General features: G+C 45.4%; 4 protein-coding genes across 9 annotated transcripts; 3 read left to right on the top strand and 1 right to left on the bottom strand.

The window, feature by feature from the left end:
* The first annotated feature begins 50,231 nt into the window (after positions 1 to 50,231).
* Positions 50,232 to 51,961, top strand: LOC144673820 (C-C chemokine receptor type 9-like). The gene has a single exon (XM_078535474.1). The coding sequence runs from the start codon at positions 50,253 to 50,255 to the stop codon at positions 51,336 to 51,338; it is 1,086 nt and encodes a 361-aa protein (XP_078391600.1). The 5' UTR covers positions 50,232 to 50,252; the 3' UTR covers positions 51,339 to 51,961.
* Positions 51,962 to 73,913: 21,952 nt separating this feature from the next.
* On the bottom strand, positions 73,914 to 271,206 carry fyco1a (FYVE and coiled-coil domain autophagy adaptor 1a). 6 transcript variants are annotated; one of them, XM_078539514.1, is made up of 19 exons: positions 270,705 to 271,206; positions 269,197 to 269,271; positions 267,259 to 267,344; positions 261,533 to 261,639; positions 257,853 to 257,978; positions 255,989 to 256,095; positions 252,405 to 252,548; positions 235,975 to 236,068; positions 230,883 to 233,480; positions 229,394 to 229,486; positions 229,136 to 229,254; positions 223,287 to 223,454; positions 217,153 to 217,302; positions 202,357 to 202,568; positions 197,816 to 197,963; positions 115,771 to 115,884; positions 112,341 to 112,551; positions 77,599 to 77,708; positions 73,914 to 74,805 (listed from the first exon to the last, which is right to left on the bottom strand). In XM_078539514.1, the coding sequence occupies exons 3-19, from the start codon at positions 267,314 to 267,316 to the stop codon at positions 74,724 to 74,726; spliced, it is 4,641 nt and encodes a 1,546-aa protein (XP_078395640.1). In that variant the 5' UTR covers positions 267,317 to 267,344; positions 269,197 to 269,271; positions 270,705 to 271,206; the 3' UTR covers positions 73,914 to 74,723. The 6 variants fall into 6 exon arrangements, with proteins under 6 accessions (XP_078395640.1, XP_078395639.1, XP_078395643.1 ...); XM_078539513.1 differs by lacking the exon at positions 270,705 to 271,206 and adding an exon at positions 269,378 to 269,443; XM_078539517.1 differs by lacking the exon at positions 270,705 to 271,206 and adding an exon at positions 269,378 to 269,420 and having other exon boundaries at positions 269,217 to 269,271.
* On the top strand, positions 138,532 to 140,130 carry LOC144679152 (C-C chemokine receptor type 9-like). Its single transcript, XM_078539520.1, has 2 exons — positions 138,532 to 138,704; positions 138,907 to 140,130. Exons 1-2 carry the CDS (start codon positions 138,585 to 138,587, stop codon positions 139,984 to 139,986), a joined length of 1,200 nt encoding a protein of 399 aa, XP_078395646.1. The 5' UTR covers positions 138,532 to 138,584; the 3' UTR covers positions 139,987 to 140,130.
* On the top strand, positions 157,479 to 158,911 carry LOC144679153 (C-X-C chemokine receptor type 6-like). The gene has a single exon (XM_078539521.1). It carries the CDS (start codon positions 157,593 to 157,595, stop codon positions 158,655 to 158,657), a length of 1,065 nt encoding a protein of 354 aa, XP_078395647.1. The 5' UTR covers positions 157,479 to 157,592; the 3' UTR covers positions 158,658 to 158,911.
* Positions 271,207 to 288,358: the final 17,152 nt, after the last annotated feature.

Here is a 288,358-nt window from a genome sequence, read left to right as displayed (position 1 = left end):
GTGTCCCCACTGCATGTTGTTATCATCCTCCTGGAATGTAGGGACTATGGCATCCACTGCATCTCCATGACAGGAGCCTTATCACAGAGGGTATGTGCCCTGCCATTAGCCAGGCAGGAGTCAAACGTTCACAGATGCAATGTGAAGATCTATGGTGTCTCCTCCCTGCATGTTGTCATCATCCTTTATGAATCTAGCAGCTATGAGGACCTCCCGAGCGCACCTGCCTCGTCTGGCCAGTGTGAGAGCCTCATCACCATCATCCTTGCCTTCGAGGACCTCCTCACCCTCATCCCCGTCAATGTCCTCCTCATTGGAGGAGACGTGCAGTCCCTCCATCTCCTCCTCAGCCAACTCCCCTCCCTGTTGCAGCGCCAGGTTGTGAAGGCTGCAGCAGGCAATGATGATGCCTGACAGTCTCTGTGGACTATGTTGCAGGGCTCCACCAGACCGGTCCAGGCAGCAGAACCTCATTTTCTACATTCTGATGGTTTGCTCCACCAAAGTGAGAGTTGCAGCATGAGCCTTGTTGTACCTTCTCTCTGCTGCACTGTGAGGCTGCCGCACGGGCGTCATCAGCCACGTCCTCTGTGGATAGCCCTTGTCCCCGAGGAGCCATCGCTGCAGCCTCCCTGGACTCTGGAAGACGCCAGGGATCTGAGATCTTCTGTGAATGGCGTGGACACTCCCTGGAAACCACGCACAGACCTGCAGGATGTGTTTGTGGTGGTCACAAACCAACTGAACATTCAGCAAGTGGAAGCCCTTGCGGTTGACCGCTTGTTGCCACGGAGATCTGAGCACCAGGTGAGTACAATCAATGGCACCCTGCACCTGTGAGAAACCTGAGATCTGGGCAAATCCCAGCACTCTTGCTTCCTGGCTTTCCTGATCCTAGGCGAAATGCACAAAGTTGTGTGCCTTCGTGAAGATGGTGTCCATGACCTCATGGATGCATTTGTGCATGAAGGCTTGTGGTGTCCTGTGGAGTTCTGAAAGGAACCCCGGCAAAAAAATTGAGCGCTGCGGTCACTTTCACGGCCACTGGCAGTGGATGCCCTCCATGTCCCCATGGTGCTAAGGCCTGCAGCAGGTGGCATATGTGATCGACCAGTTCCTTGGGCATGTGCAGTCTTCAGTGACACTGGTTCTCAGTCGTCTGCAGGAATGACAAGGGCCGTCTGTAGACCCTGGGTCTAGATAGGTGCCGACCAGCGATGGCTCGCTGTGGGCCTTCAGCAGTGTGTAAGGGAGCCCCAGCCACCCCTTCGTCCTGAGGGTGCTGCTCCTCTCTCTGTCCAGCCAGGCGCCTCTGTCACTCTCTTCTCTGTCGTTTTCACTCTTTAGACCACGAGGCATATAGCGGGTTCATCAGGCTCCATGCTCCTGATGTACTCCTCCTGCAGGATGAAAGAGAGAGACATGTGGGTAAGCATGGGTGTACTAAGAATCTCTCTTGGTTAACTCTGAAGGCTTCTTAACGCATCCCATGTGCTGGCTAAAACTTGGATGGCCAGAGTTTAATGCGTTGCATGGCTGTCTGAAACCCCACCCACCTCCGCCCCACTCCACCTGACCGATTGGCAGCAGCTTTGCCCATTGGACTGCATGCTGTGCTCTCAGCTCCGGCACAGGCATTCTCCTAACCCACAGTGCAAGGCTGCACTGTCAGCTTGAACCATGAGGGAGACTGGTCCAAACTGGGATGATGACATTGCAAGGGGTTGTGAGTGCCTCCACCAGTGACTGCTCCATGGTCAGCTTTAGCAAGGAGATTGTACAACTTCCCTAATTGTCCAACTGTTCTGCAGTCCACTAAAATACTCATTAGTTTGCAGTCTATGCCTGAGTGGTGAAAAGCTCTGGAGCACTTAGTGGCACTTGCCTGCCTCTGCGTTGCTCGAGTGGACGAATAAGCTAGAGGCCCGAACGGTCACAGCTGCAGAGGAATGGTCACTTTATACAAGGTTTCCCTAATGCCTGGCTACTTCCCTCTTCACCCCCACACCGCATGTGCTTGTGCACTACCAACAGACTGGGCAGCCTTGCCTCCCCAACTTGCTTGAGACGCAGGGCAGCCCTTGCCCCCTACAACTTGCCTCACAATGTCCTGTCTTGCCCCTCAATTTGCCTCCACCACAGGGCAGCCCTTGCACTGGCATTGCACTGTCAGCTAGCCAGGAAAAAGCAACTTGCCTGTGCCCTCGCCTGAATATGCGGCGCCTCAGCTTAGAAGTCGAACGGGCGACCCTAGCGAGCACTGCACAATGTTAGTGAGCACTCACCCCCTTACCCCTGAGTTTGCTTCAAAGTGCAGCTCACCAGGTGCACGCCTTATAAATGCTGTTGTGAAACAAGTCGGCGTACAATCACATTGAAGTGCCTGGATGATTCAGCCTGGGGGGGCTGATTCCAGCGAGCAGGGCTTATAATAATATGCAGATGTATTAAAATAAAGTTCCCGATGTGTGGCGGTGGGAAAGGCAGCCCGCCATTGACAGACGGAGTGGGTAATCACAAGCTGGTTTCAAGAGGGAGTTAAACTGATTTTTGGCTTTCCCGCCATATTGTCCGCTCATGCCCGCCTTGATGCCCGACGCCAACGGGCATCGAAAATTCCACCTTTTTATGTTTCAATGAGGCTGCCTTTCACGCCAGAGAGTATAGGCCCAATTTTCACAGCCTTTCATCAAGGACATCCCTCTTATCCCAGGGGCCAATCTAGTGAAACGGCCACCTCCAATGCAAGTATATTCTTCCTTAAATATGGGGAACATCCATGATTAAATATGTATCCTTCCTTAAAATGCTTCAGGTGCACCCATGGCTCATCTTTGCTATTGCCCTTTCTAACATGGCGATCAGTGTGGGCCATGAAGGAATTCATTGGAAGTGGATCCCCCACCCAATTCGATTACCTGTGAGCCTCTTCGGAGCTACGGAGTAATGGGGCACAGTTTTGTGGCCTATAGGTAAGGTATCGCTGCTTCGCTATGGGGAAGGAGCTCCTCCATTCTAGTTAAGGTGCCCTTGCAGGTTACTTTACACAATCTTCAAGTACTCGGCAAACAAAAAGAAACATGGGGCAGAATCTTGCCCATGTTGGGTGGGCTCGGCGGGGGTGGTTGGGAAGCTGACTGTTACCCGCCATTGAGGCCGGAAGGCGATTTGGGCGAACTCAGGCCGGCCCAGCGGGGTGGTGGAGGGAGTGTGAGCGGGGCGAGCGTGACCCTTGGGCATGGGCGCTTCATAATCTCTCTGAGGTACAGAGTTGCCTCAGGGAGATGAAGAGTTTAAAACCAAACGGAGAAATTAAAAATGCTACAAAACATGACCCCCTCGTGTGACCCTGTCACATGAGCAGGGACATGTTATTAATTAAATCGTAAATTTTTTATTTAACTTTTATTTGATTGAGAAAACCTCATCCCGCCTAATGGGCTGCTTGGCCTTTCCACCTGCTCGCCAACCGTATGGAGGGAGGGGCAGCGGAAAATTCCATTTAATTGACCCATGAATGGCCTTCACAGGCCTTTTAACCGTCGGCGGTTGCGCTGCCGAACGAAATATTGTGCGACTGCGCGTTGGCTTTGGGGATGCTTGCCCAACGTTAACCTCGCATCATTTTAAGCACGAGCGGGTCAGGCGCTCGCCCACCCGCCGAGCTGAAACTTCTACCCATTGTTATGTAAGCAGGTGTTGATAACTGATTTGGGGCCTTGGGAATCAGAAATGCAACCTAGCTGACGGCAGATTGGGCAGTCTGGCTATTATTGAAGAGGACTGCAATAAAATGCAAGAAAACATTAGCAAACTTGCAGAATGGGCATGTCAATGGCCAATGCATTTCAATAAATGCACATGTGAGGTGGGGGTGGGGGGGGGGGGTTGCATTTTGTTGGGAGGGTTAGAGAAAGCATGGGGCGGGATTTTCCAGCCCCACTGTGACGGGACCCGCTGCGGGTCTGCGCCGGGCTAGCCAAAAGTCCAGTGACTTTCAGTGGGACCGAATGATCCCGGTGGTGGGCGGAGCCGGAAAATCCCGGCCCATGTACTCCTTGGGAAAAAAAAAGAGTCTGAACAGGGGTCCGGCAGAAAGGGGTCCGGGGGCTACAGTTTCATAAATCATTAATAGTGGAAACACAAGTTAGCAAAACCATTAAAAGAGCAAACAAAGCATTAGAGTTCATTTCTAGAGGAATAGAAGTCAAAAGGAAAGAAATTATGTTACACTTTTATGGAACCTTGGTTAGGCCAGATTTAGGATACTGCGCAAAATCCTGGTCTTCGTATTACAGTACGGGTATGGAGATGTCCTTCCAGTCGAGGTGCTAGTGGCTCTCTGGCCACACAGATCACTGACCTCGGATCTTCCTCCAGTGTGCCACCACCCCTGGGCCCAGGGACATGGGAGGACCGACATGCTTCGGTTCCACAGGCATCTTGTCTGCCAAGTCCAGAGTGGGGACTTGCCAAGGAAAAAATTGTGCAGTGTGGAATAGGACACCACAACCTTCACTACTTACTGTCGGACACCCCACTGACTTGACCAGGCTCCTGGAACATGCTCCGGCCACCACCTGCTGGCTCCCTTTAACTGTCCCTTGGTTGTCTTTCCAGGCTGGGAGATAAATATGAGGCACAAGTCAATTAATCCTCTTCTTAGACAGTCCCTCGGGATTGAGGATGACTTGCTTCCATTCTGGTTTGATGGGTTCTGAGGTGGCTGATAAGTCTAATGCGCGGTCTGCAGACTCTGCCACCTGTGGGGTGGGTGTTGCCTTGAAGGGTAGATGCATTGTTTGGGGGGGGTTTGTGTGTTCCCTCCAATTCCTTGGCTTTGCCTCTGTACGTTCCTGATGAAGCCTTTCGATGTGTTTGGTGCCTTCCTGAATGAGCCTTCCCCATGTTGGTCGGTCGCAAACCAGGGTCTCCTATGAGTTGACGGGTATGTTTGACCTCTTCAGGGGTGCTTTGAGGACATCCCTAAAGCATTTCTGCTGTTCCGCCTGGGAGCCTCCCACCGCAAACGACTTCCAACTCACCAGCGCTATTATCCAAGTGCCTACAGCCAGAAAATGAGCATAAAGCGAGGAAAGCTGAGATTGCATTGATTTCAACGGTGCTGGGATCTGCGAAATTGAACTTTTCTCGTTTTGGTGAGGGTATCGAAGGAGCAGTGCAATAGTCTGAGGAAATTATGGCGGAGCATAAATAACGGGGCAATTCACTCGAACCGTTTTTTTCTGCAACTTCTACACTGGAATAACACGCTCACTGTTGATTCTCCATTACCAGTGTGCAAGATTCGAGGCCATTGCTGTATATCCTGTTTACACTGTTTCAGAGTAAACATTAAGGAGTTCCATGTCTTTAATAAATGTCTCTGGACTTCGAGTGACTCTTTTGTGACAGTTTTATTCAGGTTGAAGCATTTCATATCTGACCGTGCTTTTGTTTTTGAATATCTTGTCACCACACTTTAGTAAGAGGGTGGCCCTTGAGATGGTGCAGAGGAGATTTACCAGTTTGGTTCCAGGGATGGAGGATTTTAGCTACAAGGTTAGGTTGGAAATGATGGGGTTGTTCTCCTTGAAGCAAATGAGATTGAGGGGAGGTTTGATAGAGGTGTACAAGAGTATGACAGGCTTGGAAAAGGTAGGCAAGAAAAACTGTTCCCATTAGCTGATGGTACAGGAACAAGGGGACACAGATTTAAAGTTTTGGGAAGAGATACAGGGAGGATGCGAGGGAAGAACGCCTTTATGTGGTGAGTGATAGTGGCCTGGAACTTGCTGCCTACGAGGGGGTGGAAGTGGAGATGATCAGTTATTTCAAATAGGCGCTTGAGGGTAATAAACTTGCAGGGCATGAGGATAGGGTGGAGGGGTGGGCACTGGATTGCTCTACTGAGACTCAATGGGCTGAATGTCCTCCTTCTGTGCCATAATGAATTTACGCTCTATGGGCGGAATTTTCCGTGCACGCTAGCATCGGCCATGTTCGGTGGCGTGAACGGACAATATGGTGAGAAGGCCAGAAATCAGTTTTATGACATTGTGAAACCAGTTTGCAATCGTCTGCTCTGCCCATCAATGGCGGGCCACGTTTCCCAGACATTGGGAACCTCATTGTATCATTATAAAGCCAGTTCACCGGAATCATCCCCCCATGCTGGATCATCCAGGCACATTGTCGTGATTGCACGTCAACACGTTTCATAACTGAACATAAGTGACTTGCGCCTAGCGAGCTACACTTTGTTCAGGACTTTGAGGTTTGTTTGCCTACCTTGCCTTGGGAAGCATTCGCAGTCATCAGCACCAGGTTTCGCAGGCAGTGGCACATCACTTTAAGGGACGCTCATGGGCAGGTCTTTACCTACTAGACCAGCCGTAAGGCAGGGGTGACTTTTCAATGGCTGTTGGGCTAAGGCTTGATTGTGGAAGGGGGAGAAGTGACCTCAGGCAAGGGAAGAGGCTGCAGGGCAAGGGCATTGCTGGGGAAGGGGTTATCCCAAGTTGTGTGCAGGGACACATGTTGATCTGTGCAAGTGGCCTCAAGAGGGTGAGGGCTGAGGAGGCAGTGTCCAGAGGAGATGAGGCCAAATGGAGATGTGAGGGTGTGTGTGAGAGAGTGAGTGATGATGTCCTTTCAGCTGGTAGTGAGTGAGAGGCCAGTGAATGTGTGATGGCCTTGAAAGTGTGTGAGTTTAGAGTGATGAGATGGTTGCCTTACCCTTGCGGCATGGATGAGATCATTCATCCTCTTTCTGCATTGGATGGCCAACATCCTCTGTGCAGCGTTGGTGCTGAGCACCACTGCCACCGTCTCCCAAGCCGGAATGGTGACACTATTGGGCCTCTTGTGGCCTTTGTGGGGGTAGAGGACATTCGTGGCGGGCCTCCACTGAGTCCAGAAGGTGTCCCAAGGATGCGTTACTGAATCGGGGAGGGCTGCATATACTTGGCTTTTGGGGCCATGCCTTCACCGGTGTCCCTCCTGGGCTGGAAGCACTGAGAGGTGTGTGCGTGGCTGCACTTAAAATATGGCGCCCGGCATGATGAAGCGGTGAGGTGACGGTGTAAGCAGGCGAATCGGAGGCCGCCCGCTAGCAAAATGGCGTGTTTCCCGGGAATGCATGATTAATGAGGTAGGATTGGGACAGCACTGTGTGAAAACCCGCCATTGCGGCCGGCGGGAAAATATGTTCCTTTTTCCTGCCCGCTGCCGCACATAGTGCAAATCCGGTACGGTCCCACCCTATCATGCTATCCAGCTTTATCTGAGTAGCTGAGGAACTCTCAAATCTCATTTAGGAAAATTAACAGAATAATTTAGAAACATTGACAAATGGACTTAGGACATGAGTCATGGTCTGAAATCCGTGGTCATCATCTGAAAATTACAAGCTTGTATATGCTTGCCCTGAGAGGGGAGGACTTTTGCTTATATTGAAAGTAGAGGTTAACCACTTGTTTGTTTAGCCTTATCAAGCAGTGCAGTTAATCAGGTGTTGATCAGATCCAGCCACCCTAAGGGTGTCATAAATACATAAGTACAAATTAAGGTATGACAGAAGAAAACATAAAACCAAAATGAAATATGTACAGTGCCATAGGTGAAAAAGCAAAACGCTGCATTGTTTAAAGAGTGACAAATTATTACATTGATGGTTTATATTGCTTACAGATGCTTTCTGGAGAATTACTAAGTCACGTGGTCACAGGACAGCGGACTTGGGTCTGTGGGCAACAATATGACTGGTCTCTAGCTATCCATTCCGCCAACCTCTTTGTTAGTGCCACACAGACAAGCTGGATGAGACTGCCCTGGCCCAACACAAGACGCTACCATCTGCAGCCGAGACCCACAAGCCCAAAGCTGTTCAAAAACGTGCACCACGACCTCAATGGAAGTTCACCTCCCAATGCTACAGACACTGATGAGACACATCGTAGGAGCACTAGGAAAGGAAACAAGCACAAAGGACAGGTGCTAAGGGCTTGCACAAGTGACATTCTTAATTATTTCTGTTAACTGTTATATACAGTGGAATTTAGTGGTTTGATAAAGTTTTTTGTTTGTATTGTTAGTGAAGTGAGGTAGAGTCCATGAGGCTGGACTGAAGGAAGGCAATGGGATGGTAATAAGGATTGAGGGACTGTTGGAGTATTGGGAATGGGAGGGTTGGTTTAGGTGAAGTATCCCTTGATGAACTCTTCCCTGAGAGCTGTCACAGCTCGGATCATTGTGGCCAATATCTCTGGCTCCTTTTCATGGCTCTGCCTCCTGCTGCCCTTGTGTTGGTAAGGGCTGATCCCGCAAGATAGCAACATTCTGAAACATTCAACTTACCACAACGCAAATGCAAATGGATAGTTGGCATTTATTGCAAAGGGAATTGAGTATATAAGTAGGGAAGTGTTGCTGCAGCTATACAGGGCATTGGTGAGACCCCATCTGGAGTGCTGTGTACAGTTTTGGTCTCCTTACTTAAGAAATAATAAAATAGCATTAGAAGGAGTTGAGAGGAGGATCTGATTCTTGGGTTGAAGGGATTATCTTATGAAGAAAGGTTGAACAGATTGGGCCTGTATCCATTGGGGTTTAGACAAGTGAGAGGCGATCTTTTTGAAACATATAAGATCCTGAGAGGACTTGACAGGGTGGACATTGAGAGCATGTTTCTCTTTGTGGGGGATTCCAGAACTCGGGGACACAATTTAAAATTAGGTGTCTCCCATTTAAGACTGAGATGAGGAGATTTTCTTTTCTCCCAGAGGGTCGTGAGACTGTGGAATTATCTTCCCCAGAGAGCAGTAGAGGCTGTGTCATTAAATATATTCAAGGCTGAAGGAGGGAAGCTCACTGATGAAGCAGCTGAATTGATTGCACTTAGGACACTATCCTGGAAAACTCCCGTAGTGCTGTCTGAGACTGAGATGATTATCCTCCAACAACCACAGTCATCTTCCTTTGTGTTAGATATGACTCCAACCAGTAGAGAGTTTTCCCCCTGATTCTAATTGACTTCAATTTTGCTAGGGCTCCTTGATGCCACAGTTGGTCAAATGCTGCCTTGATGTCAAAGGCGGCCACTCTCACCTCATCTCGGGAATCAACTCCTTTGTCCATGCTTAGACAATGGCTGTGGTGAGGTCTGGAGCTGAGCGGCTCTATTGGTGAGTATGACTATGTTAGTAGTTTCTTGACTGATGTTGTGGGACAGCTCTCCCAGTTTTGATACATGTCTCCAGATGTTGATGAGGAGGACTTTGCAAGGATGACTGGGCTGGGCATGTCTTTGTCGTGTCTGTTGTAAGGGTTGTTTGGTGTCTCACTAAGAGGCCTGGAGGCTTGTCTGGTTAAACATTAAGGGCAGAATTTTTCCGTAGGCGAGCTGGGGGCGGGGCCTGCTCGCCGACGCGAAAATGACGCGGGATGACGCCGGGCGGAACCCCCAATGTCATCCCGCCCCATTTAAATATTCAGGAAGGCGGGGGGGTGGGGACAGCGCAATCAGCTGTCTGCCCGCCGACCTGTCAATGGCCAATTGAGGCCAATGACAGGGTAGTTAGACCAATTAAAGGCCCTGCCCGTCCAACCTTAAAGTTGGTGGGCAGGACAGGAGCCCCAGCGGGCTTCTGAAAAAACATGAAACCTCATCCACCGGCGGGACATGTCGGTTTTAAAATACTTTAATAAAGTTTTTGTGATATTTATTAACAGGTCCCATCTCGTGTGACATTTTCACATGAGGGGGATGTGTGAATGATTTTTTTATTTCTCTATTTTTAATGTTTCACTGCCTTTCAGTGATCTCCTTGAGACAGCACTTTGCCTCAGGGAGCAGTGCGCTCTTTCATGCGCATGTATGAAATAGTGCACTCTGACAGTTGGGGAATCCCTCCCCCCCCCCGCACAGGAAGTGCATAGCGCTTCCCGTCGGACGGCCCGCTGGGTGGGCCTTAATTGGCCCGCCCACTTAAAATGGCGGCGGGGCCCGTTTCAGAGACGGCGATCGGCTGCCTGCCCACCCATCAAGGGCAAAACTCTGCCCTAAGTGTTTATTAAGAACTCATCACGTGCTGGCTTCTTCTAGACTCTTCTACACCCAGTCTGCTATCATGTGACTCTCTACATCTTTATGTATCAATACTATTTCTCCAATCCCACATTAACGCTTGCTGTGCTGAACACTCTTATGCAACAGTGTCTGAATCTGATGCATAGATTGATACTGTGTGGTCTGCCGGGCTTCATGTTTGTTATAATTAAATGATATTGGCCAGACTGTGCACCTAATACTTTGTATTAGATATTTTCAGATGTAAAATAAATGTCAATTAAATTATCTCTCACCTCCCGTCCATCGCAATCCTTCCCTGGATGGGTGGACAACATGATGGAAGTAAATGTCATGGTGATATCATCCTGTTATTCACCACCTTTTGTGGTTTGTAGCCTTATTTTGATTGTAATTCTATCTCCACGTTGTACACAACTGGCACAGATGGATGCCGCCCAAGGGAGAAGGTGACTGGGGTTGGGGTCGCTGGGGCCAGTCAGGCAGCGGGGAGGATGGCTGGTGAGGGCGGGGTTGGATGTGTTGTCATGGGTTGGGGGGTGGTGGGTGGGGCGGGCGGCCATTGCCATGTTGAGGGCTGGGCCATTACCACCAGGGAGCCCCTCCACGGGCCACAAAGGACCCAGTTAGGAAGGCCACCCCTCCCAGTGCCTGCTGGGATGCCAACATGGTTCAACAGGCTGTCTCCTCATGCGACGGAGGGCGCACCCACCGCTGGGAAAATGACAGAGGCAGTGGAAAGAGACCCTTAATGGGCCACTCAAGTGGCACAGTTGGCCTCTGGGTGACATGGGGGCTGTAAAATAGTAAGAGAAGGGATGGGTGGAGTGCCAGTCACCTTCTCATTGCCTTGGCAAGATGGTGGGAGTGGGCACGTCTTCCACTTTCCCCATTGCTGACTGAATGCCAAGGCAATGAGAAGGTGACCGGCACTCCACCCCTCCCTTCTTTTACTATTTTACAGCACCCCCCAACACCCATCACCACCTTCTCAGCCTGTCCCTTGAGGGCTGGTAAAATCCAGCCCAACTTTCCCATCAGAGAATGCAGCAGGATGGGAATTAATTATATCCGAAAATAGAATACTTTTTTCGACAATTCACTGTTTGCATTAGGTTTATATCAATTTTATTGAAGTATCAAGGCTATAAATTGCAATAAGGTGGTATACAATATAGATGTAGAATTACATTTTGGGAACATTTGGCCTGTCCTGGCACTCCTATGCAATGCTTTCCCAGTTACTATAGCATGGTGCAAAGCTGCTGGTTTTCAGTGGGGAGGTTTGTAGATGGCTTTGGGGGAGGGTGACCTCAAGCAGCTTTCACTCTAGAAGGCCCAGCTGCTGACTGTACCATCTGAGCATGGGCTGCAGCAGACTGGCTGATACGATAGGCAACAGTAGGGCACTGGTGGAGTGGCATTGCCTCATCTGTTTGTACTCCATGGCACCACTGCCAGCCTTCCAGAGTGGTGCCTCAGCAATGCTAGTACTCAGTTGGATAGCAGGTTGCTGGATGCTCTGGGAACTTCCTTTGAAGAATTATTTCTAGGACTATGATAACTGCAGTCTGATCATGCATATGGCTTAGTCTGTAGTAATTGAAGATGACCTTGACTACTCATGTGGGGTCACTAAACTTCTTCCTGTACCACATCTATGCTCTTGAAGCTATATTCCTGGCATTGATCACCTTCATTATTTATTACCACTGTTGCGAGCAGGGGAAAAGGAATTTAAAAAAAAGCCTTTTAAAAAGCAAAGGTTGGGTTTGAGGACTACAGTTCCCGATGGGCCTCAGTGGTTTCTGCGCATGTACTGGTCCTGGAGTGGTCACTCATGCGCAGCCCATTCTTTTCAATGATCTTCAGGTTCTGCACATGTGCCGGCCGGAGAATGGGCCGGCCGGAGAATGGGCCGGATGGAGAATGGGCCGGATGGAGAATGGGCTGGCCGGAGAATGGCTGCCCATGCGCAGTTGGGCCGTGTTCACGTCTTCAGGCCGGTGATGACCCTGCGCACATTTGCAGTTTGTTCTTTTTCATTGTTTTTATTTACAGCTAACCCTGTGCCTGCGCAGAATGAAGGTCCCAAAAGTGAAAAGGGAGTCAGATGACTCAGAAGAAAAATGCCATTATATAGAGAGGTACAGAAGAAGCTGGACATGAGAGTGAGAGCTGCGGAGGCAAATTTCCTAGAAAGAAAGAGGAACGTCTCAGAAACTGGGGAGAGGGACAGAAGCAAGCCCCAGGAAGACAGTTAAGTCAAGGAACAAGAACAGGAATCGGAAACAGGTCCTGTTCAGTGAAGTTAAAGTAAGGAGCAGAGCAAAAGTCTCTGAATTAAAGGGGGAAAGCTGCAAGGAGCAGAATTAAGGTGGAGTGGACTTGCGAGAAGCCAGAAGATTCAAGGAGACAGCCAAAGGTTAGTGATACCTGTGAAGCAGTGGTGTTCTGTTGGCACGGCTGAGTATCTAAGAAAGAGTGCATGGAAAGTGAAGCTTGAAGGAACGTGGCAATCCAGGGGAGAGGAGCATCAGAAGGAGAGGTTGAAACCTTGGAGGTGGATCCTTGGGAAGATGACCAAGTGAAAGTGTTGTTTGGGAGTGGATTCCAAAGTGAGCTCTTCAAGCGTTGAGATTGGAAACCCTTGGGAGAAAGATGGAGTTCAGTGAGACTGGTTGGCTCACAGTGTGACAAGTGTCTGGGGGGAGTTAATGAGAGAAACATTGCATCTGGTTGAGGTGGCATCGGTCACTTGGTTTCAGAGTGTGGTGTGTCTGACCACAGGTTGTTTATTGTTTACATGGACTGTATACTTACTGTGAACATTAGAATATAGGATGGATTTTTTTTTGTAACTTGTGTTATTCTTACGAATCTGTATCTATCTGTAAAGGTATGGTTGTGGGTGAAGGAGCATTATAATATGGTTAATCTTTATCTTGTTTAATAAATGTTTTATTCTTTTGTTAAAAGTACATCAACAGACTCTGTGACTCCGTCAGTAGCAGCCCTCCACGTTTCTAAATAAAAAATAGAAGTTTGGATCTATCAAATCGAGTTTCACCCTGGGGTTTGACTTGTCCAGTAGTAAGATCAGTTGGGATCATAACACCAGCACCTTCTCAGCATATATCTGAAGGGCTTCCGGCCCCCTGAGGGTACTGGACATCTCTCCTTCTTTAATCCTATTCAGCACAACATGAGAACCTTGGTGACATGCTCTCCTATAGTCAGTCATTCTTCATTCTTTCCTCGGTCAGGTTCATTTGCAGAATGACCCCTGGCATCTGCTCCAGTCACAGTTCACCTCCCATTTAAGAGGTGTAGGCTGCCTTTAAGTAGTGCAGGCTAGCTTTGGCTACGCTTGTTACTGGGTCGCCTGCTGATCCGTGTAGCCAGTGAACAGTATGGGGGTTGTTGGCTGCGTGCAGTAATCATGACAGTGAACAGGCAGCACAAAGTTGGCATGATGCCATACCTGTGTATTCTCTGCGCCCGTGCAAGGGCTAACCAACTTAACCCTTTTAAGTCTCCCTAATTTTCATGTTCTGACTTGTCTCTCTAGACTTGATCTTGTGGTTTTTCAAGTGATAAGAATATGATTTGCAGCTTGATTGCATGACAGATAATGGACTTCCTTTTCTAAGAATGACTGGTGTTAATGGATTTCAAATTGATTGTCAAGTCCTCCCTAGACCAAAATGCAATGTATTCATGTTTATAATAGACAAGCTAATATTGCTCACCGTTTCGGCACAAATGTGTAAGTTCACAGTGACAGGAGTTTTAGATGGTTAAATTGAGCCTCTTAAAAACCCAAAGCTACAATCAGGAATCAGGGAAACCCATTCGACCATATTAGGTAATGGCAGCAATAACAAATTGTACTTATACAGCCCATTTAACATAATAAAATGTTCCAATTGCTTTATGAAGCAAAGTTTGACACAGAGCCACATAAGAAGATATTGGGGCAGATAACCAAAAGCTTGGTCAAAGAGGTGGGCTATAAGGAGCATCTTAAAGGAGGAAGGAGAGTTAGGTGGAGAGATGTAGGGAGGGAATTCCAGAGCTTAGGGCCTTGGCAGCTGAAGGCATGGACACCAGTGATTGAGCGGTTAAAATGGGGGATGCACAGGAGGCCAGAATTGGAGGTGGCTTGTGGGGCTGGAGGAGGTTGCAGAGATGGGAGGGATGAGGCCACGGTGGGATTCGAAAACAAGGATGAGAATTTTAAAATCAAGACGTTGCTTGACCAGGAGCCAGTGTGGGTCGGCGAGCACAGAGGTGATAGGGGAACAGAACCAGTGTGAATTAAGACATGGGCAGCGGAGTTTTGGATAACCTCAAGTTTTCTAAAGGTAGACTGTGATAGGCCAGCCAAGAGTGCATTGAATTAGTCAAATCAACAAGGGCATGGGGGTGAAGGCTTCAGCAGCAGATGAGCTGAAGCAGGTGAGGAGGTGGAAATGGACAATCTTGGTGATTCGATGGAAATGATGTTGAAACTCGTCCCGATCAGATAGAATGGGGTTACAGGAGATAGCACCAACAGTGAGAGCCGAATGGCCTCTGCCACTGCAATTTTTATCATTCTATGAAAGCTCTCCTTTATTGAGTCCGAGCCCAGTGAATGCTTTAGAAATGTTGGTACTGAGTTTAGGACGATGTGTCCTGTGAGTTTGGTTCAGGTCAGTCTGTGCTGATTGGATTTTGACCTGTGAAGTCCAAGGACAGTTGGCTCTGATCTGACTGTGGATCGCAGTTGAGAGGTGCACCTTCACACAAAACCTGAGTCTAAACCAGAGTCCAAGGAGATAGAGAGAGTGATGAGTTCCAGTAAAAGTGACAACTGGGGAGCCTGATTACACCTTGTGCAGGGCAGTGGTTTTGGAGTGAGTATCAATGGGTTTTAGGATTACTACTTGTTATTTAGGTTAGGATATTGGGGTCGTACTACCGGTTACACAAGGGAGCTCTTATAGTGCAGTGGGTGGTGTCCCTGCCTCTGAGTCAAGCTCCAGGTTCAAGTCCCATCCCAGGACTTGATGACCAAGGAAGGTGCGTTCATAACGCAGCCAAACAGGTTGAGTATCAACCTGTAAATCCTTCTAACACAGGGCCATGGCTCCAGACTATAATGTGCATATTGCCACAGCAAATCAGAGTCCCTGAGGGAGCTGTAACACATGATCACATATAGACTCTCAGTGTATTACGCAGGACTTAGGAGCAGGAGTTGGCCAAGTTCTAGTCTCCCCACAAGAGGAAACATCCTCCTGGTGTTTACCCTATTAGGTCCCCTCGGGATCTTATATGTTTCAATAAGATCACCTCTCATTCTTCTCAACCTCAATGGGTACAGGCCTAACCTGTTCAACCTTTCTTCATGAGATAAGCCCTTATCCCAGGGATGCGTCGACTGAACCTTCTCTGAACTGTTTATAAAGCAACTATATCCCTTTTCAAACAAGGAGACCAAAACTATACACAGTGTCCAAGATTTTACGGCCCCGTAATGGTGTGTCTCTCCCTGGCAGATGCAGTGAGCCACTTAAATCTCCATTCAGTTCGGCAGGACCGTAATATCCCGCTGGGCAGGAGGGGATGTAAAATCCTGGCCAGTATTCCAGGTGTGGTCTTACCAATGCCCTGTGCAAGTGTAGATAAACTTCCCTACGTTTATATTCCACTCCCCTTGCAATAAATGCCATTTGCCTTCCTAATCACTTGCTGCGCCTGCATATTAACTTCATGGCCTGAATTTTTCCCTTGTCAGGCCCAGGTGATCGGCGGGACTGGGAGCGGCTGGGAAAAAGGCCCTGATTGCCATTTCACACTGTCAGGCAAATTAACGGCCAGCCAGTGTGAAATGGGCACTGAAAAGCTCAGTGTTGCCGGGGTGGGGGCAGGAAGGGGGTGGGCAACGATGTCACCGCGGGCGCGGGCGCGGGTGAGCGCTTCGAGACAGCTCCCTGAAGGCCGACAAGGGAGCTACAGACTTGCAAATAATAGAATAAAGCACAAAAAAGCAGTACAAGATGTCCATGCAGCACAATTAAGCACCTGAAAGCGTCCCTCATAAAAACGCTGTCCCCAGATATTTAATTTTATCTTATTTCCTAACGGGAGATTTCATCCCGCCCTTGGATGAGGTTTCATGAAAAATGTAAAGGCTGCCCTGGCCGATTGGCCCGTCCGCCAACCGTAAGGTCGGACGGGCCATGAAAAATCCCGTTCGATTGTGCCGTCGATGTGCTTGATTACCCGCTTGATTGTCGGTGGGTGCACACGGCAGCCGAAAGCTCACCCGATGAATGAAATGTCGCGCTAGTGTGCAATGACACCAGGAACGCTCGCCCAACGTCATCTCGCGCGATTTAACACCCGATCAGGTCGGGCACGCACCCACCCGCTGGGCGTAAAATTCTGCCCCCTATGTGGTTCATGCTTCAAGACCTAGATCCCTCTGCACCAGTGAGTTCTGCAATCTTTCGCCGTTTAAACAGTACATCGCCTTTCCATTCACCCCAACAAAGTGCACAAATTCACATTTTCACCTCTTTCAAATCTGCCAGTGGTGGGGAGGGTTGGGTCGGCTGTAAAGTTCTACCCATGGACTTGTGAGTTTCTTTCTCTGTGTGTTTTCAGCTTTTGGGAGCTTGATAGTGGCAGAAAAATGCAGGCATCTGTCTTATGGAGCAAGCTGATGAAAGTCTTAGACAGCGAAGGTCTGAGGACTGAGGATGTGGGAGAAACAGGCAGGTGAAGTGACCTCATTTTGGTAAATCAACCATTGTTTGTCCTGTTCCACTTTCTCTCCTTCCTGCCCACCCTCCAAGTGATGTGGTTCTGCAGGTGTTTCCCCTTCTTTATCATTATCATCATCTCCATGTTCCTTAAACCTTTCTTCGTGACAACGTTATAAATCATGCTGCGTTGTTTGGCAAACTTTGGGTGGGCTGATACATCGGAGTTATATCCAACCACCTGAAACAAAACTGCAGAATGCCTATAAACTAAATGTTCTTGTGGTTACATGGACCTCATTTCAACCGATCCCCCAGCTGTCTGGAAAACTCATTGGAATCGACAGCCATGGGTGGAGGGGATAGTGGCGGTGATGTGTTATAGTTCACTCAGGCAGTCTGAGTTGATGTGGCATCACACACTTTTACATGCACGTTGTAACCTGGAGCTATCGATTGTACGGTAGAGGCTCCACTGTTCTTTCCATCATATGGCTGACCAGGAATCTCTCCTGCTCTTACTGTCCGCCATTGCCGTATGTTGGAAGGAATTACAGGTTGATAGTCAATCTGTTTGGCAGCGTTATGAATGCACCTTCCTTGGTCATCAAGTCCTGGAGTTGGACTTGAACCCGGACCTTTTGGCCAAGAGGCAGGCACACTAGTTACAAGACCTCCTAGAGGGGATAGACCTGATCATCAATTATCCACCCTTGACCTTTAGGGGAACAGTGGATTGGTGAATGATGAACGAGTCATGGTAGCTCCCTAGATATGCGCCATTGACAAACAGGGTCTTGATGGAATCTTTTCTATTCAAAAAATAAAAGGGGTTATCGTGAGGTTTGAGCAGCGCACGTGTTTTCCCAACTGCACTCTGCACTTGTAGAAAACAAACCAACCTACACAACCAGATAATTCTCTCTCTCTCTCTCTCTCTCCCTCTCTCTCAGGCCAGGATTTTACTGGCCCCCAGGAGGCAGACAGTGAGGCAAGCGGGGGCCAGGAAAATGGTGGGAAACCACATCGACCAGCTCCACCAGATGGCCCCATCTTCAGAGCATTTTAGCAATGGCAGGACCGGCATGGAGAAGCTGCCTGCTCCAAGGGGGGCGGGCAGACAATTTCCATAATTGGAAGCACAAGTGGGGCCATTTTAATGGGCCATTGGAATTTTGCCGATGGCAGAGTGATTCCTGGCACATGGGGAGGCTGCCAGTGAAATGGAGATGCCCTCCTCATGTCAGCCTGGTGGGGGAAGGTTTTATGGGTCGGAGAAGGAGCCGCAGACCAGGGAAGGCAACCCATCCCCGCAGACCCGATGATTTCCCAAGATGGATTCCCCTCCGCCACTGAGCCCCTTTCTTGAGTTTTGTTCAGTGTTTTTAGGCTCCAGGTCTCCCGTATTCCTCAGCCGTGCCCACCTCTCCCAGTGTCTCTGCTGAGGCTTCGGGGCTGCCAACCCTGTGATTGGTCCGGCAACATCAGGAGCTGGCCCACTGTCCTTAGCTGGGTGACGGGCCCACAGGTGGCCAAGTCCCGCTGCTGGGATCTGCAGCATGGCTGGTGGAAGACTGTTGACTTTCAATGGTGGAGAGGCTGCTGATGGCCTTACAGGACATCCTCATGCAGCGCTGGGCTTTGAGTGTTCCGACTTCAGACTGCCAGCCACTTTGCCGTCGATGGCAGCAGTCTGAGCTTGCCAAGAGGCACTAGCAAGTGCACTGGCAGAGTGGCAGTGGTGGGAGCACAAATGTTGCTATCGTGAGAAAGGGCAGCAAATTCATGCTGTGCAGAGGCACTCCCACTTCCCCAGGGAAGCACCTCAGCAAGCCTCTGTCTTTACCTACGAGGTAGATGCTACCCAGGCCATGGTGACAGAGGAGGAAACTCAGTCACTAGAAGGGTTTATAATTGATAAGGAGGACGTATTGGATAATCTGTTGGTACTTAAGGAACCGGGACTGGATGAGATGCATCCAATAATATTGAAGGAAGTGAGAGTGGAAATTGCAGAGGCACTGGCAATAATCTTTCAACGTTCCCTGGATATGGGGGATGTGCCAGAGGACTGGAGAATTGCAAACATTACGCCCTTGTTCAAAAAAGGTTGTAAAGACCTGCTCTGCAATTACGGACCAGTCAGTTTAACTTCGGTGGTGGGGAATCTTCTAGAAGCAATTATTCGGGATAGAATTAATAGTCACATGGAAAAATGTGGATTGGTTTGGAAGATTCAGCATGGATTTGTTAAAGGAAAATCATGTCTAACTAACTGGCCGGAGTATTTTGAAGAGGTAACAGAGATGGTTGATGAGGGCAAGACCGACGATGTGGTATCTGGGCTTCCAAAAGACGTTCGATACAGTGCCACACAACAGACTTGTGAGGAAAGTTATAGGTCATGGAATAAAAGGGGCAGTAGCAACGTGGATACAAAATTGGCTGAGGGATAGGAAATGGAGAGTGATGGCTAATGGGTATTTTTCAGGCTGGAAGAAGGTTTGTAGTGGAGTTCCACAAGGGTCAGCATTGGGGCCCTTGCTTTTCCTGATATATATAAATGATCTAGATCTTGGTGTGCAGGGGACAACTTCAAAGTTTGCGGTCAACACAAAACTTGGGAGAATTGTAAACCGTGAGGAGGACAGTGTAGAACTTCAAAAGGACATTGACACATTGGTGGGGTGGGCAGATAGGTGGCAGATGAAGCTCAATGCAGAGAAGTGTGAGGTGATACACTTTGATAAAAGGACATGGAGAGACAGTATAAAATGAAGGATATTATTCTAAAGGGTGTGCAGGAGCATAAAGACCTGGGTATATATGTACATAAGTCATTAAAGGTGGCAGGACAGGTAGGGAGAGCTGTTTCTAAAGCATACAGTATTCTAGGCTTCAGTAATAGGGGAATAGAGTACAACAGCAGGGAGGTTTTGATGAACTTATCTAAGACAATGGTCTTACGGTCCTCAGCTGGAGTATTGTGTACAGTTCTGGGTGCCACACTATAGGAAGGATGTGAATGCATTGGAGAGAGTGCAGAAAAGGATGGTTCCAGGGATGAGAAACTTCAGTTATGAGGAAGGATTGGAGAAGTTGGGACTGTTTTCCTTGGAGAGGAGAAGGCTAAGAGGAGACTTGATAGAAGTTTTCAAAATCATGAGGGGTCTAGACAGAGTAGATAGGGAGAAACTGTTCCCGCTCATAAACTGATCGAGAACCAGAGGGCACACTCTTAAAGTGTTTTGCAAAAGAAGCAAATGCGAGGTGAGAAAAACCTTTTTCACACAGCGAGTAGTTAGGGTTTGGAATGCACTGCCATGAAGTGTGGTGGAGGCAGGCTCAATTGAGGCATTCAAGAGGGAATTAGGTGATTATTTAAATAGAAAAAACGTGCAGGGTTATGGGGAAGAGGCAGGAGGAGATTGGCACTAAGTTAAAATGCTCAGAAAGCCGGTGCAGTCACGATGGGCTGAATGGCCTCTCTCTGCACCGCAACAATTCTGCGATTCTAGTAATCTGCTTGAGCACAGCTTGCTAGACTGTTCCACCCACGATGGCAGTAGTCTCAGCCTGCATGGCAGCAACCTTGGATCTTGTGACCTTATCTGAGCTTGCACTGCAGCACTGGGCTGTCAAGACCGGCCTGCAGTGAAAGCTGAGACAGCGACCACCAGATGCTCCAACATGGATTGGCTTGGCTATGGCGCCATGGAGATGGCAACCTCTGCCACACTAGAAAGGATGGACTTCAAACTCTGTGCGATGCCCTCTGCCACCTTGGCCCCTGACTGATCTCTGCTCCTGGGGACAGTGACAAGGGGCTGCCTGGCAGGCCTGTCAGTGCCCCCAGCATCTCAGTGTGCGGCGCCATCATCTTTTCTTGTACACTGCCCCATCAAAGTTCTCACCTGAGTCCCCTGGGACAGAACTCGTTGGTGACCTTGTCCTCTGGGGATCTGGCACACGTTTGTTTCAGGGCACTGTCACTGTCGCTAATAACAGATTCTAGTAACTTCCTCCCCAACAGAAATTACACCAATAGGCCTAGAGTTTCTTAGTTTATCTCTCCTCCCCTTCCTAAATAATGGAGTGGAGTGGAGAGCGTTTTGGAAGGCCATGCCAAGAGTATCTGCAACTTTCTCACCTCCTTCTTTTAATAGCCTGGAAACCATCATGTCCTTGAGGTTTGTCTATCTTTTAGTTAAGTTATCTTTATCACCACTTTTTACCCACATCAAATTTAGTAAGTTCCCTTAATTTATTTTTAGTTTTCCTCCCATATCTCCTACTTCGTCCACTTACTCTATTGTGAAGGCTGATGCTTAAAGCAATTGTTCAGCATTTCTGCCATTTCCTCTTCTTCAATCTTACCAGAATCTGTCTTTACAGGCTCAGGTTACCCTTAGCCACCCCTTTTCTCTCTCAATATACCTGTAAAAACTTTTAGGGCAGAATTTGACGGAACTCCACCGGCGGGTTTACAGATGGTGGGGTGGGGGTGGGGGTGGGGGGCTGTAAAATTCCATGGGTGACTATTCCTCCTGCTGCCCAGCAACCCCTTCACCTCCCCCCACCAACCTGTTCCCAATTTTACAGGGGGCTGGGCAAGTCCTAGGGCGGCCCATCCACCCTCACCCCAATCGAGGTCCTTAAGTGGCCAATTAATGCCCACGTTAGGGCTGTTTCCCACCTGGCTGCAATCTGGGGCTGACAGGTGGGGTTCAGAGACGGAGATAGGTAGGGGAAGCCTGGAAGGTTATCCTGCTCAGGCCGGGGAGAAGGTGGTGGGGGGGGACTTTGGTGTGCCGGTGCCTCCATTACTGGCCCCCTTTCAAAATCAGGCGCCCCCCCAACCCCCACCTCTGCATTAGGGCTTGGCTCCCCGGATGCTCCCTCCTTCCCTGGCTTTCAAAGCATGACCCCACCCCCCCGACCCCACAATCCCTCTCCCCCAAACCACACCCCCCAGGCCTCCCTTACCTTCTCCACCGCAAAACTCCACATTTACTCTAACCTGGGGTTCTGGCACTTTGACTGGTGGAACTGCTTGTAGTCGATTAATATTCCGCAGAGCGTTTACTGACTCTGATTGGCAGGGATTGGCATTCCTGCCGACTTCTCCAATGGTGGGTTGGCAAATACTGTAGTAGAAGTGTCTGGTATGGACAGGGTTAATGTGAGACTGAGTACAGTGCTGCCCACACAGTGATGTAAGAAGGCACATGACCCGTGACCTGGGATGGAGATAGCTCCTTGCCTGTACCCTTAACTGTATGTATGTATATAGTTACAAGGAGTTAATAAAGACTTGCTGCCAACATAGAGAAGACCACAAAGACTTATTTAACAGACGTGTTCTGCATCCAACACCATCCCAACAAATACCGCCACCAGAAAAGTTCTGCTTTTATGTTACCCTAGATGTCCCTTGCAATTTTTTCCTCTTATGTACTTTTTACTGTTCCTATTTTCTTGGATCCCTTTGGTGTTCTCTCCCAGTATTCAGGGTCTCCCCTAGTTGGATTTGTATAAACCCTTTACTTATGTACAATCTCTCGTCTCTTTTGTTGACAAAGATTGTTTAATTACACAATTAAACAATTGCCCTAAAGGAATTTTACTGATTTGAATTGAACCCAATACTTACTCCACTGTTCATCTGCAGTTTTACCCATTAACAGTTGTGCCCAGTTTACTGTGGTCAGTGTCTATCATGTCTCTTCAAAGTCATCTAAATTTAAAACCCTGCTTTGTGACTCACCTTACACCATCTCAAATCTAGTTCAATCATTGTATTCTCACAGTTAGCTAATTTTCCACCATCGTTACATTGTTGACTAATTCAGGCTGATGACTCATCACCAAATTTAGTATGGCTTGTCTGAATACTTCAAAAAGATATTGTTCCAGAAAACTGTCTTGAATACACTCAAGAAATTTGCTGCCTTTGGGGTTTGAGCAGGTCTGGTTTTCCCAATCTGCATGAAAATCAAAGTCTCCCCATTGTAACTATTTTACAACAAGCTTCTCTGATCTCCAAGTATGTGCATTCTGCTGCTTCATCACTGCAGTCAGGTCTATAGTCCATAGACAAGTCCCTTCAAAGACTTACATCTTCTTCTATTTGCTACCCAAAGGGCTTTCTACCTTGCGAGGCCCCCCGCCCCCCCCTCTATTTGCTGGGTTCCGGGGCCTCCAACAATGTTCCTCCTCTCAGGCTATCTGCAGTACCGGCATTAGCCACCATTCTTGGTGGGGCTGCTGGGTCTGAAGAGCTGCTGGCATCTGATTGGTCAGCGGCTCTTGGAAGCGGGAACTTGAAGATGGTGGTGGTCCCATGTGCCTGCTGCCCTTGTCCTTCTAGATGGTAGAGGTTACAGATTTGGAAGGTGCTGTCAAAGGAGCCTTGGTGAATTGCTGCAGTGCATCTTGTAGCTGGTACATCTTGTAGCTGCCACAGTGCATCGATGGTGAAGGGAGTGAATATTTGTTGGATTGGGTGTCAATCAAGAGGGCTGCCTTGTCCTACCTGGTGTTCAGCTTCTTGAGTTTTGTTGGAGCTGCACTCATCCTGCCAAATGGAAAGTATTCCAACATACAGCTTGTGGAAAGACTTTGGGAAGTCAGGGGGTGAGTCACTCACCATAGAATTCCCAACCTCCGACCTGCCCTTGTAGCCTAAGTAATATATGTGGATAGTCTATTTAAGCATGTGGTCAATGGTAACCCCCAGGATGTTGTAGTTTGGGATTCAGTGATGGTAATGTCATTGAATGTCAAGTGGAAGTGGTTAGCCTCTCTCTTGTTGGAGTTGGTGATGACCTGGCACTTGTGTGGCATATACATTACTTGTCCTTTATCAGCCCAAGCCTAAATATTGTCCAGGTCTTGTTACATATGGGCAGGGAGTATTTCATTATTTGAGGAATTGCAAATAGAACTGAACACTGTGCAATTATCAATGAACATGCCCACTCCTGACCTTATGAAGGACGAAAGGTCATTAATGAAGTAGCTGAAGAGGCTTGGGCCTGGGATATTACACTGAGGAACCCCTGCAGTGATGTCCTAGGACTGAGATGATTGACCTCCAACAACTACAACCCCCTGTGGAGGCATGAAAGGTGCCGGCAGCTCATCTGATTAAAATTAATGGGCCTGAGGCCTAATTTTGAGCCAGTGTTGACTGACCTGCTTGAAGCACATGATCCATGTGCACACCACCTGAAAACAGCTCTAAAGGGATAAAGGGATTTGCATCCCAATAGTTCACTTAACTTTCTTTTATTCCAAAGGTTGTTTCTACGGTTTTTAAAAAAAAATGTAGAAAAAAACTAATTGTTCTCAATGATGAGTATATTGCTGAGTATATTGCTTTTTATGCACTATGCCAACGTCATTCATTAAGAGTTTACCATTGGTGGTAAAAAGTTGTAAAACAGTTCTCCAGATGTGGTCTAACCAGTGCTCTTTTTAGCTGTAGCAAAACTTCCTTTCCTTTATATTCTAGCCTTTTAGACATTTTTGAATTTTCTAGCCTTTTTGATTACTTTTGTACCTGTGTGCTACACTTTAGTGATCTGTGTACCTGGACCCCTAAATCTCTTTGGACCTCCACTGTCTCTAACTTTATACCATTAAACAAACATGTGTATCTATTCTTTCTTTGGTTCAAATTGGACCTTACACTTACTTGCATTGAAATCCATCTGGCACAGTCTTATCCATTTACGTCTCCTTGTATGGTCTGAACTACAATACTTATTATGCCACCAAACGGTGAGTCATCAGCAACCTTGCAGATACGGCTCTGCAAAAAAAAAAATGCACGTGTTTAGCAACCGTATTGGAGGAAGGTGGACATAATACAGACCTTTTTAGACAATGAAAATTATGGATAAGGTTGGAGCAAACACACTATTTAACTGAGACAATGAGTAGAAGATTGGAAGACATAGCTACAAAAATTACAAGTCTTGAGCATGCTTAGAGATTTGGTAAAGCCTTCTGCAGAGGCCAGTGAAGCAACATGAGAGACCATGCACAGCTTCTGGATCATACTGTCAAGAATATGAAAGATGCAGTCAGATCAGGAGGCAGGGCCAATGTAGAAAATAAAAGTTGGTGAACATTTGCAGAGGTAGCAGAAAGGGAGAGAGGGAGAGACAGGGCTCACAGGTACAGGAAACCACTGAACTACTGGAGCTGTCCCATAGGTACGTGGAAGCAGACAACCCTCAGACTGCCCGTGACCCTACCCCCCTCACTCCAATGGAAGTGAAGCAAAAGGGCTGTAACCTAGGCCAGGGCCTGGATGTGCCAGGTCTCAATTGCCTCTGGGATTTCCTAGGGCTTAGGTGTGGGTTTGAACTTCTGCCCTGTTAATACAGAGGAAACCGTTCTGTGGTGGAGACTTTCCATCCTAGAAATTCCCAGAGCTGAGAAACGTGGATAAGGAGATTGGCAGATAGTCCACCTGGAAGAAAGGGGTATACTGGCAATAGCAGGGACAGCCATAGGATCTGTCTTGGACCCCTGGGTTGGATTGTCACTTAAAGTTCCCAAAAAGGATTTCAATAAAAGTAGCAGAGTGAAACAAGGATGTAATTGGAGACTGGGGTTTGGTGGTGATGGTGAGAGGACTGATACCTCAGCCTGGCTATTCTGTAGCTTCCTGGGTAAGCAGGCACCCATGATAGAATGCGAGTGGAATGGGCAGCTCCATGAACTCTAGCCATTACTGCCAGGATGGCTGACTAATGCTTTTTGAGGCTCAGAGTGTTAGACAGCTGTGATGGGGATTGTGACAGTGGCTTTAAGGGTGATCATGAGGACGCTGAGGCAGCCATTGCGCTGAAACTACCTGGGCCGGGGGGTGGGTTGTGGGCAGGGGGCCGTGGGGTGGTGGGGGGGGGGTGGTTGGTGTGTGTGGTGGTGGGGGCGTGGCAGGTGAAAGGCAGACGGGGCACAGGAAGGGGAGAGTGGTGGCAATGGGAGGTTTTATAGGTGGCTTGCTTTGCAGTCGTGAGCTGGACCCCCAAATGGTATAATATGACATGGTGCCAAAGTGAAGACTATCACTATGTCCAATTTGGATGGAGTGGCATTATTTGTTTCCAAAAATGCTCTGAATATCTTACCTTTATGGGAGATGGCACACTCTACTCTGTACTAGCTTATCGTATAGATTTGCCCAAGGCTACAGCAGTAATATTCAGCAATCAATAATAAAACAGTAAAGGCAGAGATGGTAACTATTACTTTGTATCTGCCTTCCCAGTAGAAGACACAAACAGTTTACCAAGAATAGTGGGGAACCAAGGAGTTAATGAGAGTAAGAAACTTAAAGTAATTAATATTATTTGAGAAGAAGTACTCGAGAAACTGATGGGACTAAAAGCCAACGAATCCCCTGGACCTGATGGCCTACATCCAAGGGATCTAAAAGGGGTGGCTGCAGAGATAATGGATGCAGAGGTCATGATTTTCCAAAACTCCAGAACAGTCCCAGTGGATGGAAAGCTAGCAAATCTAATTCAGCTATTCGAGAAAGGAGGGGAAGAGGAAGAAAGAGCTACAGGCCAGTTAGCCTGACAGCAGTTGTCAGGAAAATGCTGAAATCCATTACTGCAGGGGTGTAAACAAGGCACTTAATAAATTGTAATATAATCAGACAAATTCAACATGGTTTTGTAAAAGGAAAGTTGTGTTTGACAAATTTATAAGGGCTTTCCAAGGGTGTAACTATTAACGTAGAAAAAAGGAAACCGGTTGGATGTAGTATATTTGGACTTCCAAAAGCCATTTGATGAGGTACAACATAAACATGATAAGGGCTCATGGGGTTAAGGGTGATATATTAGCATGGGTAGATGTTTGGACTCAAGCTCTCCACTGAAGATTTGCTTTGCGAGTGTCAAGTGTTCTTGCTACATGACCACCCCAACTCAGTTATGGCTGTCTCAATATGGCGCAGATGCTTGGCATACCAGCTCAGGTGGGCTCCTTGGTGTCTGGTATTTTGTCCTGCCATCTGAAACATCCAAAGACAGCTCAAGTGAAAGTGGTGAGCTTTTTGACATGTCACTGGTACACATTCTAAGCCTTGTGGGCGTAGAGCAGAGTGGTCAGGACATTTGCTCTGTAGGTTTACAGTTTGGTAGACAGACTTACTCTTCATTCCAAGACTGATGCTTGAAGTCTGCTGAAGGCCACACTTGCTTTGGCAATTCTCGCATACGTCTCTTTATCGATATAGACAGCTAGAGAGAGTGTGCTGCAGAGATAAATGAACTTATTCACTGTCGACAGGTTCTGGTCATGGACTGAAACCTTGGGCTTGAGATAAGGTTTTCCTGGAGTAGGCTGGTACATTGCTTCAGTTTTCTTCGTGTTGATCGTGAGGCCAAAGATGTTGCACACATTGGAGAAAAAGCCCATGCTCCATTGCATGTCCAGCTCTGAACCGACAGCCAGTGCACAGTCATCGACAAACACAAAATCGTGAAGTATGTCCTTGAAGACAGTGGTTTTTGCCTGGAGTTATGTCAGGTTGGGCAGTGTCCTTTCCATGAGCCAACTGATTTTGCCAGGATCACCATCATGGAAGGCATTAGACAGCACGGCAGAGAAAAACATGCTGAAGAGTGTTGGCGCTAGCATGCAGCCCTGTTTAACTCCATTAGTGACAGGAAATGGATCAGAAGGCGCACCATTATCTAGGACACATGAGAGCATGCTGTCATGGAACTCTCAAAACGTGATGAATTTCTCCGTTACCTTCCAAAGGCCCTCACACTGACAGTGCCAAAGGCCTTGGTCAGGCCAATAAACATGGTGTAGAGGTCCATGTTCTGTCTTGGCATTTCTTCTGGAGCTGTCTAACTGCAAACACCATTTCACCGCTTCTGAAACCGCACTAACTCTCTGGCAGCAGATCATGGTCGAGATATTGCACTAAGCTGTTCAGATTGATTCTGGCGAAGATTTTTGCCGGTGATGGAGATGAGTGAGATTCCTTTATGATTGTACAAGATTGGCTAGTTGACCTCCCACCTTGTAGACCTCAGCTGGGGTTGCATCAGCTCCTGGAGCTTTGCCTCTAGGCAGGAGTGGGATTGTGTTTGTTGTTTCTAGCTGCATGGGAGGGTCATCAAGAGAGTAGTTAATGGCAACCTGTGGTAGGTAGCCTATTGATTGCTTCTTCAGTGATGGATGAAGGTCGACTGAGGCTGTGGTTAAAGTGCTCTGCCCATCTTTCTAGAATTTGGGCTTTTTCTGTGAGCATTGTTGACCTGATGGCACCAAGGATTGGTGATGAACCACTTAGACAGGGACCCATAGACAGATTTCAGGGTATTGTAGAATCCCTTCCACTCCTTGTGGTTGGAATATGACTGAAACTCATCGGCTTTCTGATTCAGCCAAGTGCTTGCATCTCTCTGAGCTTGCACTGGACAGTCCTGTGGATGTTTCAGTAGGCATCATGCTTGGGTAGTGACTTATCATTGAGGCAAACCCTGTAGATGCGATGTTTCTCCTCCAATAGCCTCTGGATCACCTCATTGTTTTTGTTGAATCAATCTTGATGTTTATGAGAGGTTGGTCCAAGGGCCTCTAGAGCAGTGAAGTACTTGAAGGTCACTCAGTCATCCTTGATGCAGTGAATGTCCATTGGGCGACTTGGGCAACCCTTGAGTTTCTCTGAGATTCTTTCGTGGTTGCTTGTTTGAGCTTTGAGAAATTGAGACACTTCTGGAGCTTCGTACCCTGTGGGCGCCTCAGGAGATAGATCTTGATGTTTAGCTTTGAAATTATAAGATGGTGGTGAGTCCGGCAGTCAGCGGCGCACATGGCTTTCAGTCCACGCACGTCCTGCCTGACCCACTGCCTGTTGATGACATCGTTGATTGGATGCCAATGCACTTCCAGGACTGGTCCTAAGACATCCTGTTGCAATTAGGGAGGTGGAAGACAGTGTTGGTGATTAAGAGCTCATACTCAGCACAGATCTACAAGAAGAGTAGACTATTACTGTTACAAATGCCAACCCTGTTTTTTCCAATGACCCCTTTCCCACACCTGGGGCAGAATTTTTAGGTTGGTGGGCGGGCGAGTGCCCGACCTGATCAGAAGCGAAATCGCGTGAGATGACATCGAGCAAGCGTCTCGGGCGATATTTCAGTCAGCGGGTGCACGCGAAAGTCAGAAGCGTGCCCGCCGACAATTAACCTTGTTAAAGTAGTAACTGTCCCCAACTTTTCGTGGTCCTTCCAACCTTATGGTTGGCAGACGGGCGAATCTGCCAGGCGGACTTTGCATTTTTGATGAAACCTCATCCACAGGCGGGATGAGGTTTCTGTTATTAAATGAAAGAAAAAGAAAAATCGATGGACAGCATTTTTAACATGCATATGTTCAGGTGACTGATTGTGATGCTTGGATATTTTTCTCATGATTTTTAAAACATCATTTACTGCTTTTCAGGTCTTCAGCTCCCTGAGGCAGCTCTCTGCCTTCAGGGAGCTTTCATTCAGTGCTCGCCCGCGCTGACGTCAGTGCCCGCCCTACTTCTGCCCCCCACCCCAGCAGCACTGAGCTTCTCAGCGCGTGCTTCATGCTGGCTGACCGTTAATTGGCCAGCCAGCACGAAATCGCGGTCGGGGGCCGATCGCCGGCCGATCCCGGGCCCACTGATCGCGCCTGCCCACCCGCCAAACTAAAAATTCTGCCCCTGGTGATCTGTATCTACTCTTGCATTGAAGTCACCAAGAATGACGAGCTTGTCTGACTTTAGCACAGCAGCAATCGAGGAGTGGAGGTCATCATAGGATTTACCCTTGACTTCATCAGGGTTGGATATGGTAGCTTGTACACACTGGTGAGAGTTGATTGCCTGTGTTGCTGTGCAGAGGGAGTTTAGGTACCATCAGATGATCATTAGCACCTTTGGGAAGGCAAGTCACCTTACTGACGAGATGGTTCCTAACAGCAAAGCGTACAGCAGCTTTGCGTTGTTCTTCTTTTCCATGGCTACTCCAAAAGAATGTGTAACCTGCACTGGTTTGCTTGAGCAGGTGCACCCCAGGTAGACGAATCTCGCTGATGAGGGTGACCTGGATGTTGTGCCAAGCCAACTCTCCGCCAACAAGAACAGCTCTTCTCTCAGGTCAGTCCGCTGTGGATGTGCACATTCCACATGCCAATGTTTACTGGAGTCACATTTACTTCCTTTCTTGAGATTGACTTTTGGCCACGTTGATGGGATCCCCACCAGCTGCAGCCTGCTGGCTAGAGACGTGAAGTAGACAATGTTTAGAGCATTTTTTCTAACCCCTTGCTCATACTAGGGAGGTGAGCAGTGTGGTCTTAAAAGATGTTCATTCACTCAAGGGGGCTGCTTCCTTCCAGAGAAAAACCCTATCCCCTGAGCGCCTGTGTGCAGATTCATGGATACAGCTCCCGGTGAATCCACACCTGCTCCTACATCGCTCACCTGTTGACACAGGTGACAGACAGATGATGGATGACAGATGATAGATAAATGATGGACACAACTTGTGCATGAATTGGATTACAGTGAGGGAGAGTTGCTCAGCGTCAGTCTCACATTCTCATCCTGAGGTACAGCATGTATTAATTGTGTTTTGATTACACTATGAAGTTAAGTTTGGAATGCTCTGAAATACAAGGAGGTCCACAAGCTAGACTTCAAGTTGACTGGGATTGGAGTCGATGCATAGGGAATCTTCGCTGCTGACTGGATTGCCTGCAGACAAACAGTCAGGAAGGGCGTGGAAAATAGCGGTGGGCAAAAGGAATGACCAGGTGGCGGAAAAGAGAGCCAATCGGAAGGGAAAAAAAAGTCAGTCGACCTCGGGCCAACGCTATTCACCTGTGCCAGCTGCGGAAGGGACTGCCACTCACGAATCAGCTGCTACAGCCACAACAGATGATGTTCAATACAGAAGTGACGTACACCCTGGGCACAGTCCACTGTCTCCTGAGATGGATGGATTCCTAACTAGCTCACTCTGGGGAGCTAAGTTGGGATTGAGCTGTGCAATCATGTTTTGAATAGAGTGTGTGGGTAATTCTAATATGCGGTTACGGTTGGAATTCAGTGTGTAGTTACAGTCGGAATTCACAGGCCAGGATTTTACGGCTCTGCCGTGGGGTGTCTCCCCCAGGTGGATGTGGTGAGCTCTTTAAATCTCCATTTGGTTCGGCTGGACCGTAATATCCCGCCGGGCAGGAGGGGCCATAAAATCCTGGCTACAGTTTAGTAACGGTTATTAGCCATCTTGGCAACCTGCACCTTTGGATTCAAAAGAAGTTACTGGGAAATCTGCAATCAATAAGCGGAGCTGGTGCCCTCTTCAGCTCTCCAACTCCAAATTTACCCTCCTCTCATTTGCTAGGGCGAGCTGCACGATTGCTCTTGTATTTGCCAAGTTACACTGACTGCAAGAGCAGCATAAACCCAGGAAACATCTGTGCACTTAAAAAAGTGGAGTTATGTAAATGGGGGTGGAGGGGTTCATGGGCAAATGTTTGCTCTGTTAACAGATTGACAAAACTTGTATTTAGCAGCATGGTTGGCGATTTATTACAGTTCATTCAGGGGGTCCAAGTTCCTGTGGAAACATGCGTTTTGTAGCCTGGAGATATGGATAGTGATGGTAGAAGTTCCAACTTTCTTCCCATCACATGGCTGGCCAGGAATTCCAACCTTACTGTGTGTGTTGGAATGATTTGCCGGTTGACACTAAACCAGTTTGCACCTGCCTTCGCCATCAAGTCCTGTGGTGGGTCGTGAACCTGGGGCTTTTGGCTCATGGGCAGGGATGCTACCCACTGCATCACAAGACCTTCAAATACTGGCATAAATATATTAAGAAGCAATTTCTTCGGTATTTTCAGCACAAAGAGAAGGTAACAATTGCGTTCCACTGAAGACAAACAAGGAAATTCAAAACCATATTTTCTGAGTTAAAATCATCATAAACTTTTCGAACTCTGTGAGTTGTATTTGAAGCTGTTTGTCGGCTATTTGCTAGTTTTCTAGGTTGGCATGTGTCAGAGGATGAGTCCCCTGCAGCTCTATTATGGTGAAGCCATTTCCTAAGCATAAGAAATGCCAGCTACAAATGTTATTGTGGTTGAGTGCTGCTTTCATGTGTTGTGGTCAGCTCTGAGCATATAAATTGTAAGAACACATCAATAGTGATCAGTGATCTTGCATGTAGTGTGAGCAGAGCGGGAATTCAAACGGCCAAAGAGAGGTCTGACGGGGGAAGAATCGGCCCTTTCTGCTTTGTGTGGGGCTGATTGCTGTAGTTTGGAGCAGAGGGTGCAGGAAATTCAACTCAACAGCCACACTCAGAAGAGTTGGAGCAGACCTTCTTTTCTTGTCAGGTAGTAATCAATTTGTCAAAACAGTTTCTTAATGTAGAGTTTAAGCAGAGTTTGGTTAGTCATATTAATTGAACCTGTAGAATAGATGTCACAGAGATTGCTTTTTAATGATCAGAGTAATGCTCCCGGGTGTTCTGTATTAGTAATTTAACTAATTTCAACTCGAACTTGCACTCATAAGGACAGACGTGAGAAAAGGGTTTTGATTCTCCTGGAGTATAAATTGTTGCGCTTGTTTGAAATTTGGCATTCTTGCATTTGCTCTGATGAGTGCAATACAAAAAACTTCGGTAACGTGTCTCTCTCTCCAGCAAGATTCAAGTTCCATACCACCAAGCGGCTGCTTGCTTCAACTCGTTAGTCCAAAATAAAATCATTCAGCAGAAAAAAATGAAACATCTATTGACATAGAGGATGGTTTGACTGTGCAATTCTCAATCACATGCTGCTGTTGAAGTACAATCCATTCATTCCTTTAAAAGAAAGTTGCTTGTGAAAGGGAAATATTGCAAGGTATGCAGGTTGAGAAGAAGCGTGGGATTGGGCCAAGCAGTTCATGTGCTGGAACCTTCTTGATTCTATGAGAAAAGAGGATTGATTTTTTCAGATTTTTCAGGGAAGAAGAGGAATAGTTAATTTGTGGTCTTTATGGGGAATTCCGCGTTCTTTTATGAAGGCCAGGTAATATTTTCCAAGGAGTCTACTGCCTCAGTACATCTTGTAGTATTATATAGGACCCTGTCTTCACAATGGTTAAGAGGAGATTCAATGGAGCTGCTGGATCTGGGTGCATCCTTAATCTACTTGAGGAGATTTTTGTAAAATAAAATGATAATTTTAAGAAGCTTAACTTTATCTTTCAAAAACGCCTGACTGAAAACTAGTTTTCAGGAGCTCATTCAAGCTCTTAATTTGTGGTCACTGCAATGAAAAGCGTAAAGAATATCTTGAATTTTAATGCTGGATGAAGACGCTCAGTGAAAGCTTGTGCGGATCTTGAAGAAGATGCAGGACTCTTGTGGTAAAAAGCTGAGTGGCAGTGGAGGAAGATTTGGAAGTTGTGTGGTACAGCAGCAAGAGAGACAACAGGAGGATAAAGGTTATTTATATAGAATTTATAGCTCAGACATAGACCATTCCGCTGAATGCCTGAGTTTATGGTCCACACGAGCTTCCTCCCACTCTACTTCATCAGTCATTCCTGATAGTTATAACCTCTCAGTTCTTGTATCATCCTTGTAAATAGTTTTTTGCACCTTCTCCAGTGCCCGTATATTAGTATGGTCCAACCAATATTCTATATAAGCCTAACATAACTTTTCTGTTTTTAAGTTATATTCCTCTAGAAATGAACTATGTTTACACTTTTTATGGCTTTGTTAATCTGTGTTGCTCCCTTTAATGATTTTTGAATCTGTGCTTCCATATCTCTTTGCTCTTTTACCCTTTTAATGATTTTTGAATCTGTACTTCCATATCCCTTTGCTCTTTTAGCCTTTTATTTTACCAAGACCCCCTTACTCTCCTACCAAAATGCACCACGTCACCCTTATCTATACTGGAATTCATTCACCATATAGACACTCGTTCTGCAAGTTTACTAATGTCTTCTTGTATCTTGTTGTTGTCTTTCTCAGTATTAGGTATTTCCCCCAATTTAGTTTCATCCTCAAATTTTGAAATTGTCCTTCCAATTCCTGAATCGAATCATTTATGCAAATGATGTCACCTGCCTTTCACCAGTCTGAGTAACTATCTTTAACCCCTACTCTCTGTTTCCTGTTTTGCAGCCAGCTTGCTAACCATCCTGCCCCTTGTTCCTTGCCATAACCTTAGAGGTTTTAAAGATGAAACATTTATTTGTAGTACATGATATCATTTCTGAACCACTTTAATCATTGATGGAGAAATGCAAGGTGCCAATGAAAAACTCCAATGAGTATAGCCCCAACCTGTTCAATGTTTCTTCATGTCAATCCTTTCATCTCAGGAATCAGCCCAGTGAACCTTCTCTGAACTGTTTCCAATGCAAGTATATCCCTCTTTAAGTAAGGAGACCAAAAACTTTATATAGTACTCTAAGTGCTGTCTAGTTATAGCAAGACTTTCCTACTTTTATATTCCATCCCCCTTACAATAAAGGCTAATATTTCATTTGCCTTCCTAATTACTTGCAGTACCTGCATGCTAACTTTTAGTGATTCATGTATAAGGATGCCCAGATCCCTCTGTACCCCAGCATTCTGCAGTGTATCTCCATTTAAATGATACACTGCTTTTCTATTCTTCCTGCCAAAGTGGGCAACCTCACAATTTCCCACATTATACTCCATCTGTTAAATTTTTGTCCTCTGACTTAACCTATCCATATCCTGGTGCCCTCCCCACAACTTGCTTTCCTACCTATCTTCATATCGTCAGCAAGCACGGGCAGACACAAGTTGGCAACAGCCACTTTTAGGGTCATTGAAATGTACATGGAGTTACGACTAAAGTTTGCCCAGCCAGAACTGCACAGCTGACCAATATTGAGTGGTGGTAAGGTTCTTGCTGTTTGACAACTTGAACCACCCTGACTATTAGGGCATTCCCTGCTTGGTGCATTGTGGGGAAAATCTTGGCCCTCGCTGATAGATCTACAATATTAACGAGGCTGCCAATCATCAATATTGTCCCGAATTACTGCAGGCCTGCCTGGCTCACATATCAATTTACAACTGCAGGAGAGTTGGTTCCAGCAGGTGTATCATTTTAGAACTATCCTAAGTCCAGGGAGACACTGCTTAACCCCTCTGCATTGTTCTACCAGATTCTTGTATGAACCAGTGAATTGGGATAGGAGCCTTTTCTCATTCTCAAAACCGTCTGGTAACAAAGTCCTTTCCGTTTTTATGAATGATGGTGTCAAGAAATCGTGGCTTTTTTTTTTGGCAGAAACCAGAAGGAAAGAAATGAAACTAATGGCCAAAGGCGTAGAACAGATTTACTCGGCCTAGAGGTAAGGGTTTGAGTTATGAAGAGAGTCTGGAGAAGTTGTTTCATTTTCCACTGGCGCAGAGAAGGGTCTTTCTGAGGCCTTTCAAGATTATGAAGTTATTGTTTGTTAAATAGTGATAGGTTGTTTCACTGGTTAGGATGAGTGTATTAGGAGGCTCAAGGAAGACTCGAGATAAAAATTTAAGGTTTGAAAAACCTCACCCACATGGAGAATGGTTTACAATTTGGTTCGTGTGTCAAAAATCATTACCATCGGAACAATTGTAGGTCATTCAGGCCCTCAAAGCCATACTGCCATTTGATTAAATTGTGGCTGATCTTTATTTTAACTCCATCTACCCGTTTGGTTCCATAACCTTGCCCAACAAAATTCTATCGATATCAGGTTTGAAATTTTTAATTGTCCCAAGTTTTCTGGGGTAAAGAGTTCCAGATTTTCACCACCATTGTGAGAAATAGCCAATCTGACTTCACCCCTGACCAGCCTTGCTCGAATTTGAAGGTTATACCCCTTTAATCAGGGCTGTTCCGCTGGCCATGGTTTCTCTGTGTCTACCCGACTGGGGAGTGAGTCAGAGAGTGGGATTTGAGCCAAATGGAATATTTCTGGATGTTCACACTCTATGGGCCAGATTTCACAGGGTGCTGTGATCCCTGGCCCCCTGGCTAAAAAGTCAGGAGTGATCCCAACAAGTGCCGTGCAGTCATTTAACAATGGGAAGAGCACTAATTGCTTTAAGGGGAGACTTCCAACCCTTTCTCGAAGGGAGTCCTGCTTTGCAGAGCTGCTGGCCACTCTCATTGGCTGGCAGATCTGTAGTCCTAGCAGCGCCAACGGGAGAGGAGCCCAGAATGACAGGTAAGTCCAAGGTTGAGGGCTGTGGCGAAAGGGTGAATGGGCACGAGGGGGTGGGGGACTGGGTTCAAGAGGCCAGGGTGGGGGGTGGGGGGCGGGGCATGCTGATCTTTGGGGATGGGTCCCTCCGATGGGCCTAAGGGGCCCCCCAAAAGAGGTCCCTTCCACTTTGCCTGACACCAGCCTGCACAGCTAAAGCTCCTGAGCTTCCCACATGACGTAGGCCTCATCCTGCCGTGGGTAAAATGCTGGCAGGGGTGGGATGAGGTCCTTAAGTGGCCATTACGGGCCTCAATAGGCCCAAAGGTGGGCGGGCCACCCAATGCCTCCCCCACCTTCACCCCCCCACCATAAAATTTCAGACAGGTCGAGTGGGGGGATAGGCAGTGGGGCGGCCACCTGCTGAATTTTATCTGCCCCCCCCACACCTTCAAACCCACTGGCGGGGGATGGTAAAATCCAGCCCTATAGTACTAATAATTTAGACATGGACTGGATGTGGGTGGAATGACCTCCTTCTGTGCAGTCGTGACTCAATGACATATTGGAAATTTTGAAAACTAAACACGCCAGGTATTGGGCCAGCAAAGAATTTTGGAGGTGTGCCTGGGACTGGCCGTAGGTGCAGTCTTCTGCCTTGATAAACACATTCTAACTTGACCCTAAAATTGAATCCTGAAACTGCTCACACCTCCAGAAACTCGAAAGATGAAACCTTAAACTCAAACATGGTTTGGGATTTTCAAGATTTATGCTCCAACTATGGAATCAGTTCAATGTAAAATCATAGTTTTGTTGAATCATATGAAATTTTCGACAGTGCATTTACACAAAAAGCTTCAATTGAATTTCATGCATAAGTGAGTTATAGTTTTAGAGGCTATAGTTATGAAGGCTGAAAAATTGCTGATCTATCAATTGGAAGACAGTGGCCAAGGGAAAATGTAATGGGAGATTTCAAAAGTAAGCAAGATTTGACAGGGTAAGAGTTGAAGGTTGTTTATACATTACTAAAAAAATTAACTGGATTATTACTCAAGGAATAAAAGGGAAAGTGAGAAGTTATTGAGGGATCATTAAAACATAACATGTTGTACCATCCATCAAGGAGAAGACTGAAAATTTAAAAGGGAACTGGTTAAGTATTTGATGATGAACAATACACGGAGATATGGAGGAAGGGATTGGACAACTCTAGTTCAAAACCAAGTCAGGTGCCATTATTTTAAAAAATCATCCCAAAAACATTAAAAAATTTATATATGTAAGAAGACAAGGGCAGAGTTTCACCCACAGTGGACGGGCTCAGTAGTGGTGGTGGTGGTGGGGGGGGGAGGGGGGGGGTGGAGGGTGGTGGTGGTGGCCGGGGGGTGGGGGGGCGGTGATTGTAGGACCCCTGCATCTTTGTCAGAAGATTGTGGGTTCAAATTCCACTCCAGGGACTTGAGTGCAAAAATCTGGGCTGAGACTGCAGTGCAGTACTGAGGGTGTAATGTTAAACTGAGGCTGCTTGATCTGCCCTCTCAGGAGGATGTAAATGATCCCGTGGCACTACTCGTAGAAGAGTCGTCGAGTTCTGAACAATATTTATCTCTCAACCAACATCGTTAAAACAGATTATCTGCTCATTAATATATTTCCGTTTGTGGGACTTTGCTGTATATAAATTGGCTGCTGCATTTTATACATTACATGAGTTACTATACGTCAAGAGTACTTAATTGACTATAAAGCACTTTGGGATGTCCTGAAATATAAACGTGTTTTTCTTTTTCATCAGCATCATTTTGAACGCCTCCATTAAATCTCCCCTTAACCTTCTCTGTTCTAAGGAGAACAATCCTAGCTTCTTCAGCCTCTCCATCCTTACTAAAGTGTGGTAGCTAATATTGGAGACAAGGCTCTAACTGAGGTATAACCAGTGATTTGTAAAGGTTTCTATAACTTGCTTGCTTTTGTATGCTATGCTTCTAGTTATGGAGCACAGGACTCAGGCTGTTTTTTTTAACAGCTTTTTCAACTTGTCCTGTCACCCTCAAAGATTTATGTAAGTGACACCAGCGCCGGGAATCTGTCAGGCCAACGTGGGTCTCCGCTGGCCAGCTCTGTGGAGGATGCATGATGGAATCAAGTGCTCACCATTGGGCCTTCCCCGCAATTGAGATCCCTGAAGTAGAGTTCCTGCCCACTGAGAGCTGCCGGTCAATCAGAGGCCATCAGCTTCTCATGCCACCAGTGCCAACAAAAGGAGTTGCTGCTGGAGGCAATGCACCCACCAGAGGCCCAGGAATGTCGTGGGGCCCCAGTCCAAAGGTGATTTACAGTGGGATGGGGATCATGGGGTGCAGGTCGCAGGGGGTGGGAGGCAAGGGCAAGGTGGTAGCTTTCAGTGGCCATACCACCTCCCCCGCAACCTGACGCTAGGTCCCATGATTAGGCACAAAGTGCTTGTCTACAAGGGGACACAGCGGCGTAACATCATTGGTTTTTTGCACGTGTGGACCAGTGCGCATGCACAGACGGGTATCGTTGGCTATCTTGCTTGGCAATCTTGCGTTGGTAGGAGACACAGTGATCAAAACACAGCAGTGGCCCTAATACTGACCCTTGGGAGCATTGCTGTATCCTTCTCTTCACTCTTAAAAGCAACCATTCACCACCTCTTGCTGCTTTCCGTCCCTCAGATAATTTCATATCCATGTTGCCCCTGACCCTTTAATCCTATGGACTTCAGGGGATCGGCTGAATATCTGTGTCAAGATCCTATGGAGCTGATTTCACTTACCGCCTCTTTTCTGACCACTGCCATCTTGGACAAGGTGTTTAGAAGGATGGTCAGAGCGCCTGTCTGTTTTAAATGGGGGTGGGGGGGTGGGGGGGGCGGGGAGGAATTTTAGTATGCAAATTACAATCTTATAGCATAGATGGTGATTTTGAGGTACAAATATGTGCACCACATATGTTCTTCCCATTTGTAGTGATGTCAAGTGGTCTAACCAGCAGTCTTTAATAAGGGCTTCTAGAGGCTTCTCGGAAACAATGGCCCAAAGTAATGTTTCATTTCTAATATTGTGGGGCCAGAAGGAACAGGAACATGCTTCCAAATCAAGGCTCTCACTGTGGGCTGGCTCCTCGGGTGGACCGAGGTTCAGAAACACAACTGCATAACCTCTACCGTTTTTTGCAAAGACCCATATGGGACACTTTTGAATCCCAAAGAAACTTCTAATGTTTTTTGCCTAGGGGAAACAGAAATAAAATAGCGATGGTGGACTTGCCACCTTGTTTCCGCTTTGCTGCCAACTTTCCTGGGGTATTTCAATGGGTGACTGAGGTATCTGCCTGACTCGAGCAGCACATTTAGGCACCTATGCAAATTGGGGTGTTATGAGTTACATATGGAGGACTCTGCTGCTATTTTAACTGCCTACTCAGTGGAGTATCTGGGGTGGTGTTCCACTCAGTATAAACTGGCAATGTGGCAGGAGAAGACCAGGAAAGTTAAAGGTTGTGATTATTTTGATGAGGACAGGAAGAGCAGGAGAGCTCCATTATCACATCTGGCCCTTACAGAGCCAGTTCAGTTCACTCCACATGACACTAAGATGCGGCTGAGAGCTGTATTCTGCAAAGGCTCTGGGACCTGATAATATCCCAATTGTTGTGGTGAAGACCATGGCTCACCTCCTTCCTAAGCCAAAACTGTCCATTGCAGTTGCCATCTGCCTGATGATGTGGACAATTGGCCAGGTTTGTCCTATTCTGCAAATAAAAACCCTGGATAAATCTAAACCAACCAATTGCCACCCAATTAGCCTCCTCCCAATCATCAGTAGAGTATTAGAAAGAGTCATCATTAGTGCCATGAAGGGTTGTGTACTCACCAGTAACAAACTCTCCGATGTTCAGTTTGGTTCTCAACAAAACGCTCAGCTCCAAACCTTGAACACATCAGATAAATGCCAGATAAGAAGTGACAGCAGCTGCCCAGGTAGATTTTGACCAATTATAGCCCAAGAGCTGCTCTCAAAATGAGTTCAATGTGGAGCAAAGGAAGAACCCGCTGGTGACTGGAGTAGTATCTGACATAAAGGAAGATGGTTGTGATTGTTAGAGACCAATTATTACAATCCCGGGCATAGCTGCAAAAGTTCCTCAGGCCCTTGGCCACTTCATTGTTGACCTTTTCTTCACAACAAGGCCAGGAATGGAGTTATTAACTGCTGACTTCACAATGTTTAGCTCCATTCATAATCTTTCCAATAACAAAGCAGCCATTCTAACCTACAGTAGGACCTGTAAAACATCCAGACCTGGATTGGAAAGTGTCAGGTAACATGCCACTTAGTGACCAAATAACCATCTCAAACAAGAGATACTTGTCTTAACCATCTCAAACATACTAACCTTCCACATCTGCACCAGAATTGAGTTCTGCTCTATCTTAATTTGATCAGTGCATCAAGATTGTGGTTATAAGAAGGTAGTGCTGTGTTTTTTCCTTTATAAACTTGTTGAGTTTTACAGTGCACCATATAGATTGTACATACTGCAGTCACAGTACATCACTGTAATGAGCAGCTTAGCCCCTGACCCCGCAAAGCCTATCCACCATTTACAATTCAACTTAGGGGTGCAATGCATTACCACTGACCTGCAACAACATTCATGATTCTCAACACCACCTAGGTTTTATAGCAGATCAACTGATCATCACCCTTGCTACTGGACTCAAAATGCATCCCTTCCATCACTAAGTGTATTGTGGCTGCAGTTTATACACTATGGCAATTCACCAAATTTACTTTGGTAGCCTTTAATACCTCCCTTCTCTTTGACCTACCACCAAGAAACAACAATACTGGGGTTACTGACCACTACAAATCACATACCATCCTGATTCGGACATATGGGGCAGAATTTTGCCCTTGGCGAGGGTGCTTGGCGTGGGCAGGCGGGGGATGTTGGGAAGCCGACCGCTGCCCGCGGTTGGCACCGCACCGTGATTTTACGTGGGCATGCCAATTAAGGCTCGCCCAGCGTGGAACATGAGTGGCAGCGCTAAGTGCTGCCTGTGTGGGTGGGGGTGGGGGGGGGGGGGGGTGGTGGGGGAATGAGGTTTCCTAAAAAGTGCAAAGGCCGCTTGGCGTTTTCGCCTGCCCGCCAACTGTTAGGTTGGATGGGCAGCATAAATTTGAAATTAATTACCTTTTTAATGGCACCAATAGGCCTTTTAATTGTTGGCGGGCGTGCTGCCGACTCCGCCGGGCGCCTGCCGAACGAAATGTCGCGGGACTAGGCGATGACGTCGGGTCGCTCGCCCGATGTTACCGCGCGTCATTTTACGCTCGGCCGGGTCAGGAGCATGCCCGCCTGCCGAGCTCAATATTCTACCCATTTTATCATTCCTTCATTGTCACTGGGTCAATATCCTGAATTCCCTATCCAACACAATCGTGAGAGCACAAGAACTGCAGACGTTAAAGGACAAAACCCAACACTACCTTCTCAGGGTAACTGGTGTTAGTAAAAAAAGCGCAATAAAAAATAGAAAAGCAATATTACCACAGGGGATAGCAATATTGCACCATGTTGTAGAACAGCAAAATTGCAACACAAATCATAGGCCAGCATCTTACATCCTGCGATCGAGCATAAAACCGCGCGAGAAGGCATCAGGCAAGCCTCCCGACATCATCCCCTGCTCATGTGATACTTCGCTCGGCGGGCGTGCGCAAAAGACGGAAGCCCGCCTGCCGACAATTAAGAGGGCAATTAAGCAAATTAACGGCGCAATTGTCTCCTATTTTTCGTGGCCCATCCAACCTGACAGTTGGGCGGACGGGTGAATCGGCCAGGCCAACGCTGCATTTTTCATCAAACCTCACCCCAAGGGCGGAATGGAATTTCCATGATTAAATAAAATAAAAATAAAAACCTGTGGACAGCATTTTTATCACCTGTATGTACAGGTGCCTGATTGTGACGCTTGTACGTTTTTCTCCTGATTTTCCGGGCCCGTGAAAATGTCATTGCCCGCCCTCCTCCCGCTCCCGTCCCCCACCCCGGCAGCGCTGAGCTTGTCAGCGCGCGATTAACGCTGGCTGGCCAGTTAATGGCCAGCCAGCGTGAAATCGCGGCTGAGGGGTCCGATCGCAGTCGGTGGACCGTTTCCTGGCCTCTCCCGCACTTTTGACTCAATGCTCAACATGTCCAACCGCTGCCAAGCAGCAAGCAACAAAGCAAATGTGTTGTCCAGCCATATCATTGAAATAAGGTCTGGCAGTTCACCATCGGGGAGAGTGAGAAATCCAACAGGACAAACAATGGCCATCGACCTGCTACAGTTCCTTAACATGCAGGGCTGGAACAGCCAATGGGTTCACAGGGAAGCTTATTTCAGCACTGAAGGAATATAAGGAGGGTACTTAACATTAGGGTTTCTCCTGCAGCATCTGAGCCCTATTACAATATGCTCATTATGCCCCCCATCAGGTATGCTGACAGATTGAGATCTGCCTGAAAATTGGAAGGGGCAGGCTTTGACCGGTAAGTTATGGGTTTTTTAAATTTTGCAATTTTTGTCTCGGTAAACAGGGGTAAATAGAACGAAGGTGGGACAAAGATCCGCTCCAATTGTACTTGGCCTGTTTTCTTGTTTACGTTATGCAAGGCACAAGGTGGTGATCTGAAATAACTGACAGCATTAAGGATGTGGGCTAACCTGTGGTTTGTACTCACAAACTCTGCACCTGACTGGTGTAAATCTTTGTATGACAAACTCTGCACCTGACTGGTGTAAATCTTTGTATGACAGTGGTTTGAATGAAAAAAAATGCAACGTTTAACTGAAAATCATCTAACTGAGCACCAATGCACAGAAAAACCTGCTTTAGCATTTAACCCGTGATGATGTAGATTAAAGTGGTCTTGCACCCACCATTTAAGATAAGCACATGGTGTGACTAAAATGCACTGATGATGCTTCAAAACAGCACGTAGAAAATGTTATTGCAAAAGATCGGTTCTCCATTGTGTTTGTTCTTAATGATGGGTCACATTCTGCGGCCGCTTCATTTGATCAGTTATGGGCCTGGGCTATTTGTATGGTGCATTTACACGAGAGCTGCAGTGTGGGTGTGAAACAATTTCCATGGCCTCCGCAGCTTTAGTGTCAATGCAGATCCAATCAATTACCTGCAGGAGATAATCTTCATTTTGACACAATCAGATCAAACCTTCACACCAGATTTACAATCTTTGCAAGATTACCATTGGTGCAAAGCCAAAATAATTTGATTAAACTCCTAACTCCTTGTGATCGTTTGAAATGCGGCATTCTCACACTGGTCCTGAAGAGTGCGAGACCAAAAGTTCAGCAACATGTCTCTCTTTCCAGCAATACGAAAGGGAGTGAATTTCCTCAGAGGTTTTCCTGACTGGCTGCCATGACTCTGGGAGAAGCCCAGTGAAAATCTCAAAAACACACATAGGGCGGAGTTTTATGGCTCTGTCTTGGTGGGTGCGGGGCCGTCAAAGGCAGCAAACTGTTCAGATGCTGGTGCAATGGGGCCAGCCCCTCCTTAAAGGTGCTGAGAGCACACAGAGAGAATGACGGAACTCAGTGGCGCCTGCCCACTACATTCTGACAGCAATGACCAGCACCGCCGAGGTGTAGGCATCAGTAATGTGTCCAGGGAGTGAGAGGCTGGGCCATCACTGTGGCCTGAAGGCCGCACAGAGCATTGGGAAGAGGCCCTGGACTGAGACACCTGCCTTTTATCTTGTGCAGAATGGTTTCACATCTGAGTGACAAGAACACTGCTCATCAGAACAAGGAGCCACAGACAGGGAGACATTCTTAGGAGTTTAGCCTGTGATGACTTTGGCGGGCGTCCCCTGGAGGGCCGAGACTTGGAGGGCCCCGGACTGCTTTCGGGGTCCTGCTGTGTGGCAGTGGTACCTTCCTCAGCCTGTGAAGCTGGATCTGCAGAGGTCACAGGAAGAGGGGAGTCAGATAGGCCGGTCACTCCCAGAGCCACCTGGATGGATGGCGCCATAGCGTGCACCTGCTTATCCTCCTCCCTATGGGTGCGCGAGGGCCCCTAGCTGACTCCGTGAGTGGAAGGAGAAGCTGGAGTGAGATCGAGCTGCCCTGCACCCCTCTCACGTACACACTGTTGGAGGCCAACTATGGCATCAGCGATGGAGTTAAGCCTGTGCAGCAGTACAGGAGTGACGTCCTGGACCAAGGTCTCCACGGCGGCCGCCATCCTGCCAGAGTTGACCTTGATGCTTTGCAATGCCGGCGTTATCACCTCAGCCTGAAGACATACGGACTCCTCCATCGTGCCTTGCAAACTGAGGAGTGCAGCGGACATCCCTTCCTGTTGTTCCCTAGCTTGCCTTTGCAGCTCCAGCAACTGTGACATGACTGAGTCCAGAGACCATCTGACTCGGACTCAGCAACGTTCTGGCCTCCCAAAATCCTCCGAGTGCCGGGGACCTGGAAGTCCCTGCCTCTGCCTGCTGTGGATCAGAAAATGCGATGCGCTCACCAGATTGTGATCCTGAGGCTACTCTAAAGCTAGGTCCCACCGAGGTGTGTGTCTCTGCGCTGGTGGAGGGTGTGGGTGAGCACTGTGACTGGACTTCAGGGAGGGTGCCTTCAGATTCCCCTTCAGAGGTTTCCTCAGAGCTTGATGGGAGGCCCTGGGTCATAGACTTTTTCGGCTGTTTGGCAGATGTGCCTGCGAAAGGAAGGAGAGATAATTGGTGCATGGTAGTGGCCTGTGAAAGAGGACACATCACTCACGGCATGGTTGTCTGATGGGTGTTGCACTGTTAGATCCTCACTTGGTAGAGCAGTATCGACCTCACTGTCAGCACAGGACCGGCCCCGGTCATCGCCGGCCAGCTGGATGGCTCTGTTTTGAATTCTGTCAGAACTTTGATTTCCGGCATCCCTCCACCTGTTTACGACCTTTCTCTCCTGTTGTGAGCCACCCAGTTTGTCCTGCATGGATGGAGATGGGGAGAGTGTATCAGGTCTCCTGCCGGGCCAGATGCTAAGTATGCCTGACCGGTGTGGGTGTTGAGTGGCCCCATGAACAGGATGAGGGCAATGGTGGTGTGTGTGAAAGAGTGAATGGTGATGTCCCTTGCATTGGCAATGAGTGAGGGCCCTGTGGATGCGTGATGGGTTTGTGAGTGTGTGAGTTGGGAGTGATGAAAAGAGTGATTTACCCTGGCGGAACAGAGGAGATCATTCGTCCTTTTGTGGCACTGGGTGGCTGCCCTCCTCTGCAGGGCATTCGTGCTGACCACCACCTCCCAAGCCGGGTAGGTGACATTGCTACCCATCCTGCGGTCAGAGCGGGGGGGTAGAGCACACCCTGTTGGGCCTCCACAGAATCCGGCAGTCGCTTGAGGGATCGTTGAAGCGGGGGGGGTGCGGGGGGGCTGCAGTCTTTTTTCCTTTGCTGGTCATGTCTCCCAGACAGCGGTGGTGAGCTGGTGGCGATGAGCGCTTTGCCGGCAGCTGCCTTTTAAAGATGGCGGCCGGCGTGATGCAACAGTGGGGTGATGGCAGGCGGGCGGGCGGATGACAGCACGACTGTCATGGAAATGGCGTGTTTCCCAGGAGCGCATACATAATGAGGCGGGCTCGGGAAAATACGGTGTGGAAACGCGCCACTCTCATTGGCGGGTAGGACTCCATTTTATCCGGCCGCCACTGCATTTAGTGCAACTCTGGGAAAACTCCGCCCATAAGCTCATTGACCTGAAGGTTAACTCTTTATCTCTCTCTTCACGAATCCTGCCTGACTATCTGAGTGTGTCCAGTGTTTTTATGGGGAGAATTTTTAGCTAGGCCCGACTGAGTGTAAAATGCACGATTACGTCCGGCGAGTGTCCCGACGACATCGCACAATCATGCGATACTTCAGTCGGCGGCACGCCCGTGGTGTGCGCCTGCCAACAATTAAAAGGCCATTAAAAAAGTAATTGAAACAAATTTTTCACTGCCCATCCAACCTTACGGTTGGCGGGCAGGTGAAAAGGCCGAGTGGCCTTTGCATTTTTTAGGAAACCTCATCCATGGGCGGGATGAGGTTTCCTACAGCAAATAAAAATAAAATAAAAAATCTTAAATTTCATTTATCACGCGTCCCTGCTCGTGTGACAGAGTCACATAAGGGGATATGTTTGATAACATTCTTAAAATCTTTATTTTTGATGTTTTAAACTGTTCAAGCGTGCATGCGTGAAGTTCCCTGCTCGCCCTCCTCCCCCCCCCTCCAACGCACAGGCAGCACTGGGGTGCTGTCACCCGCGTTTCACGCTGGGCGGGCCTTAATTGGTCCATCAGCATGAAATCGCGGCCTGGCCCCATTCATGGGAAGTGGTCAGCTTCCTGACCACCCCTGTCCGCCCCCACTGAGCCCGCCCAACGAGGGAAAAACCCTCCCCTACGATTTAAAATTGAATATTGATTAAACTGCTCCTTCAATAATTCAGCCACTAATTCTCTATCTTTCTCCACAGACTGACTGGGTGTTTTCAGCACTTGCTGTTTTTTGTTCTTAGTTTGCTGTAAGAATCTACCCTTCTGCTATGAACACAGGACAAAAGTGTGGGGAAGAACACCTGACAGAAAGCAGGGTTGGAAACCAGGCAGGCATTTGTGGGGTCAAGGATAGGCTTTTTAGGGGAAGATTGGAGGTCAGACATAGTTCGTTCATTGAGGATAGATCTTTTGTGGACAAAGAAGAAAACAAAAAGAGAGAATGATGTTCATTCAATTTCAAGCCAGTTGGTGAAATATGAAACCAGGCACTAATACTTTTGTTGTTAATGGGTTTATTCACAGAAGGCAGCATTACACATGTCTGCTTCCTACTGACTAACCTGGTGTCCCAGCAGTCTCTCTTTATACTCCGTTGAGTACCGATTGAACGAATGAATAAATTTACCAATGCAAAAAAATTCAGTTAAATCAATCAATTAAATCAAAATGTCATTCTGGAGGCTAATGATGCAGTCCAGCCCCTGCAGTGCACTCAGGTTGCAGGAAGCCTCGAGTGGACCAGTGGACACCGTGTGCTTCCTCTCCAGGGACAACCGGGGGCTGCACACGCCGAAGAGGGGCAGGTGGTCAGGCTGGACAACAGTCTCTCTTTATACTCTTTTGAACAAATCAAATTAACAAATGGGCAAATTAACAAATCAAATTAAAGTGATGGCCCCATAAAGGGGCACTGTAACAAGGTACAAACATTTTAAAAGAAACTTATCAAATCAAAATGTGGCTTTGGGGGCTGATGAAGCACCCCAGCCCCAGTCTCTGTTTGCACTGTTTTGATTTTGACTTTAAACAAATGGTCAAATTAACAAACAAAGTGATAGCCCCTTAAAAGGGGCTGTAACAAAAGACAAAAATCTTAAAGGAAACTTAACAGTCAAATTAAAATAAAAGCAAAATATTGCGGATGCTGGAAATCTGAAACAAAAACAAAAAAATTGCTGGAAAAACTCAGCAGGTCTGACAGCATCTGCGGAGAGGAACACAGTTAACATTTCGAGTCCGTATGACTCTTCATCAGAACTAAAGAGAAATAGAAATGTGGTGAAATATAAGCTGTTTAAGGGGGCTGGGAAAGGTGGAGCTGGATAGAGGGCCAGTGATAGGTAGAGGCAAAGGAGAGATTGTCAAAGATGTCATAGACAAAGGGTCAACGGGGTGTTGACGGTGGTGATATTAGCTAAAATATTTCTCTTTAGTTCTGATTTAGCACATCCTTTAGCTAATATCACCACCGTCAACACCCCTTTGACCTTTTGTCTATGACATCTTTGACAATCTCTCCTTTGCCTCCACCTATCACTGGCCCTCTATCCAGCTCCACCTGTCCCAACCTCCTTAATCAAATTAAAATGTTGTGTTGGGGGTCATTGATGCTCCGCAGTGCCCACCAGTTGTGGAAGGCTCAAGCGTACTTGTGGACACGGCGTGCTCCCTCTCCAGGACACCCGGCCGCTAACGTAGCTGCGGAAGAGGGGCAGACAGTTGGGCCAGATGACAGTGTCTCTTTATACTCTTTAGAGTATATCAATTAAACAAATTGACATATTAACAAGTAAATTAAAATTATAGCCCTTTAAAGGGCCCTGTCCCTCTTTATAAGTGCTCCAAGTACTTAATTAAACAATGCCCTTCATCTCTGTATCTTAACAATATAATTAACATACCATTAACAAATGAGACCATTCTAAATTGTTAAGCTGCATCCTCTATCTCCATTGCTATACCTGGTTGTGATCAGCTTAAAGCTGGTTTTGATATTTGGCCTATGTTGATAAGAAACACTAGATGTCTTCAGCAGGCTTCCATCCAAAGCCACCCCCCAGTCTGACATTATGGAGGTCCACGTTCATTTATGCAGCTGGCAGAAACTGTGGATGAATTACTTGTTGTCCACCTAGTTTGATTTTTTTTCTCATCAGCTTCAATGGACAGAAAAGTAGGGGGTGTGGTGTATATTGGATAGCCAAGCAGCAATCTCCAGTTTTATGCCAGTTGCCAGAAGTAAAATTTACCCAATAAACTTATCGAGACGACGTACTGTTTTCTAGATTTGTTAACCTTATCCCCTTTCATGTTTTACCTTGAATTAATGAGAATTTAATTTAATGACAAGTCTTTCATGTGAAACTTTTTCAGGGACTCTCTGAATGCTCCTCCATGGAGTTACATCAGGCAGGGTCTTCCACTTCTAAAGCTAGGCCAATCATTTCTGATTGGCCCACGTTTTGCTGTCAAAACAATGGCGATGAGGTTCAAGTGAGGGGCAGATGTCAGGTTAAATATCAATAGCCTGAAGGTAACTGTCCCAAATGTGTTGCTCTACCGTTAGTTTCATAAAAGCAGCAACTTGAATAGTGTAGAGGTTCTTATTGTATTTGCATGATGGTTATGTATCAAGTTTGCCACAAAAAGTTAAATTTTGTCATTACAAGTGAAAGTACCCTTTTAATGATATGATGTGTGTTAATTACTAATCCGCATCTCTGACAATTAACTCTTACAAGTGTGGAATTTCATTCCTTCGGCTATTAACAGCTGTTGGAGATTTTTTAAAAATACGAAATTTAAATATTTGTGTACTTTTTCTTTCTGTCTTACTTTTATCTCTTTCTCTTATGCCAATCTTTCTTTCTCTCTCATGTAAAAATGGAAAATGTTGGAAATACTTAACTTCTCTCTGGAGAGAGAAATGAGATTGATGACCTCTATTTCTCTTCCTGTACCTAATTTGCCATTGAAGTCTAATTTAGCCCTCCTTTTCAACTGGTTAAGGAGATACACAGTTTCTCGTTTTGTTCACTCGGGTCCCAGATGCCCGTACAAAAAAAGATCAGCAAAAATTTAAAAACCAAGACTTGCAAGGGTAAGTCTAAATAACGGCAGAGACTGTTAGAGAACCCTCGGCAGCAAAATCTGGCCAATTAAGTTTTACCTCACAACTGAGAGTAGGTTCCATTATTTTAAAGTTCATTTATGTTAGGCTAATGGAGGTTGAATTGTCTGGCTTGAATTTGTCCTCCGTTTGAAAAAAGATTTAAATTTGCTGCTTCCTGTCCAGGTGAAGCTCACCAGAAACTTAGTTCTGCTATCCTTCAAGACCCAAAGGTACATAACATCTGGACCAAGTGACTTGTTTTCCTGGACCCTCAGCTCTTCTGCCAGTTGGACCTCACAATGTTATAGGATATTTTTCAGTAGAGAAGTTGGATACTGGGTATTCCTATATACTATCAACTTAATCCCTTAACTATTTGATCCTGAACTTCAAGACAAACATTTTCAAGTTCTGAGTTGCTCTTTTGCTGGTATGATAACAGAAGAACATTTTTAGCCACATTACAAGGATTTGATCTAATCCTTGTTGATCTAAGCCTTGCCTGTAAAGCCACTTTCAAAATAATTCCTTTGTGAAAAACCTTGCTGTGTATTTTCTTTTAATAAATCTACCTTTGAACCTAATTATTTTATACGATCTGTTTACTGCAGTTAACCGATAGTTTGTTCAATTGCAGGAGACAATAACCGGTGAGGTCCCCTGCAGTCATGACATTGTTTGATGACAACAACGAAGATTTTTTGTTCTCAACAGTCAGTGAGCACACCTTAGATTATGAATTTGATGAAGAATCAAGTGGATTGTGCAGAAAAACAGAAGTTAGACAATTTGCCCAGTATTTTATTCCACCTTTCTACGTGATTGTATTCCTGTCAGGCTTTGTAGGGAATATTTTGGTAGTGGTGCTATTTGCTTTCTACAGGAGAATGAGAAACATGACAGATGTTTATCTTCTAAACCTGGCCATTGCTGACCTCCTCTTCCTCTGCACGCTACCATTCTGGGCACTAGAAGTAAAATTGGGATGGATATTCGGAAACTTCCTGTGCAAAACGATTAAGGGCTTTTACAAGATAAACTTCTTAAGCTGCATTTTATTGCTGACATGCATCAGCATTGACCGATACATCGCTATTGTTAAAGCAATAAAGGCACGTGCCTCAAAGAGCAAAATACTTCTTCTCAGCAAACTAATCTCTCTAATTGTTTGGGTAACCGCAGTATTGTTGTCTCTCCCCGATTTTTGTTATAGTTCAAAAGATGAAACCCAAAAGAGCTGCTTAACAGTCTATCCAGGGAATATTCTGAAAGCAGCAGGGTTTGCAGTGCAGGTGACTGTTGGTTTCTTCGTGCCTTTTGTTGTCATGGTATTCTGCTACTCCATGATCACTTGGAAACTGTTTCAGGCCAAAAGCTTTCAAAAGCACCGAGCTATAAAGATGATAGGGACAGTGGTGAGCGTTTTTGTCATTTCGCAATTACCATACAACAGCTTCATGATAGTGCAAGCTATAGATGCTGCCAATATCACAATAACGGACTGCAAAACCCTTAAGAATGTGGATTTTGCCATCAAGATCACAGAAAGCATAGCCTTCCTGCACTCCTGCCTGAACCCATTCTTGTATGCATTTCTCGGGGTAAAGTTCCGTCAGGATTTGTTGAAAATTATGAAGGATATAGGCTGTGTGAGCCAACAGCAGCTCAGGAGAGTGATGAGACCACAACAGGGCAGCTGTAAACGCTCTTCTGTCCCCCAAGAAACAGACACTACAGGTACATTGTCCTTGTAAATACCATTTATAGAAGTAAGGCATTAAGAAGCTGCAGGTCAGGTGCATAAATATTTCCAGATTCCAGCTCCTTGGTGAATCAAAACATCTGGTACTTGAAAGGAAAGAACAGCTGAAAAAGAGTATTTTTTTCATATTTTTCTAATTTGACAGTGTTCACCTATTAGATATGGTAAAGCAGTTCTACCATCATTATAAGAGAAATAAATATTAATAGAGTTGAACTGGAAGAACTCTTAAAGTCTTTTTAAAAGGCTTTTTAAAGTCTTGATGAGTCTTAAACCTCTTAATCATCTGCAGAAAACTAAAAGTAACACTGGGCTGTTATGTGGCAGAGTGCTTCAGTATTGAATCAGCAGCACCATGAATGGAAAGGAAACTGGCTGGCACTTGCAACTCCCCAACACGGTGAACCCCCAGTAGGATTGCATGCTGTGGGCAAAGTAATATCACAGAATGAAGGAAATAAAGCTGCACCCCTCAAGGATTCATGTCAAGGATGCCATTAACAACGGTAGCTGGGGAACAGGATGCCCAGTGGCTCTCTCAGTTAGTGACAGGGGAGAATCAGATGGCGAACATCCTTTCAAAAAAACAATGGCCAGAATCTTACATCCGGCATGCGGGTGCACGCCTGAGCGTAATATGATGCGCGATGACGTTGGGCGGGCGTCCCAACGTCATCGTGCGCTTGCGCGATATTTCGTTCGGCGGTGGGGGGGAACGCAGCAGATAATTTGGAAGGCCTATTAAAGGCCACTAACCAGCTAATTAAAATCAAGTTTACGCTGGCAGTTCAACCTTACGGTGGGCGGGGCAGGCGGAAAGGCCAAGCGGCCTTTACACGTTTTAGGAAACCTCATCCACAAAAGCCGGATGAGGCTTCCAAAAAGCAAAATAAACATTAACTGGAAACTTAAAAACAAAAAACTACTGCGGATGCTGGAAATCCAAAACAAAAACAGAATTACCTGGAAAAACTCAGCAGGTCTGGCAGCATCGGCGGAGAAGAAAAGAGTCGATGTTTCGAGTCCTCATGACCCTTCAACAGAACTGAGTTCTGTTGAAGGGTCATGAGGACTCGAAACGTCGACTCTTTTCTTCTCCGCCATTAACTGGAAACTTTATTTTTGAGTTAAAAACATGTCCCAGCTCATGGGGACATGTTTAAAATTTTTTTTTTTTTACTGCCTTCATTGATTTTTTTTTTTAAAAAGCGCGCTTCAATCTCCCTGAGGCAGCTCCGTGCCTCAGGGAAAGATTGAAGTGCTCTTTCATGCGCATGCACGAGCAGCGCGCCAGGCCCGGCTCTTCCCTCCTCAGCGCCGCCGCTGGCGCGCGATCCACGCAGGGCGGGCCTTAATTGGCCCCACCCCCGCGTGAAATCGCGGAGCGGAGATGATCGCGGGCGGCGGTTGGGAAGCCCAACCGCCCCCCCGCCCCCCGCGCCCGCTCCCGCTGAGTCCGTCCCGACGAGGGAAAAATTCTGGCCAATGGATAAAGAGTCAGAGTAATGAGTGAGGTGATGTCAATGTGGCCGACAGTCATGCAGTGGAATTCATTGATAGCTTTAATGTTATTTTGTTTTGGCATTAAGAGCGCCTGAATAGAAAATTTACATTCTGGTCTATTTTAATACTTAAAAGTTTCGTGCATTAAAAATAGGTTTTAATAACATGCCAGTGACTTGTAGCAATGTTTGTGCACTGGCTGAAAGGAGATTATTTGTACTAGCTTTTTTTTTGGAAATGTTGTATTTGAGATTTTTGTATGTAACATAGAACCTGATGCCCACCAGTCAGGCCATGTGTCAGACGCATATATACAGGCACAATAAGGGAGCTATTTGCTTATAAATAATTCTTTGGCAGAAGGTAATAAAAAATTTCCTCAATATAAGCTTGTATGTCATCAGCATTATGTAGTGTTGACCATCTAAAGCAATCTTCATACTGATTTTACATGTATTTTGTTTAGGTTTTGATTACACTTCGTTCAATGTTTTGTAAGAATTTCAAGTAATTAGTTTCTTTTGTATTTGTACATATTTTGACAATAAAGCTGTGAACTGTATATCCTGATCTGGCTTCATTGTTCTCTTTGTACTCACAATCTTTATTGTGATAGGATGATTGTACAGCAGTAAAATTTAATAATACTTCTCTTAATCAGCTTTGTGATTCATAGGATCATAGGATAGTTACAGTACAGAAGTGTCCATGCCAGTTTTCTGCAAGAGCAACTCTGCTAGTTCCACTCCCAGTTCTTTCTTGAAAGTCCCAACTGAATCTGCCTCCATCGCTCTCTCAGGCAGTGCATTCCAGATCCAAACTACTCACTGCGTAAAACATGTTTTTCCTCAGTGTCACCATTGCTTCTTCTGCCAATCACCTTAAATTGGTGTCCTTTGGTTCTCAGTCCTTCTGCTAATTGGAACAGTTTCTCCCTATCTACTCTGTCGAGACCCCCTCATGATTTTGAACACCTTCATCAAATGTCCTCTTTATCTTCTATTCTCCAAGGGGTGTAGCTCCAGCTTCTCCAATCTATCTGTAACGGAAGTTCCTCATCCCTGGGACCACTCTCGTGAATCTTTATTGCACCCTCTCTCATAACTTCACGTCCTTCCCAAAGTGTGGAGCCTGGAAGTGGACACAATACTCCAGTTGAGGTGAACCAGTATTTTATACACATGTAGAACACTGTATAAAAGTGTTTTATACACTTCGTACAGGGTATGGCAGGTTTATAATTCCTATGATGGAATTTTGCGGCTCCGTCGTGGTGGGGACGAGGCCATAAATTCCAGCGAGCCATTCAGAAGCCCATTGACTTTGGCGGGACTGTAAAATCCCGCTGGCATAAAACTCCGTCCCTAGCATTGTTTCCCTTAACGGCAGACAAAGATAATGCCAATGGTTTCTGTTATAAGTGCAATCAACAATCAGTGCATAAATCACACATGTCAGGAAGATATAATAATTTTCATAACGTTATTGGAATGTATTGTAGAATAATAGTGGGGTCTGTGTCTATATGGGTGTATGAGTGTGTGGGACTTAATTGAATTAAACGCAGCTGGTCTGAAGGCTTTGATGTATCAGACGATAAGCTAGGTTTGAAATGTTAAGTGGGTAAACGTGGGTGAAGTTTTAGAATGTCAGGCGTAAAGGGAACATTTGGATTTTTAAATAAACCAGACCAGCTTGAATTCAAAAGAGGGGGTGAAATGTTTCACTTAGCCAGGGGAAGTTAAGAAACAGTGGCCAAAATTTTCCGTTTGTCGGGCGGGCGGAGCAGGTGTGGACGCGGGCGGACGCGGCCCCAATCGGTGCCTGCGATCGGGGCCGCACTGCCATTTTGCTCGGCCGGGCCAACTAAGGCCGCCCACTCAGCGCATTTCCGTCTCCTGTGGAGAGCGAGTGTGCTGGTTGCGGTGGGTGTGTACAGACTGCTGGGTCCAATGGCAACCTGGCAGTCTGTTTAAAAGAAGGTCTGGCAGCCTCCTGTAGGTTGTTCGCTATGGCTACCTGGAGATCCAACCGCAGGGGGTCTGCTCAGCAGGGCAATCTGGAGGGAAGGGCAGAGGAGCAGGGCAGGCTGCAGGGTAGGCCAGCGGGGGGCCAATGTGCCCCTCGCTTTTCAGATCATTGCCTTGCTGCCCGCCTTGAGGAGGTGGCAGCATGGTGGGAGGTGCTGGTTCCCCAGGATGGGAGGAGGAGGAGGCCCCCCCCCTCCACATGACGAAGTGTGCCTGGGAGGAGGTGGTGAGCTCCCGCTGTGATGCGGCGCACCTGGATCCAGTGTCGTAAGTGCTTCAACGATTTGTTGTGCTCTGGAAGGGTGAGTGCCATGTTGGTGTTGGACATTTAATCCAGCAGGTAGCCTTAGCCTTAGATGCCCCCCCACCCAACACCCCCCATGTCTTACTGTCGTGACTGCATTGAATCATGTTGGGCATTTCTAGAACGCTGGGTGGGCAAGCAGATAGTGCCCATGCTTACATCAGTCTCAGTGGTTCATGAGGAGATGGATTCTCCCCCGCACCATGTGTTGCTCTTAGTCGCATAGGACTAGTCTGGGGGCAACCTGCAGGAGATGCAGCTAGGCGCACACTCAGAACTCTAACGCATGTCCTACTCAAGGTGATGAGATTGTGGAAGGGGAGCCTCAAGGTCTCCTGGCCAAGACCCATCTGCTGCCCTCGACGTCGCACCTAGTTGTGCCTCCTTGCCATGGGAGCTAAGACCATGTGTTTCTTAAAGTGATGGACGCAGAATGTTGGGGGTGGGGGCGTGGTTGGGAGCAGTCGTACTATATTTTTGTGACTGATCAACAGCAGTGTGGAGAGGAGGGACAGGAGGCCTGATATGGGCCACTGTGGTTGGGGTGCGGCATGCGGATGCAGAGTCCATGTTTGATTAGCCGCAATGAACGGTCTTCTCTGTTTTTCAGGAGAAAAATGCTCACAATGCCTCTGGGCGTTTGTGGACTGGAGGCAGCCAGGCCCAGTTGCTGATTTTGAGCTGTTTCGAACAGGAGCCCCTGGAGCTTGAAAGGCACCATGCGCCCAGGTCCACAGGTATCTGTGAGGCTGGGGTGGAATGGAGGTCCACAGTGACATCCGCTCTGTCTTCCCACCATCCAAAGCACTGATGATTGTTTGAATCATTATTGTTGCAACATTGCTCATTCACAGAGATAAAAACAAAAAGCTACTGCGGATGCTGGAAATCCAAAACAAAAACAGAATTACCTGGAAAAACTCAGCAGGTCTGGCAGCATCGGTGGAGAAGAAAAGAGTTGACGTTTCGAGTCCAACATGACCCTTCAACAGAACTGAGTATAGTTAGGAGAGGGGTGAAATATAAGTTGGTTTAAGGTGGGGGGCAGGGGGAGAGAGAAGTTGAGGGTGGGGTGGTTGTAGGGACAAGCAAGCAGTGATAGGAGCAGATAATCAAAAGATGTCACAGACAAAATAACCAAAGAGGTGTTGAAGGTGGTGATATTATCTAAGAAAAGTGCTAATTAAGAATGGATGGCAGGATACTCAAGGTACAGCTCTAGTGGGGGTGGGGTGGACAGACTAACAAGGTATTAGTTGTAGATTTAAAAATAATGGAAATAGGTGGGAAAAGAAAAATCTATATAAATTATTGAAAAAAAAAGGGAGGGGGAAGAAACGGGGTGGGGATGGGGGGAGGGGGAGTTTAAGATCTAAAGTTGTTGAATTCAATATTCAGCCCGGAAGGCTGTAAAGTGCCTAGTCGGAAGATGAGGTGCTGTTCCTCCAGTTTGCGTTGGGCTTCACTGGAACAATGCAGCAAGCCAAGGACAGACATGTGGGCAAGAGAGCAGGGTGGAGTGTTAAAATGGCAAGCGACAGGGAGGTTTGGGTCTTTCTTGCAGACAGACCGCAGGTGTTCTGCAAAGCGGTCGCCCAGTTTGCGTTTGGTCTCTCCAATGTAGAGGAGACCGCATTGGGAGCAACGAATGCAGTAGACTAAGTTAGGGGAAATGCAAGTGAAATGCTGCTTCACTTGAAAGGAGTGTTTGGGCCCTTGGACGGTGAGGAGAGAGGAAGTGAAGGGGCAGGTGTTGCATCTTCTGCGTGGGCATGGGGAGGTGCCATAGGTGGGGGTTGAGGAGTAGGGGGTGATGGAGGAGTGGACCAGGGTGTCCCGGAGGGAACGATCCCTACGGAATGCCGCCATGGGGGGTGAAGGGAAGATGTGTTTGGTGGTGGCATCATGCTGGAGTTGGCTCATTCACAGACTGATAGAGTCAGATGTGTGGATCATAGACAAAGGTCCCTCGGCCCTTCGAAGATGCACATGTGCAGCACCTTCCAAAGTCGCCTTATCCCATTTCTGACCACTATCCCCATGGCCTTGTATGCCATGGCATCGCAACTGCACATCCAAATACTTATTACATGTTAGGAGGGTTTCTGCGTCCACCACCCTTTCAGCCAGTGCGTCCCACATTACTGTGTGCAAAAGTTCCTCATTACCTCGCCTGTCAACCTCAGGCCCCTTACCTTAAATCAATGCCACCAGGTTCCTCATCTCTCCACCATGGGGAAACATTCCTTTCTATCGACCCTATCTACGCCCCTCATAATGTTATAAAGCTCAATAATGTCACCCCTCAACTTCCTCTGCTCAAGGGCAAATATCCCCAGTCTATGTTATGTGTCCTCATAACTCCAACTCCCCAGCCCAGCATGCATCCTGGTCAGCAACCTCTGCACTCTCTCCATTCCAATCACATCCCTCCCATGAAGCGCTGATCACAACTGCATGCAGAACAAGAGCTGTAGCCTCGGCAGCGTTTTCTGCACTTGCAACATGACCTCCCTGTTCCTACATTCTATTCCTCAGCTAATAAAGGCAAGTATGGCATTTACCTTCTTAAACGCCTTATGTACCTGTCCTGCTACCTTAACGGGCCTGTCGACATGCCCAGCAAGGTCCCTCTGATCCTCCTTACTTTCCACGGTCCTACCATTCCTCGTGTATTCCCGTACCTTGTTTCTCCTGCCCAAGTGCATCACCTCACACTTAGCCACATAACATTTCATTTGGCATTTCTTAGGCCATCTGACCAGCAGCTTGTATCTGCCTGTAATGTTTGGGCCTCCTCCTGACTATTTGCCACCTCACCAATATTCGTCCCCATAGGTTCTGGAAGGTTGAGCGCATAATGAGTCTGGGGGAAAGGGATGAAGTCACTGTATGGGCGCTAACTGATCCACTGTCCTTGTTGTTATTTTCAGCATCGTCAGAGCCTGTCGACCAGGATTGATTGCAGATGCCCCCTCTCACACCTGAGGGCCCTCAACTGTCACCTGCGTCACACCATTTCTGCGAGGCAGACACCAGAGCAGATACTAGCACATCGGTGGGAAACGTGACATCGGCTAGTGTCCCGGGGCACAGTGGAGAGGGCACTTCACAATCACTGGAGGAGCTGGCAGAGACAGAGAGTGCCAGTAGCCGGAGGACTGCAGGGGACCAGGCATATACTGAGTTGGGGCGTGATGATGTTCCTCTGGAGTCGCCTGCGACACAGCAGCTGCAGGAAATGCGACCAGGTGTGCGGGAGCATCTGGGAGTGTTACATGAAACTATGCTTTGCTTGGTGTCCGTGGTGAAGTCCCATGCGGAGCATGAGTGATGCCATGAGCCTCATGTCAGAGCGTCATGCTTCCCCCATGGAGACAGTGGCAACTCTCCTGGAGAGAGGCTTCCAGGAGAACAAGCAGCTTCTCCTGGGGATACGCTCGGACCTGCAAACCCTCACAGTGCCAGTGGCCACAGCTGGTCATTGCCAATGTGGGAGATGGTGTGGGCTTCAAGCTTCCCAGCTCGTTGTCCATCCATCCACGGTGAGCAGGGAGGTCTGGGGCGACCTCACGTCGGTGGAGCAGCTGCCTGTCGTATCTGCGGGCTTCTCTCATGGTGCTCCAGATGAGGGTACCAGCTGCTCCGCCCCTCTCCCAGTGACCGCTTCATCGGGTGAGGCTGTGATGACTGGGGAGATGCCAGCTGTGGACCTGGCAGATCCCTCCAAGGCAGGCCCAGCACAGGTTCCACGGGCCAGAGGACGACCGCCAAGGCCATCGAGGCCAACAGGACAGTAGAGTCAGTAGGCTGTATCAGAAGCCACTCCGAGCGATGGGGCGGCACCGAGATGTAGCACCTGTAAACGTAAACATAAGGCACCTTAGGCACATCACGGGTTTCTTACTGGTGCTTTTGTGTTGGCCCTGGATTAGGAAATTATTATTTCTTGATGTTTGAAAACCATTTTGCTTTCATTTTGTTTGACCAAAAGATGGAGAAAATTAAATTCAGATTTGTTACCATGGCTGAGGGTGGCTCCTTTGTTCTGCATTTGTATGTTTTACATACATGTCATGAGTGTTTGAGTGGACATTAAGGTTTATGTCCAAAGCCCTTAGTTCCTGCTGATGACCTGGCAAATTTAGCACTTAGGTGCTGAGTATGGAAGCACCAGGCAGGGCTGGTCCTCCTGATCCATTTGTGTGGAGCTGGCTGAAGGCCCATTGGATTAAAGTCTGCCGGGTGTCCCTGCCTCCTTGGTGTAGTGCTGGGTCAGCATTTAGCCCCTCATCATTCCTCTGTGCTTCCTCATCCTAAGAATTAGTGCTGGACTCATTGTGTGCAGCCGCATCCACTGCGTCAACGTCTTCATCGTCCACTATGTTCCCCCCTTTCCAGTGCAAGATTGTGGAGAGGGCAGCAAGCAACCACTATCACCGAGACACAATCTGGGGGTACTGGAGTGCGCCCCCTGAGCGGTCCAGGCATCGGAAGCGCATCTTGAGAAAACCAATGGTTCTCTCCACCACAGCCCTTGTGGAGATGTGGCTCCTATTGTACCGCTGCTCAGCTTCTGTTCTTGGATGGCGGAGAGGCGTCATGAGCCACCTTCTGAGGGGATAGCCCTTGTCACCCAGCAGCCAACCATCCAGCCGAGCCGGAGCACTGAAGAGCCCCGGCACCTGGGAGTGTCTGAGGATGTAGGCGTCGTGGGAGCTGCCTGGGTACCTTGCACAGACTTGTAGAATCAGCATCCTGTGATACACTATCTGCATGTTCATGGAGTGGAAGCCCTTCCAGTTGACGAAGGCACCGGGCTCACCTGTTGGTGCCTTGATGGCCAAATGTGTGCAGTCTATAGCACCCTGGATGCGGGGGAAGCCAGCAATGGTGGTGAAGCCTCTGGCTCGCTGTGCCTAGCTTGCCTGGTCCCACCAGAAGTGGATGAAGGTCAATGCACGCCTGAACAGAGCGTCTGTGACCTGCTTGACACAAGTGTGGACAGCTGATCGGGAGACACTGCAAAGATCATCCACGCCTGGAAGGAGCCAAAGGCAAAGAAGTTGAGGGCAACTGTGACCTTCAGAGCCACTGGCATGGGGTGTCCGCCCACACAGTTAAGAGAGATCTCAGGGCCAATCATCTGACAGATGTAGTTGACTGTCTCCCTTGACAGTCGGAGCCTCCTTCGGCACAGCAGCTGAGTCATATTGAGGTAGCTGCTTCGCTGCCTGTATATCCTGGCAGCAGGATAGTGGCATCTTCTGCGGCCCCTTCCACCTTGGGCTACCTCTTGGCCCAGCGCCCCTTGTGCCTGCGCCTGGACACCCAAAGGTGGCTCCCCTGGAGGCTGATTGTGCACTCCTGGCCTCCTCCTTATTCTAGCCCTCCCTTCCTCCTCAAAGGAGCTGCCTCCAGTGGACATGTCACAACCCATATGCAGGCTAAAGGGAGGCCTCCGGAAAGCTGCAGGCCCGATAAAGATTGCTGACTGCAGAGTGCTGAGCTGAAGGTTCAAAGTACAGAGAAAGCTGCTGGAATTCGTTCTGAACTGCTGCAGATCACACAGGCAAGTTTAAAAAACTTTCTCCAATAAATACTCACAGAGCAGGTTGACAACCCCACTGAGCCCTCTTATCCCGCCTGTGGGTGAGTTTTATTAAAAAGTCGCTTACCTGCCTGTCCGTTGCGCCCATGCGCCAAGCTGAAGGTCGCACGGGTGCCTGAAAATTGGCGTCAATTGGCGTTAAGGGCCTTAACTAGCCTGTTTATTATTGGCGGGCGTGCGTCGCACTTCATCGTGCACCCGCCCAACAAAATATTACGATGAAACGTCATGCAGAAAATTCTGCCCAGTGTGTTTATTTTTCCCAAAGATTGGTGGTAAAATTGGTACTATGATAGATTCTTATTATTAGAGGTAAAGTCCAAAGACATGGCGAAACAATGTCCAGGATTTTTCGGTTGGCGTGCAGGGGCGGGCCTGTGTGTCCACCAATAATTGATAGGCCTATTAAGGCCATTAACGAAGTAATTAATGTAATGTTTACACTGCCCATCCAATCTTACGGTTGGCGGGCAGGTGAAAAGGCCAAGCGGCCTTTACGTTTTTTAGGAAACCTCATCGACGAGTGGGATGGTTTTACGAATTAAATAAAAAGATTTTCTGAAAAATAAAAACATGTCCCATTTCATGTGACACAGTCACACGAGGGGACATGTTTCATTAAATTTTTATTACATTCATAAATTTTTTCAAAAGCGCTTCAATCTCCCTGAGGCAGCTCTGTACCTCAGGGAGGCTGAAGCGCTCTTTCGCGCGCACGATCGGACCCGATGGGCCCGAATCTCCCTCCTCCCCCTGCCTGCCCAGGTAGTGCTCAGCACTACCGCTCACGTATTATGCTGGGTGGGCCTTAATTGGCTCGCCCCTGTAAAATGGCGGTGCGGAGCCGATCGCAGGCTGCTCCCGCCCAGCTCACCTGACGCAGGAAAAATTCAGGCCATTGGGAATCTGCATTCAAAGGGGAAAATATGTATAATGGAGAGAAGGCATTGTAAGATCTAACAAGTGTGAAAAGCCTCCAGCTTCTGTGCCCAAGCTGCTGTCTGCAAGTAATGAAGTTAAGAAAACTCACTTTGAATTCAACTGTTCAGGGTATCGTGTTACTTTGCCCGGGTTTTTTTAGAATATATGTGTTTTTACTGTTGCCATAACAGGGCTGTAACTGGGAGTTAGGTTAACTAGGGGAGCTAGGAGTTATCAGAGTTGTAATTTGTAAACCTATGTAAATCATTAAAAAAATTTTTATTAGTAAAGGTTTAATTTACTTTTGTAAGAAACCTATAAGACTCAGTGGTCTTATTACTACTGAATTTGAGACATGCATCTCAAAATGAATACAAATTGTAAAATAGTTGTGGCAATTGTTTCAAGTCTCCCTCTGGGATTTGAACAGCTCAGCATTTACCATCTGCTGTGCCACAGTGCACAAATTTGCACTAGGGAAGAATCCCCCCGTCGGCGGGGGGGAGTTACAGGAGCGGGTGCATCTCTGACTGGCACCCCGCCCAACGTGACATGCGCCAGGAAGCGCTATGCGCTCCCTGTCCGGGCTGGTGCGGGGGGGGGGGAATTCCCTAAGCCGGGAGTGTGCTCTTTCGCATGCACTCATCTCCCTGAGGCTAAGTGCTGCCTCAGGGAGATCAGCGCCAAATTTAAAAATGGTCAATGGACAAAAATAAAATTCCCCTGACATGTCCCCTCATGTGACACTGTCATTTGAGTTGCGACATGTCCATCACTTTTATTCAAACTTTTATTACATTTTTAAAAACCCTCATGAAATCTCATCCCGCCTGTGGATGAGGTTTCATGGTTTTTCTGAGGCCCGTCAGGGCTCCCGGCCTGCCCGCCAACCTTAAGGTTGGATGGGCAGGTCCATTAATTACTTCAATTTGTTTTTAAATGGCCTCAATAGGCTGTTGACAGGTTGGCGGGTGCACAGCTGATTCGGCTGTGCCCCCGCTGACCTGAAAATTGAACTGATGCAGGGTGATGTCGGGAGTTCTGCCTGACGTCATCCCGTGCCATTTTATGCGTCGGCGAGTGGGCCCTGCCCCCGCTCGCCGACCTCAATATCCTGGCCCTAGTGTTTTTCTGCTCAAGTTCCTGTTCAAACCTATTTACATATCGCTGAACATGGGCGGCCCTTGCAAGTGGATGGGTTTTGAGTGATATAAAATCTTGCCCTTTAAAATCTTCCATGAACCAGCTCAATTGGGCAATGTTTTAATGTGCAATTTAAAATAAAATTGCTATTAAAAACATTCCTAGGTGTATTTAAGAGTGGTAACCTGGTGCAGTTTAATTAATACAGTTGGAAATGGTTTTATCACACAAATAAAACATTTGTAACCAGGGTGTCTAGTCCACCATATGTGAGTGGCCCAATTTTAAATAACTGAAAATACTTTATGAACAACTATACAGAACCATTTACTAGCTACCTTGGTATACAGTAGTTTCTTAGCAAATTCAAAAAATATTTGAAAACTTCTTAAAGGTGCCTATTAGTGTCTTTGTGCCCATAAGTAGCTTAATTTTAACAGCCTCCGTCCTCGTCAACCTGAAATTGGTACCAAAGTCGTTTCGGCTGGCACATTAAGTCCGTGTGCAAGCTCGGGACCCCAATGCCCACAGGAAAATCCAGCCTGTTAACTCTGTTTCTCCCTCCACAGATGCTGCCACAGAAACTCATAATGGTGATTAATTCGATCAGAGCTGGTTCGTGGGCGGGCTGGCTTCTAGTGCGATGTTTTTTATACAAGTGAGAAAGATTTCTGCTTGAAATCCCTCAACCTTTTGCGCTTGTTTGGCTGATTTTGGGCAAATTGCACCCAAAAAAACCCCAGCAGAAACTCCTGCCAGCTATGTTATAAAATAAACACCGAAAATGCTGGGCACATTCAGCAGGTCTGGCAGCATCTGTGGAGGGAGAAACAGAGATAACAGGCTGAATTTTCCTGTGGGCAATGGGGTCCCGAGCTTGCACACGGACTTAGTGTGCTAGCCGAAGCAACTTTACATGAGACCACCTCCGAGTTCGCTGTCCAATTAAGGGTATACAGCTAAGTACCTGTTTATAAACATCTTCATTGGGTCTGACACGCCAAATGCACCAACTTTTAATGTCATTTTGGAGCATAGGGCAAGACTCCCTCGATTCTGAGTTAAAATTCTATCTGGATTCGAACGAGCTCACTGGGGTGGAACTTTTACAATATAATAACACCTCTGTCTGCCTGTGGAGGGTACGTTTCCTGCAACTAATAAGAGCTTGGTGGTAATGGGGGGCGCACGTGGGGGCTCTGGTGGTGGGTTAAAATGGCAGTGGGCAGAAATGCTTCAGCGTTGCAGCAGGAATAACTTTATTGTTTATTGCCATTTTAACTACTGTTCCGCAGCTTTGAAATGTTAGTCTCATTACAGACGTTAACTGCTTCTTTAACATTGCTGATAATTAGTTTTGGTATAAATGTTGTGTTGCTAATCATTAGCTACCATTCTTAGTAAACGCACCAAGTAAACGAGCCTGAAATCAATGTTTTTTCAATGTGGGTTATATGCAGATCTAACACAGTCCCTCACTATACTTCCAATACCTGTCAATCTCACAAGGGGAAATTAGCACTTCAAATCACTTTATTGTTGCACATTGCCTTTGTGATGAGGGTATGATATGAATCCGCAGCACAGTTCGTGCGAATCTTCAGTCCTACCAATAACAAAACTTTCACTATTGCTTCATGTTAAGTAGGTTGAAACTGAAATGAATCTCAGATTGGCAAAACTATTAGTCAGACTTCTTCAATCCTTCTGTACCCTTCTGAATTTAGAAATGGTTGTTATTCATTGGCTGATAATTGGAGTTGGCATTCAATTCTGCAAGCACCAGAAATTAGCACACGTTGTGCAAGATGCAGTTTTGAGGATACATCAGAAAATGGCGGCTAACAAAAAATTATGCAAATCAGGACTCAGAGGTAGTTGGCTTTTCAAAAATCCCAAGACACGCTGACCTGAATTCTGCTCCCATTGCTGGATTTGTGTTGGGGGCATTTCCTAACCCTTAGCGAAGGATTTTGCCCAACAACAGAAAAATGCAATAAAACGTGTCCCCTCATGTGACTCTGTCACATGAGCAGGGATATGTTTTTAATTAAAAATTAAAGTTTCATTTCATTTGTATTTGCTTTTGGAAACCTCATCCTGCCCGTGGATGAGGTTTCCAAAAAAAATGCAAAGGCCGCTTGGCTTTTTTGCCTGCCCGTCGACCGTTAGGTTGAAGGGGCATTGAAATATTAAGGACAATTGATAACTTAATGGTCTTAAAAGGCCTTTTAATTGTTGGTGGGTGTGCTGCCAGCTCTGGTGTGCGCCCGCCGACCGAACTATCGCGCGGCTGCGCGTTGACGCTGACACGGTCGGCTGACGTCAATGCGTGTCATTTCACGCTCGGTCGGGTTGGGCGTACGCCCAACCGCTGAGCTAAAAATTCTGCCCCTAACCAACATGAAACCACGTGAATATGCAGCTATTTCCTCCATTAACTTGCATTAGTCATGCGGGGCAGTTTGGAAGCCAGAAAATTGCCCTTTAGTAGTTACTGCCTTTTGAGGATTAAAAAATAGCTCTCTTGAGCAGCTAGGGATGTTTTTCTATATTAAATATTCTATACAAATGCAAGTTGTTTTGCTCATTCGTAGCTTTAAAGAGGCTGCAGTGAAAGGGAAATAGTGCATTTGCAGCTTCTGACTCTCCTCGACCGTTGAGGGAGTGGCAGCCTCCAGAATGGCAGTAACAACAAGTCCTCCAAGGGTTTCAGAATCATTTGTGATGGTGTTGCTAGCAGAACTCAAGGCAAAACAGCAGAATGGTGTACGAGTGCAATAAAGGCTGTCTGTTAGGGAGCGAAGCAGTAATTGCAGCCTTCACTACCCTAAAGAACCTTGTACTGCTAAATGGTAGCCAAGTGAAGGCGCTCTGTTGAAGACGCTGAAAATGAAAGTCACCCTCACTGTTCCCAACATTCCCACTGTGTTGGGTTGACAACAGACGGGAAAGACAGAAACGTAACAGTGAGAATGGTAAGGAGCGGGTTAGATAACCCACAGGGAAATGCATATGAACAGGATTGAGAAGTTCAGCACGAGGGTCACCCAATTTAGTTCTTGGGCAGATCAAGAATGGAGGGGGCCTGATGAATGTTCCCATCTAAGAGATTTGTCTTTGCAGACACCAATGCAGTTCCATATATGTATGTGATATGCTAATTTCTGACTAGAAAAGGAGGCAGTGGGTACAGGCAGCTTTTATACTTGTGGAGAAAATGTTGGGGCGCTTGTGAGCAGAGTTATCAAATCCAAGGCATGAGATTTTTCAGCTGTGATTTTAATACCTGAAATATTACTTTCTGCCAAAAAACATAAAATTGCTAAAAGTGCATAGGATAGTGTATTATTAACTCCCTTCTCTCCTCCATACCCCATTTCAGAATTCTTTGTTTCACTTGCTAAATTCTCTCTTTTTCAATATTTTAAAAAATCCTTTTCAATATTCTCCCTTCTTCTACAATCTGTGGTTTGTCTTTTTCAGAATTCTATTTCTTCCCCTTTCAGTATATTTGTCCCTTTTTCAGTGTTGTTCTTCTCTCCCTATATCTTTCCTTTTTGCTTTCCTGGCTTCGCTTGTCTGTATTCTTCTTCTGTCTCTTTAGTATTCTCTTTCTGTTTGCTTTTCTTTCCATGATGCTTAATGATCTGGTAAATAGGTGCTTTGCTAGAGTGTTTTATAGGTGTTTTCTTTTATGAAGCTGAGAAAAATCAAGAGAATTCTATGGAAGTGTGCGTAACCCAGAACCCACAGCTTCATTGAAAGCCCTTTATTAAATGCATATTCTCTGCGGTTTGCTGCTTCGTGCATCTGTAATAGTCGCGGTTGTTCACAGGACCATGGAGAGTGGATTCCTCAGTAATGGCAGCAACAAGCAGTTGGCCACTGCAATCTTGGGTACATACAGTTGTTCCAAATTCAGTGGATTGAATTTGCTGGTGTGGGGCATCTCATGGCGTGTCCCATTCAGTTGGCTCACACTCTGGCCCGTAAAATTTTTGCGCTGCAAATTATTGGAAACGTGAGTTGATAACAAAGTGAATGGGACATCGAGGGATCTTGGTGAGTGAATGGACTAACAGTCGATCTCTTTAACCAATGAGATTTAAAGGGATGAGAAAGAAAGAGGAACGATGAAGAAGGAAAGAAGATGACTTATAGGGCAGGATTTTTGGGTCGTTGGGCGGGCCTGGGAGCGACCAGGAAATGGTCCGCCGCCCGCGATTGACTCCCGACCATAATTTCATGGCCAATTAATGGCCAGCCAGCGTGAAAGGCGCCGAAGTTGAGGCGGGAGGAGTGCGAGCGCAAAAGTCTGTGCATGCGGGGGGTAGCACGCGCTGAAGGCTTCCTGAAGGCAGGGAGCTGAACAACATTAAAACCAAAAATAAAGATTCTAAAAACGTGCAAAACATGTCCCCACATAGGAGTCACTGATATGAACATAAATGTTGTAAAATTTATGTCAAAAAATTATTTGTTTCGTTAATATTGTATGAGGTTTCCTAAAAGATCCAAAGGCCACCTGGCTGATTTGCCCACTCGCCAACTGTAAGGATGGAAGGGCAGCGAAAAATAGGTTTAAATGAATTGATTAATGGCCTTAATAGGCCTCTTAATTGTTGGCAGGCGCGCGTCCACTGACCGAAATATTGCGCGAGTGCGTGATGACGTCGGGATGCTCACCCGACCGCATCGCGCACTATTTTGCGCCCGATTGGCCATAGAGTCAAATCAGCTGCAGAGAGATAGAAGGGACAATTTTTAACATGGGTGAGCAAGTGGGAAGGGGGGTGAGAGTAAATAGGCATGTTGGGAAGCCGGCTCCAATCTGCCAGCATCTGGGTTTTTCTGAGATGGACAAGAGACCCTCCCATGCTTTGGGAAATCCAATAGTTGAAAAGGGTCACACTCCTTTCAGGCCACGAGGAGCAGGACAGTTTCATTTCAACCCTGCAAGCTCCCTCACCATCAATTCTCCCACTTTTCCCTTGGTTTGGGTACCCCAGCCCCAGGCTTGTGGATCAAACCCCTCCTCCTCAGGGATCAGACCTCCCTGGTCCTGCAGCCTTCTCTGGAGTGCGCCCTGCCTGACTGGAAGCCAAGTCTATCAACCAGGCTGACTTCCGGGTGGGGTACCTGTCAAGTTAACTGTGGAGTTAATACCCTGACTTCGACTTCTGGGTTTGCTACAGGCTACTGGATCCCCAACTCCAATTCTCTCCCAATGCGCCAGCAAGTAAAAACTCCACCCCCCTCCACCCTTTCCCCCAAGAGAGGAAAAGAGAGATTGTATTCAGACAGAGAGAAAACAAAGAGGAAGGAAAAGTCAGAAAAAAAATGTAAATTGTTAAGAGCAATTTGCTACTTGCAGGAGTGATATTCCACAGTTTGAATAGTTCCTATTGGACCAGAAAGATTGAGTGATGCTGCTGGAACATAAATTATATTATTAAAAAAGGCCCTTACGCTGCTAAGTGCTTCTGCGGCGATTTTAATTGGCTACAAATGAGCTATTTCTTTAAACTCATGGAGAGGTGGGTGGCGAGCTTTCATGGGTCTGACAGTGGAGCAATGTAAATCGTCTGGCAATCAGTGACAATTTGCAAGTCATGGTTGGACAATTTGGACACTAATAACGACTTGCAGCATTAACCTCGCCGTTAGCTTGTCAGAAAATTCTGGTCAGTTATGTTCACTTCTGCCTTCTTCTTATTCCTTGGTGGCTGAGAAAAGTCTCACAGTGAGTGACAAGGCATCTACATCATTGGTCTGTACTGCTTGGTTGAGCACCTGGATCAATGGTTGCCTCTACCTTATTGACTGCCGCCGAACTCAGAGCTGATACCAGTGACAATACTGAAAGATAAAAGTTTCACAGTCTTCATACAGTACATAAAAATAAAATACTGCGGATGGTGGAAATCTGAAATGAAAACAGAAAGTGCCAGAAATACTCAGCACATCTGGCAGCATCTGTGGAGAGAGAAACAAGAGTTTACCCTCACCCCTGTCAAGTGCCACTCTGTATCTTGTTTTTATGTTTTTGCTTTGAGGCAGAGTTGTTTACTATTCTGCCCTTAACATGCACTCTGGACCAATGCTTTGTTTCCTTGCTACAACCGTTACCACTCCCTTCGCCTTTTGTTCCATGACCTCTTTGCTATTTAATCTCTCACGATTTCTACCTTATCCCAGATCTTCTATTTTGTTCTTCCCCTCCCCCTTTAATAGCATAAAACCCATCATATTTCTACCTCGCTTCCATTCTGAAGAAGAATAATATTCAACACAAAATGTTTCGCTCTCCACGGAATTGCTGAGTGTTTCCAGCACTTTCTATTTTTATTTTGAACAGTGTATGTTGGACACTTTACTTTTACAAAGTACAATGACGTTTAACAAATAGATGGCACAGAAACTGTACTTTTAAAATAGATTCTTTATTTAGAATCTGAGCAAGAACTCTGAATCTGAACTTTGTACATTGAAACAAGTGCCTGCTGTTACATTATTCATTGCCAAGCAAGAAATTCCAAAAGCCATATTAAAGAAATAACTGTTCCTGTTCTTAAAAATAATTTGCAAACTGAATTTGAACTCTTTGGCATTGATTGACATCACAAAAATGCAATTATTAAAGTTTTCGAATTAATACAGATAGTGCATTCAAAGGAATTAAAAAGATTCTATGTTTTTGCTACATTGGAAGACTGAAGAGCCTTTTTGGTGTTTGGAATCTGCATTGCTGCTGAAGTGGTATTATTTGGCACCCTCTAGGTTTTTTTTTGCTCGGTTAAATGTTTGTTGATTAATTATGATATATTTGAGAGACAAGGGACCGGATTTAATGCTGCACATTGTGAGAACCATGGTGACCAGCCTCACTCAATCGTGGCAGAGGCCCCACGTCAGTCTCCCAAAGGCGGGAAAACCTCTCCCCAATAAGTAGGAGCTTGGAAGAGACTGTTGTGGGATTTCCAGCTGCTACCAGTGGGATGTCGATTAGGCTCATCAATGAGCCAATTGACACCCATTATCCCTCGATTCAGTTGTGTTTCAAGGGTTTAATGGGTGCTGGATGGCTTTCCTGCACCATCGGAAGCCTGCCCCTGTCGGAGGGTGGGAGTGGGGTCCCTCGTGATCAGGCACTCTGTACCTGATTGGGGGACCCAGCATTGGGAAGGGGTGGGGTGCTGATAGCTGAGTCCCTGCCCTCGCCTCGGTGACCCCCGAGCTGCCCTCGCTCACCTTTGGTCTGTTCCGTACCTCTGGCTGGTGCAGTACTGCCAGCAGCCAACATTCCCACTGGCACTGGCAGCGACGAGTAGCAGCTGGCCTCTGATTGGCCAACAGCTATCAACGGGTGGGGCTTCTGCCACTGAGGACCTCAATTGCAGGGGAGGTCCAACGGTGGCCACTTAAGTGCTTGAAGGGCACTTGATTCAGTTGGGGCGCCCCCTGTTGGCCCCACAAAATCCAGCCCAAGATCGATCACTGGATAAAATGGATGGGGCAAGATAGGCTGGGTGGAGTAAAGAAAGAATTTGGGCTTTTCACAACCTCGGGATGTTCCAAAGTGCTTTATAGCCAATAAAGTACTTTTTTGCGCAGTCACAGCTGTAATATAGGAAACATTAAGATGTGGAATCCACATTGGATAGACAAATAGGAGTAGGTAGATTGAATGGCGTAACGTCTATGATAGATTTAAGTGCATGGGATAGGGTCCAACATAACGTGGGATAGGGATGTGGCAGAGTAGGATAAGATCCATGATGGCTTAGATTAACTTGGATAAGTTTCTTGATAGAGTAGACTGAATGGAGTAGAATCTATAGGGTAGGGTGTGGGATAAGATCCAAGATATTGTAGGTTAGGTTGATAATAGGGTAAAGTCCATGATAGAGTGGACTGAACAGGTTAGAATGCATCATATAGTACCAAGTGTGGTAAAATTCATTGTAACTGCATCAGGCGGTGTAGACTCCATGTTAGGGTCGACTGAGTGGATTAGGGTCATTGACAAGGTAGAGTAAACTAGGTTGGATTCATAAGTGAAGACTAAGTGAGGAAGAGTCCATTATTAGGTAAACTGGATGGGATAATATCCATGGTACTATAAATGGAATGAATAGTAGCCATCCTAGGATAGAGTGGGTGAGATAGTGAAATCACTTCTCCTAATTCTCAGTGTTCCTCTTTCTGTCTACTTTCTCTTTGTGTCTGCATCTGGGCCATCACCCTCTAGCTCCTCTGCCTTTAGCTCTCCTTAGTGTCTGGCCAGATAGCGTCTGTATCTTAACTTTCTTCCCCTTGGTACTGCTTCCAGGTCAAGTAGACTAAATAGGTGGGATCCAATGGAGTGGGTATGTCAAAGTTAACTAAAAGCCAGGCTAAGGGATGGATTTTACAGGGGGACAGATTACCCGCGCCCCCAACCTAAAAGTCAGTCGGCACCACGACCGCCAGAAATCAAGCCGCCCCACAGCGATATTATGTTGGGGCACTCTTTGTAAGGTCAGAGTTGGACTTCTGACCCATCAGGGAGGAGGTCCCGCCCTAGAGAGCTGCCAGCAGTGTCAGAACAGAGTACGGCCACTGCTGGGACTTCACGCAATCTAAAGCAGAAGGAAAATGTCTCCCGAACTTGAGGTAAGGCTAGGCATTTTGGGCGGGCCCAGCTGGGAGATCCCCGTGGGGGAGGTGGGTTGGTGGGGGAGGGGTTTCCAAGTTTAGAGTGGCCACAAGAGAAGGGGTGGGGGAGGCTATGAAGGCAGTGCCCTCGATGGGCACGGGGAGCCCCCCACCAAAGGAGGTAAGCCCACTTCCTGCCCGAAAGCAGCTCGCGCAGTGAAAGCTGCTGGGCTGCTCACCTTGTACCCGCCTTCCCCGCAGGCTGCAAAATTACAACAGAGGCAGAATGAAGCCCTTCAGTGGCAGTTAATTGGCCATTTAAGGGCTCAACAGGCCTGCGGGCGGGCAAGCTGCCTGAAGCCTTACCCACCACCCATAATTTGGGGGACAGGCCGGGGGGTAGGCGAGAAGACAGTGGGCTGGCAACCGGCTTTATTTTACCAGCTCCCCTGCTTTCAAATACACTGGTGGGGGTTCGTAAAATTCAGCCCTTTGTTGCATATCACCAATGACAGGGTAAGTTCCATGATACGGTAGGTATCTATGACATAGTAGACTGTTCGGATTGATGTCCACAATGGAGAAGACAGGGAGAGGTTAGCTTCATGATAGTACAGACTGGGATGAATAGGATCCTTATGGACTACGCTGGTGCGGTAGCATCCATGATGGGCTACAATGGATTGTTCGGGAGTGGTGGGGGAGGATGGTGGGTAGGAGCCATGTCGTGTCGGCCTGGCTCAATGGTAGTACTTTTGCCTCTGATTCACAAAGTTGTGTGTTCAAACCCCATGCTTGAAGCTTGAGCATATAAGCAGATCCTTCACTGCTGAAGTGAAGGAGTGTTACATTGTTTTGTTGGAGATGCTGTCTTTCTTTATGAGGCATTAAACTGAGGCCCTGTTTCCCTTATTAAGTGGATGTGAAGCTTGTTATGTAATTATTTGAGAACAGCAGGACACCACAGTTGTTACTGCTATTATCTATTTCTCAACCAACACCATCAAAGCAGATCAGTTGGTAATTCATCTCACTGCTGTTTTGTGTAATCTTGTGTAAAAAATATGCTGCCACCTTTGCCTACATGACAATAGTGACTGCAGTTCCTAAGTATTTCTTGGCTATGCAGTGCTTAGGGAGATTGTGAAAAGTGGTATATAAATGCAAGTTTTCTAGTTGGACAGACTCGAGGAGATGAATGATGTACTCCTGACTGGATGGATGGAGTGGATTATTGCAACATTTCAAATACCTGCCTGACTGACATCTCCCAGCAAGCAGATCCTAACCTCAGGGCTTTTCCCAGCCTCTTTATACTTTGCTGATCTCTGTATGAATTTTCATCCATTTCCCCCCTCCCGCTGCCTAAGGTGTAACTCAAACTCTCTTCTACCCACTTTATCCTCTACCTATTCTCCATAGCCAGTGCTGCCATTCACAATAGTCTCACACTCACAGCAAAAGGAATACTATTGTGGCTGGATCAAATTTGGGGTCTTAAATGCCAGTGAAGGGAGCAAAGCAAATTTAAGTCATTTATTTCCAGGTCTTCACCTCAGTCATCGCTTCTTCATATAATCTGCAGGCTTCTAAATCTCAATCATCATGCAGCACTACTTCTCAATTTGCCCAACTATGCTAATTTGCTACACAAGCTTTAACTCTTCACTTGGGCTTAATTTAAAAAAAGCTTTTAGTGGCACTGACGATATGATAGTTCTGCAGCTTCTCTGCTGTGAGAGTAAGAACAGATGGCTTAGTTACTGGCAGTGGAACGAAAGAGTGGGCAAGGAACAAGTATGAGTGGGCAAGGGACAAATATGAGGAAAGTATGATTAATTTTCATTTGTGTGATTTTACCTTATTCATTCTCAGGACGTGGGCATCACTGACAAGGTTGACATTTATTGCCTGTGCCTAGCTGACCTAAGAAGGGAGTGGTAGGCTGCCTTCATACACCCTGCAGTTTGTGCAGTGAAGGTGCACCCTAAGTTTCCCAAGGTAGGGAGTTTATTCTTTGTAGTACTTTGATACTCTAGATTATTAGCCCTCAGGATTAATAGTCTAGTCGCATAAGCATTATGCTACTAGACCCAATCAATCCTCTTGGCATAGGCTGAGAGGGATGGTGGAAAAAGACAAGAGAGATAGGGTAAACATACTGAAATTTGGACCAATGCAGATCATCCCATTTCTGATTAGTTTAAATATGGCATGCACAATGGGATCTCATATTTTGTTGTAACAAATTTCACTTTTGGAGATGTAATTAATGATCTGAGAGTAGAAAATTCTATTTCTGTGTTTCTGACCTTAAACAGAATTGTTTTGGTTGAATGAGTAAATAAAGTTAAGCCTCTATAAAATCCAACCTAAAAATTCAAGTTTGAAATGACTGGTTTCAGCTGAGAGGTGTGCAGTGATCTTCTTTATTCATTGGTTCTGTCTAAATAACAAAATTTTTAAACAAGAGTGCAATGCGCATTGCAACTTGAAAAATACTTTAATTACTTTGCCAAGTTATTTTCAGATACTGCACTATTAAAATGGGCATTACTACAAAGCTGTTACATTAAAATCGACATGAACACCACCCTCAGCTCCTGGCATACAAACTTTTCAAAATATATCTATCTCTAGTCAAAATATATGTGGCATTTGATATAAATAAGTTTTTGCTTGTTAAGCTTATAAGATTATAATGTCCCACGTTCTTAACCGTACATACTAGGTAGATCATCCCAACACATTTATCGCAATAGGCTACATTCATGCCACTTGTTCTCCAACATCACTGGGAACAAGAGGATATTAAACCACACTTACTTCTTTCCTATGCATAATACCACAGCTGCCGCTTTGTCTGCATGACAGTTTATAACTTTGCAATGAGCTGCAGCTGGAAAGTGTGGTAAAAGTGGTGATAGGAGTACAGCAAAAGTGGGTTTGCTTAGAAGGGAAAATACCAAACTAGTGCCTGATTATATAAACAAAAAATAGTGCAACCGTCACTCCTATTGTAAGACAGGAGGTTCTATTCTCGCCCGCTACAGAAATACTGCTTCCCCCTGACAGTCCCCAATTACATTATTTATGTGTTGTGGCTGTATATAAGAAAAGTTACTACGTATATTTTATATAAAGCATGTTTGCATAGTTTTCAAACCTTGGTAAGTTATTCCCCAAATACTCCTTGCTAATTTAAAAAATACATGCGAACACGTTTCATGGTTCAGAAGCGTCACTTCCATCGTAGATTATTGGTTTTTCGACAGTTAAGTGATAAAGCACCTTCTTTGAGGTAAACCTAAAGAAATAAGTCACAACAGTTACTATGATACAATAATCAATTGGGTTTTATCAACAAATGAACAAGTGTCAAAACTTTCTCAACACTTCTACATAAACTTCAAACTTGGAGATTAAATTTGAACTCTGGTCCAGCTATATCAAAAAAATACATCAGAGATTATCTTCACCATCACAAGCGGAATTTAATCCAGCCTGTTACAGTGGGAAACATGGCAGCTGGACCTACAAAATTGCACGGGAGGCTGTGCGTTAGTGGGAAAACCTCCCATGATTAAGTCGGTTGAGGGAAGGGGCTATTGCATGCAGCTCACCAGCTCCCGGCGGGATGTCAATTATGTTCATTAACGAGTCACTTGACATCAATCATCCCTGCGCGCACCGGATTTTAGTGATGACTTAAGAATTAGATGGGAGCCACATGGCTCTCCCCTGCCTCCTAAAGGCTGCCCAGCAAACCCAGTTGGGTTTGTCTGCGTCCTTAGAGGGGGATGCCTCATTTATAGGCAATCAGTATCCAATCAAGGGACCTAGCATTGGGCAAAGGGGACCACTGAAAACCAACCCCCCTGTTGTTGCCTCTGACTCCCTCCTTTCTGGCAAACCCCTTTCTGTGACCCCCATCCCACCTCACTTAACTGCGTCCAGGGATCCAGCAACGATCCCTGGTGACGTCCTTAGAGCATTACTAGCAGCAGCCACTGCTTCTAGTGGCGATGCCTCTGATTGGCCGGCAGCTCTCCGGAAGTGGGTTTCTGCTCCCGGAATCCTAAATCCTGGGGAAAGCCCGACCCTGGCTAGTTAAGAGGCTGACATGGCGTCCCCAATGGAAACAAAGCGATGTTTCCACTGGTTCTCCAACCGGTGGGCGAGACCCCTGTCGCCCGCATTAAATCCCAGCCACTGTCTGGGCAGTAATCTAGCAAAGCAGATTGCTTGCCCATTGTAGAGCCTCTCTATTTTCATCCCACTGATTTCTGCAGACATCTGCCTGTCTTCTAGATGCACTAGCATGGTTAGTTTTACTATCTTTAAGTGTCCCTTTGGAAGGTAAAAGTCCATCCCCGTGGTCCAGGATGGATTACAAATCTCCTACCCTTTAGGGAAGTGGCAGCAATTTAACTGCACGTTTTCCCGCTTCCAGGACTTTCTGCACAGCCTTGGTCACTGTGCCTTCAGCAGAAATCTTGTCTAACAGTCCTCAGAAAGTCTCTCCTTTGTACTCTAGAATAAAACAAAAACTCCTCTGATGGTTTCTCTTACTCAGGAATCAAAAAAGATGGAATTCCAAGGAGGGTGCAGCTGATGTTGAGCAGGTCCTACATTGTTGATTAATGTTTTCTAGCATAGAAATTTGGAACAGGGAATAAGGAATGCTGCCTGTTAGAAAATTGACTTTACAAAGAAAGCTATCCAGGTGGGAAAGAGGGTATGGATTGGATGCGCTAAGGTTTGGACTTTGGACCATTTTACCATTATCCAACGGACCTCCCATGGCAATGAGCAATGTATTACTCTGCTCTAATGTTCTTTGAAGGCCACACTGTCTGATTGCTGCTAGATAAATAAAACCTCAGTTCAGAAGCATGTAGAATTAAATGACCAGCTTTCTTTCTTTTGTTTCAAGACTGATTTGCATAAGTAACAAGGTATTCTAGATATATCATTTTAACCTTACTTTGGAAGAGAATGCAATGCGAAAAGTTTCATGCTAGTGACTCCCTTTGAAGATGTTTCAGTACAGCCACACTTGTGAAACATTCAAGAAAACAGCAAAAAGTCTACAATTATGTAGCGCTTTTCACAACCTCAAGACACGTTACAGGTAATGAAGTACTTTTGAAGTGTAATTGCTATTGTCATGCAGGAAACATGGCTGTCAATTACTGCACAGCAAAGTGCCATAAACAGCAATAAAATAATAGCCAGATAATCTGTTTAAGTGATAAGGGATATATGTCAGTCAGGACAATGGAGAAATTGTGCCTTTTGAAATAGCGCCATGAGATATTTTAAATTTACCTGAGAGGGCAGACGGGACCTCGGTTTAATGTCTCATGTGAAAAGACAACACCTCAGCCAGTACAGCATTCCCTCAGTACTGCAATGGAGCATTAGCCTAGATTTTTTGCTCAAATCGCCGGAGTGGGACTTGAACATATAACTTTCCGATTCAAAGGTGCTGAATGACATTTTGGAAGGGTCATCAGTTAAGACCTACAGATTTTTATGAGAAATCTGGCGGCTCTAAAACCTTTATGGTGTCTTGCTTCTTCTTGTGCTTTGGTTGCGTTGGCATCACAGACTAACATCCATATTTATAAATGTGGTTAGCGCTAGCTAAACCAGTCATGATCCGCTGATATGGTAGTCATGCTGGTTGCAGTAGGACTGCAAATTTCTGTAGGCCTTGTTAAATGTCCAACCTCTCCTTGGACAACTACTGTGCAGGTGGAGATCAAAAAGGAAAGATGACTAATCCAATTTCAAAATATCAATAATAAACAACAATGTGACAGCAGTAGCATGTACATTTCACTGTTCCCTCATAATTTGGATGCATTCAAGAAAATCCATCATTACCACTCAATTTTTGGATTGAGATGATATGCATGGATTTTCAGACCAGCTTTTTAGCTCTGCTATGCTAATATTATTTTTGTTTTACACTCATTCAGATGAAGATTGCCTATCACTCTACCATGCTGTTATCTGAAAATGCAAGAATCAAGCTACGCCATTTCCTTAATAAGATAACATACCAAATTTAAGCCCAAGTCATGTGGCTTACCTTGAAAAAGTGTTATCAAAAATCAGCAAATACAGCCCTGGATTCCTAGCCTTCAGTTGACCTTGTATCGTTTCCTTGTGAGAATTGCAGCGAGTTAATGGAATTAAAACCTGTGTATAAACAGACTGCTTTGTAAAACATTAGGATCCAAAATGAATGATGGCTCAGACATTACAACCCTTTGACCGCCTTAAAGGATGCCACTCTGAAGACTCTTGCGTATATGTGCATTGACAGATTAGGACAAGGTGCAGCGTGGACCTGTCACAAACTCAGGGCTAGTGACTTCCTGCTCATCCTTCATTTCATTCATTCGTGGACACACAAGCATACACACAACCGCAAACCACCATAAATTATATGCAAATTCAGCTTGAAGGTATCTCTTGGAATTAGTCCTACATGTGCACCCATTTTGTTACATTTGGCCTGGAAGTGTAGCCTGCCACAATTGTAAGTGGTTCCCTGCATGCCAATACCTTGCATTCCTTTCAGCAATATTCACAAGACAGCACAGCCATCCAGGATGCAGATAAGTGAGCGTGGGTAGTGGGTGAGACATACTCCAATGACAAGGACAAAAAAGTATTGATGCTGGGATTCTAGAATTTAACTCTGGATAATCTTATTAATTAATAGGTCTGAGATTCTAATGTCAGCAACTTTAATGATGTATTAAGAAATCCATGACTTATGCTTATGCTTCACCTTATATTGATATGTCAATCATTGTATGTTAGCTGTCCCTCTACTCAGGATTGTAAGTTTCTGCCTTGGGTCTTCATACGACTGAAACAAGCCAATTCTCGACCCATAGATCTTGGGGCACATGGGGCAGTATGTTCCATGAGGTAGTGGGATCCAGAATGCAGGATTTGCTTGCTTTTATTTCCTTCTCTGCCGCCACTCTGCCTCATTATTAAGACATTGGGACTCAAAGCATGATGCAGCTTGATAGACAAGTTGTTATCATTTTGAATGATTGGTAGCAGTTGGAGAGGGCAGTCCGAGACAGACTGTGTGCATATTATCAAGATAGAAGGCAGTGTGAAATAGTCTGTGTGTGTATTAACAAGATAGAGAGAGGGCAGTGTGAGATAGTCTGTGTGTGTATTAACAAAATAGAGAGAGGGCAGTGTGAAATAGTCTGTGTGTGTATTAACAAGATAGCAAGAGGGAGTGTGAAATAGTCTGTATGTGTATTAACAAAATAAAGAGAGGGAATTAGCGAGGCAGAGAGAAGGCAATGTGAAATAGTCTGTATGGGAATTAACAAAGCAGGGAATTAACAATATACTTCTATTTATATAGCACATTTAATGTAGCAAATATCCCAAGGTGCATCACGGGAGCGTTATCAAACAAAATTTGACATCAAGGAGAAAAAGCTTGATCAATGAGGTAGCTTTAGGGAGTGTTTCAAAGCAGGAAAGAGATGTAGAAAGGTTCAGTGAAGGGATTCTATAATTCAGGGCCTTGGCAGCTAAAGGCATGACCATCATTTGTGGAGTAATTAAAATCTGGGATGCTCGAGGCCAGAATTGGCCAAGTAGAATGGGGGTATGGAAGATACATGATTGGATGGATATCTCAGTGGGGTGTAGGACTATAGAAATTTCCAGAGATAGGGCTGTAAGTTAATATTTTCTGGAGAAACTTTAGGGAGGGAAAAGGGCAGGATAGGCAAAGAAAGAAAAGTGCTTAAAAAAGTTTCATGAATCAACCGTGAGATGGAAAAAAATGTATTAAATAACAGAGGAGAGATTTTGTGGAGGAAAGAAACAGGTCGATTGGGAAGGGTGGCAATCGGATCCGGAGGCCTTCAGCAGATGTTAGGGCCCCTCTTTGCTTATTGTCATGAGATCCATTGATCCTTGGGTCTTTGTGTGCTAAATTAGCAGTCTGTGGAGTTTGGAACATTTAAGGTACATGATGTTCCAATGCTTGCTACATTGGTTCCTGCCTAGTAACAAGGGTGGGACCCTGTGGGAGTGTTTTGATAGGTCGCCAGATCAGTTGAAGAGTCAGTGAACAGCTCTTCTTCAGGCAGTCAGTTGTGGGAAGTCTGTCAGCCAACAACTGACACAGGAACAGGTCCCAGTTAAGTTCAAAAGTTAGAGAGCAAAGGAACAAACTCTAAGTAAACAGGGCCGTTGGGGCAAAGGTGGCCATGCCCTTTGGAACAGTGGTGTTCAGCTTGGCGCGGCCATAGATCTGAAAGTGTGCCTGTAAGCTAGTGTTGCATGTACTTGGGAATCCAGGGAGAAGGAATCTTGGACGGCAAGATTCAAACCGTGTGAGATGGGCCACTGTTAAAACCGTATAGTGGGAGCAACCTTCGGAGAGAATTCCAAGGAGAGATATTCAAAGGTGGAGATTGGGAACCCTCATGAGAAAGCTGAAGTTTCAGTGAGATTGGCTGACTCACAGTTGGACAAACGTCTGGGTGGTTTGTTCAGAAATCCATGGGCATGGAGTGTGGTGCGTCTGACCACAGTTTGCCTGTTAATTCACATGTATCTCATACTTACCCTGAATGTTAGAGCATAAGATATATCTTGTAAATTGGTTTTATCTTTCTGAACTTCTATAGTAAGGTTTACTTCTGTTTGTTCAAAACCCGTGGAATCTTGTGGCTTTACTCATTTGGTAAGGATCTTAAATCTCAACCATGATCTACTTTAAACAAAACATTATTAATCCTTAACTGTATCTCCCCCCATGTCCTGTGGTCTGGCCAAGGATAATAACATAAATTGGGGGCTCTTCTGGGATCTCTATCCACAGGCAAATACGAGTGCTTATACTTGCTGAGGTTAAGGTTTGGCTTGCTGCATTGTTCCAGTGAAGCCCAACGCAAACTGGAGGAACAGCACCTCATCTTCCGACTAGGCACTTTACAGCCTTCCGGGCTGAATATTGAATTCAACAACTTTAGATCTTAAACTTCCTCCCCCCACCCTTTTTTTTTCAATTATATAGATTTTTCTTTTCCCACCTATTTCCATTATTTTTAAATCTACAACTAATACCTTGTCAGTCTTTCCACCCCATCCCCACTAGAGCTGTACCTTGAGTGTCCTGCCATCCATTCTTAATTAGCACATTTTCTTAGATAATATCACCACCTTCAACACCTCTTTGATCCTTTTGTCTGTGACATCTTTTGATTATCTGTTCCTATCACTGCTTGCTTGTCCCTACAACCACCCCACCCTCAACTTCTCTCCCCCCGCACCCCCCACCTTAAACCAGCTTATATTTCACCCCTCTCCTAACTATACTCAGTTCTGTTGAAGGGTCATGTGGACTCGAAACGTCGACTCTTTTCTTCTCCACCGATGCTGCCAGACCTGCTGAGTTTTTCCAGGTAATTCTGTTTTTGTTAAGGTTTATTAGATTACTATACTGACTGAAAAGCAGAATGGCTTTGTCAATTGCTAAGACTTTTCTGAAGAGGGAGGATTTATCCTTGAATGATTTGCAACAATTAACCAAGGCTAGGTTAATTGCATTAGCAGCAAAGTTAGAGTTAGAATTAAAAGCAAGAGCCAAGAAAGCAAAAATTATTGGGGGAACAGTACAACATCTGGGATCGGAAGAAGCAAATGTGAATCCAGATAGCAATTCAGCTGAATTAGCTAGAATTCAGTTGCAGATGAAGCAGCTTTAACTTGAAAAGGAAGAAGAAATGAAGCAACCTGAGATGAAAAAAGAAATTGAAATTACAAAGCTCGAGTTGGCAAAATAGGTTATAGGTTATCCATAGAAGGGGTAGATTTTTTATTGGGTAATAATTTGGCTAGCGGAGACAGTAACATGGTGATGACTGTATTGCAGCAGGCATTTGATCATGCTGATCTTACCAAACTCCTAAAAATTACTGTGGGCAACCATAGGAAGCTTAGTGCCGATAACAAGCAATTGAAGGAACAATTGATCGTGTAGAGAACCAACTCTCAGATGCAAAGGAGAGTTTGCTAGTGAAAAATGAGAACTAGTGATAACACTGGAGTGTCGGTCACAGGAAGTAAAACACTTGAATGAGGACTTGAAATATTTAAGTGATAAATTTGTTGAAGCAAAGTCAACAAATGTATATCTTCAGTTGAAACTTGATGAACTTCAAACATAATAAGTCTCTATGAAGTATCACTTGAACAGGCAAAGGAATTGCTGGTGAACTAAATAGTGGAAGGCAAGGGATCAAATGCAGAAGGATATGGTATATCAAAGAGTAGGGGCAAGGTAAGAAAGGAAAATAGTAATATAGGAAATGAGGGTCAGAGAATGGCAGGAAGGGACAGAGAGAAAAACCTAAGAATGCACCAACAATCAAGACTGGATGTTACAAAGGTAACAAAAAGATAAAACTAAAGGCTCTGTATCTGAATGCGCGTAGCATTCATAACAAAGTATATGAATTGATAGCACGTGTTAAAGTAAATAAATATCATCTGGTAACCATCTGGCTGCAGGATGACAAGGATTGGGTGCTGAATATTGAGCGGTATATGACAATCAAGAAGAATAGGAAGCTAGGTAAAGGTGGAGGGGTAGCACTGTTAATCAAGGATGGCAATAGATGACCTTGGTTCAAGAGATCAGGATGTAGAATCATTTTGGATGGAGATGAAGACTAGTAGGGGAAAGAAGTCACGAGTGGGAGTGGTCTACAGGCCCCCTAACAGTAACCACACCGTAGGGTAAAGTATATAAGAAGAAATATTGGGTGCTTGTGATAAAGGGACCGCAATAATCATGGATGACTTTGAACTACATATATACTGGAAAAATCAGATTGGCAGTAGTAGTCCGGATAAGGAATTCATAGAATGCTTTCGAGATAGTTTCTTAGAGCAGCACTTTTGGAACCAACCAATGGGCAGGTGATATTAGACATTGTAATGTGTAATGTGTTAGGATTAGTTAATGACCTCAGAGTAAAGCCATCCTTAAATAGCAGCGACCACAATATGATTGAATTTTACATCCAGTTTGAAAGGAGGCAAGTGGGTCTAAGACAAGTAATTTAAACTTAAATAAGGGGAACTATGTGGGCATGAAGGCTGAGCTAGCTGAAGTGAGCTTGGATACTAGGCTAGGGGATAGATCAATAGAGAAGCAGTGGCAGACATTTAAAGGGATATTTCACAATACTCAGAAGTATATTCATACTATAGAGAAAAATTCTAAAGGGAGGACCCGCCATCCATGGTTAACTAAAGAAGTTAAGGAAAGCATCAAACTTAAGGAAAAAGCATATAACTGCGTAAAGGTGTGAGGCAGGTCAGATGATTGGTCAGAATATAAAGAACAGCAGAGAATGAGTAAATGGTTAATCAGGAGAAAGAAATTAAAGCAGGCTTGCCCAACCTGCGGCCCACGTGACTACCGAGCAGGGCGAGAGAGTGACTACCAAGCAAGGGGAGAGAGTAGCTACCGAGAGGAGGGAGAAAGTGGCTACCGAGCAGGGGGAGAGAGTGACTAGCGAGCAGAGAGAGAGAGTGACGACAGAGCAGGGGGAGAGAGTGACTACCGAGCGGGGCAAAAGAGTGACTACCGACAGGAGGGAGAGAGTGACTACCAAGCACGGGGAGAGAGTAGCTACCGAGAGGAGGGAGAGAGTAGCTACCGAGCAGGGGGAGAGAGTGACTACTGAGCGGAGGGAGAGAGTGGCCACCGAGCGGAGGGAGAGAGTGACCACCGAGCGGAGGGAGAGAGTAGCTACTGAGCGGGGGGAGAGAGTAGCTACCGAGCGGGGGGAGAGAGTGACTACCGAGCGGGGCGAGAGAGTGACTACCGAGCGGGGCGAGAGAGTGACTACCGAGCGGGGCGAGAGAGTGACTACCGAGCGGGGCGAGAGAGTGACTACCGGGCGGGGGGAGAGAGTGACTCCCGAGCGGAGGGAGAGAGTGACTAACGAGCAGGACGTGAGAGTGACTTCCAAGTGCGGCGAGAAAGTGACCACGGAGCTGGGAGACAGAGTGACAACCGAGCGGGGGGAGAGGGTGACTACCGAGCGGAGAGACAGAGTGACTACCGAGCGGAGGGAGAGAGTGACAACTGAGCGGATGGAAAGAGTGACAACCGAATGGGGGGAGAGAGTGACAACCGAGCGGAGGGATAGAGTGACAACTGAGCGCAGGGAGAGAGTGACTACCGAGCAGAGAGAGAGACTACCGAGAGGAGGGAGAGAGTGACTACCGAGCGGAGGGAGAGAGTGGCCACCGAGCGGAGGGAGAGAGTGACTACCGAGCAGAGAGAGAGAGTGACTACCGAGCGGAGGTAGAGAGTGACAACCGAGCGGAGGGAGAGAGTGGCCACCGAGCGGAGGGAGAGAGTGACTACCGAGCGGAGGGAGAGTGACAACCGAGCGGAGGGAGAGAGTGACTAACGAGCGGGACGTGAGAGTGACTTCCAAGTGCGGCGAGAAAGTGACTACCGAGCTGGGAGAGAGAGTGACAACCGAGCGGGGGGAGAGGGTGACTACCGAGCGGAGAGACAGAGTGACTACCGAGCGGAGGGAGAGAGTGACTACCGAGCGGAGAGAGTGACTACCGAGCAGAGGGAGAGAGTGACAACCGAGCGGAGGGAGTGGCCACCGAGCGGAGGGAGAGAGTGACTACCGAGCAGGGGGAGAGAGTGACTACCGAACGGGGGGAGAGAGTGACTACCGAGCAGGGGGAGAGAGTGACTACCGAGCGGGAGGAGAGAGTGACTACCTAGCAGGGGGAGAGAGCGACTACCGAGCGAGGGGAGAGAGTGACTACCGAGTGGGAGGAGAGAGTGACTACCGAGCGGGAGGAGAGAGTGACTACCGAGTGGGGGGGGGGGGGGGGGGTGAGAGTGACTACCTAGCAGGGGGAGAGAGCGACTACCGAGTGAGGTGAGAGAGTGACTACCGAGCGGGAGGAGTGACTACCGAGCGGGAGGAGAGAGTGACTACTGAGCGAGGGGAGAGAGTGACTACCGAGCGGGGACGAGAGTGACTACTGAGTGGGGTAGAGAATGACTACCGAGCGGGGACGAAAGAGGAACTACCGAGCGAGGGGAGAGAGCGACTACCCAGCAGGGGGAGAGAGTGACTACCGAGCGGAGGGAGAGAGTGACTACCAAGTGGTAGTAAGCACCCTGAGAGTGGGAGTGAGCCGGACAAACACAATTTGACTCTCTCGCACTCAGATGATCATCTTCATTAATTACTTAATTTATAAAATGATCAATTTATTGCTCTGACATTGCTTTATTTTTGCCCAGCAGGCTGTTTCTTTTCCTCATACCTCAACTTTAATTGAAATTCATGTTATATTTGTGCCAAACTTATCTTTCTGAAATTTGTTCATTGGCACCTTCAATGGGGAAGAAATTGAAATGTGGCCCCTCATACGAAAAGGTTGGACAAACCTGAATTAGAGTATGAGAGGAAGCTGGCTAGAAATGTAAAAATGGCTAGTGTGAGTTTCTACAGGTATCTAAAAAGGAAAAGAGTAAGTGAAATGAGTGTTGGTCATCCAGTCAGCGAGAATGTGGCGTTAACAGTAAATAATAAGGAAATGGCAGATGAAATGAACTGATATTTTGCTTCTGTCTTCACTATGGAGGATACAAAAAACATTTCAGCAATAACTGTAAATCAGGAGGTGGAAAGAAGAGAAGAACATGGTGAAATTACAATCACTAGGGAAGCAGTACTGAGCAAACTGATGGAGCTGCAGGCTGACAAGTCTCTGGGTCCAGATGGACTTCATCCTAGGGTCTTTAAAGAGGTGGCTAATGAAGTAGTAAATGAAGTAGTAAAAGCATTGATGTTAATTTTCCAAAATTCCCTAGATTCTGGAATGTTCCATCAGACTGGAAAGTAGCAAATATAACCCCTCTATTCAAGAAAGGAGAGAGGCAGAAAACAGGAAACTACAGGCCAGTTAGCTTGCCGTCTGTCTTAGGGAAAGTGTTAGAATCGATCATTAAGGAGGTTATAGCTGGGTACTCAGAAAAACTCAAGGTAGTTGGGAAGAGTCAGCATGGTTTTGTGAAAGAGAAATCATGTTTAACCAATTTATTAGAGTTCTATGAGGGAATAACATGAGCCGTGGATAAAGGGGAGCCTGTAGATGTACTGTACTTTGATTTCCAGAAGGCATTTGATAAGGTGCCACATCAAAGGCTATTGTGGAAAATAAAAGCTCATGGTGTAGGGGCATTGGCCTGGATAGAAGATTGGCCGAAAACAGAGTATGCAATAAATGGGTCTTTTTCTGATTGACAGGATGTGACAAGTGGAGTCCCGCAGGAGTCTGTGTTGGGGCCTCAACTTTTTACAATTTACATCAAATACTTAGATGAGGGGCGTGAAGGCATGGTAACTAAATTTGCAGATGATACAAAGATAGGAAGGAAATTATGTTGTGAAGAGGACATAAGGAGGTTGCAAGCGGATACAGGTGGGTTGAGTGACTGGGAAAAAATCTGGCAGATAGGGTGTAACGTGGGAAAATGTGAAGTTTGGCAAGAAGAATAAAAAAGCAGGGTATTACTTAAATGGAGAACGACTGCAGAATTCAGAGGAGAATTCAGAACACTCTAGTGTTCTTGAGTCACAAAAAGTTGGTATGCAGGTCAAGAAGGCTAATGGAATGCTATCCTTTATTATGAGAGGAATTGAACATAAAAGTAAGGATGTTATGCTTCAGTTATACAGGGCACTGGTGAGACCACGGGTGGGATTTTCTGAGTCCGCTGGCGGCGGGCGTGATAGGTGGTGTGCGCGGAAAATAAAGCGGGGCCCCCTTCACAACGGCGTGAAGGCACGTCGCGGTCTTTCACTCAGCCCATTGACGTCGGGCCACGTTTCCCGGCATCGGTCGGTAGGGAGCTAATTCTAATATATTAGCATATAATTAAAAAGCCATCCTGCCAGGCTTTTGGAACCCTGCTGTATTGTCCGTCCACATCGGCGGGAAAGTACGCCGACGTGTTTCACAATAGCGCACAGGCAACATGCACTTGGCGGCCTTCACTTTGGGGGAACTGAGGTGAGCAAGCAGCAGCGTTCTCCACGGCTCGCCTGTTATTTACAGGCCTCGGGTGCTGGGGGGGGGGGTGGGGGAAACTGATGTCTGGCCCCTGAGGCAACTGCTGAGGGGTGGGGGGTGTCTGGGGGCAAGTGCTGGCCAGCCTCAGAGGCGACTGCTGGGAGGGGGGTGAAGTGCTGCCCAGGCGCTGCATCCCAAGCACAGGCAATCGAGGCGGGGGGGCAGGGTAAGCGAGGGGAGTGTCCATGCATTAGGGACACCTGTATTAACTGACCATGCCTCTGCAACTAAGACAGATCAGACGCAACCATAGTGATATGATTGGGGTCAGGCTCCTCGCCTGCCCACCCATGCAAGCATTGCGGAGGCACCAAAGGGCCAACAAGCCCTCCATATCTTACCCCCACCCCTGCCGGCACAGACTTCGAGTCCGCCACCACTTTATTGGACCATGGAGCAGTTGGACTGCACAATTTGTACAATCTCCTCGCCAACACTGGCCATATAACAGTCACTGCTGGAGATGCTCACAGCCCATTGCAATCTCAGCATCCTGATTTGGACCAGTGTCCCCCATATCGCAGGTTGACAGGGCAGTCATGCAGCGCACTCATTTCTGGCCATCCGAGGGGTGACCAGCACTCTCCGGAAAGCATTAAAGGGCAGTCACACTGGGCCAGGAAAGGTGCTAAGTACAGCCATGATAACCATGTCTCTCTCTCTCTCATGCTGCAGGAGGACTACGTCAGGACCATGGATCCCGGTGACTTAGTTGTATGCCTGATGGCCTACAGAGACCATAGAAGATGGAGGAGAGGGAGACTGAGACACCTGGCCATGCAAAGGCAGGAGCAGCAACCTCATGAAGGGGCAGCAGGTGCTCCAGCACACGCTGCCCAGGAGCAACAGCGAGCTGTGGCTGGTCGGCACCTAGCGACACCCAGGCTCTATTGACATTGCCTGCCATTCCTGCAGATGGCTGAGAACCAGTGTCGCCGACGACTGCGCATGTCTAGGGAGCTGGTGGCTCACATCTGCCACTTACTGCAGGACTTGGCACCAAGGGGACATGGCGGGCATCCACTGCCAGTGGCTGTGAAAGTGACTGCGGCGCTCAATTTCTATGCCAATGGCTCATTTCAGGGCTCCACAGGTGACCTCTGCGGGATTTCACAATCCGCCACCCACAGATGCATCCATGAAGTCACGGATGCCATCTTCTCCATGGGACACAACTTTGTGCATTTTGCTCGGGTCAGGGACAGCCAGGATGCAAGGGCCATTGGATTCTCCCTGATCTCAGGATTCCCACAGGTGCAGGGTGCGCCTGACTACACTCATGTGGCGCTCAGGTCTCCATCGCTACACTCAGTGGACTTCATCAACTGCAAGGGCTTTCACTCACTGAATGTGCAGCTGGTATGCGGCCTGCAGGTATGCACAGTTTCCAGGGAATGTGCACGATGCCTACATCCTGAGTCGTTCGCAGATCCCTGCAGCCTTCCAGGTCCGCAGAGGCTGTAGGGTTGGCTCCTTGGGGACAAGGGCTACCCGCAGAGGCCGTGGCTGATGACACCCGTGTGGCAGCCTCAGACTGCAGCAGAGCGATGCTGTAATGGGGCTCATGCAGCAGCTCGCAACTTGGTGGAGCAAACCATCGGGATGCTGAAGATGCGGTTCTGGTGCCTGGACCGGTCTGATGGAGCCCTGCGATACAGTCCACAGAGGGTGACACGCATCGTCGTTGTCCGCTGCACTCTTTACAACCTGGCGCTGCAACAGGGTGAGGAACTGGCTGAGGAGGAAATGGAGAATCTGCATGTCTCCTCCGATGAGGAGGACACTGGCGGGAATTAGGGTGAGGGGGTACTCGGTGGTGTCGACGACAGGGATGAGGCCCTCACACTGGCTAGATGAAGCGGGCGCACTTGGGAGGCCCTCATAGCTGCCAGATTTGTGGAGGATGATGACGACATGCAGTGAGCTGTCCCCGTAGATCCCCACATTGCAATTGTGAACGTTTGACTCCAGTCTAGCTTATCTCAGCGCCAATACCCTCTGAGAGAATGCTCTTGTCATGGAGATGCAGTGGAGGCCCTAATAGTCGCTTGATCGCAGGAGGATGATTACAACATGCAATGAGGACACTCCAAAGATCTTCACATGGCCTCTGAGAATGTCTGACTCCTGTCTGGCCAAGGGCAGCTCGCTTGCTCTCCATGATCAGGGCCATCTCAGAGATGCAGCCATGAAACCTTAGATGCATCTGATGCTGTGTCCGCCGTCAGCACCTCAGCCCTTCAAACAGTATCACTGGTCACAGATGCTGGTGTAGGGGGCCAGCCCCACATTAAAGGTGTTGAGAGCACACAGAGAGTATGAGAGAACTCTATGGTGCCTGCTCACTACATTCTGACATCAATAACCAGTGCTGCTGAGGTGCAGGCATCCGTAATGTTTCCAAGGAGTGTGAGGCTGGGCCATCACTGTGGCCTGAAGGCCGCACAGAGCATAGGGAAGAGGCCCTGGACTGAGACACCTGCCTTTTATCTTGTGCAGAAAGGTTTCACATCTGAGTGACAAGAGCACTGCTCATCAGAACAAAGAGCTATGGGCAGGGTGATATTCTTGGGAGTTTAGTGACAATAGTGAACATTATGTACAAGTGATTAACACCTATGCCCAGGCTGTGCAACTAATTCGCCTTAACTATCCTAACCCTGCCGCTACGTCTTGGTGCTCCCTGCATATCCACAGTGGAGGTGGAGGCAGCCTGCTGACTGTGATGCCCTGTCTGTGATGACTTTGGCGGGCATCCTCTGGAGGGCCAAGTCTTGGAGGGCCCCGGACTGCTTTCGGGGTTCTGCTGTGTGGCAGTAGCACCCTCCTCAGCCTGTGAAACTGGATCTGCAGAGGTCACAGGAAGAGGGGAGTCAGATGGGCCGGTCATTCCCAGGTCACCTGGGTGGATGGCACCATAGTGTGCACCTGCTGATCCTGCTCCCTTGGGTGCTCGACGGCCCCTGGCTGACTCCGTGAGTGGAAGGGGTAGCTGGAGTGAGATCGAGCTGTCCAGCAACCCTCTCGCATACACACTGTTAGAAACCAACTATGGCATCAGCGATGGAGTTAAGCCTGCGCAGCAGTGCAGGGGTGACGTCCTGGACCAAGGTCTCCATGGCGGCTACCATCTTGCCAGAGTTGGCTTCGCTGCGTTGCAATGTCAGCACTATCACCTCAGCCTGAAGATGGACGGACTCCTCCATCGTGCCTTGCAATCTGACAAGTGCAGTGACCATCCCTTCCTGATGTTCCTGAGCTTGCCTTTGCAGCTCCAGCAACTGTGCCATGACCGAGTTCAGAGGCTCATCATCTGACTTGGACTCAGCAACGTTCTGGCCTCCAGCAGTCCTCTGAGTGCCGGGGACCTGGGAAATTCCTGCCTCCGCCTGCTATGGACCAGAAAGTGCGATGTGCTCACCAGATTGTGGTCCCGAGGCTACTCTAAAGCTAGGTCCCACTGAGGTGCATGTCGCTGCGCTGGTGGAGGGTGTGGGTGAGCGCTGTGACGGGACTTCAGGGAGGGTGCCTTCAGATTCCTCTTTGGAGGTTTCTTCGGAGCTTACTTGGAGGCTCTGGGTCCTGGACTCCGTCTTCCCAGATGTGCCTGTGAAAGCAAGGGGAGATAATTAGTGCATGGCAATGGCCTGTGAAAGAGGGCACATCACTCACAGCATGGTTGTCTGATGAATATTGCACTGCTGGATCCTCACTTGGAAGAGCAGCGCCAACCTCACCGTCAGCACAGGACCGGTCCTGGTCATCACCAGCCAGCTGGATGGCTCTGTTTTCAAATTCTGTGAGAACTTTGAATTCGGCATCCCACCACCTGTCTGCAACCTTTCCATCCTGTTGTGAGCCAGCTTGTCCTGCAAGGATAGAGATGGGGAGAGTGTATCAGGATGCCTGCCGGGCCAGATGATTAGTATGCCTGGCCTGAGTGGGCGGTGAGTGGTCCCATGGACGGGATGAGGGCAATGATGTTGTGTGTGAAAGAGTGAATGGTGATGTCCCTTGCATTAGCAGTGAGTGAGGGCCCTGTGGGTGTGTGATGGGTTTGTGAGTTGGGAGTGATGAAAAGGGTGACTTACCCTGGTGGAACGGAGGAGATCATTCTTCCTTTTGCGGCACTGGGTGGCTGTCCTCTTCTGAAGGGCGCTGGCGCTGATCACCGCTGCCACCGCCTTCCAAGCCGGGTTGGTGACATTGCTACTCATCTTGCAGCCAGAGCTGGGTAGAGCACATCCTGGCAGGCCTCCAAGGCATCCAGCAGTCGCTCGAGGGACCCATCGTTGAAGCGGGAGGTGCTGCAGTCTTTTTGCCTTTGCTGGCCATGTCTCCCAGGCGGTGGTGGTGAGCTGGTGGTGATGAACGCTTTGCTGGCGGCTGCGTGATGCAACAGCGGGGTGATAGCGAGCGGGCAAATGAGAGCCCGTCCATGGGAACGGCACGTTTTGCGGGATTGAATATATAATGAATGCTCAGGAAGATACAGTGTGAAAACCCACCATTTTCATCGGCGGGCAGGACTCCATTTTACCTGCCTGCTACCGCACTTAGTGCAATTTTGGGAAAATTCAGCCCCACATCTCAAATACTGTGAGATTTTGGTCTCCTTAATTAAGGAAGGATGTAAATGCATTGCAGGTGGTTCAGAGGAGCTTTGCTTGATTGATAGCTGGAACGGGCGGGCTGTCTTATGAAGAAAGTTTAGATAGAATGGGCTTGTTTCCACTGGAGTTTAGAAGATTGAAGGGCGACTTGATTAAAGTATGGTGGACGTGGAAAGGATGTTTCCTCTTGTGGGTGAGTACAGAACTAGGAGGCACTGTTTTAAAATTAGGGGTCGCCCTTATAGGGTGGAGATGAGGAGGATTTTTTTCTCCCAGAGGGTTGTGCGACTTTGGAACTCTCTGCCTCAGAAAGCGGTGGAAGTGGGGTCATTGAATATTTTTAAGGCAGAGGTAGATAGATTCTTGTTAGGCAAGGGAATCAAAGGTTATCGGGGGTAGATGGGAATGTGGAACTCAAAACACAAACAGATCAGCCATGATCCTATTGAATGGCAGAGCAGGCTTGAGGGGCCAAATGGCTGACTTCTGCTCCGATTTCCTATGTTCATACGTTCGAATCAGAACAGTTGGTTGAATGCAGAATTAAAAACCCAAGACTGATGAACTGTTAGGACTTGGTTGTGAAAAGAGCTGTGAGCTTAGAGGAAGAATTATGCCTATAGCTAATGAAAGGGACAACAGCTGAGCTGTGGACTTAAGGAAAACATTCTTTGCTGAGTTAAAGGCTGAGAACAAGAAGAAGGAGGAACACAGTGTTGAGTTATGATAATTCTGTGATGTTTAAATCCTGTTAATCCTGCTTGTTACATGTATTGACTTTTGTTTTGGTTAAATGCTTGTAACTTTATAATACAATATGTGTAGCTTGAATTGTTTCCGTGCAACAGCAAGAGGTGAGGCTGCTGTGGTGTTTAAGCTGCAGCAAGACCACAGTAAACATCAGAAACCACAAAGTCCTAGAGTGCGAATGAGCAAATTCACAGGCAAGCTACTTATGGTTATTTAAAAATATTGCCCTTAAATTTACTCAGGGTTTTGCTGTACTCCTGCTGTAACTCAGGCAGCAAACTGGCAAAATTCACTGGAAAAAGGCAAGGATCTGGTTACACTGGAACCATACCAAATCTGGGATTTCCTGGTCAGCTCTCTAAACAGCAAGTCCATCCCCTACATTGACTTCTGGTCAGGTGAAGCCTTAATTATAACATTCTCACCCTTGTTTTCAAGGGGAGTTGGTGGTGGTGGAATAGTGGTATTGTCACTGGACTAGTAATCCAGAGACACAGGGTAATGTTCTGGACGCCCGGGTTTGAATCCCGCCATGGCAGATGGTGGAATCTGAATCCAATAAAAATCTGGAATTACAAGTCTAATGATGACTGTTAAACCATTTATTATCGTTAAAAACCCATCTGGTTCACTAATGCCCTTGAGTCCTTACCTGGCCTACATGTGACTCCAGCAATCTGGTTGACTCTTAAATGGCCTAGCAAGCCACTCAGTTGTATTAAACGCGACAGAAAATTGGATAAGGAATGAAACTGGACGGACCACCCAGCATTGATCTAGATACCGGAAATGACGACTGCAAACTTAGTTCTATCAACACTGAAAGGCCTCCTTGCTAACATCTGGAGGCTTGTGCAAAAATTGGGAGAGCTGTCTCACAGACTACTCAAGCAATTGCTTGGCATAGTCTACTCATGGAACCATACCTTACAGATAGTGTCCCAGAAGCCACCATCACCATTCCTGGGTTAGTCCTCACCCACCAGCAGGACAGATCCAGCAGAGTGAGTGGCACAGTGGTATGCAGTAGGGAGAGAGTTGCTCTGGGAGTCCTTAACATTGACTTGGTACCCCATGAAGTCTCATGGCATCAGGTCAAAGATAGTCAAAGATAGGCAAGGAAGCCTCCTGCTAATTACCATGCGCTGCCCCCCACCTCAGCTGATGAATCAGTGCTCCTCCATGTTGAACACCACTTGGAGGAAGCACTGAGGGTCGCAAGGGTGGAGAATGTACTCTGGGGAGTGACTTCAATGTTCATCCCCAAGAGTGGCTTGTTAGCACCAATGCAGACTGAGCTGGCCGAGTCCTAAATGACATAGATGCTAGACCGGGTCTGCGAAAGGTGGTGAGGGAACCAACAAGAGGGAAAAACATACTTGACCTCAGCCTCACCAACCTGCCTACCGCAGATGCATCTGTCCATGACAGTATCGTTAAGAGTGGCCACCGCACAAGCCCTTGTGGAAATGAAGGCCCGTATTCACATTGAGGATACCATCCATTGTGTTGTGTGAAACTACCACCATGCTAAATGAGATAGATTTTGAACAGATCTGGCAACTCAAGACTGTGCAACTATGAGGCGCTGTGGGCCATCAGCAGCAGCAGAATTGTACTCAACCACAATCTGTAACATCATGGCCTGGCACATCCCCCACTCCACCGTAACCACCAAGCCAGGGGATCAACTCTGGTTCAATGAAGAGTGCAGGAGGGCATGGCACGAACAGTAACAGGCCTAAAAATGAGGTATCAACCCGGTGAAGCTACAACACAGGACCATTTGCATGCCAAACAGCATAAGCAGAAAGTGATAAACAGAGCTAAGCAATTCCACAACCAAAGGTTCAGATCTAAGCTTTTTAGTCAGCCACATTCAGTCATGAATGTGGTGGACATTTAAACAGCTCACTGTGGGAAGAGGCTCCACAAAGATTCCCATGTTCTATGATGGGGGAGCCCAGCACATCAGTGCAAAAGATAAGGCTGAAGAATTTGCAACAATCTTCAGCCTGAAGTGCCGAATGGATGATCCACCTCCGCCTCCTCCAGATGTCCCCAGCATCACAGATGCCAGTTCTCAGTCAACTCGATTCACTGCATGTGATATCAAGAAATGGCTGAAGGCACTGGATACTGCAAGGGCTATAGGCCCTGACAATATTTCGGCAATAGTACCGAAGACCTGTACTCCAGAACTTGCTGAGTCTATAGCCAAGCTGTTCCAGTACAGCTACAACACTGGCATCTACCTGGCAATGTGGAAAATTGCCCAGGTACGTCCTGTACACAAAAAGCAGGACAAATCCAACCTGGCCAATTGCTGCCCCATCAGTCAACTCTTGACCATCAATGAAGTGATGGTATAGGTCATCAACAGTGCTATCAAGTGGCATTTGCTTTGAAATAATCTGCTCACTGATGCTCAGTTTGGGTTCCACCAAGGTCACTCAGCTCCTGACCTCATCACAGCCTTGGTTCAAACATGGGCAAAAGAGCTGAACTCCAGAGCTGAGGTGAGAGTGACTGCCCTTGACATCAAGGCAGCATTTGACCAGTATGGCATCAAGAAGCCCTAGCAAAACTGGAGTCAATGGGAATTAGGGAGAAAACTCTATGCTGGTTGGAGTCATAACTAGCGTAAAGGAAGATGGTTGTGGCTGTTGGAGGTCAGTTATCTCAGTTCCAGACATCACTACAGGAGTTCCTCAAGGCAGTGTCCTAGGCCCAACCATCTTCAGCTGCTTCATTAATGACTTTCCTTTCGTCATTTCCTTCATCAGAAGTGGGCATGTTCACTGATGATTGCACAATGTTCAACACCATTCACAACTCCTTAGATACTGAAGCGGTCCACATTCAAACGCAGCATGACCTGGACAATATGCAGGCTTGGGCTGACAAATAGCAAGTAACATTCACGCCACACAAGTGCCAGCCAATGACCATCTCCAACAAGAGAGAATCTAACCATCACCTCTTGATATTCAATGACATTACCGTTGCTGAATCCCCCACTATCATCTGTATGTTACCATTGACCAGAAACTGAACTGGACCAGCCATATAAATACTGTGGCTACAAGGACAGGCCGGAGGCTAGGAATTCTGCAGTGAGTAACTCACCTCCTGACTCCCCAGAGCCAGTAGTGTGATGGAATACTCTCCACTTGCCTGAATAAGTGCAGATCCAACAACACTCAAGAAGCTTAACACCATTCAGTACAAAACAGCCTGCTTGATTGGCACCCCCATCCACAAACAATCATTCCCCCCACCACTGACTCACAGTGGCAGCAGTGTGTGCCATCTACAAGATACACTGCAGGAATTCACCAAGGGTCCTCAGACAGCAACTTCCAAATGCAAGACTGCTACCATCTAGAAGGGCAAGGGCAGCAGACACATGGGAACACCACCACCTGCAAGTTCCCCTCCAAGCCACTCACCATCTTGACTTGGAAATGTATCATCATTACTTCACTGTCATTGGGTCAAAATCCTGGAACTCCCTCCGTAACAGCCCTATGGGTGTATCTATACCACATGGGCTGCAGCAGTTCAAGAATGAAGCTCACCATCACCTTCACAAGGGCAATTAGGGAGGGCAATAAATGCTGGCCGAGCCAGCGACATCTATATCCCATGAATAAATAAAAAAAAAATCCCTCATGATTTTACCTCCCTATCTCTGTGTTAGGTGTACTCCTCCAATTCTAGCCTCATATACATTCCTTCTTTTAATTTTTCCATCATTGATAGCTGTGCTTTCAGTTGCCTAGGTCCTAAACTCTGTAACTCTCACCCTAAGATTCTCTGTCTCTCTCTCCTCCTTTAAGGTTCTCCCATTTGACCAATCTTCGGTCATCTGTACTAGTGTCTGGTTTGTTGTCAAATTTTGTTTAAAAATGCTTCTGTGAAGCATCTTGGGTTGTTTTACTGCATTAAGGGCACTGTATAAATGAAAGCTGTTGTGACATGGCCAATGATGCCAAGGGGGCAGAGGCTTCCTAAACTGGAGATTCTTACTTGACCATCTCAGAAAGGACCTGCTGTATTATTATTGTCTGGAATGCCAAGAAAGATGAGGTGTATTATTCTCTAGATGAATGTAAGTGGGTCCGATCCAGATATGGGAAGGATCCATGTGAGGGTAGCCTGGCAACCCTCTTCTGGAATGCACTGAGTAGTCACTGAAATACACTCGAGTGGCACAGATGCAAGTTGGTCTGCAAATGAGATGCCATTCTCTAATCCTGGGGTATCTGGCGGTATCCCTGCTTCTGGACTTCTGTGTCATTTATCATTTAAATAAAAACATTCAATCAAAAAATCTATTTTGATTTGCAAAAGTCTGATTAATGTGAAAAACTCGGATTTGTTTAAAGACTTTTTTTTGTTTCCTTATTTGGTCGGTGCTGTTTTTGAATTATTTGCGTTTTTCAGGTTAGAGATCAGAACACGCAATGTCTGCTGAGATTGCTTACCACTGATTGATATTAGGCACGAAAGGAAGTGGTTTGATTTGTGGATCAGTGCAATGTAAATTGAATGACAAGCACATTATCTTTATGCACCTTAATCCTAGAGATGAAACCTTTAGTAAATGCAGGAGGATTACATTTGTATCATTGCACTTTTCTTAATTTTACTGAATCATGACAATTTCAAATTAGTGTCTCTGCACAAAAGACCAGCCAATTACAAAAATACCTGATGTTTTATAAGATGTCCACATTCTCTGAAACTCTTATGGCAGTTTGTGATTCCAAAAAAAAACTGACTCAAAAAGCCCACTATTATTTAGAATTATACTGAAAGGTCTCTTGCCATATTTTTATTCAGAAGTTGGGCTTACTCATGACTGTGGCCCATTTGGCAAGATTGTCGTCATTGTTTTTGGCCCCTGTAATGAACTTTGTTTTTTCACCATTGATTCCATCCTCCTCCTTAGCTCCTGTCTCAGGCTAAACCAGACTGCTTGAAATTTTGGATTCCTATATGACCCCATATCCTCTCCATCACAAAGACTATAAATTTCCACATCTGTAACAGTATACATCTCTGCCTGTCTCAGCTCATTTGCTGCTGAAACACTGATCCATGCTTTCTTTTTTAACTCCAAACTTGACTATTCCAATGTTCTGCCGACCAGCCTCCCATCTTCTACCTCCTATAAACCTGAGCTCATCCAAGACTTTGCCATCCTTAACCTAACTCACACGAAGCTCCATTTACCCATCAACTCTATGCTCGTTGATCTAGCAATGCCTTGATTTAGAAATTCGCATTCTTGTGTTAAAATACACCCATTTCCTTTCCCTTTCCTATCCTTTTCCCTCCTCCAAGCCACACACTGTCGAGAAGTCTTTGTTCCTCCAGCTCTGGCCTCTTGTGCATTCCGCACCATTAATGGCCATGCCTTCAGTTGTCTAGGTCCTATGCTCTGAATTTCATCACCATTTCTCTCTGCTCCTTTAAGATGCTCCTTCAAACCTACCACTTTGACCAAATATTTGATCACTGTCCTAAGATCTCCTTTGGCTCAGAGTTAGTTTTTGACTGATGATGCTCCCATAAAGCATCTTGGGACATTTTACTGTGCTCAATGCACTATATAAATTTGTTGCTGCTATTGAATAGAACCATTGGATATTTTACATCCAGCTAGATAGGGAGATTGGGTCAGTTTGAAGTCTCATCCAAAAGTGCGGTTGGAACAATGCAGCATTCCCCCAGTACAACATTCAAGAAAGCAATCTTAGTCAATTAAAAATGCAAATGCCAGAGATCTACATCATTCTTTTAATCATTCTATTAATTCCACTGCATATTTATTCAATGTAAGCCAAAGGATCAGACATTGCAGTCATTGTTAGTTTTCTGCTCTAGTTTAATCTTGATTCAAACGGAAAATGTAAACCATTATGACATTTCCTGGAACTATTCTACTTAGAAAGTCATTTTATGACTGGCAGCAATTGAAAGGACAGATGTATTGGGACAAATAGCCTTTCTCAATTCCTAGCATTTTCTGCTTTTCTTAAATTTCCTGTACTGAATAAGAATTTCTTGAAGAAACACTCATTGGTGTAATTATCTTGCTTGCTGCCATGTTTCATGATTTTCTTTTGTTATCGTGGTAACCACTTTCAATGTAACCTTTATTAACAAATCTCCAGCTGTAACAAATAGATTGTACCAGTCTAAATACTGCTTGTATATGCCAAATAAGCTATTTGTGTCACCCAGAGAAAAAAAAGATTTTTGTTTCAAGTGTTAGCCTATGTCCTCTCGCTGTTTAATAGTTTCAAATGTTCCTTACCTTCCTAGCAACCACATTCAAGCAATGGCGGCATAAACCTGGAAATACTTATTTTCTTGCAAAATTTATACCTGCACTTTTTGTAAGAATGTTTCCATTTACAAATTGAATACAGCTGATGGGATTATTCATTTAAGGAAAGAGTGTTTAGACAACTAACCCCAAGAGGTTTGTGATGATATTGGTAGAGGGTAGTCGGCAAGTTCTTCTTTATCATAAACTTGCATTGGATTAGATGAGCCCCTCCAGTGTGTACACAAGATGCAATTCCATATTTAAAGAATTTGTGAAAAATGTGTCAATAAAAAGCGGAACTTAAGTTATGTGAAATTTCTCCTACTGACATAGCTTCTGGGACTATAATTAAACTGGGAAAGACTTTCAGCTTCTGTTAACACATGAACACAATGCACATTGATAATGAAACTTTATATTCAACACTAAGGGATTGATTTTCTTCCCCTTGGCACAGAAACAGAAGAAAACTATTCTTCCCCTGTTCTGCGCCATTCAATTAGTTCACAAAGACCTGTAACTTAACTCTAGATTTCACAACCCTAAATATACCTAACAAAAACCAATTCATCTCAGCTATGACATTTTCCACTGACCTGGTCTCAACAGTTTTCTGGGGGAATGAATGTTCCAGATTTCCACTGCCATTTGTACGTTGAGGTGTTTCCTGATCTTACCCTTGAATTGCCTGGCTCAAATTTTAAGGTTATGCTTCCCATTCCAAACTCAACCAGCAGAAGAAATAGTTTCTTTAAATCTACCCTAGAAAATCCTTTAATCATCTTAAACACTTCAGTTAGATCACTCTTAATCTTTCATATGCAAGGCAATAAAAAAATTCCTTTCAATCTATCTTCATAATACATCTTTCTGGTGAATCAATCCAAGGACACTATATCCTTCCTGAGATGCAGTGCCCAGAACTAGAGTTCTAGTGTTCTGAATGGGGTCTAACCAGTTATGTAACTGTTTAAGATAAATTCTACCACTTTCCAGCCCCCAGGAGATAAAGGCCAATGTTCCTGTAGCCTTAGAACACAATAATATAAGAAATAGGAACAGGAGCTGGCCCATGAATGAGGGTAGGCGTGTCAAAACTCAAAACTGAGTCCAGAGGAAGGGGAAGCCTTAGCTATTGCAGACAGACAGGCTGACAAGAGGCTGTGGGAGATTGTGAAGTTGGAGGCATGGTAGCAATAGATGTTTAGTGAAAGATTGAAAATGCACAGGATGGGGAGTCTTAGCTTCATGTGATTTCTCAATTGTAATCTCCTTACATTCAGCAACCAAGGATGAGGGGGATGGGGACGGATAGGAAGCTAATAATTTTCATGTTCTCAAATCTAACTCCAACCCACCTACTTCTGGTTTTAACGGAGGCGGTTTGGTCACCAAGGCTGGATGCCTCCGCTTTTACTTTTTAATGTATGGAGGCCAAAAGGAGATGAGAAGAGCCAGATCCTCGAGTTAAGCGCCTTTATTGAGCTACTTATGGGCCAGGAGGAGCAGAAGTTTTTATACTTCCGGTGGAAAAACTTACCTCCATATGATTGGCTGGCGCCAATCCACAATAGGGCAACATCCACACTCCACAACGAGCCTACTCCTATCCACCTCATGACAAGTGAATAGCACCTCTCCCCCCACCCCTAATCTGCAATGTCAGACTTGTCTGATATCTGCTCCTGACTACTCTCCAATACCACTGACACCCATCCTGTCAATTTGGTTGGCTGGAGGATGCAAAATGTTTAGAAGAAGTCCTGCCATTAAATTCGTCAGGGCATGTGGGAAGCACATACATCCCTCTTCCCATCTAAAGACCCTCATCCCTCCTCCCACACCTTCTTGGCTCTGAGTAATTATCAGGGTCTCTGTTTTCAAGGAGAAATATCACTCTGTGCATGGCTAAGGCAAACTCTTCTGTATTCCACATCAAAGAGGTTGCCTTGCAAGAGGAGCCAGCCACTCAGATCCCACTCTGTCATGTCAAGATTCACAAATCCTGAGGCGTTTTTGCCATAAAGAAAAACAAAACAGATAAACACTCGGGTTGTCAAAGCAGAAAGATCTAATGCTCACATTGTGGAGAGCTGAAGCAAAATACATAGAAATGCATGTTTTTACAGCACAAACACCAAGCCATTCAGCCCAACAGGTTCATGCTAGTCTTTAAGCTCCATATTAGTCTCTTCCCATCCTTCTTCATCTAACCATATCAACAAATCCTTCTTGATGTCTATTGACAGCCTTAGCACTGAGTAAAATGGGATAGAGCATAAAATCCTGACCACAGACTGCATAAACTAAGAATGTTGGTGGTCTGATGATGCATGCACAAAATGGAGGTGATATAATGGCCAATGCATGCATAGAGACTAAGGGCGGAATTTTTCACTCCAGAGACTTAAGTGCAGTGGTGGGCATGAAAAATGGCATATTTCCCGCCAGATGGCGTGGTGGGTTTCCACTCCAGATTGTCCACTTTTCAGCTCATTATATATGCATGGACATGAAGCACGTTGTATCTCGTGACAGGGGGTCCAGCCCACCAAGACCTTATCGGATCATCTTTCCGCACACATCATTCACTCTCTGCAGCCCGGGACTGATCGTCATGAGTGATGGCCCCAAAAAGTAAGAAGTCTACTATCCCCAAGTTCAATGGCAATGCTCGATGCTGTGGAGGCACACTGGGCGATCCTTTACCTCCATGATGCAGGAGGAGGTCCACCAACTTCACCAAGCCAGCTTGGGAGCAGATCGCCAGTGCGGTCAGCGCCAATGCTCCTTTGAGGAGAGTGGCCATCCAGTGCAGGAAGAGGATTAATAATCTCATCTACTCTGCCAGGGTAAATCAACTTTCTCCTCACTCTTAACTCACACTCTCACAAGCCCATTAGCCATTCGCAGAGTTACAATCCACAGGGATCTCACACACCACCAGCACAAGAGACATCACCACTAACTCTCTCACACACACTTTGACATCTACATATCTTTTCACATCTTGTGCAGTTCATGTTCACAGCCCTTACACAAGTCCACTCAACACCCAAAGAAGGCAGGCAAGCTTATCACCTGCCTTGGCATCCGTCCTGTTCACAGCCTGTCCATTTATCTTTATGCAGGAAATGATCGCCCATAGCAATAGGGAGAGATCCCAGGCCGGAATGGGGAGGTGGGGTTGGGGGGGGGGGGGGCATGCCTAAGCTCAGGCCCCTCACCATCTATGAAGAATGGGCGGCAGAGCTGGCCAGCGAGGACTGGGACCGAGCCTGCACTGAGGGTGAGACTGGTGTCTCTCAAGCCAGTGAGGATCTATCACCAGCTCATTGGTCAACCGACGAAACTGAGTGTTTTTCAATGTTGATGATTATGCAGCCATTCACTCATTATCACCTCTTCTTTGTACAGGCACCAGCAGGAATAGGAAGAGACCCACCGGCAGCCAGCCCATCAGCCCCAGCCCCCACACCACCTCTGATGAGAACCCTGACAACACACTACATGTAGTCACAGCGTTCAACCGCACTCTCCGCCAGTGCAGAGACACACAGCTCACTGGAACATGGTTGTAGACCATGCTTGGGTCACAATATGGTGAGCACAGCACAGATTCGAGTCTGCAGCAGGCGGAGGCACGGACATCCAAGGTCACTACTACTCGGACGACTGCTGGTGGCCAGGCTCCTGTAAAGTCTGAGTCAGATGATGAGCCTCTGGACTTGGCTCTCACACAGATATTGGAGCTGCAAAGACAAACACAGGAACATCAGGCAGGGTTGCCAGTGCCGTCACCAGATTGCAATGGACGATGGAGGAGCCGACCACGTTCAACCTGATGTCGCTGCATCAACATGCCAGTGCACCGAGGTCAACACTGGTAGGATGGCAACAGCCATGGAGACCTTGGTCCAGAACATTGTGCCTGATATGCACCAAGACCTGCACTCCACCACTCTAGGCACTGGAGGGATCCATCAGTGGCTAGGCGAGAGGGGGATGGGGCGTCGACCTCACTCCAGGTGCCCCTTCTCTTCAAGGAGTCAGGGAGGGGCCCCTCTGCCTGTGACCCCATCAACTGCAGCTTCACAGAGGGTGCACCTGCCCCACAGCAGGAGACTTAAAGCAGGCCAGGGACCTCCAGGCTCCGGGCCTCCAGAGGACACCTGCCAAGGTCATCACAGACAACAGAACATAAGAGTCAGCAGGCTGCCTCCACCTTTGCTGCAGATGTCGGGGATGTACCAAGATGTAGTGGTAGGGTGAGAAAAGCTAAGAAATACTAGAAGCACAATGGTAGCATGGGTGACCACAATCTGTATTTTGATTTTGATTCATTCCATTTCTCATATAGTGTATGCCTCTACTATCTGATGATATGCTCTGTGGTCAGTAAAATGTAACAGATGAGCCCTTCTCACAGATGTCCCATCGTGTGCTTCAGTCTATGGTGTCTCGCACCATTTCATTACGACGCCTAACCATTCTCTGTGCAATGTTGACATGAGTGAAGCCTCTGCCTCTAAGAACTTGGTGGTTGGGCTAGGCATCTCTGAGACCTGCTTCAGAGGTTCATATACCATTGCCTCATGAGTTTAGAACCTGGAGCTGCTTTAGTCTCCTGGTGCTTCCGCTTTGAAGTGTGCTCAATGTGGATCTTAGCGGATTGAATGATGATGTGCATGGAGTTGGTACATCTTTCATTGGCCTCCATGTGCTTTCCATAAGACTTGAGTGTGCCATACATATGAATTAAAATTCAGAGCTCTTACGCGCTCCTGTCTGCCTGCTGCATTATTTCATGTCCATGTGAATATCACCCCAATATTAGTCCCCACCTTCCCATCTTCATGATTTAGAGTAATGGATCTTGCTGACACATGTTGAGCCTGACGATTCCTGCTAGATGGTTAAAACTGTGCAACATAGGAGTTGTGCGTTAAGGCCCCAGATGACGTGGACATGGGAGGATGCTGCGCTGGCCCAAAAGTCTGGATAGCCTCTCATGACATTAACCCTCTGCCAGTTCTCAGGCGGTCAATCAGCATGGTCATGTGCTACTTACAATGGCATCGGTATGACTGGTTTCCATGTGCATATGTCAGACTGTTGGAATGGAAATGTGGAGGCCTCAAAAGGGATCATAGCGAAGCTCCAATACAGAATCACAGAATCAGAATCACAGTGCAGAAGAGGCCCTTCGGCCCATCGAGTCTGCACCGACACGTGAGAAACACCTGACCTACCTACCTCATCCCATTTACCAGCACTTGACCCATAGCCTTGAATGTTATGACGTGCCAAGCGTTCATCCAGGTACTTTTTAAAGGATGTGAGGCAACCTGCCTCCACCACCCTCCCAAGCAGTGCATTCCAGACCGTCATCACCCTCTGGGTAAAAAAAAGTTTTTCCTCACATCCCCCCTAAACCTCCTGCCCCTCACCTTGAACTTATGTCCCCTCATGACTGACCCTTCAACTAAGGGGAACAGCTGCTCCCTATCCACCCTGTCCATGCCCCTCATAATCTTGTACACCTCGATCAGGTCACCCCTCAGTCTTCTCTGCTCCAACAAAAACAACCCAAGTCTATCCAACCTCTCTTCATAACTTAAATGTTTCATTCCAGACAACATCCTGGTGAATCTCCTCTGCACCCCCTCCAGTGCAATCACATCCTTCCTATAGTGTGGCGACCAGAACTGCACACTGTACTCCAGCTGTGGCCTCACCAAAGTTCTATACAACTCCAACATGACCTCCCTACTTTTGTAATCTATGCCTTGATTGATAAAGGCAAGTGTCCCATATGCCTTTTTCACCACCCCACTAACATGACCCTCTGCCTTCAGAGATCTATGGACACACACGCCAAGGTCCCTTTGTTCCTCAGAACTTCCTCGTGTCATGCCGTTCATTGAATACTTCCTTGTCAAATTACTCCTTCCAAAGTGTATCGCCTCACACTTTTCAGGGTTAAATTCCATCTGTCACTTATCTGCCCATTTGACCATCCCATCTATATCTTCCTGTAGCCCAAGACACTCAACCTCACTGTTAACCACCCGGCCAATCTTTGTTTCATACATGTGATGTGTGCCCTTTATTATCAAAGATTTGAGTCCTTAAGGCCTAGATGGTGTATCAGCATTTTTGGGCCCACAAATGCCACAGCTAGACTGCATGGGAAGTTAGGAGACTCCAAACAGAGGCATGGTCAAGAATGATTGACAGGTATCTGACTGTGCTGATCCTGAGGCTTTTGTGGTCCACTGAAAGGTGAGCTGAAGTGCAGGCTCACATCCATTACTCAGGGTTACAGATGACTGCGTCCTGAAGATGTATCTATCGCTCGGCATTGAGTATGGCGATGAGGCCTGACCACTTGTCTTGCATGAGCCTGTGTGGAGATACTATAGTGCAGATTCAGAATCAACCTCAGACATGAAGGCGAGAACCACTGAATGATGATTGTCCTTGAGGCACTTTGCCAGACTCAAGGTATTTTGCCATGAGAGCACTGAGGATTGCAGTGCTGCTCCTGCTTCTTGAAGGCTGCTCTAGGCTGTGGAATGTTGGTGAGATGCTTGAAGAGGCTGCACCATCTCAATTCTGCTCATAAAATGCGCTCTGGCAGTTATTATCACATAACAGAAAGGCCACATGCTCCAGAGCCAGCCTCATGTTCCAAGGGTGAGGACATTGTGATGCAACAATATAACTACTTATTCTGAGATTGTTGTGCTGCTTTGAGATGGTGAGGATTGCAACAAAGGTGTTAAGGTGAACCCAGCATGGAGGGCACTGGTGAAAGAAGCTCGTATGAGCTATTCGTCATCATTCTCCTGCAACCTGGTGGTGTTCAAATCCTGAACCTGCCAGCTGCAAGGCTTAGAGGTCTTTTGGCCATTGGGGATGGCCCATAGCCCCTTTTCAGTTGGTTCCTTCTGACACTCAGGATTTCCCATGAGAAGGACAAAGGGGTTTTGGAAGCCAATCCTAAAATGGTCCCAATTGGGTTTATACTCTCACAAGGATGCACAAAATGAGTTAGGTGCCACATTCCGTAAATTGGCATTAGACTGCTCCTACCATGTCTCAGCTGTGCCTTCCTCTCCATTTACAAAAGCGAAATCAGCCCTTCAATCAGCCCACAAGTGCAGTGGTCGACTCCTCCCTCAAGCCCTGAGAGCCCTCTGCTGGTACTTTTTTTCATACCTTGCTTTTCAACTGCTTTATTGGATCAGCTTGAAAAATGGTGGTGCTGAGGTTTTACCATCAGACCAGCTTCCAGCACTCCCGCCGTGACCATCAAAATCCCTCCCACTGTACTGGAGGAGCATCGTGTGCAGATTTCCATCCCTCCAATCACTTTCCTCCCTCCCCCTCTAATCCTTGATCCCATTTTCATTGTTGTTAATAGCCCTGTCCTCCCCATTGAACTATTTGATGTTGATGTCCTGATACTCCATGTAGTCCTGACCCCTCCCCGTTTTGAGGCCCATTGTATTGTGACTTACCGAGAAACCCACCCTGCCCCTTCACATGAAACCATCGCGTGCTCCCACCCTACACTATCTGTTCCCTATCTACTGGCTGCAGATGCCTCCCCTGAGTGTGACTGCTATCTGCAGCTCAGTATCAAGGTACCACCCTCCCCCAGATCAATGTGTGAGCGAGACTGGCCACGCCCAGTGCACCATGCTGGGTGACTGATACAGGACTGACAGAACCTCCCCTTCCTTGGACTGGGACCATCAGAGGTGTGCCAAGGACAGCCCTCTAATTGTGGCACAGATCCACAGAACTGATAATGCTTTCTGGCCCCGACGATCCATTGCTCTATTGCCTAGGACTGTCTATGCTTTCTGGCCCTGACAAATTTCACCCCCCCCATCACCTCCCAGTCACATGTCTTTATGCACTCTTCTCCTAGGCTCCATTGCCACTGCCGACCCCCCTCCCTCCCATCAAGCCTTTGCCGTCCAGGCTGTTCCCTTGCCTCTGTCTTGTCCCAGCTACCCCCAACCCAGTCAAGCCTTTGCCCTCAAGCCCCTCCCCTTGCTTGTCTTGTCTCAGCACCCCATCCCAGTTAAGCCTTTGCCCTCCAGCTCCTTCCCTTGCCTCTGTCTTGTCTCAGTACCCCCCAGTAATGCCTTTGTCCTTCAACCCCCCCACATTCCCTCTGGTCTCACATGGTAAGCCTTGGCTCTGTCCCCAAACCCGTTCCCTCGAATTCCCGTTGGGTTTTGCCTGCACAGCTTCTGCATGGAGTCGGAGCAGCCGTGAATGCAGTACAGTGAATGGTAGATGAACTCTGTGCACACACACCTCAAGGTCATGGGTGAAGTGTTGCTCCCCAGGTGCACATCACTTATATCCAGTTGTGAATCACAATGGTCTACATAGCCTTTTGATCTGGAGTGGGGGTGTGATTCTGGCGAGCTGACTTTTTAATGAGTATTCATGATATTCAAATGAATGCAAATCCGGTTCCCTGACATGCTGGGGCGGGCTGCCCGACCCGCCATGAAAGTCTGGAGCAGAAAGTTGCAAACTATTTTTATACCGGCAGGAAACTGACTTTTGGCCATTCTCCACATTTTCCCGTTCCGCTCGCTATGACGCCTGCTGCTGGCGGGAATGGAAGGTTCTGCCCTAAGAAAGTATTCAGAGGCACTGAGCTTACACAGAAGCTAAAACAACTCATCTAGCTCATAATCTGAGATCTACCAGGAAGACTGCTAGCGCTAGGAAACTGCAGAGGTGAGGCAAACCTGTGCAATAGATAAACTTATTTTTAATTTAGTGAATTTTTCAAAAAATGCAATTTTTTTCTGTATTTATTATAATACTAGGCAATCACACCAAGAGCTGAATTATCCTTCTGGTAGTGGAATGAGAATACTGCCTGCCAATGTGAATCGACCACCAAACAATTGCAATTTCTTCTGGGGCCCTCATTGGCTATGGAGCGTGTGTATTGAGCAGTATTCCTCAGAGAGTAACCACCCCTGGAAAGGAGGGAACTTCACAACTTGTGTGGTTTTTTTAAAGGAGGGAGCGAGAGCAGCTCGTGCACATGTTGAGTTGGGGGAGGGAGGCAAGAAGAGTGCCGAAGAGCCCCAGCATCAATCACTCTATTCTCTATTCCCACCACCGGATTTTTTTCTTAACCCCATCTCTGCATCTCCTTGTTCTTTTGATCCCTTCCTCTCAATCCCCTTCCATTCTTAGGCTCTCCTACTCTGTTCTGCCCTTTCCCTCTCTTTGTTCTCATTTTTTTTTGTCTGTCTTTCCATCAGCCTTCTTTTCTCCCTTTTGTCCCCATGTTCTTCATACCAACAACTTGCATTTATATAGTGCCTTCTATGTAATGAAACATCCCAAGGCACTTCAAAGGAGCGTTACAACATAAAGGACAGGAATTTTAGTTGGGCAATCGGCAGGCTCGGGAGCGGCTGGGAAGCGGACCGCTGACCGCGATTTCACGCTGGCTGACCAACTAATGGCCAGCCAACGTGAAACGCATGCTGAAATGCTCAGCGCTGCCAGGGTGGGGGCAGTTGGAAGGCAGGCGCTGATCGAGAAACAAATGTCCAAGCATCACAAACAGTCACTGGAACATCCTGCCCTTGGATGAGGTTTCATCAAAAATGCAAAGACCGCCTGGTAGATTTGCCCATCCACCAACTGTAAGGTTGGACGGACCACGAAAAATCGGAGTCAATTGGAACTTTAGTGGGCTTCATTGCCCTCTTAACTGTCGATGGGCGCGCTTCCGACTTTCGCGCGCGCCTGCCAACCGAAATATCGCACATGCGTGGGATGACGTCGGGGTGCTCGCCCAACGTCATCATGTGCTATTTTACGCTCAAGTGGGTCAGGCGCGCACCCACACGCCTAGCTAAAAGTTCTACCCAAGAGATATTGGGGTAAATGCCCGAAAGCTTGATCAGAGGTAGGTTTTAAGGAGTGAATTAAGGGAGGAAAGAGAAGTAGAAGGCAGAGTTTAGGGAGGGAATTCCAGAGATTAGGCCATTGGAATAGTCAAGCCTGCAGTTAACAAAGGCATAGATAAGGGTTTCGAGCAGCAGATGAGCCGAGGCAGGGAAAGAGGTGAACAATGTTACTGAGGTGGAAATAAGTAGTCTTAATGATGATGTAGCTCAGCTCAGGGTCATATATGACACCATGGTTGCAAGCAGTCTGGTTCAGTTGGGAAGGAGAGAAGATAGAGTTGGTAACGAGGGAACAGAGTTTGTAGCGGGGGCTAGAGATAACGGCCTTAGTCTTCCCAATACTTAATTGGAGGAAATTTCTGCTCATGCAGTACTGAATGCTGAATAAGTATTCTGATAATTTAGAAACAGCAGACGAGTCAAGGAAGGTAGTGGTGAGGTAGAGCTGGGTGCTGTCAGCGTACATGTGAATATCAATATTGTGTTTTCCATGATGTCACCAAGGGAAAGAATGTGGACGAGGAATAGGGGGAGGCCAAGGATAGATCTTTGAGGGACACCAGAGGTAATGATGCAGGAGGAGAAAGAGAAACCAATGCAGGTGATCTAGCTACAATTAGACAGATAACAATGGAACCAGGTGAGAGCAGTCCCACCCTGCCTGGTGACAGAGGCAAAGCACTGGAGAAGGATGGTATGGTGAACCGTGTCAAAATCTGCAGTGGAGAAGGATGAAGAGGGATAGTTTATCTTTGTCACAATCACATGGGATGTCATTTGTGTTCACATTGCTGGTGTCAGCTGTGGCTCAGTCCATAGCACCCTCGCCTTTGAATCAGAAGGTTGTGGGTTCATGTCCCACTCCTGGAAACCAAGAACTGTGATTGTACTCAAAAGAGTTGCAATCTGTGACTGTTGATAACTCGAAAGAATTTTGCTGATGCAAACTGCCTATGTAAGCTTGTCATTTTATAGTGACACCTTCTCTCCAATGGAGGTACTACAGTGCCATCACTGCCTGTATCAATCAATTGCAACTTGCTAAGTTTTCAATCAGTGATTTCCATCATAACTATAGACAACCCTGGTCCAATTATCCCTGCCCTCAAATACATGACTTAGTGACTACACTTGATCTTGACTCCCTACATGCAATGCCACTGGAGATTAAATAATATACTAATATTTTTGTCTATATTAATATATTACACTGGCTCAGGAATTTGATTGTGCCCTCTATGTGTGCTTGTAAGTGTTGACCCAGGCAGCACATAAGAATGAGGTGGTCACCGAGTCTCTCTGATGCTCCCTTGTAGGCCCTCATGAAGTGAACAAGAGGAGGAATCATCTTCTCCCTCTGCTCTCACCGCCCAACCACCCCTCCCAACTCCCCAGTGGGTAGAAGTCCTCCAAGCAACAACTCTATCCCCAGTGGAAAGATGTTGCCTCCTTTCCCTTTCCTTTCATTGCAAAAGACTTTACTCTGCCTCCTTCTCTTTGTACCCGAATCCACACTTCCCCATACCTCATATTTTCACACTGCACACCAGTGTATATTTAACCATGACAGGTACATTCTCTAAAACAACAGGCAGTCATTAATACACTTCCCTGGTTCTTGTAGAAGATCACCTACAACTTGATACAGGAGGCTGAAAAGGCCATCCATGACTGCTGTCAAATTTTTTATAAGGCAGTTGAGAACATTGCATTACCAGCAAAAATCATCTCAGCAGCCAATCGATTTTACAGAGTCAGAAAAAAATACCAAAAAATGCTGAGAACTTAACCAGCAGCCTGAAATGACAAACTTACAATTAATTTGTAAGTACTACATGCCTTCAAATAGTGCTGGGGATGGATCCTTCCCGGCTGTTAGTGCCACAAGTTGCTGGACAGGTTTAGCATGTGGAGGGTCAGACATTGGAACAGCTCAATATCAGTGAAGGATTCTATAACAACCGCATGACCCTACTTTGAATACATTATTCATTATATTAAATAGTTCTGGCATATGCTCCTGACACCTAGGAGAAGCCCAAAACAAGATCAGGGTGGGGGTCTGCACTTCTGGCTCGAAATGAGCGCCTGCTTTCTGCTGCCTTATTGGAAACTCAGGTGCATGTCGAGTGTCTGAAAATCTGGCGCATTGTGATCTAATTCCTAGATCGCTGGAGATTTTTAATACTGCTTTGAGAATTAAATTTATTATGTGAAAACTGTAAATGAGTGGCCTTTCTATTTGATGCATATATTCCACTACACGTAGTATTTAATTTTTGTCGCCTACCATTTTAAGGCTCAGAAAATGTTGCACAATGGTATTCAAGATGCTGGAGGGAAATATCCAGTAATTAGCAGTACTGGGGAGAAAGAATGTGAATTTTTTGCACTTGGGGTAGTCCAGTTATTTGGTAGCAGTTTCACAGAGCTGGGGTTTGGTAGAATGAAGGTAACGTTGATCTGTATCACAAGAGGGGAAGCTGGGGCTTGCGAGTATTGGGATATGCATAACTGATATTGCCCGTTTTACAGTGTCACCCAGTCAAAAATATCCTCTTTATGATTCAAAAATTCTGCATACCTTCCCTGTTGAAAAACTGAAATTAAATTTTACCTGAGTAAAGATTTCAAAAGTTGTCCAGTAGCTTTTCTTTAAATAATATTGAAAAACATTTGAGCAGAAACTGCTAGAAACTTCATAAAAAATTCCATCAGCACTGTTGCCTTAACTGTACTGATGCGTCTAGGAGATTAAGATACTATATATGCTTTGATTACATAATCCAAATTCAGCTCACTGCATTATAATTAAAAAATAGCAAGTTAAATATTAAGTTTGAAATCAGCTTTTGGGAGAGACTAAGGTCTTCAGGTAAAACTTAAACAAAGACATTAAAAATATATGACAATTCAAAAGATACATTTATTTAAGTTATTGTGAAATATGGAATTTGTTGCCTTTTTGGTTAAGCCTTTTTTTTGATATTAGAAATTTTAGTTACTGAGAAGAAAATGTGACAATTTTTTTTCTGAAAGAATTTTGAGTGGTCTGCGGGAACTTGGTGGACTGAATTCAGTCATAGGGTGATGAATTTACATAGGCAAAGATCTATTATAAATGTTGATACAAATATAATAAATTAAATCGGAATTTACAATTGGAAAAAGCTGACAGAAGTGTACAAAAATCAAATATCAGGAATTCACCATGCAGATTGGGAGTGTACACAGATTTTAAACATCATAAATCCACTCGATATGAATATATGTGGTGATTCAGAAAACTGCTGAAAAACACCCAAATTTGTTTTGGGTGACCTGTCTGGCCAATTTTGCAGTACTTGCCGGTTTGTGAATGGTAACTTTGACAAAAGGAATAACTAATGTGCTCGGTTCTGTGCTTCTTACTGGCTAAAAATCGGCATCAGTTCCCATTTGTATAACAAACGGAACAAGCTTTGATCAGTTCAAATTAGCTTGGATGTTTCAGCTGATCAAGATGATTACTAGTGGTTTCTGAATGAATGCAGGATGGCTTTGAGGTATGAAACCTTTGAGAAGTATAATAGGTTAGGCACAAGTGATTGGAACTTCTGTGGGTATTTTTTGACCTCCTGTCATAAGTTCAGCAATAAGAATAACATCATAATCAGGCAGTTAAGCCATTTCTCTGGGATTTCCACCCATCTTCTGTTGAAGTTACAGCGGGAGATGGCAAGAACGCCACTGGCATTCTGCCCCCAAGATTTTTAATCGTACAGGATAAATATACAATACAAAATGGGAAAAAATATAAGTTTTGAGAATAATTATGACATAAAATTAGAAATATGGAACTATAATTTTGTGTTGTTCACACTGATCATTTTAACTTTAGTTCTGTTTTGATATAAATCAGCAATATCTGTCAAATTTGGCATGTAGTAACATCATAAGCAACAATCCTATATTAAGGTGCAATTCCTCTTACCTTGCACTGTTCATATGGCGTTTCTTCAGATTCTTGATAAACAACGCTAAATGAGATGCTCTTTGGATCAGAAGAAAAGATCCAGCTAATGGTCAAACCACACTCTTCAACAACAATAAGGATCAGACTGTAGCAACTGGATTTAACAAAAAGCTCTCTATTGTTATCTCCAAACTGTCTAATCTCATCCATCTTGAGGGGTATCTTGAGCCTAAAACGGAAAAACAAGTATGTTTGCCCTCCCAACAACAACAACTAGCAAATATATAGCACCTTCAATGCAGTAAAACGTCCCAAGGTGTTTCACAAGAGCGTTATCAAACAATATTTGGCATTAAGCCACATAAAGAGATACCAGGACAGGTGACCAAAAGTTTGGTCAAAGTTATACCGAGCATCAAAAAAGAGAGAGGTAGAGGCACAGAGAGATTTAGGGAGAAAATATAAGTGCTTAAGGCCTAGACAGCTGCACGCATGGCTAGCAATGGTGGAGCGATTAAAATCAGGAATACAATACAGGCCAGAAATGGAGGAGTGCAGCGAACTTGGAGGTTGGAGATGTTACAGAGGTAAGACGGGGTGGGGGGGGGGGGTTGGATTTGAAAACAAGGATGAGAATTATAAAATGGAGGCGTCGTCAGACTGTAAGCCAATATAGGTCAGCGTGCACAAGGATGATAGGTGAACGGGACTTGATTAAAGTTAGCATGCGGGCAGCAGAAGCCTTCAAAGTGAACTGAAATCACCCACTCAGTAATCAGTGTAAGCTCTATTACTCAGTGCTTGTTAAATTTAACAGAATTAAGTGGTGTTTCTTTATCTTTAAACTTTGAGAGAACATTGTGGACAGGAGGAAATCTGGCAGCAATGCCAATGTTCAGACTCCATTTGTTAGCGCATTGATCTCCAATTTGAATGACTAATCATATTACTGTTTAGTTATTCACATTTCTGATCTGAACAGATGAGGTCTCCAGAAGAAATTGGAGAGGGGGAATGTATTCTGGTTTGGGTTATTGAGTTTCACATTTGCTACTGATTACTCTACTTAACTTGTCCCAAAAATACATGCCAGTAAAACTTTAAAATACTAGTATTGCACAATGATTTAAACCCAAGCACAGTTTCTAAATAAAGCGGACTTAGCTGTCGAGCGAGTAAGTGGGTCATGAAGCACTGAAATTATTTCCTGATTTAAAGTCATTCACCTCGTCCTTATTTTTATGTAACTCTTGGGCTAGGATTTTTCATTGGTCTGGTGGGCTCGGTGGGAGCGGGCGGTTGGGAATCCGACCGCTGCCTGCAATCGACTCCACACCGCCATTTTATGTGGACGGGCCAATTAAGGCCCATCCAGCATAGTATGCAAGCAGTGAGCGCCATCTGTGCGGGCGGGGAGGAGGGAGAGTCGGGTCCAGCACCCTTTCGGGCACGCGAGCAAAAGAGCGCTTCAACCTCCCTGAGGCACGAAGCTGCCTCAGGGAGATTGAAGCGATTGTTAAAAATAAATAAATACAGTAAAAATTTAATGACTATGTCACATGAGATGGGACATGTTTTCATTTTTCAAAGAAAGGTTTTATTTAAATTGTAATAGCTTTAGGAAACCTCATCCCGCTTGGCCTTTTCGCCTGCCTGCCAACTGTTAGGTTGGACGGGCAGCGTAAATTTGAAATTAATTAATTAATTAATGGCCTTAATAGGCCTTTCAATTATTGGCGGGCGCGCAGCTGACTCCAGCGCACGCCTGCCAAATGAAATATCGCGAGACAGTTCAATGACGTTGAGACGCACACTCGACGTCATCGTGCGTCATTTTACTTTCCGGTGGGTCAGGCCCACCCTGCATGCTAACTGTAAAGTTCTGCCCTTGGATTTAATACTATTTCCAGTTAACAGCAAAGTAAATAACAATTTAGAAGGCAGTGAGATAGAGTTGGTTGGAGCATTGATATTTCTCCACAGTATACTCTGAAGAGCTGGCACTTGCAAAAATTGATGTGCTACTTCACCATCTGTGGCAGAAGGGTGTGATTACATAGCGCTGGATTTTCGCAGATACTGAAGGGGTCTCCGACTTAGCCAAAATGGCGCCGAAACCCTGATGCCTGAAGTCCCTCTCCTGAATCTGGCACCTACCATTTTCACCAGGGGGGGAATAGGGGCAGGTTGTAGTTTGCACATCTGTGGTTCAGTGGCAGCAGCACATTTAAAAGTGTAGCTGCCTTGAAACAGATGCAATTTCCATTAGTGGGGTGTGCAAAACGCGACTCGTGGGCTTTAGACATTTGAGCAAAAGGTCTAAAGTTGCCATTTGGAGTAATTTGGAGATGTAGGGTATGCTTTTGGAGAGGTAGGGACCCTTTTGAATAGGTCCAGGGACCACTTTTGGAGAGGTGAGGTGCCTTTTGGGAGAGGTAAATACCCTTTAGGAGATGGAAGGTACCCATTAAGATTGTTAAAATTAGATATGAATGTGTATAAAAAGTGGATAAACTCGTTGGCGCTATCGAGCTGTCAAGACATCCGAATCACACAGACTGCTGTGACTACTTGCAATTTCACCAGCTGTCTGTTGACAGAAGTTTGAGGACTTTCATCATAGAATTAGTGCTGCATGACTAATTCCACAACGTATCATTATCACAGTAAGGGGCCTGTAAGTTCACAGTCTGATTGACAGCTCCAAGTGGTTATCAAGTCTTTGATGAGGGGCTATGAACACAAATATTTATTTTTATAAGGAATTAAGTACTTGAAGGAATTTAAATATAGCGAATGGGTTTTTATCAATGATTTTTTAAAAAAAAGTGATGTCATCAATAGGCAACTAGAGCTTTATTTTATTTCATTTCAGAATGGTTCCTGAGGTCTGCCCATGGTGGATACTGGGTTAAGTTGGCATGGAGGGTGTAAGGACAAAGGCTAGTAGGTGGGGGGGGTCATGGGTTAGCATGAGTTGGCACTAGGTTGGCGTAGTGGTTATAAAGGATTATGTGGGTGCGTAGAAGGGCATAGGGGCTATAATGGGTCATTGCGGGGGTGGAGGGGCATAGGTTGATGAAGAAGGAAAGGTTTTAAAGGGGATTGTTTTAGAGAGGATGTGACAGCTAAAGGTTGGTTTTCTTAGTGTGGAGGTAAACAAGAGGACATAACTTCAAAAATAGAAGAGGAAAATGAAAATACCATTTAGACTTATCCCAGAGGTTGATGATTGGAAGGAGTAGAATACTATTGGAAGCAGAGGTACTAATTATATTAGCACATTCAAATGAGAGTGGCTAAAGGCCTGGAGAAAAAATTGACAGAGGAGTATGAAAGGTACCATGGAATATGATATTTCTCAGAGACTGGGACAGATAAAGTGTAAATCTGGGCCTGTACATTTCTTTGTTCCAATCTAACTTCAAGACATTTATATGATTCTTACGTAAGTTCTCCACACTTCAACAAATTAATCTCTGCATCTTGCATAGGTTGTGTAGATGCATCTTCAGGTGGAACTCCTGATCCATCTATTGATGCATTATCACACGTGGGACTTCTGAAAAAGAAAATTTGTGTCATTGGATGTGCAATATCTTTAGTCATGTGAACATAAATCAGCATCGTTTACAGAGCTGAAAAGACTATTATTTAAAGCTGACAGGGTACTGATTGCTGCATACCTTATTTCAATATCTATCTGCATAGTATCTGAATCAAAAAGAAGTGCCATACAAATACTGAATGTAAATATCAAGAAAAGTAGAACTTTGTTTCTGTCTCCACATTCACATAAGTTATCATATTCTAAGCTTTAGTATTCAGTTATTCAGGTCTCATATTGCTTTCATATGTTTGGCTCCTCAATTAAATTTTGGGAGACTGAAGCCATTGTTCTCGGTCCCCGCTCCAAACTCCATTCCCTAGCTACCAACTCTATTCCTCTCTCTGGCAACTTTCAGAGACGAAACCAGACTCTGCAACATTGATGTCATTAGCTTCCAACCACATATTCATACCTTAACAGAGATCGCCTATTTCAACCTCTGTAACGTCATCTGGCTTGTCCCTGCCTCAGCCCACCTGCTGCTGAAACTCTCATTCATGCTTTTGCTACCAGTGGACTTGACTATTCTAATGCACTCCTTGCTGGCCCCCCCAACATTCTACCCTCTGTAAATCTGAGGTCGTCCAAAACTCTGTTGCCCATGTCCTAACTTGCACCTACTCCTGTTTACTCATCAATCACCCCTATGTTCGCTGACCTATTTTGGCTCCCGGTCAAGTGACCTCTTGATTTTAAAATTCTCATCCTGGTTTTCAAATCTTGCCATGGCCTCGCCCCTCGCTATGTGGTTTGTTGTCATATTTTGTTTTATAATGTCCCTATGAAGTTCCTTGGGAAGTTTTATTATGGTATAAATAAGAGTTGTTGTTCCAGTGTATGAGTGTCAGCAGTTTAACTTGGCACAGTCCTGCCCTCCGGTGTTTGTGCTTTATTGCAGCTGTGTGGCACCTATGCTGTCATTCTTGGATATATTAGAAAAACTCAGTAGCTCAGGCAACATTTACATGGAGAAAAAATTGTGTTTCACCAGCAGCCCACAATAACTGGGGTGGCTCTCAATCCCATAATTTGCAAGGGCCCTGCATGTAAATTAGCCATGTCTAGGACAGTAAGCAGTTCTGTGGGGGGTGGAAAGGACAGTGGTCATGACAGTGAACAAAAAATTCATCCAATATCCAGCAGGTAATTAGTAACACACAATTAACCCAAAGATAACACTAATAAGACACTGCATGGTATAATGCCCCTCTCATTTGGGAAGAGGTAGGAAAGAAGCCTGGAAAAGGAAGCTGAAGAACTAGTTGCTGTGGTCCATGTTCGGACTAAAGACATAGCAAGACCTTCTTCCTGTTCCTTTCTATGAACTCAGAACTAAATTAAAAAGCAGGACTACAGGCTAGTAATTTCAGGATTATTATTTGTGCCAAGTGCAAATTTGCATAGTGACAAACAGATCAGGAAAGCAAATATATGACTTAAGAATTGGTGTAGGAGCGAGGGTTTCTATTTTATGGGAAACTGACACCTCCAGTATTTGGGAAAGATAGAACTGTACAACTGGGAAGGACTGTATGTGACCTGAACTGAGTGCAAGGTAGTAGCAGAAAGGATAAATAGGACTATAAAAAGGGTTTGGTACTAATAGAGGTGTGGGAGGGTGGGGAAAGAGGGCTTGGGCAGAAATAATAAAAATGAAAGAGCCAAACAATGTTCCTGTTTTTGGTCACTGGAGTTGCAATTCGTGATCATATAGTGAGAGTATCCCTTCAAGAAACCACATGCTGGTTCTTCTTGGTGGCATTAAAATGGGAGGAAAGGCAGATTGCCTCAGGATGAAGGCATTGTGACTGCTGCCAGGAAAGTAGGCATTCATCAACATAGTGGTTTGAGCATGATCGCACAGCAACTGCACATTAATGGCGTAGTAGCCCTTATGTTTCCTGTATCTCTCCCTGTTGAGAAGGGGGACCTGTACAGCCTTGTGCCTGTAGCTGATGGCTCCCTGCACCATTTGGAATCTCACTACTCTGGCAAATTCACATGCCCGTTCATCCTGCTTATCTCTGTAAATAATGAAATTGCCTTTCCTCATATACAGGTCTCCGTCACCTCCCCGATGCAGTGATGGATGGTGTACTGAGAGAAGCTTGCAACGCTGTTTACCCCCGCCTGGAATGACCTAGTTAAGTAGAAGTTTAAAGTGACAGTGACCTTGAAGGCCACTGACAGCTCCTTCATCACCCTGGTGTGAAACTGCAGGACCTGAAGGAGGCGGCACAGTTCTCTGACCACTTCTTTGTTGAATCTGAGGCACCTCTGGCATTGCTCCTGGGTGAGGTTGAGGTAATAGAAGTGCTTCTTGGAAAGTCTAGCGGCTAAAGACTTCTGTGGTGAACCCTCCTCCTCCTCCAGGCAGAACTTCCCCATTCTGCAGACACTGCTGCATTTGTCTGTCCTGTTGCAAATCCAGAGCCACTGCATCTACAGCCTTCATACCTTTTGTGGACAAGTGACTATTTCCTCTGGCCTCCCTGTATGGATGCACCTATCAAAAACACCCCACAGTACTTCCACAAACTTATCTACAGCAGAAGGAAGTCAAGGGCATCTCACCTGAATGTTGGAAGGCTGGTCCTATAAATAGTGTTGGCGGAGTGGGGGTGGGGGAGGGAGGGGGGGCTTGATTTTTGCGGAGTCAGGCTGACTCTGAAGGCCTTTAAAGATGGTGTGCAGGTCCCAGATGTGGAGGTTTTCAGCAAATCCATTTCCAACAAATCCATTTTTGCCAGCAAGGGGAGGGGGTTGGGGTGTGAATCGCCCAGGTGAGAAACCCAAACTCAGCAGGGCCATTTGAAATTAGTGCTGAGATCAAACAGACTCAATTTTTCCTGTTCCTAGGGCCTTAACCCCAACTGTGGGAGTCACAAATTTATGAGGACTCATAATTATTCTTGAAGAGCAGATAAGGTTTGTTTAAGTGTCCTGATCTTAAGTTATTTAAATCCCATGGCCTTTAAAAATGAAAAAAAAAACAAGGTGCAGCTTTTAGTTGGATGAAGAAAGAAGGCACTGCTGCTGGAGTACATTACTTGATAGGCCTGATTGATAGGCCATCTGGTGTAGCTTAAAAAAATACACATATGTTCCTACAGTTTCAACAGACTTCACTGTTGACATTTTCCAAGGGCTGTTGTTACAACTGAGCTCATTATCTACACTTGGCTGAATTTCAAAAGCGTCAAAATCGTTTATCGCAGAAGACGGGCTGAATTCATTATTTTGACTGACAGTTTTAAGAGGCTGTTAAAAGATTAGCTATTGTTTGCTTTTACAACAAACTGACAATTTGAGGGGATTTAAAAGTTTTTAACGGGCTTCATGCATGAGTTTCTTTCAGTAAGCGTGAAAACAGTGACAGCTCTTTTAGATTGTTAGAAGTTGATTATTTTCATCTCCACCTGGCTCTTGAGGTCTGCTCATAGTGGATACTGGGTGAGTGATGATGGAAGGGGCATGGAGGATTTGGGGGTGTGTGGAGGTGGCATGGGGGTATGGAGGTATGATGGGGCATGGAAATGGCATAGGGGTTATGAGGAGGCATGGAGGGTGGGGGGGCGAATGGTGGTGAGGGCCTAATAGCCTTTTACACAACTAGGCTGAAATCTCAGAGAACCGAGGTGGGAATTATAACCAGTCCGCCTCCATGGCTGCCTCTGATCTGCCTCCTGATTCAATTACACCCCCGTACCACCAGAGTGCAAATTGTGCACGCAGGGGTTGTTTCCATGTAGGTGAGTCTGTGCTTCCCGCCTCGATGGTAAAAATCTGGCCATAATGTCCAGTTGTTCACTGAGGTCCGAAATTCACGGTTGCTGTCGCTGCACTGTTATCAGCTCACACTTCTAGCAACTGTGTGAGTAAAATTTTTCAAAACCTAATGTGCAAATTTAAGTCCAATCTGCCCTGCATCATCAAAATTTGACCCAATATAAATAGTTAAGATTCAGAAAAAAATACAGGAAATAATAATAAAATGACTGATGAGAATACAACTGCAGTGATGAGAAACAATTTATGTGGTAAGTTTAAAGGTGTGAGAAAAACAGCATCAAGGTAAAAGGGCAGGATGGGGTCACATAAGAGTTGTGGGTACAAATGTGTATAGCATAAGGAATACAACAAGCAAATCAGAAGCACCAATTCAGCTTAAATGGTATGATATAGTGGTCATGATTAAAAGCTAGCCATTATTGGGAGACAAAAATTCCAAATTATAAGGTTGTTTCATAAAGGACAGAAAAACTTGAAATAGAGAAGTATGGCTATTGATAAAAACAAATCATTACAGCATGAGAATGAGGGTTGATCAGTTGTAACTATCTGGGTAGCAGGAATTGAGGAATAGATAAGATGCACGGCTTTGGTGGAAGTTTTCTACAGACCTCCTGATAGCTATGGTAAAGTAACAGGGGGCTGGGTTTTACACTCCCCAGCTGGTAGGTTTGAAGGTGGGAGCCTGAAAATGCAGCAAGTGGCCTACCTACCTGCTCGTCCCTGCCCCCACTGCAATTTTACCAGCAGTAGGGTTGGCATTGCGTGGCCTGCCTGGCAGTGGGCCAAGTGAGATCCTTATTTGGGCAATTAATGCCAACTTAAGGGCTTCATCCTGTTGCAGGATTTAATTGGCGGTGGGTGGGGCCCAGAACAAGCAGCCAGCCAGGGTAGTAGATTCCCTGCACGGGCTGGAGGCAGATCAGGGGCAGCCATGGAGGCAGACTGGTTATAATTCCCACCTCTCAAGAACCGACCCCCACCCCACTCGCTGGTGCCTGCCAGCTCAGCACCTGGCGAGACCCCAAACACTTACAATGCGATCCAGCACAGCTTGTCTCCTCAAGCCCCAAGTGCAGTAATGGCAGCGGTCATTGCTCCCACTGGTGCTGCCAGGACTGGAGAGCTGCCGGTTTCTGATTGGCCAGCAGCTGAAGCGGGATTTCCTCTCCATGAGGGGCGGAAATCCCACCTCCACTCTTCTAAGGGCCAATTGGCCATTAAATGGCTGTGGGACAGCCATTCTTCATCTGAGGGGGTTTTCCCCCACACATTGACTTTTTAAACCCCTTAAAGCCAGCCCAGAAGTAGAGATTAGATAAGTTTGATGCAACGCACAGCAGTTGTAATGAAAAACTTCAAATGTTCACACGGACTCAAAGAACCAGATTAGCTCAAGCCTCAAAGGCAGCAAATTTCCTGAATGCATTCAAGACAGTTTTCTAGAGCAATATGTTCTTGAACCAATACGAGGGCAGGCCATACTAAATTTAGTGATGAGACTGACTTTGAAGGGATATGGTAGAAATTGATCACGGTAAACTGAGCCAATTTCTAAACAGTTGAGTAGTGAAAGGTATTCAATGAAGTACTTGGTACCAGACCTGTACACATCTCAGAAGGAAAAGAGCTCCCCATTCATAATTATCCAAGTTTCCTAATGACATTGCGTTAGATGACACGGTAAATAGTGCAGATGGGAGCAGTAAGTTGCAAAGGAGTACTGATTGACAGGTTAAATGAGTGGGCAAACCTGGCAGATGGACTTCATTGTGGTGAAGTGTGAAATTGTCCGCTTTGGTCCTAAGGAAGATAGATCCAGATGTTTTATAAATGGTGAGAAACTAGGAACTGTGGAAGAGCAAATATATATAGGAGTCCAAGTAAAAAAGTCACTAAAATAGATGTACATGTACAGAAAATAATTACATAGACTAATGGAATGTTGGCCTTTATCTCAAAGGGACTGGAATACAAAAGGGTAGAAGTTCTTTCTGCTATAAATATTTAAAACTTGTTAGATCGTATCTGGAGTACTGCATTCATTTCTTGACACGGCACTCAGGATAGATATACTGGCTTTGGAGGAAGTGCAGTGCAGATTCATTACAAAAATAGTGGAGTTAGAAGAGTTAAATTATGAAGGCACATTGAAAAGAAAAGGCTTTTATCTCCTTTAATATATGGTAGGAAATAGAGATAGTTTTAAGTGAGTTATATTTGTATTTGAGAGTGTTAGGAATGAGTTTTAGATTTAATGTTTAAGTTTGATTTGTATTTCTGTATTTGTGTGTTAAGAGAAAGACAAGTTGAGGTATAGTTTCACTTTAAAAGGTGAAACCTAGGGTCTAGTTTCATTTTTAGTAGAGACAGCAAGTCTAATGCTGTATATACCTACATTTCTAATGAGTTTTATGACTCTTGCGGAGAAGCTAAAGCAAACACAAGAGTAGAAATAATTGTGCTGTTGCCTAGCAACAGGAGTCCTGAGAGAGAGGACACACAAACTAAAGAAAAAGCAGTTTAAGTTCAGTTGGTTGAAAGTAGCTGCCAGAGAGAGACTGGAACCAAGGGACAAATAGCAAGTCCCAAGCTAAAGACGAAAGTCCCCAAGTCCAGGGGAGTGGAACAGGGAAGATCCCCAGCAGACCTTCTAATCAAAGGACAGGAACTTGGAAAAGGTCCTGTTAAGTGAAGGTAAGAATGAGGAGCAGAAGAAGGCTCTAAGCTTCAAGCTAAAGGGAGAAAGCTGAAGGAAGCAGATTTAAAGTGAGAACGGCTTGTGAGAAGTCAGAAGGTCCAAAGAGACGGCTGAAGGTCGGTGCCACTTTGCTATGGAGCATGTGAAGCAGTGGTGTACTGTTGATGGCTGAGTCAGTGAGAGAGAGTGCATGGAAAAAAGCTGGAATGCATGGGGTGACCTAGGGGAGAGAAACATCGGAAGGAGAGTTTGAAACCCTGGAGGTGGACCCTTGCAGAAGGCGTCTGAGAGAAAGCGTTGGTTTGGGAGAAGATGCTAAAGCAAGTTCTTGGAGAGAGGAGATTGGAAACCCTTGTGTGAAAGATGGAGTTCAGTGAGACTTGTTGGCTCATGGTATGACAAGTGTCTGGTGGGAGCGGAGGAGAGATGCACAGCATCTGTCTGGGGTAGCATCTGTCACTTGGTTTCAGAGTGTGCTGTGTCTGACCCCAGGTCGCCTAATGGTTTACATGGACTGCGTACTTACTGTGAACATTAGAGTACAAGATGGCCTTTGGAACTTGTGTTATCCTTACAAATCTGTAAATATCTGTAAAGGTATTGTTATGGGTAAAGGAGTATTGCAATATAGTTCACCCTTTCTTGTTAAATAAATGTCTTATCCTTTTATGAAAAGTCATCAGCTGACTCCTGTGACTCTGTTCAGTAGCTACTCTCCATGTATCTAAACAAAAAAATAAGTTAGGATCTATCAAGCCAGGTTCCACCCTGGGATCAGGCTTGTCCAATTGTAACATCAGCTGGGATCATAACATATGTAGGTTTAAGGGGTGGTCTAATTATTTTAAGATCAAGTTGTTTAAAACGATTAAAGGATGTGATAGGGTAGAAAGAGTAAATTTAGTTCCTCCGGTCTGGGTGTCCAGAATAAGAGGGCATTGCCTTAAAATTAGAGCTAGGCTGTGCAGGTGTGAAGTCAGAAGTACTGCTTCACATAAAGTGAAGCATAAATTTAGAATTATCTTCATAAAAACCTGTTAAAGCAGGGTCAATTGAAAATTTAAACTGAGAATGAATACAAATAGATGGAAAGCAACTGCAAACCACAAAACATTAGAAACTCGATGATGGTGTACAACAGATACCAGCAGCAGACCAGCTGTTCCAAGAGGGCCATAGTTCATTGTCCAGTTCTTCCGGTGTGGTCTGAAAGTGGGCACTCTATATTGGACGTATGTCATCTGCAGTACAGGTCTTTAGCTGCATGGTAACAGCCTCCATGAATGGAGGAAGTATCAGCAACCAGAAAGAGAATAGTGGCTGCCTTGCTCAATACCAATCTTGGGTTAAAGCCTGATGATCCTTACATCAGTAGTCAGAAATTGATAGCAGGGAAGATTGGAACATTTAGTGAACGTTGGTGTATATTGTCTAGGTTACACCACTTTCACAGAAATTCATCTCCTTTCCTCCTCACCAGACAGGAGCCTAAAAGCAAGCGCTGCCAGATTTTCCATGCTACAGTGCCTTTGAAATATCACAGTCCTAAAACAACTCAACGGTTGTTTCCTAAAAAAAAAACAGCAATAAAAAGAAGTGCTTACTTTCTAATGCAAAGATGTTTTCAGCAACACAGGTGTTACGTGTTCATACGGACCATTATGGAATCTTTTAGTCATCTGGGTGTCAGACACTCTCAGAAATGCTTTAGAGTCTCCAAATCAAAGTACTGAGAAATTGTAAGTAAACCATCTGCTTGCTCTGGAATTCTCTCCCTAAACCTTTATGTGTGTTTACTTCTCTACCCTTCTTTAAGTTGCACTGATCGCAGCTCATCCCATTGGAATAGCTGCTCTTTCCCCAGTACTAGTGCCAGGGACCCATGAATCGAAATCCTTTCTCACACCAATCTTTAAGCCACTTGTTTAATTCGCTAATCTGCTTGACCCTATGTTAACTGACACGTGGCTCAGGCACAATCCACAGACATAAATAAATAACATCCATAGACATTTGATATGTAATTGATATGTTATCTCCTCAAAAAAAATCAACTAGGTTCGTTAGACATGACTTTGCCTTTATAAAATCATGCTGGCTCTCTCTTCATATTTTCACATTAAACACGATCAGTTCATATTTATCCCCACGTTCAGCCACTTGGTCCCTAATTAGATTCTAGTAACTGAGGGACATCCGCTGATAAGCCCTCCAGACACCTGAACCTCCTTTAATGCAGTATCCTAATTGTTATTTCTAGTGGCCCTGGTTGGTACATTGGCCTTGTTATACTGCCGCTCAGTATCATACAGTGAGTAACGGCAACAGTAGTAATTATGGTTCCCTAGCGGCTAGCTCATCAATAGGTAGCATTATCTCAAATAATGATACCTGGGATTGCTCAAGTGTAAGGGCTACAGCGAGCTTCCATGGGCCTGGCATTGGCTGGTATCATTTTGAAATTGTATGATACAGCACAGAAACAGGCCATTCAGTCCAACTGGTCCATTACAGTTTGCAAAAATCATTGAATAGTACAGTACAGGAAGCCATTTGACCCATCAAGTCTGTGCAACATTTTTGAAGAGCAATCCAGTTGGTCCCACTCCTGCCCTCTCCCCATATCCCTGTAATTATTTCTCCTACAAGTATTTATCCGATTCCCCTTTAAAACTGCTGAATCTACTTCCACCACCCTATCTGACAACACATTCTAAAATCCTAACTACTCTCGTTGTGTAAAAATCTTCTTATGCCACTTTCACCTTAATTTTGTCAATCACCTTAAATCTGGGCATTCTGGTTATTGATCCTTCAGCCATTGGAAGCAGTTTCTGTTTATTTATTCTGTTTAATCCTTTATGATTTTAAACACCTCTATCAAGTCTCCTTTTAGCCTTCACTGTCCAGGGGGAACAACCCCAACTTCTCAACAAGAGCATCCTGTCACCACTCCGCATTTCCTCTCATCAGTATAGCTTTCTATTCATTATCCCCCATGTTGTTTAACTCACTTCCCCTTCAATGTATGAAATGTAGAACAAAAACAGAATTACCTGGAAAAACTCAGCAGGTTTGGCAGCATCGGTGGAGAAGAAATCAGTTAACGTTTCGAGCCTTCACGGCCCTTCGGCAGAAGGCTCGAAACGTTAACTGATTTCTTCTCCACCGATGCTGCCAGACCTGCTGAGTTTTTCCAGGTAATTCTGTTTTTGTTATGAAATGTAGTGCTTTTCTCCAAAGGAGCATAGGGCCGCATATGTCTTCTACCTAGACTCCCTGAAACAAGGCTAGTTGCTCTCTGCTGTCTACAGAGACTATATTGGTTATCGCTGATGAATAATGCATCTGTAACCTTCTAGATACAGCAATGGGACAGCAGATTGGCTGATACGAGCTATGTCTGATGTGACACCTTGGAAACCTGCAGTGGTGAAATAAGTGAAGGTTGTTGTAGATTTCACAGGAACTGAGAACATAGCCTTGCTGGGTGTTCTGATGGAGCCTAATGGAAAATAGCAAGGTTCTGGTTCTACTGAGTCCTCTGTTTCTAGGGTTTTCTAGTTGGCTTTTAAGAATGGAATTTTCTTTTAAAAACAGAATCCTTCAAATGGAACAGAGATTGGAACAATGAGATCTGGGCTAAGGGGCTTGGTCAACATCACCCATAGCAGGCCCATGATAGATTTTCCAGATGGGCAGGGCAGGTGAGCACTGGGAATATGCCCATCGTGGTGCGAGTCAGCCCCATGCAAATATGTGCCTTCACGTTGCCCCTAGCTTAAAAATAAGTTACTGGCTGGGGAGCTGAAAGGTACACTGGAGGACTTCAGGGGGCTTGGGAAATCACAGATAGGCAGACATCAGAGTTTCTGGCAGTCACTGGAGAGTTGGGCACTGAACATGTACGCAAGGGGACATTTGCAGCCAACTGAAAATGTAAATGATGTTCACTTCATTGGCTCCACAAATGCTGGCAGGGTCAGCACCAAAGGGCATTGGTGGGTGCAATCCAAACATAACTGCTAGGATCATGCATCAAGGAGTTTCAGCGTTAATGTTTTTGAAGGAAGCAATTACAACATTTTTAAAGAAGTGATACTGTCAGTTGTTTAAGCATTATAAATTTAAACCTTTCTCTTTGGAACTTTCAATCATCGTAACCATTTGTCACAATTAATAAGGAATACAATTCTCGAACAATGATAAACCAAGTAAACCAAATGTAGATTGAAATAATTTACCTAAGTGTTAAAATCTGTAGATTCTGAGTTCATCATTTGTGCACCTAATTTTAGATGTGTGAGATATTAATTTATAGAAGATTCTAAAATAGTAGCAGTGTGGGAAACTGTTCTGTGAAACTACAATCATTCTGGTTAAAAGAACCACAGACCTAGAAATTCACTTAGGTCCAAAAACAGCTGAATATGACACCTGCACACTCCCTAATCTGCTCACAAGACTCACTAACACAACTTTTTTCTTATGGAAGAAGGTTACACTCAACATGAGGCTGGAGGCAGTGACTGGAGGAGGCCAAGCTTCCGTGTATTTCCTTTCTCCACAGGAGGTAGGTGTGCTGGATATGACAGATAGGGAGTGAATGTTGGTTATGATGGGTGATGACAATGGTGGAGAAGATGTTGCACAGAGTTTATGCTCACCTTATCCCCATTACCCTTCTATTTCACTATACACAATCCGCAGAACAAACTCCAGCTGTTTTCATCAGTCATCTCTCCCCACCTTTCCTCAATATTGAAAGCTAACCTTTATCCTTCTCTTTTATTGTTGAAAATGTTGACGTCCCTGTGCCACTTCAGGAAAAGGAGCCTAATCTTCTTGAAGATGCAGTGTCATTTGTTCCGACTTTAGCAAATACCAGTTCTGAGAGTAGGCTAGAGAAGGGGTCTTCACAAGGTGAATTATCAACCACAAGTGTGCAGGAATTAGGGCAGGGGGATAGGAGTCAGCTAGCTAAAAAGTAAGATCAAATACTAGCTGTGCTGGGGAGGATTCCGATGCGGGATTTGAGGGTCCTGGCTATCAAAGAAGGCTGATTGGAATACTCCAGTGGATGCTAGATCCACTGGGTAGCCAGTCAGTGAGCTTATGTATAACGGCTCAGAATATGAAGAATTCACCTCAAGCAGACAAGTGTTGGGGATTTGCACAGAGCATTAAGATAATTCTGTCCAACAAAGACCAAATGGATCGCTTCAAGAACACAAAGTGGTATCCATCAGAATGCAGAATTTGCTGTAGGTCTGACAGCTTCTATTACAGCTCACACTGTCATCTTGGCTCTGGGAGCCAGTACTGACAATGTGCTTCTGTAGCAACTCTTGCAGTCTGTACTCAGGCAGAGCCATAGGAGTCCTGAAGCACAGTCCCAGGATAACAGCATGCTTGTGTCCCCAGATATTCCGGTCTGCAGCCGAGTCCTCAAGGCTCAGAGTTGTCTGAAGCTGCCTGTGATCATTAGCAAGCTCACATTCATAGGGCCATAGGAATTACTAAATAAAAAAAAGCTAAAGTCCATCTAATTTGCCTTCAATCATCCCAGGCCTGGATCGTCCACAAAGTGGCAAACATCATCGGATAGCCGCTTTGCTTGAAGTTTTCCATGCCTAGAAGCTGCTCTGCATACCCTGCTGTGTCTCCTGAACCTGGCTTCTCCATAAATGCGTCCATTGGAGCGCTCCGTCACAGCTTTGTAGCATTGGGCAGAAGACATGTCCCCTTTTTACAGCATTATTTACTGGGAATGTTAGTGAATAGGTGATTGCGTGAATGAGTAGGTGGGTGAAGTAAATTGATAGGCTGGGTGAGATAAATGGGTAAGTTGGTAGGGTGGCAGATGGGTGAGGTGGTAGGTTGGTAGGATGATAGGTAGGTGAGGTGCTAGTTGATTAGGGAGGCAGGTGGGTAGGACGGCAGGGGATAGGTTGTTAGGTGGGTAGCATGGCAGGTGGGTGAGGTGGTAGGTGGGCTGGGTTGGGTTGGGAGAGGTAGTCAGGTAGAAGGCTAGTCAGGTCGGGTCGGGGGGTCTAACTGGGTGATTAGGGAGTGTAGTCGGGTTAGGTTGGGGGAGTAGTCAGAGGAGGTCGGGGGGGCAGTCAGAGCAGGGTTCAGTTCTGTAGTTACCCAGGAGTTAGACTAGGGGCAGAATTTTCTGCCTGTCAGGCAGGCAGAGCTGGAGTGGACCTGATCGGCACCCAGGATCGGGTCCGCGCCGCCATTTTGCAAATTGCCAATTAAGGCCTGCCCAATGTATTTGCCGACTCCCGTGAATAGTGGGAGTGTGCGGGCGGCGGCGGGCGTGCACAGACCGCTGGGTCCAATGGCGACCTGGCAGTCTATTTAAAGGGAGGCCTGGCAGCCTCCTGTAGGCTGCTCACAATGGCCACTTCCAGGTCACACCACAGGGGATTGGCTAAGCAGGGAATGCTGGAGGGAAGGGCAGAGGAGCAGGGCAGGCTGCAGGGTAGGCCAGTGGGAGGGCCAATGCGCCCCTCGCTTTTCAGATGAATGCCTTGCTGCCTCCTCGAGGAGGTGGCAGCAAGGCGGGAGGTGTTGAACCCCCAGGATGGGAAGAGGAGGAGGCCCCCCCACATGACGAAACGTGCCTGGGAGGAGGTGGCGGAGGTGATGAGCTCCTGCTACATGATGCGATGCAACTGGATCCAGTGGCGTAAGTGCTTCAGCGATTTGTTGCGCTCTGGAAGGGTGAGTGCCATGTTGGCATTGGGCATTTAACCCAGCAGGTAGCCTTAGCCTTTGAGGTCCCCCATCCCACCCCCCCCAAGACTTACTGTCGTGACTGCATTGAATCATGTTGGGCATTTCTAGAACGCTGGGTGGGCAAGCAGATAGTGCCCATGCTTACATCAGCCTCAGTGGTTCATGAGGAGATGGATTCTCCCCCGCACCATGTGTTGCTCTTAGTCACACATGACTAGTCTGGGGGCAACCTGCAGGAGATGCAGCTAGGCGCATATTCAGAACTCTAACGCATGTCCTATTCAAGGTGATGAGATTGTGTAAGGGGAGCCTCAAGGTCTCGTGGTCAAGAGCCATCTGCTGCCCTCGATGCCGCACCTAGTTGTGCCTCCTTGCCATGGGAGCGAAGACCTTGTGTTTCTTAAAGTGATGTACGCAGAATGTGTCCAAGGTGGCTGTTGGTGGGGGGGGTGGGCGGTTGGGAGCAGGCGTACTACCTTTGTGTGACTGATCAGCAGTAGCGGGGAGAGGAGGCACAGGAGGCCTGATATGGGCCACTGTGGTTGGGGTGTGGCTTGCGCGTGCGGAGTCCATGTGCAAATTGTTGCAATGAATGGTCTTCTCTGTTTTTCAGGAGAAGAATGCTCATAATGTGTCTGAGCGTTTGAGGACTGGAGGCGGCCAGGCTCACCTGATGATGTTAAGCCGCTGTGAACAGGAGGTCCTGGAGCTTGAGAGGCACCATGAGCCCAGGACAACTGGTGTTGGTGAGGCTGGGGTGGAACGGCCAGGTATTTGAGGCCAACAGTGAGATCCGCTACGTCCTCCCAACATTCATAGCACTGATGATTGTTTAATTTGTTATTGCTGCAACATTGCTCGGTCACAGAGTGATAGAGTCAGAGATGTGGATCATAGAAAAAGGTCCTTCAGCCATTTGAGGATGTGTGCGTCAAATACCTTCATAAGTTTCCTAATCCCATTTCCCAGCACTATGCCCATGGCCTTGCATGCCATGGCATTGCAACTGCACATCCAAATACTTATTACATGTTCGGAAGGTTTCTGCATCTATCACCCTTTCAGGCAGTGCGTTCCACATTCCCAACACACTGTGTGTGCAAAAGTTGCTCATTACATCACCTGTCAACCTCATACCCCTTACCTTAAATCTATCCCACCTGGTTACTCATCCCTCCGCCAAGGAGATAAGTTCCTTTTTGTCGATCCTATCTATGCCCCTCATAAGTTTAAAAACCTCAATCGTGTCACCCCTCAATCTCCTCTGCTCCAGGGGAAATAACCCCAGTTTATGCTATGTCTCCTCATAAATCAAACTCTCCAGCCCAGCCAGCATCCTGGTCAACGACCTCTGCACTCTCTCCACTCCAATCACATCCCTCCCATGAAGCGCATTTCAGAACTGCACGCAGAACTATAGCTGTGGCCTAGGCAGCATTTTCTTGCCTTGGAACATTACCTCCCTGCTCCTATATTCTATGCCTCGGCTAATAAAGGCAAGTATGGCATTTACCTTCTTAGACACCTTATGTACCTGTCCCGCTACCTTAAGGGACCTGTCGACATGCACAGCAAGGTCCGTCTGATCCTCCTTACTTTCTATGGTAATACCATTCATCGTATATTCCCGTGCCTTGTTTGTCCTGCCCAAGTGCATCACCTCACACGTATCCACATAATATTCCATTTGACATTCATTAGCCCATCTGACCAGCCTGTCTATATCCACCTGTAATGTAAGGCTATCCTTCTCACTATTTGCCACCCCGCCAATGTTCATGTCCATTGGTTCTGGAAGGTTGAGTGCATAATGAGCCAGAGGGAAAGGGATGGAGTGTGTCACTGTGTGCACGCTAACTGATCCACTGTCCATGTTGTTCATTTCAGCATCATCAAAGCATGGCCGCCAGGAGGAACTGCAGATGCCCCCTTTCACACCTGAGGGCTCTCAAGTGTCACCTGCGTCACACCATTTCTGCGAGGCAGGCACCAGCGCAGATACTAGCACCTCGGTGGGCATTGCAACATCAGCTAGTGTCTCGGGGCACAATGGAGAGGACATGTCACAATCACTGGAGGAGGTGGCAGAGACAGAGAGTGCCGAAGGCACCAGCAGTAGGAGGACTTCAAGGGACCAGGCACATGCTCAGTTGGTGTTTGATGATGTGCCTCTGGAGTCGTCCGAGATGCAGCAGCTGCAGGAAATGCAGCCGGGTGTGCGGGAGCATCTGGGAGTGATACATGAGGCTGTGCTTTGCTTGGTGTCCGTGGTGGAGGAGTCCACACGGAGCATCACTGATGCAATGAGCCTCATGGCAGAGTGTCATGCTTCCTCCATGGAGAGTGGCGATTCTCGTGGAGAGGCACCTCTAGGAGAACAATCAGGTCCTCCTGGGGTTATGCTCAGACCTGCAAGCCCTCACAGCGCCAGTGACCACAGCTGGTCAGTGCCAATGTGGGAGATGGTGTGGGCTTCAAGCTTCCCAGCTCATTGCCCATCCATCCACGGTGAGCAGGGAGGTCCGAAGCGACCTCACGTCGGCGCAGCAGCTGCCTGTCGTTTCTGCGGGCTCCTCTCACGGCGTTCCGGTTGAGGGCACCAGCTACTCCTTCCCTCTCCCAGTGACCGCTTCATCGGGTGAGGCTGCGACGACTGGGGGGATGCCAGCTATGGAACTGGCAGATCCCTCCCAGGCGGGCCCAGCACAGGCTCCACGGGCCAGAGGACAACCGCCAAGGTCATCAAGGCCAACAGGATAGCAGAGTCAGCAGGCTGTCTCAGATGCCACTCCAAGCGATGGCGCGGCACCAAGACAGAGCACCCGTAAACGAAAGCATAAGACACCTTCGGCACACCATGGGTTTCTCAATGGTGCTTTTGTGTTGGCCCGAGATTAGGTACTTATAAATATTTTCTGCTTGATTAACGTTTTGTTTTGGACTTGAGAGAACTTCTGATGGTTAAAATAAAAACCAGATGTGTTACCATGGCTGAGGGTGGCTTCTTTGTTCTGCAATTGTATGTTTAAGATAAACGTCATGTGTGTTTGTTTGGACATTCAAGTTTATATCCAAAGCCCTTAGTTCCTGCTGATGACCTGGCAGATTTAGCACTTAGGTGCCGAGTATGGAAGCGCCAGGCAAGGCTGGTCCTGCTGATCCATTTGTTTTGAGCTAGCTGAAGGTTCGTTGGATTAAAACCTCCTGGGTGTCCCTACCTTCTTGGTATAGTGCCGGGTCAGTGTTTAGCCCCTCAGCATTCCCCTGTGCCTTCTCATCCTAAGAATTAGTGCTGGACTCATAGTGTGCAGCCGCATCCACTGCGTCAACGTCTTCATCATCCACTGCGTTCCCCCCTTTCCAGTGCAAGTTTGTGGAGAGGGCAGCATGCAATCACTATCACCAACACACAATCTGGGGGGTACTGGAGCGGTCCAGGCATCGAAAGCGCATCTTGTGAAAACCAATGGTTCTCTCCACCACAGCCCTTGTGGAGGTGTACCTCCTATTGTACCGCTGCTCAGCTTCTGATATTGGATGGTGGAGAGGCGTCATGAGCCACCTTCTGAGGGGATAGCCCTTGTCACCCAGCAGCCATCCATCAGCCAAGCTGGAGCACTGAAGAGCCTTGCACCTGGGAATGTCTGAGGATGTAGGCATCGTGGGTACCTTGCACAGACTTGTAAAATCAGCATCCTGTGATCACACACTATCTGCATGTTCATGGAGTGGAAGCCCTTCCTGTTGATGAAGGCACCGGGCTCACTTGCTGGTGCCTTGATGGCCACATGTGTGCAGTCTATTGTACCCTGGACGCGGGGGAAGCCAGCAGTGGCTGCGAAGCATCTGGCTCACTGTGCCTAGCTTGCCTGGTCCCAGTGGAAGTAGATGAAGGTCAATGCACGCCTGAACGGAGCATCTGTGACCTGCTTGACACAAGTGTGGACAGCTGATTGGGAGACACTGCAAAGATCACCCACCGAGCCCTGAAAGGAGCCAGAGGCATAGAAGTTGAGGGCAACTGTGACCTTCAGAGCCACTGGCATGGGGTGTCCACCCATTCAGTTAGGAGAGATCTCAGAGCCAATCATCTGACAGATGTAGTTGACTGTCTCCCTTGACAGTCGGAGGTGTCTCCTTCGGCACTGCACCTCAATCATATTGAGGTAGCTGTCTGCCGCCTGTATATCCTGGCAGCAGGATAGTGGCATCTTCTGCAGCCCCTTCCACCTTGGACTACCTCTTGGCCCAGCGCCCCTTGTGCCTGAGCCTGTACTCCCAAAGGTGGCTCCCCCGGAGGCTGAATGTGCACTCCTGGCCTCCTCCTTATTCTAGCCCACCTTTCCTCCTCAGAGGAGCTACCTCCAGTGGACATGTCAGAACCCAGGCCCAGGCTAAGGGGAGGCCTCCGGAAAGCTGCAGGCCTGATAAAGATTACTGACTGCAGAGTGCTGACCTGAAGGTTCAGAGTACACAGAAAGCTGCTGGAATTCGTTCTGAACTGCTGCAGATCACACAGGCAAGTTTAAAAAACTTTCTCCAATAAATACTTTGCAGACCAGATTCACGGCCCCACTGAGCCCATGGATCAGGTTCATCAAAAAGTCTCTTACCCGCCTGCCCACCGACCCAAAGATCGCACGGGCGCCTGAAAATCGCCATCGATTGACGAATTAAGGGCCTTAACTAGCCTGTTAATTAATGGTGGGTGTGCGTCGATCTTCATCGCGCTCCCACCCAGCGAAATATTGCGATGGCACGCGGTGATGTCGGGGCGCTCGCCTGATGTCACCGCGCGTCATTTTACATGCTGACGTGTGGGGCCCGCCCCCCGCACGTTGAACAGAAAATTCTGCCCTAGGAGTTTTCTGGCTAACATTTCCTGGGTAACTATTCAGATAAATCCCATGGAACTGTCTGAGATCTCCTACGCTAGCTCAGAATCAGAGATACTTGTGGAGGGTCCTGGGAAGGAGAGGAATTGCCCATCGGAAGTTCAAGCTTTCCGGCCAATTTCCTTACAGGTCAGTGCATTGGGACGTCCACTGGGTCCCGACGGGCATCCGTGTCCTACGTCTGGTTTCCGACGATGCACAGACTGTAAGATCTGGGCTATGGTGGTGGAGCAGATTCAATCATGGTTTTCGAAAGAGAACTGGATAATTATCTGAAGGGAAAAAAATGCAGGATTATGGGGAAAAGTCAGAGGGATGGAACTGGCTGAGTTGCTATTGCAAAGAGCCAACATGGACATGAAGCATTAAATGGCCTCCTTCTCTGCTGTAACCATGCTATGATTTTTTGACACAATAATGATGGATGTTGTTGACTAATCACAGCATTAAATATCTATCAATTGGTCTACAATAGACGCAGACATGAGGCAAGGAAAAGCTTAATGGTGGAGAGCTTTAGGATCCATCAGGCAAAGTCACCATTTTCCTCCCACACATGCTACATATACCAAGTGACACACCTTAAATTATTCTTATACTGTACCCCAGCATGTTACTTCCTGAAAGAAGTCCATCTAACTTACATTTGAATAAATAAATACTAAATGCTTCCAATATTTGCACTAAGAGCCTGTTCCATAGATTACTACTCACTTACTGAAATACTGGACCTAATTTTAACTCTCTGTAAGTTTTTTGAGTGAACTAAAATTTCACCCATTGTTTCTGTACATAAAATTACCATACCCACCCCACCCCCTCTTGATGTCCTGGCTATGCTGTTTTGTCCATTGTTTCTGTACATAAATTTACCATACCCACCTCACTCCCTCTTGATGTCCTGGATATGCTGTTTTGTTCTACTATTCTGGACAAGGTGAAGTAACTTGGCATGATCTACACCAGACTTGTCCAACCCACTGCCTGCAATCCCCCTCCATATGGCTCCAGAACGGTTGTGAAAAATGCCGGTAAGACGGCTCAGTGTGTTTGGAGATTTCTTTAGGGGCCTGCTCCTCCAATCACAGCCTGTTTTTCTCCCGTATTTGCTGCTGATAGGTTCAACAGTCACGTTCTGGACACTGTGGAGGCCCGCCACGATGTCCTTAATCCCCGCTCTGGCCACAGGCGGCCCATCAGTCTCACCACTCTGGCTTGGGAGGGGGTGGCAGAGATGGTCAGTGCTAATGCTGCACATGAGTGGTCAGCCATTCAGCGCAGAAAATGGATGAATGATCTCATACATGCCTCCAGGGTAAGGCTCAAGTAAAGGACTTTAGTAAAGTGAGGTGGGTAAGAGATGTGATAGCCAGTGGAGGAACAATCAGATTAGGGGGGTAAATGGTGTGACTAGAGGAGGCAGGTGGTGGGGGAGAAATAAGTTCAGATTTCGTGGGCACCGGATACATTATTTAGGGCATGAATGAACTTTATCAATGGTCCGGCTCATGCCTTAAGAGAACTGGGAGGACTGACATCCTCAAGAAGGTTAACTAAAGCTGTGTGAAGGACGATTTAAACTAATGTGGCAAGACGGCGGAAAAACAATTGTGTAGGCAGCCTAGAAGACAAAATAAGCTTTAGGTGTGTAGGGAATAAAGAGATAGAAAGGTGTAAAGGGGCTAAACATAATAAGAAATGAGAAATCAGAAGGAGGCAAGGCAAAAATAGGAAAAACTGCCATATCAAGAAAACCCAAAATAGAATGCATACACCTATATGTATGAATCCATAAAACATTAAACAAAATTGGTGATCTAGAATTGTTGATTAAAGTACCAGAGGGTATACATTTAAGATCACCAAAAGACAGAAGGGAGATTTTCCAATTAACAACGGATTAATGAGGACATTGAATGCTCTACCAGAAACAATGTCAGGAGCAGAATCCACAATGTAGCTTTTAAAAGGGAGGTGAGTAACTATTTGATAAGAGAGCAAAATGGTGCATTATGAGTAAAATACTTCTTGAAGTACCACAGGCCTTTTAGACACAAAGCTGTTATTGTCAGTAGTTTGTGAAACTGCCCTTGATAAATCTACATCAGAAGACATTTTGTATGTTATGGTTTTCTTATATTTAGGGGATCATAGCATAGGAACCATTGGTGATGGTTTCTGCCTAATTTGGAACGTGTGGCAGTTCTTAAGTGGCTGCTTGGCCAGAGAAACAATGAAATTGATTGCACAAAAACAGGTTTAAATTCCCATAAGATATCAAGTCAATTAATATACATAAAGCAGACTTAAAGTATAGAATATTAGAACATTCTTAAAATGAGGCTCCCTTGTGGCCATTTGAGATTGATCATCTCAAAACAAGATGTTAGCAGCTTGTAACTTAACAAGTATAACCTATGCATTTTAACTTTGTTTCTTGTATAAGCTTATTTTATGATTGTAATAAACATTTATACTTTGGAATAAGGCACCTTCTAGTTGCTGAGTATCAAAGAAGAATGTAATATAAATTATAGATTCATAGGGAAAAGGCAAGAGAAATGGGACTCAGTAGATAGCTCTTTTGGATAGCCAGCACAGGCGTGATGGGTCAAATGACCACCTTCTGGTCTGTAAAATTTAATCGGGCATTTGCCACAGCTCATATCGTGGAACACAACTGACAGGGTGCTTCCAGAATGTGCATGAAATGGGAGGCATGTGGTCATTCTAAATTGAGCCACAAAGCTCACTGTTATAATAGGGGTGAGTTGCAACCTCTCGTTGTGCCTGCAGAGGTGGTTGTTTAATTGCAGCATCCAATTTGCATCATCTGCTTACATCTCGCATTGGAAATATTTGGCAAGTGGTCTTCCACAGGGGTTGGTGCTGGTGCTGCTCTTATTTTTGACTTGGTTTTTGAGGAACAAATATGGAAATTTGCTGATTATACCAAATTTGAGCAGGGTGGGGGGAAATGTGACAGATTGTGAGAAGGATTGTGAGAGGCTGCAAGCTGACTGGCTAGCAGGATGAGCAGATAGGCAGCAGACATATATAGTTCAATGTTTAAAACAAAAATAAAAATACATTTTGGAAGTAAGAAAGGAAGTACATACAGGCAAATCTAAGTAATTATCAGCCAGTAAGTTTAGCATTTGTAGTAGGGAAAATACAGACCTGAAACAGGATGGCACATGCTCATTTTCAAGCGTTAAGTGCATGCCTAAGCCTTCAATAGAGCAGGCAGGAAATACAAGTGTGTCATTGCCACATTGGTGTAGGCAAAAAAAAGGTGCCCAGGGCCCACACATGAAACAGGAGTTAGGATTTGTGCATATTCAAAAGAGGGCCAGCTTTGTTCAGGCAATCCTCATTTACATGCAGCCTCACAGGTGTTTCTTAAAAGGACATGTGCAGGCCTCAACTAAAGGGACTAATGTTCAAAATATACTTCCCTGAATGTGAAGTCTTCCTCCTGGCTTCATATTCAAACCATGTGCGATGCTGCTGACCCCAAGCCACCCTAATTGTCACCACTACCCTTCAAATCCCAGTCACTACTCTTCCAAGCTGCTACCAGCCTTTCTCAATCTCGGTCTAGTCGCACTTCTGGTCGCTCCAACCCTGCCTTCTCCTGGTCTCCTCCAAGGACTTACTTGGGGGCTGCTGTTGGGACCTTTTCTCTGACGAGCTGCCTGGGAATGCTAGGTGCCTGCAGCTTGTCAATCCGATGGTAATATAAGGTCCAAGGTCCATTACGCACCTCATGTTTATCCTTTCAGGAGCAAGGATTGTTCCCTGCATCAGGCTGTGAACTAATTTCTAGACCATAATATTTAATTAAGCATGACAATACTATGCATCTAAGTATCAGTATAATTTCAAAATGCACAATCATCCTTGAAAAACATAGTTTTTCTTCAGGTGCTAACAGATATGAAAAATGGGGATTACGCTGTGAGCTTTGTGTACATGAACATTAAGAAACCCTTCGTGAAGGCATTTTACAGGGATTACTAGAGAAATTAAGGGGCATGGAATTGGGGATAGGATAGAAAACTGGTTTAAAAGCTGACTGGAAGGGCAAAAAAAAAAGACATGTGTTAAGGGCAGTTTTCTCAGAGTGGACATTCCAGAACTGGTGACATTTCTGTTCACTGTGTATATCTATGATTTCTATATGGATTTAGATAAATTTATGTTGAAATTTGCAGTTGATACCAAATTAGGAAGTATGATGAAATTTTGAGAAGATCAAAGGACCCTTTTAGGGTGTTGATACGGTGGGGAAATGGTCTAGAAGGTGGCACATGATACATTTTTGCTACAAAAAACAATAGCAACAATAAATGGAAGCATGGAAGTAGGTTATGGGGGAGAAGAAGAATATGTGGGGGTAGAACTCCTTTGGTGGGCCCTTAAGCTATTAAACTGATAAGTCAGCATTCAGTCAAAAAATAGTACTTCCTTTTTCTAATGCGTGAGTGAAAGGTTCCGCTTCAAAGTCTAAGCTCATGCTGCGAAGGAAACCGTGGACATTGTGTGGTGGGAACCGTGGACATTGTGTGGTGTGTTCAAAGAATAAAAAAGCACTCTGTGCATCTAAGTTCTACACCTGCAAAAAGATGGCGAAGGTAAACCTCTCTTTAATATGTAAACTATCACTTTTATTTGGATGACATACTTATTCCTTCCACTTTTTTAGTACTGTTGAAGTAAATGCATGAGTCATTCTAGTTTCAGTAACTGGGGATTGTAAATACCGGACATAAGAATTAGAATTAACTGTTTAATTTACACTCCAGTTTTCACTAATTGCCAGTGTTCTATTTTCAGATACCTGTTACCGAGTTTCCAGTCACCAGTGACAATAATTTGTACCTTGACATGCTTGATCCTTCACTCTTTGCAACACCCTGTGAAACATCAGGCATCAGAAACTTTGGGAGGATTTTCATGCCCTGTTTTTATTCAGTTGTATTTGTGACAGGGCTTCTGGGGAATTCTTTGGTCATTGTGACATATGTTTACTATGAGAAGCTGAAGACTGTGACAGATGTCTACATGATGAATCTGGCGATTGCTGACTTGCTCTTTCTCTGCACCCTGCCATTCTGGGCAGTTGATGCATACATTGAATGGATTTTTGGAACTTTTATGTGCAAAATTGTGAATGGGGCATACACTGTCAACTTCTACAGCTGTATGCTAATACTCACCTGTGTGAGTGTCAACAGGTACAAAGCCATTGTTCAAGCAACAAAAATGCTCAAAAGTAAAAATAAAAGGTTTCACAGTAAGTTAGTTTGTGTAGGGGTTTGGGGGTTTGCAATCATTTTGACTCTTCCAGAATTCATATTAAGTGAAGCATATACTGGTATGTCTGATAAAACTATCTGCATTTTGATGTATCCTTCCAATTCTGGCAGCAACTTCAAAGTGGGAATGTATGTAACACAAATGGTAGTGGGATTTCTGATACCCTTTGTGGCCATGATCATTTGCTACTCAATCATTGCAAAAACTCTGCTCCAGCATAAGGGGTGTCAGAAGCATAAATCTTTAAAGATTATCTTTGCAGTTGTAGTTGTATTTGTGATTTGTGAATTGCCATTCAACATTGTCTTGTTGATGCAAGCTCTACAGATCTTCAGTGAAGAAATCCCTAGTTGTGAATACACTGCAAATCTAGACTATGCAATTATTGTAACAGAGAGTATTGCATTTGTACATTGCAGTCTCAATCCTATTCTTTATGTATTTCTTGGAGTGAAGTTTAGAAATAGCTTTCTGAAGATTTTAAAAGATGCTGGATGTATTAGTCAAAAACAATTGGCTGGGTATCTGAAAACTGAGTCTGAGACATCACGACCTGTATCAGGTATATCTGAAACAACAAGTGTGCATCCTTTATAACAGATACTGGATGTATAATTGTAAATTTTAGATAATGGCACTAGAATTCCATAAGAGTTCTCCCGGTCCCCTCCCGTAGCTTTGGAAGGACGACGACAATTCTGCTTACCAAAAGTGGCCCACTAGGCACTCATGTGCCTGCTATGGCATTATAAAGACAACAACATTGCTATTGTCTACTTCTAATTCTGAACTCCTGTTCCTCTCCCACTTGATGTTCTTTACAAATGCTGGACTATGCTTTATACTGTACATATACTAACTCAGCGATTGAAAAGTGGCTATACAGGGATTTGGCATCATAGGGATTTTTGTGCAGCTCATTAAGGGCCTGAATTTGGCCTGATTGGGGTTCCCCAATCTCTCCAACTTTGAAGCAAAAGCTGAAGAAACAACTTAAACTGCAGATTTTACCTATTTACACCTTTTTCTGAGTTCCACTGATTTAATGTCGAAGTTGTACCAGAAGATCAGGGTTTTGAACATGGCCACACTAACTCAGTTAAGTTGAATTCCATGCCGTATAGGTTTCTTACTTACTATCTGTAAACCAAAATTGAGTAGTGTTTAATACCTATAAGTATAAAATGTGTTTAATTAAGTACAAGTATGTAACTACACACATAAATATTTGTTCAATATGTTTAAGTCCACTACTGTCTCAATCCTATTCTTTCCGTATTTCTCGGCGTTAAGTTTAGATACAGTTTGTATCAGCCAAAAAATATTGGTTTCAGTTATGAAATATTGATGTGAGATATTATAGCCTGTGACAAGGGCATCTGATGTGGTTAAGAATGAAAGTACAAGCATTTAAGTGAAATAGCAGCATTTGGAAAAGGGTCACTAATCCATATGTGATTTTTACGAATATTGACTGACCATTTTTATTTCAGATTTCTAACATTTGCTGTTGTGATTTTAGATGTATTTTTCTATAAGTTATTTTGTATGTATTGTATGTATTGGATTTCTGTGCTGTAACTTTTCTATGGTTCTAATTAAAAGCTCAAAATTGGGGAATTTTGAAAAACAAAGCATTTTAAATAACTTGCATTATTTTAAAGACATATTTTTGTTATAATTGCAATTATCTGCCTCCTTATTTGATTCTTTACAGTGCAGTAATAACAATGGTTCAGAGTTTATCTCTTGAGTTTTGATATGGATTTTCTTTCCATAGGCTGTCTGTAGTGGATTATTACTTAACTGTATAACCTCACAAATTTGATTTTATTGATAATAATCTTACGGTTTAAAAACTGGATTACTTAATATTTTTTGTTTAAAAAATAAAAAAAATCTCGTTTTGTTTTTGATTTATTGTTACTGTGACTTGGACTTGAATTTGACCGCCAGCTACTGGGTCTGACCACCCAAAGTCTTTTGCCCTATACCACCAACTCCCTCTCCCCTATCTTGTTGTCTGAGCAATTTAGCAACATGTATGGATTTTTCTCCTTGGCCTTGGCACATAATTCCATTATTACAGAAGGAAAGGAACAACAGCACATGTTGGAGGGAAGAAGAATCGGGCATCATGCCAAAATGATGCATGACTTACCAGGTCCGATGAGGATTTCTGTGGGGAGCTCTGAACTGGAAGGATTTGCATCTGTGACCTGATCCATTTGGATCTCAAATCATGCTCTTCAGGATGCTCATCATCTGCTCTCTTGGCAGCAATGGAGGTAATCGCTGCCTTCAGATTTTCCAATTTAAGCTCCTCTCAGGCAGCCATGGACGATCTCTGCAACATACTCCAACAGGGGAGTATTGGCATGCTTAGACCAGGTCACTGTTGCCTTTACAGCTCACTTGATGAGCTGTGACATTGCAGCCAGGCACCAGAGAGGATAGGTCACAGCTCTTTGGGGTTGCTAGCTTCCCCATCAATGTTGGATATAATGTACCCTCTCATCTATGCACAGGAAAGGGGTTCCATAAATATGCAGGTAGTGCATGACACCATTTAGAAGATTCAGACCTCCTTGACCTCTTCAAGATCCATCTGATCTTAGCTAGAGAATCACCTGTAATGGCTTCTCTTCCTGTTCCTGCACTGTTACTTTTGTTGTCCCCCAAGGATCTATCCTTGGCCCCCTCCTATTTCATATCTACATATTGCCCCTTGTTGACATCATCTGAAAACACGTCAGTTTCCACATGTACGTTGATGACATCCACCACCCCCACCTCTGTCTAAAACTCTCCACTGTCTCTAAATTGTCAAACTCCTTCTCCAACATTCAGTGCTGGATGTGTAGAAATCTTCTATAACTGAATACTGGGAAGACTGAAGCCATTGGTTTCTGATCGTGTGACAAATTCTGTTCCCTAGATACCAACTCGTGTTGTCCCTGGTCACTGTCTGAGGCTGAGACAGATTACACAACACTGACTGCATATTTGACTCCAAGATAAGCATCTGACCTCATATCTATGCCACCACCAAACCTACTTACTTCTACTTTTGTAATTTTGCCTCTGCTTCAGTAACCCTATAAGGGGAGGCGATGGTGTAGTACTGTCACTGAACGAGTAATCCAGAGACCCAGGGTAATGCTCTGGAGGCCTGGGTTCAAATCTTGCCATGGCAGATAGTGGAATTTGAATTCAATAAAAATCTGGAATAAAAAGTCTAATGATGACCGTGAAACCATTGTTGATTGTTGTGAAAACCCATCTAGTTCACTAATGCCCTTTTGGGAGGGAAATCTGCCGTCCTTACCAGGTCTGGCCTACATGTGACTCCAGACCACAGCAATGTGGTTGACTCTCAAATGCCCTCTGAAATAGTCTAGCAAGCCACTCGGTTATATCAAACCGCTACAAAGTCTCAAAAAAGGAATGAAATCGGATGGACCACCCAGTATCGACTTAGCAACCGGAAACGTCCTCCTTACTACATCTGGGGGCTAGTATCAAAATTGAGAGAGCTGTCTCACAGACGAGTCAAGAAACAGCCTGACATAGTTATCCTCATGGAATCATACCTTACAGATAATGTCCCAGACACCACCATCACCATCCCTGGGTATGTCCTGTCCCACCGGCAGGACAGACCCAACAGAGGTGGCGGCACAGTGGTATACTGTGGGAGGGAGTTGCCCTGAGAATCCTCAACATCAACTTCGGACCCATGAAGTCTCATGGCATCAGGTCAAACATGGGCAAGGAAACCTCCTGCTGATTACCGTGTACCGCCCTCCCTCAGCTGATGAATCAGTGCTCCTCCATGTTGAACACCACTTGGAGGAAGCGCTGAGGGTGGCAAGGGCGCAGAATGTACTCAGGGTGGGGGACTTCAATGTCCACCACCAAGAGTGGCTCGGTAGCACCACTGTTGACTGAGCTGGCCGAGTCCTAAAGAACATAGCTGCTAGACTGAGCATGCAGTAGATGGTGAGGGAACCAACAAGAGGGAAAAATATACTTGATCTCATCTTCACCAACCTACCTGCCGCAGATGCATCTGTCCATGACAGTGTCAGTAGAAGTGACCACCGCACAGTCGTTGTGGAGACGAAGTCCTGGCTTCACATTGAGGATACCCTCCATTGTGTTATATGGCACTACCACCATGCTAAATGGGATAGATTTCGAACAGATCTAGCAACTCAAGACTGGGCATCCATGAGGTGCTGTGGGCCATCAGTAGCAGCAGAATTGTACTCAAACACAATCTGTAACCTAATGGCCTGCATATCCCTCACTCTACCATTACCATCAAGCCAGGGGATCAACCCTGTTCAATGAAGAGTGCAGGAGGGCATGCCAGGTGCAGCACCAGGCATACCTAAAAATGAGGTGCCAACCTGGTGAAGCTATAACATAGGACTACTTGCGTGCCAAACAACATAAGCAGACAGGGCTAAGCGATCCCACAACCAACAGATCAGATCTAATCTCTGCAGTCCTGCCAGTCGTGAATGGTGGTGGACAATTAAACAGCTCACTGGAGGAGGAGGCTCCACAAATATCCCCATCCTTGATGATGGAGGAGCCCAGCACATCAGTGCAAAAGATAAGGCTGAAGCAGTTGCTACAATCTTCAGCCAGAAGTGCCAAGTAGATGATCCATCTCGGCCTCCTCTGGAGGTCCCCAGTATCACAGATGCCAGTCTTCAGCCAATTCGATTCACTCCACGTGATATCAAGAAATGGCTGAAGGCACTGGATACTGCAAAAGCTATGGGCCCTGAAAATATTCCGGCAATAGTACTGACGACCTGTGCTCCAGAGCTTGCCGCGCCCCTAGCCAAGCTGTTCCAGTACAGCTACAACACTGGCATCTACCCGGCTATGTGGAAAATTGCCCAGATATGTCCTGTAAAAAAAAAAGCAGGACAAAACGAACCCGGCTAATTATAGCCCCACCAGTCTACTCTCCATCATCAGTAAAGTTATGGAAGGGGTCATCAAAAGTGCTATCAAGTGGCACTTGCTTAGCAATAACCTGCTCACTGATGCCCAGTTTGGGTTATGCCAGGGCCACTCAGCTCCTGACCTCATTACAGCCTTGGTTTAAACATGGACAAAAGAGCTGAACTCTGGGAGGTGAGGTGAGAGTGACCGCCCTTGAAGTCAAGGCAGCATTTGACAGAGTGTGGCATCAAGGAGTCCTAGCTAAACTAGAGTCAATCGGAATCAGGGGGAAAACTCTCCACTGGTTGGAATCAAACCTAGCACAAAGGAAGATGGTTGTGGTTGTTGGAGGTCAGTCATCTCGGCTCCAAGACATCACTGCAGGAGTTCCTCAGGGTAGTGTCCTCAGCCCAACCAGCTTCAGCTGCTTCATCAATGACCTTCCATCACAAGGTCAGAAGTGGGGATGTTCGCTGATGATTGCACAATATTAGCACCATTCGCGACTCCTTAGATACTGAAGCAGTCTATGTCCAAATGCAGCAAGACCTGGACAATATCCAGGCTTGGGCTGACAAGTGGCAAGTAACATTCACACCACACAAGTGTCAGGCAATGACCATCTCCAACAAGAGAGAATCCAACCATTGCCCCTTGATGTTCAATGGCATTACCATCACTGAATTCCCCACTATCAACATCCTAGGGGTTACCATTGACCAGAAACTGAACTGGACTAGCCGTATACATACTGTGGCTACAAAAGCAGGTCAGAGGCTAGGAATAATGTGATGAGTAACCCACCTCCTGACACTCCAAAGCCTCTCCGCCATTTACAAGGCACAAGTCAGGAGTGTGATGGAATACTCCCCACTTGCCTGGATGAGTGCAGTTCCCACAACACTCAAGGAGCTTGACATCATCCAGGACAAAGCAGCCCGCTTGATTGGCACCACATCCACAAACATTCACTCCCTCCACCACCGACGCACAGTAGCAGCAGCGTGTACCATCTACAAGATGCACTGCAGGACTTCACCAAGGCTCCTTCGACAGCACCTTCCAAACTCACGACCGCTACCATCTAGAAGGACAAGGGCAGCAAATAGATGGGAAAACCACCATCTAGAAGTTCCCTTCCAAGTCACTCATTGTCCTGACTTGGAAATATATCGCTGTTTCTTCACTGTCGCTGGGTCAAAATCCTGGAACTCCCTTCCTAACAGCACTGTGGGTGTGCCAACATAGACTGCAGCGGTTCAAGAAGGCAGCTCACTACCACCTTCTCAAGGGCAACTAGGGATGGGCAATAAATGCTGGCCCAGCCAGCGAAGCTCACATCCCATGAATGAATAAAAAATACGCCTCATCCATGTCTCTGTTCCCTCTAGACTTGGCTATGCCAATGTAACCTTGGCTGGCCTCCCAAATTCCACCCTCTGTAAACTTGAGGCCATCCAAATCTCTGCTGTCTGTGTCCCAACTCACACCAAGTCCCATTCACCCATCACTTCTTTGCTTGTTGATCTACGTTGGTTCGCAGTTAAGCAATATCTTAATTTTTAAATTCTCGTTCGTGTTTTCAAATCTCTCCATGGCCTCACCCTTTTTACTTAGTGTCACAAATAATAGTTCTGGCAGGCTTAGGACCTGCACACCCAGGAGTAGTGCCTCTTGTCTTCCAATGCTTCCGGCAGGGCTGCATCATTGAAGTTCTGTGTCCTTCTCGTAGGGCTGTCAATTACAATTAAATGCATTCCTGGTGGTTTCATCACATGACTTTCCCTCATCCTACAGCCTTTAGTCGGCCAACACATCCATCCTTGTGACGTACTGTCTTTCTACGCCAATTTGAAAGTAAAAAGAATCATTGTGCTTGATCACTGTGCTTCCACATGAGTAGGGGAAAGACTGCATGCTGAGTGAGTCACAGCCAGAGTGAGTGTGGGTATTGGCAATTTGGTGCACAGTGGCAATTTGGTGCATAGGGGAAGAGGTGCTCTTTGTATTTTTTCTTTGCTATCCAATTTCTTAAATCTTCAGAGAGTGGTCTTGCCCTGCTGCAGCAGTATAGGCTACAAGGGAGAGGAATGACTGGTGAGTAGTGGGTAAGGTTGGGTAAGTATTTACTACTTTTATCGCTTATAGTTTAAGGTCTTTTTGTGTATATTCTGTAGTAATGAGGATCAGGAAAGAAGGGCCCTAGAGTAATTGATTTAAAAGGTTTAATTTAAAGGGATAAGTCATGGCAGGAGAGCTTGAAACCGTGGTGTACTCCTTGTGCTTCTTGTGGGAAGCCAGGAACAGTTTCAGTGCCTGGGACCAGCATGTGTGCAGGAAGTGTGTCCAGCTGCAGCTCCTGGAAGCTTGGATTTCAGAGCTGGAGCGGCAGCTGGGGACATGTGGAGCATCCGTGAGTCTGAGAGCTTTGTGGATAGCACGTTTAGAGAGGTGATCACAATGTAGCTGAAGGGACTTGAGGAAGGAAGAGAATGGGTGATCACCAGGCAGTCCAAGAGAAACAGGCAGGTAGTTCAGGAGTCCCCTGGGGTCCTGCTCGCAAATTGGTATTCCATTTTGGAGGCTGATGAGGGTGCTGTTTCCTCCAAGCCAAGCTTCTGGCACCACAAGCAGAAAGTCTGTACTGGAGGGGAGGAAGAGAGGAAGAGCAATAGTAATAGGGGATTCTATTGTCAGGGGAACAGACATGCGCTACTGTGGCCGTCAACACGACTCCAGGATGGTGTGTTGCCTCCCTGGTGCCAGGGTCCGGGATGTCACTGAACAGTTGCAGGGCATCCTGAAGGAAGAAGGTGATAAGGCATAGGTCATGGTACATGTTGGTACCAATGACGTGGTAGAAAGAGGGATGAAGTCTTGCATCAAGAATTCAGGGAGTTAGGCAGTAGACTGAAAAGCAGGACCTCTCGGGTTGTCATCTCTGGATTACTCCCAGTGCCACGTGCTAGCGAGCACAGGAATAGGAGAATAGCGCAGAATACATGGCTTAAGAGTTGGTGCAGGAGGGAGTGTATTTCTGGGGAAGGTGGGACCTGTACAAGCGGGACGGTCTACATCTGAACCAGAGTGGGACTAACATCCTTGCGGGCAGGTTTGCTAATGCTGTTGGGAGGAGTTTAAACTAATTCGGCAGGGGGAGGGGTCACAGAATGTTAGCAGAATAGGGATAAATCATAATATAGTAAAACAATCAAGTCAGAGGGAGTATAGCTGCATTAAGTTTCAAGGGAGTAAGGCAAGGCTGGATGGCCTCTACTTTAATGCCAAGAGTATTACAGGTAAAATGGATGCGTTAAGGGGGAGGATTGACACATGGAATTGTGATATAGTAGCCATCACAGAGACGTGGTTGAGGGAGGGGAAGGATTGGCAGCTCAACATTCCGGGATATAGAATCTTCAGGCGAGACAGGGGAGGGGGTAAAAGAGGCGGCAGCATTGCATTATTAGTTAAGGAGTCAGTTACTGCAGTAGGGAGAGATGATATCTTGGAGGGGGCATTGGATGAAGCTTTGTAGGTAGAGCTTAGGAATAAAAAAGGGGAAGCCACATTGTTAGGTGTTTATTATAGACCCCCCAGATAGTCAGCAGGAAATTGAGGAGCAAATATGTGCACAATTTGCGGAGGTGTGTAAAAACAATAACAATAGGGTAATTATATTAGGTGATTTCAACTTTCCCAACATTAATTGGGATAGACATAGTGTTAAGGGCTTGGATGGAGTGGATTTCTTGAAATGTGTACAGGAGAACTTTTTAGGTCGATATATAGAAGGTCCAACAAGGGATGGCGCAGTGCTGGACCTAATTCTGGGGAATGAAGCAGGACAGGTGGTTGAGGTGGTGGTGGGGGAGCATTTTAGTGATAGCGACCACAACATGTTACAATTTAAGTTTGTTATGGACAAAGAAATAGACAAGTTGCAAAAAAATGTTTTGGATTGGGAGAGGATTTTAGTAAAATAAGGCAGGATCTGTCCAAAGTAGACTGGGAATAGCTACTTGTGGGGAAATCTACAGAAGAGCAGTAGGGTGCATTCAAAAAGGAAATGGGGAGGGTACAGGCTCAACATGTTCCCTCTAGGGTGATAGGAAGGAGTAACAAGCCTAGAGAACCATGGATGCCCAGAGATATTCAGGATACAATGAGAAGGAAAAGAGGAGAGCAGTAGTGATAGGGGATTCGATAGTTAGGGGGACAGATAGGAGGTTCTGTGGGAGAGATTGAGAATCCCGGATGGTCTGTTGCCTCCCTGGTGCCAGGGTCCGCGATATCTCGGATCGAGTTCTCAGTATTCTCAGGAGGGAGGGTGAGCAGCCAGATGTCATGGTCCATGTAGGGACCAATGACGTGGATAGGGAGGAGGAGGAGGTCCTGCAAAGAGAGTTTAGGGAGTTAGGTGCAAAGTTGAAGGACAGGACCTCCAGGGTTACGATCTCAGGAGTGCTACCCGTGCCAGGTGCTAGTGAGGCTAGAAAAAGGAGGATAATGCAGCTAAATACATGGCTAAGGAGATGGTGCAGGAGGGAGGACTTCATGTTTCTTGACAATTGGGCTCTGTTCCAGGGAAGGTGGGACCTGTTCCGACGGGACGGTTTGCACCTGAACTGGAGGGGGACTAACATCCTAGCGGGTAGGTTTGCTAGTGCTGCTCCGGGGCGTTTAAACTAGATTTGCAGGGGGAGGGGAACCAGAGTGTTAGAGCAGATAGTGAGGTGGAGGAGGATAAAGGTCAAGTGAGGAATCCATGTACAGACAGAAATCAAGGGTCCGTACGTGATAGAAATGTTCTCAGGTACATCTATTTCAATGCAAGGAGTATTGTCGGAAAGGCAGATGAGCTTAGGGCATGGATTGGCACGTGGGATTAAGACATTATTGCTATTAGTGAGACTTGGTTGCAGGTGGGGCAGGACTGGCAGCTCAATGTTCCGGGGTTCCGTTGTTTCAGACGTGATAGAGGGGGAGGGATGAAAGGGGGAGGAGTGGCATTACTAGTCAGGGAAAATATCACAGCTGTGCGTAAGCAGGACAGCCCCGAGGGCTCGACTACAGAGGCCATATGGGTGGAGCTGAGGAATGGGAAAGGTATGACCACACTAATAGGGTTGTATTATAGACCGCCCAATAGTCAGAGAGAATTGGAGGAGCAAATCTGTAGAGAGATAGCAGGCCGATGTAAGAAACAGAAAGTTGTGATAGTAGGAGATTTTAACTTTCCACATATTGACTGGGACTCCCATACTGTAAAAGGGCTGGATGGCTTGGAGTTTGTTAAATGTGTTCAGGAAAGTTTTCTAAATCAATATATAGAGGTACCAACGAGAGAGGATGCAATACTTGATCTCCTATTAGGGAACCAGGCAGGTCAGGTGACAGAAGTATGTGTAGGCGAACATTTTGGGTCCAGTGACCACAATGTCATTAGTTTTAAGCTAATTATGGATAAGAATAGGTCTGGTCCTCGAGTTGAGATTCTAAATTGGAGAAAGGCCAATTTTATGGAAATAAGAAAGGACCTAGGAAGAGTGGATTGGCATAAGTTGTTTTCTGGCAAGGATGTGTTCAGTAAGTGGAAGGCATTCAAAGGCAAAATTTTGAGAGTGCAGAGTTTGCATGTTCCTGTCAGGATTAAAGGCAAAGTTAACAGGCATAGGGAACCTTGGTTTTCAAGGGATATTGGCAATCTGGTTAAGAAGAGAGAGGTGTATAGCAGGTATAGGCAACAAGAAGCAAATGAGGTACTTGTAGAGTATAGACAATGTAAGAAAATACTAAAAAAGGAAATCAGGAAGGCAAAAAGAAAACATGAGGTTGCTTTGGAAGATAATGTGAAGGTAAACCCGAAGGGTTTCTACAAGTATATTAAGAGTAAAAGGATAGTAAGGGACACAATTGGTCCCCTTGAAGATCAGAGTGGCCGTCTATGTGTGCAGCCTCACAAGATGGGGGAGATCTTAAACAGTTTTTTTGCATCAGTATTTACTCAGGAAACTGGCATAGTGTATAAGGAAGGAAGGGAAACAAGCAGTAGTTTCATGGAACATATAGAGATTAAAGAGGAGGAGGTGCTTGCTGCCTTACAGCGAATAAAGGTAGATAAATCCCCCGGGCCTGACATGATATTCCCTCGGACCTTGAGGGAGACTAGTGTAGAAATTGCAGGGGCCCTGGCAGAAATACTTAAAATGTCCTTAGCCACGGGTGAGGTGCCGGAGGATTGGAGGGTAGCTCACGTTGTTCCGTTGTTTAAAAAAAGGCTCCAAAAGTAAACCAGGTAATTACAGGCCAGTGAGCCTGACGTCAGTAGTAGGTAAATTATTGGAAGGTGTTCTGAGAGATCGGATATATAATTATTTGGACAGCCAAGGGCTGAGTAAGGATAGTCAGCATGGCTTTGTGTGTGGTAGGTCGTGTTTAATGAACCTTGTAGAGTTTTTCGAGGAGGTTACCAAGAAAGTAGGTGAAGGAAAGGCTGTGGATGTTGTCTACTTGGACTTTAGTAAGGCCTTTGACAAGGTCCCACATGGGAGGTTAGTTCAGAAGGTTCAGACACTTGGTATCCATGGAGAGGTTGTAAACTGGATTCGAAATTGGCTGTGTGAGAGAAGACAGAGAGTGGTAGTGGATGATTGCTTCTCAGACTGGAGGTCTGTGACCAGTGGTGTGCCTCAGGGATCTGTACTGGGACCATTGTTGTTTGTTGTCTATATCAATGATTTGGATGATAATGTGCTGAATTGGATCAGCAAGTTTGCTGATGACACTAAGATTGGAGACGTTGCGGACAGCGAGGAAGGCTTTCAAAGCTTGCAGAGAGATCTGGACCAACTGGAAAAATGGGCCAGAAAATAGCAGATGGAATTTAATACAGAAAAGTGTGAGGTGTTACATTTTGGAAGGTCAAACCAAGGTAGGACATACACAGTAAATGGTAGGGCACTGAGGAGTGCGGAGGAACAAAGGGATCTGGGAGTTCAGATACATAATTCCCTGAAAGTGGCGTCACAGGTAGAGGTTATAAAGAAAGCTTTTGGCATACTGGCCTTCATAAATCAAAGTATTGAGTATAGGAGTTGGGATGTTATGGTGAGGTTGTATAAGACATTGGTGAGGCCAACTTTGGAGTATTGTGTGCAGTTCTGGTCGCCTAACTACAGGAAGGATATCAGTAAGATTGAGAGAGTGCAGAGAAGATTTACTACGATGTTGCCGGGTCTTAAGGAGTTGAGTTACAGGGAAAGATTAAACAGGTTAGGACTTTATTCCTTGGAGCGTAGAAGAATGAGGGGAGATTTGATAGAAGTTTACAAAATTGTGAGGGGTATAGACAGAGTAAATGCGAGTAGGCTCTTTCCACTTAGATTAGGAGAAACACGAGAGGACATGGCTTTAGGGTGAAAGGGGAAAGGTTTAGGGGGAACATTAGGGGGAACTTCTTCACTCAGAGATTGGTGAGAGTGTGGAACGAGCTACCATCTGACGTGGTAAATGCGGGCTCACTCCTAAGTTTTAAGAATAAATTAGATAGATACATGGATGGGAGAGGTCTGGAGGGTTATGGACTAGGTGCAGGTCAATGAGACTATCGGAATAATATTTCAGCACAGACTAGAAGGGCCGAATGGCCTGTTTTCTGTGCTGTAGTGTTCTATGGTTCTAGAGGCTTTTAGCAGGTACAAGAGGAGCAAATCAGCGGAGTAGAGAGTGGAGCTTAAGAAAGCAATTAGGAGAGCAAAGAGGGGATATGAGAAAGCTCTGGCTGGTAAAAGTAGGGAAAATCCCAAGATACTCTAAGTTTATCAATGGGAAGAGGATAACCAGGGAAAGTGCTGGGCCCATTAGGGACCAAGGGGGAAATCTATGGATGGAGCCAGAGGACATCGGTAGAGTGTTGAACGAATATTTCACATCCGTCTTCACCCAAGAGAATGAGGATGAAGGTATGGAACTCAGGGAGAGAGACTGTGAGGCTCTTGAGCAAATTGATACAGGGAGTGACAAGGTATTGGAGGTGTTGGCAGGCTTAAAAGTGGACAAATCTCCAGGTCCAGTTGATTTGTGTCCCAGACTGCTGAAGGAGGCAAAGGAGGAGATTGCAGGGGCTCTGACCCAAATTTTTAATTCCTCTCTGGCCACGGGGGAAGTGCCAGAGGACTGGAGAACAGCTAATGTGGTTCTGCTATTTAAGAAGGGTTGTAGAGATAAGTTAGAGAACTACAGACCAGTGAGTCTCACGTCAGTGGTAGGGAAACTACTGGAGAAAATTCTGAAGGAGAGAATCGATCTCCATTTGGAGGCAAGGTTTGATCAGGGATAGTCAACATGGCTTTGTCAGAGGGAGGTCATGCTCAACAAATTTGATTGAATTTTTTGAGGTGACCAGGTGTGTAGATGAGGGTAATGCAGTTGATGTAGTTTATATGGATTTCAGCAAAGCCTTTGACAAGGTCCCATATGGGAGACTTATAAAGAAGGCAAATGCACATGGGATACAGGGTAATTTGATAAGGTGGATTCAAAATTAGCTTAGTTGTAGGAGACAGAGGGTGATGACAGAAGGCTGCTTTAGTGACTGGAAGCCCGTATCCAGTGGCATAGCACAGGGATCTGTGCTGGGTCCCCTATTATTCGTCATTTATATAAACGACATAGATGACTATGTAGGGGGGAGGATTAGTAAGTTTGCGGATGACACAAAGATTGGCCGGGTGGTTAACAGTGAGGTTGAGTGTCTTGGGCTACAGGAAAATATGGACGGTATGGTCAAATGGGCAGATAAGTGCCAGATGGAATTTAACCCTGAAAAGTGTGAGGTGATACACTTTGGAAGAAGTAATTTGACAAGGAAGTATTCAATGAACGGCGTAACGCGAGGAAGTTCTGAGGAACAAAGGGACCTTGGCGTGTGTGTCCATAGATCTCTGAAGGCGGAGGGGCATGTCCGTGGGGTGGTAAAAGAGGCATATGGGACACTTGCCTTTATCAATCGAGGCATAGATTACAAAAGTAGGGAGCTCATGTTGGAGTTGTATAGAACCTTGGTGAGGCCACAGCTGGAGTACTGTGTGCAGTTCTGGTTGCCACATTATAGGAAGGATGTGATTGCACTGGACGGGGTGCAGAGGAGATTCACCAGGATGTTGCCTGGGATGAAACATTTAAGTTATGAAGAGAGGTTAGATAGACTTGGGTTGTTTTCATTGGAGCAGAGAAGACTGAGAGGTGACCTGATCGAGGTGTACAAGATTATGAGGGGCATGGACAGGGTGGATAGGGAGCAACTGTTCCTCTTAGTTGAAGGGTCAGTCATGAGGGGACATGAGCTCAAGGTGAGGGGCAGAAGGTTTAGGGGGGGTGTGAGGAAAACCTTTTTTACCCAGAGGGTGGTGACGGTCTGGAATGCGCTGCCTGGGAGGGTGGTGGAGGCGGGTTGCCTCACATCCTTTAAAAAGTACCTGGATGAGCACTTGGCACGTCATAACATTGAAGCTATGGGCCAAGTGCTGGTAAATGGGATTAGGTAGGTAGGTCAGGTGTTTCTCAGGTGTCGGTGCAGACTCGGTGGGCCGATAGGCCTCTTCTGCACTGTGTGATTCTGTGATTGCCCAACTGGATGATGCTTGACTGTCAACCAAACAGCCTTTTACCTATTTTTAATATTTTTATATCTGGTGAAGAGAAATGTTCAAAGAAAATGAAAAAATAATCTTTCTTAATGTTTCTATGATATTTCTCCAGGGTTGTACACAGCAGTGTCCTGGAGATTGATCTTCAGTTCCTGGAGACTTAAGGCCAATCTTGGAGGGTTAGCAACCTTACTCATGGATGGAACCCTGTCCTCTGGGCACAGATAGCACTTGAATGGTCAAAATTGTGCCTTGAACAGTGCATTGAAAAGGCTGAAAATAAGTTTCTTGGAAGTTCAGCTGCAAATATACCCATTTTACATGGGTTTTACATCAATGCTCGCACTAATGAGTATGCAAATAAGCTTACCTGCAAACTCGCATGTAACTCCCTCAGTTGGCCACTGGTAGGCACAACGATTTTCTTAATTACAACTAGGAAGTTTCAGACCATCGTTTTTGCCTCAACCACTAACCACAGAAATTAATTCCACAGCCTCACAAGTCTCTGTGTAAAGTGGTTTCTCCTGTTCTCTATGTTAAATCTCTAAGATATACGATTGCATTCCTAGCCCCTTGATCTAGACGCCTCAGCCACAGGAAACAGTCTGCTTGTATCCTGCGGATAATTTTTTTTAAAAACAGGAATCCCAACTAGGAGATGGCCCGATTGGCAGGCCTGGCTCTCAGTCAGACAAGGAACAATCCAGAGGACACCAGGAACATTTAAGGAACTTGTTGCTGCGTTAGTGGGACTGTACGTCTGATCTCTGACCCAGGGGCCTTGGGTAGCGGTATGGAATTGGGATGCCAGGGAAGCAGGTTTGTTTGAGGTCAGAGCCGGGGAGGGGTGAGGGAAGCACTACTGCTCCACCTGGCTCACATGCAGTGCTGGAAGGGCATTTATATTTTCCCCAAAACAGTGTTCTCCTTCCTGGATTTTGGGGGGCGGAGGTGGGTAGTGGAGGGTGCCAGGTTTCCTGAAGACAGGAAAACCTAACCGGCCAGCATTAAACATTGAAAAAAAGGTTAAAAGTGGTGCCCCCAGCCTCATTATAATGTTTGAATGGACAACCTCCCTCTTGGGAGGGGGTTGGTTGCCCACTCACTGCCCCACTTCTGTTAAGTGTGGAAGTGGCTGGGCAGATTGGAGGCAGGTTGGGGTTGGGTGTGAAATGTAAAAAAATTTTACATCTCACTCAACCCTACCCCAACTGTTTTTTGCGGGGGAGGTGGATAATAGTTATTACCTTGCTCTCTAATATGATTCTCTTTAGTAAAGATCCAAGTAAAGTATCTATTAAATACTTCACTATTAGTCTAACATTGATTCCATGCAAAATAATATTATTAATTACTAGCGGTAAATCTGAAGATAATCAGAACAGCAAAAAACATTGTAAACAATTGTCAAAATGGCTTTAGGTCGACACTGCTACCTGATCATTCTTCTTGGTTTCTTTGAGTGACAAACCAGGCCAACTATAATTAACCATACAATGTTCTGTACCCAAACTTCAGGAACATTTGATAAAGTTCCATAGGGAGAGGCAGTGGCGTAATGGTATTGTTACTGGACTGGTAATCCAGAAACCCAGGATAATGATCTGAGGACCTGGGTTTGAATACCACCACAGCTGATGGTGAAATTTGAATTCAATAAAAATCATGAAACCGTAAAAACCCATCTGGTTCGCTGCCGTCCTCACCTGGCCTGGCCTGCATGTGACTCCAGATCTGCAGTAATGTGGTTGACTCTTAAATGGCCTAGCAAGCCACTCGGTATCAAACCGGAAATGACAACGGCAAACCCAGCCCTGCGACCCTGCAAAGTCCTCTTCACTAACATCTGGGGGCTAGTGCCAAAATTGGGAGAGCTGTCTCACAGACTAGTCAAGCAATAGCTTGACATCCCTGAGTATGTCCTGTCCCATCCAGCAGAGGTGGCAGCGCAGTCGGGAGGGAGTTGACCTGGGAGTCTTCAACATCGACCCTGTGAAGTCTCATGGCATCAGGTCAAACATGGGCAAGGAAAGCTCCTGCTGATTACCACTTACCATCCCCCTCTCAGCTGATGAATCAATACTCCTCCACATTGAAGACTACTTAGAGGAAGCACTGAGGGTGGCATGGGTGCAGAATGTACTCTGGGTGGGAGAATTCAATGTCCGTCACCAAGGGTGGCTTGGTAGCACCTCCACAGACAGAGTTTGTATAGCTTCTAGACTGGGTCTGCGATAGGTGGTGAGGGAACCAACAAGAGGGAAAAACATACTTGACCTCATCCTCACCAACCTACTTGCCTCAGATGTACCTGTCCATAACAGTATCAGTAGGAGTGACGTCGTTGTGGAGATGAAGTCCTGTCTTCACATTGAGGATACCCTCCATCGTGTTGTGTGGCACTACCACTGTGCTAAATGGGATAGATTTCGAACAGATCTAGCAACTCAAGACTGGGCATCCATGAGGTGCTGTGGGCCACCGGCTGCAGCACAGTTGTACTCAATTATAATCTGTAACCTCATTGCCTGGCATTTCCCCCACACTAACATTACGACCAAGCCAGGGGATCAACCCTGCTTCAATGAAGAGTACAGGAGGGCATGCCAGATGCAGCACCAGGCATACCTGAAAATGGGTTGTCAACCTGGTGAAGCTACAACACAGGACTACTTGCGTGCCAAGCAGCATAGACAGAGCTAAGTGTGTCCACAACCAACGGATCAGACCTAAGCTCTGCAGTCCTGCCACACCCAGTCTTGAATGGTGGTGGACAATTAAACAACTCAACAAACACACAAAAAAAAACTCCATCCTCAATGATGGAGGAGCCAGCACATCAGTGCAAAAGAAAAGGCTGAAGCATTCGCAATAATCTTCAGCCAGAAGTGCCGAGTGGATGATCCATCTTGGTTTTATATATACATACATATATATATATATATTATATATCAATATGTATATATCATATATATACGTGTGTATCATATATATATATGTATATATATATATCAATTTACAAAACAATTTTATGACAGCACAGCAACCGTTAGGTTTGTGACAGCAAACAACCGGAAATTACTCAAAGTAGCAGTTCCTTCCTTGAACTTCAGCTTATAAAACAAAGTCACCTCTGGGTTTGATTTCAACTTACCTGGAGCATGCAGCAGTGAAGTATTCTAAAATTCCAAAGGCCGACATTGTGGTAAGTTTTCACATAGGTTGTTTTCAATACTGATTCTTAAAAAGCATGCATTAAAAACCTTTATTGTTAAAATATAACTACGATTAGCATATTTTTATTTAATTTGAAATCGGTAAGTGACAAAACAAGGACTAAGTGCCTTTGGAAAATAGTAAGAATTAAATTTTGGAAATAATCCTGCATAAAAATGTTTGGAAAAGGAAACTGTTAGGATTAACATTTACTATCAGGTTATTTGAATAAATCCTAATTTTATTTTTGGTTAATGAAATAATTGTACATGCTAATGGAACAGGCAGGTCAGAGTCTATCCCTGTACATCACAAGGATCTGTGCTTTATTTCAGTTATTTCAGCAGACCCAATTTCTGGTTTCCAATTATGACAGAAATCTATGAATATTACGAAGATAACATCACACTTCCCTTTCAAATTTCTGTATCATATTGTGAGAATACCGAAGTTGATGATTTCAGTGGGGTTTTTATGCCCTGTTTTTATTCAATCGTATTTGTGATAGGGCTGCTGGGGAATTCCCTGGTTATTGTGACATATGTTTACTATGAGAAGCTGAAGACCGTGACAGATGTCTACATGATGAATCTGGCGATTGCTGACTTGCTCTTTCTCTGCACCCTGCCATTCTGGGCAGTTGACGCATACATTGAATGGATTTTTGGAACTTGTATGTGCAAAATTGTGAACGGGGCATACACTGTCAACCTCTACAGCTGTATGCTAATACTCACCTGTGTGAGTGTCAACAGGTACAAAGCCATTGTTCAAGCAACAAAAATGATCAACAATAAAAATAAAAAAAAGCACAGTATGTTCATTTGTGTAGGGGTTTGGGTATTTACAATCATTTTGACTCTTCCAGAATTCATATTAAGTGAAGCACATACTAGTGCGTCCAATAAAACTAAATGCGTTATGATGTCTCCTCCCAATTCAGGCAACATGATCAAAGTGGGAGTGTATGTAACACAGATGGTAGTGGGATTTCTGATACCCTTTGTGGCCATGATCATTTGCTACTCAATCATTGCAAAAACTCTGCTCCAGCATAAGGGGTGTCAGAAGCATAAATCTTTAAAGATTATCTTTGCAGTTGTGGTTGCATTTGTGTTTTGTGAACTGCCATTCAACATTGTCTTGTTGATTGACACTATAAAGATCATCAAGCAAGAAATCCCTAGTTGTGAATACACTGCAAATGCAGACTATGCAATTATTGTAACAGAGAGTATTGCATATGTACATTGTTGTCTCAATCCTATCCTTTATGTATTTCTTGGAGTGAAGTTTAGAAATAGCTTTCTGAAGATTTTAAAAGATGCTGGATGTATCAGTCAAAAACAGTTGGCTGGGTATCTGAAAACTGAGTCTGAGACATCACGACCTGTATCGGGTATATCTGAAACAACAACTATGTATCCTCTATAAAATAATAAAGATATATAAGAATGTACAATAGTAAACTAAATAAGTGTAAATTGATGAAACAGCATAAATTGTTGTTTTTACCCATTTTTTCCTGATTTTCTCTGATTCACCGCTGTGTTATACCAAAATTAACCTAGCTGGCTCAAGGTCAATTCTATGCTGTACATATTTATTTCTTACTATCTGTGAGTATAAAATGTTGTTTAATTTGTTTAAGCACAAATATATATTTCTGTAATAAAATGCTCGACAAGTATTTTTTTTTCCATCAGATGTGTTTTAAAAATCATACTAAGTTTTCTGTTTAACTTCTTACAAATGCAAAACTCTGTTCAACCAAGTGTAGAGCATAAATGCCGGTATAGGCTTGTTGGGCCAAATGGTCTGTTTTTGTGCTGTAAATTGTATGTAATTCAACCATTTCACAGCGGGAAAATAAAGAAGTGAACACATCCCAACAATTTATTCTTTAGCACACAAAAACAGTGACAGGTATGAGGATAATGGCTTTGGCTTTGACAGTTAATAATCCTTGATTCAACCATATGATCTAATGGTTGATAAAATTTCACCTAGTGCTATTGCTGTTAGTGCCTCAATGCTAATACTTCAGTGGGTAAATTGTCAGGGTCTTCTTAACATACATAAAAGTTGCAGTGGCCCTTGAGTCGTCTATGATGAGCCGAGATATGGAAATAACTGTGGAAAGCAATGCATGAAGAAAACCTTTCACTGATCACATTGTTTATGTTCTAATGGTTAGCAGCTGTTGCCCTCCAGGAGCTCACCTTTCTGTCATTAGATTATATATAGAGCCACCAAGGTTGACTGACTGATTCCTGCCCAGGAGCAGATAAGCTACAGCATCAACGTTGTCCCAAATAAAAGAAAAAGTAAACAAGGTCCAGATGAAATTTGGTGACATCCAGAAACACTAAACAAAAACCATTCCCGTGAACTCGTGGGATTAGATGCAACCTGTTAGCCACAGCTGAAAAATATGGTCTGTCTTATGGGAAAATGTCAGTCAATTGTCATCTCAAAGATACAACTTCACATTCTGTAGAATGTGAGTATTGTTGGCAAGCTTATCCAAATGCCCTTGAGCAATTAGTGGTGCTGAGCTGCAGTCCATGTGGTGTAGGCGCACCCAAGTGCTGTTAGAGAGTTCCAAGTTTTTGACCCTGCGCCAGTGAAAGAACAGCGATACAGTTCCAAGTCAGGATGATGGGTGACTTGGAGAGGAACTCGCAGGTGATGGTGTTTCCATGCGTCTGTAGCTCTGGTGGTAGGTGCTAGAGGTCATGGTTTGGAAGGCACTGTCAAAGGAGCCGAGGCATTTGCTGCAATGTATCTTGTATATGGTACACGCTGCTGGCACTGTGTGCCAGTGATAGAGGGAGTGAATGCTGCACTGTTCCACTAATGTAAGCTTGAGGAACAGCACCTCTTCTTTCGATTAGGCACTTTCTAGACTCAGCACTGAGTTTTAACAATTGCAGCCGTAAAATCTGTCCTCCAATTTTGTTCCCTTTTCTTTGCCTATTTCAGTTTTTCTCTATTTTTGCTTTCAGACAGCGGAACACCTGCTTGAGGCACATCTTATCTTTTATTTTGCCCCAGCACCATTCTCTTTGGCACTCTAAGATTAACTCTTATGTCATTCAACCTTTGAAGTTGCACCCTATCAGAGACCTTCCTTCTGTCCTTGTCGCACCCACCTTTGCTCAAAACTTACTACCATCTCTAACTTTTTCCAGTTCTGATAAGTCATCAATCTGAAACGTTAACTCTGTGTCTCGCTTTGACCCCGACCCCCAAATTATACTGCCAAGATTAAGCATATGAGGGTTTTTTTATTGAGAGAATGGGACAACAGCTTATCTCTATCACTGGCTACATGAGGACTTGCAGTTGCACTCATCAGCCTGTGTTGCTCTCGTTGTAGTCAAGAAGGTCACCACTGCACTTGACTGTTATGAGACAGGCTCATTTCATACAGCCACAGGAATCTCCTTAATCTCAGTCAGGCTGCAGTACAGATGTGCAACACTTCAGGTGACTGACACGTACAAGAGAGCTGACGAATTAATCAATTTTGAATCACATCGAGGCAACAGCGAAATGGGGTCATCCACTGTTAAGGTGTTGTTGGTTTTCTCAAGGCATCCCATTGCCTTGCAAGCTTCTGCAGAAAAATCCCTCAACTGGCCAAAATAGGAAGAGTTTCTGCTCCCTCAGTGCACAGATTGTGCATGACAATGCCCAGTGCATTCTACAAATCAATATCAGAAATGCTGAAGGCTGTCATGATTCTGCAGCATTCCCTAAACCCTTCAGAAAAAAGATCAAAGGATGCCTCTGAATGACAAAGACAAACTACCTCTTCCGTGGATAATGACCATGCTAAAAGTAGTGGCAGCAGATTGCTACATTGGGTCACATGTCTACAAGATGGGTCTTCGAGAATTCCAGTCTCACAACCTTTTGCGCATTTCTCCTGCTCTCTGTTTGAAATGTAACACCGTATCTCTAGTCCCTCATTCTAGATCAGAGCTTCCCAAACTGTGGATTACGACCGCCAGTTGGGGTCAGCTATGTGTGATCCTTCAGGATGTGCATCAGCTGCAAGGGTGGACCCGGGGATGGAATGTCGGGAATGAGGGTAGGCCAAGGGCTTCATGATGACTCCCTAGCTTGGCGATGGAATGTGATCATTACAGGGTAAGGTGCAATCATGCATCTCAAGTATTTTTCCACAGAGACAAGGAGGAGTGCTGAAAGCAGGCAGCATGCAAAGCTGCCTTCTTCATGGCTTTGATGCAACTGAGCAGAAGAAGGGCCCATCGTCGTCTGGCAGGACAAAGGGAAGAGCCTCGCCCTATGGAACATGAGCCAGTGGGGCCGCCTGAAGAACCAGAAGTTGAGAAGGAGAGACCAATTCCACGGAGGCGTTTGGTGTGACTAAGGGTGTACTGAAGACTTGGAGATGAGCGACAGACAATGCCACAGACTCCTTTGCTTGTCAAGAGATGTGGTAGCTCACATTTGCCACATCCTTCGGGAGGATCTGACGACGCATGGCCTGGGAAGCCATCCACTGGCTCCAAAGCTGACCGCTGCACTCAACTATTTTGTGAGTGACTTATTCCAGGGCTCCACTGGAGATCTCAGCAGAATATCGCAATCCTCCACTTATAAATGCATATGAGAGGTCGCTGATGCCCTATTCAGTAAGGCACACAATTACATCCCGTTCTCCCTGGACAAAGCGAACAAGGCTGCCAGAGCTGTGGGATTTGTTTCCCACAGGCGCAGGGTGTCATCAATTGCACACATGTGGCCTTAAGAGCTCCGTGGCAGCAGCTACTAAGATTTATCAATAGAAAAGGCTTCCACTCTCTCAACATGCAGCTGCTCTGTGATCACCGAAAGCAGATTATGAAGGTTTGTGTGAGGTAGCCTGAGAACCTGCACGACTCTTACACCTGGAGTTCCTTGTGACTGCCACAGATCTTTGAGGGCCCTCAGCGCTTTCAGGGTTGTCTCACTGGTTCTAAAGGCTACCTGCAAAAGATATGGTTAATGATGCCTGTTCGGCGGCCACAGAGTGCTTCACAGGAGAGCTACAATGCTGGTTATTCTGTAAAACACTCTGATTGAGCAGACTATTGGCATGCTGAAGATGCATTTCAGGTGTCTGGACCAGTCAGGTGGCGCTCTCCAGTAATCTCCTCAGAAGGTGTCCCACGTCATTGTGGTTTGCTGCTCTCTACACAACCTGGTGCTCCAAAGGGGGTTGAATTGTCAAAATGGAGAGGTGGAGGAGCTGCACGTCTCCTCCAATGAGGGGGGATGCCGAAAGGGATGACGCCAGAGAGGTTGAGGAAGTTGCCACCCCACAGGAAAAGGCCATAGCACAGGCCTGACGCTGCAGACATGCCGGTGAGGCCCTTATAGCGACAAGGTTCCAGGGCGATGAAGAAGACTAGCTCATATGAACTCATTTCACCTGTCCCTTCGACGCAGGGTAGACATTAACATTTTCTTTGCTGTCCCCAACATCTCAATAAAGAACATCAATCTGAAAATGAGTAGACGCAATCTTGTGTGATGATGGCCACATTCTTGGAAGGCAAGGATAAAAACAAAAAGCTAAAAGCTACTGCGGATGCTGGAAATCCAAAACAAAAACAGAATTACCTGGAAAAACTCAGCAGGTCTGGCAGCATCGGCGGAGAAGAAATCAGTTAACGTTTCGAGCCTTCATGGCCCTTCGGCAGAACTGAAGCATAGTTAGGAGAAGGGAGAAATATAAACTGGTTTAAGGTGGGGGGGTGGAGAGAGAGAGACATTGAGGGTGTGGTGATTGTGGAGATGAGCAGATAATCAAAAGATGTCACAGACAAAAGGGTCAAAGAGGTGTTGAAGGTGGTGATAATGGAAGACAGGATATTCAAAGTACAGCTCTAGTGGGGGTGGGGTGGAAAGACTAACAAGGTTTTAGTTTTAGATTTAAAAATAATGGAAATAGGTGGGGAAAGAAGAATCTATATAAATTATTGAAAAAAAAGGGGGGGGGGCCCATCCCCACCCCGTTTCTCACCCCCCCTCCCCCTTTTTTTTCAATAATTTATATAGATTCTTCTTTCCCCACCTATTTCCATTATTTTTAAATCTAAAACTAAAACCTTGTTAGTCTTTCCACCCCACTCCCACTAGAGCTGTACTTTGAATATCCTGTCTTCCATTCTTAATTAGCACTTTTCTTAGACAAATATCACCACCTTCAACGCCTCTTTGACCCTTTTGTCTGTGACATCTTTTGATTATCTGCTCATCTCCACAATCACCACACCCTCAATGTCTCTCTCTCTCCCCCCCACCCCACAACCTTAAACCAGTTTATATTTCTCCCTTCTCCTAACTATGCTTCAGTTCTGCCGAAGGGCCATGAAGGCTCGAAACGTTAACTGATTTCTTCTCCGCCGATGCTGCCAGACCTGCTGAGTTTTTCCAGGTAATTTTTTTCTTGGAAGGCAATGCAGCCTATGAAGCATGTGGCCTTTCTGCAATGGGATAATCTGAAGCATTCAATCTCAAGCAAGTAGACATGGTGCAGTCCTTTCAAGCATCACACCAACATTTCACTGCCTATGACAGCCTTCAAGAGACAGGAACAGCACTGCAAACATCAATGCACTCATGGCAGTATGCCTGGAGCATTGCAAGGCGCCTCAAGGAGCACAATCAACTTGACCATCTGAACACTGATCTAAATCCGGACAGCAGCATCTCTCTATAGGTCATCTTTCATGCATGAATAATGTTCTGGCCTCATCCTGATACTGAGTCCCCAGGGTGAAATCACTCTTCAGGACCCTATGATCTGTCACTCTAAATCTTGGGTGCGAGCCTGCGAGTCAGGTTACCTTTGTGTGCAGACAGAGAGCTCCAGCAGCACCATCGTCTGATCACTGACAAGCACTCAAGACTCTGCCTGTGTCGAGAGCTTCCAGCATTGCCACAGCATCTGGGTGTGACATGGCCTAGCCAGTCTCAACACCACATTTTGGGATTACTTAGTAAATTCGTTAACACTAAGGACCACACAGCAGATAGCTTAAATCGCTTCCTAATACTGCCCTGCACATTTTCATTCTAGCAGATTGAGACATGTACGAGGAAGCCTAGGACACTGATGGCACTGTCGCAATCAGATAATCATTTCAAGTGTCCTTATGAGAGCGCTAGCACAGGGATTATGTCAAGCCATGCTACCCAGACCTTCAGGTGCAATGAGCACCTTCACATGTAATAGGCTGGTATCATGAGGTTAGATGCACACCTATAACATTGCATAGGCGTGGCTGTCTAGCAGGCGTATCAAGAGTCACCAAGTGCTAACTAGGTCCATTGCTCTGCATCATGCAGGTGGAGAGTGGAAACTATTATAGGGGTAAGGTTCAGCCGTAACCGTGGTCGTGACTTAAAACTGCAGACCGCCATGAAAGACTAAGGCCCCCGACGATAACTTACACTGTAACCCACACCAAAACCTGACAGCCATTACATGGAGGCCATTGAAAAGTTCACTTGGTTGGAATGACTCCAAGGCGGGTCGTGTTTAAAATCTATAACACCCACAGTGAACAGGTTTCAGTGCAGCAGCATCAGGAAAATGAAAATCTTTCCAAAATCTACACTCATGACTTTATATGGTCATCTGATGCAAGTCTCACATATGAATTGTTCAACCACCATATTCACAGAGAAACTGTTTTGTTCATGTTGCTTCTGTGGACATAAAATCAACTGACAGAGCTGAGATTGAGTGACACACCATAGACCTGAGGAACATGATGAGAGATACTTGGGGAGCGGGAGCATCTGTTGCACTTGGATGACTTTGGAACATTGCATCACATGGAACAGCCATTCACCAGCTGAGATTTTGAGGCAGAAAAGCAAAATATATTTACACATGTGCAAAGTATATACGGTGAGTGAACATCCATGCCATCACTGTGCTCTTAGTACTTCTGAATTTTTCTAACCCTTCTGTTTGGTCTAGGTGTAAACCCGACATTTGCAGCAGAGATAGAGACAGTCTGCTGACTGCTACACCCTGTTGTCTAAGATGACCTTGGCAGGCATCCTCTGAAGGTCAGAGACCTGGAGGACACTGGCCTGATGAGGGTCTCCCGTTCAGGGGCAGGTGCACCCTCCTCGGCCTGATCAGCAGTAGTTGATTGGGTCACAAACAGAGGGGATTTGGAGCAGCTGGACACCCTTGGAGTGTCCTCTGTGGGGGCCCTCAGGGTGTCCGGCTCCCTGTGTCTGTAATCTCCCCCACCCCACAGGCATCTGAGATATCTGCTCTCCTCTAATTTTGGCTGCCTGAGCTTCCTGATTTTAGTTACCCCACCACTGTGGCTGTGCCTTCATTTGCCAAGGCCCTAAGCTCTGGAATTCCTCCCCAAAAGCTTCTGACTCTCTACCGTTCTTTCTTCCTTTAAAATGCTCTTTAAAACCTCCCTCTTCGATCAAGGATTTGACGATTTGCCTTAATATCTTCTTGCGTAGTGACAAATTTTGTTCTATAAAGCTCCTGAAAAATGTCTGGGAATGTTTTCTGACATTAAAGACACTATATAAATACAAGTTGTTGTTGTTGTTCATTATCTTGAACACTTCTGTTAAATCTCCCCTAACCTTTTCCGTGCCAAGGAGATCAATCTAATTTGCTAATTTCTCAAATTCAGAGTGTTGTGACTGCATATGCAGTTTGACAAAAATAACCCTTCAGCACATCTTAAGGCCCTTTATCAAGTGATGAATCTTTTAACCTAGCACTTCGGAATTTTTACTCATCCTGTATTCTCACTTTGCGCTGGGTATCAGCTTACCCTTTAAAATTTAAATTACCAGTGGCTGTTTCTTATGACTTGCAAATATCTCACTTCTTGGAACTTGCAGAAGCAATGTTTTTGTATCTTGAATTACTGGAACAATAAACTGACCTTACGCTAGTAGACTGCATGTAGCTGACATTTATTTATTGCGATAAAAGCAAAAAACTGCAGATGCTGGAAATCCAAAACAAAAATAAAAATAAAAATACCTGGAAAAACTCAGCAGGTCTGGCAGCACCTGCGGAGAGGAACACAGTTAACGTTTCTCTTCAACGGAACAGAATATTTATTGCGTTCAGGTTTAAAGAACTGAGCAATCAGTATTTGTAGTGCTGGTATGTTAACATCAAAATCTTGGGGTGACATTTTCCGTCCTGGAGACTAAGGGCAGATTCTTATGTCCCGCGGGTGGGCATGTGATCAGGCGTAAAATCGCACGAGATGACGTTGGGCAAATGTCCTGACATCATCGTGCACTTGCGCAATATTTCACTCAACGGGCACGAGCAAAAGTCAGAAGCATGCCCACTGACAATTGAGCGGGCAATTACGTCCATTAATGGTGCAATTGTCTCCGATTTTTTGTGGCCCATCCAACCTTACTGTTGGCGGACGGGCGAATCGGCCTTTACATTTTTCATCAAAACTCATCCTAGGGCAGGATGAAATCTCCATTATGAAATAACATAAAACTAAATACCTGCGGACAGCATTTTTATGCGGTATGCTTTCAGGTGTTTGATTGTGATGCATGGATGTTTTTTTTGCAGCTCATTACACCTCTATTTCAGCATTTGCAGGTGTGCAGCTGCCTGCCTTCAGGAGCTCTCTCGCAGCGCTCACCCAAGCCCGTGATGATGTCATCCTCCACCCTCTTCCCACCCCCACCCCGGCAGCGCTGAGTTTTTCAGTGTGCATTTCACGCTGGCTGGCCGTTAATTGGCCAGCCAGCGTGAAATCGCGGTTGGGGGCCAATCACGGTCAGGGGTCCATTTCCTGGGCTCACCCATCACGCCCGCCCACCAAGGGTAAAATTCAGGCCTAAGGGCGTTGGCGGGCGGCAAAGTCTCCTGCTGGGCGGTGGGGCAGGTTGCCACACCAAATAGTTCACTTTTCAGCTCATTATTTATGCATAAATGAGCAGCTCGAATTCATCTGCCTCGCCATTACCCCATGGGGTCCAAGGTCCGGCTGCCATATTTAAATGGCACCCACATACACATTCACTCTTTGCAGCCCAGGGCTCCTAAGTGAAACAATGGCTCCAAGGGGAAATAAACCCTCTGCCCCTAAATTCAGCAACACTCCCTGGAGAGACTCCTCGAGGCAGTCCAGGACCTGTAATGGGAGTCAGAGGTCCACCAGCCTCACTATGCCATATTGAAAGTGGGTCGCGAAGGAGGTCAGCACCTGTGGGCCATAAAAGAGGGCTGCCATGCAGTGTAGGAAGTGAATGAATGATCTCATCCGCTCTCTCAGGGTAAGTCAATCTTCTCCTCACTCTCAACTCACACTCTCACAAGGCCACCAGGAATTCACAGAATTACAGTGCACAGGGATCTCAAACACTACCAGCAGAAGGGACATCACCAATGATTCTCTAAGGCACACTTCAACATCAACATCTCCTGCGATATCCTGCACAAGTCATGTCTTCAGCCCTTACTGGGGGCCGCTCAGCCATGCACGTTTATGATCTGCTCTTTCATCCATGGTGCTCAGTCTATCCCTCTGTCTTTATGCAGGACAAGGTCATCCACAACAAGAGGGATTGGGGGGGGGGTGCGGTCTGGAGACCAGGCAGGCTGGCACAAAGGCGGGTCATCATCTTGGAGGGGTTGTTATGACCGATGCAGTTGGTGAAGTGGAGTTATTAAAAATTCCCAGGAGGAAACATTAAACAACTGTCATAACCTATAAATTTAAGAGTGGAATTTTTGGGTCGGCAAGCGGGGGCGGGGCCTGGCAGCCGACGCATGAAATGATGCGGGCGGGTGTCCCGACGTCACCCCGCGTCATTTAGATTTTCAGTTAGGCGGGGGAGGGCAGCCGAGTCAAAGGCCTATTAAATCTATCTGTTAAAAACTAATTGAAATAATTAAATGAGCTGCCCATCCAACCTTAAGGTCAGTGGGCAGGCAAAGAGCCCAGGCGGCCTTCGCATTTTTCATGGAACCTCATCCACAGGCAGGATGGGGTTTCATGAAGTGTTGTAAAATTCAATAAAAATTTTTTAAAAATTGAATTGACGTGTCCCAGCTCATGTGACACTGTCACATGAGGGGATGTTTTAAAATTCTTTATTTGGATGTTTAAAACTGAAACAAATCTCACTGAGGCACCTCTGTGCCTCAGAGAAATTTCTGCACTCTTTTGCGCGCATATGCAAAAGAGCGCAGGCCCCAGCTTAGGGAATCCCCCCCCCCGCCCGCACAGGGAGTGCTCAGCACTTCCGGGCAAGCGTCATGCTGGGTGGGACTTAATTGACCTGCCCAGAATTGGCCCACCCATGTAAAATGGCAGCGTGGCCCCGATCGGGGGCCGCCCATCCCCACATAAACACCCCGACGGGGTGAAATTTCTGCCCTAAGTGTCATGTTTGAGATGCAACTCTAAATTCAGGAATCAGGCCACCAGTTCTCGAGGCTTTGCATTAAACTAATTGAAACATTTGATTAATTTACACAGGTTAAAATATATACACATGGCTACAAATTAATACTATCATAACTTTTAACAAATTCCCAAACTAATCTCCATTAAGGCAACAGCAACCCATAGACTTAACCAAACACCAGGCAAAGCATTTTCACCTTACGAATTCAGAATGAGGTTCTTTCATTTTGGTTGTTGTGGAGCCAGTTGGAGGCTTGCAGCTGCCTTTTGATCTTACATTGCCTCTGCTCTGCACACCCGAAAACTGCTGAAGTTATACCTACCACCACTGACTAAATTCAAATTCTCACTGTCTCATCAGCCTCTTTGAACTTCACCTTTTAACAATGAAACCCCTTTCATAGTACCAATTTTATTAGTAATATAAACATAAGGCTTGGTATCTGCTAGAGAGGCGTCAAGTTTTCTTGAATGTTCTATCCAAAAAGTGCAAATGCACGCTATCTCTCTTCCATATCGAAACTGGTACACATCAAAGCACCCAGACTAGCTGGCTTTAATATAATTAAGACACACCCGCAGACTAAACCTCTATTTTAAAAGAAAAATATTTTCCAAAATACTATATACATTAGTAGCTTCATGGCAGGGGTTTCCTCTGATGCACACGGGGCATCCCCCAAAGGATGCAACCCCCTTTTCCTTCCTTTTTCACCTCAAATGGTGAAAAAGCAGACTCCCCATTCATGCCCATCTGCCCATGCCAACTGCATTATGGTATGGGGTGCATAATAGTAGGGTCAATTGGCTTGTTAACAAACTAAATTGCCCGCTCCTGATTTTTTTTTTAAAATGGCAGTGGGCTGCCAATTTCAGCATCCACCACCTTACCGTAGTGCGGGAAACTGGTGTGGTGATGTTGGGTTTGCGACCTGACGTCGTCACGCCGGGTTTTATGCACAGGATGGCAGCAGTCTCGATTTGCAAATGTAAACTCCTGGCCGGGAGTCTTATGATCTGCAATCCACCTCGTGAAAGGGTGACGGAAGCAGATTCAATAACAATTTTCAAGAGAGAATTGGATAATTATTTTGAGGGTAAAAATGTCCAGGGCTATGGGGGGGAATGGGACTAATTAGAATGCTCTTTCAAAGAGACAGCACAGGTACAAAGTGCCAATGGCCTCCTTCTGTGTTGTACTATTCTTTGATTCTACTTCATAATTCACAACATGAAAGGCTTGATTTTGGAGCACTCTGCCACAACTTAGATGATGCCAAATAATAATGCAGCACTAAGAAATCGAAATTTATAGAACAAGAAAAAAGACAGAAATAAATAATCCTAGAACTTCTTTTAAATAGTGCTGGTTTCTATTAGTATTTAAATATGTAAAGCAAACATTCATTTTAACCACCTATCTTTCTTTAACCACATCACTGCATGTTGAATTTGAAGACATTTCACACTTCTGACAAATGAACTTCGTCCCACATTTTGGACTTTTATTGTTGCTCTCTACCGTTGATCCTAATCTGGAACCTAAATTTTACAAAGGCATGCACCCAGTTAATGTTGCCTCTAAATTTCTTTTGTTTGGCACGGTCTGCTTAACTCAATTTGTGGCACCTTGCAATTTTAGTAAGAACTTGTGAGCAGCCTGTGTGGTATTTTCCACATTGCAGTGTGCTGCATACGCCTGCAACATAGCAGGGTCTTTGCTCCCAGCATGCAGAGAATTACACATCAGAAGCAACTGTATTGAAATCTCACATCTCAATGATTTTCTGTGCATTATAATTAATGGTGGAAAATCATTGAGAGAGAGTATATTTTTCAAAAAAAAAAAATTATTCTGGAAAGTTCACTGTGTGCACTTTCAGAAGTTTTGCAAATCTTGCATTTGTGGCTACGGACATGAATGGTCTCATATTGTCTTTGCAGCTTGAGGCTAAGTGTTAGCAACAAAGAGACAACAAATCAGTTATTGCCCAAAAATAATCACTCTTGTGCCTGCCCTGTGCACTCATGGCTAGTTTCCCATTTTCTACGCTTATGTAAACTTGAGGTCATTCAAAACTCTGTTGCCCATCTCCTAACTTGCATTGAGTGCTGTTCACTCATCAATCAGCCCTGTGCTCGCTCACCCACATTGTCTAATAGCCAAACAACATCTCAAATTTAAATTTTTCATCCTTAGTTTCCAATCTACTCCGTGGCTTCGCCCCTCCCTATCTCTGTAATCTTCTCCAACCCATATCTAAGATATCTGCGCTATTCCAATTCTGGCTTTTTAACCACCTCATTTTAATCACCCCATCATTGATGGCCATTCTTTCAGCTGCCAGTCCCCTAAGCTCTCGAGTTCCCTCCCTAAACCCCTCAGCCTCTCTTTCTTGCATTAAGATGCTCCTTTACACATACCTCTCAATTGCTCTAATATCTCCAAATGTGGCTTAGGGCAAGATCCTGATGTCAAGGTCAAATGTGGGATCCTACATCACATTGTGTCGGTAACTCAACAGTGATTTTGCCAGAACTGGCCAATTAGTAGACAGGCGGTGCACTTGCCGTCCAATTAAGGATGGTAGATGGGCTGTCGAGACTGGGCTAGTAGGAGGCCCTCCAGTATTGATGGCCAGTAGGGGTCTCTCCAGGATGGAAGGAACTGCAGCCCGCATCGCAGGTAACAGAGGGAGAGAGGGAGGGGGAGAGAGAGAGAGAGACTTGAAGCGCCCTCCCAGCAACGTAAGCGATTTGAAATAAACTCTGGCTCCAGCTGCTGGATCACCATCGTGTGGGGGAATACTCTCTAGAGGGTGATCTCCTTCGGTATTTGGGGCCAGGTAAGTGGGTGGGTAAGGGGGCTCTCAAAGGCATCCTGGAGCACTGACCTTAGCCTCAGGCAGTTGTCATGCTCCTGATGCCACAGGGGGCCTGCAGGTTGACTGAAAAATTTCAGTTGGCCTCTAATAATTGGTCTTAATTGTCTTTTAAATTACCTTAACAGGAAATTCCGTGCTTGTAAGTGGGTAGCTGTTCTGCCCCTGAACCGGCCCTCAGCAAACTGATCTGGGATGGGATAGCGCAGGCAAATCAGTGATCAGCAGCATGAAATTATGTGCCTGTCCGCCTCCATTCTCGTCCCCATATCAGGGCAAAAATCCTTTCCTTGGTATCAAATTTTAGGAACCAGGAGAAGCAGGAGTAGGCCATTCAGCTACCGTCATTCAATTAGATCATAGCTGATCATCTACCTCGGCACCGCTTTATCATGCTACCCCATATCCCCTGATGTCATTAGTATCTAGAAATCTATCAATCTCTGTCTTGAACCTACTCATTGACTGAGCTGCCACAGCCCTCTGGGAAGGTGAATCGAAAGATTCACTACCCTCTGAGTGAAGAAATTCCTCCTCCTCTCAGTCCTAAATGGCTTGCCCCTTGTTCTGAGACTGTGTCCCCTCATCAGAGAACCCCCAGCCAGGGGAAACATCCTTTCTGCATCTACCCTGTCCAGCCCTTTAAGAATTTTGTATGCTTCAATGAGATCACATCTCATTCTTCTAAATTCCAGAGAATTCAGGCCCAGTCTCCTCAATCTCTCCTCACGAGACAGTCCCACCATCCAAGGAATTAGTCTGGTGAACCTCCATTGCACTCCTATGGCAAGCATATCCTTCCTTAGGTGAAGGGACCAAAACAGTATAAAATACTCCAGGTGTGGTCTAGCCAAGGATCTATACTATTGAAGCAAGAGATCTTTACTGCTGTACTCAAATCCTCTCATGATAAAGGCTAACATACCATGTGCCTTCCTAATTGCTTGCTGCACCTGCATGTTAGCTTTCAGTGACTTATGAACAAGGACACCCAGGTTCCTTTGCACATCAACGCTTCTCAATCTCTCACCATTCAAGAAATACTCTGCACTTCCAATCCTCCTACCAAAGTGAATAACCTCACACTTATCCACATTATATTCCATCTGCTATGTTTCTGTCCACTCACTAAGCCTGTCCAAATCCCCTTGAAGACTCTTTGCATGCTTCTCACAACTCACATTCCCACCTAGTTTTGTGTCATCCGCAAACTTGGAAATATTACATTTAGTCCCCATATCCAAATCATTGATATAGATTGAGAATAGCTGGCGCCCAAACACTGATCCTTGAGGTATCCCACTAGTCACAGCCTTTCAACCTAAGAATGATTCATTTATTCCTACTCTCTGTTTACTGTCTGTTAACCAATCCTCAATCCATGCCAGAATATTACCCCCATGCCATGTGCTTATTTTGTTTGACAATGCTCCTGTGATGCGCCTCGAGATGTTTTACTACACATATGGTGCTATATAAATACAAGTTGTTGTCTTGTGTTTGTTTTCCTTCAAAGTCCTGCCCCAGTGGCTAGTGCTTGGGAGGTTGAATGCTGCTCAGCATTTATTGAGGACATTACAGCTGACCTCAGAGAAATACCTCGAACAGTGGAGGACGTGAAACTAGAAGGAAATTCCCGGAGTAGATGTTCAGACTACTTTTACCAAGGTAGAGAAGCCAATGGAAACAAGCAATAGGCAGTGCTTGAAGCAGCCAGCCAGATACCAAGCAACAAAAATATGGTTTAAGTTAGACTTTCACACTGGATAAATTACAAAGGCTAATTTGTGGATTGGCTAATCACAGAACACAGGAAATTATATACAGCGACCTCAGAGGCTGATGCTATTGCTATTTAACTATTCAAAGCCATGTGAAACCAAAGAAAAAACATTCCTATTCTTGTGCAAGTGATACTTTTCTTTGATCTAGAGTTAATTGACAGTTTAGGCAAAGGGTCCACACCTGAAACCTAAACTCCTCTGTTTTTTCCATTGAGATCAACCAGACTAAAATGAAATTCCTTTTTTAGCAAACAATGGGATCCGATAGGAGTGGAGCTCTGGCCAAATAAGACCATGTTAACATACAGCCAGATGCTCGTGTCCAGTGGGAGTGGAGTAATGACTCCTCGTTCCCAAGTGCATTTTGCTTGTCCTTCCGGTAACGAGTTGCGAATCGGACTAACAACCTGTCTACATAAAAACTGATGAGCAATCTCAGAATATCATCAAGTTCTACCCTCTGAGAATATGGCACATATGATCATTTACAGATGGGAAGATGAAGACATTATCAGCAAGAGCCAACACCAAGGACTATCTACAAGGCAAAGATAGTAAATGTCTCGAGATTAACACATGAAGGGCTTTTTTTGGTATAAAAAAATAGCACCACAGCAAAAAAAATCCTAGGCTGGGATTTTCCAGCGCTACTGGAATCTTCCGGGCCAGCCAAAAGTCAATGGACTTTTGTCTGGCCTGCCGCATCCCCAGTGGTGAGTTCTGCCATGCCGGGGCTTGAAAATCCTGGCCCTTGTTACGGAAATAACTCGGAGAAGAAGCTACTGGATGTAAAAGTACTGGAAGAAATCAGTTGGCGTGTATATTGCTAAGCAAGGAAGTGAAAGACCAACAAAATACAGCGCCTTTATAGCCGTTAAACATCCCAAGGCACTTCACAGGAGAGCTATTAGGCAGAAAATGTGAAACTGAGTCATACGAAGAGATATTAGGACAGGTGACAGGTAGGGTTTTCAGGAATACCTTAGAGGAGGGGAGGCAGTGCAGTTAATGGAGGAAATTCTAGGTCTTAGGGCCTAGGCAGCTGCAGATACAGATGCCAATGCTGGGGTAAAGGAAGTGGGGGATGCACAAGAGGCCAGCATTGGGGGAATGCAGATTTCTTGGAGGGTTGTAGGGCTGCTGGAGGCTGCAGAGATTGGGAAGGTTTCAGTAGCAGTTAGGCTGAAGCAAGAGCAGAGGCAGGTAATATCATGGAGAGTGATAATGCAGAGGCGGAGGTTGGTGCTTTTAGTAAGCTAGTGAATATGGGTCAAGAGGAAGAACAACATCTGTTGAACAGATCAACAATTTCTTATACTTCTGAAATTTTGCAGGCTTACAAAAATAGCATTTTGAGCAGCCAATAATTTGATGCCAGCTGGTTTTGAAGATTACCATCAACTTTTACAGAGATCAAAGATAAGGATATACTGCAAAAAAAAACTAATACAAAAATAAGTACGACGACAAGAGAACTCAACCAGTGGAGCTGTATTTTTGTTTAGATGATATTTGAAGATGATGTGCATGCACTTACTATTGAGAGTAGCACAGTTTACAGCACTGGTTAAGCAATGCTGAGTTAAGCATTTGCTGCTTCTGCTGTGTAAACCTATCTCGTCCTTCACACAACTTTTCCAAGCCCAATGGCTCACAATATTTTGTCATTCACGATAAATGTTGGGTTCGGTGGCACAATGATTACAATAGTGTTTTAGGACTTGGATTTTAATAAAGCCCAGGCAATGGGATGAAACGTTTCTCTCTCAGACACCATTCCATTTGCAAGTAAAATAATTTGAAACAGAATCAATCCAGTGCTTTGACAAATTTCACTCAAAATTAATTCAGAAGTGCTTAGTATTCACTTTCACAATCTTGTTCTAATTGCCAAACTGTGCACATTCCACAGACGAAAACCCTGCAGTTCACAAAATCCATAAGAATAGGTCCTTATAGGGTTTATCAAAGCTTCTCTGAGCTCTGAGTAGTCTTGCGCTCAGAAAAAAATGACATAGCCCTCTCATACTTTGCTCACTGCTAATGGGGAAAGTGATGAAATTGTTTGCTTTGGGGAACAATGCAACAATCACTTGTCTAATTTTTTTTTTACTTATTCTTGGGATGCGGACGTCACTGGCTAGGCCATCATTTATCGCCCATCCCAAATTGCCCTTGTTCAGAGGACATTTGAGAGTCAACCACATTGCCGTCTAATGCACCTGGGAACTGCAGATTGACTGATATTGCAAATGCCCCCTTTGGCAGCTTGGAATGAACCAGATAAAGCTGACTGCTTTGGTGACCTTGATAATTCTCTCCAGTCCAGTCCCTTTGGTGCAAGTCATGTGAGATGCATGTACTGGAGACCTTTTGGCCAATCATATCAGTGTTGGCTTTCCCAAAGAGCTATCAAATCAGTACCAATCACTTGTTCTTCCCCTATAATCCGGAAAATGTATTTTTTTCAAGAATATGAACAATACCCTATTGAAAGCTACTACTGAACCTGTACCATTTTACAGAGTGAATTCCAGAGCATTGTAACTTGCTGCATGAAAAAAATTCTCATCTTGTCCCTGCTTCTTTTGTCAATTATCTTAAGTCTGCATCCTCTAGTGGCTGAACTTGCTGGCAGTGGAAACAGTTTCTCCTTATTTGCTCTATCAAACCCTTCATTCTTGCTGAAGTCTGTTAGAGGATATGACGTTATTCATGAGTACTGCTATACATCAGCAGTCACTGTGTATAGCATTGTGATTTAAAATTATCCTTATGTTTAAATCTTTTGCAACCTACCTGTTTGACAAAGCTTTTTGGTCACCTACTCTAATGTCTACTTTTTGGAGCTTAATTTCACATTTTCTGTCCAATTGCTCTCCTGTGAAATGCCTTGGGGCATTTTACAATGGTAAAGGTACTATGTAAGTTATTGTACTGCTGCCGTCTATCTCTGAACTCTTTTAACCTTATAACATCTCCAATGTTTATGTTCATCCAACTCTTGTGCATCTCCCTCTCCCTCCAGTCTAACCATTGGTAGGTGCGCCCTCAGCCATCTAAGTTTACTACTAAACTTCAATCTACTTTGAAATTACCTCCATAAACCTCTCTGTCTATCCATTTCCTTTTCACCTTTCAGTCAATACTCCTAACTTCTCCTTCTCTGGCTTGATGTCCATTTTTGTCACGACAATGCTGCTGGCAGGCTATACAGGCAGAGGGTGGAACTTCTGACCCTAAGTGGCAGAAAGTCCTACTGTAGGAGCTGCCAACCAATCAGATAGGCTGGCGCTCTAGCAGTCCCAGAACTCAGTAGTGGGTGGTGCCAGGACTGTAAGGAGGCCAAGAAGGCGGCAACTATGGCGTCTGGACCCAGGTATGCTGGGGGTCTTGGATGGCGAAGGATCAGGAAGCCTGGGTGGGGGGTGGTAGGACGTCACGATTTGGAGGTCAGACAAGGAAGAACAGAGTGGGAGAGTAAACTCTTGAGGGGTACACCCGATACGCAAAGGGCACCTCCCCAAATGCTGTCCCCCCTTTCCTTCCCACCTTTACAAAATCTTTTTTAAAAAAAGGCCTCTCCACTCCTGCCCGCCAGCCCAAACCAACCATTTTATAGCATGGGCAGCATATTATTCCAATCAACTGGCTTATTAACAAGCTCAATTGACCCTTAATTCATTTTTTGAAAATGGCAGGCGGGCTGCCCATTCCGGTCCCTGCCCATCGACCATATTATGGGAGTTGGCAGGAAGGTGGTGGACTTACCATCCCTCATATTTTATGTGCCCCCCCTGCTGTTATGATTCAAGCTGAGGTTACTCCTGGAAAAGCCTGATCCCAGAGTGGAGCCCAGCTTGATAGATCCTAACTCTTATTTTTGTTTCTTTAGATATGTGGAGACTAGCTACTGAACAGAGGCATAGGAGTCAGCTGATGAACTTTTAACAAAAGAATAAAACATTTATTCACCAAGAAAAGATGAACTATATTACAATACTCCTTCACCCACAACTATACCTTTATAGATATACACAGATTTGTAAGGATAACACAAGTTACAAAAGCTATCTTATACGCTAATGTACACAGTAAGTACTCAGTCCATGTAAACCTATGGCACCCTGTGGTCAGACACACCACACTCTGAAACCAAGGGCAGAATTCTCCCATTTACGTCCGTGCGTAAAATGACGTGTGGTGACAGCCAGCGAGCGTCCCGTCACCACGCGCAATCACGATATTTTACTGGGCAGGCGCGGAATGATGTCTGATGCGCGCCTGCCATTAATTAACGGGCCATTTAAGACCCTTGAGTGTTCAATCGACGCCGATTTTTCGGTGCTTGTGCAATCTTTGGGTCGGCGCACAAGTACAACGGGCAAGCGGGTAGGACACATTTGTTTTAACCTCATCCACAGGTGGGATAAGAGGGCTCACTGGGGTTGCAAATGTGCTCAATCAAGTATTTATTTTTGAAAGTTTTTCAAACTTGCCTGTGTGTTCTACAATACACCAAAACTCATACCAGCTGCTTGGTCTGGACTCCTAACCTTCAGGTCAGCACTCTGCAGTGAGGAATCTTTTCTGGGCCTGCAGGGTTCAGGAAGCCTTCCCTAAGCCTGGGAATGGGAGCTGAACTGTCCACTAGAGGCACCTCCTCTGAGAAGGAAGGGAGGGCTAGAAGGGGGAGGAGGCCAGGAGTGCACATTCAGCCTCCAGGGGAGCCACCTTTGGGAGGACAGGCGCAGGCACAAGGGGCGCAGGGCCAACAGGAAGTCCAAGGTGGAAGGGGTCGCAGAAGGCGCCATATCGTGCTGCCAGGGTATACAGGTGGCGAAGCAGCTACCTCAATATGTCTGAGGTGCAGTGCCAAAGGAGGCTCGGTCTCTCAAGGGAGACGGTCAACTATATCTGTCAGATGATTGGGCCGGAGATCTCCCCTAACTGTGTGGGTGGACACCCCATGCCGGTGGCTCTAAAGGTCACAGCTGTCCTCAGCTTCTATGCCTCTGGCTCCTTCCAGGGTTCAGTGGGTGATCTTTGCGGTGTCTCCCAGTCAGCTGTCCACACTTGTGTCAAACAGGTCACAGACGCTCTGTTCAGGCATGCAGTGACCTTCATCCACTTCTGTTGGGACCAGGCAAGCCAGACAGAGTCAGCCAGAGGCTTAGCAGCCATTGCTGGCTTCCCCTGCGTCCAGGGTGCAATAGACTGCACACATTTGGCCATCAAGGCGCCAGCAGGTGAGCCCGGTGCCTTCGTCAACAGGAAGAGCTTCCACTCCATGAACGTGCAGATAGTGTGTGACCACAGGATGCTGATTTTACAAAACAAAAACAGAATTACCTGAAAAAACTCAGCAGGTCTGGCAGCATTGGCGGAGAAGAGAAGAGTTGACGTTTCGAGTCCTCATGACCCTTCAGCAGAACTGAGTGAAGTTAGGAGAGGGGTGAAATATAAGCTGGTTTAAGGTCGGGTGGGGTGGAGAGAGAAGTTGGGGGGGTGGGGGGGGTGGCGGTGGTTGTAGGGACAAGCAAGCAGTGATAAGAGCAGATAATCAAAAGATGTTACAGACAAAGGAACAGGGAGGTGTTAAAGGTGGCGGTATTATCTAAGAGAATGTGCTAATTAAGAATGGATGGCAGGACACTCAAAGTACAGCTCTAGTTGGGGTAGGGTGGAAAGACTGACAGGGTATTATAGTCATAGATTTAAAAATAATGGAAATAGGTGGGAAAAGAAAAATCTATATAAATTATTGGAAAAAACAAAAGGGAGGGGGAAGAAACGGAAATGGGGGTGGGAGTTTAAGATCTAAAATTGTTGAATTCAATATTCAGCCCGGAAGGCTGTAAAGTGCCTAGTCGGAAGATTTGCGTTGGGCTTCACTGGAACAATGCAGCAAGCCAAGGACAGACATGTGGGCAAGATAGCAGGGTGGAGTGTTAAAATGGCAAGCGACAGGGAGGTTTGGGTCTTTCTTGCGGACAGACCGCAGGTTTTCTGCAAAGCGGTCGCCCAGTTTGCGTTTGGTCTCTCCAATGTAGAGGAGACCGCATTGGGAGCAACGAATGCAGTAGACTAAGTTAGGGGAAATGCAAGTGAAATGCTGCTTCACTTGAAAGGAGTGTTTGGGCCCTTGGACGGTGAGGAGAGAGGAAGTGAAGAGGCAGGTGTTGCATCTTCTGCATGGGCATGGGTAGGTGCCATAGGTGGGGGTTGAGGAGTAGGGGGTGATGGAGGAGTGGACCAAGGTGTCCCGGAGGGAACGATCCCTACGGAATGCAGCCGGGGGGGGTGAAGGGAAGATGTGTTTGGTGGTGGCATCATGCTGGAGTTGGCGGAGGATTATCCTTTGAATGCGGAGGCTGGTGGGGTGATAAGTGAGGACAAGGGGGACCCTGTCATGTTTCTGGGAGGGAGGAGAAGGTGTGAGGGCGAATGCGCGGGAGATGGGCTGGACACGGTTGAGGGCCCTGTCAACGACCGTGGGTGGAAAACCTCGGTTAAGGAAGAAGGTCCCGACGAGAGCATGACGTTACTTCGGTGTGGCTTCATGCTCTCATCGGGACCTGGAAAAATTTATTAATTTTGCTTCCAATCTCCACCCCTCCATCATTTTCACATAGTCCATCTCTGACACTTCCCTTCCCTTCCTTGACCTCTCTGTCTCAATTTCTGATCATAGACTGTCCACCAATATCCATTACAAGCCTACCGACTCCCACAGCTACCTCGACTACAGCTCCTCACACCCCGCTTCCTGTAAGGACTCCATTCCATTCTCTCAGTTCCTTCGCCTCCGTCGCATCTGTTCTGATGATACTACCTTCAAAAACAGTTCCTATGACATGTCCTCCTTCTTCCTTAACCGAGGTTTTCCACCCACGGTTGTTGACAGGGCCCTCAACCGTGTCCAGCCCATCTCCCGCGCATCCGCCCTCACACCTTCTCCTCCCTCCCAGAAACATGATAGGGTCCCCCTTGTCCTCACTTATCACCCCACCAGCCTCCGCATTCAAAGGATCATCCTCCGCCATTTCCGCCAACTCCAGCATGATGCCACCACCAAACACATCTTCCCTTCACCCCCCCGGCGGCATTCCGTAGGGATCGTTCCCTCCGGGACACCCTGGTCCACTCCTCCATCACCCCCTACTCCTCAACCCCCACCTATGGCACCTCCCCATGCCCACGCAGAAGATGCAACACCTGCCCCTTCACTTCCTCTCTCCTCACCGTCCAAGGGCCCAAACACTCCTTTCAAGTGAAGCAGCATTTCACTTGCATTTCCCCTAACTTAGTCTACTGCATTCGTTGCTCCCAATGCGGTCTCCTCTACATTGGAGAGACCAAACGCAAACTGGGCGACCGCTTTGCAGAACACCTGCGGTCTGTCCGCAAGAAAGACCCAAACCTCCCTGTCGCTTGCCATTTTAACACTCCACCCTGCTCTCTTGCCCACATGTCTGTCCTTGGCTTGCTGCATTGTTCCAGTGAAGCCCAATGCAAACTGGAGGAACAGCACCTCATCTTCCGACTAGGCACTTTACAGCCTTCTGGGCTGAATATTGAATTCAACAACTTTAGATCTTAAACTCCCCCTCCCCCCATCCCCACCCCGTTTCTTCCCCCTCCCTTTTTTTTTCAATAATTTCTATAGATTTTTCTTTTCCCACCTATTTCCATTATTTTTAAATCTATAACTATAATACCCTGTCAGTCTTTCCACCCCACCCCAAATAGAGCTGTACTTTGAGTGTCCTGCCATCCATTCTTAATTAGCACATTCTCTTAGATAATACCGCCACCTTTAACACCTCCCTGTTCCTTTGTCTGTAACATCTTTTGATTATCTGCTCCTATCACTGCTTGCTTTTCCTTACAACCACCTCCCCACAACTTCTCTCCCCCCCCGCCCCACCCCGACCTTAAACCAGCTTATATGCACCCCTCTCCTAACTTCACTCAGTTCTGCTGAAGGGTCATGAGGACTCGAAATGTCAACTCTTACTCTTCTCCGCTGATGCTGCCGGACCTGCTGAGTTTTTCCAGGTAATTCTGTATTTGTTTTGGATTTCCAGCATCTGCAGTAGTTTTTTGTTTTTATCTGCTGATTTTACAAGTCTGTGCAAGGTACCCAGGAAGCTCCCACGACGCCTACATCCTCAGACACTCCCAGGTCCCAGTGCTCTTCAGTGCGCCAGCCCGGCATGATGGATGGCTGCTAGGTGACAAGGGCTATCCCCTCAGAAGGTGCCTCATGACGCCTCTCCGCCATCCAAGAACAGAAGCTATGCAGCGGTACAATAGGAGCCACGCCTCCACAAGGGCTGTGGTGGAGAGAACCATTGGTCTTCTCAAGATGCGATTCCGACGCCTGGACCGCTCAGGGGGCGCACTCCAGTACCCCCAGATCGTGTCTCGGTGATAGTGGTTGCATGCTGTGCTCTCTGCAATCTTGCGCTGGAAAGGGGGGGTGGGGGCGCAGTGGACGATGAAGACGTCAACGCATTGGCTGCGGATGCACACAATGAGTCCAGCAGTGAGTCCGAGGATGAGCATGCACAGGAAAATGCTGAGGAGGTAGACGCTGACACGGGCATACTGCAGGGAGGCAAGGACACCCAGGAGGCTTTAATCCAATGAACCTTCAGGTAGCACACCACATATAGACCTCCAAGACAAGCCTGGGCTGTAGGCTCCATGTTCGACACCTAAGTGCCAAATCTGCCAGGTTAGGAACAGTAACTATGGGCCTTGTTCATAAAGTTGAATGTTCCATAAACCAGTCCTAACATTTTTGGAAATCATACACATGCAGAAGGAAAGAGGCACCCTCAGCCATGGTCACATGTCTGAATTTAATATTAGAGGCAAAGAAACTTAATGAAACAAAATGACAATGGTGTTCTCATTTAAAGCAAATCATAAAGACTTCATCTCAGGCCAACACAAAAGCACCAGTGAAAAACCCATGATGTGCCTAAGGTGCCTTATGCTTTCGTTTACGGGTGCTATGTCTTGGTGCTGCCTCATCGCTTGGAGTGGCATCTGAGATAGCCTGCTGACTCTGCTGTCCTGTTGGCCTTGATGACCTTGGCGGTCGTCCTCTGGCCCGTGGAGCCTGTGCTGGGCCCGCCTGGAGGGATCTGCCAGGTCCACAGCTGGCATCTCCCTAGTTGTCGCAGCCTCACCAGATGATACGGTCACTGGGAAAGGGGCGGAGGAGCTGCTGCCCTTATCCGGAGCACCCTGAGGGGAGTTCGCAGGGACGACAGGCAACATCAGCGCCCATGTGAGGTCACTTCGGACTTCCCTGCTCACCGTGGATGAATGGCCACCGAGCTGGGAAACTTGATGCCCGCACCATCTCCCACACTGGCACTGACCCAGCTGAGGTCAATGCCGATGTGAGGGCTTGCTGGTCAGAGCGCATCCCCAGGAAGCCCTGATGGGTCTCCTGGAGTAGGCTCTCCACGAGAGTCGCCACTCTCTCCATGGAGGACGCATGGCACTCGGGCATGTGGCTCATTGCTTCGGTGATCGTCTATGTAGACTCCTCCACCACGGAGACCAAGCTGAGCATAGCCTCATGTATCTCCCCAGATGCTCCCGCACACCCGGCCACATTTCCTGCAGCTGCTGCATCGCAGACAACTCCAGGAGCACATCATCAGGCACCAAATGAGCATGTGCCTAGTCCCCTGCAGTCCTCCGACTGCTGGCACCATGGGCACACTCTATCTCTGCCAGCTCCTCCAGCAACTGTGAAGTGCCTTCACTGCTACGCCCTGGGACACTAGCCGATGTTCGAATTCCCACCGAGGTACTAGTATCTGCGCTGGTGCCTGTCTCGCAGAAATGGTGTGATGCTGGTGAGACATCAGGCCCCTCAGGTCTGAGAGGGGGACTCTGCTGCTCCTCCTCCCGGCCCTGCTCCGATGATGCTGAAAGGAAGAACTAGGACAGTGGATCACTTAGCGTGGAGACAATGACAAAGTCCATCCCTGTCCCCTGGATCATTATGCGCTCATCCTTCCATAAGCAATGGTCAAGCCATGTTCCAAAATTAAATCATTTAACATTCAGCAGTGCTATGGCTGTTGAGAAAACAATGCAGACCTCACTATTGGGCATAAATACCTGGCCGTGGCACCCCAGCCTCACCGACACCAGTGGACCTGGGGGCATGGCACCTCTCCAGATCCAGGGCCTCCTGCTTGAAATAGCTTAGAATGGTTAACTGCGCCTGGCTGCCACCAGTTCTTGTACGCTCTGCTGCGTTATGAGTATTCTTCTCCTGAAAATGAGAGAAGAGCATTGATTTGTACAAATTGCAAATGGACTCTGTTCGCGCACGGCCCACCCCCAACCAGAGTGGGACATATCAGGGCTCCAGTGCCTCCTCACCCCGCTGCTGCCGAGCACTCACACAAAGATGCCAGGCCTGCTCCCCAACCCCCGCTTGGACACATGCTGCCTACATCACATTAGGCACCACACGGTATATCCTTCCATAGCAAGGAGGCGCAAGCAGGTGGAGCACAGAGTGCAACAGATGGTTCGTTGCCATGCCACCTTGAAGCTTCCCTCCCAGCATGTCACATTCATGTGGGACTCAGTGCAACACATGCTGCGGGGGCGAAACACATCTCTTCATCACCCTCTCAGGCTGACCTCAGCATGGGCAATATCTGCTGGCCCACCCAACAAAGGAAAAATGCCGTCAATGATTCAATGCAGTCACTACACTCAGACTTGGTTGGTGGGGGGCGGGGGGGGGGGGGGGTGCACGAGGTAAGGCTACCTTCTGGGTTAAATGCCCAATGCCAACATGGTACTCACCCTGCCAGAGCGCAACAAATCGCTGAAGCGCTTGCAGCACTGGATCCAGGTGCACCGCACCATGTCGCAGGAGCTCACCACCTCCGCCACCTCCTCCCAGGCACATTTTGTCATGTGGGGAGGCCTCCTCCTCCCATCCTGGGGGACCAACACCTCCCGCAGTGTTGCCACCTCCTCGAGGAGGGCAGCAAGGCAGTCATCAGAAAAACGAAGGACGCACTGGCCCCCCGCCCTGCCCTCCGGCCTGGCCTGCCTTCTGCTGCGGCCTAGCACTGTACCTGGCCATTGTGAGCAGCCTACAACAGGCTGCCAGGTCGCCATTGGACCAGGTGATCTATGCATACCCGCTGCCGCCCGCCCGCCCCACTCCCGCTATCCTCGGGAGTCAGGAAATACGCTGGGCAGGCCTTAATTGGCCGGCCCATGTAAAATGGCGGCGCGGACCCGATCATGGGCAGTGATCAGGTCCGCACCCGCCCACGCCCACTCCGCCCCCCCCCACCAACCATAAAATTCAGGCCCAAGTGACAGATGCCACCTCAAACAGATGCTATGGATCTCTCAACTTTCCCCAGATGCTTGTTACAACATGAGCCAACCAGCCTCACTGAATTCCGTCCTTCACGTGAGGGATTCCAATCTTCACTCTCCAGGACCTCACCTTGGAATCTTCTCCCAAACTGCACCTTCCACAAGAGTTCACCTCCAGGGCTTAGAGCTCTCCTTCCGATCTTCCACTTCCCTGGGTCACCACGTGCACTCAAGCTGTCTTCCATGCACACTCTCTTACCAGCTCAGCCTTAACCGTATACCACTGTTTCACATGCCCGTAGCAAATAATTACAGACCTTCAGTTGTCTCTTTGAACCTTCTTGCTTCTTACAAGCTGTTCTCACTTTAAATCTGAAGCTTGGAGCCTTTCTCTCTGCTCCTCACTCTTAACTTCACTTAACAGAACCTTTTCCCAGGTTCCTGTCCTTCCTTTAACTAGAAGGTCTTCTTTGGACTTTCTCTTCTTTCACTACCCTGGACTTTTGGGGTTCCTCTTAGCTTGGGACTTGCTATCTGTCCCATTTTAGGCTGCTTCTGCTTCACAGCTGCCTTCAAACCAAATGAACTCAAACAGCTTTCAAAACAAACTGCTGTCTTTCTTCTTGTATGTGTGTCTGTCCGTGGGAGGAACCTGCCTATCTGGCCCCCCCCGTTGCTAGGCAACGGCACTGTTCTTCCTACTCGTGTGTTTACTTTCACTTTATAGGGGTCGTAAACGTCTCATTAGAAATGCAAGCAGCCTTTTAAAGTGAAACTAAAGCTCCATCTGACCTTTCTTAACACACTGACACAGAACTACAAATCAAACTTAAACTTTAAAGCTAAAACTCATCCCTAACACCCACAAATACAAGTGTAACTTACTTATGCTATCTCTATTTCCTAACGCTGCCAAAAATATGCTCGGTGGGGGAAGGGGGGCATAAAATCCAGCCCAATGAAAAATATAAAGTGATATGCACAACACAATGAGAAAACAAACAAAAAATGTACATGAGAGTGAAAGACAAAGACGGAAATCAACATATAGACAATCAAGAACGGGAGAGAAACAGTTTGTTTTGTGTCTGAAATCAATTCTATTATAATGCTTTAAGCTAGACTTTATAATACCCCAGTCAATAGAATATAGTGCATTGGCCCACTCATCATTAGCTATATCACAAGAGATCTGCTCCTCTGTGTTAAATTTATTTTTCACTAAGTTATGTTCTTGTTCCTACTTTTCTGGCTTACTGTGAAATAGTGGTCTAGATTTATCATATCCATAAGTGATATTTTATGTACTTTCTATTTAGATTCCATTTTTTCAAAGTTTATTCTGCTACTGTGATAATCTGGTTAATCTCAGAAAATGTCCCAATGTTTTCATTTGTTTTTTTGCAGCACAGTGACCAGAACTTGGCAGAGCTCACAATGAATTCACTTTGTAATAGGATACATTTTTTTCCCTCTAATTGCACCTTGTGGCCCTTTCAAAACAAACTGCTGTCTTGCTTCTTGTGTGTGTGTCTGTCTGTGCGAGGAACCTGCCTATCTGGCCACCCTGTTGCTAGGCAACAGCACTGTTCTTCCTACTCTTGTGTGTTTACTTTCACTTTATAGGGTCGTAAACATCTCATTAGAAATGCAAATGTAAAACCCCAAAGCAATTCACAGGCCATAAACATTGTGTTTTATACAAAGCAAGGTCCTACAAAAGCAGTGACTTGTTATGTTTGTGGTGGTGTTGGTTGAGACTGGAATTTTCGCTCCGATCTGGAATTCTGATTATGTAAACTGGGCAAAAGGGAGTTGCAGCTAATGAAAGGATATAGAAAAGAGCATTAGATTTAAGGGGATGGAGGGGTTGGATTTTGATGAGCAATTATGCACACTAGGAAAGTTCTCAATGGAAATGGTGTTTTTAGGATTCTAAAGGGACTAGATAATGTAGAAAATGAGAAGCTCTTTTACCTTGTTCAGTATAGTAGAACTGGTAGACAGAGGGGGTGTATATAAAACTAATGCGTGGAAACAATATTCCAGTGAGTGAGTGGTCAATCTATGGAGAATATTAATAGATCTTAAGGGCAAGACACTGGTGTAGTGGTAATCAAGAGGCCCAGGATAATGCTCTGGGGACATGGGTTCAAATCCCACCATGGCAGTGGGTGGAATTTAAATTCAATTAATAAATTTGTAATTGAAAAGTTAGTCTTAGTAATGGTGACCATGAAACTATTGTAAAAGCCCATCTGATTAACTAATACCCTTTAGGGTTAAGGGTTAAATCTGCCATCCTCAACTGGTTTGGCTGACATGTGACTCCAGACCCTCAGCAAGTCAGAAGTGCGCCCGCCAACAATTAAGAGGGCAATTAAGCCCATTAAAGTTCCAACTGTCCCCGATTGTTCGTGGTCCATTCAATCTCATGGTTGGCGGGTGGGTGAATCGGCCAGGCAGCCTTTGCATTTTTCATGAATGCCCTCACCCAAGGGCATTATTAAATTTAAAAAAATCTATGGACAGAATTTTTAACACGTATATGTTCAGGTGACTGTTTGTGATGTTCGGACATTTTTGTTCTGACTTTAAGATCTTTATTTAATTGTTTTGAAGTCCACTCTGCCTTCAGGGAGATTTTATTCCGTGCTTGCCCACGCTTACGTCAGTGCCTCCCGCCCCCCACCCCGGCAGCACTGGGCATTTCAGCACGCGCTTCATGCTGGCTGGCCGTTAATTGGCCAGCCAGCGTGAAATCATGGTCGGGGATCTATCGCAGTCAGCGGTCTGTTTTCTGGACGGTCCCAGGCCCACCCACCGACCTGAAAATTCAGGCCATGATGCAATTCCGAATTTATTAATTGAATTGCTTGTGAGTAAGAAGATAACTTTGACCTATAGATTCTAAAGTTCTCCACCACTGGAGTTTTCCTCATATCACTTCTGGGTCTGTTAGTAGAGATCGATTACTATGATCAGTTAGTAACATCCATCATCATTTTATCACACAGCTACTAGGATGGTAGAAGGCAAATTAGTTGGTCCTTAGCCTTATTTTTGACTTAGGCAGTAGAAGGGTGAGGTCAGCAAACACTTCACATAAAATATACCGGAAATCTGGAACTCTACCCCCAAAACGCTGCCAAGGTTAGATCAATAAAATATTCAAATCTGAGATGATAGATTTTTGTTAGGTAAAGATAGTAAGACTTGTGCAACCAGACTAGATGGAATTGAGATACAAATTAGCCCTGGTCTAACTTAATGGCAGCTAACAGGCTCAAGGAAGTGAATGGTCTTCTCATGTTCCTATTTATATTCCTATGAGTGAAAATAAATAACACTGGCCTACCATGAACTGAGCAACAGAAACGATCCATGGGGGTGAGGAGGTCCAAGGTCCAACCTAAATTGGCAGTGTGTTTCATTTGAATTAGATTGGCGAGCAATAGATGCCTGTAACATGAGAGAGCAGGGGATTTCCTCGACAGCAGGGAGACTGCGGTTTCCCAAAGATTAGGGCAGAGGAGTGGAAGCTGGGGATGAGATATCCTAAGAACTTCTTGAGGAGCAATGGAATGTGGGGGTGGGGTGGGTGAGTCCACCTTCTCCTCCTGGCTCACAATGTGCAGCAGACAGCATGGGACTCCCCATGTGGATGATAAACTTGCATTGTAGCACTGACACCATTAGGCAGTAAGGTTTGAATCTCCAGTAGACCCTCACCTTCAGTACAGGACCTGAATGACCGCTGTAAACATTATGCCAGCCAGGAATCTGATGGAATCTTGATTTTTGATATTTTAACTCCTCACCTGACTCTTTCCTGCCTGTGTGGTATGTGTTTGGGGTGGGGGGGGGCGGGATTTAAAAATTAAGGCCAATATTTCAACAATCTTGTCCTCTTTTTCAAACTTACTGGCACTTGTCTTTTAGAATTCAAACTCTTTACAACTATTATTCTATGATACTGGAAGGAAGTGCTGCGCTTGCCAGCTTTGACAACTTTTCTACATTAAAGTCAGATGCCCTTGTTATATATTTAATATCCGTTTTAATTTATTTGGCATATCCATTCTCCTGCTACAGTTCTCACTTCTTCCTCTTGACGCTTTATGTGGATGGTTTCTCTAACTCTGGTTTTAACTGCCTTATTTTCCATGTACTATGACTTACCCAGGAATGTAAATTTCACAGGTCAGAATATAAAGGAGAGATGGGGCTCGATTTTAATATGCACGGGTAGAGAAGGGGTAGGGATAGTGCAGGAGAGTAAGGCAGCATCTAAGGGAACAATTCTCTGCAAGTTATTATCCTCCCCCCCCCCAGAACTTGCAGGGCACTTGGATTTCCAATGGGTGTTCAGGCCCTATCTTAAATAAAAATGGAAACCAAACCTCATTTTTTTGCAACAACTGTCAGACAGCACTTCTGTTGTTAAACCACAAATGTTCTGAATCATTTCTGAGAAACAGCACTCATTCTGCAGAAATAAATTGATTACCTCATTCTCAGCCATCTTCGCAACAGGGGACAGACATAAAAGCTAGTGTTGCCAGCAATGCCCACATCCTGGGAATGAACTATTAAAAATGAGGTCTCACTTTGTCAAATTAATTTCTGTAAATGACTGCACACCATTGGTGAACTGGCTGGATATTATGTAACTCTGATACAATGCTATTACCTGAGTTGCTTTATGCAGGACTGCGGGTGACAAATATTACATCTGCAAGCAGGTTCTCAGAAATATAAACTATACTGACACAAAGATAAAGATAAACTTCCCATATTGTTACAGATAAGCACACTTGTTCCCACGGCAAGGAATACAGCAACGATCTCAATGGGAGAGGATTTCTCAGTTGAAATGCTACTCCTTTGTTGAGAGTTTTACAAGCCGGTTGGAGCCCATTTGTGGTGAAATTGGTCTTTCAAAAGGAAAAGAGAATTGTATGTGTTGCGAAACGGGCTACTGATTTGCTATTGCTGTCTTTGAAGATCAATTTTATCCCTGTTCCCTATAAACAGTGATACTTCGTAAACTACAATTTTCTTCAGAAGTTACAGAAATGAGTCTTCCTAACTGGAATATGCACACAACTGCTTATGACTGGATCTGCCTGTAGTCATTCAACTCCAGAGGTAGGGATTTAGCTGGGGAAAAGTCTAAAGCTGTGATTATGAACTAATTTATACCATGCGTTGTTAACATTAAAACATTATTTTGGCAGAACAATTTTTGCTGAAACTTAATGTGCTGCACATAACCCTTCAGCAAACTCTAAGGGTGGAATCTTCTGTTCCTGTTGGCATCGGGCACCATGGTGAGTGTGAGCGAACAATATGGCAGGAAGGCCAAATATTGGTTTCACAACATCGTGAAACCAGCTTGCAATAGTCCGCTCAGCCCATCAATGGCAGGTCGCCTTGCCTGCCGCCGCACATCGGGAATGTCAATTTAATACAGCTGCATCTAATTGTAAACCCTGCTCACTGGAATCATTCCCCACGTCAAATTTACTGCCCATGTCGGTGGGAAAACATGCAGGTGCGGAATATGTTTTGACAAGTGTGACATACAGAAGTTGGAACTTACTATCAGGGCCTTGCTCACATTGCAGACACCCAAGGAGCAGAAGATGCTGGCCTACAGCTACTGGACCCTGGGGGGGGACATGTGAATTGCAATGCTGGGTGGATTTTGATGGGCATGACTCCACTGTGAAGCAGCTCACGGAAGGTGGAAGGTTGCCGCTGATGTCTGGGGTCTGCTTTGGGACATCAGTGCCTTGGCCATAGTCTGCTACGGATGATCCTCGAGGGAGTGGAGAGGAAGGTCGAGCTGTGAGTGGGAGAGGAAGATGTACCAGTGGAGGTGGGAGAAGAAAGTCTAGGTTTGACTAGGAGAGGAAGGTATACTGGGCAGGTTGAGGGGTTGGCGGAGAGAGGGGCTTGTGGGAAGTGGGGAACAATGGTGCTGGAGGAGTGGTTAGGTTGGGGGGAATCAAGGTGTCAGGTGGATGTGAGATTGGGAGGGGGGTTGGAGTACAGGGGGAGGAGGGTATAATGGGGGCGAAGGCAGCAACTGAGGAGGTAGTGAAAGGGAAGGAGCTCGGGGGGGAGAAGGAGTTTGGAAAGGGGCAGGACTTCAGGAAGAGGGAGGGGTTCGGAGGGGGAAAGAGTCCAAGGTGAGGAAAGAGTAAGGGCGGCAGGAAGGAGTAAGGAAGAGGAAGGAGTAAGGGGAGAAAGAAATGAGTAGGGGGGTAGGAAGGAGGAAGAGGAAGGAGTAAGGGGGGAGGAAATAGTAAGGGGGTCGGAAGGAGTAAAGGGGGAGGAAGGAGTAAGGGGGGGCAGAAGGAGTAAAGGGGGAGGAAGGAGTAAGGGGGGGGACGGAAGGAGTAAGGGGGGGGGCGGGAGGAGTAAGGGGGTGTGGGAGGAGTAAGGGGGGGGACGGAAGGAGTAAGGGGGGGCGGAAGGAGTAAGGGGGGGTGGAAGGAGTAAGGGGGGGCGGAAGGAGTAAGGGGGGGCGGAAGGAGTAAGGGGGGGGCGGAAGGAGTAAGGGGGGGGCGGGAGGAGTAAGGGGGGGCGGGAGGAGTAAGGGGGGCGCAGAAGGAGTAAGGGGGGCGCAGAGGGAGTAAGGGGGGGCGGGAGGAGTAAGGGGGGGGCGGGAGTAGTAAGGGGGGGGGCGGGAGGAGTAAGGTGGGGGCGGAAGGAGTAAGGGGGGGCGGGAGGAGTAAGGGGGGCGCAGAAGGAGTAAGGGGGGGGCGGGAGGAGTAAGGGGGGGGCGGGAGGAGTAAGGGGGGAGGGAGGAGTAAGGGGGGGCGGGAGGAGTAAGGGGGGGGGCGGAAGGAGTAAGGGGGGGGGCGGGAGGAGTAAGGGGGGGGCGGGAGGAGTAAGGGGGAGGCGGGAGGAGTAAGGGGGGGGGCGGGAGGAGTAAGGGGGGGGCGGGAGGAGTAAGGGGGGCGGGAGGAGTAAGGGGGGGGCGGGAGGAGTAAGGGGGGGGCGGGAGGAGTAAGGGGGGCGGGAGGAGTAAGGGGGGGGCGGGAGGAGTAAGGGGGGCGGGAGGAGTAAGGGGGGGGCGGGAGGAGTAAGGGGGGGGGCGGGAGGAGTAAGGGGGGGGGGGCCGGAGGAGTAAGGGGGGGGGGGGGGGCGGGAGGAGTAAGGGGGGGCGGAAGGAGTAAGGGGGGGCGGAAGGAGTAAGGGGGGCGGAAGGAGTAAGGGGGGCGGAAGGAGTAAGGGGGGGGCGGGAGGAGTAAGGGGGGCGGGAGGAGTAAGGGGGGCGGGAGGAGTAAGGGGGGCGGGAGGAGTAAGGGGGGGGCGGGAGGAGTAAGGGGGGGGGCGGGAGGAGTAAGGGGGGGGGGGCCGGAGGAGTAAGGGGGGGGGGGGGCGGGAGGAGTAAGGGGGGGCGGAAGGAGTAAGGGGGGGCGGAAGGAGTAAGGGGGGCGGAAGGAGTAAGGGGGGGCGGAAGGAGTAAGGGGGGGGCGGGAGGAGTAAGGGGGAGGGGCGGGAGGAGTAAGGGGGAGGGGCGGGAGGAGTAAGGGGGGGGCGGGAGGAGTAAGGGGGGGGCGGGAGGAGTAAGGGGGGGCGGGAGGAGTAAGGGGGGGGCGGGAGGAGTAAGGGGGGGGCGGGAGGAGTAAGGGGGGGCGGGAGGAGTAAGTGGGTGGCGGGAGGAGTAAGGGGGGGCGGGAGGAGTAAGGGGGGGGCGGGAGGAGTAAGGGGGGGCGGGAGGAGTAAGTGGGTGGCGGGAGGAGTAAGGGGGGGGCGGGAGGAGTAAGGGGGGGCGGGAGGAGTAAGGGGGGGGCGGGAGGAGTAAGGGGGGGGCGGGAGCAGTAAGGGGGGCGGGAGGAGTAAGGGGGGGCGGGAGGAGTAAGGGGGGGGCGGGAGCAGTAAGGGGGGCGGGAGGAGTAAGGGGGGGCGGGAGGAGTAAGGGGGGGCGGGAGGAGTAAGGGGGGCGGGAGGAGTAAGGGGGGCGGGAGGAGTAAGGGGGGCGGGAGGAGTAAGGGGGGGGCGGGAGGAGTAAGGGGGGGCGGGAGGAGTAAGGGGGGGCGGGAGGAGTAAGGGGGGGCGGGAGGAGTAAGGGGGGCGGGAGGAGTAAGGGGGGCGGGAGGAGTAAGGGGGGCGGGAGGAGTAAGGGGGGGCGGGAGGAGTAAGGGGGGCGGGAGGAGTAAGGGGGGCGGGACGAGTAAGGGGAAGCGGGACGAGTAAGGGGGGGGGGGCGGGAGGAGTAAGGGGGGGGCGGGAGGAGTAAGGGGGGGCGGGAGGAGTAAGGGGAGGCGCGGAAGGAGTAAGGGGGGGCGCGGAAGGAGTAAGGGGGGGCGGAAGGAGTAAGGGGGGGCGGAAGGAGTAAGGGGGGGGCGGGAGGAGTAAGGGGGGGGGCGGGAGGAGTAAGGGGGGGCGGGAGGAGTAAGGGGGGAAGGAAGGAGTAAGGGGGGAAGGGGTAAAGGAGGAAGGGAAGGAGCGTGGAGTAAGGGGGGCGGAAGGAGTAAGGGGAGGGAGGAAAGAGTAAGGAGGAGGAAGGTTTCCAACAGCTCTGCATGATGTTCCCTCGCCTTCTGCTGACTCTCCACAATGAGTTGGAAGGCCGAATCCAGAGGCTCATCATCTGACTCGCAGACCTCACAGGTGCCTCTTCCCCAGCAGTCCTCCGAGTGGCGGGGAGCTCAGCTGACTTGCCTCCTCCTGCTGCGGACACGAGTCCATGCGGTGACCACCAGAATGTGAGCTCGAGCCAGCTCCAGATCTAGCTCCCATCAAGGTGCGTGTCTCTACGCTGGTGAAGGGTGTGAGTAAGCACTGTGACGGGTCTTCCAGGCTGCTTATTTCCAGCCCTTCAATGGAGAAGCTATTCTCTTGGCTGAAGATGAGGACCTGGATGGCTGAGGGTGTCGGTATGTTCCCGACAAAGTCTCTGTGCTTCTTTCTGCCCTTTTGGTTGGTCACCATGAGTGGGTGGAGATGCTTGGTCTCTTCAGGGATGCTTTGAGGACATCCCTAAAGTGTTTCAGTGGAAGTGGCTTTGAGTGATTAGCACCTTAATGTTGGGCAGGGTTGGCTTGAGAGAAGCAAATGGCTCTCTCACTGGCTTTAAAATGGCCTCTTTGCTTCACAGGATGTAAAGCTCCACAACGGGCACACCTGGGGCTCCAAAATTAAAATCAGTTTGCAGAGTCAAGTAGGCCTTTTCTGTACAGAAATAAGCAACCCAGGCTTCAATTTCTTCCTTGCAAAAAAAACATCCTGTTTATTTGAATATTCTTCTTGGAAAAGCTCTGAAGAGTCATACAGACTTGAAACGTTAACTCTGTTTCTCACTCCACAGATGCTACCAGACCTGATGAGTTTTCCAGCATTTTCTGTTTTTATTTCTTCTTGGGAAAGTTTGTTTCAGAGTTTTTGAGAAAAGAAAATCACGATTCCTTAGAATACGACAAAAGGCATCTCCTCACAGTCAATTCAGAATGGCACCATTCAGGTCACAGGACCCGACATCAAACCAACGCAAAATGGCGACGTGATATGACAGAAAATGATGTCTCAAAGTGACATCACAAAATGATGAAGAACAATGACATGTGCGATGATGGCAAATTACATATATTAAGAATACTGGCCCTAAAAACCATGTGACTTTAAATTGAAACAACTTAAAGTGGGGCGACTTAAAAAGGATCTTAGTGTAATTTTTTTCAAGCATGGCCTTCCCTTTAGATATTTGTGCTGGCTGCTTATAAATATTTTCTCACTTAGGTATTTGGTAATTTCATCATTGAAGATACAAAACTTTCCCCTACCAAGGGGAAAAATAATTTAACTGCCCTGCAATTACTCAGGTTAGCTCTGGTTCTCTTTTGAAAACAGTAATATCACATTAGCCACTCCCCAGTCCTCAGGCACACACCCACACTCATCAGAACCTTGAAAGATCATTTATAAGACCTCCATTATTTCTTTCCCTGGTTTCCTCAGGAGCCTTTGCTATATCCAGTCAGGCTGAGACCCTTAATCCTCCTTCAGAGTAACTAACTTCTCTAACAATTCCCTTGCATTTTTATAATATCCTTCATCTCTTTATTAAAGTCACAAATGATGTCCTCTGTGATTGTGACAAAGATAAACAATCCATCCTCGATTTTCTTGGTCTGTCTGCAGCCTTTGACATAGTTGACCACACAATCCTCCTTCAATGCCTCTCTACTATCATCCAACTGAGCGAGTCTGCATTCTCCTGGTTCTATTCTGATGTGTAGTCTGAGAATGACTTGTAATGGCTTCTCTTCCTGTTCCCACATCATTACCCCTGATGGCCTCCAAGGATCTATCGCTCCTATTTACCATCTACATGCTGCACATCAGTGGAAATATAGCATCAGCTATTATAGTACACTAATGGTACCCAGCTCTGCCTCCCCACTGCCTCTCTCGGCTCCTCCACCATTGCCAAATGATCAGACTGCTTATTCGACATCCAGTACTGGATGAGTGGAAATTTCCCCCAATTAAATATCAGAAAGACTGAAACCATTGTCTTCAGTCCCTGCTACAAATTCCATTCCCTAGCCACCAACTCCACTCCTCCCCCTGGCAACTGTCTGAGGCTGAGCCAGGCTATTCACAACCCTGGTGCCATGTTCAACCCCAGGGTGGGCTTTCAAGCACGTATCTGCGCCGGCATTCATACTGCTCATTTCCACCTGGTTAAAACTGCCCATCTCTGCCCCACTGTAGTAATTATAGTTTTGATAAACATTAGGACAGTAGCTTTAAAAATAATCTGATGTTGTAAGATCACATCATCTGTGTAAACCAGTGAGTTAGCAGTGCGGGGAACCTCTAAGAGAGAGTTCTTCTTTAGTTATAGAGATTGATGCACACATGTAGTTGCTGCTGCTGTCTTGTAAATAAAGTTAACGTGTCCACCAAGGAAAGTTGCTTGGAAGATCAACTCTATAACACCTGCCTCAGCTCTTCTGCTGTTCATACCCTTATTTGTACCTTTGTTACCTCCAGACTTGATTATTCTAATACACTCCTGGTGGGTCTCATAATCTACCCCTCTGCAAACTCCACAGTTAGTATAGACAGTGATGAACTAAAAGCAGAACATGCTTGAAAATACAGCAGCTGAGCTAGCCACCATGTCCTGAAGAAGGTCACTGAAGTGTCAAAAAAGGAAATCCTGCTCACACCTTCCTCAGTCAGCAGAACTTGCATTTCACTAGAAATCAATAAATGGGGTCAGATAATGTGCTGTGCCACCAGGCTCCATTTCATGTCTCCATAAAATTGTCTGCATCTCATTTTTGTCTACCACTTTATCCTTCTTCCGTAATTAACCATACATACAGAGCCTTTGCAAAGGTTGTAAGAGCCATTCAAATTCACTTTGAGATTTTATAAAAACTAATAGAACGTTTGTCTCCAGATGTAGCCATGTTAGGCAGTCACATCTTTTTAAGTTTGATGCTGCAGCCCTGCACACATTTAGATTTCTGGGCCCCAATTAAGATGCTATCCTTATGTGGTGTTTCAAATAATTATTTAACTGATTTGATCCCAGATCTAGTGAGAGGTTAGCAAAGCTTTTATTGGTCAGTGTTGTGCTACCATCAGTCTAGTCCCACTCACACTGCGCTGGAATAGAAATGCCTACCTAGAATTAATTAACAATTTGTAGCACTGTGCACAACATATTCACCAGTTCACTTGTGAGTTATTACACATGGCTCTCTATTACATGTCCTCCATTAGAGTGCATTACTTTGAGTCTATATGAAAACACAACAAATAAGAATCTTTTCATGGATCAGTCTTTTCCAAACTTTCCACTTAATTCAGTATCCAAACAGTAATCACTTGGCATTTTGACAGTTAGAAAATTCTTGTACTGCTATGTAAGGTTGGATTTTCATCTTCAAGGCAGGTAATGGGAGTTAGGAGTCAGGAAATGTCCTGACTGAGAGCCCAGGCATCCTTTAGAGTGTTACAACAGCTGCGCTTCAGGCAAAATATTGCTGCTCTTTCGATGTGTTCTATTTTGTCAATTGCACCATGTTTACTTACACTATATAAAGAGGTTTCAGGCGCTTGCAGTTTCTGTTATCGATGCGTTAAAGTCTCTAGATGATTGACACTTTTAATGGGCTGCAGTAAAAGCCATTTTTATGAATGAAGGAATTATTTAAACTTTTTTAACACATCATATTGCCATTATAGGTTTCATTGGTTCTATACAGAGTACATAGTGGGTGAATGGGCATTGAAGTGCCATAGCTTGGCATGGACATAATGAGGGGTCAGAGTGGTTGGTGGAGGAGCACAGCTTGACATGGAGGGTATGAGGAGCCTTGAGAGGGGGTGGGGGGGGTGAAAGCTTGGCATGGGGGAGTATAGGTAAGATCTTTTGAGCTTATCTTTCAAAAGGTTCCCTCATCCAGATTATGGTTCATGACACCTCTGAGGTACCGTAAGCAACCAGTCCTTCAAAAGTTGGCCCGGCTCCATGAAAATTGCGGAGGACTAGGGGATGCCTACCTTCACAATGGAACTGGCCAGGCTGGGAGTGCAGGGTGTGGCCTCGCCATCCAAAGCCCTAATCCACACTGGCAAAAACTGGGGCGCCAGGAATGGGGTCGGGAATCCCAGAATCGGGGTCCTGGCCAGTATTTTCACACCTCACGGAGTCTCCCTGACTCCATGAAAATCCAGCCTGGCTTGCAGTTTCTGCCCCACTCAGAATGCATCATTTTATATTCAAAACATGCATAATTTTGTTTAACATTTTACACTTATCCAAAACTCCTCTATATTTTTCATACAAAAGGTTACATTTCCTGCTAAAGGTTTGGAATTTTGCAACTGCTATTTTGAAATAATTTATATTGTTACTAACTAATGCAAATAATATCTTATAAACTTTCTCTTGGAGTTAGGATAATATGGGCATATGTACCACTATGACACTTTGCTCATTTCTAAGGTAAAAACACCTTAAGTATTCATGCAATATTATGTCACAAGATAATGGTTTCACTTGAAAGCCATAGTTTTTCCATAAAGCTTTTACTTACAGAGATGGGACATTTGGAAACGTTGACTCTGATTGGGTAGCAAGAAGCTGGTTTCCAATTTCCGAAGAACAATCATTATCATCAATTTCATTGAGCTCTTCATCTGTGATGATGTCAAAAGTTGCGTCATCTGGTTTGGTGAAACTTTCTGCAAGAGCCAAAATTGGAATTATTCGTAGACTTACATGGGGAACAGATAAAACACAGCACCGTCACAGGTTGTTAAAAGCCTAAGAAAATTGGAGATAAGAGAAACTAAATTAACCCATCAAATCTATTCCTTTTAACGACCCTGCATTTTGACTCAGCTTGAATAAACCTTGAAGAAAAAGTCCATGTAATTTATTCCCTGTGGAGGAAATGGAAATAGATGGTGTTATCTACAGATGGGTATATTGAAACAGTCATACAAAGGTGAATTGGCTTAGCACCTTCAACTGTGAAGGAAATTCCAACGAAAGCACAGATTTATTAGACTTGCATCTTTCCAATACCTTTGTATTAACTTAAACCATAGACGTTGCTTAAACAAGACATCAAAATACTGAAGCATTTCATACAAACTTTCGGAGGCAATAATTGGTAATTAGTTGGTTGTGTCAGCAACACAGCTGTTAACAACAAAAACTGGCCTCGAGAAGATTGACAACATCATTGATCATCACCTCTGGGCACAAGAGGAAACAATCCCTCTGCTCTATTATCAGCAGGCTATTATTAACAACCATCAACAAACAAAAGTATTAAATACCTTGAGAATTTCAAACACCTCAATTAGTTCATCCCTTAATCTTATATACTCTAGGGAATATATACCTAATCTATGCAACCTGTCCTCATGAATTAACACTTTAAACCCTGGTATCATTCTGGTGAATCAGCACTGCACACTCTCCAAGGTCTGTATGTCTTTCCTGAGGTGTGGTGCTTAAAATTGAACCCATCATTTCAGCTGTGGTCTTACCAAGACTCTGTACAACGAAAACATTTATAATAGAATTCCTTTTGGGCCTTTTAGTTACTTTTTGTACTCATGCTCTAGTTCTAGCGATTTTGTGTACATGTCTATCCAAATCCTTTTGCTACTCCATGGTTATTTTCTCATGATTAAGAAAATATTGTGATTAGTCTTTCTTCGTCCAAAATGGTTGACCTCCCACATTCCCACCTTGAACTCCATCAGCTACAGTTTTATCGACTCACTTAATCCATATTGTTCCATTTTTAAATTGCTCCCATCCACCCAACTTACTGTGCCCTCCTAACTTAGTTCATCTGAAAACATGCTGATACAATTCTATAACTTTATTCATGTAATCGATATATATGGTGAAAAGCCAATTTAGATCTCCGGGCAATTTTACTTAATACTACTTAATCACACCCAGGCAACCAGAGAATATTCACCTTATCCTTATTTTCTATTTCCTACCTCTCGTGACAAGTCTGTGCTTATCAGAAGCCTTCTGGAAGTCCAAATAGACACCAATTCCCATACCCGCTATGTTACTGACCGCCTCAAAAAATCCAACTATTTTACATGGCCCCCGTGTGTGTTTTCGTTGTGGGGAGGGGGGGGGGGGCATGTAAAATAGGTTGGGTGGTTAGCCTACCACCCTCCCACCAACGTGCCTCCCTCCCTCCCCCTACCCCACCCCGAGCTCACCCCCATAATATGCTAGGTGGGCAGCTGCTGAAATTGGCAGCCCGCCTGCCACATGTCAATAAATAATTAAAGTCTATTAGGCTTGTTAGAAAGCCTATTGACCTGGATAATACACTGCCTATGCTGTAATATGGCTGGTGTAGGCAGGCGGGTAGGAGTTGGCAGGCTGTTTTTTAATGAAAAAAGGTGGAAAAGAATGGGGGGCACCCAATCAAGCAATGCTTTCCCTGGGGCTCAGGTATTTCATCAGAGTAATAGATGTCTGGGCTCTCAGCCGAGCCTCATTATGTATTTTTGGCTGAGAACCCAAACAGCTCTAGGTCTTTGCTGTCAATTTCGCAATGCTTATTTACAATAGGTTAAGGGATTTCAAGGGCTTGCAGTTTATGTTATTGATATGTTAAAGGATCTGGATGGTTGACACTTTTATTGGGCTGTAGTGAAAGGACTTTTAAAAGAAATCATAGTGGGAAATAATGAGTGATTGACCTTTTTTTAAACATAGTGGGAAGTAATGAATGATTGACTGTTTATTTTAAAGACTTTTTCTAAACACATAGAAAACAGAAGAAGGAGTAGGTCATTCAGCCCTTTGAGCCTGCTCCACCGTTCAATATGATCATGGCTGATCCTCTACCTCAATGCCACACTCCCGCTCTCTCCCCATACCCCTTTACGCCTTTGGAGTCTAGAAATTGATCTATTTCCTTCTTAAATATATTCAGTGACTTGGCCTCCACAGCCCTCTGCGGTAGAGAATTCCACAGGTTCACCACCCACTGAGTAAAGAAGTTTCTTCTCATTTATTCCTAAATGGCCTACCCTGTATCCTGAGATTGTGACCCCTTGTTCCAGACACACCCCCATCCAGAGGAAACATCATCCCTGCACCCAATCTGTCCAGCCCTGTCACTAAAAAGTTCAGTAGTTCATTATACGGTGTTGAGCGGGTCAATGGGCATGGAATTTCACCTTTCTCCTAACTATACTCAGTTCTGCCGAAGGGTCATGAAGACTCGAAACGTTAACTGATTTCTTCTCCACCGATGCTGCCAGACCTGCTGAGTTTTTCCAGGTAATTCTGTTTTTGTTATGGAATTGCCATAACTGGCATAGAGGGTATGAGGGGTCATGGAGGGGGGGGGGGGGGGTGTGGGAGAGCATAGCTTGGCATGGAGATCATGAGGGGCATTAGGGTAGGGGGCATACCTGGCATGAGGGGCCATTGGGCGAGGAGGGTGGGGGGGGCACAGCCGTAGCTTAGCTGGCCAAAGCACCTGACCTGAACCAGATATCCGCAATTCAAGTTTCTGCAGTGCCTAATTTTACAAGGTTCCACAAACAGCAATGACATAAAATGTTCAGATAATCTCTTTCAGTGATATTGTTTCAGAATACCAGAACAGAACTGGTCCATTCAGCCACTCAAACCTGTTCCACCATTAAATTAGATTACAGCTGATCTATACCTTAACTTTATCTACCTATCTTGTTCCATAACCCTGAATACACTTGTCTGACATAAATCTATAAAATTCAGTTTTGAAATTTTCAATTAACCTCGCTTGAACAATGTTTTGGGGTGGGTGTTCAAGATTTTCACTATCTTTTAAGTGAAGAAGTGCTTCCTGACATCGTCGTGAATAATTTTAAGGTTATGTCCCCTTGTTTTGTACTTTCCAACTAGAGGAAATAGTTCCCTTCCACATACTCAATCAACTCGTCTGATCACCTTAAACGGCTTAATTAGATCACCTCTTAATCTCCTTTATTCAAAAAAACACAAGTCTAGTTTTCTGCAACCTGTTCTCATAACAACCCATTTTAGTCCAGGTATCATTCTAGTTGAGGCACAACTGCTGGCTAGGACACCAAGGTAACTCTTTTTCCACCATACAATAGGGGCAGAATTTTACGCCTCGCGGATGAGCGCGCACCTGACCCAATCGGGTGTAAAATCGCGCGAGATGACATTGGGCGAGCGTCCCGACGTCGTCATGCACTTGTGCGATATTTTGCTCAGCAGGTGCGCGCAAAAGTCGGAAGCGCGCCCGGCGACAATTAAGAGTGCAATTAAGCCCATTAACGGTGCAATTGACTCCGATTTTTCAGTGCCCGTCCAACCTTACGGTTGGCGGATGGGCAAATTAGCCAGGCAGCCTTTGCATTTTTCATCAAACCTCATCGAAGGGCAGGGTGAAATTTCCGTGATGAAATAAAATAGTGTTTTTAGCAGCTACACATTCAGGTGATTGATTATGATGCATGGACACTCTTTTCAGCTTTTAAAAACTTTATTTTGGCATTTTCAGATCTCCAGCTGTCTGCCTTCAGGGAGCTTTCTCGCAGTGCTCACCCAAGCCCGCAGGAATGTCATCGCCCGCCCTCTTCCTGCCCCCATCCCGGCAGCGCTGAGCATTTCAGCGTATGTTTCACAGTGGCTGGCCATTAATTGGCCAGCCAGCGTGAAACCATGGTCGGGGGCCGATTGCGGGTGATGGCTCGTTTCCTGACCGGTCGTGGGCCCACCGATCGCGTGTGCCCGCCAAGGGTAAAATTCAGGCCTAGGATCTTTTACATCCACCTGACAGCTTTATCTTATCTGAAGGACAGCACCTATGACAGTGATGCACTCCCACAGTACTGAGGTGTCGGCCTAGATTATGTGCTCAAGTTAATGGAGCTGAGTTTATGTGCATAATTTAATTCATGTGCTAAAAACAATGAACTTACTTTGCAATTAGTAACTATTAACAATTAGTTGTTGAACTATCATGATTAGCTTCTGTAATGTATTAATAATTAATACCTGCATTGTAACTAGTACCATGATTATAGGAGTACTTTGATTCCAAACTGTATCAGTAATTACTACCTGTGTTTCTGCTAGTTGGCCCTTCCGAAGCTGACCGTGAGGGAGATTCATCAGGACTGTTTGGAGTACTAGAAGATCCAAGATCGTTCAACCTTTGAACCACAGCACTATGTTCTGTGTAGCAGGCTCTGCAGCAGCGCTCTCTTTTACCATTGTGTTTTGTCATTACAAAATTATTACAGCAGTAATAGCAGAAGATACGTCCACAAAGCCTGAAATGAAACAAAACAAGGTGATCATCTTCCAGGTGAAAACAAATTTCTTCAGTTCAGGGTGGAGATTAAATTTGACAAATCTTTTTGCTGATTTTCCACATGTCCTACGTTTCCAACCTATGTTGGTTTGTGCATGAAACATTTTTTGCACTATAAGAATCTATGAAATATAAATGGCTTTTATTAAACACGCAAAAAGAAAAAGGTTAGTGAAGAAAGGGATGGGAATACTTTGGAATAAATATGCCAAGTTGGACTTGAGAACACAGTAATGATGGAGGCGCTTAGTAAATATCTGCACCAGTTTTTAGAGAAGGTGATAGTAGGACTGTAGGAGTATCTGAGGTGGATGTTGAAGAGTCAGTATGGGAGATAAATATTCCAATGGAAATCATATTAGAAAGATTGTTACATTAAAACAAAGGCCTGTTCCAGGCCTGTTTAGGAACTGAAAGTCACTTTCCAAAAAAAGTCCTTATTCCATCTGCTATCTGAACAGAATGCAGAGTATAGCCTGAAGTAACAACTGAGATGAGCAACATTTTATCCAGATTAGCGTTTATGTGGAATAAACAGCCTTAAGAGTTGTTTCACGACCTTATTATCTGGATTAAGGCAAAATAAAGGGTTTTTGGTCATTATTTTGATCATTAATGACAGCTAACAGAAAAATGTGCTTGGAAGGCTAAGCCAGCATGTTTAAAATGTAATGCATGCACCTTGACAAATGGATTTTAATCTTAGTTGAAATCTGTATGTGTGGCAATGTCTTTAAACAGAAACCAGTTATATAAAGATGCTGTGATCTAACAGAATTGTATAATTAAGCATCTTAATTCTAACAAACACATCCAGGCTCCATGTAGTGCTTTCAACATTTATTTCAATGCAACATTTCCTCCATAAGACTGTAATGGGGAGATTAATTCTAAAGGGCAGCAGGCTCTTCTTGTTTGTTTCCTGTCAGCAGGCTCCTTCCTGCACTCCAGTGCCCCCCAGCCTGTTCTCTGCTTCTGCATGTCACTTGACAGCCATTGTGGTTTCTGCTCACTCTCAACTGGTATCATCTGCTCACCAGTCCACAGTCTGCTCTGGGCCCCCAAAGAAAGCTTTCAGGCCTGAGCTTCATATGTGTCCCACATGCTTAATATCTATGTGGAATGTTAAGAAGCAAGGAATGTAAGACGAGTGCAGAGATGAGGGTGCGGCCAATGGGGGACAGGAGATGTTGGAGGTAGAGGGGAATACAGGGATGAGAAACAATTGGTGTGAAGAGGCCAAACAATGGAATCTGCTCCTATCACTGTTTGCTTGTCCCCACAACCACCCCACCCTCAACTTCTCTCTCCCCCCGCCCCCCACCTTAAACCAGCTTATATTTCACCTCTCTCCTAACTATACTTCAGTTCTGTTGAAGGGTCATGTTGGACTCGAAACGTCAACTCTTTTCTTCTCCACCGATGTTGCCAGACCTGCTGAGTTTTTCCAGGTAATTCTGTTTTTGTTTTGGATTTCCAGCATCCGCAGTAGCTTTTTGTTTTTATTTTGGTTTTATATCTTTTCTGATCTCTGGTGCTCAAAACTGATTGCAGTATTCCAAATGGGTTCAGAGCAACTGAAGTATAAATTCTTCACTTTTCTTGAGATAATGGTCAACATTTCATGAGCCTTTTGGTATCTGTGTGCTAGCTTTTAGTGATTTGTACATGGGCACCCAAATATATTCCTCCTCCAACTTCTAATTTCTCATCATTGAGAAAATATCTTTTCAGGATACCAAGTGGGTTATCTCACACATTAAACTCCAAATGCCACAGGTTTCCCATTCAATTATCTGCTTCTGTCCTTTTGTAACTTCTTGTTTCCAACTATACAACTTGCTGCTGTCTACAAATTTTGGATATACAACTAATGATCAACTGGGACACTGTCAGAACCCATGACCCGGACTCCACTTCTTCGGGGTCTTCTCCGCCGATGCTGCCAGACCTGCTGAGTTTTTCCAGGTAATTCTGTTTTTGTTTTGGATTTCCAGCATCCGCAGTTTTTTGTTTTTATTCACTTCTTTGATGTCACTAGCATTTATGACAGGGGGACCTCAGCAACTGAGCCCCAGCTATAGTACTGAAGACCTTTGCAACAGGTCTAGCTGCTCCCTTAGCTAAGCTATTCCATCGCAGCAATGGCATTGGTTGACAATATGGATAATTGTCTAGGTATATTCTATCCACAAGAGACAAGATAATCTAACCTTATAAAATTACCCCTCTAACCACCTTATCCCAATCAACAGTTAAATGATGGAAGGTCATCTACTTAACACTTCTGGCTGAAGACCCTTGTAAATATTTCAGCCCCTATACACATGCTGATCTCTGCTATGATTAAGGATAGGATGTTTGTGAAACCTCCTCTTCCCATTAGTTTCCTGATTGTTTGCTATGATTCTCAACAGAGTGGTAGGGCCATGAAACTTTGAGCACTTGTGCGACTGCTTAGTTTGTCTATTGTCAATTGTTTCTCACATTTGGCTTGCAAGTAGTCTTGCACTGTAGTTTCACTAAGTTTCTGCTGCTGGTGCATCCTTCAACATTCCACATTGAACCAGGATTGATCAATCAGCTTGATGGTGATGCATGAGTGAGGGATGTGACAGGCCATGAAGCTACATATTGCACAGATATATAATTCTGCTGTTGATCACCCACAGCCCCTCATGAATGCCTATTGTAAGCTGTTAGATATGTCCTTAGTCTATCCTATTTAGTATGACCACATGATGATTATCATCATTATGAAGACAAGAGTCTGCAGTGGTAACGCCTACCAATGCTACTCTAGACATGTGTGTCTACAACAGGTAGGTTGGTGAGGATTGATCAAGTAGCTTACTCCCTTTTTGGTTTCCGTAGCATCTAATAGAGCTTTCAGGGGTCAGTCAGCACTGTCTAACTACTGGGCCTCTTGGATGTTGAACACTGAAGTCCAACACCCAGTGTATATTCGTCCCCTTGTTTCACTGAATGCTTCTTCCCTGAATGCCATTTCATCAACTGGGAGGGGGATGGAGATAGTATTCAGAATATTTTCTTGCCCTTGGTTAATGCAAAGTCATGAGGATTCATGGAGCTCAAAGTCCATTTTGAGTTCTTCAAGGGCCAGGTCCATTTGCTTATACATCAATGTGTCTACAGCTCTACTGGAACTATATGGCTGGTTGGAGAGCAAATAGTCAGATTGGTAATTCAGGGGTCTAGGATGTTGGTTGTTGTCTGACTTGTCAGGTTATTTCTTGATTAACCCACACCTCTGATGCCCCCCCCAAGGAACTATCTTTGGCTCTTTCCTATTTCCCATCTACATGCTGTCCCTCGGTGGCATCATCCAAAAGCACAGCTTTTGTTTTCACATGTACGCTGCAACACCCACCCCTACTTCATCACCAGTTCTCTATACTCTTCCACTGCCTCTAAATTATCAGACTGATTATCCACTATCCAGTACCGGATGAGCAGAAATCTCTTCCAATTAAATATTGGGAAAACTGAAGCCACTGTTTTCGGTTCCCACTCAAAACTCCGTTCTTAGTTATCGATTTCATCTCTCTCCCTGGCAACAATCTGTGATTAAACGAGTCTGTTCGCATCTTGGTGTCATATTTGACTCCAAGTTGAGCTTCTGATCAGATATTCGCTTTGTCACTACAACTATCCATTTCCACCTCTGTGACTTTGCCCCACTTTGCTTCTCAGCTTTTCTGCTGCTGAAGCCCTCGGTCATGTCTTTGTTGCCTCTAGAATTGACTATAACAACACACTCCTGGCTAGTCTCCAACAGTCTATCCTCCATAAACTAGAGGTCATCCAAAACTCTGCTGCCCGCATCTTAACTCGCACCAAGTCCCGTTCACCTGTCATCCCTGTGCTCACTGACCTTGTCAAGCAAATCTTGATTTTAAAATTCTCGTCCTTTCTGATATCTGAGGCAAAGTGTTGCCTCAGGGAGATCAGCTGCACATTGAAAAATATTAAAAATAGAAAAAAAAAAATCCCTGACATGTCCCCTCATGTGACACTGTCACATGAGTTGGGACACGTCCATAACTTTTAAAAACTTTAATTAAATGTTTGAAAACCTGCATGAAACCTCATCCCGCCCATGGAGCCCGCTCGCCATGGATGAGGTTTCATGCTTTTTCTAATGCCCACCAGGGCTCCCGGCCTGCCCGCCAACCTTAAGGTTGGACGGGCAGGTCCACTGATTACTTAAATGACTCTATCAATGGCCTCAATTGGCCATTGACAGGTTGACGGGCGCACAGCTGATTTTGCTGAGCCCCCGCCTACCTGAAAATTTTTCCCAATGGGGCACGGTGATGTTGGGAGTTCCGCCTGATGTCACCGCGTGTCATTTTACGTGTCGGCGAGTGGGCCCCGCCCCCCAATCGCTGACAGAAAAATGCTGGCCCATATAAAATTACAAATATGATTTTACCAATGATCTATATGTGATTAGAAAAGCTTGCTTAGGAGAAAGCTCCTAGTTGAACCAGAATCACACGAGGCAGGATTCTGATTGTACGCCTCAGTTATGGATGTGGGTATCATTGATGTGGGTATTGCAATTTGTTTATTTTAACCTGGATATTGTTAATGTGGTATCACTATTATGGGTGTTGTAATTTGTTTATTTTATCCTGAGTATCATTAATGTGATGTCACTAATATGGATATGTAATTTGTTTATTTTAACATGGGTTTCATTAATGTGGTGTCACTATTATCAGTGTTGTAACTTGATGCAGTGTCAGTAATGTGGTAAGAATCTCGTGATTTAATCATTTAGCAAGGATGTGACTGCTGTGGTTATTACCGACATACAAACTGAGTTGGGTATTCTGATGTGGGTTATTTTGCTTCAGTTTCTGCAACATATGTATCATTAACCTGAGTATCAGGATATCAGTAATGCAGTATCATGGATGACCACAGTCCTTAAAAATTGTTTTTTAAACCTAATTTCCACTGATAAATTCTCAGATTTTTCCAGCATGTTGGGGAAAAAAAAATCACCTGATTTTGGACCTGCAAATAAATCCCATGGTCTTAGTGGATCCCAAAATGCGCTTGCATGGAGTCTGTGACATTTTCACACACACTGCAGTGATAATACTTGAAATATACGTGACAATGTCACTAATATGATGTATGCTCATCCAAGAAGGGAGGTAATGTGACCTAAGTTGTTCAAGAATTTAGAGGAGCTTTTATAAGACAGTTTAAATGCAGTCACCTCACCACAACTAATCTGCAGTGCCAATAAGAAAGTGAAGAGTAATTGCAACAAAATGCAATAACCTTTATTATTAATAAGCAGCATGCTGATCATTGGCCAATCAAGCACAAGTCTGACGTACAGCACTGATCAGCACATTCAAATGATTCAATTAAGTGAAGTAAGGGTATTTTTAGAATGGAGATAAAACACAAGGATTGAAAATATGCATCACTATTTGTCCATTAAGCGTGATTATTCTATGGAATAATGATGATTGCTTAAACAAAATATACAAAATGAAACGTATCTAAAGACACTTAAGGTGTAAAATGCTGTTAACAAAATGGACAGACGGTACACAATACTTGCAATACAACAATCAAAATACAAGCTGCAAAATTAAACTTTTAGCATCAGCTGTTTTGTGTTTTGTCAGGCTTTAAAAAATAATTGTGTAATATGATGCCGGTGATGAGTCATTTCAAGCATAACGTTTTAGCAGCCAATATTTTAGAGAGTGTAGTTCATTTACAAATATTAGAAATGTATTTCAGTACTAAGATATTTCATGAACTTGCAAACTTATTTACATTGGAACACATTTCCATGCCACTTTTTTAGCTTTCCCCTGATTTGCTCCCTATGCTAAAAATAAAGACTTAGCACCCAAAAAAAGCACAGGTTTTTAAAATCGGCAATAAAATCCTTGCTAGGGAAAGGCAGTAATCTGAGTTATCACTGGCTTTTGTAACATTTATAATATATTCCATTACTGAGGAAGTGGCTATCACTGATATGTGCATAGTGACATGGGAATATTAATTTAAGTACTGTGTTTTGGATATTATAACATGGCTATTACTGAGATGGGTGTTACCATGGCTGGAGTATTGTAATCCTGGGCAGAATTTTCTGCCTGACGGACGGGCGGGCCTGGCCCAATCTCCAGCGGGTGGGGAGCCGATCCCCGCCGGAGAAGCGGGCCTCGCCGCCATTTTACGTGACGCTTCCTGTGCGGGCGGGGAGGGGGATTCCCCAAAAGCGAGAGTGCGCACGAAAGACCGCACATCTCCCTGAGGCTAAGTGCTGCCTCAGGGAGATCGCTGACAACTTTTAAAAGCATTAAAAATAGAAAAAAAAAATCATTAACATGTCCCCCTCATGTCACATGAGATGGGACATGTTCATAAATTACACTAAAACTTTATTAAACTCTTTAAATCCCTACATGGAACCTCATCCCGCCGGTGGATGAGGTTTCATGTTTTCTCTATTTGCTGCCGGGGCTGCTGGCCTGCCCGCCAACCTTAAGGTTGGACGGGCAGGTCCTTTAACTGTTTCAATGATCCTGTCAATGGCCTCAATTGGCCATTGACAGGTTGGTGGGCGCATAGCTGATTTTGCTGTGCCCCCGCCTTCCTGAATATTTAAATGGGGCTGGATAACATCCCGCATCATTTTAGGTGTTGGCGAGTGGGCCCCACCCCCTGATCGCCGACAGCAAAACTCAGCCCCATGTGTCTAATGTGCATATCACTAACTTGGACATCATTACATAGGTCATGGCATGGATATCATGATAAGTGTGTCACAAATGTGGGTACTGGGATTTGGGCTATTAGCCAGAAATTTTCGCTCGTCAGGGGTGGTCGGAAACCCAACCGCTGCCCGCAATAAGGCTCCGCACCGCGATTTTATGCGGGCGAGCCAATTAAGGCCCGCCCAGCGTTAAACACGGCAGCAGCGAGAAGGGGCGGGCGGGCGGGGACGGGAGCTCAATGTTTGCCAGGTCCAATGGCAAACCGGCAACCAATTCAAAAGCAGCCCCTGAAGGCTGCCATGGAGGGACGCAAAGTTGTCATGATGGATCCGGTTGCTGGTGGACACGGCAGGTGGGAGGGCAGGTCAGTGGGGCAGTCGGCCCCGCATTTCTCTGACAAGTGCATCACTGTCTTCCTGGAGGATGTGGCAGCACGGCGAGAAATCTTTGTCCCCAGGGACGGGAGGAGGAGGTCTGCCCCTCCTCCCCACCCCCTCCCCCCATCAAAAGGGCCTGGGAGGAGGTGGCATCCAGGGTCAGCAGCCTTGATGTGGTGAGGTGCACATGGGTCCAGTGCCGGAAGTGCTTCAACGATCTCCTGAAATCGGGAAGGGTGAGTACCGTTTTGGCATGGGTGGCTTAGTACAATAGTTAAGAGCTGCCTATGCCCCCCATGGATCTCACAGGTGTTACAGTTTGGGTGGCAAATGTCAAAGAGGAAGCATCTGGGCAAGGGGGTGAACCCTGGCTAATTGGACTGAGTGTCTTGTGGCTCCAGGGTCATGAATCAGCTGAGCCTGAGGTATTCCTCAGGTGGGGTTGGCCAGGCTGCAATGGCAATGCAGGTACAGGGTGGACTAATCAATGCTCCTCTATCCTTTCAAGAGAAAGCATCCCATAACAATGCCGAGAGGTTGCAGATTGGCAGGAGACCGCCCCGCCTACTCATCTTGACCCATTATGACCTATGCCCTAGATCAACCAGCGCAATGAGGTTGGGGTGTCACAGGGAGATAAGAGTGCAGTGCACTGAGGTCAGAATGTCTGTCATTGCAACCATACCACTGTAGTCTCTATATAGATGTAAGCCTCAAACCTGAAATCTCCATTGATAACGGAAAGACAAGGGCACCCTGATGCATATCTCTGTCTCATCCGGGTGCCAGGCATGCACAGTACCAGCGTAATGGCTTCAACTAATGACATGTCCTTGTTCTTCCTTTCAGGCTCACTAGCAGCCCGTTGGGGTGAGAAGCCTGAAGGCCCACCACTGACCCCAGAGGACAGCACCTAATAGAATGCACCTGCGTCACACCCTCTGCCAAGTAGGCATCAGTACAGATTCCAGCATTAGTAGGCATTAGATCGGCCAGTAGTATCTCGGAGCACATTGGTGAGGGCACTTCACACTCGCTTGAGGTGCAGACAGAGGCAGAGAGTGCCCAGGGCGCCGGCAGTCGGAGGAGTGCTGGGACCAGGATAATGCTCAGTTGGTGGCTAATGATGAGCTCTGCAGATGCTGGACATCCAGCAGGGTGTGCAGGAGAATCTGGTGGAGATACATGAGGGAATACGTGCGATGTTCTCCATTGCAGAGGAGTCCTTGCGGAGCATGAGCAAAGCAATGACCCTCATGGCTGAGCACAATGCCTCCTCCATGGAGAGAGTGGCGACTCTCATGGAGAGGCTCCTCCCGGAGCTGAATCAGGGGTTCCTGGGGCTGCGCTTGGACCCGCAAGCCCTCACACTAGCAATGACCTCAGGTGGTCACTGTCAGTGTGGGAGATGGATTGGGCACCCAATATCCCAGCTAGGTGCCCGTCCATCAATGGTGAGCAGGGAGGTCCAGAGTGACCTCACGTTGGCGCACGAGCCACCTGTCATCTCTGCAGGCTCCTCTCAGGGTGCTCCAGGTGAGGGCAGCAGCTCCTCCGCCCCTCTGCCAGTGACTGTGGCATCTGATGAGGCAGCAGCGACTGGGGAGATGCCAGCCGTGGCACTAGCTGCTCCCTCCCAGGTGGGGCCAGCACAGGCTCCACGGGCCAGAAGGAGGGAGCACCTACACATAGCACCTGCAAGCGCAAACTTAAAGCACCTTAATCACAACAAGGCCTGAGCACGGGTGATATTTGTTTTCCCCACTTTTAATTTAATTCTTATTTGGTGTGATGGAGAACACCTCTGAATTTCATTTGTTAATGATATGGTGCCTACCATAAAGTTAAATGTGTTTTTGTACAACAAGCCTCTGGGTGTTTAATTTGTTCTGCAGGTGCAGGGTAACCCATGATGTTATGAGTGACTTGTTTCTCATTAAACTTTATTGAAATGGCACATAGTGCACCTTGTTGACCAAGCAAATGTTCCTGTCAGGGAATGAGTATGGAGCCTGCAGTCCTGGCATGTAGTGGTGGTTGTTCTTATTTGGTAGGCTAGCTGAAAGAGCATTGGATCAAAGCATCCCTGCCTCCCTGGAGGTTGCCCGGGTCAGCTTCTATGCCCTCAGCATTATCCTGACCGTGCTCGTCCTCAGACTCACTACTAGACTCATCGTCTATTGCCTGAGCAGCTGCGTCAAGATCTTCTTCCTCCAATGGGTCCCCCCTTTCCAGTGCCAGATTGTGGAGAGTGCAGCACCCAACCACTATCAGTGACATACGATCTGGGGGGTATTGAAGTGCACCCTCTGAACGGTTCAGGCGTCGGAAGCACACCTTGAGAAGATCTATGGCTCTCGCTACCACTGCCCTTGTGGACCCATGGCTTCTGTTGTACCGCTGCTCGGCCTCTGTTCTTGGATGGCAGAGAGGCATCATGAGCCTTTTGAGGGGATAGCCCTTGATACCTAACAGCCATCCATCCAGTCAGGCTGGAGCATTGAAGAGCCTCGGCACTTGGGAATGTCTCAGCATGAAGCGTCATGGGAGTTGCCAGGGTACCTTGCACAGACTTGCAGAATCTGCATCCTATGGTCACACACTATCTGCACGTTCATGGAGTGGTACCCCTTCCTGTTGACGGAGGCACCTGGCTCACCCGATGGTCACATGCGTGCAGTCAATTGCACCCTGGATACGGGTAAACCAGCGATCGCTGCAAAGCCTCTGGTTCGCTCTGCCTGGCTGGGCTCGTCTGTACAGTAGTGAAAGAAAGTCAATGCATGCCTGAACAGAGCGTCTGTCATCAGCTTGACACAACTGTGGACAGCTGATTGGAAGGCTCCACAAACGTCATCTGCTGGCCCCTGGAGCGAGCCAGAGATGTAAAAGTTGAGGGCCACAGTGACCTTCAGAGCCACTGGCATGGGATGTCCACCCACAGAGTCAGAGCTGATCTCAGGGCTGATCCTCTGACAGATGGAGGTCACTGTTTCTCTTGAGGTGGAGCCTCCTTCGTCATTGCACCTCAGACATATTGAGGTAGCTGCATCGCCGCCTGTAAACCCTGGCAGGATAGTGGCGTCTTCTGTGGCCCCTTCCATCTTGGACTTCCTGTTGGCCCTGCAGCCCTTGTGCCTGCGCCTCTCCTCCCAGAGGTCGCTCCCCTGGACACTGAATAGGGACTCCTGGCGTCCTCCCACTTCTGCCCCTTTCTTCTTCCAGAAAAGGTGCCTTCAGTGGAGACCACAATCCCCATTCCCAGGATAAGGGAAGGCTGTCTGATACCTGGAAGGCCCCAAGTGGTATGAATCCTCCGGGGGCCTGGAAAACAACACTGAGTGCTGAACTGAAGCCTCTTATTTCTGTCAAAGCAGCTCTGAAGCGAATGAAGATGCCCTGTTCACACAAGCAAGCAGCAGCAAGTTACAAGCTAAAGTAGAAACTACTCGCATTAACAAGCGCACTCACCCCTCTTATCCCACCAGTGGATGACGTTTTTGAAAATATGGCTTGCCTGCCTGCCCGTTTAGCCCATGTGACAGCCTGAAAATCGCACGGGCCATGTAAACCCCGGGACAATGGGTGTCTCAAAGGACTTAACTGGCCAGTTAATTAATGGCGTGCGCGCCTCCATCTTCATCGCGCGCCCGCCGAGCGAAATATCGCGAGAGTGCGCGTTGACGTTGGCACATTCGGCCAACGTCAACGCACTTCATTTCTCAGTCAGACGTGTCGGGTGCGCACCTACAAGCCGACCTAAAAATTCTGCCCATTATATTGTGTGGTTGTGACTGATGTGGGGATGTGAATGGTACAATGTGGATGTTTCGAATACAAACACACACTATGTAGGTATTATTGAAGCGTTTATCAGTAACGTGGGTGTTACGGCATGGCCTCGCTAATTGAGTATCATTACTGGATGTATTACAAATGGAGGTGTTATAATGTGAAAACATTAATGCAACCTTTTGCAATACAGTTATCACAATGTGGGTATCACCAATAATGTTATCACTAATGTAGGTATTGGTGGTATGGTTAATCTAATGGAAATGTCATGGATTGAGAATTTTCATGTATTTAGACTTTATTTGGACTAGAGTGAGGTGGATCTATTAATGCAGGTACCTGTAATGAGCTTATTACTATGGCTGGTATAGTGCTGTGGGTATCAAAGCATGGGTATGTAGCAATCATGTCGATATTGTGCAGTCGGTACCAGTTACTTGGGTACTGTGTGACGCATATTACTGATGTGGTATGATTATGGTAGGCGCTGTTATGAATGGGTATCAATTATTACTAACGTAGGCATCAGTAATAGTGTTATTCCACTGAGGATTTTGTGATGCTGAGATCACTCATTTAGGCAATTCGATGTGTTTGCATGGTGACAAAGTTCTCACTGATGTTTGCATTGTTATATGGGCACCACTGAAGCAGGAATTGTGATGTAGTCATTAAGATGAATATTTATATGTGGGGGCATCACTAATGTGAATCTCAGCAATACAGGTGTATCTGCTGGATCGATTCTTCATAATGGACTGCACCGTGACATGATGGAAATGTTTTTCTGTTCCTATGACCCTGACAGCTGGTGGGGGCTTAACTCCTGGCAGGACCATTAAAACCCATCCAAAAGGCTAGGGTCATGAAATTCAGTTTGGTAGTGCCTGGTTTTTCACCACTACGAGTGCTGTTTTGCCTCCAAAATGGCATCCACGGCATATGCAAACACTCCTGGTGCTAGCTGTACCAGGCACCATTTCGGTGAGGATCTCAGTTTGTATACCTATCAGTAGGCTGCCCCACTGAAATCCTCAACTAAATGCTCTGCTGCAGAACTCGTGTGTGACAGTGCCACCAGAGAGCTAGCCCTGTGCTACTCTTGTCCCCTTCCCTAGTTGCAGGTCACTCATGCCTGGTTTCTCAGCTGTACAGATCCCATTCCTAAGCTATCTTCTAAAGTACATGCAGCACCAGTATCTGAGATAGTGGATGCAGGTGTAAGAGCAAGTCTTCTTCATAACTGTCTTTCTGCACTTCTACAACTGCCTGGCCAGGTTGTAGTTCTTGTGTATCTGGAAGAAGAAAGGCAGAAGATTAGGGTTGTGGTGTGGGTAGGGCTGGGGGCAAGCAAGAGGTGCATGCTTACACGATCTTCAGCTTGTAAATCAGAAGAAAATCAGAAGAGATGAGGGGGAAGTGAGATGAGGGAAGGAGGGTTAAGTTTCAGGATACCATCTGTGGTGATTTCAGTCCCACGACTGGCCACGACCTCAGTCATGGCAAGTAGAGTCTCCTTCATGGGGGTATAGACATACAGCCATGTCTGTCCCTCACTAGTTGAGTGCTGCTGCCTCCAGTTAAGTGTCACCTTGCCCTGCAAGAGAGGGGGAAAAGTCAGTGAGCATGGTGAATGTATTTGGATGATGTGATTGTCACGGTTGAATAGTTGGCAGAGTCTGCAAGCTATGAGATGCGGGTATGAGGCTTCCAGCAGTGCTAACTATGTGAGGGTGAGCTGAAGCTATGAATGCTAGGTACGAGTCTGGATTGATAGAGATTGTTGATAGATGAGTGATGGGGTGTGGTGCATTGAGCATTGTATGAAGCTAGTGGTGCAGTTGGTGGAATACAGCATTTGAAGATACATCCTCTGACTTTTGCCACTCTTATGAGGACATTAAGCTTCTTGCGGCACTGCATCTAAGTCTGCTTGACTAGACTCCTGGAAACAACCTTTCACCTATATGGTCCTACTGCCTTCTGAGAGTTGTCTGGAGGGCCTCCTGTGGTTAGGTGATATCTTTCCTCCTCTCCACTTCCAGCACCAAGGCCTCCAGTGCAGCGCCAGGAAACCTTGGAGTCCCCCTCTCTGCTATGTTGTGCCATCCTGGTATCTTTCCCAGGTCAAACGCACTCTCAGAATGACTTCCAGCACCTGTTGCAGTCAAAGTGTAACTCCCCTTTAAGAAGTGAAGACTGGTTTTGAGTTTTGCGGATTAGCTTGAACTGGTGCGAGCCTTTCATGATTTTGCACCTCCTGATTAGGTGCGCAGCCACCAAAGCACATGTAGTGCTGGCTGCACTCTACAATCATTTAATTGAGCAGGCAGCAGAAAGTTTGCCTGCTCCCTGCTTCAGAAGCAACAGGCGAGGGTTAACTGCTCATTGCAATCTCTACTTTTGGGGATTATCCAATTTCGCAGCTTACACCTCCAATGCAATACTCCCTCAGTACTGAACCGGCACTGAAGTATCAGCCTGGATTACATGCTCAAGTTCTGAGGTGGATCTTCTGACTCAGAATGAAGAATGTCTAAGTCATGTGGATAATATAGGTATCAATAACACAGGTAATGAGAGTATTAATAATCAGGGTAACATGGTGTATGCACTGCCACATGGGCAGCACAGATTTGGACAGTGTAATGTGAAAAACCATTACCATTATGATTACAAGTATCACCAACATGAGTACTGAGATACGGAGAGTATTGATGTGGATATTTATTACAAAAGAAGTATTTACTGATCTGGATGTCACTGATGTGATGTGAGTTTAACTGTCACTGGCTTTACAAATGCAGGGGTTTGAACTGTAACCAAGGTATCATGACAGAAAGGTTGAGATGATGCAGATTGAATGGGGCGACACTCCTGTGGAATATAAGCAACAGCACAGACTAGTTGAGCTGAATGGGATTTTTCTGTGCTGTATATTTTATGTAATTGTATTATATTATGCTATGTATATTACTGATGTGAGCATTGTAATGTGGGAGTTTGCAATTTGGGTATGACTAACATGATTATCTGTGCTGCAGGTGTCACTAATATGGTTATCCATAGAAAAACAAAAGTAATCCTACAAGAAAATAAGCAATTATAAATCTAATTAAATAAATTTACATTAAAGGTTACTACCTATAATTTCCTTCTCATTTAAAACTTGAATATTATAACATCTCTCAAAATACAAGTTTTTTTTCTACTGAGATTATACAGAAGGCCTCATTAAATCCCTCAAAAACATCTGAAAATGTGATGTAAACAAATACAGCAGCAGTTCATTACATAAATGTGAAATTGCTGAATAGCCTTCTGATAAAGAGCTACATAACACAGTTGGGAATTATGTGGGCTCCTCAGAAGGCAACTTGAGCTGGATTTTCCACTCATTTATTACAAATGGGTTGACAATCTAGCATGAAAATGATAGCCAGAGTTTTACAGTTCTGCACTTACCCATCCACCAAAGTGAATGAGTAAAACAATCACAGGTGGTTGAGCGTAAAGGCTAAAAATTCCAACCAGCTTTTGACACTGAGCCACTGAAATCTCTCTCATTAAATGTTACATTTTAAAGGCGTACCTGCAATGATGCCGACGTAACCACCACGTAAACTGACTTTGGCAATCCAGACAGTAGTTAACCTCCCTGTCCCCAAGCCATCGTGCTTCTGCGCGGAGCTTTTGCTCAAATTCTAAAGCATCAGATTTTTGCCACAGAGCATCCTTATCTCTGAGAAATAAAAACAAATAAAATATACTTATGAACAAAGATATATGGGTATTGCTAATGCAGATAGTGTTGCTCCATCCACCTTGGGGAAAGTTGCGTACAAAGAACCAGTGTTCTCCGAGGCGTAGATTCCCCTTTACAGATGTTAGTTTGAATCTGGCACCAAGACAAGGGGATCGCTAAGCGCCCAACAGCAGTGACATCATCAAGTAGGGTAAGCAGCCAATCGCACTGAGGTATTTTCACAGGCAGCAAACCAGGAAGTGAAAAAAACTGATTTTTCTCACTTTTAATTAAAAATTTACAGAAAGAAATGATTGGGACGTACATATGGGATTAAGAAGCCAAAATATCAAATTTTTGAAAAAATAAGCTTATTTTGTTTCAAAAGAATGTGATTTTTTTTTTAGCATAATGGAAATATTTGACATTCCATTAATATAAAATTACCCTCTCTGGGCCAGTGAGGCTGTTGAGCAATAATTATAGACCTAGAACACTGTTGAAAACTTAGTTATACCTCATTCAACAAGGTGTAACTTGGTCAAGGGCTTTTACAGCGAGACTTATAGGGTAAAAGTACATGCTTTAGTCAGTTTAGTAGTTTCTATTTGATTGAAGTCTGGGGAGAAATGTATATTCAGTGACAGCAACTTCTGGATTCTGCATTTAACTGTGCATTTGTGGGTTCCAGAATTTGCTAACAGTTTTGCCATCATTACTGTAGTATAAGGATATCTGGCACTGCAAGGGTTAATCCGGGACTTGGAAACAGTACTGCCCAGTGTGATGTAAAGAGATGCATGACCTGAGACTAGAGTCAGTTGTAGATTGGACAGAGATCCGTGTAGAAGCAAGCATGTAAGTTAGCTCCTAGCTTGGACTATAACCCTGTATATATGTACATAGTTAAGTGTTACCAATATATGGTTAATGTTTAACCATACAAGACTCAGAACCACTTTTTGAGACCTACTGAACATACAGCTTGGTGGCAGCTGATGGAAAAATCCAGAACCTCAGAGAAGCTGCAGCAGAAACTGAAAATTAAGGAAGCGGCATTCTGACCTGACTGAAAGCATCTGAAGCAAAGACACAGAGGGGAATCATCTGAAAGAAGTTCCATTGCAGAATTGGAAGCAGCAAGGCAGAAGAAAAAAGCTCCGCTGTGCAGCTGAGGACTTCACAAGATCTCGTAAGGGTCAAAGTGGGGAAGAACCTGCTGTCCTTACCCGGTCTGGCCTACATATGACTCCAACCCATAGCAATGTGGTTGACTCTTAACTGCCCTCTAAACTGTTCAGTTCAAGGGCAATTAAGAATGAGCAACAAATGCTGGCTTTGCCAGTGATGCCCACATCTCATGAAAGAATAAAAAAAAAATTGTGAATGCTCACAGAGTCCAGAGTCAAAAGATCTAGCAGGGGTGAGCAAAATATTCAGTTCTAAGCCAGGACTAGCTTAAAAAGCTTCAGTGCCGTAAAGAAGTCAAAGCAGCCCGTTTCTGAAATCACTGCGGCCAGCCGGAGTCAGAATCGGCAGCGTATCACGTGGCAGCTAAGCTTATTGTAAGAAAAAAAAAAGAAGCAGAAGGTTTAAATAATGCAGCCACAGCCGGGAATCAGTTGTAAAATCCTCCAATATCGAGTAAATCGCTACACAAACCTAAAGACAAAGAGGTCAGGACTGCCATCGCCACAGGAGTCTGCCAAACACAACAAGCGCGGACAGACTCTTTGAAAAAACAGTTGCTGCGGCGCCATCTTTAAAACATGCACAGCATTTAAAGCTTTACTCACCTGAACTTTAAAGCAACCATGGACAACAGATCAACATGAACAGGGCAATTTGGACTGATCCAAAGGTCAGACCAAACACAAATTTGGGGGCTTTGGTGGAAAAAGATTTTTAATGTACATGATAGCTTCAGGATTAGATAAAAAGACAGAAGCTGAACAAGTGAGTACACTACTTTATTCAATGGGTCCGATAGTTGATGATGTTATTGTGATGCAAGGAATAAATGAGTCCTCAGATAAATTTGATGAGGTTCTAAAATCCTTCAATACATATTTTAATCTAAGAAGCAACAAAAGTTTAGAGAGAGTGAAATTCAACAAATGTGTTCAACAGCCTGGCAAACCAGTTGACACTTTTATAAATTAATTATACAGATTGGCTGAAGGCTATGACTACGGTGATAGTAAGTTAGAACTCAAAAAAGGGACAGAATTGTTGTCAGAGTGGCTGATGATGCCCTTTCAATATATACCACAAGCCAAGGAAGATCTGACTCTGGAAAAGGCCATCCAAATAATCATCCAGTCTGAAATTCGCCATTTTACAGGGTGAAAGCAAGCCATGGTACAGAGCAACTCTAACTGTCTAGCTAACAAAGGGGTAAAGAGACTTCAGGCCAAGGAAGGCAATACCCAAACAGAACACAAGAGTGTGGGAGACCATGTTAGTGCTGCGGAGCCAAAATACCTCACAGGCAAGCTATGTCTAGCATCTCAGTGCAGTGTTTCAATTGCAACCACCTAGGACACTTCGTAAAGCTATGTAAAGCTAAGGTGCATAGACAGGCGGAGGATCCCACGACAATCCATTAGATTGATGTACCACAGCAGGAAGACACCCAACCGTTCTTCTTGGGTGAGTCAAGGATGCTATTTTTGGAATGCAGACATCTCAGTAAACCAGGCTTGTCCAACCCAAGGCCGCAGGCCACTATCCGACTCCCCAAGCTTTTGTATCCGGCCTGAAGACTCACTGTTCAAACTATGGGTAAGTTCAATGAAAGATTCTGTAAAGGAGCTGCTCCTCCAATCAGGCCTTTTCTCTCACATGCTTGCTGCGGGTGAGCCTATCAGCATAAAATTTGGTAGAGAAAGAGTTTCTGAATGTGGGAGCAGTGATAAAGTGTGAAGGCGAGTAGCTTCTCTTTTTTACCCCCCCCCAGTGTGCACTCTCTCTGCCTTTGGCCACGCACCCTCTCTCTCACCCTCCCACACAGGCACTAGCCACCTAATGGAGCACAAGGCTCAAAATGGCTGAGCAGGGTTGGGGAGGCCACAAGGATCAGCAGGGTCGCAGCAACAGTGCCCAGCTGGCCCCTGCCAGCCCAGGGCAGCTGGAGTCCCAGACAGGGCAAAGTGAGGAAGCCAGTCTCTTCACGGTGTCCTCCTCGGTATAATGTTCAAATCTCCCAGGCCCGGGTGAGGACTGAGTGAGTGAGTCTGTGAGCGGGTCTGTGTGAGTGAATGATTTAGAGTGAGAACCCTGAGACTGGGAGTGAGCGGGACACACACACAAAACCTATCCACAAACCAGGCCAAGAGAAGAGGAACACCAGGCTGAAAGGCAACCCGCTTCCAATCCCCACTTTCATATGAATTCCGCCAAGGCCAGCTTGGAGTTTGTGCCACCAGAGGAGAACACAACGTCAGAGTTAGTAACACCTAACTCCTTAGCTCGGCTCCAATCCCCACCCCTTCCCTGGTGACCAGGACTTTGGGCCTAGTCTGTCTCACTAGCTCTGCTTCTTAAGCAAAAAAGTGATCATTTTCATTAATTACTCTTTTTTTGAAATTATTTATTGCTTTGACATGAATTTTTAAAAAAATCAATGCTTAATGTTGTGCCAAACTTTATCTTGCCAAAATTTGCTCATCAGCAACTTGAGTGAGAAAAAAATTGAAATGTGGACCCCCTCACAAAAAGGTTGGGCAAGCCTGCAGTAAAAGGTCACCTCACCAACTTCAACTGGACACGGCAGCCAGTGTTACAGTCCTCTCGGATAAGGAACCATGGTTGAGACACCTCTGGCTGTGAACGACAGACACACCACTCTACGGTCCTGGAGGAATCCAGCTTCTGGTCGTAGGCATGATCCTCGAACCACTAAGATATGGTGACAAACAGATATTCAAAGTCATGTACGTCAGCCACACTCAATCGACTTCTCTCTTGAGCAGATATGCCTGTGTTGCCCGTAACCTTCTTAAAACGGTAGAAGACATCAAAACAACCTCTGTCGTCAACTACATGGAACTGCAAGTTCCCAAGAGGCCCATGGTAAAGAGACTCTCGACTGTGACTTCAGCTCTGAATTGTCTTCAGTCTTCGCAGAGACGTTTGTCCAATTTCTTTGTAGGCGGCAGAAGCTCCTCTTTGGTCAGACCAGACAAACCTTTTGATGATTACCTCTATACCTCAAGTGAAAGACACACAGGAAAATGATCAGCAACAGAAGAATAAGTCCAAACCCCAGTTGCTGTCACACTACCTGGAAACACCACAGCACAGACACTGCAGCCACCAGCCAAAGCACAAAGCTGCAAGACAATGCTGGAGCAAGTAACTAGCAACATCAACTGGTAGGAACACACCTCAGTGAGGCATGGAGACATACGGAAAAACACAATGTCGCGATAAAAGCCAAACTGTAAGATGAGCCCACTGATGAGGAATATTCAAATGACAGGGAGAGACACCTTCAACTCCCATAAAGATTACGGTGGACCACACAGAGGAAGCAAAACCAGGTTTGTACCATAACAAATAGAGTGAACACTCTCTCTGGTAGGAAAGGACAAGCCAGTAGTCCCAAAGCAAAGCAGATGGCGAGTTGCCAAAGAGAAGTTCAACTCCAAAGTGTAGAAAAAGCGTATCAGAAGGCGGCAACCAAATGCCAGAAACACAGACGACAACTCTGAGTCAACAAAGGTTGCCTAAATCAACAGAGCCTACCACTCCTCCAAATGTGACTAGAACAAGATCTGAATTCAAACCGTCTGAACTTAAAAAGTCAGAGACTTGAGGCTGGGAGAAAGGGTAGCAAGATTGTACAGTGAAGACTTGGGGGGAGGTGTAGTATAAGGGTATCTGGCATAGCAAGGGTTAATGTGGGAGTGGGAAATAGTACCACCCACGGTGTGATGTAAAGAAAAACATGATCTGAGAGTAGAGCAAGTTGTGGATTGGACAGAGACCTGTGTAGAAGCAAGCATGGAGGTAGCTCGTAGTTTGGGATATACCCTGTGCATATGTATATAGTTATGTGTTATCAATAAACAGTTAGGCATTCAACCATACAAGACTCAGGACCTCTTTGTGAGACCTACGGGACATGCAACAATTACTATTGCAAAATCGTGGCTATTCTTTGGGACATTAATGTGTTTGCTATTAGTGTGGGTATTATAATATGGGTACCACTAAGCATTATAATGCAGGTATCAGCAATGCAAGACTCATTGTATATTGTAATGTGGATATCACAAATGTTGAGTATTGTAGTAAAGCAGCACAATTTTTTTAAAGTTTGTTTATGATATTTTGGCTTCTACCTTAATCCCATGTGCATGTCTCAATAATTTATTTTGCTCTCTATAAAATTTTAAATTTAAAGTGAAGGGATTCAGTTGATTTTATTTACTGGTTTGCTGCCTGTGAGAAAACTTCAATGTGATTGGCTGCTTATTGATGACATCAACAATGACATCAGTGCTGCTGAACGCCTGGAGATCCCATCAATTTAGCGTCAGGTTCAAATGGACATTAGGTAAGGGGAAATCCTTGCCATAGAAATCACAAGATTTTTGTGGGCAGTTTTCTTCTAAGTTAGCGCCAAGCTGCGCTGCTGATTGCAAAATCCAGCCCAATATGTAGCACTAATTTATCCCAGAGTGGAATCTTGAAAATTATACAACACTGTTTGCTTATGGAGAACTGACAACACTTGTGCTGATCAGGGAAAATCAACTAAGGACAAAGTTCAGAATGAGTATACCTCTGGACACAATTTTTGCAGCATCACTTCTTTCCTTGAAAAGCAGTAAATTCTAACTTGTATGCCAGTTGAATGAATGAAGTAAAATAGTAATGATCAGAGATTATTAGACCTCAAGCATCTTATTAAAATATTTCAAATAGTAGTTAACTATTGGAATGAAAAAAAAACTTTGACTGTTGCACCATACTTAATAAGTTCGATTAAGCGCTCTTCCAGAAATTCTTTAGTTCTGTTCAAGTCAGCTAGTTCAGCCACAAGTTTTTGCTCATTTCTCTCCGTCTCTTCTTGAATCTTCTCAAGGTGCTGTTTATACTCTTCTAGCTCCATTTTTACAGCTTCCAGTTCCTGCTGGGTACTATTCAAAATACATTTCAGTAAGTCAACTGCAAACAGCAGACATCAGTAACTTTACGAAGCGTGAGGGCATCCGACCCATTAAACAGTATTTGAAACCCAAAGGGAATTTCATTGAAAATTCACTCACTTCCAAAGCTAATACAATTAATTTTTTTGTAAATGTAAAATGAATAATACTGTAACTGCTTAGGCTAGAGCCCCAGCAGTAAAAATAAATGCTCTTTTTTAAGTATCGTGAATTGATTATTTATATTAATTGATTTTCCTTGCTCTTCCCATGCCTTCAGCTGCTTTGGCTCTAAGCTCTCGAATTCCATCCCTAACTCCCTCCACCTCTGTATCCTCTTTTAAGAGCCTCTTTAAAACTATCTCTTTGACCAAACCTTTAAATATTTGTCCCAATATCACCCCATGTGGCTCGGTATGAAATTTTGCGTGATAAGGTTCCTGTGAAGGGACTGTGGGTAATGTGGTTCAAATGTGATTTGCAGATAAAGAAAAAGATTTGCATTTAGATAATAACTTTCATAAACTCAGCCAAGTATTTGAATTGTAGTCACTGTTATGATGTAGGAAATAAGGCAGCCAATTTGAACACATTAAGGTCCTACAAACAACAATAAATTAATAATTCTGTTTTAGTGATGTTGGTTGAGAGCTAATAAAATATACATTAGGTAATCTTTAAAGGTAATACTTGGCATGTGTGATCTCCTAGTCTGGTTTTGAGCATGTGGGGAGTGGGAGGTGGTGGCTAGGAGGGAAATTTTACAGAGTATTTTTTCTATCATTGGCTCTGCTTTATTTTCTGTGGAAGTAAGTGAGAGTTTGGGGTGGGATGGAAGTGGTGGGGTAGGATTGGGGGTGGTCATTTCCTGCCTGTCATTTTCATATTTTCCTATAGATAATGGCTAACTCACTGGGCAGACCTCTACTTCTCTTCTTTAAACAGTGCCATGTGATCTTTAGATGGCAGAAAGGGCCTCAGTCTAATATCCCATCCGAAATACACCACTTCCAACAGTGCAGCATTATTGTATTGAAATAGCATTCTCAATTGTATGTTCAAGTCTCTGGAGTGAGGCTAGAACCAATGACCTTCTGACTCAGAGATTGAAGTGTGACTGCTGAGACATGGCTAACACCTTTTAAGAAATTGGTCAGGGCAACTAACATAGAAATTAAGGTTTGGACAAAATCTCAAGATACTATCCTAGGCCCAACCATTTTCAGCTGCTTCCTCAATGACCCTCTTTCCATCATAAGGACAGAAGTGGGGATGTTCACTGATGATTGCACAATGTTCAGCTCCATTTGCGACTCCTCACATTTTGAAGCAGTCCATGTCCAAATGCAGCAAGACCTGGACAATATCCAGGCTTGGGCTGACAAGTGGCAAGTAACATTCGCGCCACACAAGTGCCAGGCAAATCCATCGCCAACAAGAGAGAATCTAACCATCGCCCCATGACATTCAATGGCATTACTGTCGCTGAATCCCCCAAAAAACTGAACTGGACTAGCCATATAAATAATGTGGCTACAAGAGCAGATCAGAGGCTAGGAAGCCGGCGGCGACTAACTCACCTCCTGACTCCCCAAAACCTGTCCACCATCTACAAGGCACAAGTTAGGAGAGTGATGGAATACTCCTTCACTTGCCTGAATGAGTGCAGCTCCAACAACACTCAAGAAGCTTGACGCCATCTAAGACAAAGCAGCCCCATCCACAAACATTCACTTCCTCCACCACTGACGCACTGTGGCAGTGTGTACCATCTACAAGATGCACTGCAGGGACACACCAAGCCTCCTTAGACAGCACCTTCCAAACCCACAACCTCTACCATCTAGAAAGACAACGGCAGCAGACTCATGGGAACACCACCACCTGGAAGTTCTCCTCCAAGCCACACACCATCCTGACTTGGAACTATATTGCTGTTCCTTTCGCTGTCGCTGGGTCAAAATCCTGGAACTTCCTTCCTAACAGCACTGTGGATGTACCTACACCATGGACTGCAGCAGCTCAAGAAGGCAGCTCACCAGCACCTTCTCAAGGGCAATTAGGGATGGGCAATAAAATGCTGGCTACGCCCACATCTCATGAATGAATAAAAAAGAACTATATGCCTTGATAGCAAAAGAGGCCAATTGACTAATCAAGCCTTTGTCGACTCTTTGCCTGAGAAATCCAAAATTAAGCCCAGTGCCTTGATCCTGTCCCCACCCAAGTTCAATGTATTTATCTACTTAAAAACTTTATCCAATTTTCCTTTACCAGATGGAAAGGTGCCTGCCTCAATTACTCCCTTTGACAAACGATTTCATGCTCTAACAATATTCTGCAAAAAGCCATTCTGGTTAAGTACCCTCCTCACTTTCTTCATGACAGTGTTAAACTGCTGATTTATTTTGATTTATCACCAGGAGATGCATTTGTTCCCTATTCACCCTGTTGAAGCCCTTTGTAACAGGATAGCTTGGAATATTAAAGGAAATATCATTGTAGGCTTCTTAATGAAACAAAACAAACTTTATTTCCATGAGAGCTTCCGTAGCTGCTTGTATCCAGCCAGCCCGTTATGCTGTTCCCACTATCTAACTCTTCCCACTATCCCCGCAGTTCCACGGTTTCTCCTTGGTGTCGATGTTCCTGTGCTCTCAACTTCTTTAACAAATCTTTAAAATTAACTTTCCAATACACAAGAAGCTACAACCCGAGAATCTGGCTTTCGAACGTGTACATGATCCCCTTTCTCAACAGTACAAGTTTCTGAAGCTTATTTTCTCTTTCTACCCCCACCCCCACCCCCCCCCCCACCCCTCCCACCTACAGCCCAGCTCTGAAGAAGAGTCATAGGGACTCGAAGTGTTAACTCTGTTTTTTTCTCTCCACACCTCCACATGCTGTTAGACCTGCAGAGTTTTTCCAGCATTTTCTGTATTTGTTTATGAGTTACTACAGATATATTTACAACAAGCATATAAAAAAGGAAATAGTGGGCTTTGAAATATCTGAAAGGTGAAATATCAAGTGACTAAGATAACCATTAGAGTGAATGAATTGACCTTTCTGTGTTTACCAAGGACACTGGGGCCAGTCTTCCACCACAGAAGCTGAATTTCTTTTGGGAAGTTTTGAAATGGAGTCAACATGAATTTATGAGTGCCCTTGCCATATAGTTTTACTGAAGATCTGAGGAAGTTACAGATTTGAATGAAAGAAGAAAATCTATGGATGTGTCCATGGATGGTGGGGACACAGTGGTAATGTTAGTGGGCTAGTAATCTAGAGGCCCAGGCTAATGCTCTGGATACAGGGTTCAAATCCCATTCGGGCAGCTAGCGGAATTTGAATTCAAATAATTGATAAATCTGGAACATAAGGGCGGGATTTGACGTCCCACAGCGCCTACCCCGATTGGGTATAAAATAGCGTGCAATGATGTCAGGCGAGCGTCCTGACGTAATCGCTCACTTGCGCGATATTTTGGGCGGACGCGCTGCCAACTCTCGCGTGCACCCACTGACAATTAAAAGGCCATTAAAGTATTAATTAAGAGAGATTTTTCGCTGCCTATGGGTGGGATGAGGTTACTGACATTAATTTTAAAAAGATATTTCGATATAATTTTATTATGTATATATTCCTGTGAGTGAGTCCTGAGCACATTTTTTTTCAGATTTGCCAAATCTTTATTTTTGACTTTAAAATTCTTCAGCTCCCTGAGGCAGCTCTCTGCCTTCAGGGAGCTTTCACTGCGCGCTCCCCCATGCCTGCGCAGACTTCAGCGCTCGCCCTCCTCCCGCCCCTACATCGGCAGCGCTGAGCCTTTCAACGCGCGTTTCACATTGGCTGGCCGTTAATTGGTCAGCCAGCGCGAAATTGCGGTTGAGGGCGGATCAGGGGCGGCGGACTGTTTCCCAGCCGCTCTTGGGCCCACCAGCCGTGCCTGCCCGACAACCCGAAAATTCTGCCCTAAAGCTAGTCTCAGTAATAGTGACCATGGAACTAGCGTCGATTGTTGTAAAAACCCATCTGGTTCACTAATGTCCTTTAGGAAAGGAAATCTGCCGTCCTTACCAGGTCTAGCCTACACGTGGTTGACTCTTAACTGCCCTCTGAAATGGCCTAGTAAGCCCACTTCCCATGAAAGAATAAAGAAATAAAATGTTCAAATTGCAGCAAGCTGTTTGGCATTGTGCCGCAGAAGTGATTAAGCTATATGAATTTTACTCATCTATGCTGGATGGTTTCTCATGTTGAGCTTCATTAATAATTCCTGCATGCAAGCTTCATCCTCTACAATCTGCTTGATATTTAGTAAAACAATAGTGATGCCCGGGGATAGAGTCATAGAGGTCTACAGTACAGAAAAAGGCCCTTCGGCCCATCGAGTCTGCGCCGGTCAAACAAGTACCTAACTATTCTAATCCCATTTTCCAGCACAAGGCCCATAGCCTTGTTTGCCATGGCAACGCAAGTGCACATCCAAATACTTCTTAAATGTTATGAGGGTTTCTGCCTCTACCACCCTTTCAGGCAGAGAATTCCAGATTCTTCCTCACATCCCCTCTAAACCTCCTGCCCCTTACCTTAAATCTATGCCCCCTGGTTATTGATCACTCCAACAAGGGGAAAATTTCCTTCCTGTCTACCCTATCTATGCCCCTCAATTTTATACACCTCAATCATGTCCCCCCTCAATCTCCTCTGCTCTTAACAATAAAACCCTAGTTGCAAGTATTAAATGCCATGATCCTGGACATCAGGCCACATGCATTTCTTTGTCTTTTCAAAGATGGATGAAAAGCACTCCAGTGAGATGGGGCTGACTGTAAACCAATGATTACTTTCTTATAAAGAATTCATGAATGAACAGTATCAAAGTCTTTCCAGTAAGATACATTTATTTTCTACCACTCCGTATATCATAAAATGTTAAACTGTGCAACTCCGTCTACCTAATAGGCTAATTCATTTCCACATTAGTTGACCTTGAGCTAACTAGCAATATTGACTGGATAAAGGAAATATGCTCTGCTATACTTGAGACAGTTTCAGATTTACCCATACTAATTGCTCACTGCCTAAGTGAGCAAAATATCTGAGTAGCTCTGATTTCTCTAGATTGGGGAAAGGAGAGCCAGAAAGAAAATGTGTTTCTGGCCCTTGCCCTAGGCATCAACATTTCCATTTGAGGTGAGGGCTAACATATTATGTCAAGCATCGTAATTCCCAGCTTTTACATCCCAGTAAAACTGAGCACGAAGGACACTTGTGTGTCCCTGGTTTCCAGCATTGCTAAGAACTTGAATGTTTAAATTTCAAATAGCTCATTTCTTTATAGCAGTCAAAGATTAAATGACTGCTGCAAATAAACTAGCAAATTCAAAAACTCAGCAGCATTTAAATTGTTTTAACATAAAATTTTTGCCTGCACAGCTAACAGAAGGCTCACTCTATTGCACTTTGACTGATGGGGGAAAGCAGATTCCATACATTATCTAGAGGCAAAAAATAAAAAGTTGCATCATATATTGACCCCCAGAATTCTTTTAAATTGCAACCATCTGCAACAAGATACACATCCAAGTAGCCTTTATGCAAAACACAAGCTAAAAAGCAAAGGAACAAACTGAGATTAATTCAGCTGCCATGTTTTAAAGTCATACCTGTTGAAATTTTCTGCAAGGGATTTTAGTTCTTCCTCCTTTTCGTTTCTCAATAATTGTGAATCCACAATTACTAGTGCTTTTTGTTCCAATTCTTCTGATAATTTACAGTTGCAAGCCTTTAAAATAAATGTGTCAAAATCAGTTGCAAATGGTAATTCGGGATGAAATGCAGGTATATTATTGAGAAGATCTGCTCAGACGAAAATCCTGCAAAGCCGATTTCTATTCTCAAGTGTCTGTTCATGTTAGACTCACTTGAAATTCAAGGAGTTGTTTATCCATTGAGGTTATTTGGGTTTGTCGCTCATTAAGGTGCTTTCTCACAGCCTCCAATTCTTCACCAACAGTCTGTCAAAATTAAAGCATCAATATCAAAATTTTGTATCAGGCCATTACAGATGATGTATCAATCCATTACTAGTTCCAATTTAATGCAACATCCTTTGGTCAAATGTACTCAACAATTAAAAATTATAATGAAACTTGATCTTCATTAGGAATGAAAACACATCAATTTAACACAAATCCACTGGAAAATTAGGGAAGACAATTGAAAGCATAGGCATATGGTTCTGGAACAAATGACAGCTATTCTGAACAGGGGTTACATCCACTCAGGGAGGGTGCTAATGTACGGGCATAATGATTAAATAGGAAAATGACAAGGTATTCAAAGTAGGAGACACTAAAAAAATTCTTCCCCATAGCCAGGCATAACAGGTCAAAGGAGCAGGCTATTATTGCACATCACCAGGCAGATGGTTAACAACAATACTGATGGAAAGAGTAAGAGTAAGAGAATATGCCCATCTTCTACATTGCTGGTACTATGTGACACTAAGATAAGCAAAGAGAGAAGTGCTAGGAAAGAAATTTTTTCCTTTTAAAACATGTAAAAATGAAGACATCCCTCTCTAAATTTAATAAAAACAAATGAAATTTGATGTCAAATTTTCAATTAAGCAAAATGATCAAACCCAGATAAATTATGGGCAGAATAATGCCGTTGGCGTGCGGGGGTGGGCCCACCATGCCAACGCGTAAAATGATGTGATGATGCCGGGTGTGCGTCTCAGCAGGCACCCACCTCAAATTTAACTTGTTAACAAAGTTGCCCATCCAAGCTTAAGGTTGGCGGGCAGGCGAAGAGCCCAAGTGGCCTTCGCGTTTTTCTGGAAACCTCGTCCACAGGCGGGATGAGGTTTCCTGAAGGTTTTATAAAATAAATAAATTTTACTTACTTCACAAATATGTCCCAGCACATGTGACACTGTCACATGAAGGGGACATGTTTAAATAAATTTTCACTTTATTTACTAAAAAGTTTTGACAACCATTCAATCTCCCCGAGGCAGCTCCGTGCGTCAGGGAGATTGCTGCGCTCTTTTGCACACATGCGTGAAAGAGCACAGGCCCCGGCTCTCCCTTCTCCCCCCGCCCGCCCACACAGGTAGCGTAAAATGGCAGCGTGCAGCCGATCGCGGGGGGGCAATCAGCTCCGCGTCCGCCCGCTACCGCCCAGCCTGTCATAGGAAAAATTCTCCCCTGTAGATACTAGCAAAAAACCTAGGCTTCCAAAATTAGGAAAGCTGCTAAATTCAAATAGTGTATATTGAAACTAATTATGCTCTTCACTGTGTGTTTAAAACTGAATTAAAAACAAATAGAAGCTCTCTGCATTGCACTGCAGTCATTAACCAGATCTTCTGACTGTAGCAATACAAGGAGAGAACCTAGTCATCACCTTTAATTTATTCTGATAATCCATCACCTCTCCACTCATCTGAAATTTGATTGCTGACAGTTCTTCTCTTGCAGCTTCTTGGAAGCTTCTTACTTGCTGCTGCGCTTGTGCTAGCTTTTTCTGCAGCTCTTTTACACATGTAGCTGACTGTTTCAATCTCCTTAACTCTCCGTGCAGCTGTTCGTTCTCACTCTTGAGTTTGGAAACATTAAGATTTAATTGATTTTGTTCTGTTTTTACCTCCTCGCAAAATGCTGTTTGCTGTTGAGAAATTTCAATACATTTCTGCTCAGTGTCAGCTTTCTCTGCACTAAGTGTACAAATCTGTATGCCGAGTTCTGCCATTTCAGTGTTTGCCCTGTGAAGTAAATCTTTGGTCTCAACATTCTCAACCTCTATCCTTTCAATATACTGTTTCAGCTGGGACAATTCTTCTTTAACGGACACAAGTTGTTCCTCAAGTTCAATTATGTGCTGCGCTGACTTCTCCCTTTCATTTTTTAAATAATCTTCCTTTTCTTTAAACAGCAAGACTTTCTCAGCATGATCACTATTATTTGATTCTATCTGTTCCTTTAGATTTTGAACCAAGGTTCTGTATTCCTCCTTGGAACATACTGCAAGATTTAGATTACTGCATATATTTTCCTTTTCCTCAAGTGCGTGTTTAAGCTTTGAGTTGAGTTCTTGGCCCTCTGCCTGCAATCTTGTTACTTCAGCCTGCTGAGTTTCAAGCTGATTTTTAGTAGCAGCTAACTTTGCATTTATCTCCTGCATTTCTTTCTCCTGAAGCTCTCCCTTCTGGAGCTGTGCTTCCACAAATACATTTTTATCAGCAATCAGGCTTTCTGAAAGCATAGTTCGTTGCTTAAAGTTATTCTCAAGATTCAATTTTTCTTCCTCCAAAGTCTTTATTGTTGCCTGACTTTTCTCAATGTTTTCTGAAAACTGCTTTAATGTGTTAACTTTTTCAAGTAAAGCATCTTCTTTCTCATTTAGAAGGGAGACAAGAGAATTTTCATTCTGCTTTGACTCTACTAATTTATTCTGCAGATCTGAAATCAGTTCTTCCTTAGCCTGGCAATATACTTGGAGATTTACTAAGCGGTCATTCAACTTATTTTCTTCTTGTTTCAGTTCGTCAAATTCGGACTGATTCTTTTCCAGTTTTGTTTCTGCTCTTTTAAACTGCCTGAGAGCATTTTGCAATTTCTCATCCAACTGCCTGTTATCTTCCCTTAGCTTTGCTTCTTTCTCATCCACTGTCACCTTGGCATCAGCTATTTGGCCCTGCAACTGTTTTTCAGACGCATTCAGTCTGTCTATCTCAGTTTCAAGGGTTAAACACGTCTCTTCCAATTCGTTCTCTCTTTGAATATGTTTCTGCCTGACCTGTTGCTGTTTCTTGCTCTCGGTTTGCAATTTCTGATACTCAATGTTTATATGCTCTGTCCTCATTTGCAGCTTGGCTAGTAGTTCTTCTAAATCTTGCAGTTTTTTCTTAAGATCGTCTTTCTCACTTAAAAGCTTATTTTGAACCTCCTGATGGTTTTGTGCCTTGTTATGAGCAGCAGACAATTCTAATTCTTTGGCTTTGAGATCGCTGGAAAGTGAGTCTATTTGCTCTTCTAAAGTAACCTTTAATTTTTCATATTTAGTTTGTGTTTCTTCTTGCTCTTTTCTCAGCTCCTGAACTGACTTCTGCCCTGATTCAAGGTCTGTAGTGTCCTTTTCTTGTACACTTTCAATTTCTTTCAATTTATTCAGGGTACTCTCTAGCTCTTCATCTTTCTTTGCAAGCATAGCATTTTTCTCCTCAAATTTTGAAGTTGTCTCCTTTAGCTTTAATTCAAGCTCATTTATTAGAGATTCTTTCGATTTCAAGTCATTTGTTAACTTTTCCAGCTGAGACTGCTGTACACTGCTTAATCTCTGCATTCCAATTTCCTCCCGTTCAGCCTCATTCAACTTGTCAAGAAGCTCATGGATCTTCTGTGCTGAATCATAGTGGGTTGCTGTTAGCTGTCCCTTTTCAGTCAAAATACTATCTATCCTTGCTATCAGCTCCATGTTCTTCTTTTCCACTGTCATTAGCTTGGTCTGAAGTTCACTAAAATTGCCATCTTTTGTCTCTTCAGAGGCCTTGATCCTTTCCATTTCTTGTGTTAGTGACTGCAGCTTTACTATGTAGTCTTGATTACATGACTCTAATTCCATAATCTTCATCTGAAGCACCCGTTGTTTTTGAGTGGAACTGACCTCTAATGTCTGCAAAGATTTCTGAAGCTCTTTAACAGTGTCTTGAGCAAAAACAGAGCCCTCAGACTGCTGATTCAACTCTTCCAACATCTGCTTTAATTTAAGGTTTTCCTCCATTGTATCATCAGTTGATTCCTTCATAGCCTCTGCAGTTTGCTCGTGCAAAGTTATTATCTTCTGTAGCTCTTCCTTCTCCAGTTCAATCTGCTGGATCTTCTCCTGCATCTCCCTTTGCTTTACATCAGATTGATCAAGTTCAGCGCGTAACTCATCGAAGGTTTCCAGCTGCTCTGCTATTAATGGATTGTTTATTTCTGGATTCGAAAGACAGTCTGGAGCCTATACAAAGAGTTGATACACAGTTGATATATTAGTTGATACATTCAACAATTTAGATGCAACTTCTTCAGAAAAATGACCCGAGACACCAAATGTTAAAAATGGGCCGTAAATCAGGTGCAGGGTGTTCATTAACAAAACTAATTAATTATTCTAAAAGTAGGGACGATAACTTTTTAAAAAATCATTCACGGGACATGGGCATCACTGGCTAGGTCAGCATTTATTGCCCATCCCTAAGCGCCCTTGTTCAGAGGACATTTAAGAGTCAACCACATTGCTGTGGGTCTGGACCAGGTAAGGACAGCAGATTTCCTTAACGTGCCCAATGGTTTCATGAGTCATCATTAGGCTTTTAATTCCAGATTTTTATTGAATTCAAATTCCACCATCTGCTGTGGTGGGATTTGAATCTGAGTCCCTAGAGCATTACCCTGGGTCTCTGGATTACTAGTCCAGTGACAATACCACGATGCCATCGCCTCCCCTATAAGATGGTCACTAGTAAATCAGGAGAAACTTCTTCAACTGGAAAGTGGTTAGAATATGGAACTCACTAGCATAAATGTTTTTAAGGGGAAGTTAGATAAGTACATGAGGGAGAAAGGGATAGAACGAAATGTAGATAGGGTCAGGGTAAGGTAGCTCTTAGCTGTTGTGAAAGTGAGGGGAGGGAACCATGTACAATGCCAGCTAGCTTGCGGGGGGGAAGGAAGTTCAGTTGCCAGCGACTTCGTGAGAATGTAATCTAGGGGGCAGGAGATGAGCTTGCAGGGGGGAAGGCAGGAGAGAAACAACAAAAGGATGCAGGATCAGTGTAGGGTGGGGGAGCTATGGGGAGGATCTGGCTTTTGGCAAATGGAAAAGGATAGTGAGGGGTGGAAAGAGAGGAGCAGGAGGAAGTTGAAAGGTGGGCTCAAACTTAGTGACAAAGAAGTCAATGTGCTCCTTTCACTTGTATTTGGATGTAAGGTTGAAGGATGCAGTTGTGAGGAATTTAAGGAGACATCTGTTAGTGGAGAAAAGCAACCACAGGCTATATTTGCCCTTCACAATGATTCGCTAATGGGTGGTTTTAACACAAAACAGTGGGACCCGATACCATTTATTGTAGTTCAGCAGATCTGGTGATGGATGACCAAACTAGTTGTGTCCCAGATTCACGCAAATCTGCACCCTTTGGACTTGAGGAAGCAAAACTGTGAACTAGACCATAGGGAACGACTGGAATGGGAGACAGCAGGCTGGATTTTCACCAAGTCTGGATGACTTGGGAGCATTTTAAAAATGGTGGCCGGGCCCCGATTCCAGGATTCCCACCCCCTTTCCCAGGGATTCTGACTTTCAGAAGTGCCTTATAAGGATGTGAGCTGGTTTGGATCAAAAGTCTGCACCCTCATTCCCGACTTGGCCAGCTCCATTGCAGATTCAGAGAACATTAGTTCACATCCCATCATGGCGGTTTGAGAATTTTCATTCAGTTTTAACAAACAAAATCTGGAAATAAAATCTGGTAAAAAAAATACCCCAAAACTACTGGATTATCATAAAAACCAAACTGGTTCCCTAATATTCTTTAGGGAGGGAAACCTGCCATCTTTGCCTTGTCTGGTCTATGTGTAAACACGTGGCTAAAGGAGTGGTGCGGGAAAGAGGGGTTCCATTTCGTGGGGCACTGGCATCAGTATTGGAACAGGAGGGCTCTGTACCGTTGGGACGTTCTCCACCTGAACCGATCTGGGACCAATGTTCTAGCGAAAAGGGTAAATAGGGTGGTCAACAGGACTTTAAACTAGAAAGTGGAGGGGAAGGGAAGGGTAAAACTCCAAGAAGTATGACTAATGGGAAACAAAGAAGCAGTGGACGTGGGGAAGATGTTTCCATTAGTAGGAGAGACTAGGACCCGAGGGCACAGCCTCAGAGTAAAGGGAAGACCTTTTAGAACAGAGATGAGGAGAAACTTCTTTAGCCAGAGAATGGTGAATCTATGGAATTCATTGCCACAGAAGGCTGTGGAGGCCAGGTCATTGAGTGTATTTAAGACCGAGATAGATAGGTTCTTGATTGGTAAGGGGATCAAAGGTTACGGGGAGAAGACGGGAGAATGGGGTTGAGAAACTTATCAGCCATGATTGAATGGCGGAGCAGACTCGATGGGCCGAATGGCTTAATTTCTGCTCCTATGTCTTATGGTCTTATGATAACTTCAATTCCACATCAACACGTAGTCTATTCGGATGTGGGACACAAATGCTGGACTTATCAGCCAAAACCACATTCTGAGTGTGCAGAGAAATGTTAAAAGGGGGAGATAAAGTGGTACAGCCTCAATAAATTGACAAACACATGCAAAATGACATTCATGGTAGGGGAAAATTGAAGAACACCAAAGCAAGATAAGGTCAGTAATAACATTATGCAAGATAAGCACTTACCATCTAATTGCTGATTATCTCTGCAAAGTGTACATACCAGCTTCTGATTGGACACTCACTTGTGAATAGTTGCTGACCAAGCTGCTTATACTGGAACATCTACTTGGTGGCTTCCAAAGATGTGATGGAGAATGTGATAGGCTGAAAGACCTCCTTTAAAAAATACACGCAGCAGATTTATTCTTACTACTCGACTTTAGCTTAAGTAATTATTTTCAGGAATTACTATGCTTAATGCAACACGGAGGCATCCTACAGCGGGGTGCATTCCAACATAAATATCAGCACGTGATTTTCCAGCATGTCTGCTGCTTCATCCATCATAGTTCACAGGATCAAGAGGAAGTCCTCTGAATGCCACATGCGAACGCCTGAGCCACTGGGATACATCTACTATGTATTTTCTAGTGCAACTTGCTGGTCTGGGTGAAGGTGAAGTGGTGTAGGGACACTCCGCCCAGGCAGCTCAGTTAGCTGCCGCCAATAATTTCTTTGCAACATTTAAAAAAAAAAATAGCCCGCTTTTCTTTGGAGGTCCAGATCACAATCCTGGTTTGAAATCTCCTTCCACAACACCCCTCCCCCGCCATCCCAGCCGAGGTCCACTTTCACCAATCAGGGTCCAGTGCATCTGGTTTTAAGTACCGTCATTAAACTTGCACTGTGTCCATCTGACAGCCAGGACATGGGAACACCCAGCATCACGAGGCTCACCCTCCCTTACCCAGCTGGCATTTTAAGGTTCAGGCACAAACTCCATCCTTTACAAAGCTAATGGTAATTCTGATTAACCCAGGTCTAAATTTCCAGTGTAATCCTATTAAAGTTACTGCTAGGGTGTGCCAGAATGGTCAACCCAAATATATTTGATTAATGTGCAAGTAAATATCTGGCAACATTGAAAAAAGGAATGTGTATTATTGCTTTTACAATTAGGTGGGTTATATCATTTATCATATTATTTGCACAGTTGATGAATGTGAACATTTATTCCAGAATTAAACTTTAGAAAGCCGCTAAGAAGAGGTTTAAAATTAAAGAGGCAAAAATGCTGGTAAATGGGAATACATTGCAGTTGGGATTCTTATAGGAAAAAAAGCATAATATTTTAGACAGATTTTAGATGCATGTGTAAATATTTTGCGAAACGAAAATAGTCAAACCACTAAATAAAGAAGTTTTATACATTGTCATGTATACATTGCCAATCTTTTTTTTATTCAGTTACAGGATGTGGGCTTGACTGGCTAGGCCAGCAGTTATTGCCCATCCCTAATTGCCCCTTGAGAAGGTGGTGGTGAGCTGCTTTCTTGAACCGCTGCAGTCCCTGTAGTGTAGGTACACCCACAGTGCTGTTAGGGAGGGAGTTCCAGGATTTTGACCCAGTGTCAGTGAAGGAACGGCAATATATTTCCAAGTCAGGATGGCAAGTGGCTTGGAGGGGAACTTCCTGGTGGTGCTGTTCCCATGTATCTACTGCCCTTGTCCTTCTTGATAGTAGTGGTCGTGGGTTTGGAAGGTGTTGCCTAAGGAGCCTTGGTGAGTTTCTGCAGTGCTTCTTATAGATGGTACACACTGCTGTCACTTTTTGCCGGTGGTGGAGGGATTGAATGTTTGTGGAAGGGGTGCCAATCAAGTGGGCTGCTTTGTCCTGGATGGTGTCAAGCTTCTTGAGTGGTTTTGGAGCTGTACTCATCCAGGCAAGTGGAGAGTATTCCATCAATTCCTGACTTATGCCTTGTACATGGTGGACAGGCCTTGGGAAATCAGGAGGTGAGTTACCGCTGCAGGATTCTTAGCCTCTGACCTGCTCTTGTAGCTACAGTATTTATGTGGCTAGTCCAGTTCAGTTTATGGTCAATGGTAAACCCAGAGGAGGTTGATACTGGGGGATTCAGCAGTGGTAATGCCATTGAATGTCATAGGGTGATGGTTAGATTCTCTTTTCTTGGAGATGGTCTCATTGCTTGGCACTTGTGTGGCACAAATGTTACTTGTCACTTGTCAGCCCCAGCCTGGATATTGTCCAGGTCTTGCTGCATTTGGATATGGACTGCTTCAGTATCTGAATCATCGCGAATGGTGCTGAACATTGTGCAATAATCAGTGAACATCCACATTTTTGACCTTACGATGGAAGGAAGGTCATAGATGAAGCAGCTGAAGATGGTTCTGCTGAGGACACTACTCTGAGGAACTCCAGCAGTGATGTCCAGGAACTGAAATGATTGACCTCCAACAACCACAGCCATCTTCCTTTGTGCTAGGTATGACTCCAACTAGCAGAGCTTTTCCAGGTTCCCATTGACTCCTGTTTTGCTTAGGCTTCTTGATGCCACACTCTGTCAAACACTGCCTTGATGTCAAGGGCAGTCACTCTCATCTCATCTCTAGAGTTTAGCTCTTTTGTCCATGTTTGAACTTAGGTTGTAATGAGGCCAGAAGCTGACCTCAGAGTGACCCTGGTGGAGCACAAACTGAGCATCAGTGAGCAAGTTATTGCTAATCAAGTGCCATTTGATGGCACTGTTGATGATTCCTTCCATCACTCTACTGATGATCGAAAGTAGGCTGATAGGGCGGTAATTGACCAGTTTTATTTGTGTACAGGACATACCTGGGCAATTTTCCACATTGCCAGGTAGATGCCAGTGTTGTAGTTGTACTGGAACTGCTTGGCTAGGGGCATGGGAAGTTCTGGAGCTCAAGTCTTCAGTACCATTGCCAGAATATTGTCAGGACCCACAGGCTTTGCAGTATCCAGTGCCTTCAGCCGTTCCTTGATATCACGTGGAGTGAATTGAATTGGCTGAAGACTGGCATCTTTGATGCTGGGGCCCTCTGGAGGAGGCTGAGATGGATCATTCACTCGGCACTTCTGGCTGAAGACTGTTGCAAATGCTTCAGCCTTAACTTTTGCACTCATGTGCTGGGCTCCTCCATCATTGAGGATGGGGATATTTGTGGAGTCTCCTCCTCCGGTGAGTTGCTTAATTGTCCACCACCATTGATGGCTGGATGTGGCAGCATTGCGGAGCTTAGATCTGATCCATAAGTTGTGGAATTGCTTAGCTCTGTCTATCACTTGCTGCTTATGGTGTTTGGCACGCAAGATACTCTGTGTTGTAGCTTCACCAGGCTGACACCTCATTTTTAGGTATAGCTGGTGCTGTTCTTGGCATGCCCTCCTGCACTCTTCATTGAACCAGGGTTGATCCCCTGGCTTGATGGTAGTGATAGAGTGGGGAATATGAGGTGATAGCCAGGTCAGGCCAGGCCATGAGGTTACAGATTGTGGTTCTATACAATTCTGCACCTCATGGATGCCCAGTCTTGAGTGGCTAGATCTGTTCGAAATCTATCCCATTTAGCACGGTGGTAGTGCCACACAACACAACGGAGGATATCCTGAATGTGAAGATGGGACTTCGTCTCCACAAGGACTGTGCGTTGGCCACTTCTACTGATACTGTCAAGCAGGTTGGCAAGGATGAAGTTAAGTATGTTTTCCCCTCTTGTTGGTTCCCTCACCACCTGCTGCAGACCTAGTCGAGCAGCTACGTCTTTTGGGACTCGGCCAGCTTGCTCTTTGGTGGTGCTATTGAGCCAGTCTTGGTGATGGACATTGAAGTCCCCCACGCAGAATACATTCTATGCCTTTGCCATCTTCAGTGCTTCCTCCAAATGATATTCAACGTGGAGGAGTACTGATTCATCAGTACTGAGGGGGTGGTATGTGGTAATCAGCAGGAGGTTTCCTTGCGCATGTTTGACCTGATGCCATGAGACTTCATGGGGTCTGCAGTCAATGCTGACTGTATACCACTGTACTGCCACCTCTGCTGGGTCTGTCCTGCCGGTGGGACAGGGCATACCCAGGGATGGTGGTGGTGGTGATGTCTGGGACATGATCTGTAAGGTATGATTCCGTAAGTATATTAGGCTGTTGCTTGACTAGTCTGTGGGGCAGCTCACTCACTTTTGGCACAAGCCCCCAGATGTTAGTAAGGAGGACTTTGCAGGATTGGGTTTGCCTTTGTCGTTTCTGATGCCAAGGCCAATGCCAGGTGGTCCATCTGGTTTCATTCCTTTTTGTTGACTTTTTAGCGGTTTGATACAGCTGAGTGGCTTGCCAGCTCAGAGCGCATTACTGCAGATCTGGAGTCACATGCAGGCTAGAGCAGCAGATTTCCTTCTCTAAAGGGCATTAGTGAACCAGATGGGTCTTTGCGACAATGGTTTTATGGTCATCATTAGGCTTTCAATTCCAGATTTTTATTGAATTCAAATTCCACCATCGGTCCCCCAGAGCATTACCCTGAGTCTCTGGATTACCAGTCTAGTGACAATACCACTACGCCACCGCCTTCCCTAAATCTGTGATCCTGCCTCTGCTCATTTGCTGTTGAAACCCTCAGTCATGCTTTTGTTACCTCCAGACTTGACTATTTCAATGCTCTTCTGACTGGCTTCCCATCTTCAGCTGTTCATAAACTCCACTGCCAGTATTCTAACTCATATCAAGTCCCATTCACCTATTCACCCTGCACTTGCTGCCTTACATTGGCCCCCGGTCCGCAAATGCCCTGATTTTAATATTCTCAACCGGTTGTTCAAATTTGTCCACTCATCGTGCCCAAGTAAGAATTTTTCAATCTGATTCTGTCTGAAGAGGCACACTGCAGTTTCCAGATACCCTGTAGAGGGCACCACGCTGTGGAAAACTGACTGAAGGTTATTGCTCAAAAGCACTTGAACGTCTGTCTGAATCTGTAAGCATAATTTTTATAATTCTTTAATGCGACGTGCACATCGCTGGCTAGGCTAGCATTTTTATTGCCTATCCTTAATGGCCATTGAGAAGGCGGTGAGCTGCCTTCTTGACCGCTGCAGTCCATGTGGTGTAGATACACCCACAGTGTGTTCGGGAGGGAGTTCCAGGATTTTGACCCAGCAACATTGAAGTTCCAAGTCAGGATGGTGTGTGACTCGGAGGGGAATTTGCAGCTGGCAATGTTCCCATGCATCTGCTGGCCTTGTCATTCTAGTTTGTAAAAGTCACGGGTTTGTAAGATGCTGTGGAAGGAGCCTTGCTGAGTTGCTGTAATGCATCTTGTAGATGGTACACACTGCTGCCACTGTGCATCGGTGGTGGAGGGAGCGAATGTTTAAGGTGGTGGACGTTATAAGTCACTACCCTCAAGTGGGCTACTTTGTACTGCATGGTGCCAAGCTTCTTGTGTGTTTTGGAGCTGCACTCCTCCAGGCAAGCAGAGAGTATTCCATCACACTCCTGATTTATGCATTATAGATGGTGGACAGGCTTTTGGGAAATCAGGAGGTGAGTTACTCACTGCAGAATTCCCAGCCTCTGACCTGCTCTTGTAGCCACAGTATTTATATGGCTGGTCCAGTTAAGTTTCTAGTCAATGGTAACCCCCAGAATGTTGATACTGGGGAATTCAGTGATGGTAGTGTCAGGGGGAGATGGTTAGATTCTCTCTTGTTGGAGATGGTGTTTGCCTGGCATTTGTGTGGCATGATGTTATTTGTTACTTATCAGCCCAAGCCTGAATGTTGCCCAGGTCTTGCTGCATATAGGCATGAGCTGCTTCTGTATTTGAAGAGTCGCAAATGGTGCTGAACATAGTGTAATCATCAGCGAACTTCTGTCCTTATGATGGAGAGAAGGTCACTGATGAAGTAGCTGAAGATGGTTGGACGTAGGACACTACCCTGAGGAACTCCTGCAGTGATGCTCTGGGACTGAGATGATTGACCATCTTCAACCACAACCATCTTCCTCTGTGCTAGGTATGACTCCAACTAGCGGAGAGTTTTCCCCCTGATTCCCATTGACTCCAGCATTGTTAGGGCTCCTTGATGCCACACTTGGTCAAATGTGGCCTTGATGTCTAGGGCATTCACTTTCATCTCACTTCTGGAGTTCAGCTCTTTTATCCATGTTTGAATGAGGCTGCAATGAGGTCAGGAGCTGAATGGCCCTGACAGAACCCAAACTGAGTGTCAGTGAGCAGGTTGTTTCTGAGTAAGTACAGCTTGATAGCAATGTCGGCAACCCGTTCCATCGCTTTGCTGATGATCGAGAGTAGATTAATGGGGCGGTAATTGGCTGGATTAGATTTCACAGAATCTTTACAGTGCAGAAAGAGGCCATTCGGCCCATTAAGCCTGCACTAGCTCTCTGAAAGAGCGTTCTACCTCGTCGCACTCCCCTGCCTTATCCCCGTAGCCTTGCACATTCTCTCTTTTCAGATAGCACTCCAATTCCCTTTTAAATACCTCAGTCAAATCTGCCTCCACCACCCTCTTGGGAAGTTTATTCCAGACTCCAACCACGCTCTGGGTGAAAAAATTTTTCCTCATATCACTTTTACCCTTTTGCCAATTATTTTGAATCTGTGCCCTCGGGTTTTTGATGCTTTCTTAGGTGGGACCAGCTTCTCACTATTTACCCTGTCCATACTACTCAGGATCTTGAATACCTCTATCAAGTCTCATCTCAGCCTTATTTTCTCCAAGGAAAACAATCCCAATCTCTCCAATCCATCCTTATAGCTACAGTTCTTTATCCCTGGAATCACTCTTGTGAATCTCCTCTGTACTCTCTACAATGCCTTCACATCCTTCCTGAAGTATGGCATCTAGAACTGGATGCAGTACTCCAGATGAGGCCTAACTAGTGTTTTATACAAGTTCAACATGATCTCCTTACTCTTGTGCTCAATGGCCTTATTGATAAAGCCTAAGATGCTTTATTAACTGCTCTTTCAGCATGCCCTGCCATCTTCAATGACTAATGTGCATATACATGTAGAGTGAATTGAATTGGCTGAAGACTGGCATCTTTGATGCTGGGGCCCTCTGGAGGAGGCTGAGATGGATCATCCACTTGGCACTTCTGTCTGAAGACTGTTGCAAATGCTTCAGCCTTAACTTTTGCACTGATGTGCAGGGCTCCCCCATCATTGAAGATGGGGACATTTGTGGAGTCTCCCCCTCCTCCTGTTAGTTGTTTAATTGTCCGCCACCATTCATGGCTGGATGTGGCAGGATTGCAGAGCTTAATCTGATCCATTGGTTGTGGGCTTTCGCTGTCTGGCATGCAAATAGTCCTGTGTTGTAGCTTCACCAGGTTGAGACCTCATTTTTAGGTAGGCCTGGTGCTGCTCCTGGCATGCCCTCATGCACTTTTCATTGAACCAGGGTTGGTGCCCCAGCTTGATGGTAATGGTAGAGTGGGGGATATACTGGGCCATGGGGTTATAGATTGTGGTTGTATATGATTCTTCTACTGCTGATGGCCCACAGCACCTCATGGATGCCCAGTTTTGAGTTGCTAGATCTGTTTGAAATCTATCCCACTTACCACAATGGTAGTGCCACACAACACAATGGAGGGTATCCTCATTATGAAGACTGGACTTCATCTCTACAAGGACTGTGCAATGGTCACTCTTACCAATAGTCATGGACAGATGCATCTGCTACAGGTAGATTGGTGAGGATGAGGTCAAGTAGGTTTTTCCCTCTTGTTGGTTCCCTCACCACCTGCCGCAGACCCAGTCTAGCAGCTATGTCCTTTCAGGATTGGCCAGCTCAGTCTGTAGTGGTGGTCTCGAGCTACTCTTGGTGATGGACATTGAGGTCCCCCACCCAGGGTACATTCTGTGCCCTAGCCACCCTCAGTACTTCTTCCAATTGGTGTTCAACATGGAAGAGTACTGATTCATCAGTTGAGTGGTAGCAGTAGGTGATAATTAGTAGGAGGCTTCCTTGCCCATGTCTTTTGTTTTTATTCGTTCATGGGATGTGGGTGTCGCTGGCTCGGCCTGCATTTATTGCCCATCCCTAATTGCCTTGTGAAGGTGGTGGTGAAATGTCTTCTTGAACCGCTGTAGTCCACGTGGTGTAGGTACATCCACAGTGCTTTTTGGGAGGGAGTTCCAGGATTTTAACCCAGCAACAGTGAAAGGACGGTGATATAGTTCGAAATCAGGATGCTGAGTGGCTTCCAGGTGGTGGTGTTCCCATGTGTCTGCTGCCCTTGTCCTTCTAGATGGTAGCAGTCGTGGATTTGGAAGGTGCTGTCTAATGAGACGTGGTGAGTTCCTGCAGTGCTTCTTGTAGATGGTACACACTACTGCCACTGTCCGTTAGTGGTGGAGGGAGTGAATGTTTGTGGATGGGGTACCAATTAAGTGGACTGCTTTGTCCTGGATGGTGTCAATCTTCAGTGTTGTTGGAGCTGCACTCATCCAGGCAAGTGGGGAGTATTCCATCACACTCCTGACTTGTGCCTTGTAGACGGTGGACAGGCTTTGGGGAGTCAGGAGTTGAGTTATTCAACGCAGGATTCCTAGCCTTTGACTTGCACTTGTAGCCACAGTATTTAAATGGCTATTCCAATTCAATTTCTGGTCAGTAGCCTGACCTGATGTGAACAAATGATGCCATGACACTTCGCGGGGACCGGAGTCGATGTTGAGAACCCTTAGGGCAACTCCCTCCCAACTGTATACCACTGTGTCACCACCTCTGGTGGGTCTGCCCTGTCAATGGGACAGGACATACCCAGGGATGGTGATGGCGGTGTCTGGGACATGAAACGTAAGATATGATTCCATAAGTATGACTATATCAGGCTGTTGCTGGACTAGTCTGTGGGACAGCTCTCCAAATTTTGGTGCAAGCCCCCAGTGATTGGTAAGGAGAAATTTGCAAGATCAACAGGACTGGGTTTGCCGTTGTTATTTTCGGTGCCTAGGTCGATGCCTGGTGATCCAACCGGTTTCAATCCTCTCTGTAGGCTTCACAGTGATTTGATACAGCTGAGTCTATTTCAGAAGGCACTTAAGAGTCAACCACATTGCTGTGGATCTGGAGTCACATATAGATTTCCCTCCTAAAATTTCATTAGGGAACCAGGTGGGTTTTTATGACAATGGTTTTATGGTCACCATTACTGAGATTAGCTACTTAATTCCAGTTTTATTAACTGAATATAAATTCTACCGGCTGCCATGGTGGGATTTGAACCCATGTCCCCAGAGCATTAGTCTGGGTCTCTGGATTACTAATCTGTTGACATTACCACTACACCACCACCTCCCCACAGAGAGAACAGATAATGCCTTTCATTCACTGCTGAGTCAGGCCATTAAGTTTTTGCTGGTGCTGGATTGGATTTTGTCTGCCTTCAAAGCTGTTTCTGGCTACCCAGTCATGGGTAGTGTGGTATGGCTGGAGGATAACTGGAAGCAGTGAAGAAGACAGAAGAGAGCATGAGTAGCTGGGATAAGAAAGAATGGCACTGAGCAAGAGATCATAATCACACCGGATATTCAGAGAGCACTTCATATGCCTCAACTTAGAATCATAACAGACACATTATCGCTGTGACCAACCAAATGTTTCATGAAGGTTTAGCATAACTTCCTTGTTTTTATACCCAATGGGTGGTATTTAACGTCCACCCCCATGGTGTGTTTGGTGCCAGGGCGGGTGGATATGGACCCCAGTACTTTCTTATCACCATCCTGATTAAGTCCATAACAAGAATGTCCATAGTTGGCCTTCCTGCGCCCCCTGCCAATTAAGGCCCTTAAGTGGGCAATTAATGCCCACTTAAAGGGTCTTATCCCGCTACCGCTGGTGGGTGGGCTAGCCACCTTGGGGGTATGAGTGTGGGGGGACTATATACTCCCAGGGGGAGGGGGGGGCATTCCTCGTTCAAAGGCGCTGAGTGCCCAATCTGTGGAGGGACCTGCTGAAACCCACCCCCCTGCCCTTGCTATTGGCTCCCCTCACCCGTGACACCCCACCCTTCAACACCCCCACACCCCCTCCCACTATCACTCACCTGTAGCCTGGGATCCAGTGACGATCCTGGCCTCAGTTGGGTATCATTCTGGCAGCAGCCACAACCTCCCCAGTGGCGCTGCCATTCAATCGAGCTGTCAGCCTCTGACACGGAAGCTCTCAGTTAGCAACACTTTTGACCCTGGGAAGCTCGATCCAAGGGGAAGACCCACTGCAGGCATATCAAGTGCCTGAGTGGAACAAGATGTGGCGGGCCTCCCCTAAAAGGGGCAACACGGGACTCTCGCTGTTGGACGAGACCCTTGTCGCCTCCATTAAATACTGCCCTATGCCTCTATTTATAAAGTCAAGGATCCCCTATGCTTTTTTAAATAGCATTCTCAATTTGTCCTACCATTTCAAAGATTTGTATACATAAATCCCCTGTTCTCTCAGTTCCTGCATCCCAAATAAAATCGTACCAAATTCTTTATATTACCTCTCTTCATTCTTTCTTTCAAATTGCATCACTTCATACTTATTGGTTTTAAATTTCATCTGCCCTGGGTCTTCCCATTTCACCAGTCAGTTTGTGTCCTCCTGAAATCTGCTACAGCTCTCCTCATTGTTTACTACATTTCTGAATTTTATGTTAACTGCAAGCCTTGAAATGATGTCCTCTCTGCCTTAATCTAGCTCATTAATATATATCAAAGAGATTGTGGTCCTAATATCAACCCCTGGGAGACACCACAGTATATATTTCCCTCTCGTCTGAAAAACAACCATTCACCACTATTCGCTGCTTTCTGTCCCCTCACCAAGTTCATATCCACACTGCCTCTGCAATCTCATGGATAGCATTTTTTCCAACAAGCCTAAATTGTGGTACTTTATCAAAAGCCTTTTTGAAGTCCATGTAAATAACAACTGCACTGCCCTCATCAATCCTCTCCATTACTTTATCAGAGAACTCAAACAAGTCCATCTGACACGGCAACTCAGCCAACAGCGCTTCATGTGAACTAACCTTCCCATGCCCGTTTATTAAAGCAGTTCTGGGTCACAAGGGTCAGGTTGCAGATTGCTGCATCATAGTGTAGGAGACGGGAACCTGACAGTGGAGCAGGCATTCTGTCATCTATAAGAACATAGCATATGCAACCCCATGGAGCCAAGGCCATTCTCTTGAGACTGCACCTCAGCACACGATGCCTCTGCGCAAAGACAAAGGCAAGAAGCCCTCTCAGCCATTGTGCAAGATAGTTTGATGTCTGACATGTGACAGCTGCATGCTAGGCACAAGAGGGCAAAAACTGCTATGTCTTTCACACATTTTTCAGATTCAAAACTGGCATTGCAAAATTAAATTCTGCGGCACGCTGCTCCATGTCAGAATTGGGCAACGGAATAAACGCAACACTGGGTTGGTTTGGGAATTCAAAAGTTGTCCCTGGTGACAATTGCCGACTTTAAAATAGCCCAACTTGCCTGTACATTATGTTCCACACAAGCCTCCTCCTGCTCTACTTTAACTATCTTTCCATTCCTTTCTCCCTTATGTATTTACTCAGCTTCCCTTAAATGCATCTTTGCTATTCGTCTCAACTACAACTTGTGGTACTATGTTTCACACTTCAACCACTCTCAAGTTTCTCCTGAATTTCTGGTTAGATTTATTTGTAATGATTACATTTAGGGCCCCTAGATTTGGACTCGCCCACAAATGGAAACATTTCCAGCACCACCCAACCAATGCTGACACGCAGGAGGGAACTAGGTTTGGGCCATGTTGGTGATTAAAATATCAAGATCAAACAACCTGATCCCATTCCCACCCCTTTATACTTTAAAATGCAGAAATCAGGCTGTGGACGGGACTCCCACAAAAAGCAAGCAGGAACTAATCAGTATACCAAAGTTGAGGCTTGATGACATCATCCGCACCAGAAATTAAATTTAACAGTAAGTGAGGGGGTGGCCTGAGCTGTGGAGTTCCTAGCAACTGATGCAAAAAGGGAACTACCAGCTCCCCAGAGTGAGTGGCTTTTTTAAACACTCCTTGAGGTCAGGAGAAGCAGGATGCTCCCATCAAACCCCTCAAGGATGTCTTCCGCTCCCTCCAATTGCTAACCCTCCCCTGCCATCTCAATTTTAAGCCTTCCCACAGCCCTCCTGACTGCAGCCCGGAGCTGCTCCTCCCTTGCCAGTACCGAGGACCGTCACCACAGGCCACTACGTGGCTGTGGCTTTCTGCCTGTTGACCAGGTTGTCAATTTGGCTGGCTTCTGGGTATATTCTCCACATACCTAGCCTTGTCAAGTTTCTCTTCCTCCTTCCCAGGCAGCAGTGGAGGCTGGGTTATTGAATATATTCAAGGCTGAGTTAGATAGATTTTTGATTGACAATGGAGTCAAGGGTCAAGGGGGCAGACAGGAAAGTGGAGACAAAGCCACAATCAGGTCAGGCTTAATCTTACTGAATGGCGGAGCAGGTTCAAGGGGCCAAATGGCATCCTCCTGCTCCTATTCCTTACATGATCCATGATTTTCCCCACATCCACTCCACCTCTCTGAAAACAGGGGCGTTTCATCACATCAATCCTCTCAAACTAGTTCAAAATTTTATTGGGTCGCCCCTCAGTGTTCTCTTTTCTTGAAAACAAGCACTCCAAACTGATTCTGGCTGTTATATCCTCTCAGTTTTGGTGACAATCTTGTAATTTTTTCCATCTTCTCTGGTGGTCTCTCCATATATTTTCTAATATGGAAAGCAGAATTGTGCAGTTTTATAAGCGTGATCTAACCAAGGATCCACATAAGTTTGTCACAATTTCTCTGCTTTCAATTCTGTCCCTCTAGAAATGAACCGCAGTGCTTTGTTTACATTTTTTATGGTCTTTTTAACCAGCGTCGCATTTAATGACGTGAATCTATATTCAATCTGAAACCAAATTGAAAATACAGAAGAACCCATCCTGCCACAATCCAACCCCCATACACATAGTACTGCCTTCCAGTCACTTTTTAACCGTGATTATCCTAAACTGTTTTTCTTGAAAGAATTATTCCTAATTTGGCTGCTCCAACAAGGTGCTCGCCTAGTGGCTTCAGCAGAACTGCTAGAAGGCTGCTGTGCCTCATGCTGGGTTCCTGAGGATGATTGTGGTTTTTGATTTCTGGGTGCTCGAGCCTGTGAGGGCCCCGGTGCTTAATGCTCCAAAATGACTGCTGCTGGGGTCATCTGGCCCAGCTGACACTAGCACTATGGTGGACTGAGGGTGTGCTGGGCTAGACCTTTTTTTACGGGATGTGCGCATCGCTGGCTATGCCAGCATTTTTTGCCTATCCCTAATTGCCTGCTGACATAAAGAGAGAAGTCAACAGGTATTGCTCCCATCATGTCAATGCCACTGCCCTAGGGTTGGGGCTCAACACTTAACACTATTCTGCAGGAGAGTAGGCTGCAGCAGATGACCGACGCTTTGAAGACCCCAACCATTCTGTCTATGCTGAACATCTGCCTCTCCAAGGTGGATCAGAGGTTTGAGTCCAGATTCTGTAAGACAGCTGTTTGCGCTTCCACCAAAGCTGTGAAGTGTTTGAACATATAGACTCCTGTTGTGAAGGCCCAGCTGCAGTGTCCCTGGAGGTGACCATAATCTTCAGAGTAGATTGCAGCACGCCAAGGTTGTGAGGTGAGACCACACAGGTTGGAAGCAGACTTCTGTACATTTTCATAGTGGTGAAATCCGTTGGCAGGCCTTCCAGCACCTCATACAGAAGCCTATGTGCTGCCAATAGTTGACTCCTTATAGTCAAGCCCCTTAAATCCTCATCTCTATCCAGCTGAGCAGTGGACCGCTCTCTTCAGTGAGCTCTTTCCTGGACTGCCCTGCTATCAGTACCAGCTGCTGCTCACTGGTATTTCACCAAGTGCAAACACCTCAGTTCACTCTCGCCCACTAAAATCAAGTGAACAATTCAGGCAGAGTGCATTCAGGCAAGTGAAACAGAGACTCAAACCAATTTCACAAAATTTTTAGTTTCTTTGACTTGCCAATTTGGAAATGATAAGCTGTCAAAAGATACCTCAGTAATTTGATCACTCAGCTAACACACACACACATATTGTACATATACACATGTATTGTATGTATGTACAATTGATGCATTTTATGCATTTTCTACAGGATGTACTGGATATTTACAATTGAATACATTTTTATAAAAATGAAAACAAAACCACAGAAAAATATGTGACTAAGACGTAAATCGTGAAGTACTTCTCAATTTGGCATTCCTCTTTCATAATTACTCAGACTGTTTCCTCATTCTGCAGTAAATTCCCAATTCATTAGAACAGACACAGAACATCACTTCCATACTGAGTGGTATCTGAATCACCAAACAGCAGAAAACAAACATATAAAAAAAACAAAAGGCCAAAAAAAATTTTGAAATTGCATCCCATGTTCTGCACTTTACAGGCTATGCAGACGTAGCTAAAACCAAAGAATCCTCTCAAGGCCAGCATAAAATATTTCACCTTGATTCAAGATTTTCTCATCTTCAACACTTCCCTTGTGGCTTCCCAGTCTCAAACCTCCATAATTCATCTGAAAATCTTTGACACATTGAGCAGAATTTTTGTTCTGATGCTGGGATCCTGATGTCAGGTGCATTTCCAGATCCCAACCTCGTGTCACATCAGTGCCTGACATCCAACAAGATTCTTAACAAGCAGGCCAGCTGGTGGCCAGCCTCCCTGTCCAATTAGGGATGGCAGGCGGGCTCCCCAAGCTGTAGGGTCAATAGGACTCCAGCATTGAAAGGCCTGCAGCTCCACTGTCAGAGATGGGAACTGCTGACGGAGGTGGGAGAGAGTGAGAGAGAAAGGGCGCTCAAGATGAAGGCGCCCCGAAGAGATTTTAAAAATTTTATCATCAAAAAAGTCACTGCTGCCAGGCTGTTATCGCGTAGGAGCAACCCCCCGACTGGACGGCCAGCAGCTTTAGCCCTTTGGTTATGACACGGGCAGGGTTTCCCTAGCTGGATGGACGCTGGGTCAGCCCCTCATCGCCCCCATCGCCACCCTCCCCCCCTCCCGGGTCTGCCATGGGGAGGTTGCCTCCATCCCTTGTTTGTATTTCAACCTCAGTGGGGGGCCTGCAAGCCAACTGGAAAATTGCAGCCAGCATGTGGAGAGTGCCCCTAATAGGCCTAACGAGCTACCTGCTGCTTGCGGACACGTAGCCACCAACCCCCGACCATGCCTGAACGAAAATGGCTCAGAATTGTGATCATGGCAGGAGACTGGCACAGCGGCCAGTGGTTAGGAAATTGTGGGCCTGTCTGCCTCCGGTCCCACCTTGGGGGCCATTTGAAAATCTGGCCCACTGTATCCCACACTAAGTGTGCTACTTTTCTATTACTACACCTCCCGGTTTGACTACTTTATCTGCCTGCCTTCCAAGGTGTTGAATTTTAAATCTCCCTATAGTTTAACAAATCTGGCCTCTGTAACCTTTTTCATGCTTCTGTCTCTTTCCAAGCCTTTGACTCATTGTTAACCCTTTCTTCCAACCAATGGCAAAAGAGTCTTCAGCACTTCCAACTTTAAGAGTTTTCTTAAAATTCATCTCTTTGACCAAATTTTGTCACTGCTCCAAATTCTACCACAATGGCTGGGGCTTTTATCCCCAGTGGGACACTTTGTGTTAAAGGCACTACACAAATGTCAGTTATACTTAGAACTAAAAATAGCTTATATGTCCTATAGAACCTAGAAACAGTCTAGAGTAGTTGCGTAAATCGGATTTCATTTTACTTTACCAATTAATTCTGTAGGTATTTCTAAGTTATAACGTTCCCAAGTATGCATTTGGTTCTGGTTTACCTTTCACTTTTATTGATTGCAATGAGAAATTACAGGTTTTTTGGTAATCATCTTTTACACTTCCTCGACCAAAGGAGTTCTTAGTGCTGGTATAGAGTCCCCTACACATTGTCAAACCTCCTAGAAGTCATTCTTTATTTGTGAACAATGCAGTATGAGGTGTCAAATCACCCCTTAACATGCAACCTAACAAAAATCTATACATCTTTTGTCTTGAAAATTGCACTTCATTCAACATTCACTGCCACTTAGGAAGCATGTTCCACTACCTTTTGAGTGGAATGTTACACCAGCAGGATTTTACAGTCCCACTGAAGTCAATGGGGTTTAGAATGGCTCACCGCATTTTATGGACCCGTCCCCGTGCAGCTGGGCTGTAAAATTCCAACCTTTGAATGAAAAGGGCTTCCTGATTTTATACCTGCTTTTTGAAAGGCTTAGCTCTAATTCCGAGAGTGTACTCCCTTGTTCTGGGTTCCTCCACCATTGCCCTATTGAAGCCTATTATCATTTTAAACACTGATTAGAGCCCTTCATCTTTTAAAGCCATTACCTCATGTCAAGACTCATGCAACTATGTAATCACTGCAAAGTAAAATGTCTGTACATATAGTAGCTGGAGTCGTTGTATTAGTGAGTAATAATCATTACTTACTGGCCTAATAAACTCCATAGTACATTGGGCATGTTGATGCATTACAATCAGTACAATCAATTTCAGTTGACAGACCATTAATTATCCAACCCAATGCAAATAAATGTGTATTACCGTGCAAAAGTTGGCCAAGTAGCATCCAAATCATGCCCTCTAGAGGCCAAGTCAAACTGCACTTCATTTAATTCATAGAGGTGATCGACGATGTCAGAACAGAGATGAGATTTCAGCAATGGGCTTCGTGCATAGTACCAGTCACTTTAAAAATTGAGGGAAAATCATTAAAATCACAAAACAAGGTTTACATCATCACAAAAGAAATTCACAAACTGTTCCTGAGACACTTAAAACACTAACAACAAACTCTTCTTGGTACCCTTGGTTACCAAGAAGATAATGAGCAATCTTCCACAAATCAGCAATACATAATGACAATCATCCAGATCACTTCCAGAGCCTTATCAAAGTACATGCTGGTTAATTTATTGGAAATTAAACTAGACCACACTTTATTTGTTCCCACAGTGCAAAACTGCACACAAATTCTCATCAAATAAAATAATGGAATGATACTACTCAGGACGCCATTTAGTCTATCGTGCCTATGCCGGTTCTTTGCAAGAGCCCTTTTCCCATAAACTTGTAAATTTTCCACCTTCAAGTATTCATTCAGTTCCCTTTTGAAAGTTATTATTGAACCTGCTTCCATCACCCTTTCAGAAAGTGCGTTCCATGTTATAACAACTCGCTGTGTAAAAAAAAATTCTCATCAATCCTATATGGGGCTACATAATCTACAATATGTGTAAGAGTTCATAAAGAATATGCAACACAGATAGTGGAAGGATTAGGTATCCACAAGGCTCATGAGAATAATGGAAACATAAGAACATGAGTAACCATTTAGCTCCTTGAACCTGTTCCAGCATTCCATTTGATCAAGGCTGATTGTAGCTCAACTCTATATGCTCTGTAGCCTTTGTTTCAAATTCCTTGATATCCTGAACTTATAAAAATCCATTTAATAAGTTAGGATGAATCCTCAAGGAATTAAAGGAGGAAGTCAATGATGCTTTAGTTGATACTTTTCACTATCTTGTAAATACTGGAGAAGCACCCATACACAGGATAACAGATGCAGTTCCAATATTCAAAAAAAAAACTTACAGCATAAGCCTGGTAAATACAGGCCAGTTAGCTCATGATCCACATCCCCAATAGCAAAACTGCTTTACAGCATTCTACTAACTAAAGTACACATAGGGAGTAGTAATCAGGAGCCTCACAAACTTCCTCTAATTCTTTAAGGCAAATTTATTAGATGTTCTTGATTTGGATTTTCAAAAGCATTTGATGAAGTGAGTCTAGAGGAAAATGTTAGGATCCAATCCAGGTTGCCAAAATGGAATAAACATTAACTTGGAGGATGATGATAAATGCAAAATGCTTTTTTGGGAAAAAAGTAACCCATGCAGTTCCAAAGGGATTTGATCTTGGACCCAATAGTTTCAATGATTCTGAAGTTTTAATGATACTAAATATGCTGACTACGTGGTCGAAGTGCTTTCATCATGAGCAAAGAACAGATTGACTATCCTCAGAAAAAATTGGACCAATCATGTAAGCTGGACTGAGATATGGCAAATGGGTTTTAACATAGGTCAATGTAGTGTAGTGTAGTGTATGTAGCAACAGTTAACAGTAAGCAGCAGCTAACAAGAAAGGGTACTCACTGATGGAGGCTGATATGAAAAATGAATTGGGATGATCACTGATCATATCCTGGAAACATTTGGTCAATTTGAAGCAGTTGTTGATCAAAATGGGAAGAAGGAGCAGCTTGAAGACATTGGGCTATGTCGTCATAAATTATACTGTGTGGGTTATGGGAAGCCTGAATTTGCTGCTTTGTTCACCTTACCCCAAAAATATGCAAACATTAGAACAGCTTCAGCGAGGAATGACCAGGATAATTCCGGGCATTAAGTGACAAATTTTGTTCAAGTGACTAGAGAGAAATTAATGAGAATTGTAATACATGCCTATAAAATGAAAGGTGCAGATAAGGTTGAATTAAACACACTATTTTACTGGGAAATGAGTACAGAACAGAAAAACTTGTTCCCATAGGATAATGGATGTGGAACAGACTCCCACAACATAGAGTTCATTTAGGGTCAGCTGCCACCTTTTAAAAAGAATTGCATTGTTATCTGTTGAGAAGTTTACATTGATGTTAGCAGCACTCATTTTTATTTCCCCAGTGGAGAATGATGAAAGAAAATAGTGCTATTGTAAGAGTAGATGGTGTGGGAGAGAAATCCATCATAATTACATATAGATTCTGGATGGAATTGTACTGTTCGATAGAATAACCGTTTCATCCTCTGGGTTATTTTTAAACATATATTCCATCAGTGCTTACACAACATTAAACCCAATACCCCTCACCGTCCGCCATCAGGCCAATTGGAAGGATTTACAGGCTAATAATCAACCTGTTTGGCCAGGTTATGAATGCACCTTCCACGGCTATCAAGTCCTGAAGTGGGGTTTGAACCTGGAGCTTCTGGCCCACAGGTAGGGATACTACCACTGCACCACAAGACCTCCTTTGAACTAATAATTAAGTAAAAGCATGTTAACAGCAATAAAATGATTAATTTAGTGAGGAAATAAATAACTTTAAGACAATACTTTATTGGACACAATAAACAGTATATTTTCAATCCCCCAATGTTTCAAGGGGAAGGAATATAAGTTCTTTGCTTTTCTGTGACCAAGAAGAGCAGTTAATTTGGAACATGCATCACCACGGTCAGCTCAGTGCAAGTCCTAGTGAACAACGGCACAGAAGTATAACTGGCAACAATGGTACTTTTTATATTCATCTGATCATGGGTGTGGGCATCACTGGCTATAGGCCAGCATTTACTGGCTAGGCCCAATTGTTTTTGAGGAGCTGGTGGTGAGCCACCTTCTTGAGCCACTGTAGCCCATGTAAGTACACTCACAGTGCTGTTAAGTAACAAGTTCTAGGATAGTGACCCAGTGACACTGAAGAAATGGCCTTATATTTCCAAATAAGGATACGGTGTAACTTTTGAGGGGAAATTTCAGGTAGGTGGTGGTGTCCCCATGTGCTTGTCACCCTTGTTCCTCTAAGCTGCTATGTCATTGGCAAGGAAAGAGGGTGCAGGGGTATTGTACACACACCAACATATAACTTATCAGTCAGATTTTACTACTTCCTTTTTCTGTCAATTACCCCTCCCCTTTCCCTGGAATTCCATCCTGATGTGTGGTTCCACAGGTGCTGGCTGCCCTCTGGTAACTCACACAATCTTCATGTGTGAGTCGAGACAGTGAGTGGTGCCAAACTACTCAACCACATCAGGTGTTACAGCCAAGTCTGTAGACACCCAACATCCACTCATGCACACTTCCAATAAGGGGCACTGAATAATGATTAGGAGCAGGAATTGTGAATGATTTCCCCTTCCCTAACCCAGGGCACTACAGTGGAGGTAATTTCAACTGAATAATGTTAAACACCAACTAAAGGACATAGAATAGAGCCCACAAAGCAATTCTTGTAACAAACTTCAAAATGCTTGCAGCACCTTAATTATTCTTAAATTATTAATAAATCCCTCTTTTGTGGTGTAACTTGAAGAATTCAAACATCTGTAGCTTACCTTGTGACTTTTACGTTCATCAAACATTGTTGAATAGTATCAGCCAGGCGCTGATGGACTAAAGAATACCGAATGAATGCTCGTCCTTTCCCAAGGGAGGTTTTCAGCTTTAAAAATTGAAAGCATCATTTAATTCAAGGAATTTATCGTGCCCAGAAAAAAATTGTCTCACAATGAAAAGCATAACAATACATTCATTGATGCTTATTAGTAATAACCTCAAAAGTATTTACTTTTGCATATACACTTACAAAAAGAAAGTTAGCCATCAGGCCCACCCATGCTCATCCTGAAGGGTCATGCACCATTCTCCGAAACACTGGTAATACTAACTTTAGGTAAGGGTAAAAACAAAAGAAAAAAAAATACCCAATTTCAGAAACCCATTTCGACAAATCAATTCTCTACTACCACTATTCCTACAACCCCACTCTCACCCCCATTTACCTTGACTCAATTTGAATTTTATTTGTTTGAATATTTATCCATTTCACTTTGAAAAATTATTATGGATTCTGCTACTACCACCGTTTCTGGTAGGATAGATCTTAACAGTTGGCTGAATAAAAATAAAATTCTTCCTAAGTTCTCCCATAATTGTTTTGATGATTATTTTTAATCTCTGCCCTCTAGTTACTAATTTACTAACCAGTGGAAAAAGTTTGTCAAAATTTACTTTACCAAAATCACTCAGTACTGAACACACTTTCCTCAAATGTATTTGTTACAATGGCAACAAAGCAGTTCAATAACCTCTCCTCACAATTAAAGCACCTTAGCTCTGGTAGCATCTTAGTGGATTGCTGCATTCTCATTCTATTTTGTATTTTACCATTTCCTCTCCCTCTTTTTTTTAAGGCGAAATGGGCTTAAACACTGCAACTTCTCCAAATGAAATTACAAGATATCCAAAATAATGTCAATCCCAAAGGTTAGACATTTTCAGTAGAATTTAATAACCTCCCGTGATGCAGGGGTGGGGGGTCCCATTTAATCAGATAGGAGGTGGCAAGTGGGAACCCCGCTACCTTCCAGCCTCCATGGCAGGAAAGCCTGGGGGTGGCATTCTCGTCTCACTGCCAGTTTAGCAATTAATGCCCACTTAAGCGCCTCATTCCACCGCCAATGGGATTAACCCAGCAGGGGGCAGGGAGCTCACCATATGGGTAGAACGGCATGCAAACCCACGTGCTTTAGCTTGCAGGCCCCTGCATTGAGGGGGCCTCATTCAAAGGCACTCGGTGAGAGTGCCCACCCACTGAGAGCTGCCCTCGCTGATCCCCTCTCCCCCGCAACTCCTGCCATCACTCTCCTGTGATCCTAGGCTTCGGGTGGGTCTAGTATTGGCAGTAGCCGCCACCTCCCAGTGGCCCTGCCATTCCAATAGAGCTGTCAGCCTCTGACTGGCTGGCAGCTCACAGCTGGCGAGACTTCCCCACCGCGGGTCCTTGATCCTGGGGAAGTCCTCCAGCTGTCCAGTTAATGGAGGGCCTTCCCTCCGTGAGGTGACACAGGGCTTGCACCAGTTTTCCAACTGGCGAACAAGGACCTCGTCAACTCTGGTAAATACCGCCCGATGGCTCCACATAGAACATATCACGCTGGATGCCTTGTGAATGAACGCTCTCTAATTTAGAGTGTCTGGCTAGACGCATACATTTAGCTCTTTGTTAATAATTACTACTAATAAATTGAAAAAAAATCCATATGCTTCAAAATATTCAAGTAAACTCTCTACTATTTGCCAGAAAATTCAGAGAAACTCTTATCTGCAATCCAGATCAAGAAATTTGAAAGGAAATGCATAAATAGCCATAGTACTGCTAAGTGATTAATCGTCCTCTGGAGAACTTCACCTTCTTACCTCTGGGATAGACTTCACAAAGCGAATTCCATCATTAGCTCCTTTCACCTTGGCTAAACAATTGCAGAAATAATCCCAGTAGTCTTTCTTGTTGCCGAGAAAAGTAGTTTTTTCCTTCTGGTCAAACTGTAACAAAAGATATGAATAAAAAAACAATGTCAAGGCTAAACTTTGCAATTGTACATATGCCACACACACTACAAGGACGAAAACCTAAAGAGAGTCTTTCAGTACAAATTCAATCTCTTCACAATGACTTGGCCACAATAATAGTTCTGTATTAAATAATATTATTGCTACGAAAATAGACAGTAATGTAATCTTCAATAGATTAGGAAGCCTCAAAATTGATAGAGTTCCTGGTCTGGATAATATCCATCCTAGGGTGATTAAAGAAACGGGAGAAGTGTTCTGTAACCCCGTTCTCTGTATCTTCAATAGTTCAATTGCAGTCAGGGCTAGTTTCTGCCACTCCCCCGGCAGCACTAAGGCTTTCTCAGTGCGCGTTTCATGCTGGCTGCCCGTTAATTGGCCAGCTAGCATGAAATTGCGTTTGGAGGCCGATTGCAGCTGGAAGCACATTTCGCGTCCGCTTCCAGGCCAGTCAACCTGTGTGCGCCCAACGAGTGCAAAATTTAGGCCTATATATTTTTTTGCCTCTGCTAGATTGCATGGCTGCCAGAAATCAGGAGGGGAAGGAAACGTCCACTCACAATGTTTCAGGCATCAAGTGATGAGAGCCTGGTCGATGGACCAGCTGTTTTTTTCCTGTCTGTCAAATTCATATAAATAGAGAGGGTTTTGAAACAGGAAGAATCAGTTGTAGAATGACTGCCAAAATCTTCTCCTGCCACAGTGCACTGCCCATTTAAGTAATGCAGGCTGGCTTTAAGAAGTGCAGGCTAACTTTAACTGTTAAACTGTTTAACTGTTCTGTTGAAGGGTCATGTGGACTCGAAACGTCGACTCTTTTCTTCTCCACCGATGCTGCCAGACCTGCTGAGTTTTTCCAGGTAATTCTGTTTTTGTTTTTAACTTTAACTGTTGCTTGTCTCTTGATTTTGGGCCCTCTGCCGAAGTGTGCAGGCACTTAACAGCGCAGTTAATACTGACTGCAGACTGCAATCATGTTAATTTGCAAATAACATGAAGCTGGTGTGCTGCCTGCAACTGAAGCAACCGGCGCAGGTTAAGCCACATTCCAATCCACAAACCCCTTTTCAGGGCTATAAAATTTTGCCTCCAACAAATCTTTGTTAGTCAACTCCCATAAAAATGAAACCAATTATGAAAATGATGGACACCATCAAACCAGAGAAGGTATCTGGGGTACCTGGCCCCAACCGCTTCCTCTTCCCATGGACGTCCAATCCCTCTACACCTCCATCCCCCACTGGGATGGTCTGATGGTTCTCCGCTTCTTCCTCTAACAGAGGCCCCAACAATCCCCATCCACCACTACTCTCCTCCGTCTGTTCTCACACTGAACAATTTCTCCTTAAACTCCTCTCACTTCCTCCAAATAAAATGTGTGGCTATGGGTACCCGCATGGGCCCCAGCTATGCCTGTCTCTTTATGGGGTATGTGGAACATTCCTTGTTCCAGTCCTACTCCGGCCCCCTCCCATAACTCTTTCTCCAGTACATTGATGATTACTTCGGTGCTGCTTCATGCTCTCGTCTGGATCTGGAAAAATTTATTAATTTTGCTTCCAATTTCCACCCCTCCATCATTTTCACATGGTCCATCTCTGGCACTTCCCTTCCTTGACCTCTCTGTCTCAATTTCTGGTGATAGACTGTCCACCAATATCCATTACAAGCCTACCGACTCCCACAGTTACCTCGACTACAGCTCCTCACACCCTGCTTCATGTAAGGACTCCATCCCATTCTCTCAGTTCCTTCGCCTCCGCTGCATCTGTTCTGATAATGCCACTTTCAAAAACAGTTCCTGACATGTCCTCCTTCTTCCTTAACCGAGGTTTTCCACCCACGGTGGTTGACAGGGCCCTCAACCGTGTCCGGCCCATCTCCCGCGCATCAGCCCTCACACCTTCTTCTCCCTCCCAGAAACATGATAGGGTCCCCCTTGTCCTCACTTATCACTCCACCAGCCTCCGCATTCAAAGAATCATCCTCCGCCATTTCTGCCAACTCCAGCATGATGCCACCACCAAACACATCTTCCCTTCTCCACCCCTGGCGGCATTCCGTAGGGATCGTTCCCTCCGGGACACCCTGGTCTACTCCTCCATCAGCCCCTACTCCTCAACCCCCTCCCATGGCACCTTCCCATGCAACCGCAGAAGATGCAACATCTGCCCCTTTACTTCCCCTCTCCTCACTATCCGAGGACCCAAACACTCCTTTTAAGTGAAGCAGCATTTCACTTGTACTTCCCTCAATTTAGTCTACTGAATTCGTTGCTCCCAATGAGGTTTCCTCTACATTGGAGAGACCAAACGCAGACTGGGTGACCGCTTTGCAGAACACCTTCGGTCTGTCCGCAAGCATTACCCAGACCTCCCTGTCACTTGCCATTTCAACACTCCACCCTGCTCTCATGCCCACATGTCCGTCCTTGGATTGCTGCATTGTTCCAGTGAAGCTGAACGCAAACTGGAGGAACAGCATCTCATCTTCCGACTAGGCACTTTACAGCCTTCCGGACTGAATATTGAGTTCAACAATTTTAGATCATGAGCTCTCTCTCTCCTCCATCCCCACCCCCTTTCCGATTTCCCTCCCCACCTTCTTTTTCCAATAATTTATATAGATTTTTCTTTTCCCACCTACTTCCATTATTTTTAAATGTATTTCCATCCATTGTTTTATCTCTACCTTTTAGCCTTTTTTGATTCCTTCACCCCACCCCACCCCCACTAGGGCTATCTGTACCTTGCTTGTCCTGCTTTCTACCCTTAATTATCACATTCCTTAGATAATATCACCACCTTCAGTGCCTCTTTGTCCTTTTGTCTGTGACATCTTTTGGTTATCTCCACCTATCACTGGCCCTCTATCCAGCTCTACTTGTCCCAACCCCCCTCAAACCAGTTTATATTTCACCTCTCTTCTAATTTTACTTAGTTCTGTTGAAGGGTCATTCGGACTCGAAACGTTAACTATGCTCCTCTCCGCAGATGCTGCCAGATCTGCTGAGTTTTTCCAGGTATTTTTGTTTTTGTTAAGGTATCTGGGGTAGTCCCTAATTTGTATCATCATACTTTTATTGTAATAAATCTCACTTACCCATACCGTGTTGTTATCATAATCAGATTTGCCAACCCAGTTCCTGTATACATGATGATAACTTTTACCTATCCAACTTTTATTTTTATTGTAATCACTCTTACCTGTTCAGGCCTCATTTTATTGTAATAAATTTGACGTACCAAGCCCATTTTTGAAAACTGTAATAAAACTCACCAAGCTGAATAACCATTTTACCGTGAATAAACAATAACCTAACATTTCTCGCACAACATACTACAAAAGTTTATAGACTAGTTTAATTCTGCTTTTGTGCTAGCGCTGCTGGACACCAACCATCTGAATTCTTCTATCACTGATGTGTTCCAAGATGCACAAATAAAATAAAAGTGATGTCACTACTGTAAATCTCTTTTAATAATACAAAGCCTACAGTAAAACTACTTGCCTTCCAGGTTCCTTACCTGAAGGAGGTATTCTAATTTTAAGCAGCATTTGTGCAGGTTGGTGCTATCATCAGTGATTGGGTCACCATTTTCCTTGTGTTCTCGATTTAACTCTGAAATCGCATCTATAAAACCAATACATTCCACGTTATCTCAAAATTTAATCTAATATGTTAATATTAATACTCAAGTATTAACATCCTTCAGTCTTAATCATTAACTTTCATCAATCCTAATCAGAACATCTTTCCATTCTTCTCTCATTTTCTGCATTGGTTCTTTACCATCAGTTGTTAAGCCACTAACTGTCTTCACGAATCTGCCGCCACTTTTCTCTTAAAATACCAAAGGCATGCTTTCTTTGATGTAACGATAAACAAATTCCCCAATATTTCATGAGGTGAGTTGTGCTGCATTTACACCAATGAGGCACTAGAATTTCATAGGTCAGCTTACTTTCATGTTACTTACAGTATTCATGGATGCAAATCTGGCATAAAGATGGGAAGAACTTGCTGAGGTAATTGGAAGTTAGCATGCTGCCTTTACAAAAACCCCAGTTCTGCCTGAAGACTGCAGCAGTAGGCAACAGTTCAGCAGGTTAGTGGCAAAGGACTCAGTTCACTTAGCTTGACTCCTCCTGAGGCACTAGCACACACTTCATTTGACATCAAAGCAGTATTTAACTGAGCGTGTAATCAAGAGCCCAAGTAAAACTGAAGTCAATGAGAATCAGGGGGAAACTCTCCACTGGTTGGAGTCATACCTAGCACAAAGAAAGATGGTTGTGGATGTTAGAGGTGAATCATCTCAGTCCCAGGACATTGCTACAGGAGTTCCTCAGGGTAGTGTCCTAGGCCGAATCATCTTCAGCTGCTTCATCAATGATCTTCCCTCCATCATAAGGTTAGAAGTGGGGATGTTTGCGGATGATTGCACAATGTTCAGCACCATTCATGATTCCTCAGATAAGTGAAACAGTCTGTCTCCGTATGCAGCAAGACCTGGACAACACTCAGGCTTGGGCTGATAAGTGCAAAGGAACATTTGGGCCACAAAGTGCCAGGCCATGACCATTTTCAACGAAAGAAAATCTAACCATTTCTCCTTGGCAATCAATGGCATTACCATCGCTGAATCCTCCACTATCAGTGTCCTGGAGGTTACCATTCACCAGAAACTAAACTGGAATAGCCATATAAATGCTGTGGCTACAAGGGTAGGTCAGAGGCTGGGAATTCTGCAGTGAGTAACTCATCTCCTGACTCCCCAAAGCCTGTCCACCATCTATAAAGGCACTAGTCAAGAGTGTGAAGGAATACTCTCTACTTGCTTGAATGAGTGCCGCTCCAACAATACTCAAGGAGCTTGGCACCATCTAGGACAAAGCAGCCTACTTGATTGGCACCCCATCTATCACCTTAAACATTCACTCCCTCCACCACAGTGGTTGCAACGTGTACCATTTACAAGATGCACTGCAGCAACTCACCAAGGCTCCTTCAACAGCACCTTCCAAACCTGCAACCTCTAACACCTGGAAGGACAAGGGCAGCAGAACACCATTACCTGCATGTTGTCCTCCGAGCAACACTCCATCCTGAGTTGGAACTATAATTGCAATTTTTTTCAATGTCACTGGATCAAAATCCTGGAACACCCTCCCTAACAGCACTGTGGGTGCACTGACACCGCATGGATTGCAGCGGTTCGAGAAGGCAGCTCACCACCACCTTCTCAAGGGCAATTAGGAATGGACGATAATGCTAGCCTGGCCAGCAACACCCACATCCCATGAATGAATAAATTTTTAAAAAATTCTCAAAAGGTAAACACTGCAAAACTAATCATTTACAATGTACTCTGGTGGGGGAGCCACCAATTTAAGACCTTACAGTATGGATATCCAGATGCCCTAACAGTAATTACTTGCATGCACGACATTAAAAACCCCTTCCTCCACTTTATCAGGGTGATACCAACAAATCTCTTACTTTAACTGTCCTATGCCACCTGTGACACTCGTTATGATCCCAGCTGATGTTACTACTGGACAAGTTAGATCACAGGGTGGAACCCAGCTTGATAAATCCTAAATTTATTTTTTGTTAGGAAATATGGAGGGCAGCTATTGAACAGAGTCCCAGGAGTCAGCTGATGGACTTTTAACAAAAGAATGAAACATTTATTAAACAAGAAAAGATGGGCTATATGACAGTACTCCTTCACCCACAACTATACCTTTACAGATTTGTGAAGATTCGTAAGGATAACACAAGTTACAAAAGCTATCTTATGCTCTAATGCTCACAGTAAGTGCACAGTCCACGTAAACCAACAGATGACCTGTGGTCAGGCACACTACACTTTGAAATCAAGTGTCAGATGCCACCCCAAACAGATACTATGGACCTCCCCACAGGTGCTTGTCACACTGTGAGCTAACTGGCCTCAATGAGCTCCACCATTCACAAGGGGGTTTCCAATCTCCACTCTCAAAGAACCCGCTTGGAATCTTCTCCAAAACGACGCTTTCTCTCGACACCTTCCACAAGAATCCACCTCCAGGGTTTCAAACTCTCCTTCCAATGTTCCTCTCTCCCGGATCGCCAAGTACATTCAAGCTTTCTTCCATGCACACTCTCTTAAATGCTCAGCCTTGTCAACAGAACACCACTGCTTCACAGGCCCATAGTAAGGAGTCACAGACCTTGGCTATCTCCTTGGATCTTCTGGCAAGTCTATTTTGCTTCAAGTCTGCCTCCTGCAGCTTCCTCCCTTTTAAGCTTGGAGTCTTTCTCTCTGTTCTTTGCTTTCATTTCCACTGAACAGGATCTTGTTCCAAATTCCTGACCTTTTCCTTTGACTTAACTTAAAGTGCTTCTTGGGCCTTTCTCTTTTTCCTTTATGACCTGCTCTCTGCAGTTCCCTCTCCCAGTAGAATGCTGACAACTTGATATCTTCCTTGAGATCCAGAACTCATTTGACATTCAATGTTACTTTAACTTTACAGCAACTCATCTAAGACTCTTAGACTTATTTTCCTCAACAGTGCGCTAGTGTCATCTAGAGAGAGACTTAAACTGCTCCCTTCACCTTAGAGCATAATGACCAACTGAACTCAAATTGCTTTTCTGTTTCTCTCTGTGTCCCTGTGTGGTCCTCCTGTCGCTAGGCAACAGCCAAGATTTTTCTACTCTGTGTTGGTTTTAACTCTCCTTCAAGAGTTGTAAAACCTAATTAAAATGCAAGCATCTTTTAAAGTGAAACTAAAATTCAAGTTCTCCCTTTCTTAACACGCCAATACAGAAATACAAATCAAACTTAAAGCTAAAACTCATTCCTAACACCCACAAATACAAATATAACTTACTTCAACTATCTCTAGTTCCTAACATAATCCATTGACAGCTTTCGCCCAATTGTGTTGCAGAAGAAACTGAGGCACAATGCCCACAAGAGGCAAGGCACAGGCAGGGAATATCTCTGATTTTCAGGTTCTTCCTATTAATGTAGGAAACCTGTGACAATCAAGTGCATGCTCTAGTTGTAAATGAACAAGCTGTTACTAATTGGGGAAAGGTAAGGCTTTATTCTTAAGTATATAAGAACTAGTTTCCACCTGTGTGGGAGAGAGGAAAAGGGAGTTTACGTCTGTGTTCTCTCAGTTATGTGAATAAACTAATATTAAGGAAAGACTGGCTCTAGATTCTTCCTTTTGTCAGTGAATGAGCAGCAACTTTTAACACTTACAATCTCTTCCCCTGCCACGAGGAGCTGGCAGTAAAGATGATGGAGAGGCATTCTACTCTTGTCATAAGAGATGATGAGATGAGGAATTGAGTGGTTGCATCAGCTTAGTGACAGAATACATTAACAGTCACCATGGCATCCCTCTGAAACATCACAAACTTTCACACCTTTCTATTTAATCCTAAAGGGACAATGTTCACCCATTCTCGGCTTGTACTTTGCTTTCCTGTACATCCAAAATGCTAACAGTAGGCAGTGTTACAACTCAGATAGCCAGGTGGTAAAGGATAGAACATTGGAGCCTCATCTTAATACACTAATAAACTTTTATTTACAAAGACACACATTTTGTAGGTCCGAACATATGTATAAACACCCAATTCGTATACAATTAACAGGCAGAATGGGGGGCATCAAGAGGTTGTGTTTCAAACCACACATGATTCAGCACCAGGGCCACTTACTTCCACTTCTCCGTTTCTACGTTAACTCCAACAGCTGCCACTATCCAAATCCGTGCTTGAGTCACCTTGAAAAAATCATTTTGACTGGTGATAGAGAATTGTCAGCCTGCACGATTTTGCTTTTCCATCAAGTTCAAATTACATGATTTGCACGACTGTCCAATATGAATTTCTCCTGTCCAAGGTGAATTTCACTGGCATTTTTCTTGCTGGCTTCACATCCTCCACCTTTCATAAACTCCAAATTGCTCAAAATTCAGGCACCGATGTTCTCTTGTTTTTCTAGCTCAATATCCATTAACTCTTTCAGTTGCTCTGCCAGATTGTACAGACTTTCCCAGACCAATTTCCAAGTTTCCCCCTCTTACTTCAATTCTCTTCGACATAGATGCATTCTTCAATCAATGCACAATCAATTCACGGTCATCAGTGTTTAAATGCAGAGAGGCGGGGCACTTAATTAGCATTTTTAAATCGGGCTTTCAGGAGTCAGGAAACTCAGCAGTGAAAGGAAGTGGGGAACAGCTAGCTCCCGAAGGTAAGTGCCTTTCTGAGCACTCCTTGTAGGCCAGAAGGAGCAGTTGTACTCCCCACAGCCCCTCAAGGGAGCCTTAACCTCCCCTACATCATTTATTGCCTCTCTCTCTCTCTCTCAATCACCAACCTCAAATGCTGGCGCCCCTCATCCCACCATCAACCCCTCCAGCCATGATGTCATCTCCTTTCCCTCCCATCGCTGTGGTTCTACCTTCTCCGCTCTCCCAGGGACCTTCCCCAGGGGTCCCCGTTTACACTCGCCTGCCCCTGATTTCCCTCCTGGTTGCCCTCCAGTGTCAACTTGGTTGGGTGCCAGGCAGAAGATGATTCGGCCTCTCCTGCCCCCTCTAGGAGCCATTGTCTACAGCTCGCCAGATCGCTGAGCAATCAATAAAGCAAAATCAAGAGACTACGGAGATGGAACCGGGGATGGATAGAAAATTTTACCACACATACACTTCCAACAGAGTTTGCGACAAAGGTGGAACCCAGGTTGATTTTCCACTTGGCTGATTTTAGAACCCTTAGAATCAGCCTGGTTATATTAGCTAATTCAAGATCCAGTTGGGATTGAATCTAATGAGTATTGTTCAGTTACACATTAGGTTTATGTACTGAGCCATATGGGAACTGGCAATGAGAAGATAGTCAGTCCCTCACTACCTGGAGTTCACAACTGTAGCCTCCCCAGATCAGGACCATAGCTTCTCTTTAGGTTATGAAGATTGGATGGGATATTGTCAGTGTCACTATCGTGAGCCTTCTGGTGACTGGTCAAGGAAGATCTGGAAGACATCCCCCAGAAGCTGTCTGCTTGTTTCCTTAACAGCAGAGGTGCAAAATCCACTGATAGCTTCAAGGAAAACTGAACATTTGTCCTTCATCGGGTGATATTTCAACATCGACATTGAAAGAGTGTGTACTCTATTTATTTATAATCCATACACATGGGAAGAGAGATGTGTTGAGAGCAAATCTAGCAATCCTTACCTTTTAGGTCTCGGATTATCCTTTGGATCTGACTTTCTCCAACAGACATTGCCATCATTGTGCTTTCAACTCAAATAGTCTATAACCTGCTTGATTAAAAATACTTGCATATTAAAGAAAACAGCAGGGCAACAAGCTGCAGAGTAAAAATATTTGAATGCCATGCTATCTGCTGCCAGGCATACTGCATTATTTCTAACACATATAACTGACATGTAGATTGTCCTCCATTGGGACAGGCACAGACAGCACAATAAATTAGTAAGGACAGTATCTCTTTCATTCATATCAGCCTAGGGTATTCTGCTAATTCTGTGCCACATAACAAAAAGGAGAAGCTGAAGGTTGATCTAATAGAGGTTTTTCAAATTATGGAGGGGTTTGATAGCGTAGATATGAAGGCATTTCCACCTTCAAAAAACTGGTGGTCATAAATATGACACAATAAAGTCAATAAAGACTTAACAACAAGCCTCTTATCCAGAGAGTGGTTAGAATGTGGAACTTGCTATCACAAGGGGTGGCTGAGGTGAGTAGTGAAGCTGAACTTAAGAGGAAGCTCGATGAGTACATGACGGAAAAAGAAGCAGAAGGGTACACTGATAGAGTTAAATGAAGTATAAATGAATATAAACACCAGCACAGATCAGTTGGATCAAATGGTTTCTGTTCTGCAAATTCTACATCATTGTGTCTGTGTTCAGCAAAGGTTCACACATATGTACGCAAATCTTTGAAGGCAGCCAAACATGTTGATTGTGCCGTTTAAAAACACATCTAGGATCCTTGGCTTTATAAATTGAGGCCTAGAATACAAAAGCAAGGCAGTTACACTAATTCTTTATAAATCACTGGCTACACCTCAGCTGGAATATTGTATCTAATTCTGGGCACCGCACTTTAGGATGTGTATGCAGGTCTTGGAGAGGGAGCAGAGGATATTTACTACAATGGAACCAGGAATATGGGACTTCAGTGATGTGGAGAGACTGGAGAAGAAACGGTTGTTCACCTAATTGCAGAGAACAATTGCTCATGAATCCCCACTTCCTTCTTGGTACCACTGGCAGCCATGCCTCCAGCTGCCCAGGTCCCAGCTCTAGAATTCCCTCCAAAGAAAAAAAATCTCTCTGCCTCTCTCATCTCATTAAAAGCTCCACTTTAAATCCTACAAAAAGCATCTGGTCCCCAGTCCTAATGGCCCCTTCTTTGGCTCAGTATCAATTTTTGTCTGATAATGCTCCTGTGGAGCTCCTCAGATGTTCCACTACCTTAATGGCAAACTGTAAATTCAAATTGTTGAGAGGGTTACAGGGAGAGGTAATAAACGTTCAAATTTTGAAGGTTTTTGGTAGAGTAGTTAGGGGAAAACTGTTTCCAGTAGCAAGAGTGTTGATAACCAGAGGACACAGACTAAGGTTAACTGGCAAAAGAACCAGGGGTGAGATGTGAAGGCATTCTTTTTCACACAGTTATGATTTAGGTTGCACTGGGTGGAGAAAATAGATTCAATGCTAACTTTTATCAGGGTATTGGATAAAAACAGAAAGTGCTGGAAAAAGTCAGCAGGTCTGGCAGCATCTGTGGAGAAAGAATCAGAGTTAACGTTTCGAGTCCAATATGACTCATCTTCAGAACTCGTTAAACAAAAAGTTGAATCTGCTTCTCTGTGATCAGCAGATGTTGCCAGACCTGGTGAGTTCTTCCAGCACTTTCGGTTTTTAACTTCAGATTTCCAGTATCTGCAGTATTTTGCTTTTATGTTAGGGCATTGGATATATTGGACTTGTAAAGGCAAAGTCTACAGGGCTCTGTGGAAAGAGCAGGGGAGTGGAACTAATCTCTGTCACAGAAGCAACACAGATAGGATGGGCCGAATGGACACCTTCTGGGCTGATTCTGGTGGTCAGGCCCTCTCACCACAGGCCCAATACTTACACTGAGCGCATAGGCCTCACCCTCACTTCCTTGACAGCTCTTCATTTCCTAACAAGGAGATGCCAGGCCACAAACCTTGAAGAGGAAAGAAAAGGCAACAGGGGAGCCATTAGTGCACTCTCACTCAGGGATCTCCACCAAAACCGCCATCAACTTTACAGCCGGGATGCTGATCACTCACCGCCCCCACCATCACCGCACCAAGCCGCGCTTCAACCCAACTTGAACCAAGCCCGCTGAGCGATGTGTCAGCTAACCAATCAGCACTGGAGCGTCAGCGCCGCTTGCGGGGATTTACCCAATCAACTGCCGAGGAGGGCGGGATTGTTTGGCTGTCAAGTTAGTGTGTGGTGCGCTGTCAACAATGGACTGTCAGCTGACTGCCTGGGCCGCGTTCAGCAATGTGTTTGCAGTCGGCCTGTCAATCACAGGGCTGCGCTAACTGGGCCCGGCCAGTCGATCACAGCTCGAGCCGGACCCGGCCTGTCAATCACAGGGCAGCGCGAGCCGGACCCGGTCTGTCAATCACAGGGCAGCGCGAGCCGGACCCGGCCTGTCAAAGGGCAGCGCGAGCTGGAGCCGGCCTGTTAATCACAGGGCAGCGCGAGCCGGACCCGGCCTGTCAATCATAGGGCAGCGCGAGCTGGACCCGGCCTGTCCTCCTGTGGGCGTATTGTTTGTCGTTGAAAGTAAATACGAACTTAAATTGATCCTCTGAGTGAATTCCAGAATCTATTGGAGATAGAACCACCAGGAAGACCTGGCCATCCTCAGGACATGTGCCAGCAACATGGGTGAAACTCTCACAATTGGTGCACACATAAAAGGATGTTCCAATTTCCTTTAATAAACTGTTAATCAGCAACCGCCATCTGCTTTTTACTTAATTAGCCAAATTTCTTCTTTTATTTGCTCTTGGAATGTGAGCATCACTTGCTTGCCCATCCCTAATTGCCCTTAAAAAGGTGGTGGTGAGCCACCTTTTTGAACCGCCATAGACCACGTGTTGATACACCTTTTCAGCACCATCATGATGGTGATCCTCCTAAGGTAGTGATGGGTTACTGGACAGCCTGGACTAGTTGGGTAGCTCAACAAGTTATTATCAGAAGGATCACTCAATCACTTCCTTAAATTTTTCAGACTCATCCCTCAGCAGCCCTCATGCATCTTTTAACTATTTCTCTTTTCAGCTTTTTGTCTCACGCTCTTGAGCAGCCAGCTCTGACCCTTGCACAGATGTGTGGTCTCCTGACATAGCACTGAACTCAAGGGTTCACAAGCAAAAGCTCTCAATTGACTGCTGTAGTTCCTTTCATTCTCTGACACTTATGCCCTATCATTTCCTCCTTGAGCCCTATCTTCATTTTCAACTGCACAGATATATTTGCATAGATCTCTTCCCTGTTTGCTTGCCTTTATCTTTTTAGACCTGACCTGTTCTTGTATTCAGGCACCTTCCTTTCAAAGCTCATCCACTTTAGACATGACTGAGATCAGCGCCTTACCTGCTTTTACTTCACCGCCTTAGAATTTCTCCTCATACTGATGGATCCAGTTGGATTCCCCTTTCTTACTCATGTTGCTTACCTGTTGCAGGGTAAGTGCACCACCCTCACTCGTAGCTTACTGAACTAGTTTCCTCCCTCAGGAGTTAGGTTATGAACCTTCGTACCTTGAACGGATTGCGGTACGGTTACTTTGACTTGTTATTTGCCTAGTCCTGCCGTCTGTTGCCAATTGTTACAGAGTTCGTGCTTGTCAAGGACATTTCGTCCTAGTTTACCATCAATGATTTGAGTCGTCAATCCCAATTGGGCACAATAAGACTTCATTGTAACATTGGAAGAATCAATCTTTCACACAATATTCAAAGACGAATTATCAGGTTCAAGATTGGTATGATCTACTCCTTGTGAAATGCTAGAAACAGCGGAGGTCCAAAGAGACTTGGGGTCCAGGGTTTCACTGTTGGCCAGGTCTGCCCCTGGCAAAGTATTAACTTGTTTCAGTTCTATAATTTTCCTATTCATGGCTTTGTTATCTGCTCGCAGTTTGGAAAGTTCAACAGCGTTTCCTTTCTAGGTCTCTTCTTTTCCATTCAGCTAGTTCTTTAGCTCTTTAGTGTCTTTCTTATACCATTTGGCTTCCTCCTGGAATATTGAATATTGCTTTGTCTTCTCTGCCAACTGGTTCTCCAGTTTGTTCAGAGTGATGTTAAATTCATTTTGCTTCTCTTCGTAATTTTCCAGAGGAACAAACTTTGATCTGAGGGATACTTTTGCATGTAAAGGTCCTTCACCAGGTTTTCCTTTTCTTTGCAAAGCTCAATTGCTTCATCTTTTCTTTGTATTGTAATTCAAGAGTCTCCTAAAGTTTCTTCTGCTGCTCTTCCATTCTGCTTTTCACGACAGTCTTCATTTCTTCATGGTGCTGAACGGTTACATACTCCTTTTGCATTTGATTTTGAAGGACAATCAGCTGATGTTTCAACTGTTTATTTTCTAGTTGACCTCTTGCCAACTCATGCTACGTTCCAGTGCATTGCTTTGTTACTACTGACAGCTCCAACACTGCAGTTGCTGAAGTAGTCTTCAACATCTTTCTTAGTCCCTCATGTTTTCCAGGGCTTTTCAATATTTTCAACATATTGGCTTTTCAAAGAGTCTTTCAGGACTGCAACTTCTTTGAGTGCCTTTTCTGCCTGCTGTTGTGCTTGGCTGTACTTCTGGTTGAATTTTTCCAAGGCAGCTTTGACACAAACATTTTCCTGTGGGAATTGTTTCATTTTCTTTTTGCAGGTTTTGTTTCTTTTGGGTTATCTCAAATAGCCTTCCTTCATTCACAGCCACCTGCTCGCTCCATACTGCCACCTACTGTTGCAGTTTGGGTACTGTATCAACATTTTCAAAAAGCTCTATTTTAAGCCTTTCGGCTTCTCCTCAGCCTTTCCTTTCTTTGGCACCAAACTCTTTGGCTCACACTTCATTGCGCTGATATGGTCTGCAACCATCTTGTGGTTTGCTTGAGTATTACCTCTCTCAGCCCAGGGTCTCCTGTCTCCCTTGCTCTGGGGTCTCCTGCCTTTCTCACTCTGGGGCCTCCTCGCCTCTTCAATGCTTTACTGGGGATGTTCTAGACCTTCTTTTGAGATGTGCTATTTCTACAACTTGGAGTTTTAAATGTTTATCAGAGTCTTTTAATATCTCACCAAATGTGGTTGAAGAGTCATCTATACCTTATTTTATGGTTACTTCATTTGCACATATACCAAACAAGTATACAAACGTATTATCTTATACTTCTTCTGATTCCTTACTTAATCCTCATGCACTACCATAATTTAAAAACTTTCTTTTCCAAGACTCCCAATCTCCGGCCTGGCTTAGCCCTTGCCTTGGCCAAAATGGGTCTGGTGGTTCTAATTTTCTATCCATGGCCACTTTTAATTTTTGTAGTTACTGCTCTAAATCTCACTGCCCTTTTAAGAATGGCTGTGCAGGAACCATTTTTCTCTCTCTTCAAAATGGCTCCCTGACTGTCGTTTTTTTTTTCTTACTTGATCTTCCTGCACTTTATTATGTTCGGCGGGCTCTGGCTTTGATTGCGGGCCAATTAAGAAAAGTTGTAAACTCTGCAGGAACTTTTGTTAAAACAATAAGCCAGGGACTCCACTGAAAGTGGAGGCTTTTTTTGAAAAAATCTTTCCTCCCTTTAGTGCAGCACAGCAACCTCATGTTATAGTGCTGGCTGTAGACCCCTTTGCTGCAGCTCTCCCTCAGCTGTGTTCTGGATGTGCTGATCCTGAAGCTGCTGCCTATTTTAAAAGGTAAATACAGCTTTTTTCCTGTATTTTGATCAACCTTCTTGTGATTTGGCTATGTCTCTTGGACTCTGTCTTCACTCAGGTTTGGCTTTTCATTTGCACAATGGATTCTTCTTGTTTCACCTTTTCTTCCTTTCTTTTTGAAACTTGCTCAGCATTTATACGATCAGGCCAGATTCCTTGACTCTGTCTTCTTTGATCAATTTCGGCAATGGACATGCTCTGGTTGAGTCCTTCAACCTTTATGTCTGTAACTGAGCTGTCTATTTGGGAAATCCCCCAACTGTGTCTTCAATTTTTCTTTTTTAGGCAACCTCCAATGGTGCCTACAATTTTGGCACACTTCTCTCAGGTCAGCCTTTGGTTTTCTTTAGTTTTTCATACTTTGGGATTCTGGGGTGCTGCTCCAGCTACTTTGAGGCTCTGGGTTCATTCATTTATCTGCCACCATGTTATAACAGTTCGTTTGGTGCCTCACTAAGATGTCTGGAGACTTGTATGTTTAAACATAATCCATTTATTGTTAACCCAGAACTACGTACAGATCCCAAGTATTGCCTAGGCCTAAGAGAAAAATATTGCAACCTTGAAGAACAATACCATCTTGTCTGACTACTGTTGTAGGATGAGCCCCGAGACATTCCATGTTGTTCTTTCTCAGGCCGAATGTAATTAAAGTTGTGATAAGCATTTGCGTAACCACAATGTCTGTTGTGATGGGAATGGAAATTTACTGGAACATGGATTGGTCAGTAAACTTATGCAAATAAGCGGTTTGAGTTGTGCAAAATTTACTGATTAGCTGTAAAATGCTTTCCAGCAAGTGTTTGTGTATTCTGCTTTGAGACGGTACAATAACTCTCGCTATATTGTTCTCCCTTGTGCACAAGTAATAAATGGGGTTTCTACATACGAGATGATGCCTTGGTGTGATTAATCTCCAACAGTTTCTGGAGGTTCCACCGAGATGACTAACCCCTAGGTTTGAGTCACGGACCTTGCAGTTCAAGGATTCCTCAGTCTGCGGCAGCCCCATTTGGGCTTCTGGGGCTCGTTGACTTGCGATCGGCCTTTGCCTGCCTGTGGCTGACTCTTAGGGTAAATCATCTCTTTAAGTATTTAGGAGATTAGTCTGACCAGTAATTTAGTGTACTCAGGGTTCGAGTCCCCGGAGTTGAAAAGTAGTATTAGTATACCCAGGGGTTCGAGTCCCCTGGAGTTGAAAAGTAATATTAGTATACCCAGGGGTTCGAGTCCCCTGAAGTTGAAAAGTAGTATTAGTATACCCAGGGGTTCGAGTCCCCGGAGTTGAAAAGTAGTAGTAGTATACCCAGGGATTCGAGTACCCGGAGTTGAAAAGTAATATTAGTATACCCAGGGGTTCGAGTCCCCTGAAGTTGAAAAGTAGTATTAGTATACCCAGGGGTTCGAGTCCCCGGAGTTGAAGAGTAGTAGTAGTATACCCAGGGATTCGAGTACCCGGAGTTGAAAAGTAATATTAGTATACCCAGGGGTTCGAGTCCCCTGGAGTTGAAAAGTAGTATTAGTATACCCAGGGGTTCAAGTCCCCGGAGTTGAAAAGTAGTATTAGTATACCCAGGGGTTCGAGTCCCCAGAGTTGAAAAGTAGTAGTAGTATACCCAGGGGTTCGAGTCCCCGGAGTTGAAAAGTAGTAATAGTCTACCCAGGGGTTTGAGTCCCCTGGAGTTGAAAAGTAGTAGTAGTATACCCGTGGGTTCAAGTCCCCGGAGTTGAAAAGTAGTAGTAGTATACCCAGGGGTTCGAGTCCCCTGGAGTTGAAAAGTAATATTAGTATACCCAGGGGTTGGAGTCCCCTGGAGTTGAAAAGTAGCAGTAGTATACCCAGGGGTTCGAGTCCCCGGAGTTGAAAAGTAGTATTAGCATAGCCAGGGGTTCGAGTCCCCGGAGTTGAAAATTAGTAGTAGCATAGCCAGGGGTTCGAGTCCCCTGGAGTTGAAAAGTAGTAGTAGTATACCCAGGGGTTTGAGTCACCTGGAATTCAAAAGTAGTATTAGTATACCCAGGGGTTCGAGTCCCCGGAGTTGAAAATTAGTAGTAGCATACCCAGGGGTTCGAGTCCCCTGGAGTTGAAAAGTAGCAGTAGTATATCCAGGGATACGAGTCCCCGGAGTTGAAAAGTAGTAGTAGTATACCCAGGGGTTCGAGTCCCCTGGAGTTGAAAAGTAGTATTAGTATACCCAGGGGTTCGAGTCCCATGGAGCTGAAAAGTAGCAGTAGTATATCCAGGGATACGAGTCCCCGGAGTTGAAAAGTAATAGTAGTATACCCAGGGGTTCGAGTCCCTGGAGTTGAAAAGTAGTAGTAATGTACCCAGGGATTCGAGTGCCCGGAGTTGAAAAGTAGTAGTAATGTACCCAGGGGTTCGAGTGCCCGGAGTTGATAAGTAGTATTAGTGCACCCAGGGGTTCGAGTCCCCTGCAGTTGAAAAGTAGTAGTAATGTACCCAGAGGTTCGAGTGCCCGGAGTTGATAAGTAGTATTAGTGTACCCAGGGGCTCGAGTTCTCTGGAGTTGAAAATTAGTAGTAGTATACCCAGGAGTTCGAGTCACCTGGAGTTGGAAAGTAATATTAGTGTACCCAGGGCGTCGAGTCCCCTGGAGTTGAAAAGTAATATCAGTGTACCCAGGGCGTCGAGTCCCCGGAGTTGAAAAGTAGTAGTAGTATAGCCAGGGGTTCGAGTCCCCTGGAGTTGAAGATTTAGTTTCTGTGTGTATTTTTGTATATATTATTAAATAAAAATGGGAAATATGGCATCAAAGAAACCCCAGGTTCCCCCTTTGAAGGGAACCCCAAATGCTTATATGTATGTCCATTACGGTCCTGAAATTGTCCAATATGTTTCTGATTGGGTTAAATGGACTCAAGGTAAAGGAGAGCGCTTCCCACCAGATGGAACTTTTAATCGGGCCAGAATTGAGCGCTTTTAATATGTTTTAAGGGAGTTAGATAGTCCGCTACTGAATTTTCTGTAACTTAAAAAAAAGAATGAATTGATCTAAGTTACAAGAGGTGTTTGTGCTGAAGAGAGAGAGAGAGAGAGAGAAAGGGTACCCCTAGGGGGTTAATGAGCAATTTGCAAGCAGCAGCAGAGAAAATGTGAGCTTTCGTCAGTTTGAAGGTCCCTATAGGTGGAGCCTTCAAGATCCCTTTATTCCCCCCACTGCTACTCGAAGCTTCGTTTAGAGTTAAGTTCAATATTATATGAGTATCAATACATACCTTTATCTATGTGTTTGTTTGTGTGCAATGAAGCATTTGTATGTGAGCTTTAATGTGTTTTCTTCCCTGAATTGTCTTGTGTGTAGTTGAGCATTTTAGAGTCGAAAGCCCCATATTAGATTAAAGGAAAAGTTTATTCAAACATTCCAAAGTTTTGAGTATAAGGTTTGAATTGAGATTTCTGGCAAAAATCATAATTTGAAGGTAGTGTAAAGATAAAACAGGGCTTGCCTTTGTTTGAGATGAACCAACCCTTGTACCACCCCCCTTGCAGACTAGTAGGGAATAACCCTCATCATCAGCTTCCAAGCTGATCAGGATTAATACATACGAATTAGTATTCTAAAGTTCTGAGGAAAAAAATTACTTGAAATTCAGAAAGAATCTAGGAAAACCAAAAGACATAAACACAAGGTCTAGGTGGTTCCAATGGATAAAAAGGGGTTTCTTATGAAGAGATGGATTAAATATTAAAGGAAATCTGCTTCCCAAAAGCACTGGAATTTGAATTTGGGACAATCTTGAGATGTAAAGTGCAGTGTAATTTAACAAGTTACTTTTGAATCACTAGGATGCTATCCAAGATAAAGAATGTGTCGATAAACATGCGGAAATTATAACTTGGATACAAATCATTACACATGAAAAAGAGGTTGTTTTAATTTTGATAGTGTAAATTACAGTTCTTACAAAGTTTGAAATTTGAGGTTTGGTTCCTGATAATTTCTCAAAAGGGAATTTTCATTTTAAAAGGTTTGACAACAATTGGCACTGATTCAAATGCTGCAAGCTTTTGTATTTGTAAGTCTGTTCCCAAAATATGAAGCTAAGCTCAAGACCTTGACAAAGTTTGGCAGAAATCCAATTTTTGGCCGAGTTAATGAATCTGGGATAATTCTAAAAGAAACGGGTCAGACACAATTTAGTGGGTTACTTTTGAGACAATAAAATGTTTGAGAAGAAGATAAGGAAGCAAAACATGTCAATTTCTGACTTCTGTTTTTAAAACTGTTATGAGAATATTTTATTTATTTTAAAGTCTCTCCAGGCAACCTGAACAAGATAAGATGGTAGCTTTTGCATGTGTAAAATGGTATGAGACGGCAGCAGGAGAGAGTAAACTGGAAGAAGTGGGGGTGCCTAGCCAGATGGATTCAGAACAGGGAACTCATTTTACAGGGGGAGTCATTAAAGAAATGTGTAATCTTATGGAGATTAAACCTAAGAGTCCAGGGACGGTGGAAAGGATGAACTGAACTTTAAAAAAAACATCAATCAAGAGACAGGGAACAGCCCAACATTCTAATGCGCCGTGGGCTACCCCAAGCAGGACCGCCAGGTTCACCCCATTTGAAATGATAACAGGAAGGGCCATGCAATTACCTGAAGACATTATAGTAGGAGGTGTAGGGCCACTGAAAGGAAAAATACGGACTATGTAAGGGAATTAAGTAAGCAATTACATGAGTTAAGAAAGGAAGTTAGAGACTGACAGATGATTAAGGATTTGGAAACAGGCAAATCCAAAGAGCAACAACTGACCCCCCCAAGTGGGGAATAAGGTGATGGTCAGGGTGAGCTCGGAGCGAACAGGCATGGACCATACGAGGTAATTATGACAGGTGATACATGTGTACTTGTAGACATGAGAAAGAGAGCCGATGTTAATGTCTCCACAGATCTACGATCCTGGTCGTGGGCGTATCAGCACTGGCAACAAGGTCGGGGATCATCACTGCTCATCCCACACCGCAGGAGTAACTGTGGTACAGCACGGACAGTGCCGAATGCGACACGCCACGGGGACTGATAAATGTAACAGTAGGAGAATAAGTCCTTTCAAATTGTAGTAAGGGTTTGCTTCAGATCGGGCATGGGAGGTCCGCCACTACCCAGCCACCTCCCACCTCTACTTTCACAGTCCGAGTAGAGATAATTGAAGCCCCTCAAACCACACCGACTGACCCATCTTGTCCAACTATGCATCCAGGACCGGCGAATGATTTGGCACTGGTTAATCAGAAGTTTTATATGATAATGTACACCATGAGCTGGTACCCGTAGTCTTGAATGTATCTGGTGTCGTCCTGCCCCAGTGGTGCTCAACCTATACCCAAGCACTCTATACGGCTCTGACGTGCCAATTGATGACTGAAGCAGTTCAGTTCAATGGCGAGATGTGATCAGGCTTGGGAGGGAACCGCGTTAAGCGCAGCCTGATAAATAATGCTGCTACGATATTCAATGTAGGGATATCATTGGTTAATCCAAAGCCTGGCTACTGTGCTCAAAAGTCATGCGGGGACTATCAATAAATTAATTGAAATAGGGAAAAATATTCAGACGAAGCGAGCAGAAATGATGTATGCAGCACCTATGGATCTTGGGCATTGGAACAAGCCCGAGAAAATTTAAGACAGATTAAAGAAGGCAATAACCCTTTATGGGTAACTAATGAGCATTTATTGAATCTCTCACGATACAAGAATCATGACTTGACCGGTTGCCAGCTCAGAGGTTTAACACGTGTATGTAGAATGAATGTTGAATGTATAGTGAATAGTAATATGCTAATAGGCATTGTATTAGTAATACCTGTCATACCTATGTCAATGACATAACCCAGGCAAGACGCCCACAGTGATTGCTGGAACGGGACCCCAGCCATGGGGCCCATTTGTACACCTACAAATGGACTTTATACAAATGCCTAAATGTATGGGATATAATTATGTTTTAGTTATAGTATGTTTGTTCTCGCGATGGGTGGAAGCGTATCCCACCTGACAAAATGATGCTGTTATTGTTGTAAAATTGTTGTTGTGTGAATACATACCCAGATTTGGGATACCAGAGATTTTATCAAGTGATAATGGACCTCATTTTACCACTAAAGTGATAAAGGAACTGTTGAGGGCCTGACAATGCAACCATCACCTTTCCTGCCCATCACCACTACTGGGGCGGTGGAAAGACAAAATGGTATTCTGAAAAATAAACTAGCTAAATTATGTGCAGAAACTGGTTTGACATGGCCTGAAGCTCTACCCTTGGTGCTCATGACTTTGCGCTCTCACCCTAACTGTACCACCTCCCTCTGTCCTTATGAAATTGTAATGGGACGTCCTATGCACCTCCCAGTGGCCCCACCTTTGTCTGCTAGGGAAATGGACATCCACGCTATGGATGAGGGAATGATTACATACTGTCTAGCGCTCACTAATTCTCTCAAAAGCTTGCATATACAGGTAGTAGAAGCTCAGAAAAAGCCCACCATTGAAGATTGCCATCAATACCAGCCCGGGGACCTAGTCCTGGTAAAGACCTTCAGAAGAAAGAACTGTTTGGAACCTCGATGGGGAGGGCCTTTCCAAGTCCTACTCACCACCCATACGGCCGTGAAGGTTGAAGGACGTCCCTTGTGGATACACGCATCGCACGTCAAGCGGACGCTGACCTCGGACGGAAGTGCTTGTGCAGGAACTTTAACTGAGCCGTCGGAATGCTGACTCTGATTTGGATCCTGTCCTGCGTGATCCTTGCGGGGGCATGGACTACCAATTCTGTGGTTCAATGAATGCAGGCCGTAGCCTCGCAAGTAAATCGGACTGAATGTTGGATTTGTTCTCATTTTCCTGTTAAGCCCTCCTCCTCAGAGATGCATTTTTTGGCTTTCCCCTCAAGGTTCTACATGGTCCCTAGGTAATAGGGTAAGTCTTAGGGTAAGTCATCTCTTTAAGTATTTAGGAGATTAGTCTGGCCAGTAACTTAGTGCACTCAGGGTTCGAGACCCTGGAGTTGAAAAGTAATATTAGTGCACCCAGGGGTTCGAGTCCCCGGAGTTGAAAAGTAGTATTAGTATACCCAGGGGTTCGAGTCCCCGGAGTTGAAAAGTATTAGTAGTGTACCCAGGGGTTCGAGTCCCCGGAGTTGAAAAGTAGTAGTAATGTACCCAGGGTTTCGAGTCCCCGGAGTTGAAAAGAAGCAGTAGTATACTTAGGCTCATTCGATTAATACATGAATGTATGGTGAAAGCCAGAATTATGGATTATAGCAGTTAAACTATTTAATGCATATTGGGCATAGATGTTGCCTATCGTTCTCATGAACTGTACAGGATGCAGATCCATGTAGCTTACAGAACTAAACTGAGAGGACAATGCAATGGGAAGAAAGAATATCTGCTTGTGGTTCCAGGTGGTAGACATGAAGCAAAATCTACTTATCTCAGCTGAAACAAGTCAAAAGCTTGGAGTGATAATTCTCCCTGTACAAGAAGAGATTTGCAATGTTTTGCATGGCACCAAGCCATTGACCGCTGAACAGGCCCTGACAAATTACAAAGATGTTTCACAGGTCTTGGGTGTCTTCCCGGTGAATATCATCTTGAAGTAAGTGAGAGTGTGAGACCAACTCAATATCTTCAAGGAGAGTTCCAGCTGCTCTCAAGTCCAGCCTGAAAAACAAGATAGAGGATCTTGAAAAGAAGCAAGTAATCAAGTAAGTGATAACTCCTACAGACTGGATTAGCAGCACGGTAGCAGTGAAACAACCCAGAAAGCTGAGAGTGTGTACAGATTTAAAGGACCTCAGTAAAGCTTTGAAGAAATCTCACGACCCTTTGCCAACCATTGAAGAAATTTTGCCACAACTTGCCAAGGCAAAGGTTATTACTGATCTCAATGCGCAGAATGGACACTAGCATGTGACGTTGGAGGGAAGCAGCAGTTTTCTGACTACATTTTGGATGTCATTTTGGAGGTACAGATCGTTGTGCATGCCTTTTAGAATTTCTATTGCTCTGGAAGAGTATCAAATCAGACAGCATGAGATCTTCCAGGAGTGGAAGTGATTGTGGATGATCTTCTAGTGTATGGATGTGGAGATATGATGGAAGAAGCTATCACAGACCATGACCAGAAACTAGTGAGAATGCGAGACAGAGGTCACCAAATGAACCTGAAGCTGAACAAAAAGAACTGTAACTGACGATGACTGAAATCAAGTACAGTCCAGCTCACTGCAAAGGATATTCAACGGTATGGGGCACAGAACAAGAAGCAGCGTTTACTTGCATCAAACAACTAGTGATGACAACAGCAATGCTAAGGTACTATTATGTCATGACAAGAAGGGACAGAGAGTCCAGAAAGTACAAATCTAAGAGTAAATCAACAGGTAAGGCTGGAGGTTACAAAAATAATAAGGACAAAACTCTTTCTGAATGCATATAGCATTGGAAACAAAACAGAGATAAATAAGTACAATATCCTGCAACTGCCTTTTCTCTTCAGATGCTTATCCAATTTCCTTCTGGAAGTCCCGACTGTATCTGCTTCCTTGTTTGCCTGGAATTAGGCGTGCCTTGCTGCTCATCAATTGTCAAAGTATGTGATCGATAAGAGCAAAATGCTGGAAATCTGAAATGAAAACAGAAAACGCTGCAAATATTCAACAGGTCAGGCAGCATCTGTGGAGAGAGAAAGAGAATTAATGCTTCAGGTCTTCAGTTCTGATGAAGCATCATCGGTCTAAAACTTGGGCTGGATTTTACGTTTTTCGGCGAGACAAGGGAGGCAGAACAGAAACTGAGTGGTCCACTCACTCAATCCCGCCCTCGCCGTCTCAGTTCATCCAATCAAGCAACGTCAGATGGCCAATTAGTGGCCATCTGGCAGGAGGGAGGCCAATGAGAGGAGCAAATGGGAGGTTCTGCGCCCAATCAGCACTGCAGGTTGGGGTGTCATGTGGCAGAAGGTACAAAAAAGCTCAAAACTGATTTTAAAAACTATGCCTGGTCATTGCTGTCGTAAAACATTCTCAAACCTTTTCACATCCGGCGCCCAAAAAAATGCAGCAGACAATGAACAGTTTCAGATGATTGGTTCATTCACAAGCTCAGTAGCTTGTTAATTAGTAATTTCAAAAGGGCTGGCGGGCTGCTGATTTCTGCGTTCGCTCGCCTTCAGCAATTTGGGAGAATGGCTTCATAACATTGTATTGCCGGCCCGATGTAATCATGCCCTATTTCACCTTCATGTGGTGAGGGGACGGGTGGCATGAATATCAATCAGCGAATATCATTGCTGCAGGAGTTCCTGAGGGTAGTCACCTAGGCCCGAACATCTTCAGCTGCTTCATCAATGACCTTCCCTTCATCATAAGGTCAGAAGTGGGGATGTTTGCTAGTGATTGCACAATGTTCAGCACAATTCGCAACTCCTCAGATACCGAAGCAGTCAATGTCCATATGCAGCAAGACGTGGGCAGCATTCAGGCTTGGGCTGATAAGTGGCAAGGAACATTTGCACCACACTAGTGCCAGCCAATGACCATCTCCAACAAGAGAGAACCTAATCATCTCCCCCAGACATTCAATGGCATTACCATCACTGAATTCCCCCACTATCAACATCCTGGGCGTCACCGTTGACCAGAAACTGAACTAGGCCAGCCATATAAATACTGTGGCTACAAGAGCAAGTCAGAGGCTGGGAATTCTGTAGAGAGTAGCTCACCTCCTGACTCCCCAAAGCCTGTCAATCATCTACAAGGCACAAGTCAGGAGTGTGATGGAATACTCCCCACTTTCCTGGATGAGTGCAGCTCCAACAACACTCAAGAAGCTTGGCACCACCCAGGATGATGCAGCCCACTTGATTGACACCATATCCAGCTCCTTATACATTAATTCCCTCTGTTTTGTGTTCAAAGACAGCAAAGCTTCTTCGTGCCTTTCTCACTGTAAGGCCTTTTTTGAACTGATGTAAAATGTCTGCTTATAGAAAGAGTGCCTCATGGCAGAGATCACATGACTATGACAAGCCAGTTAGGACATGTAGTATTGTTGCATTTCAAAACCCAAACATTCCCCTTTCCACAATGAACAAAATACACAAACGTCCCCCCTTTCCCAAGGAACGAAAGACAAATTTGCATGCACAATCATGTGTAACTGTGAGCTACCCAAGTTACCCACTATACACCCACTGTTCTCATGCATTAACAACTGTTTGTTCTACTAGCCAGTCTGCATAAATTGTCTTTAATTTGTGCAAACCTCTTAATGGTATGCACATGCGTTGTCTTTGGTTGTTCATCTGGGTGATGTTCCTTTTCCAGACAGTGTCATTCCCATGCCACTTGTTGCCATGGTAACTGTTGTTGTTCCATTGCCGTTGTTGGGACCCCTGGACCTCTGGGATTGATGGTAGTTTTATACTCTGTACAGCTGATGAGATCCCATTTTCCTGACCGGCAAGCTGCAGTGAAGGAATAGCTTCTCTTGATGTCCATATATGCCTGTGGTTGCACCAGTATATTTGATTGTTCACTTCCACTGCTGCATACTATCGACATTGCAACTTCTCAATACATGTCCCAAGTTGCCAAGTGGCCTGACTCCTGTTGAGAGCACTGAAGGTTTGCACCCTGACTGGCTCTCCAATGCACAGCTCTAGCAAAGGTTTGGTAGTCTTGTCAAAATGAAATTTATCTTTCTGCCGTTTCACTTTGATTTTTTCACTCAAGCCTGTTACTACTTCTGGTTTCAGTAGCTTTTTTGCTATTGGAAGATCAGTTTGTGTGCGGCATGACATTAGTCTTTGGACTGGACTATCTTCCATGCCTTCAGTAAGTGTATTTCTTTGCTCGAGAATTGCCATGTTTACATCTGTGCGAGATTCGTTCGACTTGCTGATGATTCCTTTGGTAATTTTCACTGCCGCATCAGCCTTTCCATTCAACTAGGAAAAATGCTGAGATGATGTATAGTGTTGAATTTCCTAATCCTTTGTGAAGCGGTTGAATTCTTCACTATTGAACTGAGGACCATTGTCACTCATCACAATGTCTGGAATGCCATACTGACTAAAGTGTGCTTTCAGGAGTTCTACTGTTTCTCCCGTCATCATTGAAGTCAACTGGTCTAACTCCCAGTAGTAAGAATAGTAACATAATCAGTTCCTGCTTTATCCATGGTCCGCCTGAGATGTCATGCGTCACCAACGTCTCTCTAGCTTGATTAGCTTGGTACTTGTCATACACACTGCATTGGCCAACATGGTCTTTAATTTCATTGCTCATGTTTGGCCAGTAGGGCACTTCTCTTGAAGTTCTGATGAAGAGTCATACGGACTCAAAACGTTAACTCTGTCTTCCTCTCCACAGATGCTGTCAGACCTGCTGAGTTTTTCCAGCTATTTTTGTTTTTGTTTCAGGGCATTTCTCTTGCCTTTCTCAGACTCTATTCAATTCCTTGATGGCTTGCATGGATGCACTTCAGCATCTCTCCTCTCTTCTCAGAGATAACGACTCTATTTCCTTTGTACAAGATGTCATCTTGGGCTGTCAATTCATCGTGGTGTGCCCAATATGTTCTTGCGAGCACAGGTGTGTCCTTGATACTCTCAGGCATCCTTTCATCACTACTTCATGTAGCTCTTGGAGAGTTGCATCCTGTTGGGTAGTTCGCATGATTTGAGCGAGGCGCTGGTCTGTCAGATTCAATGTCTCTGCTGGAGTGATGACTTCCAGATCATGTCGAGCTGCTGCTTCGCATTGAATCTGGAAGCTTTTACATTCCGTTGTAGCATCGTCAACTTTCTTCATGGGGAGCACTGCTCTCAACAGCATGTCTGCAATGTACATCTTTTTCCCTTGCTTGTATGTCATGCCCAGATGATATCTTTGTAAACAAAGTAACGTTCTTTACAGATGCTTTGGAGCAGATATTTTTGGTTTGAGAAAAATGCTTTGAAGAGGCTTGTGGTCGGACTCCACTGTCACTTTGTCTCTCCCAAGCAGGTATTGATGAAAATGCTCACAAGCAAAAACAATAGCCAGGCACTCTTTCTCGATCTGAGCATAGCGTCATTCCATTTGCATTAGTGCCCTGGATGCAAATGCAACTGGTTGTCCTGCTGCACTAGAGTTTCTCCCAGACCCATCTCACTGGCGTCACACTGCAAGGTGAGTTCATCATTGATGTCATAGTGCTTCAGCACTGGCGTTGTCATCACTAGTTGTTTGATTTTAGTGAACGCTGCTCCTTGTTCTGTGCCCAAATTCCACCGCACCTCTTTGGCAGTGAGCTTGCATAATGGTTCACACTCTGATGACAAATTAAGCAAATATTTTGCTATGTAGTTCACAAATCCAACAAGTCGTTGCACTGTTTTCAGATCTGTTGGTCGCTGTGTTGCTGCTACAGTGCTCACCTTGTCAGGATCCAGAAAAGGACCTGTTGCTGTCAGTACATGACCTACGTACTTCACTTTAGGCATCTTCAATTGCAATTTTTTTCTTGTTCAGCTTCAGTTTCATCTGGCGAGCTCTCTCCAGCAGTCGTATTAAATTCTCATCATGGTCAGCTATAGCTTCTTCCATTGTGTCTCCACATCTATAGACTGGTTGGTCATCCACTATGGCTTCCACTCTAGGAAGATCACTGCCTATCTCATGCTGTCTGCATTGATAGTTTTCTGGAGCCATAGAAATGCAAACGGCATGTGCAACCATCTGTGTCTCCCAAACAGCATCTAGAATGTAGTTAGAAAGCTACTGCTTTCATCCAGCTTCACTTACCAGTAACCATCTTTCGCATCTAGCGTAGTAAAGAGCTTTGCCTTGGCAAGTTGCGGCCAGGTTCCTTTGATGGTTGGCATGGGGGAGTGAGATCTCTTCAGCACTTTATTTAGATCCTTTGGGTCTAAGCATACCCACAGCTTTCCAGGTTGTGTCACTGCTGCCATGCTGCTAATCCAGTCTGTAGGAGTTGTCACTTTCTTCATTACACCACTCTTTTCCAGCTCATCTATCTTGTCTTTTAGACTTGACTTGAGGGCAGCTGGAACTCTTCTTGGCAGATGCTGAATTGGTCTTACACTCTCATTGATTTCTAGGTGATATTCTCCTGGTGGACATCCTGACCCTGTAAACAAATCTTTGTACTCCTCTAGGACCTTTTCGGCAGTCAATGGTTTTGTGTGCTGTGACACGTTGCAAATTCTATTGGCATGTTCATGGTTACCAGTCCAACCTTTGGACTTACTTCAGCTGAGATGAGTCCCATCTATGATCTGGAACACTAGATCTTCCTTCTTCCCATTGCATTGGGCTCTCAGTATTTGTCCTCTCAGTATGAATATTGTGCCATCATATATCCTCAACCTTATTTTCGTGGGCTTCATTTTTGGATCACCATTTTAAGCTACTTTGCACAGGACTGTGAAGGTCATGATGTTGCATGATGCACCAGTGTCTATCTGAGACTTGGTCGCTTGATACTCTCCTTTTGTAGTCATCATTGCCACAGTTCACAATCCATTTATCATCTATAGACTTGATGGAACCACCCTGTTGTATCGTGTATCCCACTCCTGACAACATGTTTTGTGTTCAAAGACAGCGGTGCTTCTTAGTGTCTTTCTCAGTGTGACATCTTTATTGAACAGATGTAAAATGTCTGCTGACAGAGAGAGTGCTTCATGGTAGAGGTCACATGACTATGGCAAGCCAGATAGGACATGTAGCTCTGTTGCATTTCAAAACCCAAACACCCTCCACCACTGACACACAGAGGCAGCAGTGTTATTAATGGATTCAACAACTACTTGGATATTTATATCATGTCCTTAAGATATTATTCCAAGTATCTAGGCAAAAAAAAATGTGTACCATTTACAAGATGCACTGCAGCAACTCACCAAGGCTCCTTCTACAGCACCTTCCAAACCCGTGACTTCTACTACCTAGAAGTACAAGTGCAGCAGATGCATGGGAATACTATCAACTGCAAGTTTCACTCCAAGCCACACACCATCTTTACTTGAAAATATTTCGCCATTCCTTTAATGTTGCTGGGTCAAAATCCAGGAACTCTTTTCCTGTCAGCACTGTGGGTGAATTTACACTGCAGTGGTTCAAAAGTCAGCTCATCACCACCTTCTCAAGGGCAACTAAGGATGGGCAATAAATATTGGCCTAGCCATGCAGCGAAGCCCAAATCCTGTGAATGAATAAAAAAAACGCTCCTCTAGCACACTGTTTCTCAGTAACTGTGTCTGGCCTCATCTGAAAAAATGCCCAACTATTCTCAATATGGACATGACAGAAGGTTCACAGTTACACTTTAGTTTCCTTTGGCCACTTCTACTTCAATTCTCCTTTAAATTATTGCAGATCTTTTAAGTCCCCTTGCCTTCAGAGTAGGCAGTTTGAAAGATTGGTATTCAATCCATTCCATCCTTTTGATGTTGCTGAATTTATATATTAGGGCTGTGTTCTGAGATAAGTGGACTCTAGAGGTGGTACTTAGTTACCGGACAGACTCTAGTCATACTCTGGTATCTGTTTAACACTTGTTTACTAGTATTACATCTAAACAGGTTACAGAGTAGACACATTTCTCCTGGGCATGGTGTTCCAACTTCTCTCTCAAGAGTCTAACACATGACTGACTGATGTCAGTAATACATCATCATCTACGTCATACATTAGCATATGTCTTCTATTAACCCTTTATATTACAGGCTGAGTTTCAGAAATTGTACCCCCAAAGGGTCAGTCACCCCTGGCTGTACATATTGGGAAACCAGAGGCTCTCATCTCTTGACTTTCCAAAGTGAAGTGGTCAGTTCTGTACTACTTTCCCCAGTAAAATGTTAAAAGAAGCATTGGATGTTAAACAACACTTTAAATAGTGACAAGATTTTTCTCAGAAAGCTACTGAATTAGACAGCTTTTGTGGTTTACAGCTGTACCTGTTCAGTGTTTCTTGTTACTAATTGAACATTGCAGGAGAAAGATACAGAAAATTGTTTCCACATGCCCAGACAAGTGCTTCTTGTCAAAAACAAAAATACCTGGAAAAACTCAGCAGGTCTGACAGCATCTGCGAAGAGGAATACAGTTAACGTTTCGAGTCTGAATGACTCTTCATCAGAACTAAGGAAAAATAGAAAAGAGGTGAAATATAAGCTGGTTTAAGGGGGGGATGGGACAAGTAGAGCTGGATAGAGGGCCAGTGACAGGTGGAGATTGCCGAAAGATGTCATAGACAAAAGGACAAAGAGG

The sequence above is a fragment of the Cetorhinus maximus genome, chromosome 3, assembly GCF_964194155.1.
Source record: "Cetorhinus maximus chromosome 3, sCetMax3.hap1.1, whole genome shotgun sequence".
Lineage (NCBI taxonomy): Eukaryota > Metazoa > Chordata > Chondrichthyes > Lamniformes > Cetorhinidae > Cetorhinus > Cetorhinus maximus.
Note: the sequence above shows the minus strand (reverse complement) of the source record. Positions and strands in the feature narration are given on the sequence as shown.

What these genes read in the sequence shown, in the direction of transcription:
- LOC144673820 (XM_078535474.1), top strand. Translation starts at nt 50,253, where the DNA reads ATGACATTGTTTGATGACAACAACGAAGATTTTTTGTTCTCAACAGTC.
- LOC144679152 (XM_078539520.1), top strand. Translation starts at nt 138,585, where the DNA reads ATGCTGCGAAGGAAACCGTGGACATTGTGTGGTGGGAACCGTGGACAT. An exon ending in CCTGCAAAAAGATGGCGAAG is followed by an intron (nt 138,705 to 138,906) that starts GTAAACCTCTCT and finishes TTCTATTTTCAG; the next exon opens with ATACCTGTTACCGAGTTTCC.
- LOC144679153 (XM_078539521.1), top strand. Translation starts at nt 157,593, where the DNA reads ATGACAGAAATCTATGAATATTACGAAGATAACATCACACTTCCCTTT.
- fyco1a (XM_078539514.1), bottom strand. Translation starts at nt 267,316, where the DNA reads ATGATGGCAATGTCTGTTGGAGAAAGTCAGATCCAAAGGATAATCCGA. An exon ending in AATTAGAATACCTCCTTCAG is followed by an intron (nt 257,979 to 261,532) that starts GTAAGGAACCTG and finishes CTTTTGTTACAG; the next exon opens with TTTGACCAGAAGGAAAAAAC. An exon ending in ATTATCAGAATAAATTAAAG is followed by an intron (nt 229,487 to 230,882) that starts GTGATGACTAGG and finishes TAATTTTGACAG; the next exon opens with ACTGTTGGTGAAGAATTGGA.